Below are 282,472 nucleotides of genomic sequence, written 5' to 3'. Positions count from 1 at the left end.
CAACGCTGGTAGCGCCGCGGGCGGCGGCAGCAACAATAGCTACTGATGGTCACGTGGTTGCCAGCGGCGCAGGCGCGGGCGTGTGACACTTGACCGTCCTCCGCACCGGGGGCGGCCGGGTGACTCATCCGGCGTGACGTCAGCTGCCCTTGAAAAGGCCATGACGGGCCTGTGGCCGGCGGTCGGACTGCCGTTGATCGGGGGTGTTGCCTTTCACCGGTCTGCAGCGGACCGACTGGGGGTCAGATCACTGCTGGCAATGTGCCACACTGTTGCCTGCTGCTATGCTGCATTGCCGCCATGAGCCTGTACACCGACCGTATACCTACACGGAACGCGCACCTACCTGACACCAGTTGGCAGCGCCAGACTGTGACGCAAAGATGCATTTCCGACCCGGCGCCAAGGCTGAGAAATAATATGGGGTCGGCAGACACCCCTTCCGGCGGCGCCTGTTTGCAGTAGTGGCCCTGTCCCATCCCCTCACCTGTCCACTTAGACTCCCCTACAGACATCAAGGGCTGTTTGTGATAGCTGCGTCTACACACATGCACGGCTGTCCGCGATAGCCCCACCTACAAACAGGCACGGCTGTCCGCGATAGCCTCACCTACAAAAAGGCACGGCTGTCCGCGATAGCCTCACATGCCGACATGACATGCACGGCTGTCCGCGATAGTCTCACCCGCAGACGTGCGTGGCTGTCCGCGATAGCCTCACCTGCAGACATGGACGGCTGTCCGCGATGGCCCCACATTGTCACACGTCAAGCTGTCCGCGATAGCCTCACCTGCAGACATGCACGGCTGTCCGCGATAGCCTCACATACCGACATGCACGGCTGTCCGCGATAGTCTCACCTGCAGACGTGCACGGCTGTCCGCGATAGCCTCACCTGCAGACATGCACGGCTGTCCGCGATAGCCTCACATACCGACGATAGTCTCACCTGCAGACGTGCGCGGCTGTCCGCGATAGCCTCACCTGCAGACATGGACGGCTGTCCACAATAGCCTCACATGCCGCCATCCACAGCTGTCCGCGATAGCCTCACCTACAGACGTGGACGGCTGTCCGCGACGGCCCCACATTGTCACACGTCAGGCTGTCCGCGATAGCCTCACCTACAAAAAGGCACGGCTGTCCGCGATGGCCCCACATTGTAACGTCAGGCTGTCCGCGATAGCCTCACCTACAAGAAGGCGCGGCTGTCCGCGATAGCCTCACCTGCAGGCATGCACGGCTGTCCGCGATGGCCTCACCTGAAGACATGGACGGCTGTCCGCGATGGCCCCACATTGTAACCCGTCAGGCTGCCCGCGATAGCCTCACCTACAAAAAGGCACGGCTGTCCACGATAGCCTCACCTGCAGACGTGCACGGCTGTCCGCGATAGCCTCACCTGCAGACATGGACGGCTGTCCGCGTTGGCCCCACATTGTGACACGTCAGGCTGTCGGCGATAGCCTCACCTAAAAAAAAAAGCACGGTTGTCCGCGATAGCCTCACCTGCAGACATGGCCGGCTGTCCGCGATGGCCGCACATTGTAACACGTCAGGCTGTCCGCGATAGCCCTACCTACATACATGCAAGGCTGTCCGAGACCTCACCTCCAGACATGCACGGCTGTCCGCGATAGCGAGGATAAGAAAGGCACGGCTGTCCGCGATAGCCTCACCTGCACACATGCACAGCTATCCGCGATAGTCTCACCTGCAGACGTGCACGGCTGTCCGCGATAGCCTCACCTACAAAGGCACGGCTGTCCGCGATAGCCTCACATGCCGACATGCACGACTGTCCGCGATAGTCTCACCTGCAGACGTGTTCGGCTGTCCGCGATAGCCTCACCTGCAGACATGGACGGCTGTCCGCGATAACCCCACATTGTAACACGTCAGGCTGTCCGCGATAGCCTCACATGCCGACATGCACGGCTGTCCGCGATAGTCTCACCTGCAGACGTGCGTGGCTGTCCGCGATAGCCTCACCTGCAGACATGGACGGCTGTCCGCGATGGCCCCACATTGTCACACGTCAGGCTGTCCGCGATAGCCTCACCCACAAAAAGGCACGGCTGTCCGCGATAGCCTCACCTACAAAAAGGCACGGCTGTCCGCGATAGCCTCACCTGCAGACATGCACGGCTGTCCGCGATAGCCTCACCTGCAGACATGGACGGCTGTCCTCGATGGCCCCAGATTGTAACACGTCAGCACCTAAAAAAAAAGGCACGGTTGTCCGCGATAGCCTCACCTGCAGACATGGCCGGCTGTCCGCGATGGCCCCACATTGTGACACGTCAGGCTGTCCGCGATAGCCCTACCTACATACATGCAAGTCTGTCCGAGATAGCCCCACCTATAGACATGCCCGGCTGTCCGCGATAGCCTCACCTCCAGACATGCACGGCTGTCCGCGATAGCGAGGCTACAAAAAGGCACGGCTGTCCGCGATAGCCTCACCTGCAGACATGCACGGCTGTCCGCGAGTCTCACCTGCAGACGTGCACGGCTGCCCGCGATAGCATCACATGTAGACATGGACGGCTGTCCGCGATGGCCCCACATTATGACATGTCAGGCTGTCCGCGATAGCCCTACCTACATACATGCAGGGCTGTCCGAGATAGCCCCACCTATAGACATGCCCGACTGTCCGCGATAGTCTCACCTCCAGACATGCCCGGCGTTCCGCGATAGCGAGGCTACAAGGCACGACTGTCCGCGGTAGCCTCACCTGCAGACATGCACATTGCACGGCTGTCCGCGATAGTCACACCTGCAGACGTGCACGGCTGTCCGCGATGGCCTCACCTGCAGACGTGGACGGTTGTCCGCGATGGCCCCACATTGTGACAGGTCAGGCTGTCCGCGCTACCCCCTGCCTACATACATGCAGGGCTGTCTGCGATAGCCCCACCTAAAAATTGCCCGGCTGTCCGCGATAGCCCTACCTACATACATGCAGGGCTGTCCGCGATCGCCCCACCTACATACATGCAGGGCTGTCCGCGATAGCCCCGGGCCGTCCACGATAGCCCCACATCCATCCATGCAGGGCCGTTCGCGATAGCCCCACCTGTAGACATGCCCGGCTGTCCGCGATAGCCCCCACATTGTGCTACACCAGGCTGTCCGCGATTGCCCACTTAGACATGGAGGCTGTCCGCATAACCCACCTGGTCACCTACGGCTCTCGTGACCATTCACTGCCGTTCACTGTGATCTCACAGTCTGGCTCTCGCCAAAAAACTATCCGTTAGGCGCTCCACAATTAACACCCTCAGTGGGGTGGCCCGTTACACATCCTTTAGCCTGTAAGTACCAGTGCCCGATATGTACAGTGGATCTAGTTAGGATCTCCAGACGTAACTAGATGGCGTTGAGCCTTAGTCGAGTCCATGTCAGATTCAAGGGGAGGTCAGTACCGAGCTGGGCCCGGTGGGGAGGTGGGGAGGGGCGAGGTCACGGTGCGGGTGACCTGTCAAACAGCCCCGGCGCAGCTACGCGCTGCCGTAGGCAAAGGACGCATTCCAGCCGGCTCGCTGTTCCATATCGCGGTGGCGGGCCTGGCGGCCCGTAGCCTGGCGGTTTGGAAGGAAAGGATAAAGGCATGGGTTTGCCGTGGTCGGTTCATCTATTGTCACCTATATGACGCACTCAAAGTACTGCATATATGTGATGTTGGTAATGCATGATGCTATGGTAGCCGGTAGGTATTATTATTGGTAATGATTGCGATGTTGGTAATGCAGCTGGCAGTGGAATACCTACTAGCGAATGCTCCGAGCGCCGAATAGCTCTAAGGATTAGGATTCTAAATATAGCCTGAAATTTTCATTGAAGATAATTCCAACACCAGGGCAGAAATATCCTTCACCAGTTTTGGACTGGCTGGTGTTTCTTGCGTAGACCGCCTTTTGACAAATAATTGCCATGGCCGGCGTTTTTTTTTTTTTTTTTTTTGTATGACGGGTCACATCGGCCTAAGGTCAAATTTAGTCGCTAAAAGGGGATGAGAAAAAGTGGACGAGTATCGCATTTTTGTGCATAAGGTTTCGAATTAAAAAACCTAAGCCAAAATAAGTTAAACAATAAAAAATTCATAAGAATCATAGATAACAGTAGAACTGTTAACAGTTCTAACAGTTAACAGTTCTACTGTTATCTATGTAAGAATATATGACCCGAAACTAACTTCTGTTTTGTATGATCATGATTGGGTGTAAGACCCCGGTCCAGCCTGGTTCAACCCGGTCTAACGGGTGCAGGAAATGAGGCCGCTTTCTGGTCCCGGCGTTTTATTCTCCGGGCGGGTTAATCCCGTCCAGCGTTTAGCCTTTCGAGACCCACTCAGGGTCGCGGTTGTTTTCGCCGCGCGCCCCAGTCGAGATGCAAAGTTAATAGTCCCACGAAGCTTACTTAGGACCAGCCAAACCAGCCTAGTCTGGAGTCACTGTTAAATGTATGCATATAGATGAAAGAAAAAGGTTTTGTAGAATCGATTAGCTTCGAAGTCGTATATTCAGGGGCCTCAAATAAAGTTCGTGTGACTATCAACTTTGCATCTCGAATGGGTCGAGCGGCGAAAACAACCGCGGCTCTGAGAGGATCCCGAAAGGCTAAGCGCTAAACGGGCTAACCCACCCGGAGAATAAAACGCCGGGACCAGAAAGCGGCCTCATTTTTAGCACCTGGTTCGGCTCCCTCATTTACCTTCGGGCTTGGCCTCGTCGAGTAGTAAAGTAATCTTGGGTCTCGTGACATTCGCAGACGTCAGACATTCAACAAACAATTTTGGCGGAAACACTATCCAGCAAGCTGCGCAGTGCGCAGGGGCGCAGGGTGACAGGTGTTCGTAGCGTTGGGGCTGGGTGATCTGTGTGCCGAGTGCGATGTCGTGGGTTCGAGCCCCACACGGCTCTGGTTTTATCTAGACACTAGCCAAAACCTTTCCTTTTACTGCAATACTGACAAGCACGGTGATTTATCTTTCCCGATATCCTCTTTACAAAGTCAAAATTGTCGCATCTATATATTTATTTTAATGTTTTGCTGAGTCATTAATTTTCATTTTTTTATTTTGGGTTGTTTCTCTGGACCCATTTCAACTCGTGATTCTTTTCGATCCGATAAAAACCCATCAAGGCTGAGCGTGCCAAATAATGAAAGAAATTATGCAACTGAATATAAATTAAAGGAAATAGTTCACATTTTAACATGGGTTTTGAACTGGAATAGCAGTTCCGTAGCTTGGGCTGAGACGAGCATAAATCAGGAGCTTTTACAGCCCAACGATCACCCTAGGCAAAGATATTCTATTTCTCGTCCCGAAAAATGTGTCTTGCGTTGAGGATGTGTGCCTTGCATATATTCGCATCCAGTATGAAACGAGCATGGGTCCCGAAAATTCTTCAGAAACTAGAGAAATCATCTACGAGAACTCTAGAGAAATTCGCTCCAGTGAGGCGCTCCAGTAACAAAAGCACGAGCAGATCGCCCAAATGCCGGTGGCCGCGATAATTTCTCTAGTTTCTGAAGAATTTTCGGGACCCATGCTCTTTTCATACTGGATCGCAGTGCCTTACAGAAACTGAAAAGTTCTTCCTATATCAAAAATATAGAAAATAATCTTTTGTTGTAAAAAGGTTTTATTTTCTTTGCTGATCATTTTGAACATAAAAAATCACAAATCCATTGCAAAAAAAAAATAATTTCGTGAAAGTGAACTATTTCCTTTAAGAAAAGCCTTACACATCATGCAAGGATCGACCGAAAGTATAGGTCCTAGATTTCAATTTTGATTGGTTAGCATTTTTGCTGCAAGTTTGAGGCGTTGCCTTTCACTTGCCCGTTTGTTTGAGATAGCTATTCCCTTCAGTCGCATTCTTGCTGGCTTCACATGAACAGGGTGTTGTTTCACCGGCGATCGCTGGACGCTGCTTTTACCATTATTACTATTATTATTATTTACTATTATTTATTACTGCTATTACTATTATTTATAGTCACCGTGGCTATTACTACGTGTCAAATTTGGTTTCCATGGAGACGTCAACAAGCCGTTTGCTCCAACACTACCACAAGTGTGACGTCAGAAGATATCACCGGTGAAACACCACCTGGGATATCACCATACCTGACGGAGCGCACACGCAACCAGCATCCCCTCCTCTCAGCCGCGGCGCAGTGGCGGGCGGCCCACTCCCGGCGCTACGCACGCTCCACGCCGCGATAGCAGCGCGTCACCCCCCCCCCCTCCCTCCGGCTCCTTCCCCCACAATGACCGGTGACCTCGCTCCCCTCGGGATTTGGACTCGCCCTACCCCGACCGTAGCGCCACGTGGTGGCTCTGGAGATCTTAAATAGACCCACTGTACTTACGACAACTACAGAATGCCACCATACACTTCGAGTTGTGCTGCCACCAGGTGGCAGTGCACCCTGCACCTGACCTGTCGCTGGGGCTGGGCGGTAACCTAACATAAATGTTCACTCCACAGCTAGTTCGGCCCGCCAGCCCAGCCGGCTCGCCATTCGCCACCAACTGCGACTTCCCTCTTCCCGTTTATTATCCAGGCGACAGACGGCCGCGCCCCCTCCGCCTCAACCCACTGCCAGTGAACCCGCTCTCGTGTCAAGGCCGGCTACGGCAGCCGACACCGACAGCCGTGGCTCTCCCGCCGACGCAGACATCTCGGTTAGTTCGGGCGGATGCTTCCCGAGACCCGGCCGTCGACCGTCCATCGCAGGCCGCGCCACCGCCGGGCCGGCAGGTCTCCGCCAAGCTTCCCGGCCTGCGGATCCCCCACACCGGAGGTGGTCACATTCGTCTGAGAACCGCGGCCGCCGCCGACGGAGGCGCAGTCCCAGCAGCTCCGGCCTCTCCGAATGGTCCGACTCCGAACCCTCGCGTTCTGCGGGCGGGCCGTCGCCGTCCCGCCGCCCAGAGCAACGGAGTCATAAGCGCCCGCGGACAGGCGGCAGCCGGGGCCACCCCACCTGATACTCAAGAATCATACTAGTACATTTTCAGTGGACCACACTGCAGTACGCACCACTAACGCACCATCCGACTCTGCAGGCGGGCGCTCCGCCGCAGCAGCACCGGCTCGACCTGAGCCGGCTCGGCTGCAGGAGGCTCAGCCACAGCCGGCTCGGCTGCAGGGGGCTCAGTCCCCGTCTGCTCCATAGCGTGCTGCAGTGTCTCAGGCACAGCACGCACGGTCGGTCCATTGTCTACAACCGCGTCAGCGCCGTCCTCAGTTGCCTCCCAGTGACAGTCCACGTACAATGGCGGCCCGTCATCGACACTGTCCCCGTCGCCGTCATCGACACTGTCACTGTCCCCGTCGCTGTCCTGCCGGTCACATCGGTGACGAACGTTTCTGACGTGCCATGGGACCCCATCGACCTCGACTACCCGTCGCGACACCAAGCCCGTCACCGTCCCGCGCCGTGACATATCTGAGCAGCGTGTCCCACGTCGGCGCACCCACACCCTGTCCCCCACTCTGAGACGCGCCCCGTCAGATACAAGTGGGGGTGACCCCACAGCCTCCGTGGCGTCAGATAGCGGCGGCCTAACACGACACCGGTCGTCAGCCACGAGTGAGTGCCGCTCGCTAGCTTCAGCGGCGTCAGACGGCGCGGACCGAATACAATCCCGCACGGTGTACTGATACACCCCGGATGCCGGGGCGGACTCTGCCGTCACTCCATCGCGCGGGGTCACGTTGTAAATGTGAACCGCTTCGGCCACGGTACACTGGCGCCTCGCGGCGATGACTTTGATTGTCCGATGGCACCGCTCCACCACACCATTCCCGCCTGGCTCGTGGACAGCTCGGAATCTGAGAGCCACTCTCCACCGCGCCGCGAGCACAGCCATTTGACGGCCACGGAACACCGTGTCATTGTCTGTCAGGATCTCCTCAGGGGCTCCGCGCTCGAGAAATAGCTGCTCTAGGTGGCCAACGCTCTCGTTGGCGTTGGCGCGACGCAGCGAGCGCCACACGCAGAAGCGCGATGGCCCACAGTCAATGACGGTGAGGTAGTTCTGTCCGCGGTGTTGGGTGACGTCGATGGATATGCGCTGCCACGGGACAGACACGCCGAGCGAGCCATGTCTCCACCGCACCGGGGCCGGGTCAATCGAGCGGCACGCGTCACAGTTCTCCACCACTGCACGAGCCATAGCCCGGGTGACGTCACGCGACACATCACGGCGGGCAAAGTACAATGTCCGACGGACACCGGGGTGGCCGGCCCGATCGTGTGACTGGCACACGGCTGCACGGAGCTCGTCCGCCGTACCGCTGTCGGCACGCCCAGCGGCGGCACCGGCCAGAGGCGGCGGCTCGGAGACGACCGCCGCACTGACTCCGGGCGATGGAGACTCGCACTCTCGAGTCACACTCACGTTACGAAGCCAGTCTTTGGGGACTCGCGTCAGTGCGTCAGCTCGGTTCTCAGCCGACCGCACGAGCGTCACCGACAGTCGTAGCCGCAGCTCACCGACCAGCTGACAGATAGTACATCCTTTTGGCGGTCCTTTGGCGTCTTTCAGCTACGCAAGAAGGAATCGGCAGACGCAGACACCTGGGCGAGCGAGGAGGGGAAGTCGAGACCGTGTTTCCGCCAAAAGAGAAAACAACCAAGGTAGGTGGTAGGTAACTACACCTGCGCTATCTACATCAGCTGCCCCGCATGACACTAATGGGACCGTATTAGAGCCGGCGATAATCACGGAACATTAGTGTCGGGGCAGACTGCGGCGGGGCAGACTGCGGCGACCCCTAGGAAGAACAACACCCCTCCCCGGGCCCGCCGCGGGCTGATAGCGGCGGCCGGAGCCGGTCCGACCTTTGGCCGGCCGGGTCAGGTAACCGGGACGGCCGCGCCGCGGCGCCGCGCCCGGGCCGGCCGGGAGACGGAGTCGGGTGCCCGCCGGCGAGCCGTCGGCAAGGGCGCGGGGCACATTAGTCGAGTTGAATGTTCACTGTTCAGTCTTGAGTGCGAGTGATGTATGTGTGAATCGATATGTGAGCAGCAAAATCCAACAAGAAAACAAATCCGTGAAAGAAAGGCAACGCTGGCAAACATCACCACCATAGTCTTCCTACGCCGAACGAGTTCCACACCAACGTGCATCAGCGAGAGTAAAACTAGGATCCTAACAGACCCACCCACCGCCCCACCGTCACCCCATTCCTTCCCAAGTCTCCTTCCCCTCCGCTCGGGGCGTCTTTCAGCTACGCAAGAAGGAATCGGCAGACGCAGACACCTGGGCGAGCGAGGAGGGGAAGTCGAGACCGTGTTTCCGCCAAAAGAGAAAACAACCAAGGTAGGTGGTAGGTAACTACACCTGCGCTATCTACATCAGCTGCCCCGCATGACACTAATGGCTCTTTTACTCATTGGCATGTGCGTTGTGCACGGTGTCAGCCTAAAACACCGAATGATCCCGTTGATCCCGGAAAATTATCCCTGATTTTCCGGATGCCGAATTCGCACTACTACTCAATACGTTTGTTCGGAAATTCGCTACTTGTGACAATGCAACTATCGCTAGTACCTTAACTTTTAAATCACCCCGTGATGTTACACTAATATTCCACGCATATGCCACAAGCATGGACACTCGAAGGGCGTGCATTGATCCCCTTCCCCCTCTCACCACAATACGAGACGAGTAATATACACGATTAACGATGAAACTTGCTAGTTGAGGCTGATCAGTTCGTCCATTTGCCGTCTCCCCTGTTCATTTGCATATACCGGCATTACATGTATGATCCGTGGTAGCTCACCTCTGACATTGAGGCGCTCGAGGCCCTCCGGCAGCTGCCCCCTCAGTAGCGGGAGGTCGGCGGCGGTGACTGATAGGCATAGCAGCCCACGGCACCTGGTGAGGGGCTCCAGGCTCACGGTGTCAGGGACGCCGCCGGACAGGGTGAGACTGAACAGCTCAGGGCACCTGGTGAGGGGCTCCAGGCTGCCGGCCGTGTGATCAGTACAATCTGGAAAACACACAGACACACATACAGACAGGATCAGTTAGCTGTAATACATGTCGATATATGACAAAACGAAAAAAAAAACACCTAATAATTCACATGGTTTTATGGACACAGTAGACAATGGTACAACAGTGCTATTATATGATATATGCAATGTTAAGCAAATGCATTGAACTTCATTGAACAGTGCAACACAATTGTTATGAGTATGATCAACTAACTCTGAACGAATATGTCACTGAGTGAACAGTCCTCCATTTTGGAGCTCAATTGACTTCATTATTTCTCAAAGCACATTGGCTATGTATCACACCTGTCTCCATGAGGTCCGACAACGGCACACCGTTACTCAGTGTCCGCCATTCGCTGAGCTCGTATATCAGCGGCCTGTCCGTGCTGCCGCTGCTCACCGTATATCTCCAGTACTGTGACTGTCCGTCCCAGGTCAGCCAGGTGACTGATGGTGTCGGCAGCCACCCCCTGGAGCGACACTGACAGACCATCATCACTCCAGTACCGTCTCGGCCACCTCGGCTCCGTCACCTTCGGCCCTGTCGGACAGAGCTGTGTCAGCTGACTGCAGTCGGACAGAGCTGCCGCCAGCTCCCCGCTGCACCACTGACACCAGAGTGTCAGACACTCACATAGTCAGCATTGAAACAGGCGAGCGGCCGCACAGCAATTTTTTAGCAGCAGCAGTCATATGTACCTAGTCTGTAGAATGTGAATATGAACATAATATGTACAGTCGTCCTCAAAATTATTCATACCCTTGTTAATTTACGACATATTTTGCTTTTTTGGTGAAAAGAAAACATTTCGTCGAGCTTATTTATGATTTATATATGACCAACAGGGGAATGAATAACAGCAACATACAACTGACAAAATATTCAGTTTCAGGTCTGTTGTAGGGGTGGAGACTCGAGCCCCGGGTCCTGTGGGTCTGTCGCTATCTCCCCCTTTATCAGCTATCTGCTACTTTACTCTACGTGACTAGTGTTAGGCAGGGACGTCTCCCTTTGTGCCGTTAACCCGTCTGCCACCCGGGCCACTGTCATTCTATATATGCAACTACTGTGGGGCCGTTTTACTCGGGTGGTTCAGTGGTGAATGCTCGCCATTTGGCAGCCACGCGGTTGGTAGCGTGCCGATGGGTATACTAATCTAATATGCACCAAACACTTAGCCACTCAAAGTCAAACTGGCAGGACTATAGTGCCGACTGAAAATGCTCCCGCTCTTTCATTCCTCCTTCTCGTGAAAACCTCCATGAAAAGATGCTATTGATTTAGCCCCAATGTATTTACACCAAAATAGTAATGGACTGCCATGAGAAAATAAACACATCAATAAGGCCGCCAAAATAACGCGCAAAACTACCCTATCATACCCTAACGCATTCGCCATAAAAGGTTAACCGCCTCCCCTTGCTCCAAACCTATCTATAGGAAGACCTTTGAGCCCGCATCTTCCCAGTGCCCAGGGACCGTACCTTGAGACCAAGCCAGCAGCGGTGATTCGTCGGAGGGGCCTCGGAGCAGCGCACTCAGCAGCGAACTGGCACCGAAGACCCCGCTTCACTCTCATTCACCGCTTTTGTACTCGGCCCGAGGCGTTAGTGCGTTCTAAAAACAGGCATGAGGCAAAGGCCATGTCCTTCGAACGCACCTGGCACCCAGGCACTAACGCACCGCCAGTCACCGTCCCCCCGACACACGCATGAACGGCCATTCTATTCTGACCGTTTACAATTTGGTGACCTGACGGTTTTCAAACTACGGGCGCAAAACAATGCCGCAAATTTAGACGACGAAGACCTTACACTGTTTTATTCATGAATCTTTGAAAACACTCATGTTCAAAAATATTCATACCCTTGGTTTTCAGAGTTCAGTGTCTTTCTTCAGTAGTCGATAGCATATCCTTTGTTCCTTATTACTGCTTCTAGTCGGTACTCGGTTCCTGTAGGTGCTCACAAGCTTGCCACACGTTTCCTGTGGGATTTTGGCCCATTCTTCCCTGGCGAAAGCCTCCAGCTGGGTCAGACTAGTCGGTTTCCTGGCCGTCACTCGGGTCTTCAAGTCCCGTCATAGATTTTCTATGGGATTCAGATCAGGACTCTGACTAGGCCACTCGAGGACGCTGATATCATTGTCCTCGAACCATTCCTTGACTACTTTAGCCGTGTGTTTGGGATCATTGTCTTGCTGGAACTTCCAGTTGTTGCCGAGTTCCAGCTTCTCTGCAGATTCCTTCAGGTTTTCGTCCAGAATTTGGATATAGTCCTCCTTTCTCATGGTGCCCTGGATCCTGACGAGGTTTCCTGTGCCGCGGGAAGAGAAGCATCCCCACAACATGATGTTTCCGCCACCGTGCTTGACGGTTGGCACCGTGTTCTTGGGATTGTAGGCCTCTCCTTTACTCCTCCAAACATATGCAGCATCCATGTGCCCAAACAACTCCAACTTCGTCTCATCAGACCACAGGATGTTTGCCCAGAAGTTGGAATCTTGCTGCATATTGCCTCTAGCAAGGCTCGCCTGGCCTTTGCTAGAGGCAATATGCAGCAAGATTCCAACTTCTGGGCAAACATCCTGTGGTCTGATGAGACGAAGTTGGAGTTGTTTGGGCACATGGATGCTGCATATGTTTGGAGGAGTAAAGGAGAGGCCTACAATCCCAAGAACACGGTGCCAACCGTCAAGCACGGTGGCGGAAACATCATGTTGTGGGGATGCTTCTCTTCCCGCGGCACAGGAAACCTCGTCAGGATCCAGGGCACCATGAGAAAGGAGGACTATATCCAAATTCTGGACGAAAACCTGAAGGAATCTGCAGAGAAGCTGGAACTCGGCAACAACTGGAAGTTCCAGCAAGACAATGATCCCAAACACACGGCTAAAGTAGTCAAGGAATGGTTCGAGGACAATGATATCAGCGTCCTCGAGTGGCCTAGTCAGAGTCCTGATCTGAATCCCATAGATAATCTATGACGGGACTTGAGGACCCGAGTGACGGCCAGGAAACCGACTAGCCTGACCCAGCTGGAGGCTTTCGCCAGGGAAGAATGGGCCAAAATCACACAGGAAACGCGTGGCAAGCTTGTGAGCACCTACAGGAACCGACTAGAAGCAGTAATAAGGAACAAAGGATATGCTATCGACTACTGAAGAAAGACACTGAACTCTGAAAACCAAGGGTATGAATATTTTTGAACATGAGTGTTTTCAAAGATTCATGAATAAAACAGACCTGAAACTGAATATTTTGTCAGTTGTATGTTGCTGTTATTCATTCCCCTGCTGGTCATATATAAATCATAAATAAGCTCGACAAAATGTTTTCTTTTCATCAAAAAAGCAAAATATGTCGTAAATTAACAAGGGTATGAATAATTTTGAGGACGACTGTATATGCGATAAGTATATGCGTAATACAGTAGTCTATGAAACTTCTTATGCTACTCTCATTGGTTGCACTATATCTAATAATTATTCCCCATTGAAATACTTGCTCTCTAATTGTAGCAATGCCTGCATTCCCGTGCTGGCCGCCTTCGATCGTGGCGCCACCTATACTCTGTATAACCGCCGCGCCAGGGCCGCGGCCAGTCAGTCTCGTCAGTCTCCTCAGACTCGTCGTCAGCGAGCTCTCTGTGTAGTCTGTCAGTGTCAGTTGTCGATCAGGCGTGCGTTCGACATCCGGAAAATGAGGGATAATTATCCGGGATCACCGGTAATAATTTGGTATTGCAAGGACTATCGATGCAATAAGTCATATTTTTATATTGCTTTTGCTTCAGTAATGGCTCTTTTACTCATTGGCATGTGCGTTGTGCACGGTGTCAGCCTAAAACACCGAATGATCCCGTTGATCCCGGAAAATTATCCCTGATTTTCCGGATGCCGAATTCGCACTACTACTCAATACGTTTGTTCGGAAATTTGCTGCTTGTGACAATGCAACTATCGCTAGTACCTCAACTTTTAAATCACCCCGTGACGTTACACTAATATTCCACGCATATGCCACAAGCATGGACACTATCGAAGGGCGTGCATTGAACCCCTTCCCCCTCTCACCACAATACGAGACGAGTAATATACACGATTAACGATGAAACTTCCTAGTTGAGACTGCTTGGTTCGTCCATTTGCCGTCTCCCCTGACCATTTGCATATACCGTCATTACATGTGTGATCTGTGGTATATCACCTCTGACATTGAGGTACTCGAGGCCCTCCGGCAGCTGCCCCCTCAGTCGCGGGAGGTCGGCGGCGGTGACTGATAGGCATCGCAGCCCACGGCACCTGGTGAGGGGCTCCAGGCTGCCGGCCGTGTGATCAGTACAATCTGGAAAACACACAGACACACATACAGACAGGATCAGTTAGCTGTAATACATGTCGATATATGACAAAACGAAAAAACACCTAATAATTCACATGGTTTTATGGACACAGTAGACAATGGTACTTACAACAGTGCTATTATATGATATATGCAATGTTAAGCAAATGCATTGAACTTCATTGAACAGTGCAACACAATTGTTATGAGTATGATCAACTAACTCTGAACGAATATGTCACCAGGTGAACAGTCCTCCATTTGGGAGCTCAATTGGCTTCATTATTTCGCAAAGCACATTCGCTATGTATCGCACCTGTCTCCATGAGGTCCGACAACGGCACACCGTTACTCGGTGTCCGCCATTCCCTGAGCTCGTATATCAGCGGCCTGTCCGTGCTGCCGCTGCTCACCGTATATCTCCAGTAGTGTGACCGTCCGTCCCAGGCCAGCCAGGTGACTGATGGTGTCGGCAGCCACCACCTGGAGCGACACTGACAGATCAACCCACGGGTACCATCCCGGCCACCTCGGCTCCGTCACCTCCGGCCCTGTCGGACAGAGCTGTATCAGCTGACTGCAGTCGGACAGAGCTGCCGCCAGCTCCCCGCTGCACCACTGACACCAGAGTGTCAGACACTGACACAGCCAGCACTGACACAGCTGAACGGCCGCACAGCAATTTTTTAGCACCAGCAGTCATATGTAGAATGTGAATATGAACATAATATGTATATGCGATAAGTATATGCATAATACAGTAGTCTATGAAACTACTTTTACTACTCTCATTGGTTGCACTATGTCTATAATCATTCCTCATTGGAATACGTGTTCACTAATTGTAGCAATGCCTGCATTTCCGTGCTGGCCGCCTTCGATCGTGGCGCCACCTATACTCTGTATAACCGCCGCGCCAGGGCCGCGGCCAGTCAGTCCTGTCAGTCTGCTCAGACTCGTCGTCAGCGAGCTCTCTCTATGTAGTCAGTCAGTGTCAGTCGTCGATTAATACTCAATACGTTTGTTCGGAAATTTGCTGCTTGTGACAATGCAACTATTCCTAGTACCTCAACTTTTAAATCACCCCGTGACGTTACACTAATATTCCACGCATATGCCACAAGCATGAACACTATCGAAGGGCATGCATGAGCCCCTTCCCCCTCTCACCACAATACGCGTAATAGACACGATTAACGATGAAACCTGCTAGTTGAGGCTGAATGGTTCGGCCATTTCCCGTCTCCGTTGTAAATTTGCATAAGAGGCATTACACGTGTGATCTGCGTTATCTCACCTCTGACATTGAGGCACCTGAGGCCCTCCGGCAGCTGTCCCCTCAGTCGCGGGAGGTCGGCGGCGGAGACTGATAGGCGCTCCAGCCCAGTGCACCTGGTGAGGGGCTCCAGGCTGCCGGCCGTGTGATCAGTACAATCTGGAAAACACACAGACACACATACAGACAGGATCAGCCGACTGGGGTGATGACTAGCAGACGCCAAGGCTGATGCATGATAAAATGGAAAAATACAATCACCTCGCACTTTGCAGACTTCCATCGGATCTCAATATAATGGCACAATCCTGCTTTTACGACCAAAATATGCAATGCGTTCAGCTAATGAAATCTGTTTTCTCGCGAACGGCAACAGCATTATAATGTGTATGTGGTATGAGACTTCATATATATCGTGGGTTTCATAAATATGTCTGCCTGAATTTATATCAAGTGCACTAACTCCACTATTTCGAAAAAAAAATCATAATGGGACAGTGTTTTACGTTGTAAGTACCTAACGGCATCTCTACACGTATGTTACTATTTACACGTCCAGTCATAACACCACACCGTTACTCGGTGACGGGCGACGGCCACTCACTGAGCCCGTATATCAGCGGCCTGTCCGTGCTACCGCTGCTCACCGTATATCTCCAGTCGTGTGACCGTCCGTCCCAGGTCAGCCAGGGGACTGATGGTGTCGGCAGCCACCCCCTGGAGCGACACTGACAGATCATCATCCTCGTCCCATACCGGCCACCTCGGCTCCGTCACCTCCGGCCCTGTCGGACAGAGCTGTGTCAGCTGACTGCAGTCGGACACAGCTGCCGCCAGCTCCCTGCTGCACCACTGACACCAGAATGTCAGACACTGACACAGCCAGCACTGACACAGCCGAGCGGCTTGAGAGCGATATTAGCACCACCTATCATATGCAAATGTGCGAATATCAACAACATAAGTGCGACATTCCCTCAGGCGTCAGCTCAGCACATGCGTTATAAACAGTAAAGGTATAAGGGTAACATCAAATTGGCAGTTTAACGAATTACACTACTTGAAGCAGTTGCAAGGTAAAATTAGCCCTCATCTACATGATTGTTAACTATATACCTATTACATACATATAGACACCACGTATGTATTGGTATAACTTTGTATGCTTATGTATAACATGCATGTACTTCATACAACTGTAAGCATTGCAAGTTGCAACCCATCCCCCAATATCATGCACATGCAACGTTGTGTGTTGTTGACCGAATCTGATCGGTTCGTCAATTTGCCTTTCGCTGACCATTTGCATATACCTGCATTACATGTGTGATCCGGGGTACCTCACCTCTGACATTGAAGAACCTGAGGCCCTCTGGCAGCTGCCCCCTCAGTCGCGGGAGGTCGGCGGCAGAAACTGACAGCCGCTTCACAGTCTCCCGTGAGCTCCGCAGCTCCGTCAGCTCGCTGTCACCGACTCCGGCCGGAAGGATGATAGTGTTTGGGCCCACCCTGATGATAGCACCACGAAGCTGACTTGGGATAGTAGTCATTTGTGCTGGAAAGGTGATCGAACCAATGTCAGGCATTAGTCTAGCTCAAACTTAAGTGTACACTTACCTACAGGCTACAGGTATAGCAAACACAGAGTGAAAACTGTTTGTGGCTACAATGCTATGATAATTCCGTGTCTCAATGAATATGTACTTTATCAAAACGATGTGGATTTCATAAATTACGGTGACTTTCCGTAACAGAATAGTCAACGAATAAAATGATGATGGGTCTTTGACATACCTATAGGTAAAACAAAAATAACAATTAAATTAGTACATTATAATCCGAACTAGGCATATTCTCATAATGTCAATCGATCAATCTGACAGCTTTTGAAACCTTTTCACATAGGTATTTTGTTCAGCTCTTAGGTGTAGGTACCTGTTTCAACTTTGTATCGTCATAAATTTCGTAGCGTAAATATTACGACCAATACAGGACCAAATCATTGACCAGCACCATTCACCACACGCTTGTCATCTTACGGCTTACCATGGCTTATGGCTTCCGTCTTACCTTAGGATGAGGCAGCATTACCTACAGTACATGTAATATGTGTTGTATCCAGTTATTCTTGGTTTGAATTAGGCTTCAGTGTCAGGGATAAACTGTTTCCCCCAGGGGCCCGCGGGAACGTTTTTCAAGTTGGGGGGCGAGCCTAAAATGCCTGACATGATGCATATGAAACAGTGGCGTAGCTAGGAGTCTAAGGGGACACGTATCCCCCCCCCATCGGGTTCAAAGGGACCCTCGGGTCCGAGGGGCCCTGCGTCGCCATTTGACCGCTGAGAGTTAACGATGGCCATATTTCTACTCAGAAGGGCCCCATGGGGCTCGTTAGAGCACCTCATGGACCCTAAATAGCCACACTAAGATCTCCATAAGGGCCCCACGCCGGCTTCTGAGGGCCTTTTGCAGACTTAAAGGGCCCCTCGGTGGTCTCCAAAGGCCCGTTACTGGCCTCTGAGAGTTCTTACCGGCCTATGAGGGGCCAGTTCTAGGGGCATTTCCTGCCTGTGTTGGTCACACACTTATTTTTCTGCGGGCCCCATAACGGCAACTGTGGGGGCCCTCATCGGCGCCTATGAGGGCCCACACCGGTGCCTCTGAGCGTTTCACACCCCCAACTCCGAGTGCCTACACCAGTGCCTATTAAAGCACTATATCGGCGGCTCTGAGGACCCAACCAACACCTGCGCATCTAAAGGCCACCCACTGGTGACTTGAGGGCCCCACACCGGTGACTCTGAGCCCTGAGGGCCCCACCGGCGTCTGACAGTACCATGCCGGTCTCCAAGGACCCCACAGGACTTCTTCTGCCGGCCTAAGGGCCCCTTGCCGATCACTGAGAACCCCCTGCCGCCTTGTAGAGGGTTCGCGTCAGCAGCTCAAAAGACCCCACACCCGTCTGTAACGGCTCCACACCAGCGTCTATGAGGGCCCACAGCAACGCCTGTAAGGACCCTCACCGGCGCCTCTGAGAGAATCACACTAGCACCTCAGCGCCCACACCGGCACCTGCATAGTGCATGACGGCCCCACACCATGATCAGTGCCTCTAAAGGCCCCTTACCGGCGGCTCTGAGGGCCCTTACGCCGGTGATTCTGAGGATGCTACCGATAACTGAAGGCACCACATAAGCCCTTAGTGTCGCTGAGCTTTAATCCCATACCGGCCCTCCGAGGGCGCCACGTCAGTGCACTCATTGCCCCACACCCCTCCATCTCACCCGGAGCGGGTAAACTGTGTTATACCTATAGCAACGATTTTACCACCGTTGTACGTTATGTATTTCTCAAAGCTGACTCAAGCTGGTACAGTATAAAATCTGGCCTGCCAAACTTATGGCCAAGGTCAGGCCCAAATCAAAGCGGGATGACAATAGCAGATGTTGTCAAATCGACATTGTATCAGCAGAAACCATTCAGATGGCAAGGAAAATGCCGTGTGTTGATGTTTAGATGCATAAAAGAAACAAGAAGGAAAGAAGTCCGGAAAAGGGAGGAAAGATCTTTTCTCGCTGCCTCAATGTTGAGGGGGCGCCGCCCCCTCGGCTCCCAAGTTGGGGGGGCAAGCGCCCCCGCTGCCCCCCCCTGTTCCCGGGTCTATGGTTTCCCCACATCATTTATGAACATTTGCTAGAAAAAATAGACAGTACCTTAGAGCAAAAATAGCAAGTAAGGAACGGTATTGCCGGCCTGTTTTCCTGTTCTTCGTGTCTTCGTATAGCCCCCTGCCCCGTTCAGGAGCGCCCGGCAGCGCCACCTGCACCTGACCAGTCCGACAGCGTTTGGGGTCGCCGCGCACCGCCGACAATCAGCTGACGCGGCCGGCAGCGCGTCTCAAGGTCACTGGAGGTCAGCCGGGCCGCGGCCCGCCGGGGTGGCCGTGACGTCACAGCCAGCGAACGCTGAGCGCCGGAACAGCTACTGTTGTTTATCCCTCCTAGTCCTAGCCATTCATATATGAGTAACTTGAATCGCTGCTCACCATCCGTGACTAGTAGGGTAATCCGTGACCCCAGCTCCGTGGCCAGGTGACTGATGGTGTCTGCAGCCACCCCCTGGAGAGATACCGACAGACCACTCCCGTACCGTCCCGGCCACCTCGGCTTCGTCACCTCCGGCCCTGTCGGACAGAGCTGTGTCAGCTGACAGCAGTCGGACGGAGCTGCTGCCGGGTCGGGAGGCGGCTGACACTGTGGTGTCAAACCCTGACACAGACGACACTGACAAAGCCAGGGTCGATCGGCACTGTTGGACAGTAATTGAACATTGTGCACAATGCATGCGCTACGCTTATACATGCGTCAGTTAACCCTCGCCCGCACATGGGGGGGGATTGCCACCCCCCCGCCAGGTAGTCTTTCTGCTCTGCACTCAACATTTTTAAAGCTAGAAGGCTGATTTTTCGTATAACTGCTCCTCTATCCTTTCTTGATGTCCACTGATAATTTCAAGTTTCTGCGGTTTTTGGTTTCGGAGATATGACCTTGTTTTTCAGGTCATGTCATGACCCAAATGGCCAATTCTCAACATCTTGCGTTGGCTATGGGCCTTGCGAGCTTTTGACACCTTGATTTCGACCTGTTATGCCAGTCTTACCTCCCATCTATCATGGAACATGTTGTTCGACGATGTACAGATGTCAAGGTCAGGGTCAAGGTCAACCTAGGTCATATAAGGTAATTGCGTTTTAGGCAAGCTGAATTAACTTTTTTGAAGTTTTTTTTTTACTGCATTTTTGGTAAAAGCTTCTCAGATCATGATTTCATGTAATATGGACACATAAACAATCGGTGCACACATCAGTATACACGCAGACACACACAGACATACAAACACATATCATTGACCTTGACCTAACTTGACCTGAAATGACCTCAGCAGCAAAAACCTGGTCGGGTAGTGTGACAAAGAGGTTCTAGCTGGCTTGGCACCAGAAAACGGCATCGTCATCGGTATATGATAAGCAGCGCACTTGATATCCAACGGTGACCCAAAACAGCAACATTTTTTAGTTTGACCTGACCTGGAAGGTCAATGACTGACCTGGGAAGGTAAAACTGGGTATCATTGGATTCGTCTTTTCCCAAAGAAATCTTTTTGGTCTTTATCGCTAAGCTCTATCTCCAACAGGAACGAAATGGCGCGGGGGGTGGCAACCACCCCCCCCCCCCATGTGCGTTCTAGGATGGGAAAATGGCATGTGCGGGCGAGGGTTAATTAATACAGTTCAGTACATACAGGTCATACAGGTTCAGTACATACAGGTTCGTTTGCAAGAGTATAAGCCTACAATACAGTGGCTAATGTTTGTGTAGCATGTAGGTAGCATGGCATACATATGTCCGCTGAACGTTTATCACTGAAACTGTTACTTTATGTACCATGTAAGTACCTACCACCATTCAGAAGTAATAGTACGTGTTTCCTCAACATATTCTTACCGGCAACGTATAGCGTCCTCAGTGACGTCGGCAGCAGCCGCAGCCACCGCCCCGTTCCGAAGGACGGGACCCTGACGGTCAGCTCCTCCAAGCGGGGAAGACTCTGCAGGAGCGCCGTCAGCTGATCCTCGCCAAGGTCTGACGGAGCGTCGAACGTCATCACGGTCCTTAGCGCCTCTCTCAGCACTGTGGTATCACTGTCTGCCGGTGGCTGGGGCTCCGTCTGTACCGTGACGTCACTGACTGCCGATGGCTGGGGCTCCGTCTGTACTATGACGTCACTGACTGCCGATGGCTGGGGCTCCGTCTGTACCGTGACGTCATTCGCCTGTTTTCTAGCCCTACTGAAAAGAAAAAAAAAACAAAGTCTATTAATCCACTGATCAGGCATTGCAATTCCGCATTTATTGTCGGCTCATTTGATATTTCGATATACATCTCCATATCATCTTCGTCAGTAATGGTATCGTCGAATCTACTCGGTTGTATAAAAAAATCAGAGTTGATTTGATACGACTCTGAACGATTTGATACGACCGATTAGATTTTGTGACACGATTGCTGATGAAAACATGTAAATACGTGCGGGATTATGCCCCGAACTGGCCAACTTTATGCAGGACGTCTGTCGAAAACTGGAACAATACGATCGAGACTAAACGGCTGACTTGCAAAAGATGGTACGAATTCAAGGCATGTTTCTTTGATTGGGCGGAAATTACAATTACAAGTTACTCGACCTTCAATGACCTAGTGGAGTTTTATTTCTTACACTTTCTACCTACAAAGAAAGTTTACTTTTCACCATGACAGCTCTCCGAAATCTTTCAGCCCCCACAGCCACCCCTGCTGCCTCCCAGTCTCACCCCTGGGGACGGCCGGATGGCGCCGCTCGCCGGCGGACCTCCTGCCGCAGATCCTCCACCACGGTCTGGCGAGTGGTCCGCTCCTCGATAACTGCCTGCTCCAGGCGGACCACCGCACCGGCCACCACTTTGCTCAGTGAGGCCATCTCCCGGCGAAGGGCGGCCAGGTCTTCACGCACATCTGTCATCTCCATCTGGAACGCAGAATTATAGATTTTGTTACGTTTCTACTCATCATAAATCAGTGGCCTAGTACGTAGTGTTTCGTCGTACGCATTACGACATGTCTTGCAGCTTTGTGTCTTATCACGTCACAAAACGACGTGTTATATCGTATTATGACATGTTTTGTCATGCAAACCGTATTGTTGCATACCAGGCAGGCAAGCTTGGCAGTCAGGCAGACAGGTCTTATGTAGGTAACCAATATAGAAATTGACTATCGTTACTAGTTTTTCGCAAAAAAAAAGAGATAATAAAAAACGTTATCACTTCGAAAGTCTACCCCTGGCCAGGCCTTTTTCATAACGCGGACGGTGAGGGGCCGGTTCGACCTTTGGCGATTAGCTCGTGACCTGATGCACTTAGAAACACCAGATGTATAGGGTAGGTGAACTCAGACGACATCTCGCCCCTGTTCAAATTTAGTGACTGACACGTCACACAGACAGTCACACAGACAGTCACACAGACAGTCACACAGACAGTCACACAGACAGTCACGCAGACAGTCACACAGCAGGACTGACACAGTCACACAGACACACAGACAGTCACACAGACAGTCACACAGACAGAGTCACACACACACTCACACATACAGTCACACAGACAGTCACACAGACAGTCACACAGATCGTCACACATACCGTCACACAGACAGTCACACATACCGTCACACAGACAGTCACACAGTCAGTCACACAGACAGTCACACAGACAGTCACACAGACAGTCACACAGACAGTCACACAAGACAGTTGTCGCCGACCTTGTCGTGCCTCTGGTGGAGGCCGGGACATTTATTGTAGCGGAGGAAAAACGTAGATGAATTTTGATGAATGTATTGAAGAATTCCGGACGATAGATGATGTTGAACGGTAGACGAGGGTGAAATTGAAGAACGCAGAGTAGACAGGTAGACCAGAGAAAAACACAATGAGCACTGTCGATGAAGTTCACTGTTCAGAGTTCAGATGACACATCGGCGCCGCCGCGGACGGAGCGCCGTCAGAGCCGTTCACTGCACTGCAATACGCCGGCGCTCGTCGGGGCGCCGGCGAATTCGCGCACTGCCACTGAGCTGGGCTCAGTGGCGTTCACTGGGCACACGAACGGGGGTGCCCTCGGAATCGTGCTCGGTGGCACGACTCCGTCACTGTTCACGTTGGCAACCCGCTGGGGGTGCCGTCGGAATCGTGCGCGGTGCACGATTCCGTCACGGGTTCACTACACCGGCGCACATCGGGGCGCCGGCGGAGCCGCGCACCGCCACCGAGGACTGTACCCGGTGGCGTTCAAGTGGAGACTGCCCGCAGCGACTCGAGAAACCGCCGCGGACAAAGAGAACAATCATGTCGTACGTCTAAAAGCACTCAGAAAGCGACACTGGAAACTAGTGAGAAAAGTCCGAAAACGCTCACGCAGCACGTTCGGTTATACGATATGGTGCGCGGCGAGCACGAACAGCCGTCAAGTGGGAAGCGATAGCGCGAGTGACAAATTGTAGGCAATTAGAACATGAGACGAGAAACTAACACAAGAGCTGGTCCAGGCTCACGGGGCATGGCCAGTACTGCGATAGATCACGCGTGGCTGTCAAATATAAAACGAAAGAGAAGAACAACAGGGCAGTTCATTTCGTCGGTGACACACTCCTCCCCTGTGATCGACTAAAGACAGGAGATCACACAATCACTGAACACCGACGGAACATTCTGTACATTTACAAGATTCACACTTCTCCAAACAGGTTCTCGCGAGTTCTTCCTAAAACTACACAAGGACATATACGCTACAGATTCATGGTACACTACCTATATCACTTAGTACTAAATCATAGCGAAGGCGAACACTTTCGGCACCTTCACAATCGTTCATTGTGCTAGACCTCGTCCCTGGTCATCTGCACATTAGTCCACTGGTCGCGTCACTTCGTCACTTCTGACGCCAGTCTCCGGTGCGCAGTGTTCGGCTACACCAGAAACGCAACGCGAGTGTTCACACGGCTGTTGCCGGTTTCGGTTGTCGTTCACCAGAACAGCTGATGTGCTGTCCTTCCAGCAGTCAGCTGATCGGTCGCTGCTCTCAGTAGGTCAGCAGGGTCCTTCGTCGCCTCTGTTTCCCTCGGTACTAAAGGTCAGTGTCAACCGGCAGCGCGGCACGCGCCACTCAGCTGAGCTCCCCCACCTCCAGATGTCACTCGTGCCTAATGGCCGGCTGCGCGGACGGGGGAGGGGAAAGCGGTCCATGTGGCGAGCCGGGCTAGAGGGGGACACGGGAAAAGACATAAATCTCGGCGAGTTTGGTGTCTGCTCCACGGGACGGAGGGTGAGATGAAGTTTCAGAAATGGTCTAAAGGCCAGGCTCAGTGGGTCAGTAGGAGGACGGTCGAAGTACAGCTGACAGGATGTGGGAATGATGTGGCGACAAACCCGTTCACTACAGCTGAACTGCTTCTTCTAGGACAGCGACCACGGTGACCGGCCGTGTGTGGGTCGCTCCACTCGCTGTGACGAGTCGTACAGCGCGCACTCGTCCGTCCGGTCCTGGCAGGGGCTCTGTTCTCGAACCAGGAACCAGAGTCCTTTCGATGTGCCAGGTTTTGGGATTTTTTCTTTCTTCCATCGGCTCCGGATGTGTCGTAGCATCCAGAGTTTCTCCTTGAGGATCTGCACCGTGATCCGATACGGAACGGCGATCCTCACGGGGTCGAAGATAACCGCAGTTCTCCTGAGCGCTCCTCGTCTGGTCGTCTGCTTCTTACTGTCTCGGAACTGGGCACTCGGCGAGTCTCGCTCTTCGTCCCAGACAGCACCCAGAGCTCCTTCGACAGGGAGATAGGTGTCATCGTAGTCTGCATCGGGGTGTGCTTGTCTCACATGTGGTGTGCTGTTTTGCACTTCACTCGTGTTGTTCATCTGGTTTTCGAGCCGTAAGTTTTCCTTTGTGAGCAGATCGGGACCATCTCTTCTTACTGCTCTGGCGGCCTCCGACACGGTTCGTTCTGGTTGATGGACGTCGTCCATACAGACACTGCCGTGTCGCGCTTTCGTGGTCTCTGTCTTCAGTTTGTCTTCTGCATCTGCATCATGATCGGTGACTGTTTTCTGCGGCACAAGGTCAGCGGCCGCCAGCCACGATTCGGTTTTGAAGACGGGTTCTTCCTTCTCGTTCTGGTCTGATTCTTGTCCGTCGTTCAGGTCAGGCGGGAGGCAGTTTTTAGCCGTTCTTTCTTGTCGGATGAACTGTTTCTGATCACCCGTCTCCTGGATATCCGCTACGGAGGCCACAGCCCTTTCACGGAATCGTTGCGGGACGTCAGTTTGACTTTTCCGCATGTCTGACTCAGCGAGTGGTCGATTGTTGCACGAGGTGCCAAGCACCTGAGTAGCAGCGTCGGAGATCACCTGGATTTCCGGGTCTTCGCTCGGTTTTCTGGCTGAGGGATGCTGCAGGGAATTTGCTGCCTCAGCTGTTTCACCTGGGTTCAGTTTTTTGAGGCGTCCTTCTTTCGAGCAGGATTGTTGAGTCGCCTCTTTCAGGTTCTTGTTGCTAGCGGGTTCTTTTTCCGAGTTCAGCAGGTCTGGCCCAGCGGGTAGCTGGTTGTCGAATGAGATGCCAAGTACCTGGGCAGTAGCGATGGAGATCCATCTGGTTGTCACTTTCTGGCTGTCCGTAACTTTCAGCTTCTGGACACTTTCTGATGCCGGTATATTATCTTTGGGTAGCTCGTCGATCCAAGATGGTCTGCTTATCTGAGGGCTAGCTGGGACGGGGCCAGCAGGGAGCTGTCCCTCCCGTTCATTTTTCATGAAGTCGTCCCTTCTGCCGGCGTTTCGTCGATTATTCATCTGCTGTCGCCATTGTGCCTCCAGCGCAGCTTGTTCCGCTTCATCTTTGGCGATTTGCAGCTCACGTCGTCTTCTCATCGCCTCTTGCTGCCGCTTCAGCTCCGCTTGCTGCCGCTTCAGCTCCGCTTGCTGCCGCTTCAGCTCCGCTTCTTGTCGCTCCATCTCCAGTCGTTTTTCCAACTGTTTCACATGCAGAGCCTTTTTTCGCGCCGTGATCTGAGCCTCAGCAGCTGCGCCGGAGACTGACGAACTGGAGCTCACCCGAGACGACGCGCGGCGGGCTGGGCCGTGACCCAGCTGTGAGTCAGGGCGCGGCTGCTGCAGCGTCGAAGTCTCCATGGTTTCTTCTGTTTCTTTCATTTTCTGACCTTCACCGATAGCGCCTTCACTCTACGTTTTCGGTTCTTGTTTTTCCATTTTCGATGAAGTTTCCTCCGCTTCTGATTTCTTCTGGCCTGATCCGGCCCGGAGGACCATTAAATGTCGCCGACCTTGTCGTGCCTCTGGTGGAGGCCGGGACATTTATTGTAGCGGAGGAAAAACGTAGATGAATTTTGATGAATGTATTGAAGAATTCCGGACGATAGATGATGTTGAACGGTAGACGAGGGTGAAATTGAAGAACGCAGAGTAGACAGGTAGACCAGAGAAAAACACAATGAGCACTGTCGATGAAGTTCACTGTTCAGAGTTCAGATGACACATCGGCGCCGCCGCGGACGGAGCGCCGTCAGAGCCGTTCACTGCACTGCAATACGCCGGCGCTCGTCGGGGCGCCGGCGAATTCGCGCACTGCCACTGAGCTGGGCTCAGTGGCGTTCACTGGGCACACGAACGGGGGTGCCCTCGGAATCGTGCTCGGTGGCACGACTCCGTCACTGTTCACGTTGGCAACCCGCTGGGGGTGCCGTCGGAATCGTGCGCGGTGCACGATTCCGTCACGGGTTCACTACACCGGCGCACATCGGGGCGCCGGCGGAGCCGCGCACCGCCACCGAGGACTGTACCCGGTGGCGTTCAAGTGGAGACTGCCCGCAGCGACTCGAGAAACCGCCGCGGACAAAGAGAACAATCATGTCGTACGTCTAAAAGCACTCAGAAAGCGACACTGGAAACTAGTGAGAAAAGTCCGAAAACGCTCACGCAGCACGTTCGGTTATACGATATGGTGCGCGGCGAGCACGAACAGCCGTCAAGTGGGAAGCGATAGCGCGAGTGACAAATTGTAGGCAATTAGAACATGAGACGAGAAACTAACACAAGAGCTGGTCCAGGCTCACGGGGCATGGCCAGTACTGCGATAGATCACGCGTGGCTGTCAAATATAAAACGAAAGAGAAGAACAACAGGGCAGTTCATTTCGTCGGTGACAACAGTCACACATACAGTCACACAGACAGTCACACAGACAGTCACCAGACAGTCACACAGACAGTAACACAGACAGTCACACAGACAGTCACACAGACAGTCACACAGACAGTCACACAGACAGTCACACTGACAGTCACACAGACACACAGACAGTCACACAGCCAGTCACACAGACAGTCACACATACAGTCACACAGCAGGACCTCGGCTAAGGAATTTCGACTGGGCAGATGGGGACAAACCCGACTCCACAATGTCATATACCACCTAATATACACCGTATAAGCGGACCTTTACACCACACCTAACATACATACCAATACCGTAGGTAAAGGTATACCAAAATCCTGCCTAATCAGAGCATCCGTAAACAACATGTCTACATACACAAACTTCTACCAAAGGTTTCGAGGCCAGCCTAGGGCCCTCAGAAGCCGAAGTCGAGCCGTCGGAGGCTAGTGGTCATTAAGAGTCCGCTTTGGGACCTTCGTGGGGCCCAAAGAATCCAGTGCGTAGCCCTTTTAGACCAGCGTGGGGTAATATAAGGGCAGCGTGGCTTCCTCTAAGACCAGCGGCGTGGGGTCTTCTGAGGCCAGATTGGGGCCCAATGCTCGGGGTTACATGAGCAGAGTTAATACGCATTACAAACGGACTACAATGGTGAGCGAATAGGAAAATCCGTTCCTGATACGCATTTACTTGCTCATGTAACCCCGGAATGAGAACAGCTCAGCTTGGGGCTATCTAAGGACAATGTAGGCCCTCTTAGGTTAATGTGGGGCCCCCTGTCCTCTGAAGTTTAAGGTTGGAGCTGGGACCTCAGAGGCTGGCGTTGGGCCATCAGAGGCCACCTCGAGGGCCTCGACGGTCAGACTGTAGCCCTTATGCATGTTTAACCCACGAGCCGCTGGGGGGGGGCATAAAGTTGCCCCCCTTACCTACGTCTTGCGGAATATCTCCGTAACCTGATAAGCTACGAACGTGAAACTCAAGGTAGCATCAAATGAATACCTAGGCAATATTTGAGCAAAATGTGGTGGCTGTAGCACTTAAGATGACGTCACAGTGACGTCATAAAATATTGTCGTTTTTTGATACGGACCGTTTCTGATGTCGCTGAGCATGAAACTCAACTGTAAATGAACTAGACAGCACCTGCTGTCATCCTGAAACACCTAAATGCACACTCATCTAGTTCCTGACCAATAATCGGCCCTTTATATACGGTCCCATATATCTGATATATCGTGAGGAAACTGAGAGTCGCAAATCTATAATTTTACCTGAGATCGACACCAAATTTGGACACAACCTCGGCTAGGTATTCAGGAAGATATGTGCTTCTCTATCTCGTCGCGTTGTAATGATATCGTCGCAGAAGTAAAGGGGGACAACTATATGCCCCCCCCCCCCCACCGGCCGGCGGGTGACGCGGAGGCCCAGTGGCCGCCGGGTTCTTTAAACATGGATTACACGACACTTTCATATTGTGGTCCTCAGTGACCTGACCTCTGTTACCTGACCTGGTATCAGTGACCTCAAATAGCAAAATATGTGTTCCACGAGCAATTCTTGCGCCCCTTCGGGGCGCGGGTTAAAAAAAATCAGTTTTTTTATTTTGTTTTACATTTTAGGGGATTATTTCAAAAGTCACTTATTTAATTTGGCGTTCAAAATCAAAACAAATATATAACAAACAAGATAACAGTTTTGTAGCGCTGCTCATTTTATATCTTTTTGTTTTTCAACATTTTTCTTTATCTTTAAAACTTTGGTCTTGACAGCTCCTCCCATCAAACCTCTTTTGGGTCGGAAATGCCTGAACGTGACGTCACTCTGACGTCATTTGCGGCCAACCTATCATAGACTGTGGAAGAAAATGTAACGAGGTGTAAAACCGATTTACAAGAGGGTTCTGAAATTTTCGCGGCGATCGGCGCATTAATTTGGGAGAGTGCGAAACGACTGGAACGGGGGGGGGCATAAAACACCCCCAACCAGGGCGCGGGTTAAAAAAATTCCACTGGGTCCTCTAAAGTAAAGGTAACCTCAGGATTGTGGATACGCCGCTGGATGTTCTCTACGATATTAGACTAAGAGCAGTGTAAACACGGGCGACAAAATATGAAAAGGAATTAGGATCGATTGACTTTCACATTGGGTTTGACAGCTTGGAGAATATTTATTTGAAGCGCATTATATTCACTCCGACAGGGTGGGCAAAATCTCTTCACTGCAGGGGCAACTGGCAGACACTGCGGGACATTTGCCCCCTCCCCAGTAGCGCGGAACACCTTCAATTATGGTGGGGGGGGGGGGGCATTGCCGACTTTTGGTCCCATTCTTTCCATGCAACGCCCATAGGGCCTATGTTAAAATGCCGAAATCAAGGGGACACGGTTCCCCGGTGCACCCCCCCGTTCCGCCCCTTATACCCTCTTCCCCGTTAATGCATGTAAGCACCCACATCCAAACACTCAGACGGGTACCTAGCACACAGAGAAGACACACAAAGACTCACAGAATCACATACACACCGTTACACAAACACATATAGTCTGACTATAGACACAGACGCACAAAACACACTCAACAACAGACACAGGGACACACAGACCCCCCCCCCCCCTCACACACAGGTCGGCCAAGCTTACCTGATATTCGCCGCCTCCGCCGTGGTCGGCTCCGGTGGACAGAGCTCAGTACCGTCCACACACTGTTGGACCACCCGTTCTGTCGACTGACCCGGCCGGTGGACGCAGTGCAGCTCGTGCGGCTCCGGCTCCTCCGTCGGCCTTTGTCCCGGTCTGGAACTGCGTCGGACATCAACACCGCGAGTCGGTGTGTCGGCAGAATCGATCGTGTTCAGTGAGTCGGCGGCGCGGTGCCCTGGCCTGATGACGTCAGCGGGGGGTCACCAGGGTTACAGGGACAACACGGGCCGCCGGTCGATGTGCAGTCCCCCCACCCCTTCCCTTCCCCAGTACCCGGGACAACTCTGCAACTCGGCAAAACAAAACTTAGTGACGCGTTAGGCGGCACGGGCGGACATCGATAGCAGCGCCTCTATCGGTCACTAGGGAAAGCTGGGCTGTAGGCGACAAAATACCGGCTGAGTTGTTACACGTTGAATAGGTTTATAGACATCAGTCTTGTGAAAAAGTTGAACTTTTGCCTTCAATTTTTCTACAGGCAATTTTAGAAGTGTCTTCACATGGATTACAAAACCGTTTAGATTATTATATTCACTTCTACCCTTCCCTATTGTTCTTGACGATGATGCAGGAACTATTTCTAATTAGTGTTTCTAGCTTAGTAAAAGAATATATTTTGCAAACGATGTAAAAAGCATAAATGGAAGATTTGAAATGCAATTTTATCTAACAATTAATGGTAAATTATCTACACATCAAGGAAAAGGTGCATGCTAACTGATAATTTAAAGTTCTTGAGGCCAGTTGTTTTCTTCTTTTCTTACGTCGCCCCAATGGCCGCGAATACACTTGTGATAACGCCTATCGGACTGACGAGCAGGCATGAACGGTTGAAAAACAAAACCGATGATAGGCGTAAATGGGTAATGGTGAGCGGTGGCGCAAAAGGGCCGCTCGATTTACATAGGCCGTGAACAAAGGGTAGCCGCCGCCGCCGCCGCCGCGGAGTCGCGGTGTCGCGGCCTGCAGCCGGCAGCGGCCCCTCCCCGTGGGAGCAGCGGAGGAGGGTGCGTGCCGCGGGGAGGGGAGCCGGCGGCGGGGGAGGGCGCCGGCACCTGCCGACCACCTGGTGCCCCGCGGCGCCCCGGCGCCCTCCAGCCAGGCGTGACCGCGCCGCCGGCGCCCTCCCCGCCATTGACCCGACATAGACCCACCGCCGCCGCTGCGCCGCGACCGCCGCCAGCGCCAGCCGACGGTGACCATTGTGACGCACATTGGACGGGGCGTGCGCCGCGCTCGCCCCCAGTGCGCCGCATTCGTGCTCAGCCGTCCGTGAAATCCCATTTGGCGCATTGTGCGAGCGGGAGACGCGTGCGGCGGCGCCGTTGAGAACAGGTGGAAAGGTTTCCCGGCGGTTGGGTCACAGCGCGCCGGCCAGCGGGCGGCCGCGGGCCGGGACGACAACCGAGGTCCTTCGACGGCCCGCCGACAACGTTGACAAATCGTGTTTTGTATTTTACACTCGCACAAGGTCACACGGGTCGCCTGTGCGACACTGTGCGAAATTTGCTCTCAACGAGAATAAAGTGAGTCGGTGACAAACACAAATCGGCACCGAGCACCGTACCGGAACTTATGGCCATTTAGCACGGTATGTCAGTTGACCCGCGGACCATGTAAAAGGCACAGTGGGTAGCGACATTCATTCTTCCACTGGTCGTTTGCCGCTGGCACTGTCAGGGAGCCGACCAAGGTAACTACGGCCCCCTCTCGATAAACTGCCGGAATTGAGCTGAGCTGCTCACACCTCGGTACATACCGCGAGACAATGGCGCCGCGTCTTCCGTGGGAGAAAACCGACAACTTTCTGGCTTTGAAAATTACAGCCTGCATTTGAAAAAAAATGCATTTGCATTTGAGCCTTCAGTGAAGTATGCAAAAGTCAAATAAATATGTCACGCATCAATCAAAAATGAATTTATCGGTGCTTTTGATAAAGCTATTTTAGATTTACACCGAAAGAGTAGTACATATACCTTGCTTGAAATAATCGTGCTTCTACCTCATGCTGCTTGTCACGGAAAATTTATTTTCTACCGTGGATCTGGTAAAGCACTAATGGCTCTGTCAACCACCAACGGTAAGCCACCAAGGCTTGTGGTAGGTTATCATCACTGTAAGACATCATGGACTGCCACCAATCAGGGTGCAGTCACATTGATCTGTAAAGAGCTGCTGACGGGCCCCGGTAGCTCTGTTTGCTATACACTTCGTCAGGCGTGTGACACATTCATGGCAGCTGGGACCTGACCGATAAACTGTGGCAAACGGTGGCGTGCATATTTTTACCGTGAAACCCACCAAACCCACTCTTTCTCTTGATATGCAGACATTAAAAATCCGACAAATAGTTGCGAAAAGGAAATCGAAAGTCAGGAGCAATTCAATGCATAACGACTTAACCCTATTCCTGGCGGGGGGGGGGGGGCCTCAGGAGCCTCCCCCCTGAGGTTTTTTGGTTATATCTCCCAAACGCTTTGAGCTAGGAAGCTCAAATTTTTGAATTTTTCTAAAGGGCTTTTACGCAACATTTCTGAAAATTTTGAGTTGATCTGACCTCAGGTCAGGTCACCAGAGGCAGTTTGGTGACCCTACCTCAGAAAAGTTTGCAATCACGCCAGAGCTAGAGTTTTTGACCGATCAATTTCTTCTCTTCAGGCTTTAGTTAGGGTACCAGTATGTGCAATTTGTATATCTTAGAATTTTCATATCTGTGACCTGAGGTCAGGCCAGACTCGTGACCTTTACATTGCAAGCCTATGGGAAAATATTGAAACGCCTCCTGCTTCGTGTAAACGAGTCAAAACCACCCAGTTCTTTCAGTATTATGGAAGATTATCTCATCGGTGATGATCCTGGTGCCGCTAATTGACAGGGGCACCGGCAAAGGTCGTCTGAGGTCATGTGACGTCATAAATCGTTTTTCTGTCAATAAATCACGACATGATGGTGCTAAAGACTTGTAAGTGGTACCAAACTGCTCGCCTGGTCAAGGCGCGTCGTTTGGTATGCAGCATGACCATACCCCACAACCTCATTGATGAATAACCTGACCTTGACCTCAGGTCAAATTTTAAATTGACCCGTGAAGGTAATCACATACTTATTTCGCATCGCCTCGGCGAGAGCAACAAAAAATGTATTGGTTTTATGTCTCTATGTTTCTTAGTTTAACCCTAGAACGCCTAGGGGGGGGTTGTATCAACCCCCCCCCCTGAGGTTTTTCGGAAATAGTGCAAAAACGGCGGCGCGCAGCGCCGCCAAATTTTGGGTACCTTATGGGGCAACCTTTGCGCATCTTTTGCCGAAAAAAAATTGATCGGGTCATGTCAGGTCACGGAGTTATGACGTCATAAGAGGTACAGCCTCCGGCCGGATTTTCACAAACTGAGTGTCAACGCCCGAGGTTTCCTGCCGGTGGTACGGACATCGGTTGATGGATCGTGATGAAACTTCCCATGCATGTTGGGGCAAGTATTGGCTATCATATGGTGTAAGAAATTTGACCGGGTCAGGTCAGGTCACGGAGCTATGACGTCACAAGAGGAACAGCGTCCGGTACTATTTTTGAAAAGCGCCCGAACCACTATTTTGCTAATTCTTGTCACCTCAATGGGAATATGCAGCAATATTAGCTTCTACAGGGAGCAAATGGACCTCCCAAATCCAAAAATACAATCAGATTTCAAAAATTTAAATTTTGATTTTTCGAATTTCTGCCGCCGACTGTGACCTTGCCGACTTCCGGCGCTCCCAACGCGCCATTTTTAGAGCTAGGGAAACGAAATACATACCAAACGATAGAAAATTGATCAAGGAACACGATAGTGAAGGTTTCAAGTCGATATCTCCCACCGTTTTGCCGCAATCGCCGCCGAAAGTTGAAAAAAGTCTATTTTTCCGAAAATTTGACCTTTGACCGGTCAAAAGTAGGTCAAATGTTGACCTAGGACCAAAAAATATACCACCAATCGCGAGATCTCGGCGAGAGCAATCCGTTGGTCTTTTCCGCTAAGCTCTACGACCTTCCGTTTCGAAACGCCAGGGGGGGGGGTCGTAACAACCCCCCCCCCCTGGTCGTTCGTGTTATGAGAAATGGCCTGGTCGTGCGAGGGTTAAAAGTTATATAGGTAACTAATTCCAAAACATTTTATCGTTGATGACCTCTGGTGACCTCAATATTGACCTGACCTGAAAATGTTTTATGTAAAAGTTGTAGATCTTTAAACGACCTATCAAACGCCGTTCGCCGTTTGTCGCTGCGATGTGTAGTTTTTGAGATCTGAAGGGGGGGGGCCGAATCGGCCCCCCGCCAGTTTCTTGTCCCGGCGGAGCCCGCCAGGAATAGGGTTAATTCCGCTGCATGTTGCTCCACTACCACCACACGGCAGTTTGTTGCCAGCTCAGTCCTCCGCCCGTCTGTGACCACTGCACGTGTAGCTGACCACGTGTGCTGCGCCCCCACCCGGTGCGGCAGGCGGCCCCTTTGTGCGCCCGCCGGTGTGACGGCCTCCCTTCCCTGGAGCAGGCCGCTCAGCTCTGGCGTCACGGCCTGTGACGACCGTCACCGCGGCGGCAGGGGAGCGTCACGGCCCGGCGTCTCGGCCGGTGAATCGGGCCACCCGGCGCCGCCAGACGGGCGGGAGCGTGGGGCAATTACCCACTGCCCACCTCCGCGGGCCCACGATACAGGCCAGTGATAGAGTCGCTGCACCAGTCACACCGGGAGCCATCACTGCCATCAAAACCATCAACACCAGCTTCATGGTCAACCCTGGCCGTCAGCCGGCAACAGCCCGACGTTGTTTGACGAAGACCGGCTCAATTCAGTGCCGTCAAACCCGGCGGGGTCAATTAGTCAGCGACAGCGCTGTCAGATTTCTGAATAAGATTTCAATACTCCGATTATCTCATGACTGATGACATGTTGTGAACCGAGACGCATGTAAGCCACCGCGAGGAAAAATAGGCCACACCACGGGAAGGAAACGCTCTAAGCACTGTATACCACACGCAACTCAAGTTGGGCGCCAGGAGACCGGTCAAGGTCTCTCTTACACCCCGAGGGCAGGACTGGGAACAGAGACGGGCGCGGGACCCTCAGGGATCGCTCGGCCGCCGCCCCGGGCGCGGCCAGTAGGACAGTCAGCCGGCCGGCCGGCGCCCCCCACACAGCCCATGTCACACCGCTGATGGAGTGACTACCGACTCAGCCGCCGCCGCCGCCGCCCCGGGCGCGGCCAGTAGGACAGTCAGCCGGCCGGCGCCCCACACACACAGCCCATGTCACACCGCTGATGGAGTGACTACCGACTCAGCCGGTAGTCACTCCAATTTGGGAGAGTGCGAAACGACTGGAACGGGGGCATAAAATGCCCCCCACCAGGACGCGGGTTAAAAAGTTTCCACTGGGTCCTCTAGGGTAAAGGTAACCTCAGGATTGTGGATACGCCGCTGGATGTTCTCTACGATATTAGACTAAGAGCAGTGTAAACACGGGCGACAAAATATGAAAAGGAATTAGGATTGATTGACTTTCACATCGGGTTTGACAGCTTGGATAATATTTATTTGAAGCGCATTATATTCACTCCGACAGGGTGGGCAAAATCTCGTCACTGCAGGGGCAACTGGCAGCCACTGCGGGACATTTGCCCCCTCCCCAGTAGCGCGGAACACCTTCAATTAAGGTGTGGGGGGGGGGGCATTGCCGACGTTTGGTCCCATTCTTTCCATGCAACGCCCATAGGGCTTATGTTAAAATGCCGAAATCAAGTTGGCACGGTTCCCCGGTGCCCCTCCCCTCCCCGTTCCGCCACCTATGCCCTCTTCCCCGTTACTTCATCTAAGCACAGACATCCAAACACTCAGACGGGTAGGTACCTAGCACACAGAGAAGACACACAAAGAATCACAGAATCACATACACACCGTTACACAAACACCTATAGTCTGACCATAATGGATTGGTGTCTTCGCAGTTTTTGGCGACATTGAGCTCAGGCCTGCCATCTAGTGGGAGAATTGTCGTAAGTTAGGAGCAAAACGCGCGAACGCGGTTGCTTAGCATTGTGACACACGGGAGTTTGGTGTAGTAGCTGGTTTGTTGTGATTTTTTTTTTAGAAGTTGGAAGCTTAATATGTCAATCTGATGGAAGAAATGATTGAACCAATGCACAAGGTAAATAATAAGGTAAGCGGTTACTTGTCATTTAATAATTAATTCGTGAAAAGCGGAGTTTTTGCAGACGTGGCCGGCACGTGACCTTCTCGCGATTTTTCAAACATGTCCTTACTTGGCTAAATTTAAACAAATTAGACCATAAAGGAGCAAAGCGAATGTTCGTGATATTTTTACAAAGTCTTACGAAAGTCTTAAACAGAACTGGTAACGTATTTGCCGCTCCATGTGTCATTTTAGAAGCGCTATGAAAGGGACCCCACCAGGGCTGCGAAGTCGATGAATTTTCAGTGACTCTGACTCTAACTACGGCTTCCAAAACCGAATTCAACTCCGACTCCGAGCGGAACCGTCGACTCCGACCGACTCTGACTTCGACTCCGCAGCCCTGGACCAACATAGCGCGTCTAAAACTTTGATATGCCAATCTTCTTCGTGCATTGTTAATGTTATTGGAATTAGTAGAGCATAGGAGATGAAGCCATTTAAATCAAAAGGTTCCTATTGCGGCGCAATCAATTGTAGGAATAAGAAGTCAGAAACGACACACCTAGCTTTCCATCGTTTTCCAAATGAATCTGCAAGGTAGGTACCGACCAGATACAGTGTCAACGTCCGATGTGACGCTTGGGAATCTCAGCCAAGTTCACTATGGTGGGGCAGGTGTCTGGCAGGTGTCCCCCCCCCCCACCTGCCTGTCGTAACATTCTCACATATAAAACACTTCGAGCTGAGTTTAATGTAATATGAAGGTAACTCCCATTACAAGTTCTAGTACCAAACCTGTGTTTCCATTTCTTCCAACCCAGGTCAAAACGGTGGGTGCAGCTGTGTCGGCGGGCAGACTTGATTGGAAAATCCCATGAGTACCTATATGAGAACGTCCGACTATGCTCAGAACACTTTGAGCCCTCACAATTCTACTCAGGAGGAAGCAAACGGCTGAGACGTGACGCAGTACCAACCCTTTTCGATGTACCGAACCCGCCAAGGCCTGTCACGATTCGAAGGCCTTTGCCAGAGCGACAAGATGTTCCTGTAAAATGTAAGAAAGGTAAGAACTTTGAAATAATTTATTATTGGGTCTGTAATAAAACCACCTCGTTTTTCTGTAACATCTTCTAAATCGGTAAACATATATAACGTAGCGTAGGCCATTTGACCGGAACTATCAAATGCCTTTTGAGCTTTGAAAGTCGGGCGAGTAGTTTCAGATGCAGAAGCCTGCAGAGACCCCGCCCACGTTATTGAGCATTAACCACTAACCAGTCATGCCCGGGTTAAAGCACTGAAGCACAAGAACTTGATAACTTCTTATTTCAAGTTTACTGAACTAGCAATACGAGTAAAGTATACCACCTGATGTTCATTGAGGCGCCGAATACGCTTTCCAGACGCGGTACTGGAGCAGTGTTCGCCACGGGCCCCAAAATCCCCAGCCCAGCCCGGCCCGGGCCCATGGGTTCAGAGCCCGGCCCAGCCCGTAGCCCGCTCTTGGCAAATATTCCAAGCCCAGCCCGGCCCGGCCCGGCAAAAATAGCAATCTAGTTATTGTCTTAGTCTATTGCTATAATAAGTATGATTGATTACACTATTTTGAGAACAATTCAAATTGCATGAATATTAACATGGCAATCATGACTCCCTTCTTTTCAATGAATATAATCATTTCAAGCACCTATGGCACAAATTTTAACAGCAACAGCAAGCACCTCAGTCAATTAGGTCATGATTACACACCTATAAAAAGTTTACATGATTATATTAACTACATTCTATGAGTAAAGTTATCTTGCAAGCTGATGTGTGTGAACATTATCATTCATAATTGGTGACTCTAATGCATACTTGAAGGAAGTATTTGCCACATACTCTATACTTCCCAGCACTTACCAGCAGAAAAAAAGCTTGACTTATGGGAATTGATGAATCTGTCTGGGATTGACCTTGCTGTTAAATTCACTCCATAGATGCTGCAATATCAAAAGCCTGAGAAAGCATACAAAATAGGTGACACTAACTTTAGCACTGTCTTCCAAAAAAAGAGAAAATCAATCCATTTATCAGCAAAACTGATCTTATCTATTTTCAATTCATGCCCACGTGTCAACCAAATCTCTGTGGACAACTATCTGCTACTTTCCTTGCTATTTTATGTTAGGCTCTTTTCAAGATATTGATATCGCTAGCAGCGTAAGCAGAAAACATGGTAAACTTGAAATGTCATTGGGTACTTTTGCGACTTTAACGCATCATCATCATCAATCAAAAATGAGCGAACACTTCTTTATTGTCGCATCTGCGGCAGGTAGCGATTTTGACCAATTGTATAATAAAACATATATGATCAAGTTTTTGTTTTGTTTTCGAGTTTTCAGACTTCGTGATTAAGGTTTCATTTTTTATTTGTTTAATTTTGTTTTTCACCTTGATACTTACTTTAAAAACGTATTTATTTGATATACTGTTGTGTATATTACCTAGATCCCGCCACATAAACATAGGGCCGCCGCATGGCCGCCGCCATGATTGCAAATCTTGTTGAGAAGGGGCTGGTTTGTTGTGACTTATTTTGACAAATTTATGGACATTTAAAGAAGCTTTCGTCGCGAAATACTCTGTAGAGTTCGTCGTTACTTACAGTGTGTTTTGTGAGTATCCTTTTAAGGTTCTGTCCGTTAAAAAGCCGTCGGTGAAGGAAAAAAGACTGTGTTGGAATTGTCTCACTATCGCCATATATAAGTGTTAAACTTAATGTAGCCCTGTGGCCCATCATTGTTGAGTGGCTTCCTAGTTTTTGGAGTTGTAGTGCTAAGTAAGTTATTCTGATGACTACATTTTAACTTTTATTACAAACTAATGATGCTAGAGATTCTCTGATCTTTTTGGTTGCGGAATTTTTATGAAAATCCTCCTATGTGTGACATGATGTGATATTGGATAATTCTCAAGATTCCCAAAATTCAATATCAAGTAGGTTTTCTTTCACATTCCTTAAATTTGGCTTAGTTTTTGTATTTTCCCAGTGGGTTTTGTTTGCATCAGTTTCCAAATTTTCTTAAATTGACATTAGTCGCAAAACCCATAGTGCACAAAGCTCTTGGCCCGGCCCGTCCATAGCCCGTTAACTAATGATATTTGGGGGCCCGGCCCAGCCCGTAGCCCAGCCCGGCCCATGGCCCGTTGGGCTGGCCCGGCCCGTGGCGAACACTGTACTGGAGCCTGCAATGGACTGGAGTGGGATTGATGTTGTGTTCAATTCTGAGAACATTGACCCACGACCACCTACCTCGGATGACGTCAGCCAGTCAGAGACAGGATACCCTGCTGCGACACATCAAGGAGCCAGTGCATCCAACATAGGGCTGTCAGCCGCTGGTGACCATAGCCAACATGGCGGATCAAACGTTGCTGACGACTTAAAGATGTCGAGAGCGTCCGGTCCGGACGAAGAATGCGATAAACTGATCAATCGCTACCGATGCAAAATAAGCCGTCAGAAGAGGAAAATCAAGGCTTTGGAGACCACTCAGGCAACATCAGACACATATCTAGATGATGTTCTGAAGTACCTCAAACTGAATCTTACCCCTGCCATTTATAACTTTGTAAAGCTCCAGCTGAAGTGTTCGAAGGTCACACCGAAAGGGCGCCGTTTTTCTGACCAGGATTATATGCAGTCGCTCGCTATATACCAGCAGGGCCCTAGAGCGTACCGGCACTTGCGCTCCATTTTTTATCTGCCACATCCACGGCAGCTACGCAAGCGGATGGAGGCTGTAATGATGACGCCTGGATACCAGAAACTGGTTTTCAGCATCCTGGAACAGAAAATGCGGAAAGAGGATCCTGCCGATCGTTGTGTCGTGGTCTCATTGGACGAGATCAAATTGACACCAAAGCTAACATACATTAGAGGAGAAGATTTTGTTGAGGGCTTTGAAGACTTTGGGGAGATAGGAGGCACAACACGTGTAGCTGATCACGCACTTGTATTAATGGTGCGAGGCATCTCGAAGAGGTGGAAACAGCCAATCGGATTTTTTTACAGCGATGGACCGACATCAGCAGGGACCATGGTACAGCTCCTCGTACAGGGCATTCGTTGTCTTCGGAAGTCTGGAATGAATGTGATATCGGTCGTGTGTGACATGGGAAAACCGAATCAGGCACTGATGCGCCAACTGGGCGTGACTGTTGACAGACCGTCATTTCAAGTAGATGGAGAGGAAGTGGTGGCAATGCTTGATGTACCACACCTTTTTAAGTGCATCCGAAATGCCCTTTACAAAAATGACGTGCTGGTAGACGGAGAAACGGTTTCCTGGAATCACATCCGCCAGTTTTTCGTCATTGACTCTAAAAAGACCGTGAGGGCTGCCCCACGACTGCGAGCGGTCCACGTTCAGTTAGGACCGTTCAAGAAAATGAAAGTTAAATACGCCCTCCAAGTGATGAGCAGATCGGTGGCAGCAGGCATAAATCTGTACTGTGAGAATGGTGAGAATATTGGGTTATCATGTTTATGCGCCATTGCAGTGCACATTTATTTTCACCTACGCGTGTATGCACGTTCTTAGGTCAGTTCATCTCTTTAGCACATTTCATAGAGATGAAAGTTTTTTTTTATAAGGTCACATCTAAGGTCAGATCACCGGGTCACTTAAAATTATATTACCTTGATGAAAATTAATGCTGATTGCCCTACCTACACCGACTTAACCCGCGCGGGGCTGGGGTCTCCAGCCGAACGCGCGGGGCTGGGGGGGGGTAAATTTTACCCCCCTGTTATCTCCCGAACTAATGGTCCGATTTGGAAAATTCAAACGCCAATCGAAAGCTCTCATCACGAACTACTAAAAACATGTACTTAATTTAAAGTTTGAGGTCAAGGTCAAGGTCAGGTCAAGGGTACAAATTGCAAGTTTCTACAGTATCGGCCTTGCACCGTAGTTGCCGAAGAATGGAGTCATGGACTGAGACTGATCGCCCAAAACGTGTTCTTAGGCCACCAAGACAATATTCGTTGCATACAATATCATTCAGAGGTCAAGTTCAAGGTCAGGTCAGGTCAGGTCAGGTCACCAAAAAACAAAATATAGAAAAGGACATGTGCGACACATGTTTTATGGGTCATTTTACTCATAGAATTCAATAGGCACACTCAATAAGTGATATGGACCACCTCTGGATGAATTTCAGGTCGAGGTCAGGTCAAGGTCAGGTCAAGTGAGGTCAAATTTTGAAGTTGGTTGTTAAGGCCTAAAAAGGTGTCTATCTGATGCAGTTTTTCACGGCGAATCGAATGGTGCTATTTTTGTTTCCGTACGAGGTCTAGAACTTCCAAAAAAGTCATTTTTTCAAAAATTTTGTGTGTCGTGACGTCATAAAATTTTGAATAACTCCCACATTTTTGAACCGATTCTTCTAAAATTTGGTATGTAGGTGCACATAGACCACTTCTCTGACATATATTCCGGTTTTTTCGATAGACTCAAAATTTTGGATTTTATAATGATTTTCCCAAAAAAGTCAGTTTTTTGAAAAAATTTAGGCCAAAATCCAAAATTTTCAAAAAACCGAGATAGCCATTTGATAGGCAAAGTAAAATTACGTATAACCTTTTTTGTTACGTCTTGATTCCTTTAAAAATGAAGATGTTAGCGGCGTTTGAACTTTTGCCGTTTTTGAGGCGAAAATGGCGAACATGACGTCACTAAAACGTCAATTTCTCAAAAAATTTCCGACGGATTTCGCTCAAATTTTCAGGGAACGTGTCAAATTGATGTAAGAAAAGGTACTGAAAGTTTGGCGGCGCTGCGCGCCGCCGTTTTTGAGATATCGCAAAAATTCGCGAGGGGGGGTAAAATTTACCCCCCCCCCCCAGCCCCGCGCGGGTTAACCCGCGCCCCACTGGGGTCTGTGTATAACACGCCCTACTGGGGGGGGGGGGGCTATTCATAGCCCCCCCTCCTAACTCCAAAACTACTGGGCCGATCGTCAAAATTCAAACGGCGTCTGATAGCCCCGGAAAAACTGTCGAGCGAAACCTAATTTCATTGACCTCGAGGTCACCGATGACGTCACAGGTCAGGTCAAAGTAAAAATTATTAGCATTTTGGCTTGTTCACATTTTGGGCTCTGGCCGCCGTCTTACAAGTCAGATCAGGCTAATTTTTGGTTTCCACACTCGTGAACAGATATTCTAGATACCTTGAGGGAACCAAACTTGTACTTTGATTTTCAGGTCAGGGTCAGGTCATCACAGGTCACGAAAATATTATATCATGCGCTGGTCACGTGACACATGTTTTATGGTCCATTTAGGCCATAGATTTCGAATTTGATGTTGTCTGTGTCATTCGAGGTCATTTTGAGTCGAATTTAGCTTAGGTCAGGTCACTTTCAGGTCAAAAAAGGTCAAATTTTGAAGTTAAAATTTTTCAACAAAAAAGGTGTCTATTGGATGCAGTTTGAGCTCAGGAACACGATGGTGCCATTTATATTGGTGTACGATGTCAAATACGTACTGAAAAATTGATTTGAAAAATTAATAATTGTGAATTTTTTGCAATAATGCGTATAACATGGCCATGTTTAAAGATATTTAGCTAAAACTTGCTAGAGTTAGTCATGAACATGCGTTCTGTCACATATATTCCGGTTTTTTCGAAATGTCAAAAACTTTTTGAAAAAAAATATAAAAATATAAATTTTGAACATTATTATATACAATTTTCGAAATTTTCAAAATTTTGAAAATCCGAGATAGCAGTTTGATAGCGCGGTCAATTCTGAGTCCTTTCATGCAAGGAAATTGGACTTAGCTTAAAAACTGAGCTCTTGGGAGCGATTGCCGTGGTTCAATGTTTTGCGTCGAAATCGGACGAACATGACGTCACTCTGACGTCATTTCCGGCCGACCTATGGTAGCTACGAAGTTCAAATTTTGACACAAGGTGTCAAATTGATGCAGCCGAAGGTACCGAAAGTTTCGCGTCGATCCGTCAAGTGGTTTGGAAGTTATTGCAGAAAAACGGGAGGGGGGGCTATAAATAGCCCCCCCCCCCAGTGGGGCGCGGGTTAACGTTCCTTTTCAAGCAATGCTAAACAATTAAGTTGTCAAACATTGTTATTGACATCTGACGTTTGTCATGAATCTATTTCACAGATCAGCTACACAAGGAGTGTTGTGCGACAGCTTCAGTCTTACTGAAACTCAACACCCTTTTCGACATTTTAAACAGCAGCAAGCGTTTCAATCCATGTTACGCAAAGCGAGCGTTCTCTTCCGCTACCGAGGAGCATCATGAGCGAGTGCTTCGAGATTGTCGGGACTGGATTGGAAGGTGGCATGTAGGTTCTACCGGTGGAAGGGTGGACAGTATCCGGGGGCTACAACAAACAATCAACGCAGTATTGATGATCTGGCGCGTTTTGAAGGGTGTGCTCAAGTTCATGTGCACACGTAGACTAAATCAAGACAGCTTGGAAAACTTTTTCGGATGCATTCGCCAGGTTAATGGTCAAAACGACCATCCAAATCCCACCCAATTCCGCTTCTCTTACAAGAGATGCAGCATGAGCAGTTTGCTGAAGGCGTCAGCAAACGGCAATTGTGAGATAGATGGCGATGACCTCTTGGCCGACGCCACATCCACGGCTGTTCTTCGTTCCATCAAATCCGACTGCTCCCCCCCGCAGACGAAGATGCAGCCTGTAAAGGGCGATGATGCTGGTGAGCAGCACGCACTCGACGCTACAACAGCTACACTGAGAAAAAAAAATTATTCCCCTGGAACACCTTTAAGGGTGTGTACCAAACTGCACCTCGCTGGGGTGTCAGACGGGTGTCACTTTTGACACCAATACAGGTGTCATTGGGAATGAAACACCGGGTGTCTGACACCCTTTTAGGTGTCTGACACCCTTTTGGGTGCACACCCAAAAGGGTGTCAGACACCCGGTGTTTGATTCCCAATGACACCTGTATTGGTGTCTAAAGTGACACCCGTCTGACACCCCAGCGAGGTGCAGTTTGGTACACACCCTTAAAGGTGTTACGAGAGTGTCCATTGGATGCCAAAAAAGGTGTCGACACATTCTTACATTTATTGGTTCAAACAGGCATATCGCATACAATGGCATTCCTATCTTGTATACAGCAACAAACTATAAAGTACAAAAAATATGGGCCCTATATTTACGGAGAAATCCAATGAAAACTCACCGAAACACATCGGGTCCATTCACAGTGAGAAGTTGCTCGCATTTCAGCAATGATAATTAACCGTCGATTATCTCCAACCAGATGTTATTCCGCAGTTCACTTGCTTTCGTTTCCATGGTGCAATGCTGTGTTGTCATCCTCACTCCAGACTTCAAATTTCACCGAGTACCGCCCGCCTCGTCATTTGAATAAACACGGAGCAAGCTACAAATAAAAGCTAAACATTATCATTAACCACAATCACTTGAAGAAGTACACTGCGAACAACGTTCGGCGCCACTATATCCACATAAATTCAAAAAAAAGCCCTGCCATCACTCACACCGCACACGCACCACGTGGCACGCCGCCGCCAACTGAAATCTAACGGCTTTCCTGCAAGGTGGCGCTTTTTGATCTTCGCATGGTTGACGCCGTGACTAGCACACAAATGACGTCACACAATGAAGCTTGCTGATTGGGTAATGATTCAAACCACTGGACCTGCTGTGGTTTCTAGCAGTGCTACGGAGTCAGAGTCGGAGTCTGATGGAGTTGGCAGTTCTGGCCGGAATAGGAGTCCATTTTGGAAGACAGAGCGGGAGTGCGAGTCACTGAAAATCCGTTAGACACCGCATCCCTGGTTCCTAACACAAGTGACGTCAGAACAATTTATGTGATGATTTAGGTTCGAATACACGACAGCTTTCAAACATTTCATGACTCATGCTGGAATGTTCCTCAACAAATGACAACACACGTGAAGGTATCACAAGGGTATCAGATCCCTTTTAAGGAACATTTTTGTTTACACCTTTTGAAGTGTTGATGGTTTAGGGTGTTTGACACCCGAATGGATGTTGGTGTAGGACACCCATTAATGTGTCTTTCTGAATCCCATCATGGTGTGTTTAAAAGCGCGTTGCACTTGAAGGTTGTCATCGTGGTGTTGTACACCTCCATGATTCCCAAAACAACATTTTTGACACCAACCTGGGCGTTATATATGACACTGCAATGATGTCCGACACCCGTGAGACACCCCATGGGAATATTTTTCCTCATTTTTTTCACGCTGTTTTTGGTGTCAGATCCTTTTGCAAGTGTCAATGTGACACCTCTAGCAGTGTCGGACACTCTTAACATTCCGCTTCAATAAATGGCAACACCTGTGAAGGCATCATAAGGGTGTCAGATGCTTTTAAAAGAACATTTTTGACACCTTTTAGGGTGTTTGATACCTTAGAGTGTTTGATACCCGGATGGGTGTGGGTGTCGGACACCTATTAAGGTGTCATGCTGAATCCCATTAAGGTATATCTAAACGCTCGCATGCGAACGAACACTTGAAAGGGTGTCATCGTGGTGTTGTACACCTTAATGCTTCCCTAAAAAGCATTTTTCAACACCAATCTGGGTGTTCGATGACACCTCCAATGGTGTCTGACACCCGTAAAACACCCCTGGGGATTTTTTTTTTCTCAGTGTAACGTACTTACATATATCGCAGGCTATCTGGTCCACCGCGAGGAGTTGTGCCACACGTGCACACAGTGTGCAGACGCCCTGAGCACGTCAAACAGGTCGGTGCGGCGTAGTCGCGAAACGCTTCTGGGATTAAAAAGTCATATCACTCTAAGCGTGACAGATATCGGTAGTCTGAAGGCTCCCTCAGATGCTTTCTTTGAGCTCGTAGCAGCGGCCTATAAAATGACCGAATCACTGGGATGCAGAATGCTGTATGGCTGTAATGTGCTGGAAAAGATAGTGCTGTGCGTGTTTGACACCGATGTCTACCGCAACATGGCAGCTCAGCTTTGTGGTAAGAATCGGCTGGCTCACATGCTCAAACGGTTCGTCCGGATGCAACTGTATCTCATTTGTGCGCGCGTGACTGCACAAGCTGGTAAAAAAACGAAGCGGCTCAACCGTAAGCTGCTGAAGGTGTAGCTTATGACGGAAGGAGCATAGCAGGCTTCTTGGGCGTGTAAACCTGTGTGCGTGTGTGATATCTCGTCGTTCTGTATATCGCGCCGTTCTGTTTTGCGGTGTCTGTGGCTTTTGTTAGCTCAGGATGGTTGTTGCTTGGAGCTGGACAACTCTCGTAATGTGTATGACGCTCACGACTGGTTGTGTGTGTGAGTCTATGTATTGTGTGGGCATGTGTTAGTAAACAGACGTTTACATAAAAAACTATTTCAACTCGTCTATTTATGCATGTTCTGACGTGTTGTATTTTTCTCGGGTCAGCTACCGCTAACCGAAGTCCAAAGTACAGCCACCATCAGTGTTCGCCCTCAATATACCTACACCTTCTTTCACATACTTTGTTCGTTTTTTTGCCGAAGATTTACTTGACTTTTTGTTTTTTTTTTGTGTGTCTAAGATCTTTTTGTAGTCTCAGGCCTAGTAAGATTACCTCCAACTCGTGGGGTCCCGCACTTAAAGCTAAAAAACACACCACACCCACGTGTGTCATAATGCTGAGCAATGGCGTTCACTCGGCTTCCTCCTAACTTACGATAATTCTCTCGCTAGATGGCAGGCCTGATCCCAATGTCGCGGATCCCAATGTTAATTTTCACGAGACACCAATCCAGTGTTATATCATCCATGGTCTGACAATAGACACAGACGCACAAAACACACTCAACAACAGACACAGGGACACACAGATCCCCCCCCCCCCCCCACACACACACACAGGTCGGTCCTGCTCACCTGATATTCGCCGCCTCCGCCGTGGTCGGCTCCGGTGGACAGAGCTCAGTACCGTCCACACACTGTTGGACCACCCGCTCTGTCGACTGACCCGGCCGGTGGACGCAGTGCAGCTCGTGCTCCTCCGTCGGCCTTTGTTCCGGTCTGGAACTGCGCCGGACATCAACACCCCGAGTCGGTGTGTCGGCAGAATCGATCGTGTTCAGTGAGTCGGCGGCGCGGTGTCCTGGCTTGATGACGTCGGTGGGGGGTCACCAGGGTTACAGGGACAACACGGACCGCCGGTCGATGTGCAGTCCCCCCACCCCTCTCCTCCCTCCCCTTCCCTTTCCCAGTACCCGGGACCAGGGCTGTGGAGTCGATGGATTTTCAGCGACTCCGACTCCGACTCCGACTCCGGCTTTCAAAAACCAGCTCCGACTCCGACTCCGACTCCGGGCAGAATTGTCGACTCCGACCGACTCCAACTCCCGACTCCGACTCCGCAGACCTAGCAGGGCTGCGGAGTCGACAGATTTTCGGTGACTCCGACTCCGACTCCGGCTCGGGTTTCTAAAATCGACTCCGACTCCGACTCCGACTCCAGTCACAACTGTCGACTCCGACCGACTCCGACTCCGACTCCGACTCCGACTCCGCAGCCCTGCCCGGGACAACTCTGCAACTCGGCAAAACAAAACATAGTGACGAGCAGACATGTGCAGGGATGGAAGAGGCGTGTCTATGATCTCAGTGGATATCTCGACAAGTTGGAGGGTTCGGACCTACATCTCATCCCTCGCCCGGTCAGGGGTTGGGGAGGGGGAGATTGATTAACTCTCGCCCGCACATGGGGGGGGGGGTGGTGGTAACCACCTTAGGTAGGTTAAAACGGTTGGAAACGGTTAAAATGCACAAAATATGGGGGTCACAAATGCGGTTCACTGAATCGTTCTCGTAGGGCCACGTCGGCCGCGTCGTACATAAGGCCACGTTGGCCACGTCGTGCACCGGGCCGTCGCGCACCGGTGGAGTCCCGTCGAAGACTGTCGGGCCCCCGTCCCGTCTCAGCCCTCGTGGTAGCACAACACGTGGGCCTGAGAACCAGGACAGGGGCCAGATGACACATATGTGCCCGGCGCGGCGCGGCGGACCGACCGCCGCGCTTCGAGCGCCGGCCGTCTTTGCGAAAATACCTAAAAATACCAACGTATTTGCTCGCTAACACCTAGGTTTACCAATGTTGTACAGGAGGGACATTTTTATTGGTCCCCCTAGTTTCTACTAGTGATGTCAATTACAGACAATCGGAATACCGATACCAAACCAAATACCAACCAAAACCATGGGGAAATACCGAAACCAAACCAACTTGGGAACATGAGAGAAATACCAACTTTTTTACCGATTTCTTAGCCTCTTATACATTAGTGAGGATTCATGATACCAACAAAATACCAAACACATTAGGATCGAAATACCAAATACCAAGTTGGTATCGGTTTGGTATCGGTTCGGTATACCTAAAAGTTGGTATCCGATTGACATCTCTAGTACCTACCCTTTAACTCGCGCCCTGTTGGGGGTCCTGGATTTCCACGCCCTGCTGGGGGGGGGGGGGTGTTTGAACACCCCCCCCCTTCTAACTCGGCTCCTGGGCCACGTAGCGATACGCGGAAGGCGGCGTTCGAAAGAGCGTCAAAAATAATGAGGAAATCACTTCGGTCAATTTTTTGGTCAGGTCAAAGGTCAGGTCACCAGAGGTCATTGAAGGCAAAATTTCGCCGATTTCCAGGTCGAGTGTCGACAATTTCCAAGAAGCCAACGCATAACTCGGGAACCAATAGAACTACAGCGCCGCGGAAAAGCGCATTCGATAGCCCTATTAACGCCCTTTCTGAGTGATTTTCTCAGATTTGACCTAACGTCAACGGTTTTGCCTGCAGGGGGCAAAGACTGCAAAAATAGCCGATTTTTTCGGAAACAGTTTTTCTGCAATAACTTTTGACCCAAGCATTGTACGAGCTTACTTTTACAGGCATCGTGTTCCTCTCGTCAAGACGCATCGAATGAACTATAACTTGACCTTGAAAGGTCAACTTGAAAATTTGACCTCAGGTCAAGGTCATGACCTGACCGGAAAGGGTCATGCTGCATATCAGTCGATCCGTATCGTCGAACTGTACACATCTAAGGCGTTTTCATCACTCTAGCATGCCTCTATCAAAAGTTATTTGCGAAAAACTGTTAGATACCATTCGTGACCTAAGATGACCTCAGGGCATAAACAGGGGTCACGGACACCATTTTCATGTTCAGTGTGTCTAAACCACTTGTAATTCAGTGTTTGGGAGTGTTTATAATGTCTTTCGTCCAAAAGAGGCGCATTTCAATTTTCTCCCATTGACTTATAATGGGGAGGTCGCAAAATTGACCTGACCTTAGGTCATCGATATCAAAATTCTGAGATATACATTTTGTACATGTTATTGCTCTTAGCAATCGCTGAAAGTTTCAAAGCGATCGGTCACTCGGTGTAGCTATGGCAGACATTGAAACTTTTTATGAGGTGAGGTCACTTCAAGTGACCTGGGCCTCGTTTCATAAAAGGAATTACTTACGGCGTTCCGTCAATTATGCCAGATTTGGCGTATTTGATGCCAATTCGGTTTCATAAAGCCGGAGACCGGAGTAATTCACGCCATCGAAAGTACGGAGCTTCATTTACGGCAAATGCTCGATTCCGGACCAATTGATGCCATTTGGGTTTCATAAAACGACGTAATTAACGCCGAATATTTTATCAAGCTCTTGATATCAGTGGTGTAAACTACGCACAAAAATGTTGCGTGATTTTGAATTAATGTGAAGATTCGAAGCTAATTTTTAATATATTTTATAATGTTGAGCCCGGTGAGGAAGAAAGAACAGCCAAAATGAGAAAAAGAAACTGCAAATCTTCTGTACCAGTCGCTTTTTTGTGGCCACTATCGGAATTTTGTTTATTCGCCGCGCCGCGCCACTTTCGTAGTTAGGCACTTCTGCTTAGCTGGCTTTCTGCTGTTTTTAATATATTGTTTTAATAAAGGATGGTCATCAATATCAATTTTGTTTTTTCATACATAATTTTTAAGATTTAAATTCAACATAATTGTTTTATAAATTCTCGTAAAAGAATAAGTGTTGACATGAAATTGTAATTTGTAGGACGCTTGATAAATTACGGTAACTACGCAAATGTGCTTAGTTACGGAGGTGTAAACAATTCCAGTTGTGGCTTTGTGAAACGGATTTATTTGCGCTCCGTAGTTTGAAAGGGTGTGAATTACGGAAAGGTGTAAGTTACGGCAGAGTTTTATGAAACGAGGCCCTGGTGACCTGACCTTGAATGACCTTGGTCTGAAATTTTCACAACATGTGTAGAATTGATGTGTGATAAGGTGTACTAAAAACGGCGGCGCTCCGCGCCGCCGTTTTTGAGATATTCGCGAAAAACCACAAGGGGGGGTGTTCAAACACCCCCCCCCCCAGCAGGGCGCGGGTTAAATATCGTGTGTCTAGATGCCATATGTCAATCGCCAGGGGGTCATACCGCGCCCCGTTGCCGCTCGCATTAGGAAAAACGATCTGGCATTGAGAAGAATCTGACTCACCTACAGCGTTATGTCGGACTTACAGCGAAGTGATAGGTACTGTGTATTGCAATTTGCAGGGACCGTGACATTTTAACCGAATCATGTCATCTTGCATATCAAAACAGTGTAGTTATTTCCAAACGAACAAAAAAGTAGCTGTTCAAATTACCTTTGTATCAATGGGAAACGTACCGGCTGGGGACGTACCGGCTGGGGACGGCTGGGGACGTATTGGCTGGGGACGTACCGGCTGGGGACGTACCGGCTGGGGACGGCTGGGACGTCATATTTCCCAGGTGTCTCGGAGACCATCTCGTCTACGACATGTCATCCCGGCCCCACCCCGTGCCGTGCGGCCACCACACCACCGAACGCCACTGACCAGCCCTAAGGTGTCGGCGGGTGTGCCTCTTTTCTACGGCCATTTTCCAGCGGCCGGCCGGAGCCAGTCGCTGGAGGCGCTGCTGATTGGTCTGTGCGTGGCGCGCGATGATTGGTCTGTGCGTGGCGCGCGTGCCGCAGAGGCGTCTGCTGATTGGTCTGTGCGTGGCGCGCGAGCCGCAGAAGCGTCTGCTGATTGGTCTGTGCGTGGCGCGAGAGCCGCAGAAGCGTCTGCTGATTGGCCAGCTGCCTGGGCCGCGCCGTCTTCTGGCCGCCTTCGCCGCCCCCCCCCCCTCACCCCCCCCCCCCCCCTCACCGCCCCCTCCGGCCGAGACGGGTCCGTCTGGCGAGACGTTCGGAGCGGTGTGTCCATGTGGAGTGAATGCACTGCTAGCCACTGCAGCTATTTGGTGCCCGGCTGCCGGAATAGAGTGTCGGAGCGGCGGCAGAGGAGTGACGGCAGCTGTTTGTGGTGGATTCTGACGGAGCTGGCCACCGGCACAATAAGACTGCAGCGGCACCAGCCACGGGGAGGGGGCTGCAGCTGGGAGTGTCACCGGACCGCTCTCCGTGCCGGCAGCTGACACTGACCGGTGGCCGGTCTGACACTGTCAGGGGCTGCAGTGTCAGTGTGTCAGTTCAGCTGACAGCAGTGGTCGATAAAACTTCCAACGTGCCAACGCTCGTTGCAGCAAGATATTATCAATACTTGGAAGAGCTGGAGACAGTCCGCCCGTCTACATAACTAGATGCTTCCTTACGCCTAAAATACAGCATTGACTTATGACTTTCTAATCGTCCAGTGCTGTTATCGGCTGCTCGGTACCGCGTGGCACTCCTGGTCACCCTTCGGTCACCCCTCGCTGGGTCGGGCCAGTCGGCTATTTTTATCCTCTTTCCGGCTAGACCACCCGCTGAGCTCCCGCCGTGCCGCGCCATCTGCGAGGGACCTGACCCTTCTGCCGGCAGAGGTTTCTCCAGGTGTCTCCAAGGAGCCATCGTAGCGCTAAGGGTTTGCTCCGCATACACATACATTGATTTTCGTCCTTACTAGCAGGGCCGCTGGCACGCGTTGGCAGCGCCCTGCGGGCATTTTTTTCGCTTAGGGTCATTTTGTGGTAAGGAGGATCAGAAAATCACCCTTCCAACTTTCTCCAGGCCTGGGCGTTTTATCGAGCGCGCCTGAAAACGCACAGTGGACCGAAATCACACTTCGATTGCGTTACTTCGTATTAGGTAATACGATAAAAAGTCCGCACTTTTCTCAATCAATAAGGACAAGTGCGTTAAAGCACACACATGAACTTTTAAATTAAAAGCTTTAAAATGCTTAATTTCAACATCTCTAAGCTGATGATAATCGTTAGTTGTTTCAGACTTTGGCGCGAAAACGTAGGCATTCAGATCCACCGTGCGACCGGTCACCGTATGCAGTAGTGTGATGGTGTGAGTTGGGGAATCAAGGCCGTACGGGGAGAAGGTGAGGAGATATCGGTGTGCCGACGCGGCGGATGGCAGTGAATTTTAACCCGCGCACCGACGGGGGGGCGGATATCCGCCCCCCCCTGAGGTTTTTCGCAAATAGCGGGAAAACCGCGGCGCGTAGCGCCGCGAAATTTGGTATGACTATTCCCTCATCAATTTTACACATGGTGTGCAAGTTTGAACCTCCTACCTTACAAGGTCAGGTCACCAGGTCACTTTGAATGACCCAGCCTCAAGTCACCTTTTTGCAACTTTGTCACCGTGCCAGAGCTACAGTAGATGTCAGAGGCCTTTGAAAGTCGCAGGATGTTATAAGGTCATTAGTAGCTACAATTTGTATATCTCGGAAGTTTGATATCGGTGACCTAAGGTCAGGTCAATTTCGCGACCTCCCCATTATAAGTCAATGGGGGAAAAATCAACTCCCTGTTTTTACCACTAAAACCGGTCGGAATGGCCCCATATACCATACATGTCTTCATATACGATCAATCTTCACTACCTTGAGGTCTGTTTTGCTGTTGGGCAGCTGTGAGGTCATGTGACGTCATCAAAGGTCATCAAAGGTTTTTGGCCAATAACTCCGTACAGGAACAAGATACAAACGCGTGGATGGTCTCATTGTGTTCAGCTCGTCAAGACGCATCGAATGATATACATGATGACCTCGAGGTCACGTGACCTGAGGTCAACCTTTGACCTTGACCTTTCGAGGTCAACATATATATCATTCGATGCGGATTGACGAGAGGATCACGATGCTGCCCTTAGTTCGTTCCTATCCTGACTAATTCGAAAGTTATTCGAGAAAAACTCTCTCCATATCCAGCGCCGCCCTTTTGACTTTTTCGACCCCTGTGACGTCATCTTTGACCTGACCTGAAAATGACCTTAGTAAAAATTGTAGATCTTGACCGTGCTTATCCGATGCCGTTTACCGCTTGTCGCTATCTTGCTTCGTTCTCGAGATCTCAGGGGGGGGGCGGTCATCCGCCCCCCCCCCCGTCGGTGCGAAGGTGGCGCAGACCCCCGTCGGTGCGCGGGTTAAGGATAGGTAGCAAAAGGCTCATTCCCAGACGTGCCAAATTTTGCGGCGCTACGCGACACCAACTTTTGCGCTATTCGCGAAAAAAAGACTTAGGGAGGCTGCTCCCCCCCCCCCCCACCGCCAGGCGAGGGCTAAGTTGGAGACAGTGATGGGATTAAGATGTTCGGTGGAGCAACTCCAAGCATTTTATCGACCTCTGGCTGACAGTCGGAGGACCAGCAGCTGGACACAGCTGACACTGTATATGTATATATATAGACCACTGTCACTCGGACACTGACACGGACTGGGACGGCACGACGGTGTGACGTCACACTGGCTTCCAACACGGCCTCCAACAGCTGCACCCGGCTGTGGGCACGGACACACCGGCTGCAGCCAGTAACGCTCGCCGCTGTGCTGGAGCCGCCCGCTGGCCACAGCAGCGACGGGGGCTGACAATCGTCCCGCACTGCAACGGAAAGGCCACACGACGGCAACGGGGGTGACTGCTGTGGTGGGATTTTCCGATAAATACGGGAATGGTTGTGAGCTCGGCATTATTTTGTGTGTATTTGACGAGAGGTGACCGGTTGATTTTGTAAGTGCATTGATGGACAGGCGAGGGTGATTAGTTGATTTTGTGAGTGCGTTGATGGACAGGCGAGGGCGATTAGTTGATTTTGTGAGTGCGTTGATGGACAGTCGAGGGTGATTAGTTGATTTTGTGAGTGTGTTGATGGACAGTCGAGGGCACGGTTGACAGCGAGACAAGCCGGCTGCTGGATGTGCTGTGACAGTGTGTCGGTGCTTGTTGTCGGTGTCGGGTGGTGCAGCTGGCGGCGCCCCGCTGCCATACGGGAGCGGTCGGTCGGCAGGCCGCTCGGCGGCTCGTCCAGCCGGTAGTTGGTGTCAGATCTCTGAGGCCGGTGGGTCAGAGCCGGTGAGCCCGGTCAGGGCACGGCCGGAGCACGGCCACGGCCCCGGCGGCGGCACGGCGTGCTCGTCATTGGGCCGGCCGTGACCTGGCGGTGACCGGTCGGTCTGTCTGCCGACCGACCACCGGTCGAGCCCCGACCGACCACTGGGACGGCACCGGTGGATGATCAGGGGGCGGGCGGGACATTTGAGACTATTGACTTATGGAAGACCATCGTTATTCGTTCGTGACTGCTGATTACATAGTTCAGAGCGTATGTTCTGTATGTTTCTCGATAAACAGGGGTGTGTGTTGTATGTGAGTGAGTGGTCAGTACGGGGAGGCCGGCTGGCCGGCGGCCGATGGCACGCCGCCGCCGGCCCGGCCTGACCGGTGTACCGTACTGGGAGCAGCGAGGTCTGAGGCTGTCACCTCGGCGCCGCGGGCAGCGTCGGCCGGCCGCCGCCTGCCCTGTCCTCTCCGGTGTGGACGGAGACGAACATCGGACATGGGAGCGTCCCCGGCGGCCGTTTGTCCCAGTTGTGGGGCCATGCCGGCGCGTCGGACGGCACGGAGGGGAGTCGGGTCGTAGTCATGTGACTGCACGGTGGTGTGTAAGGTCGATCGACGAATACAAGGTGCATTGGAGAAGACACCCAGTTGACCACGTGACCTCGAGCGACCCTGCACAGCGGACTGGGGAGAGGAGAAGGACAGGGTTGGGGGCTCAGCGGCCGCCGCAGAAACAGACACTCACATATAGGGTAGGGACAGTCGGCAGAGACAGTCCCACTGGTCCCACTCATGGGGTGTGGACAGTCGGCAGAGACAGTCCCACCGGTCCCACTCATGGGGTAGGGACAGTCGGCAGAGACAGTCCCACCGGTCCCACTCAGGATGTAGGGACAGTCGGCAGAGACAGTCCCACCAGTCCCACTCATGGGGTAGGGACAGTCGGCAGACAGTGCCACCGGTCCCACTCATGGGGTAGGGACAGTCGGCAGAGACAGTCCCACCGGTCCCACTCATGGGTTAGGGACAGTCGGCAGAGACAGTCCCACCGGTCCCACTCATGGGGTAGGGACAGTCGGCAGGGACAGTCCCACCGTCCCACATGGGGTAGGGACAGTCGGCAGATACCTACAGTCCCACCGGTGCCGTCCTCAGAGGCCGGTGGGCGACTCCCACCACGAGTCCCCGGTGGGTGATGGGACCGGTGGGCGACTCCCACCACCAGTCCCCGGTGGGTGATGGGACCGGTGGGCGACTCCCACCACCAGTCCCCGGTGGGTGAAGGGACCGGTGGGCGACTCCCACCACGAGTCCCCGGTGGGTGATGGGACCGGTGGGCGACTCCCACCACCAGTCCCCGGTGGGTGATGGGACCGGTGGGCGACTCCCACCACCAGTCCCCGGTGGGTGATGGGACCGGTGGACGACTCCCACCACGAGTCCCCGGTGGGTGATGGGACCGGTGGGCGACTCCCACCACCAGTCCCCGGTGGGTGATGGGACCGGTGGGCGACTCCCACCACAAGTCCCCGGTGGGTGATGGGACCGGTGGGCGACTCCCACCACCAGTCCCCAGTGGGTGATGGGACCGGTGGGCGACTCCCACCACCAGTCCCCGGTGGGTGATGGGACCGGTGGGCGACTCCTACCACGAGTCCCCGGTGGGTGATGGGACCGGTGGGCGACTCCCACCACGAGTCCCCGGTGGGTGATGGGACCGGTGGGCGACTCCCACCACGAGTCCCCGGTGGGTGATGGGACCGGTGGGCGACTCCCACCACGAGTCCCCGGTGGGTGATGGGACCGGTGGGCGACTCCCACCACCAGTCCCCGGTGGGTGATGGGACCGGTGGGCGACTCCCACCACCAGTCCCCGGTGGGTGATGGGACCGTCGGTGACCCGCCGGGCCGACGGTTGTTCCCGCTGCCCTCTGCTACCGCCGGCCGACAGCCAGCCGGCAGCTCTCTTGTGGCGGCCGTCGGCGCCGCTCAGTGACCCACGGGGCCGGCGCTGAGGTGCCGCGGCGCGCCGCCCCCCGGGCTACCCAGTGGCGGCCCGTGGACACGCGGCTGGTGAAGCACCGCCGCCGCGCCCCACCTGGGCCGTGACCTGGCCGGCGGCGGCGGTGTCGGCTGCGGCGGCGCGCCGGACGGTCACCAGTAGAGCTCCGACAGAGTCTCGGACCGACCGGACCGTGCAGCGAGCAGCGAGCCGGGCAGCCGCGCCGAGGGGCGGGCCGGGCGGCCGAGCCGGTCCGCACCTCTGACCAGTCGGAGGGGCGGGCGGTACGTCCGGTCCGCACCTCTGACCAGTCGGAGGGGCGGGCGGTACGTCCGGTCCGCACCTCTGACCAGTCGGAGGGGCGGGCGGTACGTCCGGTCTGCACCTCTGCCCAGTCGGAGGGGCGGGCGGTACGTCCGGTCCGCACCTCTGACCAGTCGGAGGGGCGGGCGGTACGTCCGGTCCGCACCTCTGCCCAGTCGGAGGGGCGGGCGGTACGTCCGGTCCGCACCTCTGCCCAGTCGGAGGGGCGGGCGGTACGTCCGGTCCGCACCTCTGACCAGTCGGAGAGGCGGGCGGTACGTCCGGTCCGCACCTCTGACCAGTCGGAGGGGCGGGCGGTACGTCCGGTCCGCACCTCTGACCAGTCGGAGGGGCGGGCGGTACGTCCGGTCCGCACCTCTGACCAGTCGGAGGGGCGGGCGGTACGTCCGGTCCGCACCTCTGCCCAGTCGGAGGGGCGGGCAGTACGTTTGGTCCGCACCTCTGCCCAGTCGGAGGGGCGGGCGGTACGTCCGGTCCGCACCTCTGCCCAGTCGCCAATGCAGTGTCCGTGTATGGCCCCAGAACACGCCACGGGTGTCTCCCGAGCCGTGTGTGTCTCCGAGTCGGTAGTGTGTCCAGCCGGTGTTGGACAAGTGCCGCTGGCCGGCCGTGGCGGCTGGAATGGAGGGCCGGGCACGGGCCGGCCGGCTCATCCGCCGGCGGTGGGAGGCCCGGTGTCAGCTGTGGGTCACAGACCAGCACCGAACACTGCAGTTGTGAGGGGGACGGGTGCAGGCCATACAACACACACAGAACTGCAACAGGAAACTACTTACATGACACCAGTCAGAGTGGCCAAAACACATGTGTAATGTGCAGGAATCTCAGAAAAGGTATATGTGTGGTCTGATCCCACGTAGTTTATCCTGATCCTGGATCCGATGGGATCGGCAAATGGCTCGAGACAGCAGCTGATTTACCAGAGGCGGCTCTCTCATAGGTTTTGCATTTTCGCGAGTTTGGCGTGCTGCACAAACAACCCTATGCCTCTGCTACTTTTAGGTATTGTGTAGCATTGACAATATTTATCCAATTGTTATTCAGTGATATTGGAGCATTGTATGGTACGCTGTTAACCCGCGCACCGACGGGGGTCTGCGCCAACTTCGCACCGACGGGGGGGGGGGCGGATGACCGCCCCCCCTGAGATCTCGAGAACGAAGCAAGATAGCGACAAGCAAAAAACGGCATCGGATACGCACGGCCAAGATCTACAATTTTTACTCAGGTCATTTTCAGGTCAGGTCAAAGATGACGTCACAGGGGTCGAAAAAGTCAAAATGGCGGCGCTTGATATGGAGAAAGTTTTTCTCAAATAACTTTCGAATTAGTCAAGATAGGAACAAACTAAGGGCATCATCGTGATCCTCTCGTCAATCCGCATCGAATGATATATATGTTGACCTCGAAAGGTCAAGGTCAAAGGTTGACCTCAGGTCACGTGACCTCGAGGTCATCATGTATATCATTCGATGCGTCTTGACGAGCTGAACACAATGAGACCATCCACGCGTCTGTATCTTGTTCGTGTACGGAGTTATTGGCCAAAAACCTTTGGTGACCTTTGATGACGTCACATGACCTCACAGCTGCCCAACAGCAAAATAGACCTCAAGGTAGTGAAGGTTGATCGTATATGAAGTCATTTATGGTATATGGGGCCATTCCGACCCGTTTTAGTGGTAAAAACAGGGAGTTGATTTTTCCCCCATTGACTTATAATGGGGAGGTCGCGAAATTGACCTGACCTTAGGTCACCGATATCAAAATTCCGAGATATACAAATTGTAGGTACTAATGACCTAATAATATCCTGCGACTTTCAAAGGCCTCCGACATCTACTGTAGCTCTGGCACGGTGACAAAGTTGCAAAAAAGTGACTTGAGGTTGGGTCATTCAAAGTGACCTGGTGACCTGACCTTAAAAGGTAAGAGGTTCAAACTTGCACACCATGTGTAAAATTGATGAGGTTATAGTCATACCAAATTTCGCTTTTCCCGCTATTCGCGAAAAACCTCAGGGGGGGCGGATATCCGCCCCCCCCCGTCGGTGCGCGGATTAAAATTTATTATAGGTATGACCTGACTGTAATTTGTTAGCCAGAGATCTCACAAAAATGTTGCACGCTATTTTGAAAGGATTTGAATTTGCTCGTCGACAATTCCGAAAATGTACATTCTGAAGACGACGCAAGTCGAAATATATCATAATACTTTTTGGACTTATTTTAATATAATTTCATTGTATCATGAGCATAAGCCCAGCTAACAATTTGCCGTTGTTACAACGTCGTTTAAACGTTGTCAAATGGTTACCACAACGTCCCGATTTATCGTTGTGACAACGTAATTTTGTAGATTCCAGACAACGGCGTGAGAACGTCATCCGACCATGCATTTGAATGTCATCACAACGTTTCTGTAACGTGGCCGTGACGTCCCAAAACTGTTCTTACAACGTCCCGCCAACGTTATGAAATGTTTTCTGTAGCGTACCAACAGTGTTTCTGGAACGTTGTCACCATGTTTCCGCAACGTGACTACAAGGAGTATAGAACGCTTTGGCAACGTCTCTGCGACGTTTTTATCACGTGCGCACCACGTTGTCGCTACTTCGTATTGCCGTCCCTGCGACCCTGAGTAAACGTCCTAAACATTTTCGCAACGCCCTCTCAACGTGTTCGCAACATACTCTGAATGCGTTTCCGACGCTCTCTTCCCGTTCTCTAGACTCGTAAAAAAGGCATGTAAGAAGTGTATATTTCAATACATCATACAGGTCAATTTACAAAAAAAAGACGGTGGCGGCATCGGTGATGGGGCATGGGGCCCAGGGGCGCCCCCATGGGGGCGTGGGACGGAATTGGGTTCTACCGGCTCTGGCGCTAGCCGCTAGCACGCCAGAACTGGTGGAAGTTCACTTCTTCACTAACCCTCGCTGGGAGGATCACTCGGCGGACCGTTAGGCACCGACTCATTTGCGGCCTCGATGTCCCTAGGCAGCTGGCAGTGCCTGACTAGACGGTCTGCGCACCCCCCGTTCCGGTCGCAGCTTCCGGACAGCCACTTCGCTACCGCATTGCCGACAGTAGGCCTGCCACAAGGCGCGCTGACGAGTTGCAGGACGTCTGCGGGAAGACATGAGGGAAAATCAGACATTCAATTCATGAAAAAAATCACAAAAATACCTGCACCACTTTCCGTAACAGTGCGACAGGCTAGATCAAACATGTCAACACCTTAGCGGCTAGAGCTACAATGAACTATAGCCTAGACCGCACGATATTACAAGGCACAATCTTGCAAATGCTACTCGTAAATGTAGGTACTTTGACTTACCAGTCAAAGCAACAATCGCATCAAGCGCAGACAACTGGCGCTATCTTCCATCTTCCAGCTATCTCAGCCGCGCCCGCCGCCGGCCCTCACTGCTCGCTCGCGCCGCGTAGACTGCGGCTCGGCCGGCTGGCTCTGAACGCCGGCCGGTGACACTGACGTCACGGCCCCTCAGGCGAGGTCAGGGCGCGAGCCACCGTTCGCCTGAGTGGCGGCCCGCGTGGCTTGCTGGCAGCCGCGGATAACAGCCGCGTTTACAGAGGGATAGTTGCAAGCCTCTAGCTCCGCCTGTAATGTTGCAAAACATGCCAATGACGCTTTGCAATATATATATATATATATATATATATATATATATATATATATATATATATATATATATATATATATATATATATATATATATATATATATATGTCGTTAAACAGCACCGCAGTTTTGGCTTTAGATAGTTTTCTGTTAAGTTTTTGTATCTTGTTGAAAGTTTTCTTGATTGAATCAGGAACTGTATTGATTATATCGGTTATACTCATTTAAGTCATGTTTTCCGACGCGTTTCGATTGTATTTAAGACAATCATTTTCAAGGAATGTACTAAATGACCAAGCATAGCTGCCAGGGCGCGTTTGGCTGACCGCGTGCTCGAACACGCCGCCGAAGTGCCGCGCGGCCGGTGGTTTGAAGAGTCGATCAAACCCTTCTTGTGAGAGAGTGTCGGCGATCTTGGACTGGTGCCAGTGCTGGAGCGCCTGCCGCAGCTCACGCTCGTCGGCGCGCAGAATTGTACCTTGCCAGAGCACACGAGTCTGACCTTGCCTCGTCTGGCCATCATGTGTCTCATGGCCATGATGAATAAGTCAGTGTCCAATGAGTGGGCGAGCTCGATGTGGACCGCACGGGTGAACAGGCATGTGAAGTGACACCCACCCGTACCGTTTCTCTCGTTTTCGGCGTTTCCTGACGGTCATCGGTCAAAAGAAGTCCACGCCCACTCGCGCGAACACTGGCGCCGGCCCGCTCATGCGGAAGGCTGGCAGGTCACCTATTCGTGGTGGCAGCGGCTGTGCTGACCTTTTTCGACAGGGTGTGCAAGCGCGTGTGAATCGTTTCACGGTCTCTCTGCCGCAGAGAGACCTGATCCAGTATTGTTAGCTCAGGTGAGTCAGGACGTGCTCCGTCCTGGCGTGGGCGAGCTTCCTGTGTGGGTCGGTGACGATCAGCCGGATGATAACTCCACGGGCAGATAACATCACTTTATGCTTCGTCTCATATATCGGGGTTACATGAGCACAGTAAATACGTATTTAGCCGCTAATTCGAATTAGGAACGCATTACCGACTCATGTAGCCACCTGCTAGTACGAATCGGCGATCCGATCCGCGGTTACATGAGCAAAGCAAATACGTATCACGATCGGATTCACCGCTAATGCGAATCAGGAGCGTACTACCGACTCATGTATCCACCTGCTAATACGAATCGGCGGTCCAAACAAAATCCGCTGAGAAAGAGGCTTAGAAGCGAATAGGACCAAGATACGTATTACAGGAACTATTTCTTTCCAAAAAGAAACATTAAAATGCAAAATAATAGGTATTTTTTCATTTGCTTCTTTTGAAATAATAATTAAAAAAATATGTCGGTATTTTGTCAATAAATATAGTGAAAACCAAGAAGAAAATATCAAAGTACTTTCAGTTGAAACATTTTTCTGACAGCACTACAGACGAATCAAGAGAGGCAAGTGCCCAATGAGTCAAAGCAAGACAACTTTATGTTCAACTTTTTTTTGTTAAGTTAATTGAGGATGTTCTGAGCAGATTTAATGCAAAAAAGACATGAGATATTAAATTTTTAATTCAGTCACCTCTATTGCTACGGAAGTGCGCCACATTTGTATGCTATTCCGTTTGTAATGCGCATCGGGCCGAGAGCCAAACTAGACCCGTTTGACGTCACTGATACGAATTTGCTCATGTAGTCGGTGCACTGAATGCGTTCTTGGGGAGCTGATGCGTATTAGCGTAGTGCGTATTTGGAACGGATCGCTCATGTAACCGAGTTATTCGATTCGGGCCGTATTTCACAAGAACTATTCTTTGCTGACTGGAAGCGTCAAAATGCAAAATAATAAGCATTTTTTTATTGGCTGCCTCGTAGAAAATAGCAAAAAAATGTTGGTATTTTGGTTTAGTCTTTGCATGTGAAATAAAATGAATGAAATATTTTGATAGATAATTTTTTCTGACCACACTGCTGTCGCTGCATGGCGAATCAGTGCCCACTGACTTAAAACAAGAAAACTTTGTTTTCATTTTTTGATTTCATGTTAATTTTAAATGTTTTTGAGCCTATCAAATGATAAAAGTATTTAAAATTTAGTTAAGTCGTCTCGGTAAATGCCGCAACTGCGCCATGACTGTACGCTAATCCTATTCCGTTTGTGATGCGCATTACCGGCCGTCGAGGAGTCAGCCCGGGTGAGCCAAACAAGATCCGTTTGACGTAGATAAAACGAATTAGTCTCATGTAACCGGTGCCGTAGATACGTTTGTGGGGAGCTGATGCGCATTAGCGTAGTGCGCATTTGGAACGGATCGCTCATGTAACCCCGGTAATAGTTGCGCTGGGCGTGCCGAAGTCGTCCGCCGACTCTGAGCAGGCCGCTGGAATCCAGGAAGGGCGTCAGCTGGTGCAGGCTGCTGCTGGGTTGCAGGTGCCTGACCTGCTGCAGGGCGGCAATAAGCTCAATGGTTAACCCTCGCCGGCCGAGGGGGGGGGCGGGTGCCGCCCCCCCCATAGGGTTTTTTCGCGATAGCTCCGAACACGCTGGCGATAGAGAGCTGAAACTTGGCATACCTGACCTTTGATCCAAGCCGCATCTTTTGACACCAACCGCATTTTTGGGTCAGGTCAGGTCACTGACCTATGACGTCATAAGTGAACCTCTGCACGGTCTTCAGATGTCGCAACTTCGCAACGCCCTCACTGCCAGAGGAGATGTCACAGGGAAATGAAACTTGCAGGATCTAGTATCCATTATGAGTCCCACAACTTGTATATCTCGGATTTTTCCTAAAGGTCATATGAGGTCAGGTCATTTTCGTGACCTCACCATTATAAGTCAATGGGGAAAAATGAAAACTGCTATTCTGGCGCCGGGAACGATCTCCAACTATCTCAAGCACACAAAATCGTTATTTGATGCACTCCTTGCAAGGTTAGATGCGTCACTTTTGCAATGTTGACCTTGCGTGACGTCATTTATGACGTCATCAAGGTCAAATTAGTTTTTCGTCAATAACTCTTGATCAAATTGAGCTAGCGAGTCGGGAAAGGCACCAATGGACTCAGGAAGGCCTGCCGAATCGAATGATATGCGACATGACCTCTTTCGACCAACTTCGTGACCTGGGGGTGCTGACCTGACCTTGACCTGAGGTCAACACCCCAAGTTGACCTGACCCGGACAAAAAGTATATCATTCGACGCGCCTGAGCGAGGCGAACACGATGCTGCCAAAATCGGCGCTCTGCGGCCGTTTTTTTGCGAAGTTATTCACCAAAAACTGAACCGTACCCTGGGGCACTTGACCTGACCTCAGAGGTCACCGGTTGACCTAGGACCTTAAAATCGGGTACCAATCTCTGCGTCTCGTAACGGCGCACACGCTCGTTTTTTTCCGCGACGCGCTAGCTCCACCAGGGGCGAAACGGCGAGGGGGGGGTCGTACCCGCCCCCCCCCCTCGGCCGGCGCGTATGTAGAAAACCAATAGGTCCGGCGAGGGTTAAAGGTAGGGGAAGTTGGGGCAATGCCGGAGTTGGGGCAAAGCCGAAATTCGAGATATTTCTAAAACCGTACGACATGGATGCCACGTCTCAGTGATGCTCTGAAGCTTAAGTGACTACAATTATCGCATGTTTGTTACGAGTCGTCGTTTGGAATACTTCGGCTGTGAGGGCGCCAAAAGCGTTTTCAAGGTACGTTTCCCTTGTACTACATGCGCCTTTGAAGCTGCATTTCTTACTCATTATGCAACCGTTTGTCTGGCCAATTCGGTCAAGTAATCTTCAGCATGTCTTTGCATAAGTGTGCTACCTATTTGAAATTTATACAGCACGTTTAAAAGTTATGGGCCTGCAAATGAAAGTATGGCTGGCTGGGGCAATGCCGAAAACGTGCAATTACGCACGTTAAAGCACGCTACGTGGACTTTACTGCTGTAGAATAGCAACGCGTATTTTTAGTCAAACAAATTACACTTTCAGCCGGCAAAACGGCCTGTTACCTATAAGGAATGATTTACCTGGCATTTTCTTATTATATCACACAATTATAACTTCCAGTGTGCACCAAGCGTCCTCAAGCTCTTAAAACGCGTGTCAGTTTTGATGAATTTTGGATAAAGTTTGAGATAAATTGGCAAAACATCAATATCGGCATACCTCGTAGATCATTTATCCCATTTTCGGCTTTCCCCGCAGTCCGGGGCAACGCCGAAAAAGTCAGTTCTTTGATATTTTTAGTTTTTGCGCTTAACGGTATGCGAATTCATCAAATGCGCCTGGTATGTTTGAAAGACAAAAGACTGGCCTCTCGAATGACGCCAACAAGAATAGCTTATGTTGTCTACCTTGCGTGCTACGGGCGTCAGAAAAAAAGTATTCGGCGTTCCCCCAACTTCCCCTACTGCCCAACCTTTACCTGCGCCAGTTTTGAGTTGAGATAGCCAAGTCTGTGGCCAGGCTGAAAACTATGGTTCATCGATCTCGGTTGCAACCACCAGAGCTACCTAATGTCTGGCGTTCAAGAAATTTGTTCTACAGGGTGACTCGCGTAACATTCCCGATTTGAAACTTGAATAACTTCCTGCATTCTTAACCAAATTGGATAATTTTTTCACACTACATAGGCAGGGTTACTTTTACAGGAAAACTTGAGGGGGAATAAAATTCGGGGAAGTCATGACCCCCGTCCCCCGCCGGTTTCCAGCCGACGCCAGTACCGATGTCAGTGAGTGCAGTGGCGGATCCAAGGGGGGGGGTCACATGGGTCATGACCCCCCTGGAGCCCGGGGGCACCAAAGGTCTGCCAGGGGCACTACCGGCCTAGCAGGGACCCCACAAGCCTGACAGGGGCACCACAGGCATAGCAGGGGCACCATCGGCCTAGCAAGAGCACCACAGGTCTGCCAGGGACACCACAGACCTGCCAGGGGCACCATCGACCTCACAGGGGCACCACGGACCTGTCGGGGGCACTTCAGGCTTGTCAGAGGCACCACAGTCCTGTCTGGGCCTAGGGGCAACAGGCACACCAGGGGCACCACAGGCCTGTCAGGGGCACAACAGGCCTAGCAAGAGCACCACGGGCCTGTCAGGGGCACCACATGCCTGTCGGGGACACTCCAGGTTTGTCAGGGGCACCACAGTCCTGTCAGGGCCCAGTGGCACCACAGGCCAGCCAGGGGCACCACCGGCCTAGCAGGGGCATCACCGGCCTAGCAGGGGTCCACCGGCCTCGCAGGGGCACCATGGGTATGTCAGGGACACCACAGGTCTGTCTTTGGCACGTCAGACTTGTCAGGGGCACCACGTTCCTTCCAGCGGCACCACGAACCTGTCAGAGGCACCTGCGGCCTAACAGGGACACCACAGCCCCCCCCCCCCCCAAATGAAATTAGGGCACCAGCAAAATTAAGTGGCATAAATCCGTTGAGTTTTTAATTTTGGGTATAGGTAGGGGCACCACTTCGATTCATGACCCTCCCCTTGGAGTTTTCCTGGATCCACCCCTGAGTGAGTGCGAAGAGACAACACAAGAGACGGTCTCACCGACCATCCGATCGGTATCGGGTCAAATCTGGAGTTCCGGATATACCAAGTTCCGCCCCGGCGGTGCCACTGCCCACACTCATTGATCATATCTTAGCGCCAGCAACGTTGATTGATGACTAGAATCTTAATAACGATGACTATAAAATCTGAATAGCAAATTAATTAAAAATGGTCTCAAAAATAATTTTGAAAGGGGGAACTTCCCCCTTCCCTCCCTAGCCATTCTGACACAATTTGAAAGGGAGAGTGGAATTTTCGAAGGGGGAAATTCCCCCTTTCCCCCTTTAAAAATAGCCCTGTATATAGGTACACGTTTGGGATTATATTCATTCAATTTTCAGACAAAACCATTTACTTTCAGCTCAGTTGTGCACCTCGACGTGAAGCCCATCTTTTTCGATCACTTTCTCGAGGCGCTCGCCGGTACGCCAGCGCGGCTTTCTTGTGCATCTCGACGGCGATCTCTGCGTAGGTGGCTTTGATGCGACCTTTAAACTCCCGAATGTTCGCCGGCCACGCCACGTATACCTTCAACTTCACAAACCCCCACATGAAAGTCACACGGAGTGAGGTCGAGCTTCGCCCAATCTACTCTGTCCACCGCGCTCGCTTCGCCCAATCTGCCCTGGCCACCAAGCTCGCGCGACCTCACCCGTGTGACTTTTTCATGTGGGGGTATGTGAAGTCGAAGGTATACGTGACGCGGCCGGCGAACTTTCTAGAGTTGAAAGGTCGGACTAGAGCCGCCTTCGCAGAGATCACTGTCGAGATGCGCAAGAAAGCCACGCTGGCGTATCGCGAGCGCCTCGAGAAAGTGATCGAAAAGGATGGGGTCACGTCGAGGTGCACAACTGAGCTGAAAGTGAATGGATTTGTCTAAAAATTTGATTCATCAATCGTCCGACCGATCGACAAGCGGTGCTATATCAGGGAGATGGAGATCTACTTCTTCAATCATGAAGTAACAACTACTTTTGATGCATATTGGTGACCGACACGACACGTGACGTGTGTCAGGTCAGGGGTGCTTACTGCTTAAATTGTTTCGCTTACAAAAACTACCAATTAACTCGGCGAATGGCGCTGAAACTTGCCCGATAGCTGAATCTCGTGTGGACCGAGGTTTCATTTTCATGGCTATCACGGTTTGGTTGCTACTCTGAACGTGCGCATGTGAAGGGGACGTGCACACATTTTGACGGACACTGTACACTGTACGCTGCCCAACACAAAGTGTTACATTTTGGGCTCAATGAGTGAAAGGGACTCGCCAAGCAAACTCAGCCCATGAGAGCCTGGTGAGACGCTCTGTTCGCACGAACGACCTTCGAAGCCCCGAAATGGCCCTATGCGATCGCTTGATGTGAGCCTCCCGAGCCAACGAGTAATACCCTATGCGCGCAGCCAGACTCACCATGAGTGTAACAGAGTCATCTGAAGCTGAGCACTTATTAAGTTTTCGGACTACCGTAGGACTTGAGTGAGTGAGTGCCGAGAGGTCTGTGGCTGGATCCTGTCCTGCAGGCTCTCGCATGGGACAGGCCTTCTTTAGGCAGGCTCGAAAGCTTAGGGGTCATCAGAGGCCGGCGTTGGTCAAGAGTTCAGCGTGATTGCAAGTTGTGTACTGTTTTCAGAAGCCCTGTGGGTGGGACCCAAAAGATCAGCGTGGTAAAGATGTCAGTGTGTCGCCTTCAGAAGCGCTTCGATTATCGGTTACCCTTTGGGGCTCTCAGAGGCGTCGGTGTGGGGCCCTCACTGAGGGTGCGGGATCCGTTGAGGTTTTGGAGTGATACCCTCAGGCGGTGCTCTCAGGGACCGGTGATGGCTAGTGAAGGACCCTCAGAGTCGCCGGTCAGGACTCTCAGAGTCACCGGTGAGTGGCCATAGCCATGATGAGCCTATGTGGGACCCTCAGATACCTCGGTATGGCGTCCTTACAGTTAGCGGTGTGGGACCATTAGTGCACTGGCGTTGCGCGCTCAGAAGGCCGGTATGGGATTAAAGCTCAGCGAGACTAAGGGCTTATGTGATGCCTTCGGTAGGCACCTCAGCATAACCGGTAGGCGGTAGAGAGCCCTCAGAGCCGCCGTTGCATGCTCTGAGTCAGTACGGTGCAGGGCCCGGCTCTGCACTGACTGGGACACACTGAGCCTGGACTTTTTGTTGTCTGATTGGGAAGAGTTGGGTAGCGCCACTGATGCTCACGTGCTGCTGGACATCTTTATGCGCACCTGGAACAGTCTAACCGATAAACAGTGTCCAGAATGTAGTGTGCGGACGCGCCGGCCCCACTGCCCCTGGCTCCAGGACGCTCTAGCTTTGGTGGGGGAGGCCATTAATGCTTAAAACATTACACAAGCCGATTGGCAGCCGTTTACACAGCCTGATGACAAAGCGCTGTATCTGTCCCTGAAAAAGCAGTTAAACAGAAAAAGCTCTCTAAAGAATTTAGCGGATTTTGGAGCACCATGCGGAAATTTGGCCTGTCATCTGGGAGCGAAAGTGATGACGCCCATGTGACTACTGCCTGATCCCGACGCACTCAATGACTTTGTCTCCCCTGTGGGCTTCCGACTGGCGGCAGGGGTGACAGTGAGTGAAGATAAGTCGCGGCTCGTAAGACCAGTGAGAGTCTGCGCCGCTATGTTTAAGCTCACCCGGCGACGCTGACGGAGCTGTCGGCCGCCGGTGCCGACGGGGTCCCTCTGCTAACAGTCAGGCAGTGTTACCCTGCGGAAGGTCCGCTGCTGCTGCGCAGAGTGAACGCATTACTGGTCTCCGGTGTCTTTTCCTCGGCTTGTAAAACGACGTGCATTGTGCCGATCTTTAAATCTACATAGTGACCGCACATTACCAAGCAATTTTAGACCCATATCTTTACTGAGCGTCTTGACCAAAGTAACCGAAAATATTGTACGTATGTATAGTCTGTCTTGAAAGTACCGCGCAACAGTGCGGGGGATCCATCAAGCCTGACCGTCACCGAAACAATCGACATCCTCTTCCATTCCCCAGTTCGGTAAATTTCAAAATTATAGCAGGCTCTTCCTCGGTCAGCTTTGATGGATCCACCGTTACTTTGCGCGGTAGGTACTTTTAAGACAGACTGTAAACTCGATTTAGGACGCTCTGATCGACGTCACCTGGGTGCCAGACAACACCGACCAGGGCCTGCTGCCGTCGATAACGGCAGTGGATTTGAGCAAAGCGTTTGACAGCGTCGATTACGGCGCCCTCATCGAGAAGCTGGCCTGGTGTGGCATGCCTTCCCACTGGTTTGAAACTTATCTCACTGACAGGAGACAGATTATTTTATTCCTTATGGTAAACTAATTTCTTGCGCGAACGACAGGGCCCATCCTTCCGAGAACGGCATCACTGACCTCAGAGATTGAGTCGAGTGCTCTATTTCCGCACTAGAAAAGTGGTTTCCACGAAACTCTCTGAAAATGAACGAGACTAAAACGAGTTTCATGATCATGAGGACAAAACAATCAATACTGAATCACTCGTCTGACGAATTGAAAAGACCCGAAGCTGACGCATAGTTGGACTAAGCCGATAAAATGTTCTTTCGGTAGGGGGGGCGCTGTGTGTCATCGATGCCCTGTAGGACGCGGTGAACCGCATGTATGGCTACTTCTACGCTCACATTAGTGAAAAGTGACTTCACATCAAACGAGACCATCCTCTTCCCTCTCACATCTGCGTCTTTTAGCCGGTCGAGAAGGTCAGCGGAATTCTTCAGGTGTGGAAACTCCGAAACTTTAAGCAACAGAGCAGCCATTTTAAGAAGTCGTTTCCGGCAGCCCTTTCCAGCACACCTCGAGGAACAATTAAAACGCAAGGCGAAAAGGCACCTCTAACTGTTACTAGATAAACTGTCCCGGCTCTGCGCATCAAGCTCTTGGAAACATGCTGGAGATGCTCGCCTGATCACCAACTTGTCTAGTCGGCCACCCAGTCAAGAAGAAACTGAAGCGCTGTCACTGGGACTCAAATTTGGCACTGGCAAGAACAGTAAAAGCTAGCTAGACTTCATAATGAGTAAGATCAAGTCTACTGACTCGGAGGTGGGCAAAGGCTTCAAACAAGGGTTTTTCACATGTCTGAAGACGATGGCTTCCTCTTCTCATCTCTCGATTCCCAGACGCTACATGCTTAGCCCGAAAGAGCTCGCTAAAGACGACAACATCGTCATTAGCTCAAGTGACAAGGATGGAGGGGTTGTCATCCTCGACCGTTCAACATATGACGAAAAAATGAACGAATTCCTATCAGATGCCACCGTCTACGAGGAAGTTCCTTCCGACTCTTGTAAGAAAGAGTCAAAAAAGTTTAACAAAGAAGCCAGAAAACTTCTAAGGCGATCAGAAAGGGGCAAGCGTTTACAGTACCTTTTGGAAGAGAAACCCAAGATCAGCACAGACGATGGGTCTGCCAAAGCTTCACAAAGAAGGCATCCCCATGCGCCCCATCACCTCGGGGGTGGACAGTGCCCCACACCGCCTCGCAAAATGTCTCACCAAACTATCAGCCGCGTTGGGGAGCATCAGCTGCTCACACCTGAAGAGTTCCGCTGACCTTCTCGACCGGCTAAAAGACGCAGATGTGAGAGGGAAGAGGATGGTCTCGTTTGATGTGAAGTCACTTTTCACTAATGTGAGCGTAGAAGTAGCCATGCGTGCGGTTCGCCGCGTCCTACAGGGCATCGATGACACACAGCGCCCCCCTACCGAAAGAACATTTTATCGGCTTAGTCCAACTATGCGTCAGCTTCGGGTCTTTTCAATTCGTCAGCAGAGAATTCGTCCAAAAATCAGGCTTGGCTATGGGCAGCCCGCTCAGCGCCGTACTAGCCCCACTTTACATGGAGATGCTAGAAGAAGATCACTTAAGACCAACACCAATGGTTTAGAGATACTGCCTTGTGAAGGCACAATGTGTCATAGAAGGAACAAACTTCTTCAACACCAGGCACTTGTAAAACTTGGGACCAAGGCAGAACATGGTTTCTAAGCCTGACTGCCCCAGACTTGGCTACATAACTATGTCAGCTCAAAACTAATGTTAAAGGGACCCTCCCACCTTCAAAAAAGTTAATGAATTGGCATGAAAGTGATGTCGCTCGGTTCAGAAAGAGCAAAAACGAATATCTACCAAATTTCATCGGAAAATATTCACCGGTTTTCAAGATATTATACTTTTACTTTTGTTTACTTTTTGGGATCTCCGCTGTTCCTAGCGACTTTATTTGAAAGTGCGGCATTTGTTGCGCGCAAAGCAGCATATACCACCGCGTGCTACAAAACGTTTTAGTCAAACATTTAACGGACGTTCGAAAGCCTGATGACGTCATCAGATTCCCGTAATGGTTAACCCTCGCCCGCACATGCCATTTTCCCATCCTAGAACGCACATGGGGGGGGGGGGTTGCCACCTGCTACATGTTGATGGTAGCATGGATTTTTTTCCAGTCTGGCACTCCGTCAATGCCCTCGAATCCTAACTTGATATCCGATGAAGGTTATCTACTTTCATGTTTTTAACTCATGCACACTAGCAACAACAGAGGAAGTAAAAATCGTAAAGATCAGGTCCTACATGCCCACATGGCCTCTAAATTTTGTGTACATACACCTAAGATAAGGTAGGGTTTGGAAGGATTAGCTCAATCACTCAGTTCTTTCCTATTTTGATTTATTAACATCAGTGAAATCCAACTACACTAAATTTGTGATTCTTGAATATTTCTTTTCGTGAATATGACTTACCTCACGTCTTGAACTATCTTCAGGAAACCATTCTTCCCTTGTAATCACTCATAAGACGCGCACCCACCACAAACATATCCCGAAAAACCTTAACCCGCGCCGTGCTGGTGGCCTGAACTTTCCGCCGAGTGCTGGGGGGGGGGCGTTTTCACGCCCCCCCGTCTAACTCGGCTCCTGGGCCACGTAGCGACACGCGGTAAGCGGCAATCGAAAGAGCGTCAAAAATAAGGACGAAAACACTTCGGTCATTTTTTGGGTCAGGTCAAAGGTCAGGTCACCAGAGGTCACCAAAGGTAAAATGTTGACTATTTCAACATTTTGGAAACTGCCAACGGCTATCTCGGGAACCGATAGAGCTACAGCGCCGCGGAAAAGCGCATTCGATAGCCCTTTTACAGATCTTTCTGAGTAATGTCCTCAGATTTGACCTCAGGTCAACGGTTTAGCCTCCAGAGGGCAAAAACTCCAAAAATAGCCGTTTTTACGAAAAACGTTTTTTCGTCAATAACTTTTGACTCATAAGCGCCATGACATTACTTTTGCCAGCATCGTGTTTCTCTCGTCGAGACGCGTCGAATGAACTATTCGTTGACCTTGAAAGGTCATTTTGAAAATTTGACCTCAGGTCAAGGTCATGACCTGACCGAAAAGGGTCATGTTGCATATCAGTCGATCCGTATCGTCGAGCTGAGCACATCTGACGTGTTTTCACCGCTCTAGCACGTCTCTATCAAAAGTTGTAGCCAAAAAACTGCTGGCGACCGTTCATGACCTGAGATGACCTCAGGGGCACACAGAGGGGTCACAGGTGCATTTTTCCTATTCAGTGTGTCATGTTTACCTATGAACCGATGTTTGAGAGCGTTTTGAACGATATTCGTCCAAAAGAGGCGCATTTCAATTTTCTCCCATTGACTTATAATGGAGAGGTCGCAAAATTGACCTGACCTTAGGTCACAGATATCAAAAATCCGAGATATACATTTTATACATACTGTTACTCATATCAATCGCTGAAAGTTTCAAAGTGATCGTTCAGTCGGTGTAGCTATAGCGAGCCTTTGAACTTTTTCTGAGGTAAGGTCACTTGACGTGACCTGGTGACCTGACCTTGAACGGCCTAGGTCTGAAATTTTCACAACATGTGCGGAAATGATGTAGGAACACGTGTACCAAAAACGGCGGCGCTGCGCGCCGCCGTTTTTGAGATATTTGCGAAAAACCTGAGGGGGGGGGGCGTAAAAACGCCCCCCCCCCCAGCACGGCGCGGGCAGTCGTCAGCTTTGTCTCCAGCGTGAATAACAAAGTGATGTGGGGTCCACATGACGTCAAATATTTTTTTTCCAATCTCGAGAATTACATGTACCATGGTAAGTAAAATGTGTTCCAAAGGTCAATTATATGCATATTATCACGTTTTAGTGCAAATAATCCAAATATTGGCCTTCAAATTGGTAAAATTATCAATAAACTGTTTTTGATGACGTCATTATGCAGGGGTTGTTTTTGCTTCCATACACAAGTACCTATCTTTTGAAATGAGAGTACAGATGGTGACAATTAATGGCGCAATATTTCAGCGGTTTTTATGTGTGACAGTAGGAAATGCGGCAAAAGCAATCGCAATCGATTAGATTGCTTCCATATAGCGTTGGCTGTTGGCCACCCAAAACGAATTTGAAGGGAAAACTGAAATAAACCATGGCGTCCGGCTCAGATGCCCAAATCGTTTAATTCCTCATGTCAGCATTTGCATGGCAAAGGCTGACATGCTCCGATGTCAGTATAAACTCGTTTCTGGGCGTTTCGTATCAAAATACACTACGTTTAATTAAGGCTGACAAAAATGTCAGGTATAATTAAAAATAATTGAAAATCCGGCAAATGCTGACAAAATGTCAGCGTAAAAGGGAAATTCAATTACGGGTGCAATGGAATCTCTGGAAGAACTGTGATGGCTCCGCGGCTCTGGTCGGCTGGCACGGTTCCAGAACGGAGGCGTGTTGGGCGAGCAGAGGGCGGACAGACGGCGGCAGGTGAGAGAGAGAGAGAGATCATTGACGAGATAGGCGGTCGTCCGTGCCACGGGCGTTCCCACTTGCTGTAGCGAAGAAGGCGATTGGGACCGGCTGCTCTTCGATGATTTGGTGGAGGACGGCACCGGCTGCCACAGCGGAACAGTCGGTCGTTAGCTGTAGTGGTTGCAGCCTGGGACTTGGTGAGCGAGCTGGCAGGCGTGTTGAAGGGCAGTCTTCGCAGCGCTAAAAGCGCCGGCTGCAGACTCGCTCCACTCCATGCGGAGGTGTGCTGGCTTGTTTGGCCGCTGGCACCACGGGCGGCTCGTTCTGGCGGCGGTTCCGAAGTAAGTGCACGGCATAACTTGGGCGTTGTCCGTCACTGAAGGGCATCACCCCGAGAGGCAGCTGATTCGGCTGGGCTGAGGAGGGCGTTTGGGTGAGGTTTCTTGGTCGTTCTTCATCCTGTGGGTCTGGTTGGGTCTTGCTGTTACTTGTTGGTTTCTTAGTCGTTCTTCATCCTGTGGGTCTGGTTGGGTCTTGTTGTTACTTGTTGTTTGCGGTTAACAGACAAGTGCGATGGTACCGGGTGATCACGTCGGGGTCACCAATTTGTGGTGGTTGGGTGTTGTTTGGGCATACAGTGCCCTCCCACGATGATTGAAGAAAAGGCACCCGGTACGAATTGCACTTGTATTTCTATTGATTCGAGGTAGACAGCGTGGCGAGTTGAGAAGCGCACAGCACGACGGTCGGTGTTAGACTCCCTCGGGGGTCGTGCGTGACCCATCTTTTATACATCACGTTACACAACCTTTGGACTATGCTCAAAGCAAGTGCAAACTTGCACGGCAGCGGAGAGGGGACAGAAGGCGCCAGCTTGGCGGCCTACGTGCCTTAACCCTCGCCGGACCTATTGGTTTTCTACATACGCGCCGGCCGAGGGGGGGGGGGGGGGCGGGTACGACCCCCCCCCTCGCCGTTTCGCCCCTGGTGGAGCTAGCGCGTCGCGGAAAAAACGAGCGTGTGCGCCGTTACGAGACGCAGAGATTGGTACCCGAATTTAAGGTCCTAGGTCAACCGGTGACCTCTGAGGTCAGGTCAAGTGCCCCAGGGTACGGTTCAGTTTTTGGTGAATAACTTCGCAAAAAACGGCCGCAGAGCGCCGATTTTGGCAGCATCGTGTTCGCCTCGCTCAGGCGCGTCGAATGATATACTTTTTGTCCGGGTCAGGTCAACTTGGGGTGTTGACCTCAGGTCAAGGTCAGGTCAGCACCCCCAGGTCACGAAGCTGGTCGAAAGAGGTCATGTCGCATATCATTCGATTCGGCAGGCCTTCCTGAGTCCATTGTTGCCTTTCCCAACTCGCTAGCTCAATTTGATCAAGAGTTATTGACGAAAAACTAATTTGACCTTGATGACGTCATAAATGACGTCACGCAAGGTCAACATTGCAAAAGTGACGCATCTAACCTTGCAAGGAGTGCATCAAATCACGATTCTGTGTGCTTGAGATAGTTGGAGATCGTTCCCGGCGCCAGAATAGCAGTTTGAATTTGTCCCCATTGACTTATAATGGTGAGGTCACGAAAATGACCTGACCTCATATGACCTTTAGGAAAAATCCGAGATATACAAGTTGTGGGACTCATAATGGATACTAGATCCTGCAAGTTTCATTTCCCTGTGACATCTCCTCTGGCAGTGAGGGCGTTGCGAAGTTGCGACATCTGAAGACCGTGCAGAGGTTCACTTATGACGTCATAGGTCAGTGACCTGACCTGACCCAAAAATGCGGTTGGTGTCAAAAGATCCGGCTTGGATCAAAGGTCAGGTATGCCAAGTTTCAGCTCTCTATCGCCAGCGTGTTCGGAGCTATCGCGAAAAAACCCTATGGGGGGGGCGGCACCCGCCCCCCCCCCCCCCTCGGCCGGCGAGGGTTAAAGCGACATGCATTTAATTTACAGATGCGCGCGCGTACCGCCGGACGTCTGCTCCCGGCCCCGCCCCGCACAATGCCTCATTACTCATTTTGAGTCTAGACGGGGCGGCGGCGGCGGCGCAGTGGCACGGCGGTCACGATGCCTGCCGGTCGGCCATCACACGGCGGCACAGCGCGACGGTGGCGCGGGTTGGTCTGACAGCTCGGTGACACTGTTCATCTACTAACACTTTTGTCGGTGACATCTATACCGGAGGGTAATAAGTCGGATAATATCAAACACAATACTGCTGAGCAGGAGGGGCGGCGGACGATCGGCTGATCATGTATCATGGCATCACGAAAGTAATTAGAGCGGGTAATATTTAACATCACATCACCACACACACACGGCAGCAGTCAGCTGGCGGCCCCGGCCGACTGGCTCGGCCTCTCTGCAGTCAGCTCATCACTGCAAGGTCGGTAATGCAGCGCATCATTTCCCCCACTTGCGCACTTTGACCCCATCGCCTTCCTGTCTCTTCAGCTGCCAGTACAGCTCCCGGCCTGTGGACAGAGCAGAGACACGTCTGAGGTGGACACGTCACACACAGACAGACACACAGACAGCGGTACAGCCATGTCCACACACCGCCGGCCAGTGACGTCACACAGACAGGACAGACGGCTGACGTGACGTCACCGTCGGCCGTGGTGGCCGTGACGCGTCATGTCACCGTCCGTGACGTGGCCTGCGGCGGTGGTCGAGTGTGTGTGTCTGAGCGGCCGGTGGCGCCGTGCAGCGTCTGTTGTGAGGGAGTAGGGACTGACTGGTCAGAGGCGCGGCGCGCGGCGCCCTCTCACCTACCGGGGACAATGAGAAGGATGGTACGGGGCCAGCCATTACTGTCCCGGCCCAGGTCCGCCTCCTTCAGGGCGGTCAGCACGGCCCGGCCGGTGTCTGCCGTGCAGTGAAGGCACAGCCCAATCAGCTTCCGACAGGACTTCACCAGTCTGTAACAGAGCAGAGCAGCAGAGCCATCACAAACAAACACAGCGGCACCAGCCGGCCGGACGCACGAGTCAGTGTCAGTGTGTCAGTAGTTCAGTGTCAGTGTGTTGGTGTCCGTGTCAGTGTGTCACTGTCAGTGTGTCAGTGTCAGTGTGTCAGTGTCAGTGTGTCAGTGTCAGTGTGTCAGTGTCAGTGTGTCAGTGCCCCTGTGTCACTGTGTTAGTGTGTCAGTGTCAGCGTGTCAGTGTCAGCGTGTCAGTGTCAGCGTGTCAGTGTCAGCGTGTCAGTGTGTCAGTGTCAGTGTCAGTGTCAGTGTGTCAGTGTCAGTGTCAGTGTCTGACAGGACACCCCTCGCCAGTGTCTGCTGACTGACCTGGTGTACGCTGCTGCTGTGAAGGCCGTCTCTGCCGGCCGCTGGCGGTCCCCCAGTGTAAGCCACCACAGCCCGGGGCAGCCGCTGAGACTGTCCAGCACGGCGTCAGGGACGCCGCCGGACAGGGTGAGTCTGTACAGCTTAGGGCACCTGGTGAGGGGTTCCAGGCTCACGGTGTCAGGGACGCCGCCGGACAGGGTGAGATACTGCAGCTCAGGGCACCTGGTGAGGGGCTCCAGGCTGCCGGCCGTGAGATCAGGACAGTCTGGAAAACACACAGACACACATACAGACAGGATCAGCGGACTGCAATACATGTCGATACATGGAAAAAAAAAACGGAACAGCTATATGAATTCGCATGGTTTTATGGACACCGTAAGCCTTGGTATAACAGTGGTTCTATATGATATGCCATATTATAAACATGAATGAATGTGATAACATGAATGAATGCACATGATAACATGAATGTTCATGTTATCTATGGATATGCAATCAGTTCAGCCAATGCATTGAAGTGCACCAAACATTGCATTTCAATCGCAATATGTAGGTATGTTCAACTGACTATGACCGAATATGCCACTGATTGAACAGTCCTCCTCCATTTTGGAGCTCAGTTAGCTTCATTATATCGCAAAGCACATTGGCTATGGACCACACCCCTCTCCATAAGGTCCGACAACGGCACACCGTTACTCGGTGCCCGCCATCAGTGTTCGCCACGGGCCCCAAAATCCCCAGCCCAGCCCGGCCCGGGCCCATGGGTTCAGAGCCCGGCCCACGGCCCGTAGCCCGCTCTTGGCAAATATTCCAAGCCCAGCCCGGCCCGGCCCGTCAAAAATAGCAATCTAGTTATTGTCTTAGTCTATTGCTATAATAAGCATGATTGATTACACTATTTTGAGAACAATTCAAATTGCATGAATATTAACATGGCAATCATGACTCCCTTCTTTTCAATGAATATAATCATTTTAAGTACCTGGGCACAAATTTTAACAGTAACAGCAAGCACCTCAGTCAATTAGGTCATGATTACACACCTATAAAAAGTTCACATGATTATATTAACTACATTCTATGAGTAAAGTTATCTTGCAAGCTGATGTGTGTGAACATATCATTCATAATTGGTGACTCTAATGCATACTTGAAGGAAGTATTTGCAACATACTCTATACTTCCCAGCACTTACCAGCAGAAAAAAAGCTTGACTTATGGGAATTGATGAATCTGTCTGGGATTGACCTTGCTGTTAACCCTATTCCTGGCGGGGGGGGGGGCCTCAGGAGCCCCCCCCTGAGGTTTTTTGGTTATATCTCCCAAACGCGTTGAGCTAGGAAGCTCAAATTTTCTGACTTTTCCTAAAAGGCTTCTACGCAACATGTCTGAAAATTTTGAGTTGATCTGACCTCAGGTCAGGTCACCAGAGGCGGTTTGGTGACGCTACCTCAGAAAAGTTTGCAATCACGCCAGAGCTAGAGTTTTTGACCGATCAATTTCTTCTCTTCAGGGTTTAGTTAGGGTACCAGTATGTGCAATTTGTATATCTCGGAATTTTGATATCGGTGACCTAAGGTCAGGTCAATTTCGCGACCTCCCCATTATAAGTCAATGGGGGAAAAATCAACTCCCTGTTTTTACCACTAAAACGGGTCGGAATGGCCCCATATACCATACATGACTTCATATACGATCAACCTTCACTACCTTGAGGTCTGTTTTGCTGTTGAGCAGCTGTGAGGTCATGTGACGTCATCAAAGGTCACCAAAGGATTTTGGCCAATAACTCCGTACAGGAACAAGATACAGACGCGTGGATGGTCTCATTGTGTTCAGCTCGTCAAGACGCATCGAATGATATACATGATGACCTCGAGGTCACGTGACCTGAGGTCAACCTTTGACCTTGACCTTTCGAGGTCAACATATATATCATTCGATGCGGATTGACGAGAGGATCACGATGATGCCCTTAGTTTGTTCCTATCTTGACTAATTCGAAAGTTATTCGAGAAAACTCTCTCCATATCTAGTGCCGCCATTTTGACTTTTTCGACCCCTGTGACGTCATCTTTGACCTGACCTGAAAATGACCTTAGTAAAAATTGTAGATCTTGGCCGTGCGTATCCGATGCCGTTTACCGCTTGTCGCTATCTTGCTTCGTTCTCGAGATCTCAGGGGGGGGGGGGCCGAATCGGCCCCCCCCGCCAGTTTCTTGTCCCGGCGGAGCCCGCCAGGAATAGGGTTAAATTCACTCCACTGATGCTGCAATATCAAAAGCCTGAGAAAGCATACAAAATAGGTGACACTAACTTTAGCACTGTCTTCCAAAAAAAGAGAAAATCCATCCATTTATCAGCAAAACTGATTTAATCTATTTCAATTTTCAATTCATGCCCACGTGTCAACCGAATCTCTGTGGACAACTATCTGCTGCTTTCCTTGCTATTTTATGTTAGGCTCTTTTCAAGATATGGATATCGCTAGCAGCGTAAGCAGAAAACATGGTAAGCTTGAAATGTCATTGGGTACTTTTGCGACTTTTACGCATCATCATCATCAATTGAAAATGAGCGAACACTTCTTGATTGTCGCAGCTGCGGCAGGTCGCGATTCTGACCAATTGTATAATAAAACATATATGATCAAGTTTTTATTTTGTTTTTCGTTCGAGTTTTCAGACTTCCTGATTTAGTTTTTATTTTTAATTTGTTTAATTTTGTTTTTCACCTTGATACTTACTAAAAAAACGTATTTATTTGATATACTGTTGTGTATACTACCTAGATGCCGCCACATAAACATAGCGCCGCCGCCATGATCGCAAATTTTGTTGAGAAGGGGTTGGTTTGTTGTGATTTATTTTGACAAATTTATAGACATTTAAAGAAGCTTTCATCGCGAAATACTCTGTAGAATTCCTCGTTACTTACAGTGTGTTTTGTGAGTATCCTTTTAAGGTTCTGTTCGTTAAAAAGCCGTCGGTGAAGGAAAAAAGACTGTGTTGGAATTGTCTCACTATCGCCATATATAAGTGTTAAACTTAATGTAGCCCTGTAGCCCATCATTGTTGAGTGGCTTCTTAGTTTTTGGAGTTGTAGTGCTAAGTAAGTTATTCTGATGACTACATTTTAACTTTTATTAACAAACTAATGATGCTAGAGATTCTCTGATCTTTTTGGTTGCGTAATTTTTATGAAAACCCTCCTATGTGTGACATGATGTGATATTGGATAGTTCTCAAGATTCCCAAAATTCAATATCAAGTAGGTTTTCTTTCACATTGCTTAAATTTGCTTTAGTTTTTGTATTTTCCCAGTGGGTTTTGTTTGCATCAGTTTCCAAATTTTCTTAAATTGACATTAATCGCAAAACCCATAGTGCACAAAGCTCTTGGCCCGGCCCGTCCATAGCCCGTTAACTAATGATATTTGGGGGCCCGGCCCAGCCCGTAGCCCAGCCCGGCCCATGGCCCGTTGGGCTGGCCCGGCCCGTGGCGAACACTGCCCGCCATTCGCTGATCTCGTACATATCAGCGGCCTGTCCGTGCTGCCGCTGCTCACCGTATATCTCCAGTTGTGTGACCGTCCGTCCCAGGTTAGGCAGCTGACTGATGGTGTCGGCAGCCACCCCCTGGAGCGACACTGACAGACCACTCCCGTACCATTCCGGCCACCTCGGCTTCGTCACCTCCGGCCCTGTCGGACAGAGCTGTGTTAGCTGACTGCAGTCGGACAGAGCTGCCGCCAGCTCCCCGCTGCACCACTGACACCAGAGTGTCAGACACTGACACAGCCAGCACTGACAAAGCCGAGCGGCCGCACAGCAATTGTTAGCACCAGCAGTCATATATAGAATGTAAATATGAACATAATAAATATATGCGATAAGTATATGCGTAATAACGTAGTCTATGCAACTACTTACACTTCTCTCATTGGTTGCACTATGTCTATAATCATCCCTCATTGTAAATACTTGCTCACTTATTGTAACAAAGCCTGCGTTCCCGTGCTGGCCGCCTTCGATCGTGGCGCTACCTATACTCTGTATAACCGCCGCGCCTGAGCCGCGGCCAGTCAGTCCCGTCAGTCTGCTCAGACTCGTCGTCAGCGAGCTATCTATATAGTCAGTCAGTGTCAATTGTCGATCAGGCGTGCGTTCGACATCCGGAAAATGAGGGATAATTATCCGGGATCACCGGTAATAATTTGGTATTGCAAGGACTATCGATGCAATAAGTCATATTTTTATATTGCTTTTGCTTCAGTAATGGCTCTTTTACTCATTGGCATGTCCTTTGTGCACGGTGTCAGCCTTAAACACCGAATGATCCCGTTGATCCAGGAAAATTATCCCTGATTTTCCGGATGCCGAATTCGCACTAATACTCAATACGTTTGTTCAGAAATTTGCTGCTTGTGACAATGCAACCATCGCTAGTACCTCAACTTTTAAATCACCCCGTGACGTTACACTAATATTCCACGCATATGCCACAAGCATGGACACTATCGAAGGGCGTGCATTGAACCCCTTCCCCTTCTCACCACAATACGAGTAATATATGTACATGATTAACGATGAAACTTGCTAGTTAAGGCTGATTGGTTCGTCCATTTGCCGTCTTCGCTGACCATTTGCATATACCGGCATTACATGTGTGACCTGCGTTATCTCACCTCTGACATTGAGGCGCCAGAGGCCCTCCGGCAGCTGCCCCCTCAGTCGCGGGAGGTCGGCGGCGGTGACTGATAGGCATCGCAGCTCACGGCACCTGGGCCCAATCTTATAAAGGTTGTGCTACCAAATGGCGTACTATCATTCCACCCCACTCTATTTACGGCACCCTATTCACGCAATCTTATAAAGAGAATAGTATGCTAATTCTATTCACGCCATTTTGCCCACAGTACAAATCAACGCCAGCAGGAAACACCCAACGTGATTGGTCAATGTCTTGTCGCCGTCGCTATTGGAAATTATGCGTACTGTTTGCGAACAGCAAAAGTTATGTGTTTTAATTTTTATTGGGCATTTATTTCTTTTAGAGACACACATATGTGAAATAAACAAATTATTTATGGAAAACGTGATAGCAAAGTATGGAAAACACCAACATGCTTGAAGAATTCTCCTGAAAAGTGGATTGCCGACCAAATAAATTTCAGCGAAGGCATTCTCGCGCTCAGAAAATCGAGTGAATAAAGTGTTTCTTCAACTTATCATTTGCATTTATTTGCTGTTAAGGCATTGCAATAAATTTGTTAAAGAAATATCTAAATAATCATTTAATTATAGCTCGGCTACTCTTTCAGTAATTGAAGTAATGCCGTTGACAATGAAGCTCCTACAATTTGAGCATCAGGATACGTACATTAGCTGGATCAATTCAAGATATAGCTTATTTTCCTTCTTGTCTTCATGAAGATAAAGCTACTAAAATTCGAAGATTACGTACATGAACTGAATTAGGTCAAGTCACAGCTTATTTTCCTTCTTATTCAAGCATAGGTACAGTCCACAGCAGAAGTAATGTGGGGTTTCAGTCATAGGTATGTTCTGCTTCTGAAGCTTAGGAACGATTAACCAGACTACAATGAAACTTTGAATGTAGCTTATATGTATCGTCACCCTTGCAGCTGCAACTTCAGCTATTGACATCTTCTTTTCGATCACTCCGCATTAAACAATCGCCAGTCAAAGCCAACCGTTGAGATTGGTAAAACCCTACATTACTTTAGCGGTGGGCTGTACCTATTACCTAGCCTAAAGCTAAAAAGCAATTCCTCAAAAGATTTAAGTACCCAGTCTACATATCAAAGCTATATCAAGAAAAATACTTGGTTCAGAAGTCAGATCGAGATGCAGGAAGAGAAACAACAGATTGATCACTGATCAGTGACTGTGCCAAACAGAAAGTGAGGAAATACGAATGGTGAGTAGGCATTTATAATTTTTTGACAAACTAAGGTATATCATCATTAATTTAAATATCTAATCAGAAGCCATGAAGTGCCCGTTATTTGTGTCATACGTGAGACGTGAGAATAGGCTAAAGACCCATACCGATTCTATAATGCAGTGGCTGCCGAAAATCTAAGACGGTTACTAATGCTAAAATTCTCTTAAAAATACCCTTTTTATTGGAAAAATAAAGCCATATAACGATGAACACTCGTTTTTATGTGTTTTAGTGTGCATTTAGTTCCTGGAAATACATGTTTTGAAATTGATCGTTGTCTGTCTAATTAAGCATCATTATAGTAAATATGAGTTAATATGTGGAGGATGTTTTAATCTTAGAAATATCATAATGTAAAATATTGCGTACTTATATCATAAAAACATGGAATTTATCTTAAATCAATTAAACTGTCTGAGAAGCTCGTCAAAGTACGCCACAAATTCTGGCGTGAAATGGACGCCGCTGAAACCGCAAACAGCTGATGATTGTCGGTGTTTTGAGATGTGCACAGCTGCTCACGGTTAAAATCAGTTTACGGTATCCTCAAAACCAGCGGCTACCAATACCGTAAAGAGCGTGCCGTGTTTTCGATTTCACAGAGTTTTATAAGATTGCGTACTATATATCCAGCCTTAGAGTGCTGCCATATCCATTTCACGGCGTTTATAAGATTGGGCCCTGGTGAGGGGCTCCAGGCTGCCGGCCGTGTGATCAGTACAATCTGGAAAACACACAGACGCACATACAGACACGATCAGTTAGCTGTAATACATGTCGATATATTGTAACGGTGCTGCTGGGCGGCTTGTCGGTGCACATGTGCCGTGTGAGTGACGTGTGGCTGTAAGCGGCGTGATCGTCCGCCTCGAAGGACGACACCGGGTGGGCAGGTGTATCGTCTCCTCTTTAACGCCTGTCTGATTTCCCACATGGCACTGGCTCCGTCGTCGTGCAGTACAAATTTATTTGAGAGGCTTGCAATTCCCTTACAACATATAGTCTTCACTGCTCGGGGAGGAATGGGTTCAATTTGGAAGGGATGGGATTTGTCACCGGCTGATGGAATTGCTTGGCTTTAAACCCCAGGGCAAGGCCTTCCCATGTTCCCATTTCGTATCCGTTCGATGCCAAGGGCTCTATCCCATCAGAGAAATTTATGCAATTCGAGCGAGAGTGTCTAGCTCCCACTGGTCCTTAATATAGCCATTCATTACTCCCTTTCGGTCGCACACGCGTCATTGATTCGGTCATGCATACATACACCTACGAAGAACATTCGGCTAGACAGACCGACCCTCCCGTTTCCATCTAATCCCTCCAGTGGCGCTGAATTGACATAGTTATATCCCGAGGTGAGTTTATGCCCCGTTTGATACTTATGTGCGTATAGGGAGGTGTTAACCCCTTTAAATCCCTGAATCCTAAGCAAATTGGCACTGGGTGTCCTTCTGACCCCATTTACGTTATTACTCTCTTTCGTTGAAGCTACGTTTCTCACGCACTCCCGGCCACTGCCTGCTCTTCAATCACGTGCACTGCCACAGTGCATACATTTCCATCGACTACCTCTCTCTCGCTCGCGCGCACTGCCACAGTGCGGATAATTTCGCCCAAGCTCAAAGGAAACAACGGTTGTACGCACCTCTGCCGGTCTGTCGACTCGGCGTTGTGGGTGGTCCGGTTGTGCCTCAGTTGAGGGATAAGTTCCTAAATGATAATACTCTCGGCGGAGCCACTCCGCATAACAACTCTACATTTCCAATTCCATCGACCACCTCTCTCTCTCGCGCGCGCGCACTGCCACAGTACGGATGATTTCGCCCAAGCTCAAAGGAAACAGCGGTTGAACGCACCTCTGCCGGTCTGTCGACTCGGTGTTTTGGGTAGTCCGGTTGTGCTTCAGTTGAGGGATAAGTTCCTAAATGTTTATTGTTTATACTCTCGGCGGAGCCACTCCGCGAAACCATAACTCTGTGTTTCTTCTGAACACCTCGGCGGAGCCACTCCGCGACACTATAACTCGGCAACCTTGCCCTCGTCTATCGCTCTTACACTCTTACATATTAGCCCTAGCCCTTCAAAGTCCGGTCGACACGGACGGCTAGCCGCTCGGTGCCTTTGCTATATACTTCATGGGAATACGCAGTAGAATTCATCGAGTCACGGAATACTCATTTTTCCATCTCGCAGTGATGGACAGCGTCAGCAGAGTCAAAACAGGCACAGGGGCCTGGCTCGAACCAGCCTCTTTCCGGCTAGTTGGATTGTCTCTCGGTCTTTAGCCTACTTCGTTGTATGGTTTAGTCCAGTCGCGTCGATATGTGGTACAATCGTTAGGAGCAGGATAGAGAATACAGCAAAGCAAGAGAGAGAGAGAGAGAGAGAGAGAGAGAGAGAGAGAGAGAGAGAGAGAGAGAGAGAGAGAGAGAGAGAGAGAGAGAGAGAGAGAGAGAGAGAGAGAGACAGACAGACAGAGAGAGAGAGGGAGAGGAAAAGAGGGAGAGAGAGAGAGGGAGGGAGAGGAAGAGAGGGAGGGAGAGAGAGAGAGAGAGAGAGAGAGAGGGAGAGAGAGAGAGAGAGAGAGAGAGAGAGGAGAGAGAGAGAGAGAGAGAGAGAGAGAGAGAGAGAGAGAGAGAGAGAGAGAGAGAGAGATCGGATTACGAGGAAAATGGTTATGGGGTGGTCCATTTCGATGTTTCCCCGCACTCGCTCACATTTGGCTAGGTATTGTTGCCCGTCAGACAAATGTCGCCCTTATCGCCCTTGTCATCACTCCTGACCTCCCTTACACTCATGCCGCTAAACTTTCAGGGTTTTATTCACGCAATACACCTCGGAGTAAAATAAACCAAATTCAAGCGCAGACCTCATGATTTACCAGACGCACCATCGCTTCGATTTTGTTCCAAAACAAAAATAACATCGCGCTATCTGTTACCCAAATCTACACACCCGCGCAGCTACCTTCCCATCGCGCAACATAATTCGTCACTTCCGACCAGCCCTGACGCAATGATTCGACAGCGATGCGATTCCATTAAAAACTGAGCCCCCGAGTCCTATCGAATTACCCAATAAATTTACCCAATCAATCCATTATAAATATTCACATCATCACGTTTTGTCTCCCCCCCCCCCAAAAAAAAAAGAAGCTTACATGGTGTTGTCGCTATGTGCCTAATCCTTACGCTCAGCCCGAGAAAGGTAGCTCTGAACCATCAGCCGGTTGGTGCAAATCACGGAGTGAATATGTGAGGGACGGGAGCTGAATGATTGCATGTTGGCAAGGATTGAGCAGACTTCCTTTCTGTGGCAATTCTTACTTGAACGGCGTTGTTGACCAAGCCGGTCACCGAGAGGTCGATGATGATAGCAGTTTGTCCGTTGTCGATGGCTGAGGGCGTGCACTTTCCTCGATCCAGCTCTCGATCACTGCCGCACTGGACCTTCCCTCGTCAGCTGCTGCCCGTCGCGCTCCTCCCGTCGTACTCCATCCTCCGTGCACTGCCGTGTCCTCTGCGCTCCGCCCAGTCGGACTCGATGCTCCGTGCACACCGGTGTCCTGTGCGCTCCTCGGTCTGACTTGATGCTCTGTGCACTCCGGTGCCCTGCGCACTTCTCGGTACCTCCTCCATGACTGTCTCGTTCCTTTATACCCAGATTACTATCGCGTTGGTGTTCCAGGTGTGATAAGCATGGCTAGATAATTCGTCGGTGTGGCGCGATAGGCCTAGTATCTTTATCTGTATGATGACTCATGAGTGGCATCGGTCCTGGTTGTTGACTTTCTCCCAGCTGGTTGTAATTGGGCCGGGTGCAGTGCTTATCACTTTTGCTATCTTCTCGCCTTCTGTCGTGCACACCTTTGTTCTGCTGGGAAGCTGAGGTACCCTGCCCGGCGTCGGCGCTTTATTGCTTGGTTTGGTCGTAATCACGATATCTCGGGTATTGGTTCATATGTATGGTCCGCCATGGTCATTGAACTTCCCAGCTGTTCCTGTTTTGGCCGAACGCTTGTGATATTAGCGAATTCGTCAGTTATTACTCTGTTTGCTGGACGCTCATTTGTCCCAGCTGCCGTCCAGTATCAGAAGTCCCCGACCGTCGGCGTCGCTGCTCGTCAGGTGAATGCCAGATATGGGCATTGGCGTGCCCCACTCTCAGCATGGAACATCTGCTCTTCTGGACGTACATATTTGCACCTCCGATTCCGCAGGGAGGGGTGATTGGAACTTTTGGTGAGCGTCCGTCGGCGGCTGATAACTTCGTCGATGTGAGTGTAATTTTGATGGCTTGACGCCTTCTATTTGCGGCACTTGCGGCATGATACGGCCCGAGGGGTCCCTGCGTCAGCTGTTTCTTGTTTGACATGCTCACACCGGTGTCGATCCACTAGGTCGAGGCGGTGCCGGTGGCGATATCCCAGGCGCAGGTGCAGAGGGTTGGCGCACAGGATGCCGGCCGATTGCGCTTTGGAGAGATAAAGTTCCGTTATGAGCTTTTCCTGTAGATGCGGGCGGGGAGGCGGCAGTGTTTACACCTCTGCAGTGCCAGGTGTAGCCCGTTTTTGGCGTGGCCACCCAATTGGCGTGCGACCGATAAGAGGGGTCGGCGCTACGTCGGGTCCAGGTGGGGTAGGCCATCTGCCGCCTGCGCCCTGTTGACTAGCGTTATCCATGAAAGTGTCGGTAATAGAAGCGCCGTTCTTCTCAGATGAATTCACTTTTGCGTGCTTGGCTTTTAGTCTCATGCCAATATGCATGCCTTATGATTCTGTCAATTCCTGTAAGCTGCGATTTGAGAAAAATGTGGCTTCCGTCACAATATGACAACACGAAAAAACACCTAATAATTCACATGGTTTTATGGACACAGTAGACAATGGTAAAACAGTGCAATTATATGATATATGCAATCAGTTAAGCAAATGCATTGAAGTTCATTGAACAGTGCAACACAATTGTTATGAGTATCATCAACTAACTCTGAACGAATATGTCACTGAGTGAATAGTCCTCCATTTTGGAGCTCAATTAGCTTCATTATTTCGCAAAGCACATTGGCTATGTATCACTTCTGTCTCCATAAGGTCCGACAATGGCACACCGTTACTCGATGTCCGCCATTCGCTGATCTCGTACATATATCAGCGGCCTGTCCGTGCTGCCGCTGCTCACCGTATATCTCCAGTCGTTCGACCGTCCGTCCCAGGTCAGCCAGGTGACTGATGGTGTCGGCAGCCACCCCCTGGAGCGACACTGTCAGACCAATCCCGTACCGTTCCGGCCACCTCGGCTCCGTCACCTCCGGCCCTGTCGGACAGAGCTGTGTCAGCTGACTGCAGTCGGACAGAGCTGCCGCCAGCTCCCCGCTGCACCACTGACACCAGAGTGTCAGACACTGACATAGTCAGCATTGAAACAGACGAGCGGCCGCACAGCAATTTTTTAGCAGCAGCAGTCATATGTAGTCTGTAGAATGTGAATATGAACATAATATGTATATGCGATAAGTATATGCGTAATACAGTTGTGGCCGCCGGTACGGCGTGTTTTTAATTTGGTTGCGTCGAGCCGATCTTGTGACGTCATTTTCGTTCACTCTCACTTCCGTTTCACAATTGTTTACGTTCCCTCGCGTTTTCCTTATTTCCGTTGAATTGATCAGCCCACGAGGGAGAAACGTCAAAACGTACCAGTACCAGTACCAGTACCGTACCTACCAAAGTGCTGAACCAGAGCCACCACGGACAGCTATGGCTGATGCTCGTCGTTGATTTAGTGTCTTTTGTTTTGTTTGCCAATTTGTTATCTTTTATATACATGTAGTTTATTTTATCTTTTGTTTTTCACCACTGGCGTATGAAAGCCGGTTCAGTTTTGACGTATCCCAAGTGGGATGTAGAGTAAATGAATTGTATTGATTTTGTTGCCATCAGTAGTGTTTGGCAAATTCGATTAACCATGTACTTACCCACTGACTCGTATTTGCCCACTGATGGTGCTGCCCTTGACTGACTTGAGTGCTGACCAATGATTGACCAGCTGATTCCTGTTGTTGACCCATTCCGCACTTGCCTGTAGTTAGCACATGGTCTTCAATCCTTTGTCTTGGCTGTGATACCTACCTACCTACCTGATGATGGATGGTCAGAACAGTCAAGACGAGTCGTCTGACGGAGCCAGGGCTCGGAGGACCACAGAGAAGGGTGCACAGTACCAGCTCAGCGTGAAGCAGAAGCTGTACAAGCGTGCACTGAGTTTCGTCCGTGCATCAGGTCAGAGGTTGTGCACAGCAGTATCACAGAATGAAAGTCAGGAGCAAGTCAGAAGTGAGTACGACAAATGGAAAGGGCTCTGCCAAGATCTGGTGGCGGCTGATGAAGGGTTGCGGCTGCTACTACCTCCAGAAGATGTTGTCTACCATGCGGACAGACACTCCAGGCAACTTGAAGAAAATGATGCAGTCTCAGCAAAAGTGATCAAGTTCCTGAGTACTGTTCAACAAGTAGAGGCAGCTGATGATGTGGAACCACAAGACAGTGCGTCCAACCTGTTTGCGACCACCAGAACAGCTCTGTCGACCAGGGTAAGCCGTCAGTCAGGTGACTCGACTGCAAGCTCTGCAAGGCTGAAAGAAATGACAAGACAGGCCGAGTTAGCAACAAGAGCTGCCCTAATGAAGAAAAAACTTGAACTGAACAAGAGAAAACTTGAAATGCAGTATGAAGAAGAAGAGGACAAACTGATGACCGAACTCGCTGTGAGTGAGGCAAGAACAAGAGCGATTGACAAGTTTGAAAGAGAGCTCACCAACGGTGCTGAAGGATGTCGACCTGAACCGGATGCAGCTGCAGAAAGGCTACAAGTGATGCACCAAATGGAACTGAATGATGGTGTAAGAAGAGGCCAAGAAGCAGAGCAAGCCGAAGAAGGTCAACAACTACAAGCGACTGTGGTACGACCCAGTCAAGAAACCGAGCAATCCAGAGTGGCATCAAACCAGAACACAGGTGTGGTTGAAGATCTCGTGAACCTCCTGAGGGAAGAAGTGAGGCAGAATCATCTTCCTTCACTGGAGCCAGATGTTTTCCATGGTGACGTTGGCAAGTTTGATCTCTGGCTCAAGGGCTTTGAGACTTACATCGAGCACAGAACCAGCTCACCGATTGAACGCCTTCACTACCTTGGCAAGTATACTGCAGGAGAAGCCAAGCATGCAATCATGGGATATCTTCAACTTCGCAGTGAAAATGCCTACCAGCAGGCGAAGACCAAGCTCATGGACAGGTATGGAAATGAGTTTGTGAAGGCATCAACACTCAAGAACAGAATCCGTAGCTGGCCTGCCATAAGAAGCGGAGATGGAAAGGGGCTAAGGGAGTTTGCTGACTTCCTGGAGCAGTGCCAAGCTGCATCAAGTGCAGCTGGCCACCTGCGAGTGTTGGATGACCAGCACGAGAACAGCATCATGCTGAAGAAGCTACCAAAGCCTCTTGTTGACCGCTGGAGAAGGTATGTAGACCGGAGGCTCTACGAGCCAGCTGAAGGTGAGACGGCAGGGTTTCCTCGGTTCTGGGAGTTTGTGAGATTCCTGTCCAAGGAAGCCAGAGTTGCCTGTGGACCTGTCCAAGATCCTGTCACACGAGATGAGAAGGAGGGTGGACGTGGAGACAGGAGGGTGGCCAGAGCTCTCCAAACCGGTGCGACTGCAGCTTCAAGAGACGGCGCCCCTCGCTCTGCTACTCATGGCTGTGTTGTGTGTGCTGATGGTGCTTCTGCCGAAACCGTACCTGTCCCTCATCCAGTTGACAAGTGCAAGGTGTTCCTCAGGATGAAGCTGAAGGAGCGACAAGCAGCTGTCATGAGGCATGGTCTGTGCCGAGGATGCCTGAAGCGGGGTCACATCTGGCGATCCTGTCAGAAGAAGCAGAACTGTGAGACCTGCGGAAGAAGGCACCCAACCGCTCTACATGATGAGACCTTCACTGCACCAGCCTCAGTCGGACAGGACAAGCAGCAAGGAATAAGGAGACAAGCTGGATGCGAAGCAGGTCAGCCCAGAGTGGAAGCCACATCTCTTTGTGTGGCGTCTGAGGCTGGAGACGGGCGTCCATGCTGCATCCATTCTATGATCATTCCTGTGTATGTCCACCACAAGTCTAATCCTGACATGAAGGTCCTGGTCTATGCAGTCCTGGACCCCCAGTCCGATGCGTGTTTTGTATCAGACTCAACCTGCGCAGCACTGGGTGCCAAAGGTCAGCAAGTTTCGTTGGAGCTGAAGACTGTGAGTGGACCATCTGTGGTGTCAAGCTCAGCTGTCCAGGATCTGGTGATGGAGTCGACACAAGGTGACTGCACTGTCGAACTCCCACAGTGCTTCTCAAGAGAGGCGATACCGGCAGACAGGTCCTGCATCCCGAGACGGAAGACAGCTAGGATGTGGCCACATCTTCAGTCCATTGCTGACGAGTTGCCTCTCCACTACCCAACTGCAGAGATCGGACTGCTCATCGGGGCAAACTGCCCCAAGGCAGTGAAGCCAAGAGATGTTGTCACTGGAGAGGATGATGACCCCTGGGCTGTGAGAAGTGCTCTGGGATGGGGCATTGTCGGCCCAGTGTCTGACTCCAGGACAAGCATGACTGCCTGCCAGTACGTGGACGCTGGTAGTGGCGAGCGAAGGCTGTGTCACTTCGCTTTCAGAACTGCTGCCCGAGAGATGACGCCTATGCAAGTGGCTCAGCTGTTCGAGCAAGACTTCAGAGATACCAAGATGGACAAACCGCAGTCTGTGGAGGACAGATTGTTTCTCAATAAGATGACGGAAGGAACTCGTCAGAGGGAAGATGGGCATTTCGAGATGCCTCTCCCCCTGAAAGAAGATGTGAGACTGCCCAACAACAAGGCCGTTGCCATGCAGCGCCTGAAAGGACTCAAATCGAAGTTGGTCCGGAACGAAGCCTTCAGACGTGACTACACGACCTTCATGGAGGCTACCGTGGCCAACGGACATGCAGAGAAGGTCCCAGAAGGTCAGCTGCGGCTGGACAATGGAAGGGTCTGGTACCTGCCGCACCACGGGGTGTACCACCCCAAGAAACCCGGTAAAATTCGCGTCGTATTTGACTGCAGCGCGGAATTCGGTGGGCAGGTCCTGAACAACCATCTTCTCCAGGGACCAGACATGACTAACAGTCTAACCGGCATACTCTGTCGGTTTCGAAAGAACCAGGTAGCCGTGACTTGCGACATACAAGGCATGTTCAACCAGGTGGGAGTAGACACAAGAGATCGGGACTTTCTGAGGTTCATGTGGTGGGAGAACGTAAATCTGAAACAGGCACCACAGGAGTACCGAATGACTACCCACCTGTTTGGAGCAAGGTCATCACCCGCGTGCGCCATGTTCGCGCTCAGGAAGACTGCTGACATGTACGAAGACGCAGAAGGAAAAGAAGCAGCCGAGTTTGTGAGAAATAATTTTTACATTGATGATGGTCTGACCTCTGTTGACAGTGAAGATGAAGCCATCAACCTAATCGACTCAACTCGGAAAATGTGTGCCCGTGGCGGGTTCACCCTTCACAAGCTGCTCTCCAACAGCGTGAAGGTGCTGGAGTCGGTGTCACCCGAGAGCCGCTGCTCAGAGCTGCAGAGTCTCGATGTTGGCACGGTGTGTCTGCCAGTCCAGCGAGCTCTGGGTGTCGAGTGGGACACCGAGACAGATGTTCTGCAGTTCAGTGTACAACCCTGCAAGAAGCCATCGACGAGAAGGGGGATCTTGTCCACAGTAAGCTCAGTGTTCGATCCCCTAGGCTTTGTCTCGCCTTTCATCCTCAGGGGTAAGCAGATCGTGAAGGAGCTCTGCCGCGACGGTTTCGGTTGGGACGATCCCGTTCCAGATGATATCCTGACGCGCTGGGGCGACTGGACTTCTCAGCTCGAGGCACTGTCGTCACTGCGCATCCCAAGGTGCTACAGGACGAGCGACTTCGGCCTCGTGAAGCGGACAGAGCTACATCACTTCTCAGACGCCTGTACGCACGGCTATGGGCAGTGCAGCTACCTGCGTCTCATTGATGAGCAGGATCGGGTCTGCTGCAGGCTCGTGATGAGCAAGGCCCGAGTCACTCCTTCGAAACCCGTGACGGTGCCCAGACTCGAGCTCACTGCTGCCCTGACCTCGGTCCAGGTGAGCTGCTTTCTCCGAGAAGAGCTGGACATCGATGACCTGACAGAGTACTTCTGGACAGACAGCCGAGTGGTCCTCGGCTACATCTCGAACGACGCCAGAAGGTTCCATGTCTTTGTAGGGAACCGAGTGCAGCAGATCAGGGAGCACACCGAAAAGGACCAGTGGCTGCACGTGGAGACAAAGTTGAACCCAGCTGACCTGGCCTCCAGGGGCGCGAGTGCTGCAGAGTTGGAGAGCAGTGAGCTGTGGTGGAATGGACCTCCGTTTCCCAGAAGCACCGACCCGCTGCCGGGACGAGATCTTGACACGACTCTGGACCAGAAAGATCCTGAGGTGAGACGCGCGGCTCAGACCGCCGTGACACTTCAGACGATCACGTCAGAGACGGTTCGCTTTGCAAGTTTGACGGAAAGACTTGAACGCTTTTCAGACTGGCACCGAGCCAAGAGAGCAGTCGCACTCTGCCTCAGATACAAGGACGCACTCCTAGGGCGGCGTTCGTCAGCTGACCGCCCGTTGACTGTCACAGAGCTTGAAGAAGCCGAAACTGTGATAGTACGAGCTGTGCAGGAAGAAACGTTTACAGAGGAGCTGAGGACGCTGAGTTCGAAGATGACGGCGTCAGAGCCGTGTGAAACAGCTACAAAGGCCATCAAGAAAACAAGCAAACTGCACAGATTGGACCCCTACGTCAATGAAAATGGAGTGATCTGCGTCGGCGGCAGGATCAGGAGAGCGGACCTGCCGGCGAGTCAGCTACACCCGGTGGTACTCCCACGAGCAGGTCACGTTACCCGCCTCGTCATTGACCACTGTCACAAGAGAGCTCATCACCCCGGACGAGGAATGACGATCGCCGAAATCCGCTCAGCAGGATTCTGGATCGTTGGCGTCAGAGGCGCCGTGTCCCGTCACATTCTGCACTGTGTGATGTGTAAGAGAATCCGCGGCACCTTTCAGGGACAGAAGATGTCCGACCTGCCTGAGGAGCGTCTAGTGCCGTCTGAGCCATTCACTTACAGCGGCGTAGACCTCTTCGGTCCGTTCTATGGGCGCAGTGAACTGAAGAGGTGGGGAGTCATGTTCACCTGCCTCGCTTCAAGAGCGATACACATCGAGACGGTGAACTCTCTCTCCACAGATTCGTTTCTGAACGCTTTCAGAAGGTTTGTTGGACGACGAGGCCCTGTAAGGACTCTACGCTGTGACAGAGGAACGAACTTTGTCGGAGGGAAAGCAGCTATGGAAGCCGCTTTGGACGAAATGGACGCGGGAGAGATTCAGCGAGAACTGCTGAAGAACAACTGTGACTGGGTCGACTTCCAGATGAATGCTCCCTGTGCTAGCCACATGGGCGGCATCTGGGAACGTATGATCCGCTCCGCTCGAGCAGCGTTGGACGCTGTGTTGAAAACCCACGCCGAGCAGATGGACGACGAAGTGCTGCGGACAGTGATGGTGGAAGTGGAGGCGGTAATCAACAGCCGTCCTAAACCTTTCCCAGAGATGACCCAAGTAGATGTAGTAGAACCTCTGACCCCAAACCAGATACTAACACAAAAGACGAAAAGGGTACTCCCGCCCCCCGGTAGATTCTTACCTGTAGATGTGTACTGCCGCCAGCGATGGCGCAGGGTTCAGTATTTAACTAACCTCTTCTGGAGCAGATGGATGGCAGAGGTACTGCCGACGCTACAAGAACGCCGGCGCTGGGCGAGAGAGCAGCGCGGGGTGGAACCTGGCGATGTCGTCCTCATGGCTGAACCCGACTCGCCGCGTAGCAGCTGGCCCCTGGCGAGGGTTCTGCAGTCGCTCCCCAGCAGAGACGGACTGGTCAGGAAGGTTCGGATCGTGTCCGGCGGGAGAGAGCTGGAGAGGCCCGTACACCAGCTGGTGATGCTCGTACGACAGACGGCGGCGAACGGCGAGCACGGCCAGCCGTCCGCTCGCCGAACGGAAAAGTGAGTTTCCCGGCGGCGACGGGGAGGCGCGGCCGCGGGCCGCGGCAACATGGACGACCGGACTTCAGATGGAGGTTCGCGGCGGCAACGGGGAGGTGCAGCCGCGAGCAGTGCGGTTAGCGTCCAGTGAGCGCCGACCGAGCGCCGAGTGGACGTCGTGAGTGCTCGGCGGCGAAGGGATGGTGCGATCACGGGCGGCCTGGGCGGCCCGTGTGGCTGAACGGACGGTGGATGACGTTCAACGCTGTGGACGAGGAGGCGCGTTTCGAGCGGCTCTCTGAGCCATCAACCAGGCGCTGGACTACTGGCGTTCACAGCTGTAGATGAGGAGGCGCGGTTCGAGTGAGTGGCGCCCTTCGAGCGCCAGCCGGGCGCTAGACTGACGTTTACCGCTGGCGAGGAAGCAGCGATGGTGCCGAGAGCGCTCTGTGATTGGAAAATGCATCGTATGGGTGATGGGTAAATCACTGCAAAGTGAGTGATTTAGAGGAGGCGTGTGGCCGCCGGTACAGCGTGTTTTTAATTTGGTTGCGTCGAGCCGATCTTGTGACGTCATTTTCGTTCACTCTCACTTCCGTTTCACAATTGTTTACGTTCCCTCGCGTTTTCCTTATTTCCGTTGAATTGATCAGCCCACGAGGGAGAAACGTCAAAACGTACCAGTACCAGTACCAGTACCGTACCTACCAAAGTGCTGAACCAGAGCCACCACGGACAGCTATGGCTGATGCTCGTCGTTGATTTAGTGTCTTTTGTTTTGTTTGCCAATTTGTTATCTTTTATATACATGTAGTTTATTTTCTCTTTTGTTTTTCACCACTGGCGTATGAAAGCCGGTTCAACAGTAGTCTATGAAACTTCTTATGCTACTCTCATTGGTTGCACTATATCTAATAATCATTCCCCATTGAAATACTTGCTCTCTAATCGTAACAATGCCTGCATTCCTGTGCTGGCCGCCTTCGATCGTGGCGCCACCTATACTCTGTATAACCACCGCGCCAGGGCCGCGGCCAGTCAGTCTCGTCAGTCTCCTCAGACTCGTCGTCAGCGAGCTCTCTGTGTAGTCTGTCAGTGTCAGTTGTCGATCAGGCGTGCGTTCGACATCCGGAAAATGAGGGATAATTATCCGGGATCACCAGTAATAAATTGGTATTGCAAGGACTATCGATGCAATAAGTCATATTTTTATATTGCCTTTGCCTCAGTAATGGCTCTTTTACTCATTGGCATGTGCGATGTGCACGGTGTCAGCCTAAAACACCGAATGATCCCGTTGATCCCGGAAAATTATCCCTGATTTTCCGGATGCCGAATTCGCACTAATACTCAATACGTTTGTTCGGAAATTTGCTGCTTGTGACAATGCAACTATCGCTAGTACCTCAACTTTTAACCCTATTAGTGGCAGGGGGGGGGGGTGTTTTTATCCACCCCTCAGGTTTTTCGGGAATATCTCCGAAACCGCTGAAGCTACGACGCTGAAATTTTCTGACTTCTCCTAAAACTAAATTGGGCACATTCCCTGAAAATTTCAAATTCATACCTTTACCAGGGGCGGCTCCAGAGCACTGGGAATTGGGGGGTCCTATTCGTGAAGCGAGTCATTTGGGGCGAAGATCACGATGCTGATGTATTATAGCTATATACACCAGTTTTACGAACATTGAATGAAAGGTATCATGTGATAACATATACAAAGTTATTGTGCATCCTCTTTTGACACGTTTTTGCCATAATAGGCGGATCCAGGCGTCCAAAAAGGGGGGTCATGTTTTACCTCCCAACATAGGTGCCCTGACACCGCCTATGCATGACCAATACAATTGTAGTCGTTTTCTCATAAGAAAATTGTAACATAACAAGACCATTGCCACCCTTTTTAGAAACAGTACCAACAAAAACCTTATTTACTATACTTTTTGTGTACCCCCAATCTCAATGATCTGTATCCGCCCATGATTTTTGAAAATGCATATTTTTAGGATCCATGTGAATTCCTGGTTCATTCTCTATCGATCGGCAAAAGTTGCGCTAAGATTGGTTCAGAAACCTGCCCGTGATAAACAGTCTAAAATGTATCTGCAATTTGCCCGTTTTTACTCCCCTCTACTATTGACATTTTTTAATTTTTTTTTTAGAAATGTAGAGCACGTTGAGCGAAATCGAATGCCGTTTGAATTTTGAAAATCGGCCCGTTAGATCTCGAGATATCAAGGGGGGGTCGTAAACAGCCCCCCCTGCCACTAATAGGGGTAGCCAGGAGCCTGCCACTAATAGGGTTAAATCACTCCGTGACGTTACACTAATATTCCACGCATATGCCACAAGCATGGACACTATCGAAGGGCATGCATTGAACCCCTCCCCCCTCTCACCACAATACGAGTAATATACACGATTAACGACGAAACTTTCTAGTTGAGGCTGATCAGTTCGTCTATTTGCCGTCTCCCCTGTTCATTTGCATATACCGGCATTACATGTGTGATCTGAGGTATATCACCTATGACATTGAGGCGCCAGAGGCCCTCCGGCAGCTGCCCCCTCAGTCGCGGAAGGTCGGCGGCGGTGACTGATAAGCATAGCAGCTCAGGGCACCTGGTGAGGGGCTCCAGGCTGCCGGCCGTGTGATCAGTACAATCTGGAAAACACGCAGACACACATACAGACAGGATCAGTTAGCTGTAATACATGTCGATATATGACAAAACGAAAAACACCTAATAATTCACATAGTTTTATGGACACAGTAGACAATGGTAAAACAGTGCTATTACATATATGATATATGCAATGTTAAGCAAATGCATTGAACTTCATTGAACAGTGCAACACAATTGTTATGAGTATGATCAAATAACTCTGAACGAATATGTCACTGAGTGAACAGTCCTCCATTTTGGAGCTCAATTGACTTCATTATTTCTCAAAGCACATTGGCTATGTATTACACCTGTTTCCATGATGTCCGACAACGGCACACCGTTACTCGATGTCCGCCATTCGCTGAGCCCGTATATCAGCGGCCTGTCCGTGCTGTCGCTGCTCACCGTATATCTCCAGTCGGTTGACCGTCCGTCCCAGGTCAGCCAGGTGACTGATGGTGTCGGCAGCCACCCCCTGGAGCGACACTGACAGACCGCCCCTGCACGGGGACCGTACCGGCCACCTCGGCTCCGTCACCTCCGGCCCTGTCGGACAGAGCTGTGTCAGCTGACTGCAGTCGGACAGAGCTGCCGCCAGCTCCCTGCTGCACCACTGACACCAGAGTGTCAGACACTGACATAGTCAGCATTGAAACAGCCGAGTGGCCGCACAGCAATTTTTAGCACCAGCAGTCATATGTAGAATGTGAATATGAACATAATAATTATATGCGATAAGTATATGCGTAATACAGTAGTCTATGAAACTACTTATACTACTCTCATTGGTTGCACTGAGTCTATAATCATCCCTCATTGGAAATAACTGCTCACTAAATTGTAGCAATGCCTGCATTCCTGTGCTGGCCGCCTTCGATCGTGGCGCCACCTATACTCTGTATAACCGCCGCGCCTGAGCCACGGCCAGTCAGTCTCGTCAGTCTGCTCAGACTCGTCGTCAGCGAACTCTCTATGTATGTAGTCTACCAGTGTCAGTCGTCGTGTCAGACTCATTACTTTTGTTTTGAACTTTGTCGCTTGTTACAATGCAACTGTTGTCAGTAGGTACGTCCAGGGGCGTCGCCACGGATTTTTGAGTGGGGGGGTCGGGTTTCTAGTCTTCACCCGATGGGTAGGGGTGTTTTTTTTGCCACACTTCCCAGTTTTGTGCGTGCGTATGTGTGTGTGTGCGTGTGTAACAAATCGGCGCGCAGCGCCGCCAAATTTGGTATAACCTATTAGGTAGGTATACCTACCTACATCACTTGCGTAAAAATTATCACTGGTCACTTAAGGTCAGGTCGCCATGTCAAGTTCAGTTATACGGTATACCTCTATAAAAACTTTCCCCTCTCGCCATTCTTGTAGCTTTTCTCCCAGAACTTTGAAATTTGGTACACTGTATAGGTACCTATAATGTATGGGGTTACATTATAGGTACAAGAATGGCGTCAGCAATTCATGTCAGCAATTCGTGTCAGCAATTCATGATTCTAACTGAGGATTTACATCTATGATCTGAAGGCAGGTCAAATACGTGACCTCATCATTAGAAAATAATGAGAAATTAGAAAAAGCACGAATGCCTCCTGCTTTGAAAAAGTTCGTCAGAAACGCAAAATATCTTTGGAGCCATGACAAATCAGCTCATCATTGCCAGGGACAGGGTGCAACTTATGGCGAGTGATGACTCGAAAGGTCATTAGTGGACATGTCCATCGATGGCCACCAGCATTTTTTTTTTTCTACAACTTTTGACGAAGACGCGGTAGAGCGATGACAGCACCTGGAAGGTGTTCACTGTTCAGCTCAACAACACGGATCCATTCATATGCAGCAGGAGGTCCTTTTTCGATCAGGACATAACGTTGACCTGAGGTCGTTTTAACGTTAATTCTGAATGGTCAAATTTTAACTCATGTGACGCGTCTCAAAGAGATCAAGACGGTGGTGACAAGACAACATATGTACATACCATACAAATTCACGGAATCGAAAGTTATTGCAAAGCAGATGTTTCGGCAGAATCTGTCCAGTTAGCCGTTTGCCTTCTTATGGGCCAAACATAGACCTGAGATGAAATCTAACGCGAAGCTAGCGAAAGAGCGTTAAAAGAGCTATCGAAGAGTTTTCTGCTTCACTGTAGCCCTTCTATTGGTGGTTTCCCAGTCGCTAACGTATAACGTATACTAAACTAACGCTAAGGCATGCTTTCGACCCCTGATCGATCTACAGGTTTGCGGAAAAAAGAGCATGCTGCCCGTGACGAGAGAAAGCCGATGATACCCATTTACAAGTTTTCGGGTCATCTCAGGACTCAGGTCATCGCCAATAAGTAGAGAAACTCGGGACCTGCTAGAACTTAACGAATGTAAGTTGTGATGGTTTTTCGAGGTTCTGATTACGAATGTTATCTTAGTTTTGAACGAAGATGATGACTCCATGCATTTGCGGGGTAGATCAGGTCAGGTCAGATCGACCAGTACCTAATAGTGGATGACCACCACCGATTGCTTCCTAGCATGTTATATGAATAAGCAACACAACTACTTCTTAAATGTTCAGATGGGCGCTAAGTTCAAAATCAGCTCCAAAAACTACCCTATCAATTAAAAGGACGTTATGAAAAAGTGAACTAAGGTCATCTTTATTTGAATCAGGGATATCTATTTATTTTAAGTAGGTGATAAACTCGAGCGCACCGGAAGTTTTGTTGCAATCGGCTCCTTTTTGCGCGACTTCTTTGCGAAAGCCCGAGACGGTTCCATCTGACTCCCTTTCCCCTACATGTGCACTGTACAGCTAGTTGTGACGGTAGCCATGGGGCTGAGGCTAGTTTGTAGTTTTGTAGTTAGGTACTGATCCGACGAATCGACTGCGACCATTTTTTTTTTTTTTAACGATCAGACGAACGCTCGGGGCAGTTTTGGCGCGTCCAATCCTTTGAGGGATAAAAAGGTACTAGGATGGGGGCTTCTTAAAAACATTGTTGTGCTGGTGTTCCCCGCCCACAGCTAATTGACCTTTAGGTAATTGGCTAATTGGCTTTAGGGAGCTCTTGAAGCGATTTTGAATCTGATGTATTTGTTGGTGTTGCTGACGCCTGCTTCACTGACATAAAAGCTAAAAAAGCATACTCAGTATCGCAAAAAGTGGGGGGGTCGACACCCCCAGTTTTCAAGAGTGGGGGGGTCACGACCCCCCCCGACCCCCCCGTCGGCGACGCCCCTGGGTACGTCAGTTTTTAAATCACCCCGTGACGTTACACTAGTGATGGGCACTCGTAACTTGACCCGAACTTCGATAACAATAATTCCTTTTTCGAGGTCAGCGACTTCGATAACACCTTTCCATGCTTCTATCCTCAGGATACGGAAATCCTTCTCCTCCACGCCGCAACCCCCCTCCGGGCTGGACAGGCAACTTTATCTCATGCGGGCTGCTCCCTTGGAGCGGCACCGCTGCTCCCGAGGGAGCGCACCCCGTAGCCGGGTGCAGTGAGTACCTTGGGGCTGGTCGGCCTGTTCTTCGGGATGGGCTCAGCCCCGGTGACTCACTAGGATGCCTGCCCAGACCAATGTCTCCCCCTTATTCCTATCATCCCTCCGGCTCTGAAATGGTCTCGTCAGACCGAAAGGGCCTAACCCAACAAAAAAAAAAAAAACTTCGATAACACCCTTCCATGCTTCTATCCTCAGGATACGGAAATCCTTCTCCTCCACGCCGCAACTCCCCTCCGGACTGGACAGACATCTTTGTCTCATGCGGGCTGCTCCCTTGGAGCGGCACCGCTGCTCCCGAGGGGGCGTACCTCGTAGCCGGGTGCAGTGAGTGCCTTGGGGCTGGGTGGGCCCGGTGGCCTGTCCTCTGGACGGGCTCAGCCCCGGCGACTCACTAGGGTGCCTGCCCAGACCAATGTCTCCCCCTATATCCTATCATCCTCCCGGCTCTGAAATGGTCTTATGGGACCGAAAGGGCCTAACCCAACAAAACAAACATAAAAACTTCGATAACGGTAATTCGATGACCAAATCGGTCACTTCGATAACGCGATAACTATCACTTCAAAACAGAAAGAGATCGAAAGGATAACATATTTGAAAGGAATAAGCTTCTAATTAATATTTAACCCATTCGAGAGAGAAAATATATGAAAAATTGACCTCACCTCGACATTTAAAATTATTTGAATAGCCAAATATTACTGTATTGATATTTCGACCAACAGGTCTTCTTCAGAATAAGACAGTGTACACAAGTGTACGAGAACGAGAATACAATAATTGATGCAGCAGACTTATTCCCGCGGTTTTCAAATTCAAAAATTAGCGCGGTTTATCTCGCGCTCATAAAACAGTGGTACAACCTTTTTAACAACTTCAAAATATCACAGAATATGCATGAAAACACATCGCTTGACACATCGAGTTCAAAGGTCAACACTCCAAAGTCAAAGGTCAAAGTACTAGGTTCAAATGCCAGACAAGAAGGTCGAGTTCAAGGTTAGAGTTCAACGTATCCATGACCATCAAGGTCAAACCATAGCCAGATAATGTAAATTATACAATGTACACATATATACAGATCTTCATTCACACTGATTGTTCACAAGTCCAGTAAAGCGCATTACAAATTTAGCAATACAAAATTGGCCATAGGAAGCATTTGACATTTCCACGATCACACTTCATACATTTCCAAATCTTCACTCACCCACATTTATATCTACATGATAGGCCATGAGGACACATTTGAGTTTAGCCTTGGGTCAAGCTGCCTGATGAGTAGTGATTCCGCTATTTTGCGGTCAGGATGGTCTCTTGCCCGGTACAAAACTTCAACATCTATGTGTGTGAGGTTGCCTGTAGTCTGTGGGTGACAGGTACGAAAATGGTCTCCTAAGGGTGTATCCTGTTTTTGGCTCGTCATATCACGTAAATGTTCATTGAACCGCAGCCTCAAGGGCCTTTTCGTTTCCCCAATGTACTCCATTTGACCTACATCAGAAGCACAAAGTTTGCATTTTAGCCTATAAACTACGTTTTTTTTGTGTGCATAGTCCGCGAAAATCTGTCTTACATAGATTACATCTGTTGCCGCCCGGGCATTGAGGTTTGGAAAAGGCCGACCGCACTAACTGTTTCTTTAACTTTTTATCATTACGCCATGCTACTTTCACGTCCAGCCCCGATTTCTTGACCACTTTTTTCACCTTGCATAGCAAATCCTCATCGATGTACGGTAAGGTAAGGAAGCCATCCTCCCCCAACGTCTGTTTCGGTGCCCTACCCTTTGACCTCGCTTGTCTGACCTGCCTTAGAAGTTTTTTCAACAGCTGTGCCGAATAACCATTACCCAGTAGCAATGCCCTAATCTTGCTCACTCCAGATTCTGCCTTACTTGTGCTGGAAGCATTGTTGTAGGCTCTATGGAACATGTTCCTAATCATGCTATGCTTAGTAGCTGAGGGGTGTGCTGAGGTAGCATGTAACACTATGCCCGAGTTCGTTGGTTTGATATACAGTTCCGTCTCCAGTTTGGCCCTACCTGCCTGGGATGTCTCGATAGTAACCAAAGTGTCCAAAAAGGGCACCCCTTTGTTATCTTTAGTGAAGTCCAAGGTGAAAGCTAGATTTGGATGTATGCTGTTCAGATAGTCTACAAAGCCTAACAGCGCCTCCTCCCCATGTATCCAAATGCCTGCATAGTCGTCTATATATCTTACCAGAAACTCAGGTTTCAGAGCTGCGTTTCCGAGAGCCTGCTGTTCAAACCTATCCAGAAAAATGATGGCTAAAGGTGGCGCACACGGGTTTCCCATGGCTATGCCTAGTTTCTGCCTATAGTAGCTATCCCCGAACGAAAACACATTATTGTTTAGGCACTGGTCCAAGAGGGCACAAATATCATCGTACGTTAAACCAAAAGTGTCAATATCCTTGCCATGAGCTAACAGTTTTTCTCTAACCGCTTCTATGGCTTCTCCTATCGGAATGCTACCGTAGAGATTCACTACGTCTACACTAAAGAAAATGGCGCCCTCAGTGAGTGGGTGGGTTCGGCAGTGGTCTGCCGCACGAGACAGGAAGTCCCTGGTGTCCTTGAGGTGAGTGGGAACAAACGCTAGAAGCTGCTTTAGTATTTTCTCCAGCAGGCAGGAAGTTTTCTCTGTGGGACCCCCTGAGGCAGAAACAACTGGTCGAAGTGGGACAGTGGGCTTGTGGTCTTTAGGTAAGCCATAAAACACCGGCGTCCTACTGTGCATGGGTGTGAGCTCCTCAACTACTTTATCAGGCAGCTTGCCCTTAGCTAACGTTTTGAAAACCTGTTTTGTTTTGGCCTCAACCTGAGCTACTGGATTTTTCTCAAGTTTTTCATAGTTTTGCACATCATTAAATATCACTTCTGCCTTACTTTTGTAGGTGTCCCTGTCTATCAGAGCAAAACCTTTACATTTGTCACTTTGTTTCACGATGACGTCCTCATTCTTTGATAACCCTTTAACGAACTGAGCTTCATCCTGTGAAATGTTGCTATCCTTAAGCTTATGTCCCTTGTAAATCCGCACTACATCTCTCTTTAGCTTATGAAGAGTACACTCTACTTCCCTACTCGAAGGAGGTGGGAACCTCTTACTGGTGTCTGGGAAGCGGAAGTTGAACGTGGCGGTGTTGCCACATCCCTGACGTTCATCCAGGCCGTGGTCTTCCCCTTGTTGTTCCGCTGCGTCTGCGTCGCGCTGCACTTCCGCTGCGAGCTGCTGCACTTCCGGTCCCGGTGCTGGTGCTTCCTCTGGGCGTGGCGGGGGGCTAGCGTCGTCTTCTGTTGTGCTCCGTGTGACCCGCCCAGTTACGGGGGCCTCGGGGCGGGGGTCGTCTGCCGGTGAAGTAGCTGGCTGGCGTACAATATCCGCTGTAGCAGCTGCGCTGGTAGTCTGGAGAGAGCCTCCAACTTGCTTCCGTCGCTGAATGTCGTCCTTCCATCGTTTATCATATGCTAATCTCTCGACACTCTTCTCAACTTCAAGGAGTACGTGTTTAGAGACTTGTTGCGTCACCGCAAAGTTTGGTCCTTTGGCTAGGATGTTCAACTGTTTTTGCTCCAAATCAATTGAAGAGATGTTGTTGACCCGCTTGGTGTTGGCATCACGGATGGGAGCAGCCGTCTCGGTGACATCCTCCTCGGCGTCAAGGCCACGGAAGGTGTTCTGTTCATGCCGTAGATGGCAAAACTTCCTCACCAGCCTTGGGCGATTTTCCCTCACCGTGATGTCGAATACCATGTTACACGTCTGGGCCAGTTCTGTTACCTTCTCCTCCGTTAAGAGCGAAGAAACTTCGTTTCTTAAATAGTCTTTCCTTCTTTCCAGGTATGCTTTGTGGCGAAAAGTTTCGGCGATGGCCTCGTTCAGTAGGGAAGAAGCAAAAGAATGGCATCTACCCAAAACTCGATCATTGTTTGCAAAAGCCTTGCTGACTGGCTTCAAAGAATCTTGTATAAATCTGGGAATAAGGTTGTTTCGTCTGCATGCGGTCAAAAATTCTATTCTCATGAGAGTTTTCGCGAGTTTTTCAGGTGTCTTTAGAGTTTCGATGAGCACTCGTTGTCGGTCAATGCTTGTCTCTTCAGAACTTATTCTTTGGAGCGCTCTTGCGAGGAACATTATGAATATTAGAGAGAGAAAATATATGAAAAATTGACCTCTCCTCGACATTTAAAATTATTTGAATAGCCAAATATTACTGTATTGATATTTCGACCAACAGTTCTTCTTCAGAATAAGACAGAACTGTCTTTTTCTGACAGTTTATTTGTCTTATTATTCTGTCTTATTTAACCCATTCGCTCATACAACACTATGACTAGTACTACCCAGCTGCTTACACGAAAGGAAGGCTTAGAACAGTGAAAATGTGAATTTTCTCGTACAAACAAACAAACGTACCTACAAACAAAAATTGAATGCTTAGCTTTGGCGACGGAGCTTGTTGGCCGAAAGACATTCCAAATAGCATTTTTCAGTGCTCAATCAACAAAACTGCTATCTCAGTTCAAAATCCCATGTTGAAGGTGAACTATTCCCTTTAATACCCTTGCGTCGTATTTGATGAAGGTTTCGTTATCGATTGACTGAAACGGGGACCTCGATAACGCTATTCGATAACGATAATCAATAACGATAAGCTTGAAAAAAACGTTATCGTCGATAACGACTTTGATAATCGTTATCGATGGGAGTTATCCAAGTGCCCACCACTGCGTTACACGACCTTATATCCATGCATGCGCTACAAGCATGGCCATGCACATATGTAATTACACGCATTACACTCCCCCCCTCCTCCCACTATACAATAATGTACACGATCATCGCTGGAATTTGCTAGTTCAGGTTAATCAGTTCGTCCATTTGCCGTCTCCGATGTCAATTTGCATAAGGGTCATTCCATGTGTGATCTGCGTTATCTCACCTCTGACATTGAGGCGCTCGAGGCCCTCCGGCTGCTGCCCCCTCAGTCGCGGGAGGTCGGCGGCGGAGACTGACAGGCGTTTCACAGTCTCCCGTGAGCTCCGCAGCTCCGTCAGCTCGCTGTCACCGACTCCGGCCGGAAGGATAACAGTGTTTGGCTCCACCCTGATGATGGCACCACGAAGTTGACTTGGAATAGTAGTCATTTGTGCTGGAAAGGTGATCGAACCAATGTCAGGCATTAGTCTAGCTCAAACAGAAGTGTATGTACACTTACTAGTGATGTCAATCGGATACCAACTCTTTGGTATACCGATACCAAACCGATAAAAACTTGGTATTTGGTATTTCAATCCTAATGTTTTTGGTATTTTATTGGCATCAGGAAATATAAACAAGGTATAAGAGGTTGGGAATTCGGTAAAAAGTTGGTATTTTCTTCATAATTCCTAAGTTGGTTCGGTATCGGCATTTTCCAATAGCTTTGGTTCGTATTTGGTTTGGTATCGGCATGGATGATATAACACTGAATTGGTGTCTCGTGGAAATTAACATTGGGATCCGCGACATTGGGATCAGGCCTGCCATCTAGCGAGAGAATTATCGTAAGTTAGGAGCAAGCCGAGTGAACGCCATCTCTCAGCATTATGACACACGTGGGTGTGATGTGTTAGTTGGCTTGAAGTGTATATTCCCACGAGTTGGAGGTAATCTTACTGGACTTGAGACGATAAAAAATGTCTTAAATGCTTGAAAGCAAAAAATGTCATGCAACATTAGGTAATAACGAAAATAAAATGCGTAAGACGGTGTGTAGGTATTGAAACGCCCAGTCCCATCGGCTTGTACGACCTTTTCAATGGTCATTTACTCACAATAGTACAGCAGTTTGACAATATGTCATACATATTTGGTAGGCTTATTCCTTCTTCTCCGAATTTCGCTCGATTTTCTTCATCTTAGTTAATTGTTACGGCACGTGCCACGTGCCAACTTAGGGGCGTCGAAATTGTTCCACATAAAGTAACTCCGCAATGGCTGGGCCCATTACAGTAAAACTTCGTCAATAGTTAGGCACCCAGTGGCCAATGCATTTCCATTTGTCACTATGAGGGTGCTACTGCACGTGCGCACGTGCGGGGTGCCGCTTCCATATCTCAAGAACGGCTGGGCGGATAACACTCAAACTTGGTACACAAATGTCACATCGATGCTCGCACTGCATTGATCAGTGCTTATATACATTGGTGCAGAGTCGTTAGGAAAACGATGAAATGAGATGCGTGGTGTTTATGTTTTTCTGTTCCAGCAGCTGATTGATCCGCAACAGGAGATCCTTGTTTGTGAAGGCTTCTTCTCCCTTTTCCACCCCTTGTTTAAAATAACATAACAATGTACGGAGAAGATCACACATCAAAGTTGTTTTAGGCGGCTATCTTGGGCCAGGACTGCGGAGTTGTAGTCGCAGAGCCAGCGGTTCAGCTCCGACTCGGAGTCGGTTGATTTTTAAAAGCTGTAGTCGGAGTATGAGTCGAACGTCACCGAAAAGTCATCGATTCCACAGACTCACCAGGGCTGCAGAGTCGGAGTCAAAGTCGGAGTCTGTGTGAATCGACAGTTCTGCCCGGAGGAGTCGGAGTCGATATTTGGATACCGGAATCGGAGTTGGAGCCAAAGTCACTGAAATTTCATCGACTACGCAGCACTGGTTGGGTCCTTTTCATAGAGCGTCTTGAATGACATATTTGTTATAGGGGAAGCTCCCTTCGTATGGCAGCCGTTGTACCGCTGCCATATCTGTGCCCGCTCCGTTGGTCAAGGCCGCCAATAAACAGTTCGTGCCCAGAGCCCGTCTCTGATCTATTACAGTGGCGACGAGGAAACTGCCGCGGGCCTTTCGGGGTCATGGCAGCGCTGTGGGGCCGTGCCCCAGAGTTTGACCCGACAGTGGAGGGCTTTAAGTGTTTTGTGCGTCGATTGGAGCAGTATTTCATCGCCTGTGATGTGGCAGACACGGACGCGGTGAAGCGACGTGCGATACTGCTGAGTGTTTTGCGACCTCAGTGTTATGGGCTGCTCGAGGATTTGGTTTCGCCAAGGAAGCCGAGTGATTGCAAGTATGCAGAGTTAGTGGAGGTACTGTCCAATCATTTTGAGCCCGCCGAGTCGGTGATAGTGAAACGGTTTCGGTTTCACTCGTGCTGCAGGGCTGACGGCGAGTCGGTGGCTGAGTTTCTCGCCCGGCTGCGATGTCTGGCGAAGCGGTGCTCGTTTACACCGGAGGCGCTGGATGACAACCTGCGGGACAGATTTGTTTGTGGCATCAGTGACGGTCGTCTCCAGACGCGTCTTCTCAGCTACCCGGATCTGACTCTGGCGTCCGCAGTGTCCGCGGCGCGGGCCTTCGAGTCAGCTGAATCGCAAGCGAGGGAGATCGCCCGAGGCTCAGCTCCGGCCGGCGCGGCCGCGGCCTTAGCCGCGGCGCAGGACGGTCACGTGGCTTGTGACGTCATCCCACCAGCTGTAGTCGGACGGGTAGAGCGGCAGAGCCGCACCCGTGAAGAGCGGGGGGATTTTGCGCCGCGCGCCCGGGGAACGGGCCCTCCGCCCGCTCACAGGGGCGGAGCGGGTCGGCGGAGCCGGCGACCAGATGCAGCGGAGGAGCGACGCCACCCCTGCCACCGCTGCCGTAGTCGTCGACACAGCCCATCGCGGTGCTGGGCCAGATCGCGGAGATGTTTCCAGTGTGGAGCGATGGGGCATGTTCGGGATGCCTGCAGCAGCGGACGACTGGATCTGGTGGCTGAGGACGAGTTCGACGAGCCATCGGACCTGCCCGCTCACGAGGACGGTGAGGTGTATCAGCTGTTCTACGAATCAGCTGGTACAGGGCGTGATAGTCGTCGGCCCCCTTTGTACGTAGACGTAAAACTCAACGGCCGCCCGATCAGAACTGAACTGGACACTGGGGCGGCAGTATCTGTGTGTTCCGAGGCCGAGTTTTTAAAGCTCTGGCCAAAGGGGGGTCCAGTGCTGAAACCCAGTGCGCTCAAACTGCAGACGTATGGTGGTGATGCCCTGTCTGTGTTGGGTGAGGTGTTGGTGTGTGTGCAGTATGGCTCTGTCTCTGTAAACCTGCCGCTGGTGATTGTGAAGGGTAACGGACCTTGCCTATTCGGCCGTGACTGGCTGTCACATTTTCGCCTGGACTGGGCGGCCATTTGTCGGGTGTCGGGTGTGACTGCCGATCCTCAGTTGCACCCTCTACTGAAGGAGTTCCCCAAGGTGTTTGACGATCAGCTGGGCTGCTTCACGGGCGAGCCGGTGTCGATCGTGGTGGATCCCGACGCCACGCCGCGGTTCTTCAAGGCCAGCCCGGTGCCGCTGGCGTACCGCCAGCGAGTCGACGAGGAGCTGGAGCGCCAAATACGCCTGGGGCTGTTGGAGGAAGTCCGCGACAGTAAGTGGGCGGCGCCGCTTGTGGTGGTGCCGAAGTCAGATGGTACCCTGCGCTTGTGCGGTGATTACAGACTGACCGTGAATAGAGTAGCGAATCTCGATCAGTACCCATTACCCAGGGTAGAGGAGCTGTTGGTGAAAATAGCTGGGTGCTCTGTCTTTTCTAAAGTAGACCTCAAAAGTGCGTACAATCAGTTGGTGTTGGATGAGCACGCAAGAGAGTTATTGACTTTGAACACTCCGAGGGGATTACTGAGACCCACTCGTCTGAGTTTTGGGTATGCCTCTGCTCCATCGTTATTTCAGCGGACGTTAGACAAGCTGCTCGGGGATATAAAAGGTGTAGCGGTATTTTTGGATGATGTAATCATCGCCGGACCGTCTTTCCCGACGCACAACGCGGCACTACGGGAAGTGCTGCGTCGGCTCTCTGAGGCGGGGTTGCGAGCCAATCGCGCGAAGTGTTGCTTTGGGGTGCACTCCGTTACATACTTGGGATACACGGTTAGTGGGGCGGGCGTGCAAACCACCGACGACAAAGTGTCCGCTATACGGGGGGCGCCCGAGCCGCGGAACATCACAGAACTGCAGGCCTGGTTGGGGCTGATAAATTATTATAGCAAATTCCTGAGGAATTTGTCAACCGTGCTGTACCCGCTGTACAAGCTGTTGCGTCAGGGTGAGCCCTGGGTCTGGGGCTCTGCAGAAAGGGATGCATTCAGTCGCGCCAAGGCGTTGCTTTTGTTTCCGCCAGTACTGGCGCATTTCGATCCCTCTTTGCCAGTGATTCTCGCGTGTGACGCTAGCCCGGTGGGAATCGGGGTAGTTCTGAGTCAGAAAACGGCGGTAGGAGAGCGCCCGATAGCGTTTTATTCGCGGTCGTTGAATAAAACCGAACGTAACTATTCTCAGACGGATCGTGAGGCTTTGTCAGTGATCAGTGGTGTGAAGAAGTTTAATTATTACCGGGAGTTCCTAAATAAACAGTCGTATTTAAAAGCTGTATATTATCAGCATGGAAGGCATGACAAAAACGAATCACTTTCTAACATACACAATAGTCGATGCCATTTCATGTGATACCATCTTCTTTTTGCTGTCTTTTCATTTGCGGCCACAGAGGACGTGTTCCAGATGAGCCCCCTCTCGCTCCACACACAGCTCTGCGCGTCGCCGAGCGGACTCCACCGCAGCCCGGCAGATCTCCGGCCGCACTCGGCGCACCGCGGACGACACGGCCCTCTTGAGGTCATCTGTGGTTCTGGGGTTGCTTTTGTAGACCTGTGACTTCAGGTGACCCCAGAGAAAGAAGTCAAGTGGGGTCAGATCCGGAGAGTGCGGGGGCCAGGTCCGCACCTCTCTGCGGGAGATAACCCGCGAACCGAATCGGTTCCGCAGCCATTCTCGAGTCGCAACGGCCGTGTGCGCCGAGGCTCCGTCTTGTTGGAACCATTGTTGGTCCATCAGCTGCCTGTCTCCACCCAGCCGCCTGTTCAGCGCAGTCCAGAACTTGGCTAGGACTTGCCGGTAGCGCTGAGCGTTGACGGTGACAGACTCCCCAGCGTCGTTCTCAAACCAGAAAGGTCCGATGATGCCACTGCTGCTCATTGCACACCAGGCTGTGCACTTCACACTGTGCAAAGGGGCTTCCGCGACCAAATCGGGTGGCTCCGTCGACCAGAATCGAAAATTCTGGGAGTTCACGCGGCCATCCATATGAAAATGGGCCTCGTCGCTGAACCAGATTCGGTGAAGGAACTCATTGTCCTGCTCGCAATTTCTCAAAAACCAGCCGCTGTAAAGAAGCCGTGACTGTTTGTCGACTTTCGACAGTGCTTGGCGAACGGAGACCTTATACGGGAACAGCTGAACGTCGTTTCTGGCCAAACGGTGAGCGGTGGTTTTGCTACAGCCCAGTTCCTGGCCCAGCCGTCTGAGCGACTTTTGTGGGCTCCTCTGGAGGGATTCTCGTGCCTTTTGGGCGTTTAGAGGCGTCCTCTTGGTTCTTTTTCGGCCACATTTACCCTTTTCTACGTTCTCCACACTACCTCTTGCCAAAAACTTCTCAACTATACTTAAAATGACGGTTCTTGGTGGCATTTTGGTCCTTTTGAAGTGTCGGCGTAGCTTACGTTGAGTTGCAACGATTGACTTTGTCTCAAAATAGAAATGTACTATTTTTGTTTTTATGTCTGTACTATACGGCTGCATGATAGAAAGTGATTGATTTTGGTATGAAATAAAATGGCATTGCACGTGCTATCATCACGTGCAATTTGATTGTTGTGATTTTGTTAGTTGACGCCACCACAGGCAAAAATAATTCGACTGTTTATTTAGGAACTCCCTGTATTTAGCCGGCCGTGCCTTTGTGATTCGCACCGATCACAAGCCGCTATTAGGTTTATTGGGAGAGCGTAAGCCGTTACCGGAGATGATCTCGGCGCGTATGCTGCGCTGGGCGTTGCTTCTCGCTGCTTATGATTATCGTTTAGAGTTCATGCCAGGTTCGAAGCAGGGTCATTGTGACGGTTTAAGCCGGCTGCCGCTACCATCGGTGACGGACGGCTCGTCACCGACTCCTGCAGAGGTGGTAAACATGTTGCAGTTTCTAGACGCAACGCCTGTCACGGCAGCTCAGATTCGTTTGTGGACGAGCCGAGACCCAGTACTATCAGCGGTTTTGCGTTATACGCAGCACGGTTGGCCGCGTGACGCGGCACTGCCTGCCGAGTTTCGGCCGTACCAGCAGGGTATTGGGGAGCTGAGTTGTCAGGATGGCTGTGTGATGTGGGGCGGACGTATGGTCATCCCGCCGCAGGCCCGGGAGAAGCTGCTCAAATTGTTGCATGATGGACATGTGGGGGAGAGTCGAACAAAATCTCTGGCTCGAGCGTATATGTGGTGGCCACGAATGGACGACGATATCGTGCGCGTAGTGAGCGGTTGTCGAGCGTGCAATGAGCGACGAAACCAGTCCGCCAACGTCCCCATTCACCCTTGGGAATGGCCTGTTCGTCCGTGGGATCGTGTGCATATAGATTTCTGTGGTCCTCTGGAAGGGATGATGTTTTTAGTTATTATTGATGCGCATTCCAAGTGGCTTGATGTTTATCCAACTAAAGTAGCGACCACCGCTGTGACATTGGATAAACTGCGAATGTCGTTTGCGTCTTGGGGTCTGCCACGTGTACTCTGTTCTGACAACGCGGCATGTTTTACTTCTCCTGTTTTTGAACAGTTCTGCGTTATGAATGGTATCCGACACGTCACGTCACCGCCGTATGCCCCCATATCGAATGGTCTGGCTGAACGATGTGTGCAGACCTTCAAACGGGGCTTTAGAATGTACAAGGGTTCCGTATCAACCAGAGTGGCTCGTTTTCTGTTTCAGTACCGTACTACGCCGCACACGACCACTCAGAAGTCGCCGGCGGAATTGTTTTTGAACCGGCCGCTTCGTACCCATTTTGATGGACTACGGCCGGATCTCTCTTTCGAGATGCAAAGTCGACAACGGTCCCAAAAACTATATCGAGATAGAGGTTCCCGATCCCGACATGTGAATGTTGGGGACGCAGTGTGGGTGACGGCAGTAACCAGGTTACAGGGGACGGGCGGCGTTTCCTGGTTACCGGGTGTTGTGTTAGAGGTGACAAGTGTGAAGGTGACGGTTTTGTTAGACTGCGGTAGAGTGGTGCAGCGGCATCTCGACCATGTTCGCCGTGATTGTTCGGGTGTGCGCCGGCGGCCGGGTGCGGATGAGGTGTCGCTGGCTGATCCTCTACCGGTGGTCGCTCCGGCCGCGGCGGCGGCTCCGGTGGAGTCCGAGCGGCCAGCCGGCGGGCCGGGTCATTCTTACAACTTGAGGCCACGGCCTACTCAGGGGCCGCAGCGGCTGTGAGAAGGATGTTTCAGTGCGCTCTGTTTTTGTTATGCAAATGCTTGTTTGGTTTGGTTCGTTCCGGAGGTACCCCTAGTCCGGAACGGAGGGGGAAGTGTTATAGGGGAAGCTCCCTTCGTATGGCAGCCGTTGTACCGCTGCCATATCTGTGCCCGCTCCGTTGGTCAAGGCCGCCAATAAACAGTTCGTGCCCAGAGCCCGTCTCTGATCTATTACAATATTGAGCGGCAATGACGTTAGTAATTCCGTTAAACTTTTTCATTAGACTTATAGATAGTGCTTAACGTTCGTTTTGTTCTTCGATCGGACAATTTGTTTGATTTAGGTCAAGTAAAGACTCATGTGAAAAATAGCGAAAACGACACGTGCTGGCGATGTCTCCAATAACTCCCTGTTTCACGATTTAATGAGGAAATAACATGGAACTGCTTATCTTCTTACTGACCCTGCACATAAATCTATTAATTTCTTCACTTTTACTGACATATAAAGACATAACCTTTTAAAAAATTGCACAACAAGCCCGCTACTACACCACACTCCCGTGTGTCACAATGCTAATCAGCGGCGTTCACTCGGCTTGCTCCTTACTTACGATAATTCGATAGGCGTTATCACAAGTGTATTCGCGGCCATTGGGGCGACGTAAGAAAAGAAGAAAACAACTGGCCCCAAGAACTTTAAATTATCAAATAGCATGCACCTTTTCCTTGATATGTAGAGAATTTACCATTAATTGTTAGAGAAAATTGCATTTAAAATCTTCCATTTATGCTTTTTTCATCGTTTGCACAGTATGTTCTTTTACTAAGCTAGAAACACTAATTAGAAATAGTTCCCGCATCATCAAGAACAATAGGGAAGGCTTGAAGTGAATACAATAACCTAAACGGTTTTGTAATCCATGTGAAGACACTTCTAAAATTGCCTGTAGAAATATTAAAGGCAAAAGTTCAACTTTTTCACAAGACGGATGGCTATAAACCTATTCAACGTGTGACAACTCAGCCGGTATATCGTCGCCTACAGCCCAGCTTTCCCTAGTGACCGATAGAGGCGCTGCTATCGATGTCCGCCCGTGCCGCCTAACGTCTCCCGCTAGATGGCAGGCCTGAGCTCAATGTCGCCAAAAACTGCGAAGACACCAATCCATTATTATCTCATCCATGGTATCGGTATTCCGATTTTCTGCAATTGACATCACTAACACTTACCTACAGGTGTAGCAAACACAAAGTGAAAACTGTTTGTGGCTACAATGCTGTGATAATTCCGTGTTTGAGTGAATTAGATATGTCAATCGGATACCAACTTTTTGGTATACCGATACCAAACCGATACCAACTTGGTATTTGGTATTTCAATCCTAATGTTTTTGGTATTTTGTTGGTATTATGAATGCTCGCTAATGTATAAGAGGCTGTGAATTCGGTAAAAAGTTGGTATTTCCCGAATATTCCTAAGTTGGTTGGGTTTCGGTATTTTCCCATGGTTTGGGTTGGTATTTGGTTTGGTATCGGTATCCTGATTTTCTGTAATGGACATCACTAGAGTGAATATGTACTTTATCAAAACGGTGTGAATTTCATAAATTACGGTGACTTTCCGTAACAGAATAGTGAACGAATAAAATGATAATGGGTCTATGACATCTAGGTAAAACACAAATCACAATTGAATTAGTACATTATATTCCGAACTAGGAATATTCTCATAATGTCAATTACTCAATCTGACAGCTTTTGAGACCTTTTCACATAGGTATTTTGTTCAGCTCTGTGTCTCTCTGTTTGTCCACATAGTTTGTATTCTAGCCTTGTCGTGTAGGGTCGGCGTCGGGTCATAAGTGGTCATAAATGGAGGTCCATGTGCCACACATGTGCGCGGCAGCAGGCACCTGAAGAAGGCGTTTCTGCAGCTTCACGTGGCCCAGGAGCTGTGGCCGTTTCAGACGGTAATCGTGGACGGCCAGCGACATTGTCTGACAAGGGTCGGATTTGGTCTCAGCGTTGCAAGCGGCATCATGCGAGCGGTAGTGCGGGAAGTTTTGGATCAAAGTCCAGAGATCGCAAAAGCAGTGCTTCCGTACACTGACGGCCTGCTCGTCAGCGAGACGCTTATCTCTGCTGAGCGGGTGGCCGAACATCTTGCCGCATACGGGTTCTCGTGTAAGCCACCGGAACGGGTAGCGGATGAGGCCGGAGCCCGGATGCTGGGGCTCCGAGTGAAACGGCAGTCTGGCGGTGACGGCACACTGAGATGGTCTCGGGACGGCGTGACACCAGCTGAGCCACCCGGGGTGCTGACCAGGCGGTCAATCTTCGCCTGGGCGGGTCAGCTAACCTCACACGTGCCCGTCGCCGGGTGGCTGCGGCCGGCCGCCGCCTGGCTGAAAAGGGCGGCGAACAAGGTCACCAAAGATTGGGACTCACTGATCACTGACGATGACCTGCGCAAACAAGTCAGTGATGTGGCCCGGCGGCTGGCAGAGTGTAACCCGGCACGAGGACAGTGGTGCGTCTCAGGAGACTCAGTGACGGTGTGGACTGATGCCAGCTCCATCGCCCGCGGCGGCTAAGTGACCCCACCACGGGTGAGGTTATCGAAGACGCCGCGTGGCTCCGATCTGACAGTGACTCAGACATGGATATAAACCTATCGGAGCTGGATGCCGCGCTGAACGGTATGAATATGGCGGTGGCGTGGGGATTCAAGCGTGTGATCCTCCGCACAGACTCTGTCACTGTTCAGCGCTGGCTGACCGAAGCTCTGACAGGCCGTGCCCGACTGAGAACGAAGGCACAGTCGGAAATGCTGGTTCGGCGGCGGGTGGCCGTTTTCAAGCAGCTCTCCAGCGAGTACGACCTCGTCGTGACAGTGGAGCTCGTGCCGTCGGCTGCCAACCGTGCAGACGAACTCACGAGAGTACCAAAAGTGGATCAGAACCGGAAGCGAGCAGGCGACAGGTGTGGTATCGGCCGTCAGGACAGCTCGACCGGAGGACATAATGGCGGTGCATGAAAGTGTGGGACACCAGGGAGTGCGGCGGACGTGGTGGTATGCGCGCCGAGAGCTGGGAAAGAGCGTGACGAAGTCGGCCGTTCGTCAGATCGTTAGATCGTGCCAGGTGTGTGCGTCGATCGACCCAGCCCCGTCGCGCTGGAAGCATGGTGCCCTGGCGGTCGAGCGCAACTGGGAGCGGCTGGCAATGGACGTAACCCATTTCCGCGGAAAACACTAACTCACCGTGGGCGTGATTGACTGTGGGCCGTCGCGATACGCCATGTGGCGTGAGATCCGCCGCTCTGACGGGAGCGAGATCGTCAGACAACTCGAGGCTCTGTTTTTGGAGCGAGGAGCACCGGCCGAGATTCTAATGGATAATGCGACCGAATTCAAGGGTCGCGAGCTGAAGGCGTTCGCGGTACGGTGGGACGTCGAGCTGAGGTATCGCGCGGCCTATGAACCTGGTGGGAATGGCATCATCGAGCGCCACCACCGCACCATCAAAGTGATGGCCGCCCGTCAGGGATGCACCGTACCAGAAGCCGTGCACCGATATAATGTCACGCCCAAGGACGGGCGTGATATTACCACGGCCCCGATACATGGTGCCTACCGTCAGGCTGGCAGAGACTTTTGCGTGCAGTCACAGGGAAACACAGCTGCTCCCTCTCAGACGGCCCGCCAGCCTGGTGTGTATCAGCCCGGTGATGCGGTGTGGGTCCGAAAACGGGGCGATCGGTGCACCGCCGTGTCAAAGGAGGGCACTGTCACCAAATTCGTATCCGCTCAGACGATTGAAGTGGATGGAGTCCCATGGCACGTGCTGAACATTCGTCATCGTCTTGCCAACAACGGTGACGACGCGATGGCTGCTTCGACGGATGATGAGCATGCAGGAAGAGGAGATCGCCTGTCCGGTTCCGACCGCCCATGTGCCTGGACAGCTGGCCATTGAGGCGCCGGCGGCGGTGGAGCCGTCAGAGCTGACCCCAGCTGTCGCGCCGACCGAGCAGACCGAGCCGATCCCTCGAGCAGCAGCTGAGACGGATGGCGGTGCCGGAACAGAGGAGCGGATCCATACAGTGAATGTTGTAAAAACAGAAACTGAGGGATTGTCAAACGACCGTGTGAACGAAGGTAGAGCGCCAGCGGAAAGTGTTGATAATATCGATAGTTATAGTGACGTGCTAAGAAGGGGTTTGCGCTGCAGGCGTGCGCCGCAACTCTTCGGCGCTCCCATCCCCCATTAGTTAAATTGTAGTTAGATGTGTTCCTTAGGAACAGGGGGGAATGTGTCTCTCTGTTTGTTCACATAGTTTGTATTCTAGCCTTGTCGCGTAGGGTCGGCGTCGGGTCATAAGTGGTCATAATGATAAGAGAGTTCGTGCACACACTTCGGCAATGGTTTTCAGCAGTCATGGGACGTATTTATCAATGCAGATCGCTTATTGTGATGTTGGCAACCAACCACTAAATACCTGGAGGGCCGCACCTATTTCAACTTTGTATCGTTATAAATTTTGTAGCGTAAATATTACGTCCAATACAGGCCCAAATCATTGACCATAACCATTCACCACACGACTTGTCATCCTACGGCTTACCATGACTTATGGCTTCCGTCTTACCTTAGGTTAAGGCAGCATTACCTACAGTACATGTAATATGTGTTGTATCCAGTTATTCTTGGTTTGATTTAGGCTTCAGAGTGTCGAGGATGAACTGCTTCTCCACGTTATTTATGAACATTTGCTAGAAAAATAGGCAGTACCTTAGAGCAAAACTCACAAGCGAGGAACGGTATTGCCGGCCTGTTTCTCCGTTCTTCGTGTCCCCGTATCGCCCCTGCCCCGTTCAGGAGCGCCTGGCAGCGCCACCTGCACCTGACCAGTCCGGCAGCGTTTGGGGGGGTGGGACTAAATGCTTACTTCGAAATCTAAGCTACGTTGCGGCATTGGCGGTTATGTGCGGCGTGTATGCCGCATGATTAGTAAGCGGCGACCACTAAATTAAAGACTCAAACGCTCCGACCGGTTCTCAATGAATAACACTGCATACCAAAAATGCCAACCGCTCTCGTCATAAGATATTCAGCTTTAAATAACTAGGTTATCTACATCATCATTTTGAACCAAATTAATACTTTCAACTTAACTCACTCATTCCTTCCTTTGTTGTCTCCAAACAGTCGTTCGATTGTCTGGAAATCGTATGCTAAATCCCGTACCTGTATGCGACTGGTGCATATAAAGGCCGATAAAAGAATTTGAATAGGCTCTGGCATGCGATTTCCTGGCTACCCAAAAAAGTCTGTTTCAGTCTTGCTATCAAAACATGACCTCGCCCGCACAGGGGGGGGGGGGGTTGATGCAACCCCCCTAAGGTTTTTCGCGAATAACTCGCTTAAAAAGCGGCTGATCGCGAAGAAACTTTCAGTACCCTCGCATTGATCAATTTAACACCCATCCTGAAAATTTCATGACCCTGACCCAAATGACCTTTGACCTGTGACCTACTTTTCGAGACCATGTTTGGCCGGAACCGCGATTCAGCGTATGTCGGCTCGCATTAGCAGCGCGTTTGCAGTCTTTTCGTGGTTTCAAGCGTTCAAACATGTGATATGATGTTGCCCCCATGCATTAGGGTGGGTGTCAAGGTCACCTGAAGGTCAGGTCAGGTCATTGACCTTTGGTGACCTCGGTTCACTTTTTCGAGTTTGACATGTTTCTAGGTCAGTTTTTTCGAGCTGAATTCGAATTAAGCAACCACATGAACGTTTACAAAGTAGTTTTGGTGCCTTCGTAACATGTTACGAGGCTGTCAGAGGCGGTTGACACCTACTACAAATACCTGGCAGGACCTCTACTGGTTGACCTGACCTGACCTAACCCGACCTGGCCTAAATGAATGAAGACATCATCTGTGATCAAAACTAGCATGATATTCGTGATCAGCACCCCGAAAAACCCCATAGCAGCCACACTACGACGTTCTAACAGGTCCCAATTTTCCCGCCTTTTGGGTCATTGACCTGACCTGGAAGGTCAACCGATAACCTAGGACCTTAAAATTGGGTATCATCGGCTTTCTCTCGTCACGGGCAACACGCTCGTTTTTTCCGCGAAGCTCTAGCTTGATCAGGAGCGAAACGGCAAGGGGTTATACCTTAGGTATACGTTCGCGGCTGAGTATTAATTTGGTTCAAAACAATGATGTAGATAAGTTAGTTATTTAAATCTAAATATCCTATGACGAGAGCGATGGACATTTTTGGTATGCAGTGCTATCCATTGAAAACAGGTCGAAGCTATTGAATTTTTAATTTAGTGGTCGCCGCTTACTAATCATGCGGCATACACGCCGCACATAACCGCCAATGCCGCAACGCAGCTTAGGCCCCGCGTTCGATGTCTCCCGCACTGTAAACCAAATCTACAAGTTGGCTCCTTGTTACAAGTTTGGTTCCAATTCGCATAGGCGTCACCTTGTCGATTCACCAACCCCAGGCTTGTTGGCCAACAAACTAACAGTTTGTCTACAAGTTTGGTTCCAATTCGCATAGGCGTCACCTTGTCGATACCTTGTCAATTCACCAACCCCAGGCTTGTTGGCCAACAAACTAACAGTTTGTCTACAAGTTTGGTTCCAATTCGCATAGGCGTCACCTTGTTGAGTACTAGTCTGGGCCTTGTGGACCTACCAACTTCTGGAGAGGCATATTCGTTTCCTTGTCGGTTCACCAACCCCTGGTTTGTTGATGAACTAGCCTTTGACTGGGCATTGCTAGCTTACAAATTGTCAACAAGTAAGTGTACTAACGCTCTGTTCGAACTTGTCAACAATCGCTTTGTTTGCGTTGATAACCTTAAGAACTTACGATTCGCGTTCGTTTTCAATTGCCACGATACTGATTCAGGAAATATTTTCTATACGGACAGGTTAGGTATTTTTTGGCTGGAAGTGGTGCACAAAACCATGACTGGCATCAGTTATTGCTCAAAGGCTTGCAGTGCTGACAAGAAACTGATGGGTTATATAATCAATGAATGCATACACCACATCCATTCGGAAGTTTCTGGAATCATTAGTATTTATTACGGTCACGTAATTAATACTATTGACTGGAGACAATGCCGAGTGCATATTTCCGAATGGATGTGGTAAATGCATGAGGTAGGTATACCCAGTAGGTATACCTATCGTGCACCGTCAGCATATAAGTCTTTGAAGCAAGAACTGCTGCGTATGTGGAAGAACATGGTTTTGTGCACCGCATCAAGCCAAAAGTATAACATGCCCGTATGACGAATATTTCCTGAACATTGACCATAACAATCATGGCAGTTGCACCATCACGCAGATAATTCGAATAAATCATGATCGCCAACCAGATTAGCTTTTACAGCCCATATATGTCCATCAGTTAAGTTAAAAATACAAAGAGTTGAATTAAAGGCAAATAAATGTATTTATATATAAAAAACACCGACCGCAAAACACCTGCTCACACAGGTCTGGCCCACTTACATTGCGCGCGCAGGGGAAGGGAGGCGTCTCGAACGCGGGTATGAGGCACGATTAGTGCGTCCCGCAGGCCAGAGGGGGCCTCACTCACAGCACGAACACCACAGTTCACAGATTTCACTTTTTACTGCACAAATGCTGGAACAGCCCTCGTCGCTGCTCCAGGCTGCACGGCGGCCGCGCGACAACTGCTGGTTCGAAACCCCGCTAACGGCGGGCGGCGACCGCTGATTGGTCCGCCAAGTCTGACGTCATAGGCGCATCTGACCATGTGTATGCTGACCAGCTGACCAGTACAAGTTAGGCGCCGGTTAAATAACCATGCGGCAACAAGTTTCCAAAACTGGTTAAGAAACAAACGTTGAAACAAATGTAGAGTTGGTCTGGATACTGAGAAGTTGGTGTGCATAGTAACTATTGACTCGTAGTTGTCACCTGACAAGCAATGCACCAGACAACGGCTTGTTTAAAAAGTATCAGTTGGTAAACATACCAAAAGATGATTGGTTATATTACACAAGACTTGTCAATTTGGTTTACAGTGCGGACGGCAAAGATTCTACACCGTCCGGCCAATCACGTTCCATAACCGCAGCCGAGCCCCCACTGACCTTGGACGGGATTGGCCGGACGACGTAGAATCTTCGTCGTCCGAGAGACATCGAACGCGGGGTAGATTTCGAAGTAAGCATTTAGCCTCACCCCGTTTGGGGTCGCCGCGCACCGCCGACAATCAGCTGACGCGGCCGGCAGCGCGTCTCAAGGTCACTGGAGGTCAGCCGGGCCGCGGCCCGCCGGGGTGGCCGTGACGTCACAGCCAGCGAGCGCCGAGTGCCGAAACACCCACTGTAGTTAATCACCTCCTAAGTCCTAACCATTAATGTATAAATAACTTCCACCGCTGCTCACCATCTGTGTCTAGTAGGGTAATCCGAGACCCCAGCTCCGTGGCCAGGTGACTGATGGTATCGGCAGCCACCCCTTGGAGAGATACCGACAGACCACTCCCGTACCATCCCGGCCACCTCGGCTTCGTCACCTCCGGCCCTGTCGGACAGAGCTGTGTCAGCTGACTGCAGTCGGACGGAGCTGCTGCCGGGTCGGGAGGCGGCTGACACTGTGGTGTCAAACCCTGACACAGACGACATTGACAACGTAAGGTTCGAGCCTCACTGTTGGACAGTAATTGAACACTGTGCACAATGCATGCAGTACGCTTATATAGTCGACTACAGAATGATGTTCCACTCCTCAGAAGCTATCAGTTGACCGGAGCGCTTAGTTGTGCCGTTTATCACGCAATTAAACGTGTCGATTGTGAGCATTGGGACAAAGCTATAATTTGTGAACTCAGCCCGTGTGATGCGGCACAGCCTACCACCCCAGGCAAATAATTGCCTGTGAAAAGTGGAACATCATTCTGTAGTCGACTATTCATGCGTCAGTTAATTAACCCTCGCCCTGGCAGGGGGCGGGGGTCGATGCGACCCCCCCCCTAAGGTTTTTCGAAGATAGCGTAAAAACGGCGGCGCGCAGTGCCGCCAAATTTGGCACAGCCTATGGGGCAACCTTTTTACATAAGACCTGAAAATTTCAGGTCCTAGTGACCTTGGGTCAGGTCACCAGGTCAGAAAAACCGGTACAAGGTCATGGTCAAATTTCAATTTTCTTTTTGCACCTGTCCAACTCACAGTTTTGAACTGATTTCCTTCAAACTTTCAGGATGTGCTAACTTCACCGAGTTGTATAACATATAGTTCGTTTTTTTAGGTCACTGACCTGAGGTCAGTTAGAGGTCATTACGTCGTAATGTTAAGCCTATGGGAAAATATTAAATTCGGAAAATACTGGAGATATCCGCTTCGTTCTATCACTTTTGTGATTTGAAACCACAGTACTTAACAGCAGGTCACTTGGTGCTTCTTTGTTTGGTGTACTTATCCATGGGTCAGGTCAAATGAGGTCAACTGAGGTCAAATGACGTTTTTGCCGATAACTTGGCACATAATGACGCTAGAGCTTAAACAATGGCATCATTGTGTTCCTGGTGATCAGCCGAATCGAATGATATGCGATATGATGCAATTTGGTTAACTTGAACTTAATTTATTAATTCAAGTTTACTTAACCTTCCAGGCGGTGGGGGGGGCAATTTTTTGCCCCCCCCCTTTACTTTTTTCGATATATCTCGAGAACCGCTGCGCCGATCGTCACCAAACTTTCAGTACCCTCCCGGGAGCAGCTAGCGCACATGGTGACCAAAAATTTTTCCAAAGGCTATGATAGGTTGGCCGCTAATGACGTAAGAGTGACGTCATTTTTGCCATTTTCGACCCAAAAAAAGGTTTCGCGGGAAGAGCTGTCAGGCCTACAGCTTTAGAGACACAGAAAAATGTTTTAGACATAAAAGGTGTGGAATCAAAAGGGCTACAAAACTGCTATTTCGGTTTTTCGAATTTTTTGGATTTTGACCCCCAAAAATCAAAAAATAGAGTTTTTGAATATAATAGCCAAAAAATCCAAAAAGTTTTTTGAATTTCGAAAAAACCGGAATCTATATGATAGTCCCTACCGCCTTCTATCTACATACCAAATTTGAGATCGATACCTCGTTTTTTGGCCAAGTTATAGCGAAAAAACTGTTCAAAATTGATGACGTCAAATTTTCAAACTCAATTTTTAGCAATTCTAGACCTTGTAGCGCAAAACAAAGACCACCATTAGACTCCCCGTGACGAGCTGCATCGAATCGATACCCATTTTGTGCAAAAATATCAACTTTGAAATTTGACCTTTTTTGACCTGACCTTGACCTGACCTCCACCAGAAAGTGACCTAAACCGTACCTGATGCTCTTATAACCAACACCATTGAGTTGGAAATGAAAAACTGGCCATAAAACATGCATCACATAACCTTAGTAAAGTTGGGCTCATGTGGTGACCCTTGGTGACCTTTGGTGACCTGACCTGTGACCTGACCTGGTATGACCAGTGACCTCTAATAGCAACATATGTACTAGACAACTGACGCCTTATCGCTGATTTTCGACAAAATGCGTTTTACTCGGTGTTATAGCGCTTTCCCTAGAAGCCCTGTGAACGGTGAAACATTTTATCTTTGACCTGACCTGTGACGTCATCGGTGACCCCGAGGTCAATGAAATTTGGTTTCCCTCGACAAATTTGACAGGGCTATCGAACGCCGTTTGAATTTTTCGGATCCGTCCAGTAGTTTCGGAGATACGGGGGGGGCAAAAAAGTGCCCCCCCACCGCGTGGAAGGTGGCAGGTAGGCCCACCGCCTGCCGGGTTAAAATTTAAGAACAACTTTCAGTACACTTAAGCAAGCTAAAAAGTATATCATTCGACGCGCCTGGACGTGCTGAGTTAACTGGTGCATTTTTTGCTCTATCTTAATTAGATCAAAAGTTATAAGCGAAAAACTTTTGACCTGTTTTTAGCGAAATTTTTACATTTATATCCCCCAAAACCCCCCTAAATATTGACCTAGAGCAACCAAATTTGCACAGGGGCGAGAACTCCACGGGGCCCACCTACCCACCAAATTTGGTGTTTCTAGGTGCCATAGGAGCCAATCGCGAGGGGGGGGGTCGCATCGACCCCCCCTGCCAGGCCGTGTTATGAAAAATGCCCTGCCAAGGCGAGGGTTAACCCTCGCCCCGTTGGGGGGGGGCATTTTGGCCCCCCCCTGTGGTTTTTCCTGAATAGCAAGAAAACGGCGGCGCGCAGCGCCGCCAAATTTTCCGTACCTTCCCGGGCATCAATTTGACACCTTCTCACCAAATTTCAAGTCTTAGGTCACCTTAGGTCAGGAGTTATTGAGGTCAAACTGAGGTCATGTTCGAGCAAAAATGAGCAAAAAACATGCAATCTTGAAACGTTCACCAAATCTACAGTTACCAAGCAATTTCAAAGTTCTTTATATGGTCTAGTAGACAAAAAGCGGCGCTACAAAACTGCTATCTCGGATTTTCAAACTTTTTGGTTTTTGACCAAAAAAATTCAAAAAATTTTTTTTTAGAAAAAACTTTGAAAAAAACCAAAAATTTTCCGAATTTCGAAAAAACCGGAATATATGTGATAGTCCCAGTGCTCTTCTATATACATACCAAATTTCAGATCGATATCTCGTTTTTTAGCCAAGTTATTGCGAAAAAACTGTTCAAAAATGATGACGTCAAATTTTTGAACTCAATTTTTAGCAATTCTAGACCACGTACGGCAAAACAAAGACCACCATTGAACTCCCCGTGACGAGCTGCATCGATTCGATACCCATTTTATGCAAAAATATTAACTTTGAAATTTGACCTAATTTGACCTGACCTTGACCTGACCTTGACCTGACCTTGACCAAAACGTGATCTAAGTTGGACCCAAAGGCTGCCTGACCCATATAATCGCATTTGTCATGTAAAATGGACCATAAAACATGTATCACACGACACTTTCATATTGTGACCCACCCATGACCTGACCTCTGTGACCTGACCTGGTATCAGTGACCTCAAATAGCAAAATATGTGTTTGAAGAACATTTTCCCATCGATAATTTTCAATGAAATGCATTTTACTCGATTTTACAACGCATTTCTTGAAGTGCCTGTAAACGGTGAAAATTGGACCTTTGACCTGACCTGTGACGTCATCGGTTTGACCTAGGTCAATAAAATTGGGTCACAAGGTAGTTCCCCGTTGGGGCTATCCAACGCCGTTTACCGCTTGTCGCTATGTTGCGTGGTTCTCGAGATCTTAGGGGGGGGCCAAAATGCCCCCCCCCCCAACCGGGCGCGTTGCTCGGCAGAGCCCAACGGGGCGCGGGTTAATACAGTTTAGTACATACAGGTCATACAGGTTCAGTACATACAGGTCATATTCGTTTGAAAGAGTATAAAGTGGGTATGTACAATACAGTGACTAATGTTTGTGTAGCCTGTAGGCATGGCATACATATGTCCGCTGAACGCTCATCACTCAAAGTGTACCATGTAAGTACCTACCACCATTCAGAAGTAATAGTACGCGTTTCCTCAACTATTTCTCACCGGCAACGTATAGCGACCTCAATGACGTCGGCAGCAGCCGCAGCCACCGCCCCGTTCCGAAGGACGGCACCCTGACGGTCAGCTCCTCCAAGCGAGGAAGACTCTGCAGAAGCGCCGTCAGCTGATCCTCGCCAAGGGCTGACGGAGCGTCGAACGTCGTCATGGTTACAAGGCCGAGCGCCTCCTCAAGCGTGTTGAATAGACTGGCGACCGGTGGCTGGGGCTCCGTCTGTACCGTGACGTCACTGTGTGCCGATGGCTGGGGCTCCGTCTGTACTATGACGTCACTGACTGTCGATGACTGGGGCTCCGTCTGTATCATGACGTCATTGGCCATTTTTCTAGCTCTACTGAAAAGAAAAAAAGTCTATAAATCCACTAAACAGGCATACCTAACAATTCCGCATTTATTGTCGGCTCATTCGATATTTCGATATACCTACCAACATTTCTATACCATCGTCGTCAGTAATGGTATGTCGTCAAATCTATTCGGCTGTATTAAATCGTTCAGATTTGATTTGATACGACTGTGAACGATTTGAAACGACCGATTAGATTTTGTGACACGATTGCTGATGAAGACATGTAAATAAGTGCGGGATATGATGCCCCGAACTGGCCAACTTTATGCAGGACGGCTGCCGAAAGCTGGAACAAGACGAACAAGACTAGACGGCTGACTTGCAAAAGATAGTAATAATTTAAGGCATGTTTCTTTAATTGGGCGGAAACTGCAATTACAAGTTACTGTTTTATTTCTTCATATCCGGCAGTTGCTGGGGTAGTTCGCCATCCACCGTTTGCTGGGGGGGGGGGGGCGTAAAACGCCCCCAGCCGATAACTCGAGAACCAATAAGCGAAGCGAAACGCAGGAGGCGGCAAACGAAAGAACGCGACGAGACGCTTCAGATGAGTACTTTAACCCTCGCATGTGTGCTGCGTTTGCCAGCTTCTAATGTGTAGGGGGGGGGGGGTCGGTTGGACCCCCCTTGCCGTTTTGCCCCTGATCGAGCTAGAGCTTCGCGGAAAAAACGGGCGTCTTGCCCGTCACGAGAGGAGGCCGATGGTACCCAATTTTAAGGTCCTAGGTCATTGGTTGACCTTCCAGGTCAGGTCAATGACCCAAGGTCGGGAAAATCGGGACCTGTTAGAAAGTCGTAAAGTGTGGCTGCTAAGGGGGTTTCAGGACGCTGATCACGAATATCGTGTTAGTTTTGATCACAGATGATGTCTTCAAGCATTTAGACCAGGTCGGGTCAGATCAGGTCAGGTCAACCAGTAGGCGTCGTGACGGGTATTCGTAGTACGTGTCCACCGCCTCTGACACCTTCGTAACATGTTACGAAGTCACCAAAAAACTACTTCGTAAATGTTGAAATGGTTGCTAAATTCGAATTCAGCTCCAAAAACTAGCCGAGAAACATGTAAAACTCGAAAAAGTGAACCGAGGTCACCAAAGGTCAATGACCTGACCTGACCTTCAGGCGACCTTGACACCCACCCTAATTCATGGAAGCAACATCAAATCACATGTTTGAACGTTTGAAACCACGAAAAGCTTGCAAACGCGCGGCTAATGCGAGCCGACATACGCGGAATCGCGCTTCCGACCAAACATGGTCTCGGAATAGAGGTCACAGGTCAAAGGTCATTTGGGTCAGGGTCATGAAATTTTTAGGGTAGGTGTAAAATTGACCAATGCGAGGGTACTGAAAGTTTCGTCGCGATCGGCCGCTTTTTACGCGAGTTATTCGCGAAAAAGCATGGGAGGGTCCATCCGATCCCCCCCCCCCCCCTACACATGCGAGGGTTAAAGTTGAATTTTGAGGTCACAGGTCGGGTCAAGGTCAGGTCAAACACCTGAAATCGGGCTTTCAGTAGCATTGACTTCAGGACTTCGCAATGGGCGCCTCTCGTCATAAACTCTGTCAAAACGGTGCACAATCCATCATATAAGGTCTACGAGAGTGTCAGCTCCATGTAGGGGTCAGTCAAGCATAGGTCAGGGTCAAGGTCAGGTCAACCGGGTAGGCGCATATCCCCGAAAATCAAAACTGATATTCGCAGCCTGTGACACATGTTTAACCCTCGCCGGCCGAGGGGGGGGGGGGGCGGGTGCCGCCCCCCCCATAGGTTTTTTTCGCGATAGCTCCGAACACGCTGACGATAGAGAGCTGAAACTTGGCATACCTGACCTTTGATCCAAGCCAGATCTTTTGACACCAACCGCATTTTTGGGTCAGGTCAGGTCACTGACCTATGACGTCATAAGTGAACCTCTGCACGGTCTTCAGATGTCGCAACTTCGCAACGCCCTCACTGCCAGAAGAGATGTCACAGGGAAATGAAACTTGCAGGATCTAGTATCCATTATGAGTCCCACAACTTGTATATATCGGATTTTTCCTAAAGGTCATATGAGGTCAGGTCATTTTCGTGACCTCACCATTATAAGTCAATGGGGAAAAATGAAAACTGCTATTCTGGCGCCGGGAACGATCTCCAACTATCTCAAGCACACAGAATCGTGATTGTATGCACTCCTTGCAAGGTTAGATGCGTCACTTTTGCAATGTTGACCTTGCGTGACGTCATTTATGACGTCATCAAGGTCAAATTAGTTTTTCGTCAATAACTCTTGATCAAATTGAGCTAGCGAGTCGGGAAAGGCACCAATGGACTCAGGAAGGCCTGCCGAATCGAATGATATGCGACATGACCTCTTTCGACCAACTTCGTGACCTGGGGGTGCTGACCTGACCTTGACCTGAGGTCAACACCCCAAGTTGACCTGACCCGGACAAAAAGTATATGATTCGACGCGCCTGAGCGAGGCGAACACGATGCTGCCAAAATCGGCGCTCTGCGGCCGTTTTTTGCGAAGTTATTCACCAAAAACTGAACCGTACCCTGGGGCACTTGACCTGACCTCAGAGGTCACCGGTTGACCTAGGACCTTAAAATCGGGTACCAATCTCTGCGTCTCGTAACGGCGCACACGCTCGTTTTTCCGCGACGCGCTAGCTCCACCAGGGGCGAAACGGCGAGGGGGGGTCGTACCCCCCCCCTCGGCCGGCGCGTATGTAGAAAACCAATAGGTCCGGCGAGGGTTAAGGGTAATTTGGGGCGTAGAACACGATGGTGACATTCATTTTGTCATATGTCTACGTGTTTGGCTCAAAAAGTTCAATTAAAGAAATGCATGTATCATGGTCGTGAAGAAGTCACGAAAAATTGCCAAGGTTCAGTTCAAGATTCTGGAAAATGGGGGACGATAATCAATAATCGAAGATAGCCTTTTGATTGTTTAATGTAGTGGCAGTCTAATGGCGTTTACGGCATGTGTGTATGTCTAAGTTGTGATTTTATATGATTTTTTGAACATATGCCGTTTTTGGTCGGAAACTCAGAAATCATGACGTCACTAAAACATCGATAGCTCAAGAATTTTCCGACCGATTTTTTTTTTAAACTTTGCTACAATAAACTTCAATTAATTCCCTACAGGTACCCGAAATTTGGCGCGACAGCGGCGCGCCGTTTTTATGCTATGGCCCGGCGAAAAAAGTGGGGGCGTTTAACCCGCGCGGGGCTGGGGTCTCCAGCCGAACGCGCGGGGCTGGGGGGGGGGGGTAAATTTTACCCCCCCTGTTATCTCCCGAACTAATGGTCCGATTTGGAAAAATCAAACGCCAATCGAAAGATCTCATCACGAACAACTAAAAACATGTACTTAATTTAAAGTTTGAGGTCAAGGTCAAGGTCAGGTCAAGGGTACAAATTGCAAGTTTCTACAGTATCGGCCTTGCACCGTAGTTGCCGAAGAATGGAGTCATCGACTGAGACTGATTGCCCAAAACGTGTTCTTAGGCTACCAAGACAATATTCGTTGCATACAATATCATTCAGAGGTCAAGATCAAGGTCAGGTCAGGTCAGGTCAGGTCACCAAAAAACAAAATATAGAAAAGGGCATGTGCGACACATGTTTTATGGGTCATTTTACTCATAGAATTCAATAGGCACACTCAATAAGTGATATGGACCACCTCTGGATGAATTTCAGGTCGAGGTCAGGTCAAGGTCAGGTCAAGTGAGGTCAAATTTTGAAGTTGGTTGTTAAGGCCTAAAAAGGTGTCTATCTGATGCAGTTTTTCACGGCGAATCGAATGGTGCTATTTTTGTTTCCGTACGAGGTCTAGAACTTCCAAACAAAATCATTTTTCAAAATTATTGTGTGTCGTGACGTCATTAAATCTTGAATAACTCCCACATTTTTGAATTGATTCTTCTAAAAATTGGTATATAGGTGCACATAGACCACTTCTCTGACATATTTTCCGGTTTTTCTGATACACTCAAAATTTTGGATTGTATAATCATTTTCCAAAAAAAGTCAGTTTTTTGAAAAAAATTTGGGCCAAAATCCAAAATTTTCAAAAAACCGAGATAGCCATTTGATAGACAAAGTAGAATTACGTATCACTTTTTTTGTTACGTCTTGATTCCTTTAGAAATGCAGATGTTAGCGGCGTTTAAACTTTTGCCGTTTTGGAGGCGAAAATGGCGAACATGACGTCACTAAAACGTCAATTTCTCAAAAATTTTCCGACGGATTTCGTTCAAATTTTCAGGGAACGTGTCAAATTGGTGTAAGAAAAGGTACTGAAAGTTTGGCGGCGCTGCGCGCCGCCGTTTTTGAGATATTGCAAAATTCGCGAGGGGGGGGTAAAATTTACTTCCCCCAGCCCCGCGCGGGTAAAGCCCCCCCAGCAACTCGCGGGATATCACGTTTACTGGTGTTTTATTTCTTACGCCTTCTACCTACAAAGAGAGTTTTATCTCACCATGACAGCTCTCCGAAATCTCTCAGCCCCAACAGCCACCCCTGCTGCCTCCCAGTCTCACCTCTGGGAACGGCCGGATGGCGCCGCTCGCCGGCGGACCTCCTGCCGCAGCTCCTCCACCACGGTCTGGCGAGTGGTCCGCTCTTCGATAACTGCTTGCTCCAGGCGGACCATCGCACCGTGAAGTGCGGCGTACTCCCCGTGGACTTTGGCCACCACTTTGCTCAGTGAGGCCACCTCATGGCGAAGGGCGGCCAGGTCTTCACGCACATCTGTCATCTCCATCTGTAATGCAGAATTACAGCTTTTTTACGTTTCTACTAATCATAAAAAGGTGACATAGTACGTAGTGTTACGTCGTACGCACTACGACATGTCGTGCAGCGTCGTGTCTTATCATGTCACAAAACGACGTGTCATTACGTATTAGGTACGACATGTTTTGTCATGCAACCCGCATTGTTGCATACCAGGCAGGCAAGCTTGGCAGGCACGCAAACTGGTAACCAATATAGAAACTTTCTATCGTTATTAGTTTTTCGCAAAAAAATGAGATAATAAAGAAACGTTATTACTACGTATGTTTACCCTTGGCCGGGCCTTTTTCATAACGCGGACGGTGAGGGTAGAGGGGCTGGTACGACCCCTGACGATTACCTTCTAATGCACTTAGAAACACCAGATGTATACTTATAGGATGGATAGGATGTATAGGATACAGCCAGTCACACAGCAGGACTGACACAGTCACACAGCAGGACCTCGGCTAAGGAATTTCGACTGGGGAGATGGGGACAAACCCGACTCCACAATGTCATATACCACCTAATATACACCGTATAAGCGGACCTTTACATCACACCTAACATTCATACCATATACCGTAGGTAACGGTATACCAAAATTCTGCCTAATCAGTTAAGCATACGTAAACATGTCTAAACAAACTTCTATTAAAGGTTTGGAGGCCAGCGTAGGGCCCTCAGAAGCCGAAGTCGAGCCGTCGGAGGCTAGCATGGTCATTTAGAGTCCGCTTTGGGACCTTAACCCGCGCACCGACGGGGGTCTGCGCCAACTTCGTACCGACGGGGGGGGGGCGGATGACCGCCCCCCTGAGATCTCGAGAACGAAGCAGGATAGCGACAAGCGGTAAACGGCAAGGGATGCGCACGGACAAGGTCTACAATTTTACAAAGGTCATTTTCAGGTCAGGTCAAAGATGACGTCACAGGGGTCAAAAAAGTCTAAATGGCGGCGCTAGGTATGGAGAGAGTTTTTCTCGAATAACTTTTGAAATAGTCAATATAGGAACAAACTAAGGGCAGCATCGTGATCCTCTCGTCAATCCGCATCGAATGATATATATGTTGACCTCGAAAGGTCAAGGTCAAATGTTGACCTCAGGTCACGTGACCTCGAGGTCATCATGTATATCATTCGATGCGCCTTGACGAGCTGAACACAATGAGACCATCCGCACGGCTGTATCTTGTTCCTGTACGGAGTTATTGTCAAAAAACCGCTGGTGACCTTTGATGACGTCACATGACCTTACAGCTGCTCAACAGCAAAATTGACCTCAAGGTAGTGAATGTTGACGTATATGAGGTCATGTATGGTTTATGGGGCCATTCCGACCCGTTTTAGTGGTAAAAACAGGGAGTTGATTTTTCCCCCATTGACTTATAATGGGGAGGTCGCGAAATTCACCTGACCTTAGGTCATCGACATCAAAATTCCGAGATAAACAAATTGTAGCTAATAGTGACCTTATAACATCCTGCGACTTTCAAAGGCCTCCGACATCTACTGTAGCTCTGGCACGATGACAAAGTTGCAAAAAAGTGACTTGAGGTTGGGTCATTCAAAGTGACCTGGTGACCTGATCTTTAAAGATAGGAGGTTCAAACTTGCACACCATGTGTAAAATTGATGAGAGAATAGTCGTACCAAATTTTGCGGCGCTTCGCGCCGCGGTTTTCCCGCTATTGGCGAAAAACCTCAGGGGGCGGATATCCGCCCCCCCGTCGGTGCGCGTGTTAAATAGCCAAATGTGGACGTGGGGCCCAAAGAAGCCATTGCGTAGCCCTTTTAGACCAGCGTGGGGCAATATAAGGGCAGCGTGGGTTCATCTAAGACCAGCGGCGTGGGGTCTTCTAAGCCAGATTGGGGCCCACTGAGAACAGCTCAGCTTGGGGCTATCTAAGGACAATGTAGGCCCTCTTAGGTTAACGTGGGCCCTCTGTCCTCTGAAGTCTAAGGTTGGCGCTGGGCCCTCAGAGGCTGGCGTTGGGACATCAGAGGCCACCTCGAGGGCCTCGACGGTCAGACTGTAGCCCTTATGCATGTTTAACCCTCGAGGCGCTGAGGGGGGGGGGCATAAAGTTGCTCCCTCCCTCTTTACGTTTTGCGGAATATCTCCGAAACCTGATAAGCTACGAACGTGAAACTCAACGTAGCTTCAAATGACTACCTAGGCAATGTTTGAGCAAATTCTGGTGGTTGTAGCACTTAAGATGACGTCACAGTGACTCATAAAATATTGTCGTTTTCCGATACGGACCGTTTCTGATGTCGCTGAGCATGAAACGCAACTGTAAATGAACTAGACAGCACCTGCTCTCATCCTGAAACACCTAAATACACTTCCATCTAGTTCCTGACCAATAATCGGCCCTTTATATACGGTCCCATATTTCTGATATATCGTGAGGAAACTGAGAGTCGCAAATCTATAATTTTACTTATGACGTCACTGTGACGTCATTTCAGATGAGATCGACACCAAATTTGGACACAACCTCGGCTAGGTATTCAGGAAGATATGTGCTTCTCTATCTCGTCGAGTTGCAGTGATATCGTCGCAGAAGTAAAGGGGGGCAACTATATGCCCCCCAGGCGGCCGGCGGGTGACGCGGAGGCCCAGTGGCCGCCGGGTCCTTTAAACAAGGATTACACGACACTTTCATATTGTGGTCCTCAGTGACCTGACCTCTGTTACCTGACCTGATATCAGTGACCTCAAATAGCAAAATATGTGTTTCACGCGCAATTCTTGCGCCCGCGGGTTAACAAACAGATCAGTTGTTTATTTTGTTTTATATTTTAGGGGATTATTTCAAAAGTCTTTTTTTTAATTTGGGGTTCAAAATCAAAACAAATATATTACAAACAAGATAGCAGTTTTGTAGCGCTGCTCGTTTTATATCTTTTTGTTTTTCAACATTTTCCTTTATCTTTAAAACTTTGGTCTTGACAGCTCCCCCCATCAAACCTCTTTTGGGTCGGAAATGCCTGAACGTGACGTCACTCTGACGTCATTTGCGGCCAACCTATCATAGACTGTGGAAGAAAAGGTAACGAGGTGTAAGACCGATTTACAAGAGGGTTCTGAAATTTTCGCGGCGATCGGCGCATTACTTTGGGAGAGAGAGCGAAACGACTGGAACGGGCGCATAAAATGCCCCCCACCAGGACGCGGGTTAAAAAGTTTCCACTGGGTCCTCTAAAGTAAAGGTAGCCTCAGGATTGTGTATACGCCGCTGGATGTTCTCTACGATATTAGACTAAGAGCAGTGTAACCACGGGCGACAATATATGAAAAGGAATTAGGATTGATTGACTTTCACATCGGGTTTGACAGCTTGGAGAATATTTATTTGAAAAGCATTATATTCACTCCGACAGGGTGTGCAAAATCTCGTCACTGCAGGGGCAACTGGCAGCCACTGCGGGACATTTGCCCCCTCCCCAGTAGCGGGGAACACCTTCAATTAACCCGCGCCCCGTAGGGGGGGGGGCCGAAACGGCCCCCCCGTCCTTTTCGGTCGATATCTCCTAAACGGCTGGAGATATCGCCACCAAACTTTCAGGACCCCTCCGGGCATCAATTTTACACATTGTGACCAAAAATTTTTCCAGAGGCTATGATAGGTTGGCCACAAATGACGTCAGAGTGACGTCATGTTCTGTCATTTTCGACCGAAAAAAGACCTTCGTGAGAAGACCTGTCAGGACTACAGCTTTGAAGATACAGAAAAATGATCAAGACATAAAAGGTGTAGAATTGACAGCGCTACAAAACTGCTATCTCGAATTTTTGAAATTTTTGAGTTTTGACCCCCAAAAATAAAAAAAGCACTTTTTTGGATATATTCGCCAAAAAATCCAAAAAGTTTTTTGAGTTTCGAAAAAAACGGAATATATGTGATAGTGCCTACCGTCTTCTATCTACATACCAAATTTCAGATCGATACCTCGTTTTTTGGCCAAGTTATAGCGAAAAAACTGTTCAGAAATGATGAATTCAAATTTTCAAACTCAATTTTTGGCAATTCTAGAACTCGTAGAGCAAAACGAAGACCACCATTAGACTCCCCGTGACAAGCTGCATCGAATCGATACCCATTTTATGCAAAAATATCAACTTTGAAATTTGACCTAATTTGACCTGACCTTGACCTGACCTTCACAAAAACGTGACCTAGGCTGGTCCCAAAGGCTGCCTAACCCACATAATCGCATTTGTCATGTAAAATGGACCATAAAACATGTATCACACGACACATTCATATTGTGACCCCCGGTGACCTGACCTCGCTGTGACCTGACCTGGTATCAGTGACCTCAGATAGCAAAGTATGTGTTTGACGAACAATGTACCATCGATGGTTTTCAATAAATTACCAATTTACTCGCTTTCACAGTACATTTCTTGAATTGCCTGTGAACGGTGAAAATCTGACCTTTGACCTGACCTGTGACGTCATCGGTTTGACCTAGGTCAATGAAATTTGGTCACAAGGTAGTTCCCGGGTGGGGCTATCGAACGCCGTTTGAATTTTGAAAATCGGCCGGTAACTTTCCGAGATCTTAGGGGGGGCCGAAACGCCCCCCCCCCCCTACGGGTGGTAGGGTCCGCCGGTAGCCCTACGGGGCGCGGGTTAAGGTGGGGGTGGGGTGGGGGCATTGCCGACGTTTGGTCCCATTCTTTCCATGCAACGCCCATAGGGCTTATGTTAAAATGCCGAAATCAAGGGGACACGGTTCCCCGGTGCACCCCCCCCCCCCGTTCCGCCCCTTATGCCCTCACCCACATCCAAACACTCAGACGGGTACCTAGCACACAGAGAAGACACACAACGAATCACAGAATCACATACACACCGTTACACAAACACATGTTGTCTGACTATAGACACAGACGCACAAAACACACTCAACAACAGACAACAGACACAGGGACACACAGACCCCCCCCCACACACACACACACAGGTCGGTCCTGCTCACCTGATATTCGCCGCCTCCGCCGTGGTCGGCTCCGGTGGACAGAGCTCAGTACCGTCCACACACTGTTGGACCGCCCGCTCTGTCCACTGACCCGGCCGGTGGACGCAGTGCAGCTCGTGCGGCTCCGGCTCCTCCGTCGGCCTTTGTTCCTGTCTGGAACTGCGCCGGACATCAACACCCCGAGTCGGTGTGTCGGCAGAATCGATCGTGTTCAGTGAGTCGGCGGCGCGGTGTCCTGGCCTGATGACGTCAGTGGGGGGTCACCAGGGTTACAGGGACAACACGGACCGCCGGTCGATGTGCAGTCCCCCCTCCCCTCCCTTCCCCTTCCCTTCCCCAGTCCCCGGAACAACTTATGCAACTCGACAAAACAAAACATAGAGACGAGCGGACATGTGCAGGGATGGAAGAGGCGGATCTATGATCTCAGTGGATATCTCGACAAAATGGAGGTTTCGGACCTACATCTCATCCCTCGCCCGGTCAGGGGTTGGGGAGGGGGAGATAGATTAACCCTCGCCGGCCGAGGGGGGGCGGGTGCAGCCCCCCATAGGGTTTTTTCGCGATAGCTCCAAACACGCTGGCGATAGAGAGCTGAAACTTGGCATACCTGACCTTTGATTCAAGCCGGATCTTTTGACACCAACCGCATTTTTGGGTCAGGTCAGGTCACTGACCTATGACGTCATAAGTGAACCTCTGCACGGTCTTCAGATGTCGCAACTTCGCAACGCCCTCACTGCCAGAGGAGATGTCACAGGGAAATGAAACTTGCAGGATTTAGTATCCATTATAAGTCCCACAGCTTGTATATCTCGGATTTTTCCTAAAGGTCATATGAGGTCAGGTCATTTTCGTGACCTCACCATTATAAGTCAATGGGGAAAAATGAAAACTGCTATTCTGGCGCTGGGAACGATCTCCAACTATCTCAAGCACACAGAATCGTTATTTGATGCACTCCTTGCAAGGTAAGATGCGTCGATTTTCCAATGTTGACCTTGCGTGACGTCATGTATGACGTCATCAAGGTCAGATTAGTTTTTCGTCAATAACTCTTGATCAAATTGAGCTAGCGAGTTGGGAAAGCCACTAATGAACTCAGGAAGACCTGCCGAATCGAATGATATGCGACATGACCTCTTTCGACCAACTTCGTGACCTGGGGGTGCTGACCTGACCTTGACCTGAGGTCAACACCCCAAGTTGACCTGACCCGGACAAAAAGTATATCATTCGACGCGCCTGAGCGAGGCAAACACGATGCTGCAAAAATCGCGCTCTGCGGCCGTTTTTTGCGAAGTTATTCACTAAAAACTGAACCTTGCCTTGGGGCACTTGACCTGACCTCAGAGGTCACATGTTAACCTAGGACCTTAAAATCGGGTACCAATCTCTGCGTCCCGTAACGGCGCACACGCTCGTTTTTTCCGCGACGCGCTAGCTCCACCATGGGCGAAACGGCGAGGGGGGGTCGTACCCGCCCCCCCCCCCCTCGGCCGGCGCGTATGTAGAAAACCAATAGGTCCGGCGAGGGTTAACCCTCGCCCGCACATGGGGGTAGGGGGTGGGGGTGGGGGTGGGGGGTTGGTAATCACCCTCCCCCCAGGTAGTCTTTCTGCTCTGCACTCAACATTTTTAGAGCTAGAAGCCTGATTTTTTCGTATAGCTGCTCCTCTATCCTCTATCCTCTAGTCAACACTGCAATCAGTGGTGACTGCCCACTACTGAAAGCCCCCAATTTATCAGCACACTCACACATTCATTACATTCATAGCATTCATACACGTTGGGGAAAGTGTCCAAGTCCACTGGGGCAGGTTAGTTAGAGGGGGATTCACAGTCATAGCCAAGTCATCATCAAACTCTGGTCAAATTCAACGTATGTCAGCAGCAAGGTAGCCCGGGCTCCCAGAGCACCCAACGAAGCGAGGCTTGTTGTCGGGCGCTCCAAGGTCCCAGGCCGCCAAACAGATGGGGTGGCACATTACAGTATCATGCACACATCACACTTACACACTCATTTACACAAATAAATGATATGCACAAATCCATGTCCACAAATCCAAATCCATCCATCCATGCACAAATAAATGCGGTGCGAGCGACTTAAGCGAGTGTCATTCGAGCGAACGTCATTTGAGCGAACCATTTTCAGCGAATGGCAATTCAGCGATTATCAAGTTAAGCGATTATCAAATATAACGATTATCAATTTTAGCGAAAGCTATGTTTCAGCGATACCTATTTCGTCGACTACAATGTGAGCGACTGTCAGTTCAGCGAAACACTTCATCGTCCTATTACGGTGTATTTTTTTTTTTTTTTTACTTTTGCCAGCGCATACGTATAATAGTAAAGTAACCTTGCGTACGAAAGTTTTCGGAGTTTCTCATAGTTATCTGGAACTGGATGGCGGATGTCACGCTCTAAGGTCAGACATTGAGTTCCAAATTTAATGCTACATTTCTAAAAAAAAAATCAACGGTTCAATTTCACTCCCCTGCTCTTTGCCAATCATGGTGACCAAACATTTGTTCAGAGATTCATATCGCTTGCGCTGTTTTTCACGAAATTCCCCCGCTTGGATTTGGATCAGTTCCCATGTTGTAAATTTGGTCTTGCCCCAAGCACCGTACAAATTTTCAGGTATTTGGGTGAGGTCCCTGAAACATAGACTAGATTTCCCTGTGCCATCTCTCGAGTTTATTATTGGTCCTTGGCATTCCTTCCGTCGTCCTATCTCTCACATTCCACATTTTCAATTCAAATTTTGCCCGCCTCCTTCCCTCCCACCCCTTGTTGGTCGTCCGATGTATGTGTCTTCAAATGATGCGTAAAGCGGTGCAATAATTTTCAAATTACTTTGTTCCCGAAGTTCGTCCTGCTGCTCATAACTATTGACCACAAGCTGAGAAGGAAGAAATGCCGGAAAGCCAAGGACTTAAAAGCAAATTTATATTTTGCCGCGTGCAGCTTGAAGCATGACACCTACCAAACGGGTATTCCAAGGGCAAGAATTTCCGAGAAGTAGCAAATGATTGACTTTTGTCGCGTTCGGTTTCGCTGTAACTGCATCGCTCAATTGGTCTCCCATTGACCACCATATACTCGCTCAATCTGGTTTTGCTGATTCTGGTCCTCGCCAAAGTTGATAATCGCTGTGATTGAATTCGCGGACTTGACAATTGCTGAAAAGGTCAATCGCTTAAATTGATAATCGCTGAAAATGTTTCACTCAAATGTCGTTCGCTGAAATGACGCTCGCTCAGGTGTCGCAGAACCAAATAAATGATATCATGCAAACCCAGCCAATGTAGGTATGCGCCCTAGTTTAGGCACATATTCTTACACACTTGTGTGTACTCAATTCAAGCATGATAAAATGCCATTATGAACGGTTGAAAAACAAAACCGATGATAGGCGTAAATGGGTAATGGTGAGCGGTGGCGCAAAAGGGCCGCTCGATTTGCATAGGCCGCGAACAAAGGGTCGCCGCCGCCGCCGCCGCCGCGGAGTCGCGGAGTCGCGGCCTGCAGCCGGCAGCGGCCCCTCCCCGTCGGAGCAGTGGAGGAGGGTGCGTGCCGCGGGGAGGGGAGCCGGCGGCGGGGGAGGGCGCCGGCACCTGCCGACCTCCTGGTGCCCCGCGGCGCCCCGGCACCCTCCAGCCAGGCGTGACCGCGCCGCCGGCGCCCTCCCCGCCCTTGACCCGACATAGACCCACCGCCGCCCCTGCGCCGCGACCGCCGCGAGCGCGAGCCGACGGTGACCATTGTGACGCACACCGGGCGGGGCGTGCGCCGCGCTCGCCCCCAGTGCGCCGCATTCGTCCTCAGCCGTCCGTGAAATCCCATTTGGCGCATTGTGCGAGCGGGAGACGCGTGCGGCGCCGGTGAGAACAGGTGGAAAGGTTTCCCGGCGGTTGGGTCACAGCGCGCCGGTCATGGTGTGTCGTTTCGGGAACTAGCGAATGAAGTTTAGTACCGCCGTTCACCGGTGGATGGCGCTAGCTGGTAGTTTCGGCGAAAACTCCATCTGAGATGTTTGAAGGCTTCCCTTAATCCCTTGTTCAAACATGGACCCCGTCAGCCCCGGCAGAGGTATTTGTCCACTTCCAGTGTACACCGCACCTGAGGACGGGTCAGCTGAGGGAGGGGAGTCACTATTGTGGCCTGAGGAATGCCGCGCCGGTCGGGGGACGGGGTCGGGAGGAGGGGGAGAGAGGCAGCGCCGTTCTTGCGGTGACGGGCTGGCTTGTCGCCTAAGCCTGGCATACGCTCAGTCGGCGAGGCGATGCGCATGACCCGGGAGCAGCTGAGAGTCCATGACTCCATACAGACAATTGGCTCGTTTGTAAGCACGAACACTTGGAATGTTGCTGGTGCAGAATTTAAGCATAGGGACGATGTTTTTTTTTGTGCCAAATTTTGTGTAGGTAGGTACATGTAAGGAATTTATAGAAATTTATTGTGACAGTTTCCAAAAAATCGGTCCAAGTTTTATAAGATATCGAGGTTTTAGTGACGTCATGATTTGAGTTTTCGTCTTTCGACAAAAACGACACATGTTTAAAAAAAATCATGGGTATAAAATCACAGAATAGACATACAGACATGCTAAACGTCATTGGACTGCCAATGCCTACCATGAACAATCAAATTGCCATCTTCGATTTTTGATTACCTATCGTTCTATGGTTTCCAAAATCTTGAATGGAATCTTGGCAATCTCTTGTAGACTACTTTACGACCATGATGAATGCATTTCATAACCCGCACTCCGCTGGGGGTCCTGGAATTACATGCCCTGCTGGTGGGCGGGGGTGTTTGAACATTCCCTTTTAAATTCGGCTCCCGGGCCATGTAGCGATACGGGGAAAGCGACGTTCGAAAAAGCGTAAGGAATAATGGCGAAATTTATACTTAGGTCACTTTTTCGGTCAGGTCAAAGGTCAGGTCACACCAGAGGTGTTTTGGACCCATGCTACTGAAAGCCCAATTTCATGTGTTTGATCTGACCTTGACCCGACCTGTGACCTTGAAATTCAACTTTCAGGTGCTCATCGTAAGTGTCTCGTCGCGTTCTTTCGTTTGCCTTCTCGTCCGTTTTGCTGCGTCTATTGGTTCTTGAGTCGGGTAGCAGCTCTATTGGTTCCCGAGTTGTGCGCCGCTTTTTGAAGAAAAAATGTTGAAATAATCGGCCCAGCCGTTCTCGAGATCTGGAAGCGCCCCCTGACGTGCGCACGTGCACTGCACGTCGTGCAGTAGCACCTTAACCCTATTAGTGGCAGGCTTTTGGCTATCCCTATTAGTGGCAGGGGGGCTGTTTACGACCCCCCTTGATATCTCGAGATCTAACGGGCCGATTTTCAAAATTCAAACGGCGTTCGATTTCGCTCAACGTGATCTACATTTCTAAAAAATAGAAATTAAAAATGTCAATAGGGGGGGGGGGGTAGAGGGGGGTAAAAACGGGCAAATTGCAGATACATTTTAGACTGTTTATCACGGCCAGGTTTCTGAACCAATCTTATTGCAACTTTTGCCGATCGATAGAGAATGAACCAGGAATTCACATGGATCCTAAAAATATGCATTTTCAAAAATCATAGGCGGATACAGATCATTGAGATTGGGGGTACACAAAAAGTATAGTAAATAAGGTTTTTGTTGGTACTGTTTCTAAAAAGGGTGGTGATGGTCTTGTTATGTTACAATTTTCTTATGAGAGAACGACTACAATTGTATTGGTCATGCATAGGCGGTGTCAGGGCACCTATGTTGGGAGGTAAAACATAACCCCCCTTTTTGGACGCCTGGATCCGCCTATTATAGCAAAAACGTGTCAAAAGAGGATGCACAATAACTTTGTATATGCTATCACATGATACCTTTCATTCACTGTTCGTAAAACTGGTGCATACAGTTATAATACATCAGCATCGTGATCTTCGCCCAAATGACTCGCTTCACGAATAGGATCCCCCAATTCCCAGTGCTCTGGAGCCGCTTCTGGTAAAGATATGAACTTGAAATTTTCAGGGAATGTGCCCAATTTAGTTTAAGGAAAAGTCAGACAATTTCAGCATCGTAGCTTCAGCGGTTTCGGAGATATTCCCGAAAAACCTGAGGGGTGGATGAAAACAACCCCCCCCCCCCCCCTGCCACTAATAGGGTTAACCGCAACACATGGGAATGCATAGCCTGGTGGATGCCTACCTGTATGCCAAGTTTCAGCGAAATCGCCCCAGTAATTACCGAGTTATTGAAATGGGAACAAATTTGGCACCTCTTCTCTTTGTATTTTGCACGTGCAGTGGGGGTCACTCACATAGATCAAGAGCATCCGACCTTTGATAGAAGGGATGCAGCTACCCTACAAAAATTACCGCAAGACAATCGCTTAAGCGGCTGCTGAGATACGAGCCTCTCAAAATCATTACTTTTGCAAAACAGCTTGAACACCCTTGACTTTTCACGTGGCACGTGCCACGGCGGTCACTGAGATGTATCAAAAGTAGTCAATTACGGGATAGAAGGGATGGGGCTACCCAGCAAAAAAGACCGCAGGCCAATCGTTCTAGCGGTTGCTGAGATATAAGCCTCTCAAAAGCGTTACAGGCCGGGCCGGGCCGCTCATACTGAGATTTTTTCCGTTATATTGAAAAGACTCGTTTCGCTCGCTTACTCGTAAATACTAAGTAAATGTTCAAACGGATGCCAGGAACATGTAAAACTCGAAAAAGTGAATCAAGGTCCTCAAAGATCAATGACCCTGAACTGACCTTTACGTGACCTTGGCACCCACCGTAATGCATGCCGCATGGGACGAACATCATTTGACATGTTTGGACGTTTACAACACAAAAAAGACTGGAAACGCGCGGACATTGTGATCTGACATACGCTGAATCGCGATTTCGGTCAAACATGGTCTCGAGAAAAAGGCCAGGGGTCAAAGGTCATTTGGGTCAAGTTCATGAAAGAAAAAGAGCATGTGTAAAATTGATCAACTCTGGGGTACTGAAAGTTTCGTCGCGATCGTCCGCTTTTTGAGCGAGATTATTCGCGAAAAAACGAGGGGGCGGGACGCGGGTCCATCCAACTACCCCTACAATGCGAGGGTTAAAACACTAAAATAAAGTCATGATATGAACATATTTGCTGTTAAAGATATTTTGTAGATTTAGTTCATATAACAGTGTTTGCCACGGGCCGCAAAATCCCAGTCCAGCCCGACCCAGGCCCATGGGTTGACAGCCCGGCCCAGCGCGAACCCATGCATAGTAAAATTGTTGAAGCCCAGCCCGGTCTAGCCCGTCCAGCCCGGACCAGCCCGTCAAAAATGAATGGATCATGGACACCAAACAGGTATTACATATGTCACCCATAGGCGCAAAGAAACAATCTTTTGGGAGCAGCATGCACGCACAATGCACATTGCACATATATGTATGCTTTCATTCGTTTTTTTTTAGTCTTGCACAATAATAAGCTAGTTTTTGTTTTTAGCTCAGTCGCGAACCTCTGAGTCCACTTTACAGTCCTTGTCCCAGCCCATCCACACTCACCACAGCCCATCGATTATTTATATTTGAGGGCCCAGCCCCAGCCCAGCCCGTGACCCAGCCCAGCCCATGACCGATTGGCTGGCCCGGCCCATGGCGAACACTGCCATATAAGTCCACTCGCCAGAAAGCCCGTCGTGAAAACGGCTATTTTTCGGCAGACAAGCTTCCGCTTCGGGTATAACTTTGAGCCATTCAGTTAGCGATGTCGATTCTACTCCGGAGTCGGAGTTAGTAAGATTTTGGTGACTCTGGGTTCAACTCCGATTCTACTGTCCTGGCTCAGTCAGACCCATTCTAATCTTGCTTCACCCCATCATTCAGATTGCAAATTCTAAGATCGATGGAGATCCTATATCGTTAAAAACACGCATCGATCTAATGCGAAAAGGCTCCAGACCGGTCACATGCATGGAAGAGATTATACCATGGAGCAGTATGTTTTTGGCGGCGTTTCAAGCTAACAGGCCGGTTACCTTAATGTTCGTGCAAGTATCTCTAGGGGACGAGAATTGTTGACGACACGTGCGAAACGTCAGAAATTAGTGAAAAGCCTGTGTGAATACCACCGTCACTTATTTTCCTTCTCAGTAGCAGTAACCTTAGCAGTAACAGCGGGAGGTCTGGGAGAGGGTCAAAGCGTCCAACCCTTCCGGCGCCCGTGCCTTCGCTATCGCTTTCAGGAACACGCGCGCGGCCGCTATTGTGCGCCCGTCAAACCCAGCCCGCCCTTTGACAGCGGGCGGGTCATCAGCGGTCCGCCCGCGTCCCTTCCTGTGACGTCACTACGGTCCTGGAACGCAAGCCAAGCGTAGCCAAGCGGTGCATTGTTGTCATTGTTGTGGGTACATAGGCATTAAAAACAATCAGCTCGGCTAGCATCATGTCTCTCTCGTCCAATGGTGTAGATTGGTGTGTAATTTGACCTCGACATCATCCAAAGATGAACATTTTTTAAGGTCGAGCTCATGACCTGACCGGTAAAACTCATGTGGCATCACAATCGATTGCCTATTGTAAAACTGAACGCATTGCCGCTGTTTTTACTGCCTTTCCACGTCTCATTCACATGTCAGTTGTCCAACAGTGCTTGTTTCGACTGCTTAACCCTCGCCGGACCTATTGGCTTTCTACATACGCGCCGGCCGAGGGGGGGGGGCGGGTACGACCCCCCTCGCCGTTTCGCCCCTGGTGGAGCTAGCGTGTCGCGGAAAAAACGAGCGTGTGCGCCGTTACAAGACGCAGAGATTGGTACCCGGTTTTAAGGTCCTAGGTCAACCGGTGACCTCCGAGGTCAGGTCAAGTGCCCCAAGTTACGGTTCAGTTTTTGGTGAATAACTTAGCAAAAAACGGCCGCAGAGCCGCGATTTTGGCAGAATCGTGTTCGTTTCGCTCAGGCGCGTCGAATGATATACTTTTTGTCCGGGTAAGGTCAACTTGGGGTGTTGACCTCAGGTCAAGGTCAGGTCACCACCCCCAGGTCACGAAGTTGGTCGAAAGAGGTCATGTCGCATATCATTCGATTCGGCAGGTCTTCCTGAGTCCCTTGGTGGCCTTCCCGACTCGCTAGCTCAATTTGATCAAGAGTTATTGACGAAAACTAATCTGACCTTGATGACGTCATAAATGACGTCACACAAGGTCAACATTGCAAAAGGGACGCATATAACCTTGCAAGGAGTGCATCAAATCACGATTCTGTGTGCTTGAGATACTTGGAGATCGTTCCCGGCGCCAGAATAGCAGTTTTCATTTTTCCCCATTGACTTATAATGGTGAGGTCACGAGAATGACCTGACCTCATATGACCTTTAGGAAAAATCCGAGATATACAAGTTGTGAGACACATAATGGATAATTGATAATGGATACTATCCTGCAAGTTTCATTTCCCTGTGACATCTCCTCTGGCAGCGAGGGCGTTGCGAAGTTGCGACATCTGAAGACCGTGCAGAGGTTCACTTATGACGTCATAGGTCAGTGACCTGACCTGACCCAAAAATGCGGTTGGTGTCTAAAGGTCCGACTTGAATCAAAGGTCAGGTATGCCATGTTTCAGCTCTCTATCGCCAGCGTGTTTGGAGCTATCGTGAAAAAACCCTATGGGGAGCGGCACCCGCCCCCCCCCCCTCGTCCGGCGAGGGTTAACCCTCGCCGGACGCCGGCACAGGGGGGGGGGGGGTATGCAACTATCCACTAAGGTTTTTCGCGAATAACTCGCGTAAAAAGCGGTCGATCGCGACGAAACTTTCAGTCCCTCGCATTGATCAATTTTACACCTACCCTGAAAATTTCATGACCTTGACCCAAATGACCTTTGACCTGTGACCTACTTTCCGAGACCATGTTTGGCCGGAATCGCGATTCGGCGTATGCCGGCTCGCATTAGCCGCGCGTTTGCAAGCTTTTTGTGGTTTCGAACGTTCAAACATGTGATTTGATGTTGCTCCCATGCATTTGGATGGATGTCAAGGTCACCTGAAGGTCAGGTCAGGCCATTGACCGTTGGTGACCTCGGTCCACTTTTTCGAGTTTTACATGTTTCTAGACTAGTTTTTGGAGCTGAATTCGAATTTAGCAACCATTTGAACATTTTACGAAGTAGTGTTGGTGCCTCCGTAACATGTTACGAGTACAAAGCTGTCAGAGGCGGTTGACACGTATTACGAATACCCGTCCCCGTGGTTTAAATACTTAGAAACATCATCTCTGATCAAAACTAACACGATATTCGTGATCAGCACCCCGGAAAATCCCACAGCAGCCACACATTACGACTTTCTAACAGGCCCCGATTTTCCCGATTTTCGGGTCATTGACTTGACCTGGAAGGTCGCCCGATGACCTAGGACCTTATAATTGGATATCACCGGCTTCCTCTCGTGACGGGCAACACGCTCGTTTTTTTCCGCGAAGCTCTAGCTCGATCAGGGGCAAACGCGAGGGGGGTCGTACCCCCCCTTGTGCCGTCGAAGGACGCAAAATGGCCTGTGCCGGCGAGGGTTAAAAAGATTTCGCTTCGCTTGCGCGTTCCGTTCACTCGTATATTTCTCCTTCGCTTTAAACCTCGCCCGTATTCGTGTTTGCCAGCGTCTAACGTATATGGGGGGGGGGGGGGGGTCCGTTGGATTCTCCTTGCCGTTTGGCCTCTGATGGAGCTAGAGCTTCGCAGAAAAAAACGAGCGCGTTGCCCGCAACGAAAGTAAGCCGATGATACCCAATTTTATGGTCTTATTTAATGTCACTAGTTGACCTTCTAAGTCAGGTCAATGACCCAAAAATCGGGAAAATCGGGACTTGCTGGAAGTTCGTAAAGTGAGGTTGAAAAAAGGATTTTGTGGGGTGCTGAACACGTAGTTCATGTTAGCTTTGATCACATACCGGATGTCTTAACCCTCGCCCGACGAGGGGGGGGGGTGTTGATGCAACCCCCCCTAAGGTTTTTTGCAAATAACGTAAAAACGGCGGCGCGTAGCGCCGCCAAATTTGGCATACCCTCTGGGGCAACATTTTCGCACCTTTCAGCTGAAAATTTGAAGTCCCAGTCTTTTCAGGTCAGGTCACCAGGTCACAAAAACCGGTACAAGGTCAGGGGAAATTGGACTAGCTTAGCGGCAACTGAACTCCAGAGTTCACTAAAATTGGTAACAAAGTATATCATTTGATGCGCACGGACGTCCTGAGTTCACTGGTGCTTTTATTTTTGCTCTATATTTTCTAGGTAAAAAGTTATAAGCGAAAAACTTTTAACATGTTTTAGCAAAATTTTTGCACTCATACCCCCCAAAACCCCCCTAAATATTGACTTAGAGTCACCAAACTTTCACAGGGGCGAGATCTTCTATGGACCCACCTACCCTGTAAATTTGGCGTTTCTAAGTGCTATAGGAGCAAATCGCGAGAGGGGGGTCGTACCAATCCCCCCTCGCCGTCTGTGTTATGGAAAAGGCCCTCGCCTGGCGAGGGTTAACCCGCGAGTTGCTGGGGGGGGGGGGCGTTAAACGCCCCCACTTTTTTTCGCGGGGCTATAGCATAAAACGAGGCGCCGCAGGCGCGCCAAATTTTGGGTACCTGTAGGGAATTGTTTGAAGTTTATTGTGACAAAGTTTCAAAAAAATCGGTCGGAAAATTTTTGAGATATCGAGGTTTTAGTGACGTCATGATTTCTGAGTTTTCGACCAAAAACGGCATATGTTCAAAAAATCATATAAAATCACAAAATAGACATACAGACATGCCATAAACGCCATTAGACTGCCAATACCATGAACAATCAAATGGCTATCTTCGATTATTGATTATCGTTCCGCATTTTCCAAAATCTTGAACTAAATCTTGGCAATTTCTCGTGACTACTTCACGACCATGATACATGCATTTCTTAAATTGAACTTTTTGAGCCAAACACGTACAGATATGATAAAATGAATGTCACATTCGTGTTCTACGCCCAAAATTATAGTCAGGGGAAGGAGGCCCAATTTTGGGCCGAATAACGCAAAATTGGGTAGAGCTTAGCAAAGGGTGGTTTCTGGGACAAAAATGACCGCTGAACCCGAATCTGACCGGTGCGCACCTCTAACTAATGTTGCACCACTTCCAGAGCACGTGCAACTGCGTAGTTCTTCTTTTTTGAAGAATGGTACCTTTTTTATATATTTTAAAATAAAACTTGTCGTGTAGTTGTGTTGCATTCCAAAACTTTAATATTATAGTCAAAATTCATTGCGTAAATGAAAATTCTAGTTAACGCATATCGCAGACAAGCTATGACGTCACTGTGACGTCATTTATTCGTAAATTGACGAGAAAATGAGATGTGACAACAAAACATTTAACTTTATTCACAGGATACGCTCATTGGCGCGTTTAAAATGCATTGAGCATGCTCAGAAAATATCTCCCCGTTGCAAAAAGTAAAAATCGCCTGGATGGAGGTACCATTTTGGCCTACAGGGGGCGAAATCCGCGGAGCGTGCGTTTTTACCCCAAATAGTTTTTGTGCAATAACTTTTGATACAATGCTTGTATGTCGTCCATTTTACCATCGTTGTGATTCTCTCACCGAGACGCATCGAATAGTATGCAAATTGGCTTTGATTGGCTAAGATTATATTTTACCGCAGTTCATTGGCTCAGGTCGATTATCACGCTAGTAAAGGTTATGACCTGACTGGAAATGGTCATGTAGGTAGTTTACCAATCGCTTTGGCCGATTATCAAGATAATCGTATGGAAAATGCTTTCATTGTTCTTATGTGGTTTGATCAAAAGCTACAGCTGAAAAATTACTGATGACGTTTTCAGGACGCCACAAGACGAAATTAAAAGTAAGGTATAGAAGTCGTTCATACATATATGTGTTGGCGCCGCAAAACATTCGTAAGGCATTGTATTCTTGCGAGAGAGAATTAGATGTGTTCTTTACAGGCGTAGTTTTAGTTTATTACGTTGGCATACGTACCTAATAAGGTGGGCGTAAATTTCGTCACAGAGGGTTTCACATGTGTTATGTCCCAAGTTCTTATCAATGTCTTGTGGTTATTCATGTTCTTAGACGTCACATACCCGAGCATTGAAGAACACGTAACAATTAACCGGAGAGAATTTGATTCTGGTTGGTTGTATTTATCTATTTTGGTAAATACATAGGTATACACACACACGCACAGGCGAACACACATAATGTAGCACGGCTACTATCAGGAGGCGTTCGGCTGCCGGCCGCCGGCACGGTGACTCTGTGCACCCTGGGCGGTGGCCTTCGCCCAGGACGTCTGCCTCGTCCATCCAGCGGACGCGTCTCGTCGTGATGATACAATATGTTCCGTCCCATTCTGTACAGTACACGCCACGCGGCATACGCACATAGGTAGTATCCCGAGTGCTTGGCACCGCCGTTAAGTTGTACGACGCCAACCAGCCGGTACGTGAAGTCGCCGGCCAGGTCGACGGAGCAGAGCGACTGGTCGTTCTGACGCAGGACTCGGATAGATGCACCTGTTCCGGTGCGTCAGCCGGCTATCCCTTCTTCTTCTTCCGCGCACTGCCGGCCGTGCCCTAGGGCGCGGCAGACCGGGGCTGGTCCACAGGTGGCGTGATCCGCCCCACTCGGTCGAGAAACTCCGTGACGTATTTAGCCGGCCCCGAGAGCACATCCTAGAGGGTGGGGAGCGGCCCCCAGAGCCGGGTTTGCGTTCTTGCGCGGCCAGGCACTCGCATAGCAGGTGCACGACCGTGTCCTCTTCGCTGCACTGTCCGCAGAGAGAGCTGGTGGCCAGGCCAATCCTGAAGAGTGTGGCCCGGACCAGGGGTGAGCAGCCGCTGCGGATCTGCGAGACAGTGGTCTGTCCCCATCGGTCGAGGTCGTCGTGGCCAGGGGTGTTCTCCAGATGTGGGTGATGCTTGGAGCGATCGAGGGTGAGCCGGCCGGCCCAGTGTCTGATGGCGATGCGCGCACAGGCCAGGTCAACTGGGGTCCGGCGCTGGTCGCCTGCTGTCGCCGCGATGTTTGCTAGGCGGTCCGCTTCTTTATTACCCTCGACCCCCGCGTGGCCCGGGATCCACTGGAGACTGATAGCTCTGCCCCCGGCCGCGGCAGAGTGCAGGAGAGACCAGATGCCCTGTGTCACGGCCGATTCCTGCGCTGCTGGGCCTCGGCTGAGCAGTTGGAGGCCGGACAGGGGGTCCGAGCAGAGCAGGACAGACCGAATGGCAGCGAGGGTGCAGTCCCAGGAAACATTTTAACGCCTCCGACATCGCCGCCAGCTCCGCCTGCATGCTGCTGCATACGACTTCAGCCGGTATGGTACATTTGATCTTGCGTCCCTCACGGTGCAGTTCGAGGAGGGCTCCGCCGCCTTTCTTGGTAACGTCTAGGGCAGAGCCATCAGACCAGATTGTGAGGTTTTGATTTGGGTAGGCGGCCAGGGCCTCCAGGGTTGCAGTCTTCCGTAATTCTGGTGGGTCAGTCCTCTTGGTAGATTTCGGAAGCTTCAAGCCGAAGTGGACGTTGGTGTTGTACTGCTTCCACGGCGGTTCTCCCTGGTGCAGGGTTAGTGGGGCTACGGACACTCCACCCAGTCCAGCTTCCTCGCACACCCACTTCCCCACTCGTCGGAAACAGGGTCGATGCTGGAGGCCAGCAACGTCCTCATCTGGCGGCGACGGCGCCGGCACTCCCACCTCCTGGGCTTCCTGTTTCTTCCGCATCCAATGAAGGTGGGCTCTGTAATGTAGTCTAGGTGGCGGTGTCTTATCAATGAGCTTCCGAGCGGGATCGTCCGGAGGGAGTCGCGTCAGGCGTCCATACTCCCGGCCTGCCAGCTCCATGGCCCGTACTGCCAGCTCCGGCTCTCCCTTCTCCAGCAGCCGCATGCTGGTACTATTCAATCTCTTTTGGACTCAGACGGGCGAGTTGGGAGAGCTCCATATTCAGCTCGTCGCGCCCGTCATCATCAATCTGCATTCTGCAGCTTTGTCTAAAACGGCTCCATGTGTGTTCCAAGATCATCTGATGGTGTCGAGCCGCATGCATGTTGAAGATGTCACCAAGCTTCAACTTTATAGGGCAATCACTAATCCATGCTCCTTTGATACAAATGAATTTTCACTTGCAATGTAGTCCCAAGAAAATGCACTTCATACAAAACAGGTTTGTGAGGAGGCATTCGGTTTCAGATCATTTTTGTAGGTACTGTTTTGTTCCTGCATCGTCTATCGTGTGGTCTCGCTTCGATCTTGGATTGTTTTCCTCAAATATCTAAGATATTTCACTTTCTTACAAAGGTGATTTTTGCCCTTTTTGATAAACCACAGCTGTTTATTTTCTTTCCCAGTCTTCATGACAAGCACAATTCTGGATCATTTTGTATCGCTAGCCAAACGCACGTAACGACTAAGCTGAACCCACGCTGACTTTCCGTTATTCATAGGAATGGATATTTACTTGAAATAAATGAAAAATTATACAATTTGAACTATAAATAAGACCAAAGGAACGATATTTAGTCAATTCAACGCCAACAGTATTTGGATTTAAATGCCGTCGCAGCGCCAGAACACGGTAAAAATGATATAAAAATATCCCATTTCACGTGATTCATCAATCTGCTGTACTACTTGATCCAGTTTGACCAAATTTGTCAGGTGATGACTTGGACTGACACGTTCTCAATGTGACTCACATGTACCTCTGCAAAAACGATTTTAGCATGATCCGACTCAGAAATGTTCATAGATCATGTTTGATTATTTTCCTTTCTCTGATTTGCATACGACGGGAATAAAGTTAAATACTTTAAGGACAAGACGACTTTTTCAACTCATTTATAGGTAAATGACGTCACGTTGACGTCATCGGCTGCCCGAACATTGCAAAACTTCAGCTTTCAATTACGCCATGTGTTTGTAGCACAGGGACAAAATCTCAAAACAATATCTCAAATATCAACGACGTTACACTGCAATTCATTAAAAAGGTACCATTCTCCAAAAAAGATGAACCACGCAGTTGCACGTGCTCTGAAAGTGGTGCAACATTAGTTAGAGGTGCGCACCGGTCAGATTCGGATTCAGCGGTCATTTTTGTCCCAGAAACCACCCTTTGCTAAGCTCTACCCAATTTTGCGTTATTCGGCCCAAAATTGAGCCTCCTTCCCCTGACTATTACCCATAAAACATGTGTCACGGGCTGCCGAATATCAGTTTTGATTTTCGGGGATAGATATGTGCCTACCCGGTTGACCTGACCTTGACCCTGACCTATGCTTGACTGACCCATACATGAAGCCGACACTATTGTAGGCCTTATATGATGGATTGTGCACCGTTTTGACAGAGTTACTGACGAGAGGCGCCCATTGCGAAGTACTGAAGTCCATGCTACTGAAAGCCCGATTTTAGGTGTTTGACCGGACCTTGACCCGACCTGTGACCTCAACATTCAACTTTAAAGTACTCATCTGAAGCGTCTTGTCGCGTTCTTTCGTTTGCCGCCTCGTGCGTTTCGCTGCGCCTATTGGTTCTCGAGTTATCGGCTGGGGGCGTTTAACGCCCCCCCCCCCAGCAAACGGTGGGTGGCGAAATACCCCAGCAACTGCCGGGTTAATGTATTTAGGCCAGGTCGGGTCAGGTCAGGTCAGGTCAACCATTAGGTGACCTGCCGGCCATCCATAGCAGGTGTTGACCACTATTGACAGCTTCGTAGCATACGAGGGCACCAAAACTATTTCATAAATCTCCAAATGGGAATTCGAAATCAGCCCCAGAAACTACCCTAGAAACATGTAAAACTCGAAATAGTGAAGCAAGGTCATCAAAGGTCAAAGACTTTGACCTGACCTTCACGGGACCTTGAAACCCACACCAAAAAAAAGATTGGAAATTGCGCGGATAATGTGAGCCTCAGCCGACATACGCCAATTCGCAATTCCGGTCGAACATGGTCTCGAGAATCAGACCACAGGTCAAAGGTCATTGGGGTCAGGGTCATTAAATTTTTAGAGTATGTGTAGAATTGATTAAATCGAGGGTACTGAAAGTTTCGTCGCGATCGGCCGCTTTTTGCGCGAATTATTCGCGTAAAACCGGGAGGGGGTCCGTTCGACCCCGCTATACCTATGTAAGTGCGAGTGTTAAGTCACTAAAAATCTGTCTTTAAAGTAAAAAAGTTTATTCCTCGAGCTGAGAGGCCAAAGTTGTACAGTTGGAGTAGGTACTTTAACACATCATGTAGGTATGTGCTTACATGCATGCATACATTCTTTTTTTTATAAATTTAGTCCGAACCTTTTGATGGGAAGGATTCACAAGGACAGAGCCACCGCTGAGCGAAGCTTGTTGCGATGACCCTGCCCTCTACCCTCCGATCGCGCAATTCCGATTCTATGGCAGAATTTAGAGTCCAAAGTTTAACGTGCGCACAAAGCCGCGCACGGCCGGTCCCCTCGCTGACTTCGCCTGGCTACGGCCTGCCACCAACCGCAACCATACCTGTCAGGAGGCCCATAAATGTCGAGCGCCCGTCGTGCTTCGAACCCGGACTGTCATAACCGGGAACGCGTGCTCTCACCACGCGGAATCCAACGCTCTAACCAACTGAGCTACGGGACCGGCAAATTCTCGAATTAAACATCAATAATACCCACTAAAGACATATTGCTCTTTGGAACGTCGCTTTCGGTATGGGGATATCGTGGGTCTGAGCCAGCTGACACGGGTGACACCCCCCTCAGTGGGGTTCTGGCATGGTCTGTGTTGGATCACCCACCACCACAATGGGTGGTTCCTCAAAACCAGCGTAATTCAGACCGGTGTGAGGCGGCGACGTGAGGCACGCAAGTGCGGGACCGTCCCCATGCCGTGGCGGTCCGGGTCAGGGGAGCAGCCCCCTCCCCGCGCGGCGGGCGGTCGCCCATTCATCCGCGACCCCTGCCCCTTGACTGAGGGGTTGACAGAGGGCAAACATCACGTATTTAAACTGGGCAAACAGACGGTGTTCTACGCTAGGGACATCTCGCGGCTGTGATTCACGATACTGCTTCGCCAAACTGCCTTTAGATGGTGGGTCAGTCGGTGTCCGTCTGCTGCTGTGCGCCGAGAATTAGCCCTATAAATTACCATGAATTACACCTTCTAGTGTGACGATACAGTCACATTATCATATAGGTCGCGTTTAGATGCAAATGAAGAAACGACTGCGTTGAAAAAATATGTCATTTCATCGAACGCTGAAATGCTCGAAGTGCTCGCTAAAAAATGAACTCGCTAACTGAGCCCTCAAGGTCGGCTGCTGTGTTGCATTGCATTTAAGCCAAAAACGCGGACTGGGTGTAAGTTGTCGAGAAACAATTTTTGGCCTGAAGTGTTCGCTAAAGTATTATCTACATAGATCCAGGGAACATATTTGCTATCTGTGATGGCTTAGGAGATATTGAATCGTAAGTCCTCCGGTGTACCCTGTTTTGCGGCGGCCCACGTGTTAAAAGCTGCTGAACATTTTTACTTTGACCAAAAAACGCGGGCACAGTTTTGTCTGTACGAAAATGACTTTTGTCCTATCGCATTCCACGTGGGCTGAAAATTCAGAAACTAGGGAACATATTTGCTACGACCAGTACTTTTCACGATTCAGACCGAAACGTGAAAAAATAGCCCCAAAACCCTATGACGGGCACGTCTCCGCGGCGCCCGGCCGCGGGTCGCTAGTTCCCGAAACGACACACCATGCAGCGGGCGGCCGCGGGCCGGGACGACAACCGAGGTCCTTCGGCGGCCCGCCGACAACGTTGACAAATCGTGTTTTGTATTTTACACTCGCACAAGGTCACACGGGTCGCCTGTGCGACACTGTGCGAAATTTGTTCTCAACGAGAATAAAGTGAGTCGGTGACAAACAAAAATCGGCACGGAGCACCGTACCGGAACTTTGGCCATTTAGCACGGTATGTCAGTTGACCCGCGGACCATGTAAAAGGCACAGTGGGTGGCGACATTCCTTCTTCCACTTGGTCGTTTGCCGCTAGCACTGTCAGGGAGCCGACCAAGGTAACTACCGCCCCCTCTCGATAAACTGCAGGAATTGAGCTGAGCTGCTCACACCTCGGTACATACCGAGAGACAATGGCGCCGCGTCTTCCGTGGGTGAAAACCGACAACTTTCTGGCTTTGAAAATTGCAGCCTGCATTTGAAAAAAAAATGCATTTGCATTTGAGCCTGCAGTGAAGTATGCAAAAGTCAAATAAATATGTGACGCCTCAATCAAAAATGAATTTATCGGTGCTTTTGATAAAGCTATTTTAGATTTACACCGAAAGAGCTTGAACCTTGCTTGAAATAATCGTGCTTCTACCTCATGCTGCTTGTCACGGAAAATTTATTTTCTACCGTGGATCTGGTAAAGCACTAATGGCTCTGTCTACCACCAACGGTAAGCCACCAAGGCTTGTGGTAGGTTATCATCACTGTAAGACATCATGGACTGCCACCAATCAGGGTGCAGTCACATTGATCTGTAAAGAGCTGCTGACGGGCCCCGGCAGCTCTGTTTGCTATACACTTCGTCAGGCGTGTGACACATTCATGGCAGCTGGGACCTGACCGATAAACTGTGGCACACGGTGGCGTGCATATTTTTACCGTGAAACCCACCAACCCTACTCTTTCTCTTGATATGCAGACATTAAAAATCCGACAAATAGTTGCGAAAAGGAAATCGAAAGTCAGGAGCCATTCAATGCATAACGCCTTAATTCCGCTGCATGTTGCTCCACTACGTCACCACACGGCAGTGTGTTGGTAGCTCAGTCCTCCGCCCGTCTGTGCCCACTGCACGTGTAGCTGACCACGTGTGCTGCGCCCCCACGGCCGGTGCGGCAGGCGGCCCCTTTGTGCGCCCGCCGGTGTGACGGCCTCCCTTCCCCGGAGCAGGCCGGTCAGCTCTGGCGTCACGGCCTGTGACGACCGTCACCGCGGCGGCAGGGGAGCGTCACGGCCCGGCGCCGCGGCTGGTGAATCGGGCCACCCGGCGCCGCCAGACGGGCGGGAGCGCGGGACAATTACCCACTGCCCACCGCCGCGGGCCCACGATACAGGCCAGTGATAGAGTCGCTGCACCAGTCACACCGGGAGCCATCATTGCCATCAAAACCATCAACACCAGCTGCATGGTCAACCCTGGCCGGCAGCCGGCAACAGCCCGACGTTGTTTGACGAAGACCGTCTCAATTCGGTGCCGTCAAACCCGGCGGGGTCAATTAGTCAGCGACAGCGCTGTCAGATTTCTGAATAAGATTTCAATACTCCGATCATCTCATGACTGATGACATGTTGTGAACCGAGACGCATGTAAGCCACCGCGAGGAAAAATAGGCCACACCACGGGAAGGAAACGCTCTAAGCACTGTATACCACACGAAACTCAAGTTGGGCGCCAGGAGTTCGGTCCGGGTCTCTCTTACACCCCGAGGGCCGGACTGGGAACAGAGCCGGGCGCGGGACCCTCAGGGATCGCTCGGCCGGGGGCGTCGGGCGCGGCCAGCAGGACAGACAGCCGGCCGGCGCCCCACACACACAGCCCATGTCACACCGCTGATGGAGTGACTACCGACTCAGCCGCCGCCGCCGCCGCCCCGGGCGCGGCCAGTAGGACAGTCAGCCGGCCGGCCGGCGCCCCCCCCCCCCCCCACACAGCCCATGTCACACCGCTGATGGAGTGACTACCGACTCAGCCGCCGCCGCCGCCGCCCCGGGCGCGGCCAGTAGGACAGACAGCCGGCCGGCCGGCGCCCCCACACAGCCCATGTCACACCGCTGATGGAGTGACTACCGACTCAGCCGCCGCCGCCGCCGCCCCGGGCGCGGCCAGTAGGAGAGTCAGCCGGCCGGCCGGCGCCCCCTCACACACAGCCCATGTCACACCGCTGATGGAGTGACTACCGACTCAGCCGCCGCCGCCGCCGCCGCCCCGGGCGCGCTCACTACTGTTCATTAATAAAGCCTAATTAATGTCCTCCTCGTCTGCCTATTGCTGGGCAGTTGCGGAATTTAGTATCGGCCTTCTGTTCTCTGTAATTACGGTTACGATAAACAGCGAACGATGGAGAGAGAGCAGGGGCTCCGATAAACTCGTATATCGCCTCCGAGAGGACCGTCCCATCCCCGCCCGATCCACGCCGGCCCTCACCCAGTCGACCGGTCGTAACCCACTCCAAAGCACCTTCCCAACTCCTTCAAACACCCTCTCCCCGTGCTGAAGGAGCCCCGTCGCTGAGCGGCAGGGGGACGCCGCTAAGGTCATCCATCAAGACGGCAGCCAGGTGGGTATATCGGCCGCGGGCCGGGACGAGGGGCCGACTGACGTCTTTTTGTTGGCGGGCGGGCCGGCGCGGTCGGCCCCAGTGAAAGCAGGGCCGGACGGGTCGGGGTGACTTGGTGCAGTTGACGTCATGTAGAGTGGTTCACCTCGTCAATCAGAGCCGCGAGTGGAGAAGCGCCGACTTGGAGTGCTCGGAAACCGGCGGAGTTTGTGAGGGATTTTGGATCTGAATCTGAAGGAAGGAGAGTGAATGTCCGGTGCCTTATTGGTTGTGGAAGGTTCGGAGCATGCTACGGCATTTGTTGGAATGGAGGCAGGAATAAATAGCATTGTTAGCTAAAGTGTGAGTGCAAACAGAAGACCAAAAGAGACAAGACATGGCGACGTCATTTCGAAAATTTTCTTGACCTGAACTTCGAAACAGCAACAGCACAACACAAGCAAGAGCCACATTTGGCCATCGATTCTACTCACTCGTGGCAGGACGTTGAAGACGAAGCTTCTAGGGTACCCTCGTCTGAAAGGTAGTGGACGGCCCTCCTCGTTCAGCCGCCACCTCGGCCCAGAGACGGCGGTCTGAGGAAGCGTCCTCACCCGAGCACCGTGACCACTGGAAGCGCTCGCCGCCGACGCCAGTCCCACTATCTCCTCCAGTTCCGGACCCTCGGACAGTAGAGGCGATGGCACAGCGCGTTAGGCGGCAAAATCGCCCCTAGGCGCAACTCCGCAGCAAGAGGACACTGACGCACTAGTCGGTCGCTGCGCGGGGACCACATCCTGGGCCGCTATCTGCAGCGGAGGGGCTGAAAACATGTCAGCCCGGACGGACGGACGGCGCCTCGGCCCCGCACCAGTGTCTCCCGGGCAGACACACTGAAAAACAATTTGAACACCGTTAGCTGGGTAAGTGGTTATTCTGCATACCGGAGTTTTTATATACCCAATAATGGGTGTTCAGGGAGCGTTTGACACCTTTAACCGTGTATGACAGGCTTCATGACACTGTAATAAGTGTCACAGTACACATTTAACCCTCGCCCGCACATGGGGGGGGGGTTGCCACCCCCCCCAGGTAGTCTTTCTGCTCTGCACTCAACATTTTTAGAGATAGAAGGCTGATTTTTCGTATAACTGCTCCTCTATCCTTTCTTAATGTCCACTGAAAATTTCAAGTTTCTGTGATTTTTCGTTTCGGAGATATGACCTTGTTTTTCAGGTCATGTCATGACCCAAATGGCCAATTCTCAACATCTTGCGTTTGCCATGGGCCTAGTGAGCTTTTGACACCCTGATTTCGGCCTTTTTTGCCAGTCTTACCTCCCACCTATCATGGAACATGTTATTCGACGATGTACAGGGGTCAAGGTCAGGGTCAAGGTCAACCTAGGTCATCTAAGATAATTGCGTTATAGGCAAGCTGAATTTACTTTTTGTGAATTTTTTTGACTGCATTTTCGGTAAAAGTTTCTCAGATCATGATTTCATGTAATATGGACCCAAAAACAATCGGTGCACACATCAGTATACACACAGACACACACAGACATAGAAACACATATAATTGACCTTGACCTAACTTGACCTGAAATGACCTCAGCAGCAAAAATCTGATCGGGAAGTGTGACAAGGAGGTTCTATCTGGCTTGGCACCAGAAAACAGCATCGTCATCGGTATTTGATAAGCAGCGCACTTGATATTCAACGGTGACCCAAAACAGCAACATTTTTTAGTTTGACCTGACCTGGAAGGTCAAAAACTGACCTGAGAAGGTAAAACTGGGTATCATTGGATTTTTCTCTTCCCAAAGAATCTTTTTGGTCTTTACCGCTAAGCTCTATCTCCAACAGGAACGAAATGGCGCGGGGGGTGGCAACCCCCCCATGTGCGTTCTAGGATGGGAAAATGGCATGTGCGGGCGAGGGTTAACCCTCGCCGGACCTATTGGTTTTCTACATACGCCCCGGCCGAGGGGGGGGGCGGGTACGACCCCCCCCTCGCCGTTTCGCCCCTGGTGGAGCTAGCGCGTCGCGGAAAAAACGAGCGTGTGCGCCGTTACGAGACGCAGAGATTGGTACCCGATTTTAAGGTCCTAGTTCAACCGGTGACCTCTGAGGTCAGGTCAAGTGCCCAAAGGTACGGCTCAGTTTTTGGTGAATAACTTCGCGGAAAATGGCCGCAGAGCCGCGATTTTGGCAGCATCGTGTTCGCCTCGCTCAGGCGCGTCGAATGATATACTTTTTGTTCGGGTCAGGTCAACTTGGGGTGTTGACCTCAGGTCAAGGTCAGGTCAGCACCCTAAGGTCACGAAGTTGGTCGAAAGGGGTCATGTCGCATATCATTCGATTCGGCAGGTCTTCCTGAGTCCATTGGTGGCTTTCCCGACTCGCTAGCTCAATTTGATCAAGAGTTATTGACGAAAAACTAATATGACCTTGATGACGTCATAAATGACGTCACGATAGGTCAACATTGCAAAAGTGACGCATCTAACCTTGCAAGGAGTGCATCAAATCACGATTCTGTGTGCTTGAGATAGTTGGAGATCGTTCCCGGCGCCAGAATAGCAGTTTGAATTTTTCCCCATTGACTTATAATGGTGAGGTCACGAAAATGACCTGACCTCATATGACCTTTAGGAAAAATCCGAGATATACAAGTTGTGAGACTCATAATGGATACTAGATCCTGCAAGTTTCAATTCCCTGTGACATCTCCTCTGGCAGTGAGGGCGTTGCGAAGTTGCGACATCTGAAGACCGTGCAGAGGTTCACTTGTGACGTCATAGGTCAGTGACCTGACCTGACCCGAAAATGCGGTTGGTGTCAAAAGATGCGGCTTGGATCAAAGGTCAGGTATGCCAAGTTTCAGCTCTCTACCGCCGGCGTGTTCGGAGCTATCGCGAAAAAACCCTATGGGGGGGCGGCACCCGCCCCCCCCCCTCGGCCGGCGAGGGTTAAAAGTATCTGACACCCAGCATACACTGCAAAAACACCCCAACCCATTTTAAATTTTTCTCAGTGCAATATATGATAATACTAAACAATGTTTCATGGCTGCGACAACTGAGTTACATGCAAAACAGCTATCGCAACACGACCCAAATCGTAGCCACATGAGACTCAAGAAAGGCACAAAAACTCGCCAATTAGGACCTCAAATGCTTTCATTTTGACCACCTATATCACAGAACGGATATTACACACAGGACGGCCGGAACAGCCAAATGTGGTGAGGGAAACGACTAAGGAAACCGCCGTCTCCGGGATGCACTCAGATAGATCTCTAACGATTTGAATGAAATCGTTCCTTTCAAAGACTGAGTCAAGCTTTGAAGTTACACTGAAAAAAATAATTATGCCTGTGGGGAATTTTTGGGGTATCGGACACCGTTATGACACCTATGAGGGTGTACGTTCTGCTAGCATATATCTCACAGATCTTTATATAACTCCTAATAAGCATTCTTAGGGTGTATTTGGAGTGTCAGATACCCCAAAAACACCCATGCAAACTGTCAACTTCATTATCAAAGGGAGTTTGCGAGGTGTAAAAAACTAAGCCAACACCTTTAAGAGTGTCAGTTTGATATTTGACACCTACATAATGCCAGCAATACTCCCCATAATAATTTTACAGGTATCTGGAAGGTGTAGAAAAATCCCATTTACAGATTTTAGCAGTGTTCTAGGGGTGATAAACACCGTTCATATTACCATCGCACTCCCTTGACGACTTTTTGAGGAATATCCCTCGCCCTGGCAGGGCATTTTTCATAACACGGCCTGGCAGGGGGGGGGGGGGGGTCGATGCGACCCCCCCCCCTCGCGATTGGCTCCTATGGCATCAAGCACCAAGCCCCCTAGAGTTCTCGCCCCTTTGCAAATTTGGTTGCTCTAGGTCAATATTTAGGGGGTTTTGGGGGTATAAATGTCAAAATTTCGCTAAAAACAGGTCAAAAGTTTTTTGCCTATAACTTTAGATTTAATTAAGATAAAGCAAGAAGAAAAGCACCAGTGAACTCAGCACGTCAAGGCGCGTTAAATGATGTACTTTTAAGCTTGCTTAATTGTACTTAAAGTTTTTCTTAATTTTAAGTAAACTTTAATTAATCAATTAAGTTAAAGTTAACCAAATTGCATCACATCGCAAATCATTCGATTTGGCTGATCACCAGAAACACAATGACACCATTTTTAAGCTCTAGCGTCATTATGTGCCAAGTAATTGGCAAAAACGTCATTTGACCTCAGTTGACCTCATTTGACCTGACCCATGGATAAGTACACCAAACAAAGAAGCACCAAGTGACCTGCTGTTAAGTACTGTGGTTTTAAAGCACAAAAGTGATAGAACGAAGCTGATATCTCCAGTATTTTCCGAATTTAGTATTTTCCCTTTGGCTTAACATTACGACGTAATGACCTCTAACTGACCTCAGGTCAGTGACCTAAAAAAACGAACTGTATGTTATACAACTCGGTGAACTTAGCACATCCTGAAAGTTTGAAGGAAATCAGTCAAAAACTGTGAGTTGGACAGCTGCAAAAAGAAAATTGAAATTTGACCATAACCTTGTACCGGTTTTTCTGACCTATTGACCTGACCCAAGGTCACCCGGACCTCAAATTTTCAGGTCGTATGTCAAAAGGCTGCCCCATAGGTTGTGCCAAATTTGGCGGCGCTGCGCGCCGCCGTTTTTACGCTATCTTTGAAAAACCTTAGGGGGTCGCATCGACCCCCCCCCCCTGCCAGAGCGAGGGATATGCTAGGTGTAAATTGCTTGATAACACCCATGAAGGGTGTCAAAAGATAATGGTTAAACACTTGCTGTGAACATCTGCAGTGTCAGACACCCCTGAAACACCTCAAATAGTGTACGTTCTGCTGATACCGACACCTTAACCCTATTCCTGGCGGGCTCCGCCGGGACAAGAAACTGGCGGGGGGGGCCGATTCGGCCCCCCCCCTTCAGATCTCAAAAACTACACATCGCAGCGACAAACGGTAAACGGCATCGGATACGCACGGTCAAGATCTACAATTTTTCAAAGGTCATTTTCAGGTCAGGTCAAAGATGACGTCACAGGGGTCGAAAAAGTCAAAATGGCGGCGCTAGATATGGAGAGAGTTTTTCTCGAATAACTTTCGAATTACTCAAGATAGGAACAAACTAAGGGCATCATCGTGATCCTCTCGTCAATCCGCATCGAATGATATATATGTTGACCTCGAAAGGTCAAGGTCAAAGGTTGACCTCAGGTCACGTGACCTCGAGGTCATCATGTATATCATTCGATGCGTCTTGACGAGCTGAACACAATGAGACCATCCACGTGTCTGTATCCTGTTCCTGTACGGAGTTATTGGCCAAAAACCTTTGGTGACCTTTGATGACGTCACATGACCTCACAGCTGCCCAACAGCAAAACAGACCTCAAGGTAGTGAAGGTTGATCGTATATGAAGTCATGTATGGTATATGGGGCCATTCCGACCCGTTTTAGTGGTAAAAACAGGGAGTTGATTTTTCCCCCATTGACTTATAATGGGGAGGTCGCGAAACTGGCCTGACCTTAGGTCACCGATATCAAAATTCCGAGATATACAAATTGCACATACTGGTACCCTATCTAAAGCCTGAAGAGAAAAAATTGATCGGTCAAAAACTCTAGCTCTGGCGTGATTGCAAACTTTTGTGAGGTAGGGTCACCAAACCGCCTCTGGTGACCTGACCTGAGGTCAGATCAACTCAAAATTTTCAGACATGTTGCGTAGAAGCCTTTTAGGAAAAGTCAGAAAATTTGAGCTTCCTAGCTCAACGCGTTTGGGAGAAATAACCAAAAAACCTCAGGGGGTGAGGCTCCTGAGGCCCCCCCCGCCAGGAATAGGGTTAAGAGTTTCCCAGGATAATGTATCGAGGATATATTGGGGGTGTTAGACTCCCCATGGATATTCCGGCTCGATGAATGACACCTATGTAACTTGTCCGCAGTATTCACAAAATTTACGGGTATCTGGAAGGTGCATGGAAAGATTCCGAAACAAAATCTATTTTTTTATAGTGGCAGTGTCTCGGGGATGACTAACACCGTTCGTATTCTTTTGGTACTTCATGTAGTTATAAATGTTATTGTTTAGCTGGACAGAGACATTCTAGCATAAAAATATTCAAAACACCAGCTTCGTTTATTAGTTACGGGAGCTTTCGAAAGACCTTCGTCTTTCTTCGTCAGCCTGTCTTAAAAGCACTTAACACGCGCACCGACGGGGGGCGGATATCCGCCCCCCCTAAGGTTTTTCGCGAATAGCGGGACCATCTCGTCCACGACATGTCATCCCGGCCCCACCCCGTGCCGTGCTGCCACCACACCACCGAACGCCACTGACCAGCCCTAAGGTGTCGGCGGGTTTGCCTCTTTTCTACGGCCATTTTCCAGCGGCCGGCCGGAGCCCGTCGCGGGAGGCGCTGCTGATTGGTCTGTGCGTGACGCGCGTGCCGCGGAATCTTTTGCTGATTGGTCTGTGCGTGGCGCGCGAGCCACCGGCGCCGTCTGCTGATTGGCCAGCTGCCTGGGCCGCACCGTCTTCTGCCTCCTTGGCCGGGACGCTCCACCTCCTGGTCAGTGGACGCGGCGCCGGCCGAGCGTAGCCGCAGGACCAGTGGCGGCTTCTGGTCCTATCTGTCCGTATAGTTTTGAGACACCAATCCGTGTTTTTGTTAGAAAATCACACTACTTTGTTTGTAAGAATTACTTTTTACTGCAGCAATAAAGAGTAATTTTCGCATCATTCATTTTCGCTGATGATAGTTAGCCGGGGAGAAAAGTCCATGATTTTTTCATTTATATTCTCATAGCTATGTTCTTTGCGAGGACGCTAAGAAGAATACCTAACTAATAAATTGGCGTTCATGAAATGCATACTGCTGTTCAGTATTGACATAGCACCAATAAAAATATATGCACCATCTAGGTGGAGAATCGTCATAATACCAGGGGGTGCATTTCCAGCACCTGGTGAGTGGCACAGTCAAATTATTGCGCAGTAAAGCACAGATTAACACGCTTTTCAACAGCATCACTATCCTCGCGACTAACGCAAAGCAGCTTGTGTCTCAGATGAAATGCAAGCAACCATTGGAGCATTATTACGTGGTAACCTTTCAATTTCAGGGGCGTGCTCGAGCACCTCCAAAACCCCTAATTCTCCACCCCTGGTATGCACAGATATGGCATTTATTCATATGACTCTTCTAAGGAAAGGCGTATCTTCAGAGGCTGCATTTCATTGTTCCTGGGACCCACCCAAATGAAAAGAAATCGATTATTACATAAGCATAGACGTGCTTCAAATTTCAGTATAATACCATAACTGCGATGTGTATCGTTATGCCACAGGCAATACAGTGGGCATGTCAACTACGATCAGACGTACCCGTGAGTCCATCTACCGCTCGCTAAGCCTGTTGTATGTGAGTGAGTGGTCAGTACGGGGAGGCCGATGGCACGCCGCCGCCGGCCCGGCCTGACCAGTGCAGCGTCTGGCTATCGTCCAGCCGTGCACGGTGTGTTCCGTTTCCGGCGGGCTGAGTCCCTCGGCCGGGCCGGGCCGGCCGTGGCGCGTCTCGCTGTGGCCGTCTGTCCGATCGGCCGCGTCCCCCTCACCGACCCCTCCGGCCGAGACGGGTCCGTCTGGCGAGACGTTCGGAGCGGTGTGTCCATGTGGAGTGAATGCACTGCTAGCCACTGCAGCTGTTTGGTGCCCGGCTGCCGGAATAGAGTGTCGGAGCGGCGGCAGAGGAGTGACGGCAGCTGTTTGTGGTGGATTCTGACGGAGCTGACCACCGGCACAATAAGACTGCAGCGGCACCAGCCACGGGGAGGGGGCTGCAGCTGGGAGTGTCACCGGACCGCTCTCCGTGCCGGCAGCTGACACTGACCGTGGGCCGGTCTGACACTGTCAGGGGCTGCAGTGTCAGTGTGTCAGTTCAGCTGACAGTCGGAGTACCAGCAGCTGGACACAGCTGACACTGTATATATATAGACCACTGTCACTCCGACACTGACACGGACTGGGACGGCACGACGGTGTGACGTCACACTGGCCTCCAACACGGCCTCCAACAGCTGCACCCGTCTGTGGGCACGGACACACCGGCTGCAGCCAGTAACGCTCGCCGCTGTGCTGGAGCCGCCCGCTGGCCACAGCAGCGACGGGGGCTGACAATCGTCCCGCACTGCAACGGAAAGGCCACACGACGGCAACGGGGGTGACTGCTGTGGTGGGATTTTCCGATAAATACGGGAATGGTTGTGAGCTCGGTGTTATTTTGTGTGTATTTGACGAGAGGTGACCGTTTGATTTTATAAGTGCGTTGGACAGGAGAGGATGATAAGTTGATTTTTGTGAGTGCATTGATGGGCATTCGAGGGTGATTAGTTGATTTTGTGAGTGTGTTGATGGACAGTCGAGGGTCATTAGTTGGTTTTGTGAGTGCGTTGATGGACAGGCCAGGGTCATTAGTTGGTTTTGTGAGTGCGTTGATGGACAGGCGAGGGTGATTAGTTGATTTTGTGAGTGCGTTGATGGACAGTCGAGGGTGATCAGTAGATTTTGTGAGTGCGTTGATGGACAGGCGAGGGCACGTGCAGTTGACAGCGAGACAAGCCGGCTGCTGGATGTGCTGTGACAGTGTGTCGGTGCTTGTTGTCGGTGTCTGGTGGTGCAGCTGGCGGCGGCCCGCTGCCATACGGGAGCGGTCGGTCGGCAGGCCGCTCGGCGGCTCGTCCAGCCGGTAGTTGGTGTCAGATCTCTGAGACCGGTGGGTCAGAGCCGGTGAGCCCGGTCAGGGCACGGCCGGAGCACGGCCACGGCCCCGGCGGCGGCACGGCGTGCTTGTCAGTGGGCCGGCCGTGACCTGGCGATGACCGGTCGGTCTGTCTGCCGACCGACCACCGGTCGAGCCCCGACCGACCACTGGGACGGCACCGGTGGATGATCAGGGGGGCGGGCGGGACTTTTGGGACTATTGAGTTATCCCGCGCCGGGCCGGTGCTCTGAGATTCCGCGCCGGGCCGGGGGGGGGGGTGTCTGAACACCCCCCTTCTAACTCGGCTCCTGGGCCACGTAGCGACACGCGGTAAGCGGCAATCGAAAGAACGTCCAAAATAAGGACGAAAACACTTTGGTCATTTTTTGGGTCAGGTCAAAGGTCAGGTCACCAGAGGTCGCCAAAGGGCAAATGTCCACTATTTCAACATTTTGGAAACTGCCAACGGCTATCTCGGGAACCGATAGAGCTACAGCGCCGCGGAAAAGCGCATTCGATAGCCCTTTTACAGACCTTTCTGAGTAGTGTTCTCAGATTTGACCTCAGGTCAACGGTTTAGCCTGCAGGGGGCAAAAACTCCAAAAATAGCCGTTTTTACGAAAAACGTTTTTTCGGCAATAACTTTTGACTCAAAAGAGTCATGACATTACTTTTGCCACCATCGTGTTCCTCTCGTCGAGACGCGTCGAATGAACTATAATTTGACCTTGAAAGGTCAACTTGAAAAATTGACCTCAGGTCAAGGTCATGACCTGACCGGAAAAGGTCATGTTGCATATCAGTCGATCCGCAACGTCGAGCCGAACACATCTAAGGCGTTTTCAGCGCTCTAGCACGTCTCTATCAGAAGTTATTAGCGAAAAACTGTTAGATTCTGTTCGTGACCTGAGATGACCTCGGGGACATAACGAGGGGTCACAGTTGCCATTTTCCGGTTCAGTGAGTCCATTTTACCTACATCTCGATGTTTGAGAGTGTCTAGAATAACGTTCGTGCAAAACAGACGCTTTTCAATTTTCTCCCATTGACTTATAATGGAGAGGTCGCAAAATTGACCTGACCTTAGGTCACCGATATCAAAATTCCGAGATATACATTTTATAGATAATGTTGCTCTAATCAATCGCTGAAAGTTTCAAGGCAATCGATCAATCGGTATAGCTATGACGAGCATTCTTATTTTTTCTGAGGTGAGGTCACTTGGCGTGACCTGGTGACCTGACCTAAGGTGACCTGGGTCTGAAATTTTAACAACATGTGCGGAAAAGATGCACAAACAGGTGTGCCAAAAACGGCGGCGCTCCGCGCCGCCGTTTTTGAGATATCTGCGAAAAACCGCAGGGGGGGTGTTCAAACACCCCCCCCCCCCCGGCCCGGCGCGGGTTATGGAAGACCGTCGTTATTCGTTCGTGACTGCTGATTACATAGTTGAGCGTATGTTTGGTATGTTTCTCGATAAACAGGGATGTGTGTTGTATGTGAGTGAGTGGTCAGTACGGGGAGGCCGGCTGGCCGGCGGCCGATGGCACGCCGCCGCCGGCCCGGCCTGACCAGTGTAGCGTACTGGGAGCAGCGAGGTCTGAGGCTGTCACCTCGGCGCCGCGGGCAGCGTCGGCCGGCCGCCGCCTGCCCTGTCCTCTCCGGTGTGGACGGAGACGAACATCGGACATTGGGGCGTCCCCGGCGGCCGTTTGTCCCAGTTGTGGGGCCATGCCGGCGCGTCGGACGGCACGGAGGGGAGTCGGGTCGTAGCCATGTGACTGCACGGTGGTGTGTAAGGTCGATCGACGAACACAAGGTGCATTGGAGAAGACACCCAGTTGACCACGTGACCTCGAGCGACCCTACACAGCGGACTGGGGAGAGGAGAAGGACAGGGTTGGGGGCTCAGCGGCCGCCGCAGAAACAGACACTCACATATAGGGTAGGGACAGTCGGCAGAGACAGTCCCACCGGTCCCACTCATGGGGTAGGGACAGTCGGCAGAGACAGTCCCACCGGTCCCACTTATGGGGTAGGGACAGTCGGCAGAGACAGTCCCACCGGTCCCACTCATGGTGTAGGGACAGTCGGCAGAGACAATCCCACCGGTCCCACTTATGGGGTAGGGACAGTCGGCAGAGACAGTCCCACCGGTCCCACTCATGGGGTAGGGACAGTCGGCAGAGACCGTCCCACCGGTCCCACTCATGGGGTAGGGACAGTCGGCAGAGACAGTCCCACCGGTCCCACTCATGGGGTAGGGACAGTCGGCAGAGACAGTCCCACCGGTCCCACTCATGGGGTAGGGACAGTCGGCAGAGACAGTCCCACCGGTCCCACTCATGGGGTAGGGACAGTCGGCAGAGACAGTCCCACCGGTCCCACTCATGGGGTAGGGACAGTCGGCAGAGACAGTCCCACCGGTCCCACTCATGGGGTAGGGACAGTCGGCAGAGACAGTCCCACCGGTCCCACTCCTGGGGTAGGGACAGTCGGCAGAGACAGTCCCACCGGTCCCACTCATGGGGTGGGGACAGTCGGCAGGGACCGTCCCACCGGTGCGCGCCGCTCAGTGTCCCAGAGGGTGCGTCGCTGAGGTGCCGCGGCGCGCCGCAGTCCCGGCTCGGGCCGGCCAGCACCGCTCAGGTGACTGACGGCGGTCAGCCCAGCCGGCAGCGAGTCGCCGGGACCGGCAGCTCGGCCACCGGCTGCAGTCCGGACCGCCGACAGACGAGCGGCCACGGCCGGCGGCACCGCACCAGTCGGCAGACAGCTCTGCAGCCGCGCCGCACCGCTGTATGGGCGGGACGGGGGGACTTGGTGCTGATTATAATACCACATCAGTCGAGTAGTTCTTACCTTCACTCATCACCTGCTTCGCTGTAGCTCGAGTGGATATGGCCGGGCAGAAGCCGGGCACCGTGTATGTCCGTGTCGAGGTGTCTCCGTGTATGTCCGTGTCGAGGTGTGTCTCCGTGTCTGTCCGTGTCCATGTGTCTCCGTGTATGTCCGTGTCGAGGTGTCTCCGTGTATGTCCGTGTCTCCGTGTCGAGGTGTCTCCGTGTCAAGGTGTCTCCGTGTATGTCCGTGTGTCCGTGTCCAGGTGTCTCCGTGTCTGTCCGTGTGTGTGTCACTGCAGTGTCACTGCAGTGTGTACGGCCGCTGTACGGTCCGTATATGACGGGTACGGAGACGGTGTACGGAGACTGCCGCTCCGCTCCGCCGGGGCGGACTGTCTGTGACCGCGCGGGGCGGGGCGGAAAATGACGGCTCACAGCGGAGCGGGGCGGAAAATGACGGTTCACAGCGGAGCGGGGCGGAAAATGACGGTTCACAGCGGAGCGGGGCGGAAAATGACGGCTCACAGCGGAGCGGGGCGGAAAATGACGGTTCACAGCGCGGAGCGGGGCGGACGGTGCAGCCGGACAAACACTCGGCACACTGCTCATTGGTTTATTGAAGGCTACATATATGATACAGCTCAAGCGTCTCCTCTCGTGTATGTATAGTAGACAGAGAGTAGAACAGACACCCGCTTGCCGGAGCGGCCGGGCGGGCGCGGCTGTGAGCCGCCGTCTCAACTGACACCGCCTATACAGCTCGGACGGCCTATCCAGTAGTGTATTGATATATACCTGGCCGTGTGAGTGTCACAACACGCATCCAGAGCACGCAACATGGCGCGCTGTGCACTAGAGATGTCAATCGGATACCAACGTTTTGGTATACCGATACCAAACCGATACCAACTTGGTACTTGGTATTTCAATCCTAATGTGTTTGGTATTTTGTTGGTATCATGAACCCTCACTAATGTATAAGAGGCTAAGAAATCGATAAAAAGTTGGTATTTCCCTCATTTTCCCAAGTTGGTTTGGTTTCGGTATTTTCCCGGGATTTTCGGTTGGTATTTAGTTAGGTATCGGTATTCTGATTTTCTGTAATTGACATCACTAGTGTGCACCTCGGTACCCGTGAGACAGCGTCCCCGTCCGACTGCCCGCCGAGCCGAGCCGGCACGGCGGTCACGTGACCGAGGCCGCGCCGCGTGGACCAGGCGCGGTGAACCGAGTCGGACGGTCCGGGAGTGCCCCCATTTATACAGCTAAGCTAAAATGTGGGTTCTATATACAAAATATCGCAATGTCACGATCAGTTTCTACACTCAGTCACATCACTTTCACTGTCCAATTACCCACAATAGCCACCCGGTAATTACCCACTGCATCACATACCACAGTCCAATTACCCACAATATCCGCCCGGTAATTACCCACTACATCACATCTCTTGTCCAATTACCCACAATACCCACCCGGTAATTACCCACTACATCACATCTCTCGTCCAATTACCCACAATACCCGCCCGGTAATTACCCACTAGATCATATCCGTCCGTTCAATTACCCACAATATCCGCCGGGTAATTACCCACTACATCACATCCGTGTGCTACTACTACATCTACACTACTACTACTACAACTACATGACTACACTAGAGCGGACACAGGGGCCGTGTGCCGGCTGACCGGCGCCGCTCTCAGTGCCGGCTGGTGCAGCACACACGGCAGCAGTCAGCTGGCGGCCCCGGCCGACTGGCTCGGCCTCTCTGCAGTCAGCTCATCACTGCACGGTCGGTAGTGCAGCGCATCAATCCTCCCACTCCCACACTTTGACCCCACCGCCTTCCTGTCTCTTCAGCTGACGGAACAGCTCCTCTGTGGACAGAGCAGAGACACGTCTGAGGTGGACACGTCACACACAGACAGACACACAGACAGCGGTACAGCCATGTCCACACACCGCCGGACAGTGACGTCACACACAGAACAGACGGCTGACGTGACGTCACCGTCGGCCGTGGTGGCCGTGAAGCGTCACGTCACCGTCCGTGACGTGGCCTGCGGCGGTGGTCGAGGGTGTGTGTCTGAGAGGCCGGTGGCGCCGTGCAGCGTCTGTTGTGAGGGACTGACTGGTCAGAGGCGCGGCGCGCGGCGCCCTCTCACCTACCGGGGACAAAGAGAACGATGGTACGGGGCCGGCCATCACTGTCCCGGCCCAGGTCCGCCTCCTTCAGGGCGGTCAGCACGGCCCGGCCGGTGTCTGCCGTGCAGTGAAGGTACAGATTGTACAGCAACCGACACGACTTGACCAGTCTGTAACAGAGCAGAGCAGCAGAGACGTCACACACAAACACAGCGGCACCAGCCGGCCGGACGTACGAGTCAGTGTCGGTGTCAGTAGTTCAGTGTCGGTGTATTGGTGTCAGTGACAATGTGTCAGTGTCAGTGTGTCAGTGTCAGTGTCAGTAGTTCAGTGTCGGTGTGTTGGTGTCAGTGTGTCAGTGTCAATGTGTCAGTGTCAGTTTTTCAGCGTCAGTGTGTCAGTGTCAGTGTGTCATTATCAGTGTGTCAGTGTCAGTGTGTCACTGTGCCAGTGTCAGTGTGTCACTGTGTCAGTGTCAGTGTATCAGTTTCAGTGTGTCAGTGTCAGTGTGTCAGTGTAAGTGTGTCAGTGTCAGTGTGTCAGTGTCAGTGTCAGTGTGTCAGTGTGTCAGTGTCAGCGTGTGACAGGACACCCCCTCGCCAGTGTCTGCTGACTGACCTGGTGACCGCTGCTGCTGTGAAGGCCGTCTCTGCCGGCCGCTGGAGGTCCCCCAGTGCAAGGATCCACAGCCCGGGGCAGCCGCTGAGACTGTCCAGCACGGTGTCAGGGACGCCGCCGGACAGGGTGAGATACCGCAGCCCAGGGTACCTGGTGAGGGGCTCCAGGCTCACGGTGTCAGGGACGCCGCCGGACAGGGTGAGAAACCGCAGCTTAGGGCATCTGGTGAGGGGCTCCAGGCTGCCGGCCGTGAGATCATGACAGTCTGGAAAACACTCAGACACACATACAGACAGGATCAGTCGGCAGGAATATATGTAAATATACGGAAAAAACGAAACAGCTATGAATTCGCATGTTTTTATGGACACCGTAAGCCATGGTATAACAGTGGTACTATATGATATGCCATATAAACATGAATGATTAATGAATGTGATAACATGAATGAATGAACATGATAACATGAATGTTCATGCTATCTATGGATATGCGATCAGTTCAGCCAATGCATTGAAGTGCATTGAACATTGCATTGCAATCGCAATATGTAGGTATGTTCAACTAACTATGAGCGAATATGTCACTGATCGTACAGTCCTCCTCGGAGGAGCTCAGTTGGCTTCATTGTTTCACAAAGCACATTGGCTATGTATCACACCTGTCTCCACGAGGTGCGACAACGGCACACCGTTACTCGGTGTCCTCCATTCGCTGAGCTCGTATATCAGCGGCATGTCCGTGCTGCCGCTGCTCACCGTATATCTCCAGTAGTTCGACCGTCCGTCCCAGGTCAGCCAGGTGACTGATGGTGTCGGCAGTCACCCCCTGGAGCGACACTGACAGCACGCCCCACGGGGACCGTCCCGGCCACCTCGGCTCCGTCACCTCCGGCCCTGTCGGACAGAGCTGTGTCAGCTGACTGCAGTCGGACAGAGCTGCCGCCAGCTCCCCGCTGCACCACTGACACCAGAGTGTCAGACACTGACTCAGTCAGCACTGAAACAGACGAGCGGCCGCACAGCAATTTGTTAGCAGCAGCAGTCATATGTAAAATGTGAATATGAACATAATACGTATATGCGATAAGTATATGCGTAATACAGTAGTATATGAAACTACTTATGCTACTCTCATTGGTTGCACTATATCTATAATCATTCCTCATTGGAATAACTGCTCACTAATTGTAGCAATGCCTGCATTCCTGTGCTGGCCGCCTTCGATCGTGGCGCCACCTATATACTCTGTATAACCGCCGCGCCAGGGCCGCGGCCAGTCAGTCTCGTCAGTCTGCTCAGACTCGTCGTCAGCGAGCTATCTAAATAGTCAGTCAGTGTCAGTCGTCGATTAATACTCATTACGTTTGTTCGGAAATTTGCTGCTTGTGACAATGCAACTATCGCTAGTACCTAAACTTCTAAATCACCCCGTGACGTTACACTAATATTCCATGCATGCGCAACAAGCATGAACATTATCGAAGGGCATGCATTGAACCCCTTCCCCCTCTCACTACAATAATATACACGATTAACGATGAAACTTGCTAGTTGAGGCTGATCAGTTCGTCCATTTGCCGTCTCCCCTGTTCATTTGCATATACCGGCATTACATGTGTGATCTGAGGTATATCACCTATGACATTGAGGAGTTTGAGGCCCTCTGGCAGCTGCCCCCTCAGTCGCGGAAGGTCGGCGGCGGTGACTGATAGACTATCCAGCTCAGGGCACCTGGTGAGGGGCTCCAGGCTCACGGAGTCAGTGATGCCGCCGGACAGGGTGAGATATTGCAGCTTAGGGCACCTGGTGAGGAGCTCCAGGCTGCCGGCCGTGAGATCAGGACAGTCTGGAAAACACACAGACACACATACAGACATGATCATCCGACTGGAATACATGTCGTTATATGGAAAAACGAAACAGCTATGAATTCGCATGGTTTTATGGACACCGTAAGCCTTGGTATAACAGTGGTTCTATATGATATGCCATATAAACATGAATGAATGTGATAACATGAATGAATGAACATGATAACATGAATGTTCATGTTATCTATGGATATGCAATGAATTCAGCCAATGCATTGAAGTGCACCAAACATTGCATTTCAATCGCAATATGTAGGTATGTTCAACTAACTATGAGCGAATATGTCACTGATTGTACAGTCCTCCTCGGAGGAGCTCAGTTGGCTGGGATTATTTCACAAATCACATTGGCTATGTTTCACACCTGTCTCCATGAGGTGCGACAACGGCACACCGTTACTCGGTGTCCGCCATTCACTGATCTCGTATATCAGCGGCCTGTCCGTGCTGCCGCTGCTCACCGTATATCTCCAGTCGGTTGACCCTCCGTCCCAGGTCAGCCAGGTGACTGATGGTGTCGGCAGTCACCCCCTGGAGCGACACTGACAGCACGCCCCACGGGGACCGTCCCGGCCACCTCGGCTCCGTCACCTCCGGCCCTGTCGGACAGAGCTGTGTCAGCTGACTGCAGTCGGACAGAGCTGCCGCCAGCTCCCCGCTGCACCACTGACACCAGAGTGTCAGACACTGACACAGCCAGCACTGACACAGCCGAGCGGCCGCACAGCAATTGTTAGCAGCAGCAGTCATATGTAGAATGTGAATATGAACATAATAAATATATGCGATAAGTATAGCGTAATACAGTAGTCTATGCAACTACTTATACTACTCTCATTGGTTGCACTATGTCTGTATAATCATCCCTCATTGTAAATACTTGCACACTTATTGAAACAATGCCTGCATTCCCGTGCTGGCCGCCTTCGATCGTGGCGCCACCTATACTCTGTATAACCGTGTATAACACGACTGACTGGCCGCCAGGGCCGCGGCCAGTCAGTCCCGTCAGTCTGCTCAGACTCGTCGTCAGCGAGCTATCTATGTAGTCAGTCACTAGTCAGAAGTCAGTGTCAGCCGTCGACCCAGACTAATTACTTTTGTTCGGAAATTTGCTGCTTGTGACATTGCAACTATTACTAGTACCTTGACTTTTAAAAATCACCCCGCGACATTAGGATTTAGGTACACTAATATTCCAAGCATGCGCCACAAGCATGTGCACCGGCACCCTATGCAAGTGCATGCATTGACCCCCCCCCCCCCCCACCACAACCACAATAATGTACACGGTCAATGGTGGAAATTGCTAGTTGAGGCTGATCGGATCATCCATTTGCCATCAACGCTGTCCATTTGCATATAGCGGCATTATATGTGTCAGTGTGATCCGCATGGTATCTCACCTCTGACATTGAGGCGCTCGAGGCACTCCGGCAGCTGCCCCCTCAGTCGTGGGAGGTCGGCGGCGGTGACTGATAGGGCTTTAAGCCCAGGGCACCTTGTGAGGGGCTCCAGGCTGCCGGCCGTGAGATCAGGACAGTCTGGAAAACACACAGACACACATACAGACAGGATCAGTACGCTGTAATACATGTCGATATATGACAAAACGAAAAAACACCTAATAACTCACATGGTTTTATGGACACAGTAGACAATGGTAAAACAGTGCAATTATATGATAATATGCAATCAGTTAAGCAAATGCATTGAACTTCATTGAACAGTGCAACACAAATGTTATGAGTATGATCAACTAACACTGAACGAATATGTCACTGAGTGAACAGTCCTCCTCCATTTTGAAGCTCAATTGGCTTCATTATTTCGCAAAGCACATTGGCTATGTATCACACCTGTCTCCACGAGGTCCGACAACGGCACACCGTTACTCGGTGTCCGCCATTCACTGAGCTGGTATATCAGCGGCCTGTCCGTGCTGCCGCTGCTCACCGTATATCTCCAGTAGTGTGACCGTCCGTCCCAGGTCAGCCAGGTGACTGATGGTGTCGGCAGTCACCCTCTGGAGCGACACTGACAGACGACCCAACGGGTCCCGTCCCGGCCACCTCGGCTCCGTCACCTCCGGCCCTGTCGGACAGAGCTGTGTCAGCTGACTGCAGTCGGACAGAGCTGCCGCCAGCTCCCCGGTGCACCACTGACACCAGAGTGTCAGACACTGACACAGCCAGCACTGACACAGCCGAGCGGCCGCACAGCAATTGTTAGCAGCAGCAGTCATATGTAGAATGTGAATATGAACATAATAAATATATGCGATAAGTATAGCGTAATACAGTAGTCTATGCAACTACTTATACTACTCTCATTGGTTGCACTATGTCTGTATAATCATCCCTCATTGTAAATACTTGCACACTTATTGAAACAATGCCTGCATTCCCGTGCTGGCCGCCTTCGATCGTGGCGCCACCTATACTCTGTATAACCGCCCCGCCAGGGCCGCGGCGAGTCAGTCCCGTCAGTCTCCTCAGACTAGTCGTCAGCGAGCTATCTATGTAGTCAGTCACTAGTCAGAAGTCAGTGTCAGCCGTCGACCCAGACTAATTACTTTTGTTCGGAAATTTGCTGCTTGTGACATTGCAACTATTACTAGTACCTTGACTTTTAAAAATCACCCCGCGACATCACTGAGAAAAAAATTTACCACCCTATGGAAACTAACCCTTTTATTCAGGATAAGACTCATGCCAAACTCAGGTAAACTAACGTATTTACCAACGATGCCTTAGTTCGTTCGTAGCTCCTGCGATGATGTGAGGCAGTACTCATCGATGCTTGGTATTTATGCTCAGGGTCATGAGTATGTGGTTAGTAATCTAGCCGTGAGTAGGCTTCCAGCTCGCTGATTGGTTGAGCCGATGTGGCACAGCCGCGCACGTTTCGCGCGCGTCTGCCATTATTTCAGTTGAATTCTGTTGCTTGGTGGTGAAAGTGCGTCGCTCGCGTGTGCAGCATTTTATGGACTTGGTAAGTAGAAACTGAAACTTGGATTCCGAGGCCAATAGTAAGTTTGTTCATATACTTACCTTATTAATATTTATTATTGATCAATGACCACAAGCGCAATTGTGTGTCGCGAGGAAATAGGCAAATAAGGTACCGTGAGAGATGAGGGAGATGTGAGAGCACATCTCCGAAGAGAGATGTGCCCTAAAGATGGTAATTAGTGAAGATTTGTGCTTTGTAAGTGTTATTTTAATAATGGAATGCGTATTTGACGATAGTCAATGCTTTTGTTCTATGAAAAGTTTTGATGATTAAATACGTGAAAATATTATGTAAATATTTTATCCGCTGGGTTCGTCTGGGTTGTGTTGGATATATTAAGGTAGGGAAGTAGTTTTTTCAAAAATGTGTCATTAAAATATACCGACTGTATGTCTCCTTTCACAGTTTCTTTTGGATATACCATCGCAATGCTGCCGGGGCTGGTGCCGGTGCAGACGCTCGCCCCGATCGACGCCGGATGCTCGCCGCCGGGTGGCTTCAGAATGTGAAGTCTGCCTGCTCCCGTTCGATAGGTACGGAGATCTATAGCTCATCTTAACTGTAACAGGTTCCTAAAAAGTTACTAGATTTTTTTTTACTTCTTTCTGTATCTTGCGATCACAGTGTCAATATATAAAATATAATTATGCCATCTGCATATCTCCAGATATGCCATCTCCAGAAGCGCTGCGCCGATTGTCACCAAATCCGATACAAAGCCGATCGTATTTCTTTATTAATAAAGAAAATAATATTTTTTATAAAAAGGTTTTTTTTGCTGATTATTTTGAGCATAAAAAATCATAAATATTGTTTTCGGTCCATAGGTAAAGTTTCGGAGACACTAGTGCGTTTTCTGGAAACTGCGGTCTCAAGGATGGCGACGGAGAAAGTGCGCCCATGGTCTTCCATGCCCTCGCGCTACTGAGCCAGAATACCAGCAGCCAGCACCCTTCGAGCTGCAGTGCGCCGATCTCGCGGTAGGATGCGGTTCAAAAACTAAGCGATCTCGCGCAGTGTTTACGATCTATGGGAGTGTTTCATTGTTTTTTACGGACCTCTTTTAGTGTTGTGTTTAACGGATTGCGCCCCGTACCCGGCCCTTGAATTGCATGTTGGCAGAGATGTCGTATGATGGGTTTTTGTAATAAACTTCAGTGTTTTTCCTCGTGTTTGTCACGTCAGCAAGGCGTAAGGTTAACGAACGCATTTTTGGTTTTATGCGTTGGCATCCGCGTTAGTAAGACCCATCTTAAATGGGTTAGTATTATCATTATTCAGAGTTGGTTATCGTTAGTATTAGCCTGAGTAAGTGTGTGGTCCACCTTGGTAATACTGTGGGTAGCGTCTTAGTAGAAGCTCAAACCTGAGTACTTAGGTGGTGAGTTTTGACAACTCACCCGGAATACTCACGTTATGTATGAGTCACGTTAGTGTTAACATGAGTATCTCCTGAGTACCAAAGAGTAGTAACCAAGGGAACCTGAGTAGTTGCCGTCGTGAGTTTTGACAACTCAGTTTGGGGTGGTAACGTGAATAATTTTTTCTTTCATTGATTAGGATTTAGGTACAATAATATTCCATGCATACGCCACAAGCATGTGCACCGGCACCCTATGCAAGTGCATGCATTGACCCCCCCCCCCCCCCCCACCACAACCACAATAATGTACACGGTCAATGGTGGAAATTGCTAGTTGAGGCTGATCGGCTCATCCATTTGCCATCAACGCTGTCCATTTGCATATAGCGGCATTATATGTGTCAGTGTGATCCGCATGGTATCTCACCTCTGACATTGAGGCGCTCGAGGCACTCCGGCAGCTGCCCCCTCAGTCGCGGGAGGTCGGCGGCGGTGACTGATAGGGCTTTAAGCCCAGGGCACCTTGTGAGGGGCTCCAGGCTGCTGGCCGTGAGATCAGGACAGTCTGGAAAACACACAGACACACATACAGACAGGATCAGTTAGCTGTAATACATGTCGATATATGACAAAACGAAAAAACACCTAAAAACTCACATGGTTTTATGGACACAGTAGACAATGGTAAAACAGTGCAATTATATGATAATATGCAATCAGTTAAGCAAATGCATTGAACTTCATTGAACAGTGCAACACAAATGTTATGAGTATGATCAACTAACACTGAACGAATATGTCACTGAGTGAACAGTCCTCCTCCATTTTGAAGCTCAATTGGCTTCATTATTTCGCAAAGCACATTGGCTATGTATCACACCTTTCTCCACGAGGTCCGACAACGGCACACCGTTACTCGGTGTCCGCCATTCGCTGATCTCTTATATCAGCGGCCTGTCCGTGCTGCCGCTGCTCACCGTATATCTCCAGTAGTGTGACCGTCCGTCCCAGGTCAGCCAGGTGACTGATGGTGTCGGCAGTCACCCTCTGGAGCGACACTGACAGACGACCCAACGGGTCCCGTCCCGGCCACCTCGGCTCCGTCACCTCCGGCCCTGTCGGACAGAGCTGTGTCAGCTGACTGCAGTCGGACAGAGCTGCCGCCAGCTCCCCGGTGCACCACTGACACCAGAGTGTCAGACACTGACACAGCCAGCACTGACACAGCCGAGCGGCCGCACAGCAATTGTTAGCAGCAGCAGTCATATGTAGAATGTGAATATGAACATAATAAATATATGCGATAAGTATAGCGTAATACAGTAGTCTATGCAACTACTTATACTACTCTCATTGGTTGCACTATGTCTGTATAATCATCCCTCATTGTAAATACTTGCACACTTATTGAAACAATGCCTGCATTCCCGTGCTGGCCGCCTTCGATCGTGGCGCCACCTATACTCTGTATAACCGTGTATAACACGACTGACTGGCCGCCAGGGCCGCGGCCAGTCAGTCCCGTCAGTCTGCTCAGACTCGTCGTCAGCGAGCTATCTATGTAGTCAGTCACTACTGTTAACGCCAGACCCCTTGAGACCCTAATTTTTCGCGATTACTTTTAAATGCGTGAAGGAATTTCAACCAAGCTCAGGACATGGCCGTTTCAAGACAGGCCGAAACTTTTACAATTTAGATATTTTATCGCCATTTCATTATTTCAGGCACTTGTCATTGACTCGTAATGTAAAGTGTGTGTCATTGCTTATCGCCGTTGCCTTGCATTAATTGCTGCTTATATTTTATGGGTTTAGGCTTAATTAGTTCGTAGTTTAATTATACCTGCGTGGTGGCTATATTTCATTTTCGCATTTTCAACGCTCGCTACCTTTGCCGCTCTCCGCCCGCACTCAGCTCACCGCAGCTGACCCCGCGGTCGGCCCAACGGCGCGTCATAGTTTATCCATGTGTGACTCATTGTCTCCAGCCCGCCACGACGGTGCCGCTGAGTCGCGCCAGCCTGACGCCCGCCATCCGTCATTCATGCCGGCCCGCGCAGAATAGTGACCTGGTTTATGTCCACCAATGCTTCTGACGCGCTTCTTGGAACGATATCATGCTACGCCCCCTCAACCACGGTGCCAGCGCGTGACGATTGGCAACTCATCTGACACGTGTCTTCTGAGAGCTACCAGAGGGCCGAGGGGCGGTGACATAGTAATAACCAATCACAAGACGAGTCTTAAAAGCGAAAATGTTTTAATCCAATAGCGGGCCGTCACGCAGGATAGTTTTATATTCTAGTATGTGGTAGGAACTAGGTCGGGGTGAGCCGAGCCGAGAGCTCCCCGGCAAAGGGAGGGCAGAAGACCCCCGGCCGTCACCCACGCCGGACGTGTTTCTGCATCGGTCTCGACCGACACCGTAGCTGACCATCTCGCTGTGTTGTGCTCGTGAAACAATACACCTGGACCGGCAGAGCATCTCTTCTGGCAAGGGCTGACAACAACACCGGCGCGCCCCGCCCTGGGCACGAGAAACCGCCGTGTTACAGTAATGTTAACTGTTTTTCCATCCTGGATAGAGGCTTTCTACGTCATATGACATTAGGCTCCGCCCACGACTGCGGCATTGACCCGTGCCCATCAGCGACCTCTGTACAAACGACACCCCTGCCATCTGTAAAGGACTATGAATTTCGCTGACGCTTCACGTGCTATGAGTCAATTGCAGCAGACGGTCAAGTAAATGTTAGGCTCTTGTTGACTCTTGTATATAGGACCAAGAGGACCATCACTCCTCAACCTACTACTTAGTCGTGCTTCGAACAAACGTTAACGATTCCTAACAAATACGATTTTCGATGTAGGGTATCTGTTTGAAATACGAGCGAGCCGTATGATGTGAAGCTCAGGCAATTAACTTATTATTGCGTTGTTCGATGGTTGCATAGCGATGTACAAATCGGCAGCTACTTGGTGACATCCGACATGATGACATCCCATCATCGCATTATCTGCAACGCCATAGGCTTTAAATACAGGTGAATATTTCCTAACCTTATGTCAGTTATATGCCATCTGCCCGTCATATGCAGCTTATATAAAAAAAAAAAAATATCAGCGAACATATCAGCATTGTAGAAGCAATGCGCATTGAGCATTTATGACTCCTTAGTCATCATGTCGCTCTCTGGGCACTGTCAGCCAAGACGTTACGCACAACTCCGCCGGCTTTCGGCACCGCTCGACCGTCGCCCGTCCCCGCTCCCCGCCACAGCGAGAGTGACCGCGCGCCGGCCCGAAACCGCCGCAGGCCAAGACCACATAACGTATGTGACGTCATAACGTATCACAGACTGACTGGTGATAGCCTCTACACACCGGATGAAAATCTTGCTCGAAATTTAACATTACGAGTCAATGACAAGTGCCTGAAATATTGAAATGGCGATAAAATATATAAATTGTAAAAGTTTCGGCCTGTCTTGAAACGGCCATGTCCTGAGCTTGGTTGAAATTCCTTCACGTATTTAAAAGTAATCGCGAAAAATTAGGGTCTCAAGGGGTCTGGCGTTAACAGTAGTCAGAAGTCAGTGTCAGCCGTCGACCCAGACTAATTACTTTTGTTCGGAAATTTGCTGCTTGTGACATTGCAACTATTACTAGTACCTTGACTTTTAAAAATCACCCCGCGACATTATGGATTTAGGTACACTAATAACTATTCCATGCATGCGCCACAAGCATGTGCACCGGCACCCTATGCAAGTGCATGCATTGACCCCCCCCCCCCACCACAACCACAATAATGTACACGGTCAATGGTGGAAATTGCTAGTTGAGGCTGATCGGCTCATCCATTTGCCATCAACGCTGTCCATTTGCATATAGCGGCATTATATGTGTCAGTGTGATCCGCATGGTATCTCACCTCTGACATTGAGGCGCTCGAGGCACTCCGGCAGCTGCCCCCTCAGTCGCGGGAGGTCGGTGGCGGTGACTGATAGGGCTTTAAGCCCAGGGCACCTTGTGAGGGGCTCCAGGCTGCCGGCCGTGAGATCAGGACAGTCTGGAAAACACACAGACACACATACAGACAGGATCAGTTAGCTGTAATACATGTCGATATATGACAAAACGAAAAAACACCTAATAACTCACATGGTTTTATGGACACAGTAGACAATGGTAAAACAGTGCAATTATATGACAATATGCAATCAGTTAAGCAAATGCATTGAACTTCATTGAACAGTGCAACACAAATGTTATGAGTATGATCAACTAACACTGAACGAATATGTCACTGAGTGAACAGTCCTCCTCCATTTTGAAGCTCAATTGGCTTCATTATTTCGCAAAGCACATTGGCTATGTATCACACCTGTCTCCACGAGGTCCGACAACGGCACACCGTTACTCGGTGTCCGCCATTCGCTGATCTCGTATATCATCGGCCTGTCCGTGCTGCCGCTGCTCACCGTATATCTCCAGTCCTGTGACCGTCCGTCCCAGGTCAGCCAGGTGACTGATGGTGTCGGCAGTCACCCCCTGGAGCGACACTGACAGACGACCCAACGGGTCCCGTCCCGGCCACCTCGGCTCCGTCACCTCCGGCCCTGTCGGACAGAGCTGTGTCAGCTGACTGCAGTCGGACAGAGCTGCCGCCAGCTCCCCGGTGCACCACTGACACCAGAGTGTCAGACACTGACACAGCCAGCACTAGCACAGCAGAGCGGCTGCACAGCGATATTTTTACCAACAGCATACATACATAAATATTCAATTATGTGCAACATAAGTATTACGATTTTTGCAAGGCACATTGGCTTAGGCACTGGGCAGCCAGTCATGGTATAGTAACGGATCAGGTTGGTAGCCTACATAAATATATGGTTCGCAGTGGTTGCAATGAAACCATTTCAAATTACAATAATTGCTACAATAATATTTCAGACATGCACTTGATGCTCACACTATATGCAAATGCATGCATTGCAATTTGCATCACTCTAACAATACCATATAACACAAACAAGGCTGTAAGATGTTGGCTGAATTTGATCGGTTCGTCCATTTGCCGTCTCCCTGTCCATCTGTATATCTATATGCATTGTCCATTATACCGACATTACATGTATGATCCGTGGTATCTCACCTCTGACATTGAGGCGCTCGAGGCCCTCCGGCAGCTGCTCCCTCAGTCGCGGGAGGTCGGCGGCGGAGACTGACAGGCGTTTCACAGTCTCCCGTGAGCTCCGCAGCTCCGTCAGCTCGCTGTCACCGACTCCGGCCGGAAGGATGACAGTGTTTGGCTCCACCCTGATGATGGCACCACGAAGTTGACTTGGGATAGTAGTAATTTGTGCTGGAAAGGTGATTGAGCCAATGTCAGGCATTTGCAGGGGCGTCGCCACGGGTCCCCAACTTGTACGGACATATTCTGTCAGCCGTAATACTCGTCAGATGCGTTAACCCACGCGGACCCAGGGAAGTTGTTTTTCGTCCTCCCCCCCCCCCACATACCGTACACCTCGGACGAATAGTTGCGATAGCCCCCGAATGCCTAGTGGTTTTGGGGGAAAAATAGAAACACATTTTACATGCATTGTTTGCTTTTTCATATTTCGTCTCTTTTTGTCCTTATCCTACCTAACCATTGTCAGCCCTGGGTACTCAGCGGACGTCACTAGCCATGCTATCTGTCTGCTGGGTCCCCAGGGGTAACCTTTTTACTAATACCTGTGGTGGCGGGCTGTCCATAGCTAAAAAAAGAGCGGGGAGTGATGTGACCTAATGTGCTTGAATTCCCCTCGTTGAATGAAGTTCTATGGTATTTAACGTAGCCAGGTCACATGGGCATGGAAGGGCACTCCTGCATACCTGTTCCACTATGTTTCACATGGTGGACAATTCAATAGGTATGGGACAAAAAAAAATTGATACCAACCTACATTAGGTCAAAGGGTTAGCGACATTAGGTCAAAGGTTAGGTTAGCGACCCCGAGCTGCGGCTTTTTTTGCAGATTTCTTCACCAAAAAAGGTCCTAGACCTAAAGCAGTGGTACCAACGCATTGGTCATGTCAAGACACGTCGAATGACATATAGGTTGTTTGAAAAGGTCAAGTTTTATGTTGACCTCATATGACCTCGAATGGCCTTTGGTTGACGTTTACACATGATCAGTCTCATTTGCTGTATTTGAAGTCACTGGCTACGATTTTGTCATTCCTTTTGATCTAAGCATTCATTTAGAGCCTCAGGATGACAAAAGTGACATAATTAGGGTAATATGACTGACGTATCAGTAAAATAGCCTATAGAAGGATACGGGGTGTAACAAAATTATCCGGTCACCTTTCTTCCCGCTGTGATTAAGAAACAAGACAGCCCGAGGTTTTCCTTTTGATGAAGATATCGCCAGCTTTCATAAGATTTAGAAATGCCTGTAACATTCCAGCTACTGGGTTTTCAAGAAGTGGGTTTGATGTGGAAAGACGCCGTATAAGCATGTATGTGCTCACATACAGTTGGGCGGTCCTGGTGCCAGGTGTCCCCTTATTCACTTCCCGCTGGACAAAAATCCTTAAGATCTCTATGAAATCAGGATGACAACTATTTCCAAGTCGGCGCCCGTTAGTCCAGAAGGATAAGAGCTTCTCCTGATGTCACTTCTGATTCTCCTACGGACTTAAATGTAGCGCTCCAGCCTGCACGAAGGCAGCGTGGCTTGAATCAAAATCAATGCGTTTTTAGAAATCGAGCCCTCCCGTGCCGTCCGGTTGAGCGGCTCCAATTATTTGTTTGCCAGGATGCTGCTTCGGTAATACTCGTCACAGAAGGTGGTCTGTGACACAATGCACAGCTGGAGCATCGCACATAAGCTGAACATGTCCGAGATCTGGATCTTGGCCGGATGTTTGACGCCGGTGACGGCCGGCACGTTTGAGTAATGAGTTACTGGCCAAGGCCATCTATAGAAGGTAGTCACTCCCCCGCCGACCAATCAGAGACAGATCCTGAGTGACGTCACCCCTGATGCTCGCAAGGGGTACTCCATTCCTTTACAACGTAAAAATGACTAACTTCATTTGATGATTGTTGGTGACACTCTACACATATCGCTCAATTGTTGATGTCATTGGAAAGTTCAGCTAATTTTCTAGCGATAAAAAAGAGCAGCAATATGCTAAGAAATGGCCGGTTTTGAAGATATAGACGATTTAAAAATCCTCTACAGTTGCAGGAAAGCAACGCAAAAACGCATCGAGCTTATATTTTTACTATGAATAAATCATTTTTCAGTAAGTTTCTAGATATGGTATCGATTTATTCAACAATTTTATTACAATATTTTTATTACTTGGAACTTTATTTCAAAATAATATTTTCAAAAATGGCAACTGTTGGCAAGTAGCTTTGAAGCGATTGTGGCGCACCGCACCATTATTGTCCTGAGGCCCCCTTATGATGTCATCAAAAGTGGAGTGACATGGGCCTGTTACTGGCAGCCAACACAAGCCGCTTTGACGGTTCAAAGGACAACACAGCGCGAATAGCTGCCCACTCCACCAAACGCTCATGTCTTCCCTCGACCAGTGCAGTGGATGCGTCTTGGCGTGAGGCCAAAGGTGGTGCACTAGCTATTTTCCCGTCCATTGCGTTGTCTTTTTCAGTTTGATAGGCAGAAGAACCAAGTTAAGGGGTGGATAGTGTTGGGCTGGTGGGTCATGATGTGGGCCTTCTAGTTCTTATTATCTGCCTTGCCAAGAATACAAGTCAATCTGCAGATTGATTGTTGTCGTATGCTTGTCGTTATCTTGACAACTCTCCTATAACCACTTGGCAAAGCGCGGCTTTAGCGGTCGCGGCCGGGCTGAGTTCTAATAAATAAGAAATAGATGTCCGAATAACTTCGTTACACTCTATATACCTACTCTTGCGTGACATTGACTTTGGGGCGGCCTTGGATCGTAACTTTAACCACAAATAGGGGCCTGATAAACTTTAACCTGCTTCAAACATGTGCGAAGACTGCATTTGCGGTCGACGAAACTTGTACGGAAATTTCGTACAAGTTTCCGGGCCTTCCAAAACTTGTACGGACACTGTCCGTAGTGTCCGTAGTGGTGGCGACGCCCATGGGCATTTGTCTAGGTCAAACATAGTACACTTACCTACAGGTGTAGAAAACAACTGTGAGTGAAAACTGTTTGTGGCTACAATGCTGTGATAATTCCGTGTCTTAGTGAATATGTACTTTATCAAAACCAAGGCTATAGAACTCCAGGTAAGGACACCAGCCGTTTGACCTTGAACGCCGCCGGCTGGCCGATGACGTCATTGGAGGCAAGCCGGCTCGGCGGACGCATCGGGCGAGCGTATAACGGACGAGCGTTGGGACGTTGCGGGAGCCGGGGAGAGATTTTAAAGCGTTTGCATACCACCATTGTCATGTTGATTGATCTAGACAGCATTCTCATAAAGCTCGACGCATCTTAGGCCTGGATGGTGCGTACATTCGTAGAACGGTCCGACGTCCTTGGTCGAAGCTGTCTACTCTATATGTACCAAAAGACACCAAGACCGGTGCAATAACGGCGACCCGATCCCGTCTCTGGCGATTCTAGGACTCGTTAACCCGGCACCGCCTGGGCTATTTCCGTACCCACATCAGCCTGGGGGGGGGGGTCGGATCCGACCCCCCCCCTGTTATCTCGAGAACCAATGGTCGTATCGAGCCCCGCGAGGCGGCGTTCGAAAGGTCTCTACGAGACCTTCCCAAAGCACTCTTAAGATTTTAAGATTGAGGTCAACTTTCGGGTCAAGGTCAGGTCAAAGGTCAAATTCAGGGGTTTTGCATGATTAGGCTTACGGACAGCGGAATCGATAGCTGCTGCTCGAAACTCACCACAAATGACCTCAAAGACCTAGTGAAGGTACCATGTGCGTATAGGGGTCATACTAAGTACGGGTCAAGGTCAGGTCAGGTCACGAAAGGTCACGGTTTTCACTTTCTGCTACATGGGCGTGCGACACATGTTTTATGGCTTATTTTTCACGCCAAATCCGATGGTAATGGTTATATGTGACCCCAAGTCACTGTGCTGGTGATAAGTGTGCATTGAAAGCATAAAAAATCGTTTATACCATACATAACTAAACGAGGGCTAAGAAAAAAAGTCAATTTTTCAACTTTTTATTTTTGACATAAAAATGCACTTTTCTAGACCAGCTTTGTCCCAGGAATCTAGTGATGCCATTTGTTTTCACATGCGATGTTCAGAAGTGCCTTTAATTCGCGAAAATGCTTATGACGTCACCATGCCCTTTGCATGTTGGAACTATTTTTTACAATTTGGGGGTCAAAAATCAAGATAGAAAGTTGAAATTTGGGACACCTAATGTTCTAATAGAGCTCTATAACATATATTCCGGTTTTTTGGAAATTCTCAAAATTTTGGCTTTTATTAGCTGTTTTCCAAAAATATAGTTTTTTGAATTTTTAGGGGTGAAAAACGCATTTTATGGAAAATCCGAGATAGCCATTTTAAAGAACTCGTTGAGCTGCGTCTTTTCATGTCCTTAACCCTCGCATGTGTAGGGGGGGGGGGGGGGTCGGATGGACCCCCCCCATGGTTTTTCGCGAATAACTCGCGTAAAAAGCGGCCGATCGCGACGAAACTTTCAGTACCCTCGCATTGATCAATTTTACACCTACCCTGAAAATTTCATGACCCTGACCCAAATGACCTTTGACCTGTGACCTCTTTTCCGAGACCATGTTTGGCCGGAATCGCGATTTCGCGTATGTCGGCTCGCACTAGCCGCGTGTTTGCAAGCTTTTCGTGGTTTCAAACGTTCAAACATGTGATTTGATGTTACTCCCGTGTGTGTCAAGGTCACCTGAAGGTCAGGTCAGGTCATTGACCTTTGGTGACCTCGGGTGACCTCGGGTCACTTTTTCGAGTTTTACATGTTTCTAGGCTAGTTTTTGGAGCTGAATTCGAATTTAGCAACCATTTGAACATTTACGAAGTAGTTTTGGTGACTTCGTAACATGTTACGAAGCTGTCAGAGGCGGTTGACACGTACTACGAATACCCGTCACGACGCCTACTGGTTGACCTGACCTGACCTGACCCGACCTGGTCTAAATGCTTCAAGACATCATCTGTGATCAAAACTAACACGATATTCGTGATCAGCACCCCGAAAAACCCCTTAGCAGCCACACTTTACGACTTTCTAACAGGTCCCGATTTTCCCGACTTTGGGTCATTGACCTGACCTGGAAGGTCAACCAATGACCTAGGACCTTAAAATTGGGTATCATCGGATTCCTCTCGTCACGGGCAACACGCTCGTTTTTTCCGCGAAGCTCTAGCTCGATCAGGGGCCAAACGGCAAGGGGGGGGTCCAACCGACCCCCCCCCCCCTACACATTAGAAGCTGGCAAACGCCGCACACATGCGAGGGTTAATTTGCAATTTGCTTAAAACCTCGATTTTTGGCGATTTTTTAAACATTTACCATTTTTTGACTGAAAACGCCATGTAGTTACGTCACTAAAATCGATATACCTCAGAAATTTTTGAAAATGTTTTCTTAAAAATTGCACAGGAGACGTCAAATTGATGGGGGAGAAGGTATGCGAAGTTTCAAGTTGATAGCGCAAGCGGTTCATGAGTTATTCAAGAAAAACGGAGGGGGGGGGGTCGGATCCGACCCCCCCCCCAGGCGGTCGCGGGTTAAGACCCAGGCCGAGTCTGACCCGTCTATTTTTAGGGAAACGGGGTGGGTGAATTGACAACCGAATACCGATGGTTAGAGTTGATCCCGTCGTCGAGCGATGGTTGATTGACAGACAACACATGTTGTATTGGGAGGATAAGCATCAGGGATAATGCCCGAACGTAGGTAAGCATAATTGGTCTGCCATATTGTTTAGGAATATAAAATCGTAACGGAGGTCTTTGAGGATATTATCTCTACATTACGAGGATTCACCGCCAGTGAAATTACTACTGTTAAACCCTCGGTCCCGGGCAACGCCGGGGAGCTGCAGTATCCGGCGGCCACCTCGTCGACTCGCAGGTCCTGTGGGCTTCCGTGATGCTTCAGTGCTTCACCCACAGAGGCACGGGTAGAGCAGTAGGATGTGAGGTGAGGTGTCTGTATGCCTCTTCATTGTAGGTACGACGTATAGGTACAGCGCCCAGTCCCGCCGAAGCTCGATAATCGACCGTGACATATTGGCGGATCCAGGAAGCGATCTTGAACACATCGGGGGCCTATACCCTAAAAAAGGTTTCTGTGAAAAACATCGGATTTCGGTTCCTTGCGCACTACTGTGCAGTTCGATCAATAAACTTTTCCTCAGAAAAGTTGTGAAGTTTTCGTTTTATTCTCGAAAAACGATTTCGGACGCTGCCCCAGATATCGGCCTGTGGGGGATAACATTTGTCCCAAATGTTTTCCCTTGGATCCGCCAGCGGGCTGCCCCACCCTGAGCTTAACTAAAAACGTCTTAAAATCCCACCAGAGAGCCGATGGTAAGGTCAATTCAAATCCGATAACTCATCTCTGTCTGCCCGCCTAAATTACTACGCACCATACGGCGCCCAGCCCCGTCGGAGCTCTGAACCGAGCGTGATATTTTTGGTTTTCCCCATCTCAAGCTCCATTAGAAACGTTCTCTCTCCCCATCCAATTGCTCATGATGTCATTTCAAATTCAATACCTACCTCATCTCTGTCTGCCCGCCCATTCATTGCACACCTTACGGCGCCCGGTCCCGCCAGAACGATCCTAGCGCGCTGAGTGGTTGCCTCCAGCCGCGTCATCGCGAGGCCCCGCGAGGCCCATAAATGAATACATTGCGTGAATAGCCGTGTCGCCCCCTGGATCAAAACCATGTAAATTTCATAAATCACGGCGACTTTCCGTAACAGCGTACTCAACAAACAAAATGATAATGGGTCTTTGACATATAAAACAAAAATCACAATTATTTAGTACATTAGGGGAAAGTGGGGTAAGACGGGCACCTTAACATTGGAGTCATTTTTCGGCCGGTTAGAAACATCGTAGAAACGGGAAACTGTGTGAAAACCTTTTTTAGACATTTTACTTCCATTTGCCAGAAGATGAGACTTAGAGCTGATTCAACAAATGAACTACAGCTATTTTTGCAAAACCTTGCAAAAACCCGTCTTACCCCACCCCATGGGGTAAGACGGTCATATGGGTAAGGCAAGACGGCCAGCTTCTTTCACCGACCAGCGCAGCTCGTAACAAATGCCCGAGATAAGCCGCATTGATACGGTCGCTCGTTGGTCTGAAGTGCTTCGGAAATGGCAGTACCTATACGAGATTCGTGCAGAAGGCGTATGCTCGTATATAGACCCTAGTTCCTAGTTATATAGACCCTAGTTCAGAAGCCATGTAGAACCGTTTTTCACATTCATTATTCGAGGATAAACTGTACCGAAGGAATATTGCTAACATGTCTGTGAGTATCGGAATCGAGCATATTCTTGTAAGAAATGTTTCTTTTTTTTTCTACAGCAACAAAAATATTTTCACCATTTACAGACCCATCGGATTCATAGTTGCCCGTCTTACCCCAAACTCAATGTCAGAAGTTTAGCACGATTTTGCTCTGTGGACAATTTGATGCAGACAAAGCAAATCCGCGGTAAATGAACACCGGTGGCATATGAGTGTACCACAAGTGATTCCAAGTTTTAACCCTCGCCGGCCGAGGGGGGGGGGCGGGTGCCGCCCCCCCCCCATAGGGTTTTTTCGCGATAGCTCCGAACACGCTGGAGATAGAGAGCTGAAACTTGGCATACCTGACCTTTGATCCAAGCCGCATCTTTTGACACCAACCGCATTTTTGGGTCAGGTCAGGTCACTGACCTATGACGTCATAAGTGAACCTCTGCACGGTCTTCAGATGTCGCAACTTCGCAACGCTCTCACTGCCAGAGGAGATGTCACAGGGAAATGAAACTTGCAGGATCTAGTATCCATTATGAGTCCCACAACTTGTATATCTCGGATTTTTCCTAAAGGTCATATGAGGTCAGGTCATTTTCGTGACCTCACCATTATAAGTCAATGGGGAAAAATGAAAACTGCTATTCTGGCGCCGGGAGCGATCTCCAACTATCTCAAGCACACAGAATCGTGATTTTAAGCACTCCTTGCAAGGTTAGATGCGTCACTTTTTCAATGTTGACCTTGCGTGACGTCATTTATGACGTCATCAAGGTCATATTAGTTTTTCGTCAATAACTCTTGATCAAATTGAGCTAGCGAGTCAGGAAAGCCACCAATGGACTCAGGAAGACCTGCCGAATCTATTGATATGCGACATGACCTCTTTCGACCAACTTCGTGACCTGGGGGTGCTGACCTGACCTTGACCTGAGGTCAACACCCCAAGTTGACCTGACCCGGACAAAAAGTATATCATTCGACGCGCCTGAGCGAGACGAACACGATGCTGCCAAAATCGGCGCTCTGCGGCCGTTTTTTGCGAAGTTATTCACCAAAAACTGAACCGTACCTTGGGCACTAGACCTGACCTCAGAGGTCACCGGTTGACCTAGGACCTTAAAATCAGGTACTAATCTCTGCGTCTCGTAACGGCGCACACGCTCGTTTTTTTCCGCGACGCGCTAGCTCCACCAGGGGCGAAACGGCGAGGGGGGTCGTACCCGCCCCCCCCCCTCGGCCGGCGCGTATGTAGAAAACCAATAGGTCCGGCGAGGGTTAACTCTATAGTGCTGCACACAAAAGCTTCAACAATACATCATGGATGTTTTCAATGAAATGAGTTTTTTAATTTACCCTCGCCCCGTTGGGGGGGGGGGCATTTTGGCCCCACTGTGGTTTGTCCTGAATAGCAAGAAAACGGCGGCGCACAGCGCCGCTTAATTTTTCAGTACCTTCCCGGGCATCAATTTGACACCTTCACACCAAATTTTAACCCGCGCGGGGCTGGGGGGGGGTAAATTTTACCCCCCCTCGCGAATTTTTGCAATATCTCAAAAACGGCGGCGCGCAGCGCCGCCAAACTTTCAGTACCTTTTCTTACATCAATTTGACACGTTCCCTGAAAATTTGAGCGAAATCCGTTGGAAAATTTTTGAGAAATTGACGTTTTAGTGACGTCATGTTCGCCATTTTCGCCTCAAAAACGGCAAAAGTTCAAACGCCGCTAACATCTTCATTTTTAAAGGAATCAAGACGTAACAAAAAAGGATATACGTAATTTTACTTTGTCTATCAAATGGCTATCTCGGTTTTTTGAAAATTTTGGATTTGGCCCAAATTTTTTTTTTCTCAAAAAACTGACTTTTTTGGGAAAATAGCTATAAAATCCAAAATTTTGAGTGTATCGAAAAAACGAAGTGGTCTATGTAAACCTACATACCAAGTTTTAGAAGAATCGGTTCAAAAATGTGGGAGTTATTCAAAATTGTATGACGTCACGACACACAAAATTTTGAAAAATGACTTTTTTTTTTGGAAATTCTAGACCTCGTACGGAAACAAAAATAGCACCATTCGATTCGCCGTGAAAAACTGCATCAGATAGACACCTTTTTAGGCCTTAACAGCCAACTTCAAAATTTGACCTCACTTGCCCAGCCAGCAATTCACTTGGGCTGAACTGTGGCAAACGTCGGGCAGCTTAGGCTTAGCTTGGGTTTGCCCACTTTGATCAAAACCAATGTATTTTTTACTAGGGCTGAGCTTGGGCATGCCGCAGCTATGCCCACGTGCGGATAGCAGTAGCTCAGCCCGACATCTGCCCGCGCATCCAAAACAGGCTTAACTTGGGCGGAACGCGGGCTGATCAAGCTGGCTGTGTCCTTCGGCTAACTGGAGTAAAGCCGGAGTTTAGCCATACTTGTTCGGCTGTTCGCGCATGCGCAGTTCTGCGCCAATCATGTGCAGCGTTTGTGACAGTCTGCGCGCTGCGCGACGAAACGACACACCGGTGTTGGGGCATTTGGTGGTTGATGTTTGGGCGCGTGTGACAGCGCGAAGAAGGGATAGTGCTCATTGCTCTTATCAAGTGGACTGGCATGGAGTTTTACGGTAGGTAATTGTATTGAATGGTGCGCTTGATCGTATGTAAACGTCATTATTTTGACTGAGTTTCACGCCATCAAACATGAAGCTGAATAGCTGTTCAGCCTGGCGACTTATACCCTCGCTCAGAAAAGCCGCATTCCGTGCCTTTATGTATATCTTTGTGAAATACCAGCACTTCTGAACCAGGAAAACGAAATACAAAACACAAATATTTATCTGCTTTCACCGAGCACGCTCATTCTCTGTCCGCGTTGAAAAATTCGAATGAACATTTTATACGGATCAATGAGAAGTGCTGTTACAGTATTAATGCAACAATAAGTTATTTTTCGAGCAAACATGCAATGTAAATTAAACCAATTGATCTCTTTTTCAGGTACGTACCATTAGAGCAAATGGTTCCAAAAAATGGAATATGTTATACAAACCAGGACCGGGTGGACGCCGCTGTCGCCCTCGCCAAGCGGTTTAGCGGAAACTGCCTGCTTATAATTAAGTAGGTATACCTACATATACGGAAACTGCGCCGAAAGCTGGCCGACACCACCTACTGCAGATGTGTGTGTGTGGAGGAGCCAGACGCCTCCATAGCTCCCATTCACCAGAGTGAAGTTCTTTATAAACGATTGTTTGCTAATTGTTTTATGTCTTATGAGCGATTACTTGCTGTCCTTACTTTATGCTTTCGGTTAAGTGTTCAACCAAGTACTATGAACGCCGAACGGGGAGGAAGGCTAGCGGGTCTTGTGATTGATTTATAGTTTTGATGGCGCCTTTTCATGACTCATGCCATATTATTGCTGCAGTTTGCAGTCCACTGTTTCATGTATTTGTGTTTCATTTGACGTGTCTGTAGTCGTTTGAAATAAACATTAAATCGAAGTCAACCACTACTTTCCTTTCGCAATGCTCGATGACCGGTTAACAGAGCATATGAGTGACCGTAGCAATTTTAAATATGCATTAAAACCACACAACCTGCTGAAAGTGCATTGGCTGCTCCTTGCTACTTGATCCAGTGTGAAGCAAAAGCAAGATGAAGTCAAGTCGAGACTTGAGAAAACAGGAGCCGTCACTCGAGCTGAACCCGAGCAAAGCCACAGCAGTTTGCAATGTATAAACCCCATTCACTTCTATGGCTTAAGTCGGGATAGACAGGGCACACAGAGTGGGCTTGCCGGAGTTCAGCCCGCTCGGGCCCAGAGTAATCTCCATTATACAAATGGATTCACTGCTCGGGCTTAAATCGGGCTAACGCCAATCGTCGCTCAACTAGGGCTAAACTACGGCTGCCCGGAGCTCGCAGAGCGGGCATACCTCCGGCAGAGCATGGGCTTTAGTCGGCGTTTCTGTGTCATACGCCGACTTAAGCCCAAGCCCTAGCCGACTTTAGCCCGACTAAAAATCTCGGGCAATCCGCACTTGAGCCTGCTTGGGCCCGGAGCAAAATTGCTGGCTGGGTGACCTGACCTTGACCTGACCTCGACCTGAAATTCATCCAGAGGTGGTCCATATCACTTATTGAGTGTGCCTATTGAATTCTATGAGTAAAATGACCCATAAAACATGTGTCGCACATGCCCTTTTCTATATTTTGTTTTTGGTGACCTGACCTGACCTGACCTGACCTTGACCTTGACCTCTGAATGATATTGTATGCAACGAATATTGTCTTGGTAGCCTAAGAACACGTTTTGGGCGATCAGTCTCAGTCCATGACTCCATTCTTCGGCAACTACGGTGCAAGGCCGATACTGTAGGAACTTGCAATTTGTACCCTTGACCTGACCTTGACCTTGACCTCAAACTTAAAATTAAGTACATGTTTTTAGTTGTTCGTGATGAGATCTTTCGATTGGCGTTTGAATTTTCCAAATCAGACCATTAGTTCGCGAGATAACAGGGGGGGGGGGTAAAATTTACCCCACCCAGCCCCGCGCGTTCGGCTGGAGACCCCAGCCCCGCGCGGGTTAAGTCTTAGGTCACCTTAGGTCAGGAGTTATTGAGGTCAAACTGAGGTCATGTTCGAGCAAAAATGAGCAAAAAACATGCAATCTTGAAACGCTCACCAAATCTACAGTTAACAAGCAATTTCAACGTTCTTTATATCGTCTAGTAGAAAACAGCGGCGCTACAAAACTGTGATCTTGGATTTTTAAAATTTAGGGTTTTTGACCAAAAAAAAATCAAAAAATTAAAACTAAAAAAACTTCCGAATTTCGAAAAAAAAACGGAATATATGTGATAGTCCCTGCACTCTTCTATATACATACCAAATTTCAGACCCATATCTCGTTTTTTGGCCAAGTTATAGAGAAAAAAACTGTTCAAATATGATTACGTCAAATTTTCGAACTCAATTTTTAGCGATTCTAGGCCACGTACGGCAAAACAAAGACCACCATTGAACTCCCCGTGACGAGTGGCATCGGTTCAAAACCCATTTTACGCAAAAATATCAACTTTGAAATTTGACCTAATTTGACCTGACCTTGACCTGACCTTGACCTGACCTTGACCTGACTTTGACCAAAACGTGACCTAAGCTGGCCCCAAAGGCTGCCTGACCCACATAATCGCATTTGTCATGTAAAATGGACCATAAAACATGTATCACACGACACTTTCATATTGTGACCCCCCAGTGACCTGACCTCTGTGACCTGACCTGGTATCAGTGACCTCAGATAGCAAAATATGTGTTTGAAGAACATTTCCTCATCGATGATTTTGAATGAAATGCATTTTACTCGATTTTACAACGCATTTCTTGAAATGCCTGTACACGGTGAAAATTCGACCTTTGACCTGACCTGTGACGTCATCGGTTTGACCTAGGTCAATAAAATTGGGTCACAAGGTAGTTCCCTGATAGGGCTATCCAACACCGTTTGCCGCTTGTCGCTAGGTTGCGTGGTTCTTGAGATCTTGGGGGGGGGGGGGGCAAAATGTCCCCCCAACAGGGCGCGTTGCTCGGCAGAGCCCAACGGTGCGCGGGTTAAAGAAATCAAAATAAAAGATTATCGACTGAACACAAATTCACCAGACTTCAATGGTGGTGTGTAGTGGGAAAGGCAATTCTGGTCCTAATTTTTCTCGCTCGTAGCGCTATTGGTTTGTTCTGCAGAAGGGGTGCCCGTCTTACCTACCCTGACTGTCTTACCCCACTTTCCCCTATATTCCGAACTAGGCATATTTTATTGATGTCAATTGATCAATCTGACAGCTTTTGAAAACTTTTCACATAAGTATTTTTTTCAGCTCTTATGTGTAGCTAATTATTTCAATTTTGTATCCTTATAAATTTTGTAACGTAAATATCATGTCCAATACAGGCCCAAACCATTGACCAGCACCATTCATCACACGACTTGTCATCCTACGGCTTACCATGGCTTATGGCTTCCGTCTTACCTTAGGATGAGGCAGCATTACCTGCAGTACATGTAATATGTGTTGTATCCAGTTATTCTTGGTTTGATTTAGGCTTCAGATTTTCAGAGATAAACTGCTTCTCCACGTTATTTATGAACATTTGCTAGAAAAAAGCAGTTCCTTAGAGCAAAAATAACAAGCAAGGAGCGTTGCCGCCGGCCAGTTTTCCTGTTCTTCGTGTCCCTGTGTCGCCCCCTGCCCGTTCAGGAGCGCCCGGCAGCGCCACCTGCACCTGACCAGTCCGGCAGCGTTTGGGGTCGCCGCGCACCGCCGACAATCAGCTGACGCGCCCGGCAGCGCGTCTCAAGGTCACTGGAGGTCAGCCGGGCCGCGGCCCGCCGGGGTGGCCGTGACGTCACAGCCAGCGAACGTTGAGCGCCGGAACAGCTACTGTTGTTTATCCCTTCCTAGCCATTCATATATGAGTAACTTCAACCGCTGCTCACCATCCGTGACTAGTAGCGTAATCCGTGACCCCAGCTCCGTGGCCAGGTGACTGATGGTGTCGGCAGCTACCCCCTGGAGAGATACCGACAGACCACTCCCGTACCGTCCCGGCCACCTCGGCTTCGTCACCTCCGGCCCTGTCGGACAGAGCTGTGTCAGCTGACAGCTGTCGGACGGAGCTGCTGCCGGGTCGGGAGGCGGCTGACACTGTGGTGTCAAACCCTGACACAGACGACACTGACAAAGCCAGGGTCGATCGGCACTGTTGGACAGTAATTGAACATTGTGCACAATGCATGCACTATAATGCGTTTCCTCAACATATTCTTACCGGCAACGTATAGCGTCCTCAGTGACGTCGGCAGCAGCCGCAGCCACCGCCCCGTTCCGAAGGACGGGACCCTGACGGTCAGCTCCTCCAAGCGAGGAAGACTCTGCAGAAGCGCCGTCAGCTGGTCCTCGCCAAGGGCTGACGGAGCGTCGAACGTCGTCACTGTCCTTAGCGCCTCTCTCAGCACTGTGGTATCACTGTCTGCCGGTGGCTGGGACTCCGTCTGTACCGTGACGTTATGAAACGCTTTTGAAATTTTACTGAAAAGACAAGAAAAAAGGAACATAAATCAAAATGCAAAAGAAGTTTACAACTTTAGTTGGCTCCTTTGATGATACGATATGCATTTACATATCGTCGTCAGCAATAGTATGTTGCCAAATCTATTCGGTTGAATAAAATCGTTCAGAGTTGATTTCATACGAATCTGAACGATTTGATACGACCGATTAGATTTTGTGACACGATTGCTGATGAAGACATGTAAATACGTGCGGGATATAATGCCCCGAACTGGCCAACTTTATGCAGATTGCAGGACGTCTGTCGAAAACTGGAACAATACGATCGAGACTAAACGGCTAACTTGCGAAAGATGGTACGAATTCCAGACATGTTTCTTTGATTGGGCGGAAATTACAATTACAAGTTACTCGACCTTCAAGGACCTAGTTGTGGTTTATTTCTTACACCTTCTACAAAGAAAGTTTACTTCTCACCATGACAGCTCTCCGAACTCTTTCAGCCCCCACAGCCACCCCTGCTGCCTCCCAGTCTCACCCCTGGGGACGGCCGGATGGCGCCGCTCGCCGGCGGACCTCCTGCCGCAGATCCTCCACCACGGTCTGGCGAGTGGTCCGCTCCTCGATAACTGCCTGCTCCAGGCGGACCATCGCACCGTGAAGTACGGCGTACTCCCCCTTGAGCTTCTGCGTGTCCGAATGGTCCTTCGCCACTACCTCACTCAGAATGGTCACCTTTTCACGAAGGGGGACCACCACTTCCCGAAGGGCGGACATCTCTTCACGAAGGGCAGCCACCACTTCACGAAGGGCGGACACCTCCCGGCGAAGGGCGGCCAGGTCTTCACGCACATCTGTCATCTCCATCTGTAACGCATAATTACAGTTTTTTACGTTTCTACTAATCATAAAAAGGTGACATAGTACGTGGTGTTACGTCGTACGCATTACGACCTGTCGTGCAGCGTCGTGTCTAATCATGTCACAAAACGACGTGTCATTACGTATTACGACATGTTTTGTCATGCAACCCGCATTGTTGCATACCAGGCAGGCAAGCTTGGCAGGCAGGCAAACAGGTCTTAGGTAACCAATATCAAAATTTACTATCGTTACTAGTTTTTCGCAAAAAAAAACGAGATAATAAAGAAACGTTATTACTACGAATGTTTACCCCATGGCCGGGCCTTTTTCATAACGCGGACGGTGCAGTGGAGGGTCTGGCTGTACGACCCCTGGCGATTGGCTCCTGATGTACTTAGAAACACCAGATGTATACTTATAGGATGGATAGGATGTATAGGACACAGCCAGTCACACAGCAGGACTGACACAGTCACACAGCAGGACCTCGGCTAAGGAATTTCGACTGGGGGATGGGGGACAAACCAGACTCCAGAAATCAGAATGTCATATACCACCTAATATGCACCGTATAAGCGGACCTTTACACCATACCTAACATTCATACCATATACCGTAGGTAACGGTATACCAAAATTCTGCCTAATCAGTTAAGCATACGTAAACATGTCTAAACAAACTTCTATCAAAGGTTTGGAGGCCAGCGTAGGGCCCTCAGAAGCCGAAGTCGAGCCGTCGGAGGCTAGCATGGTCATTTAGAGTCCGCTTTGGGACCTTAAATAGCCAAATGTGGACATGGGGCCCAAAGAAGCCAGTGCGTAGCCCTTTTAGACCAGCGTGGGGCAATATAAGGGCAGCGTGGGTTCCTCTAAGACCAGCGGCGTGGGGTCTTCTGAGGCCAGATTGGGGCCCACTGGGAACAGCTCAGCTTGGGGCTATCTAAGGACAATGTAGGTCACTAGCCCCTCTTAGGTTAACGTGGGACCCTCTGTCCTCTGAAGTCTAAGGTTGGCGCTGGGCCCTCAGAGGCTGGCTTTGGGCCATCAGAGGCCACCTAGAGGGCCTCGACGGTCAGACTGTAGCCCTTATGCATGTTTAACCCACGAGCCGCTGGGGGGACATAGAGTTGCCCCCCTTTACGTTTTGCGGAATATCTCCGAAACCTGATAAGCTACGAACGTGAAACTCAGGGTAGCTTCAAATGAATACCAAGGCAATGTTTGAGCAGAATTTGGTAGTTGTAGCACTTAAGATGACGTCACAGTGACGTCATAAAATATTGTCGTTTTCCTATACGGACCGTTTCTGATGACGCTGAGCATGAAACTCAACTGTAAATGAATTAGACAGCACCTGCTGTCATCCTGAAACACCTAAATACACTTCCATCTAGGTCCTGACCAATAATCGGCCCTTTATATACGGTCCCATATATCTGATATATCGTGAGGAAACTGGAGAGTCGCAAATCTATAATTTCACTTATGACGTCACTGTGACGTCATTTCAGATGAAATCGACATTAAATTTAGACACAACCTCGGCTATGTATTCAGGAAAATATGTGCAAAGTTTCGCTTCTCTATCTCTTCGCGTTGCGACGATATCGTCGCAGAAGTAAAGGGGGGGGGCAACTATATGCCCCCCAGCGGACGGCGGATGGCGCGGAGGCCCAGCGGCCGCCGGGTACTTTAAACAAGGATTACACATCACTTTCATATTGTGGTCCTCAGTGACCTGACCTCTGTTACCTGACCTGGTATCAGTGACCTCAAATAGCAAAATATGTGTTTCACGCGCAATTCTTGCGCCCATTCGGGGCGCGGGATTGCAAAAAAAAAACTGATCTTTTTGTTTTGCAAAACTAAAATGCAAACCAAAAAGATCAGTTTTTTATTTTGTTTTGCATTTTAGGGGATTATTTCAAAAGTCACTTTTTTAACCCTCGCCCCGTTGGGGGGGGGGGGAGGGGGCAATTTGGCCCCTCCCTGTGGTTTTTCCTGAATAGCAAGAAAACGGCGGCGCGCAGCGCCGATAAATTGTCAGTTCCTTCCAGGGCATCAATTTGACACCTTCACACCAAATTTCAAGCCTTAGGTCACCTTAGGTAAGGAGTTATTGAGGTCAAACTGAGGTCGTGTTCGAGCAAAAATGAACAAAAAACATGCAATCTTGAAACGCTCACCAAATCTACAGTTACAAAGCAATTTCAAACTTCTTTATATGGTCTAGTCGACAAAAAGCGGCGCTACAAAAATGTTATCTCGGATTTTTAAAATTTTGGGTTTTTGACCCAAAAAATTCAAAAAAATGGTGTTTTTCCAAAACTAAAAAAAATCCCAAAATTTTCCGAATTTCGAAAAAAATCGAAATATATGTGATGGTCCCTGAGCTCTTCTATATACATACCAAATTTCAGATCGATATCTCGTTTTTTGGCCAAGATATAGCGAAAAATCTGTTCAAAAATGATGACGTCAAATTTTTAACCCTCGCCCTGGCAGGGGGGGGGGGTCGATGCGACCCCCCCCCTAAGGTTTTTCGAAGATAGCGTAAAAACGGCGGCGCGCAGCGCCGCCAAATTTGGCACAGCCTACTGGGCAACCTTTTTACATATGACCTGAAAATTTCAGGTCCGGGTGACCTTATGTCAGGTCACCAGGTCAGAAAAACCGGTACAAGGTCATGGTCAAATTTCAATTTTCTTTTTGCACCTGTCCAACTCACAGTTTTGGACTGATTTCCTTCAAACTTTCAGGATGTACTAAGTTCACCGAGTTGTATAACATATATTCCGGTTTTTTTGAGGTCACTGACCTGAGGTCAGTTAGAGGTCATTACGTCGTAATGTTAAGCCTATGGGAAAATACTAAATTCGGAAAATACTGGAGATATCCGCTTCGTTCTATCACTTTTGTGCTTTGAAACCACAGTACGTAACAGCAGGTCACTTGGTGCTTCTTTGTTTGGTGTACTTATCCATGGGTCAGGTCAAATGAGGTCAACTGAGGTCAAATGACGTTTTTGCCAATAACTTGACACATAATGACGCTAGAGCTTAAAAAATGGTATCATTGTGTTCCTGGTGATCAGCCGAATCGAATGATATGCGATATGATGCAATTTGGTTAACTTGAACTTAAGTTATTAATTTAAGTTTACTTAAAATTTAAGAAAAACTTTAAGTACACTTAAGCAAGCTAAAAAGTATATCATTCGACGCGCCTTGACGTGCTGAGTTCACTGGTGCTTTTCTTTTTGCTCTATCTTAATTAGATCAAAAGTTATAAGCGAAAAACTTTTGACCTGTTTTTAGCGAAATTTTTACATTTATACCCCCCAAAACCCCCCTAAATATTGACCTAGAGCAACCAAATTTGCACAGGGGCGAGAACTCCAGGGGGCCCACCTACCTACCAAATTTGGTGTTTCTAGGTGCCATAGGAGCCAATCGCGAGGGGGGGGGGGGTCGCATCGACCCCCCCCTGCCAGGCCGTGTTATGAAAAATGCCCTGCCAGGGCGAGGGTTAAACTCAATTTTAGCGATTCTAGACCACGTAGGGCAAAACAAAGACCACCATTGAACTCCCCGTGACGAGCTGCATCAATTCAATACCCATTTTGTGCAAAAATATCAACTTTGAAATTTGACCTAATTTGACCTGACCTTGACCTGACCTTGACCAAAAAGTGACCAAAGCTGGCACAAAAGTCTGCCTGACCCACATAATCGCATTTGTCATGTAAAATGGACCATAAAACATGTATCACACGACACTTTCATATTGTTACCCCCCCCCCCCCGCCCCAGTGACCTGACCTCTGTGGCCTGACCTGGCATCAGTGACCTCAAATAGCAAAATATGTGTTTGAAGAACATTTCCCCATCGATTATTTTCAATGAAATGCATTTTACTCGATTTTACAACGCATTTCTTGAAATGCCTGTAAACGGTGAAAATTCGACCTTTGACCTGACCTGCAACATCATCGGCTTGACCTAGGTCAACAAAATTGGGTCATAAGGTAGTTCCCTGATAGGGCTATCCAACACCGGTTGCCGCTTGTCGCTAGGTTGCGTGGTTCTCGAGATCTTTGGGGGGGGCAAATTGCCCCCCCCCAACGGGGTGCGTTGCTCGACAGAGCCCAACGGGGCGCGGGTTAATTTGGGGTTCAAAATCAAAGCAAATATATAACAAACAAGATAGCAGTTTTGTAGCGCTGCTCGTTTTATATCTTTTTGTTTTTCAACATTTTCCTTTATCTTTAAAACTTTGGGCTTGACAGCTCCTCCCATCAAACCTCTTTTGAGTCGGAAATGCCTGAACGTGACGTCACTCTGACGTCATTTGCGGCCAACCTATCATAGACTGTGGAAGAAAATGTAACGAGGTGTAAAACCGATTTACAAGAGGGCCGGGTTCTGAAATTTTCGCGGCGATCGGCGCATTAATTTGGGAGATAGTGCGAAACGACTGGAACGGGGGGGGGGGGGCATAAAACACCCCCAACCAGGGCGCGGGCTAAAAAGTTTCCACTGGGTCCTCTAAAGTAAAGGTAACATCAGGATTGTGGATACGCCGCTGGATGTTCTCTACGATATTAGACTAAGAGCAGTGTAAACACGAGCGACAAAATATGAAAAGGAAATAGGATTGATTGACTTTCACATTGGGTTTGACAGCTTGGAGAATATTTATTTGAAGCGCATTATATTTACTCCGACAGGGTAGGCAAAATCTCTTCACTGCAGGGGCAACTGGCAGCCACTGCGGGACATTTGCCCCCTCCCCCAGTAGCGCGGAACACCTTCAATTAAGGTGGGGGGGGGGCATTGCCGACTTTTGGTCCCATTCTTTCCATGCAACGCCCATAGGGCTTATGTTAAAATGCCGAAATCAAGGGGACACGGTTCCCCGGTGTACCCCCCCCGTTCCGCCCCTTATGCCCTCTTCCCCGTTAACCCTCGCCCGTAAACGGCGATCTGCCACCTTCGCCCATGCAGGGGGGGGGGGGTTGGTGCGACCCCCCCTTGGCGTTTGAAAACGGAGCGTCGTAGAGCTTAGCGAAAAAGACCAACGGATTGCTCTCGCCGAGATCTCGCGATTGGTGGTATATTTTTTGGTCCTAGGTCAACATTTGACCTACTTTTGACCGGTCAAAGGTCAAATTTTCGGAAAAATAGACTTTTTCAACTTTCCGCGGCGATTGCGGCAAAACGGTGGGAGATATCGACTTGAAACCTTCACTATCGTGTTCCTTGATCAATTCTCTATCGTTTGGTATGTATTTCGTTTCCCTAGCTCTAAAAATGGCGCGTTGGGAGCGCCGGAACTCGGCAAGGTCACAGTCGGCGGCAGAAATTCGAAAAATCACAATTTAAATTTTTGAAATCTGATTGTATTTTTGGATTTGGAAGGTCCATTTGCTCCTTATAGAAGCTAATATTGCTGCATATTCCCATTGAGGTGACAAGAATTAGCAAAATAGTGGTTCGGGCGCTTTTCAAAAATAGTACCGGACGCTGTTCCTCTTGTGACGTCATAGCTCCGTGACCTGACCTGACCCGGTCAAGTTTCTTATACCATATGATAGCCAATACTTGCAACATGCATGGGAAGTTTCATCACGATCCATCAACCGATGTCCGTACCACCGGCAGGAAACCTCGGGCTTTGGCACTCAGTTTGTGAAAATCCGGCCGGAGGCTGTTCCCTTTGTGACGTCATAACTCCGTGACCTGACATGACCCGGTCAAATTTTTTTATCAAAAGATGTGCAAGGTTTGCCCCATAAGGTACCCAAAATTTGGCGGCGCTGCGCGCCGCCGTTTTTGCACTATTTCCGAAAAACCTCAGGGGGGGGTTGCACCAACCCCCCCTACATGGGCGAGGGTTAATGCATGTAAGCACCCACATCCAAACACTCAGACGGGTACCTAGCACACAGAGAAGACACACACAGACTCGCAGAATCACATACACACCGTTACATTAACACATATAGTCTGACAATAGACACAGACGCACAAAACACACTCAACAACAGACACAGGGACACACAGACCCCCCCCCCCACACACACACACAGGTCGGCCCTGCTCACCTGATATTCGCCGCCTCCGCCGTGGTCGGCTCCGGTGGACAGAGCTCAGTACCGTCCACACACTGTTGGACCACCCGCTCTGTCGACTGACCCGGCCGGTGGACGCAGTGCAGCTCGTGCGGCTCCGTCGGCCTTTGTTCCTGTCTGGAGCTGCGCCGGACATCAACACCGCGAGTCGGTGTGTCGGCAGAATCGATCGTGTTCAGTGAGCCGGCGGCGCGGTGTCCTAGCCTGATGACGTCAGTGGGGGGTCACCAGGGTTACAGGGACAACACGGACCGCCGGTCGATGTGCAGTCCCCCCTCCCCTCCCTTCCCCTTCCCTTCCCCAATTCCCGGGACAACTCATGCAACTCGTCAAACAAAACATAGTGACGAGCAGATATGTGCAGGGATGGAAGAGGCGGGTCTATGATCTCAGTGGATATCTCGACAAGTTGGAGGGTTCGGACCAACATCTCAGCCCTCGCCCGGTCAGGGGTTGGGGAGGGGGAGATTGATTAACTCTCGCCCGCACATGGGGGGGGGGGTGGTAACCACCTTAGGTAGGTTAAAACGGTTGGAAACGGTTAAAATGCACAAAATATGGGGGTCACAAATGCGGTTCACTGAATCGTTCTCGTAGGCCACGTGGGCCGCGTCGTACGTAAGGCCACGTTGGCCACGTCGTGCACCGGGCCGTCGCGCACCGGAGGATCCCGTCGAAGACTGTCGGGCCCCCGTCCCGTCTCAGCCCTCGTGGTAGCACAACACGTGGGCCTGAGAACCAGGACAGGGGCCAGATGACACATAGGTATGTGCCCGGCGGGGCGCGGCGGACCGACCGCCGCGCTTCGAGCGCCGGCCGTCTTTGCGAAAATACCTAAAAATACCAACGTATTTGCTCGCTAACACCTAGGTTTACCAATGTTGTACAGGAGGGACATTTTTATTGGTCCCCCTAGTTTCTACTAGTGATGTCAATTACAGACAATCGGAATACCGATACCAAACCAAATACCAACCAAAACCATGGGGAAATACCGAAACCAAACCAACTTGGGAACATGAGAGAAATACCAACTTTTTTACCGATTTCTTAGTGTCGCCGACCTTGTCGTGCCTCTGGTGGAGGCCGGGACATTTATTGTAGCGGAGGAAAAACGTAGATGAATTTTGAAGAATATATTGAAGAATTCCGGACGATAGATGATGTTGAACGGTAGACGAGGGTGAAATTGAAGAACGCAGAGTAGACAGGTAGACCAGGAAACACACTAGCACTGTCGATGGTCACTGTTGTCCGCCGAGGCGGACACACCGGCGCCGCCGCGGACGGGGCGCCGTCGGATTCACTTGCAATACGCCGGCGCGCGTCGGGGCGCCGGCGAAATCGCGCACTGCCACTGAGCTACGCGCTCAGTGGCGTTCACTTCGGCAGCCCACTTGGGGTGCCCGTTCACTTTAGCAACCCGCTGGGGGTGCCTGTTCACTGCGGCAATCCGCTAGGGATGCCGTTCACTCTGGCAGCCCGCTGGGGGTGCCGTCGGAATCGTGCGCGGTGCACGATTCCGTCACTTCACTGACACCGGCGCACATCGGGGCGCCGGTGGAGCCGCGCACCGCCACCGAGGACTGTACTCGGTGGCGTTCAAGTGGAGACTGCCCGCCGCGACTCGAGGAGCCGCCGCGGGCACAAAGAGAACAAGTAGGTTGTACATCTAAAAGCACTCAGAAAGCGACACTGGAAACTGGTGAGAAAAGTCAGAGCAGGCTCGCGCGGCACGTTCGGTTATACGATACGGTGCGCGGCGAGCACGAACAGCCGACAAGTGTGAAGCGATAGCGCGAGTGACAAATTGTAGGCAATTAGAACTTGAGACGAGAAACTAACACAAGAGCTGGTCCAGGTTCACGGGGCACGACCAGTACTGCGATAGATCACGCGTGGCTGTCAAATGTAAAAACGAAAGAGAAGAACAACAGGGCAGTTCATTTCGTCGGTGACACTTAGCCTCTTATACATTAGTGAGGATTCATGATACCAACAAAATACCAAACACATTAGGATCGAAATACCAAATACCAAGTTGGTATCGGTTTGGTATCGGTTCGGTATACCTAAAAGTTGGTATCCGATTGACATCTCTAGTACCTACCCTTTAACTCGCGCCCTGCTGGGGGTCCTGGATTTCCACGCCCTGCTGGGGGGGGGTGTTTGAACACCCCCCCTTCTAACTCGGCTCCTGGGCCACGTAGCGATACGCGGAAGGCGGCGTTCGAAAGAGCGTCAAAAATAATGAGGAAATCACAACGGTCAATTTTTTGGTCAGGTCAAAGGTCAGGTCACCAGAGGTCATTGAAGGCAAAATTTCGCCGATTTCCAGGTCGAATGTCGACAATTTCCAAGACGCCAACGCATAACTCGGGAACCAATAGAACTACAGCGCCGCGGAAAAGCGCATTCGATAGCCCTATTAACGCCCTTTCTGAATAATTTTCTCAGTTTTGACCTAACGTCAACGGTTTTGCCTGCAGGGGGCAAAAACTGCAAAAATAGCCGATTTTTCGGAAACAGTTTTTCTGCAATAACTTTTGACCCAAGCATTGTACGAGCTTACTTTTACAGGCATCGTGTTCCTCTCGTCAAGACGCATCGAATGAACTATAACTTGACCTTGAAAGGTCAACTTGAAAATTTGACCTCAGGTCAAGGTCATGACCTGACCGGAAAGGGTCATGTTGCATATCAGTCGATCCGTATCGTCGAGCTGTACACATCTAAGGCGTTTTCATCACTCTAGCATGCCTCTATCAAAAGTTATTTGCGAAAAACTGTTAGATACCATTCGTGACCTAAGATGATCTCAGGGCATAAACACTAAACAGGGGTCACGGACACCATTTTCATGTTCAGTGTGTCTAAAACACTTGTAATTCAGTGTTTGGGAGTGTTTATAATGTCTTTCGTCCAAAAGAGGCGCATTTCAATTTTCTCCCATTGACTTATAATGGGGAGGTCGCAAAATTGACCTGACCTTAGGTCATCGATATCAAAATTCTGAGATATACATTTTGTACATATTATTGCTCTTAGCAATCGCTGAAAGTTTAAAAGCGATCGGTCACTCGGTGTAGCTATGGCAGACATTGAAACTTTTTATGAGGTGAGGTCACTTCAAGTGACCTGGTGACCTGACCTTGAATGACCTTGGTCTGAAATTTTCACAACATGTGTAGAATTGATGTGTGATAAGGTGTACTAAAAACGGCGGCGCTCCGCGCCGCCGTTTTTGAGATATTCGCGAAAAACCACAAGGGGGGGTGTTCAAACACCCCCCAGCAGGGCGCGGGTTAAATATTGTGTGTCTAGATGCCATATGTCAATCGCCAGGGGGTCATACCGCGCCCCGTTGCCGCTCGCATTAGGAAAAACGATCTGGCATTGAGAAGAATCTGACTCACCTACAGCGTTATGTCGGACTTACAGCGAAGTGATAGGTACTGTGTATTGCAATTTGCAGGGACCGTGACATTTTAACCGAATCATGTCATCTTGCATATCAAAACAGTGTAGTTATTTCCAAACGAACAAAAAAGTAGCTGTTCAAATTACCTTTGTATCAATGGGAAACGTACCGGCTGGGGACGTACCGGCTGGGGACGGCTGGGGACGTATTGGCTGGGGACGTACCGGCTGGGGACGTACCGGCTGGGGACGGCTGGGACGTCATATTTCCCAGGTGTCTCGGAGACCATCTCGTCTACGACATGTCATCCCGGCCCCACCCCGTGCCGTGCTGCCACCACGCCACCGAACGCCACTGACCAGCCCTAAGGTGTCGGCGGGTGTGCCTCTTTTCTACGGCCATTTTCCAGCGGCCGGCCCGAGCCAGTCGCGGGAGGCGCTGCTGATTGGTCTGTGCGTGGCGCGCGTGCCGCAGAGGCGTCTGCTGATTGGTCTGTGCGTGGCGCGCGTGCCGCAGAGGCGTCTGCTGATTGGTCTGTGCGTGGCGCGCGTGCCGCAGAGGCGTCTGCTGATTGGTCTGTGCGTGGCGCGCGTGCCGCAGAGGCGTCTGCTGATTGGTCTGTGCGTGGTGCGCGAGCCGCAGAAGCGTCTGCTGATTGGTCCGTGCGCAACGCGCGAGCCGCAGTGACGTCTGCTGATTGGTCTGTGCGTAACGCGCGAGCCGCAGAGACGTCTGCTGATTGGTCTGTGCGTGGCGCGCGTGCCGCAGAGGCGTCTGCTGGTTGGCTTCGGCTGCGCCGTCTTCTGGCCGCCTTCGCCGCGTCCCCCTCACCGCCCCCTCCGGCCGAGACGGGTCCGTCTGGCGAGACGTTCGGAGCGGTGTGTCCATGTGGAGTGAATGCACTGCTAGCCACTGCAATGTTGATCAAGACAGCCCATATTCAGCCCGGATTCAGCCCAGATTCGGGACACCTCCGATCAAGCTGAAACTCGCATACAATGTAGGCCATAACGTGCCCAATCCACAGTCCAAGTCATTTGGCGGCACTCCCAGCCGTTTGACCTAGAGAGGTCAGCAAAGGTCACGTGGCCAAAATTTGCACAGCAAATTGTGGCCCACCCAGTAGAGCTAGAGCGCTAAAAATGGCACCAATCGACTCGCCAGCATCTAATCTTACTTTCCCAACACTCATTTGACCTCTCAAGGTCATGCGATGACCCAAGGTCATTTGTGGGCTATGTCGAAAATACACTTGCACAGCAGTTTTCGAGTAGAGGAATTGATTATTTTCGACATAGCCCACAAATGACCTTAGGTCATCGCATGACTTTGATAGGTCAAATGAGTGTTGGAAAAGTAAGATTAGATGCTGGCGAGTCGATTGGTGCCATTTTTAGAGCTCTAGCGCTACTGGGTGGGCCACAATCTGCTGTGCAAATTTGGGCCACGTGACCTTTGCTGACCTCTGTAGGTCAAACGGCTGGGAGTGCCACCGAATGACTCGGACTGTGGATTGGGCATGTCAGCACCTACATGGTGTGTGATTTTCAGCTTGATCGAAGATGTCCCGAATCTGGGCTGAATCCGGGCTGCAACGTATTTAGTGTCGTTTATTTGCACATTTTGACCTGCCGAGGTCAAACGGGGTCACATATCGAAAAGCTGTTTTTAAGGAAAGTTACTACGGCCTATGGGCTACCCATTGATGTGCTTTGATTTGGAATTCGGTCAAGCCCTCTACTCGAAAACTGCTGTGCAAGTGTATTTTCGACATAGCCCACAAATGACCTTAGGTCATCGCATGACCTTGAGAGGTCAAATGAGTAATGAGAAAGTAAGATTAGATGCTGGCGAGTCGATTGGTGTCATTTTTAGCGCTCTAGCTCTATTGGGTGGGCCACAATCTGCTGTGCAAATTTGGGCCTCGTGACCTTTGCTGACCTCTCCAGGTCAAACGGCTGGGAGTGCCACCGAATGACTTGGACTGTGGATTGGGCATGTCAGCACCTACATTGTGTGTGATTTTCAGCTTGATCGGAGATGTCACGAATCTGGGCTGAACCCTGGCTGCGACTTATGGATTGTCTTTTATTTGCGTATTTTGACCTGCCGAGGTCAAAAGAGGTCACATATCGAAAAAAACGGTTTTAAGGAAAGTTACTACGGCTTATGTGCTACCCAATGATGTGCCTTGATTTGGAATTCAGTTAATTCCTCTACTCGAAAACTGCTGTGCAAGTGTATTTTCGACATAGCCCACAAATGACCTTAGGTCATCGCATGACCTTGAGAGGTCAAATGAGTGTTGGGAAAGTAAGATTAGATGCTGGCGAGTCGATTAGTGCCATTTTTAGCGCTCTAGCTCTACTGGGTGGGCCACAATCTGCTGTGCAAATTTGGGCCACCTGACAGGTCTTGGAGTGCCACCGATCGACTCGGACTGTGGATTGGGCATGTCAGCCCCTACATTGTGTGCGAGTTTCAGCTTGATCGGAGATGTCCCGAATCTGGGCTGAATCCGGGCTGCGACGTATGGAGTGCCGTTTATTTGCGCATTTTGATCTGCCGAGGTCAAACGGGGTCACATATCGAAAAGCGGTTTTAAGGAAAGTTAGTACGGCATATGGGCTACCCGATGATGTGCTTTGATTTGGAATTCGGTCAATTCCTCTACTCGAAAACTGCTGTGCAATTGTATTTTCGACATAGCCCACAAATGACCTAAGGTCATCGCATGACCTTGAGAGGTCAAATGAGTGTTGGGAAAGTAAGATTAGATGCTGGCGAGTCGATTGGTGTCATTTTTAGCGCTCTAGCTTTACTGGGTGGGCCACAATCTGCTGTGCAAATTTAGGCCACGTGACCTTTGCTGACCTCTCTAGGTCAAACGGCTGGGAGTGCCACCGAATGACTCGGACTGTGGATTGGGCACGTCATGGCCTACATTGTGTGCGATTTTCAGCTTGATCTGAGATGTCCCGAATCTGGGCTGAATCCGGGCTGCGACGTATGGAGTGTCGTTTATTTGCGCATTTTGACCTGCCGAGGTCAAACGGGGTCTTATATCGAGAAGCAGTTTTTAAGGAAAGTTACTACGGCCTATGGGCTACCCGATGATGTGCTTTGAGTTGGGATTCGGTCAATTCCTCTACTCGAAAACTGCTGTGCAAGTGTATTTTCGACATAGCCCACAAATGACCTTAGGTCATCGCATGACCTTGAGAGGTCAAATGAGTATTGGGAAAGTAAGATTATATGCTGGCGAGTCGATTGGTGTCATTTTTAGCGCTTTAGCTCTACTGGGTGGGCCACAATCTGCTGTGCAAATTTGGGCCACGTGACCTTTGCTGACCTCTGTAGGTCAAACGGCTGGGAGTGCCACCGAATGACTCGGACTGTGGATTGAGCATGTCAGCACCTACATTGTGTGCGACTTTCAGCTTGATCGGGGATGTCCCGAATCTGGGCTGAACCCGGGCTGCGACGTATGGACTATGAAGTGTCGTTTATTTGCGCATTTTGACCTGCCGAGGTCAAACGGGGTCACATATCGAAAAGCGGTTTAAGGGAAAGTTAGTACGGCCAATGGGCTCCCCGATGATGTGCTTTGATTTGGAATTCGGTCAGTTCCTCTACTCGAAAACTGCTGTGAAATTGTATTTTCGACATAGCCCACAAATGACCTTAGGTCATCGCATGACCTTGAGAGGTCAAATGAGTGTTGGGAAAGTAAGATTAGATGCTGGCGAGTCGATTGGTGCCATTTTTAGCGCTCTAGCTCTACTAGGTGGGCCACAATTTGCTGTGCAAATTAGGGCCACGTGACCTTTGCTGACCTCTCTAGGTCAAACGGCTGGGAGTGCCACAGAATGACTCGGACTGTGGATTGAACACGTCATGGCCTACATTGTGTGCGATTTTCAGCTTGATCGGAGATGTCCCGAATCTGGGCTGAATCCGGGCTGCGACGTATGGAGTGTCGTTTATTTGCGCATTTTGACCTGCCGAGGTCACACGGGGTCACATATCGAAAAGCGGGTTTTCAGTAAATTTACTACGGCCTATGGGCTACCCGATGATGTGCTTTGATTTGGAATTCGGTCAATTCCTCTACTCGAAAACTGCTGTGCAAGTGTATTTTCGACATAGCCCACAAATGGCCTTAGGTCATCGCATGACCTTGAAAGGTCAAATGAATGTTGGGAAAGTAAGATTAGATGCTGGCGAGTCGATTGGTGCCATTTTTAGTGCTCTAGCTTCTACTGGGTGGGCCATAATCTGCTGTGCAAATTTGGGCCACGTAACATTTGCTGACCTCTGTAGGTCAAACGGCTGGGAGTGCCACCGAATGACTTGGACTGTGGATTGGGCAATGGGCATGTCATGGCCTACCTTGTGTGCGAGTTGCAGCTTGATCGGAGGTGTCCCGAATCTGGGCTGAATCCGGGCTGAATCTGGGCTGAATATGGGCTGTCTTGACGGACATGCCACTGCAGCATATTTGGTGCCCGGCTGCCGGAATAGAGTGTCGGAGCGGCGGCTGAGGAGTGACGGCAGCTGTTTGTGGTGGATTCTGACGGAGCTGACCACCGGCACAATAAGACTGCAGCGGCACCAGCCACGGGGAGGGGGCTGCAGCTGGGAGTGTCACCGGACCGCTCTCCGTGCCGGCAGCTGACACTGACCGGTGGCCGGTCTGACACTGTCAGGGGCTGCAGTGTCAGTGTGTCAGTTCAGCTGACAGTCGGAGCACCAGCAGCTGGACACAGCTGACACTGTATATATATAGACCACTGTCACTCCGACACTGACACGGACTGGGACGGCACGACGGTGTGACGCCACACTGGCCTCCAACACGGCCTCCAACAGCTGCACCCGGCTGTGGGCACGGACACACCGGCTGCAGCCAGTAACGCTCGCCGCTGTGCTGGAGCCGCCCGCTGGCCACAGCAGGGACGGGGGCTGACAATCGTCCCGCACTGCAACGGAAAGGCCACACGACGGCAACGGGGGTGACTGCTGTGGTGAGATTTTCCGATAAATACGGGAATGGTTGTGAGCTCGGTATTATTTTGTGTATATTTGACGAGAGCTGACCGTTTGATTTTGTGAGTGCGTTGATAGGCAGGCGAGGGTGATTAGTTGATTTTATGAGTGCGTTGATGGACAGGCGAGGGTGATTAGTTGATTTTGTGAGTGCGTTGATGGACAGGCGAGGGTGATAAGTTGATTTTGTTAGTGTGTTGATGGACAGGCGAGGGTGATTAGTTGATTTTGTGAGTGCGTTGATGGTTAGGCGAGTGTCCGTGGTTGACAGCGAGACAAGCCGGCTGCTGGATGTGCTGTGACAGTGTGTCGGTGCTTGTTGTCGGTGTCTGGTGGACTCTGCCCAGTCGGAGGGGCGGGCGGTACGTCCGGTCCGCACCTCTGACCAGTCGGAGGGGCGGGCGGTACGTCCGGTCCGCACCTCTGACCAGTCGGAGGGGCGGGCGGTACGTCCGGTCCGCACCTCTGCCCAGTCGGAGGGGCGGGCGGTACGTCCGGTCCGCACCTCTGCCCAGTCGGAGGGGCGGGCGGTACGTCCGGTCCGCACCTCTGACCAGTCGGAGGGGCGGGCGGTACGTCCGGTCCGCACCTCTGCCCAGTCGGAGGGGCGGGCGGTACGTCCGGTCCGCACCTCTGCCCAGTCGGAGGGGCGGGCGGTACGTCCGGTCCGCACCTCTGTCCAGTCGGAGGGGCGGGCGGTACGTCCGGTCCGCACCTCTGACCAGTCGGAGGGGCGGGTGGTACGTCCGGTCCGCACCTCTGCCCAGTCGGAGGGGCGGGCGGTACGTCCGGTCCGCACCTCTGCCCAGTCGGAGGGGCGGGCGGTACGTCCGGTCCGCACCTCTGTCCAGTCGGAGGGGCGGGCGGTACGTCCGGTCCGCACCTCTGCCCAGTCGGAGGGGCGGGCGGTACGTCCGGTCCGCACCTCTGACCAGTCGGAGGGGCGGGCGGTACGTCCGGTCCGCACCTCTGCCCAGTCGGAGGGGCGGGCGGTACGTCCGGTCCGCACCTCTGCCCAGTCGGAGGGGCGGGCGGTACGTCCGGTCCGCACCCCTGCCCAGTCGGAGGGGCGGGCGGTACGTCCGGTCCGCACCTCTGCCCAGTGGCCACTGCAGTGTCCGTGTATGGCCCAGAACACGCCACGGGTGTCTCCCGAGCCGTGTGTGTCTCCGAGTCGGTAGTGTGTCCAGCCGGTGTTGGACAAGTGCCGCTGGCCGGCCGTGGCGGCTGGAATGGAGGGCCGGGCACGGGCCGGCCGGCTCATCCGCCGGCGGTGGGAGGCCCGGTGTCAGCTGTGGGTCACTGACCAGCACCGAACACTGCAGTTGTGAGGGGGACGGGTGCAGGCCATACAACACACACAGAACTGCAACAGGGAACTACTTACATGACACCAGTCAGAGCGGCCAAAACAGTGCAAGAATCTCAGAATAGGTATATGTGTGATCTGATCCCACGTAGTTTATCGTGATCTTAGATCCGATGGGATCCTAGATCCAGCCAAATGGCTCGAGACGGCAGCTGATTCACCCGAGGCGGCTCTCAGACCTGATCCCAAATGACGGCGGGTGTAAACAGTGTGTCGTATACAGGTTATCGTCCGCCCGGCACCGGGGAAGGCGGTGAAATACGGCGAGTGGCGATCCAGCCAGTCAGTGTGTGGCCGCCGGTTAACGGTGAACTCTCACGCTGGGCCCGTATTATAGATATATACGACACCTGTTGATGATGTGCACGGAACAGAAGGACCAGGCCTCGACGGCCGACGGTGTGCTCTGGAGCCGGGACCGCAGCTCGGCAGGTCACAGCAGCGGCGGCACAGCGGCGCACAAACACCCCCCCCCCCCCTCTGGTGGAGCCAAACTGTACTCAGGTCACCAGGACATTAGCACAAATGATGAGGTAAGCTCTGAAGGTAACGGTTTTCCAGGACAAAGACTGGACCTGTGTAAAATGTATTAGTCAAAGCGCAGCCGATTATCAGTAGCATGGCCAAGTGATAACTAAAATCTAAAAAGCCGTTCCGGAGTCGGAGTCAAGGCAGCTTGATCGACACGGACTCCGACTCCGACTCCCAATCGGTCGGTAGTCCCAATTACCCCCCTGTACGAAGCAGAGGACACCAAACATGGCGGCACACACCCGGGCCGTGACGGCGTGCTTCCGTGAACCGAGTCGGACAGACGCGAGGACACTCGTTATGACCGGTGCCGTCAGAGCTCTACACAATTCAGTAGCATCCAGCTGACTATATCCGACCGTCGAATAGCCGGCTATAGCATACCCAGGGTTACATTATCCACAACACCCGACCGGTAATTACCCACTACGTCTACAACGCAGCAGTTCATCCAATTACCCACAATACTCGCCCGGTAACTAATTGCCCTAAGCTACAGATGGTACAGCTGAAGCGTCTCCTCTCATGTATTTAATAGACATCTGACTGACCAATCTGACTGACAAATCAGCTGACTGACCAATGGTCAGCTGACTGACCAATCAGCTGACTGACCAATCAGCTGACGGACCAATCAGCTGACTGACCAATGGTCAGCTGACTGATCAATGGTCAGCTGACGGACCAATCAGCTGACTGACCAATGGTCAGCTGACGGACCGGTCCCCGCCCCGGGCCGGGTGACGGCCGCCGGCCGGGACCGGAGCGGGCGGGCGCGGCGCGGCCGGCCGCCGTCTGAACTGGCACCGCGTGTATACTGCCAGCTCGGACGGCAGCTAGCCAGTAGTCGAGTAGAGCTGTCCGTGTGGGACGTGTCACAACACGCTCAGCACGGCGCTCAGCACCGCCGAGCCGAGGTGCAGCCAGACCCGGGGGGAGCGGTCACGTGACCGAGCAGTCCGACTCCACCGGGGGGACGGTCACGTGACCGAGGCCGGCCGTGCCGCCGGGACCAGGCGCGGTGAACCGAGTCGGACCGTCAGAGACGTGTGTTCTACATACAGAATAGCGTAATGCCACGATCGGTAGTCTCTCCAGCACATCACTTTTCACTGTCCAATTACCCACAATACCCGCCCGGTAATTACCCACTACATCACATCTCCCGTCCAATTACCCACAGTACCCGCCCGGTAATTACCCACTACATCACTTTTCACTGTCCAATTACCCACAATACCTACCCGCTCGGTAATTACCCACTACATCACATCTACCGTCCAATTACCCACAATACCCGCCCTGTAATTACCCACTACATCACATCCGTGTGCTACTACTACATCTACACTACAACTACTACAACTAGATGACTACACTAGAGCGGACACCGGGGCCGTGTGCCGGCTGACCGGCGCCGCTCTCAGTGCCGGCTGGTGCAGCACACACGGCAGCAGTCAGCTGGCGGCCCCGGCCGACTGGCTCGGCCTCTCTGCAGTCAGCTCATCACTGCACGGGCGGTAGTAGCGCATCAGTCCGGCCACTTCCACACTCTGACCCCATCGCCTTCCTGTCTCTTCAGCTGACGGAACAGCTCCTCTGTGGACAGAGCAGAGACACGTCTGAGGTGGCCGCCTCACACACAGACAGACACACAGACAGCGGTACAGCCATGTCCACACACCGCCGGACAGTGACGTCACACACAGGACAGACGGCTGACGTGACGTCACCGTCGGCCGTGGTGGCCGTGACGCGTCACGTCACCGTCTGTGACGTGGCCTGCGGCGGTGGTCGAGTGTGTGTGTCTGAGAGGCCGGTGGCGCCGTGCAGCGTCTGTTGTGGGGGACTGACTGGTCAGAGGCGCGGCGCGCGGCGCCCTCTCACCTACCGGGGACAATGAGATCGATGGTACGGGGCCAGACATAACTTCGCCGGCCCAGGTCCGCCTCCTTCAGGGCGGTCAGCACGGCCCGGCCGGTGTCTGCCGTGCAGCGAAGGGCCAGACCAAGCAGCGTCCGACACGACTTGACCAGTCTGTAACAGAGCAGAGCAGCAGAGCCGTCACACACAAACACAGCGGCACCAGCCGACCGGACGTACGAGTCAATGTCAGTGTGTCAGTGTCAATGTGTCACTTCAGTGTCAGTGTCAGTATTTCAGTGTCAGTATGTCAGTGTCAGTGTGTCAGTGTCAGTGTGTCAGTGTCAGTGTGTCAGTGTCAGTGTGTCAGTGTCAGTGTGTCAGTGTCGGTGTCAGTGTGTCAGCTTCAGTGTGTCAGTGTGTCAGCGTGTCAGTGTCAGTGTGTCAGTGTCAGTGTGTCAGTGTCAGTGTCTGACAGGACACCCCTCGCCAGTGTCTGCTGACTGACCTGCTGACCCCTGCTGCTGTGAAGGCCGTCTCTGCCGGCCGCTGGCGGTCCCCCAGTGTAAGGTACTTCAGCCCGGGGCAGCCGCTGAGACTGTCTAGCACGGCGTCAGGGTCACCGCCGGACAGGGTGAGATACTGCAGCCCACGGCACCTGGTGAGGGGCTCCAGGCTCACGGTGTCAGGGACGCCGCCGGACAGGGTGAGACCCCGCAGCTCAGGGCACCTGGTGAGGGGCTCCAGGCTGCCGGCCGTGAGATCAGGACAGTCTGGAATACACAGACACACATACAGACAGGATCAGCCGACTGGGATACATGTCGATATATGGAAAAAACGAAACAGCTATGAATTCGCATGTTTTTATGGACACCGTAAGCCATGGTATAACAGTGGTACTATATGATATGCCATTTAACCCTCGCCGGACCTATTGGTTTCCTACATACGCGCCGGCCGAGGGGGGGGGGGACGGGTACGACCCCCCCTCGCCGTTTCGCCCCTGGTGGAGCTAGCGCGTCGCGGAAAAAACGAGCGTGTGCGCCGTTACGAGACGCAGAGATTGGTACCCGATTTTAAGGTCCTAGGTCAACCGGTGACCTCTGAGGTCAGGTCAAGTGCCCCAAGGTACGGTTCAGTTTTTGGTGAATAACTTCGCAAAAAATGGCCGCAGAGCCGCGATTTTGGCAGCATCGTGTTCGCCTCGCTCAGGCGCGTCGAATGATATACTTTTTGTTCGGGTCAGGTCAACTTGGGGTGTTGACCTCAGGTCAAGGTCAGGTCAGCACCCTAAGGTCACGAAGTTGGTCGAAAGAGGTCATATCGCATATCATTCGATTCGGCAGGTCTTCCTGAGTCCATTGGTGGCTTTCTCGACTCGCTAGCTCAATTTGATCAAGAGTTATTGACGAAAAACTAATATGACCTTGATGACGTCATAAATGACGTCACGCAAGGTCAACATTGCAAAAGTGACGCATCTAACCTTGCAAGGAGTGCATCGAATCACGATTCTGTGTGCTTGAGATAGTTGGAGATCGTTCCCGGCGCCAGAATAGCAGTTTGAATTTTTCCCCATTGACTTATAATGGTGAGGTCACGAAAATGACCTGACCTCATATGACCTTTAGGAAAAATCCGAGATATACAAGTTGTGAGACTCATAATGGATACTAGATCCTGCAAGTTTCATTTCCCTGTGACATCTCCTCTGGCAGTGAGGGCGTTGCGAAGTTGCGACATCTGAAGACCGTGCAGAGGTTCACTTATGACGTCATAGGTCAGTGACCTGACCTGACCCAAAAATGCGGTTGGTGTCAAAAGATGCGGCTTGGATCAAAGGTCAGGTATGCCAAGTTTCAGCTCTCTATCGCCAGCGTGTTCGGAGCTATCGCGAAAAAACCCTATGGGGGGGGGCGGCACCCGCCCCCCCCCTCGGCCGGCGAGGGTTAAACATGAATGATTAATGAATGTGCTAACATGAATGAATGAACATGATAACATGAATGTTCTTGTTATCTAATCGCATATCCATGTTATGGATATGCGATCAGTTCAGCCAATGCATTGAAGTGCATTGAACATTGCATTACAATCGCAATATGTAGTTCAACTAACTATGAGGGTGAGTGAACAGTCCAGGACTGTCACTGAGTGAACAGTCCTCCGCCATTTTGGAGCTCAATTAGCTTCATTATTTCACAAAGCACACTGCACATTGGCTATGTATCACACCTGTCTCCATAAGGTCTGACAATGGCACACCGTTACTCGGTGTCCGCCATTCGCTGAGCTGGTATATCAGCGGTCTGTCCGTGCTGCCGCTGCTCACCGTATATCTCCAGTACTGTGACCGTCCGTCCCAGGTCAGCCAGGTGACTGATGCTGTCGGCAGCCACCCCCTGGAGCGACACTGACAGATCATCATCCCTGTACCCTCCCGGCCACCTCGGCTTCGTCACCTCCGGCCCTGTCGGACAGAGCTGTGTCAGCTGACAGCAGTCGGACAGAGCTGCCGCCAGCTCCCCGCTGCACCACTGACACCAGAGTGTCAGACACTGACACAGTCAGCATTTAAACAGACGAGCGGCCGCACAGCAATTTTTAGCACCAGCACTCAGCAGTCATAGGAGGTATGTAGAATGTGAATATTATGAACATAATAAGTACCTATCTGCGATAAGTATATGCGTAGTACAATAGTCTATGAAACTTCTTATACTACTCTCATTGGTTGCACTATGTCTGTAATCATTCCTCATTGGAAATAACTGCTCACTAATTGTAACAATGCCTGCATTCCCGTGCTGGCCGCCTTCGATCGTGGCGCCACCTATACTCTGTATAACCGCCGCGCCAGGGCCGCGGCCAGTCAGTCTCGTCAGTCTGCTCAGACTCGTCGTCGTCAGCGAGCTATCTATGTAGTCAGTCAGTGTCAGTCGTCGATTAACCCTCGCCCCGTTGGGGGGGGGGCCATTTTGGCCCCCCCTGTGGTTTTTCCTGAATAGCAAGAAAACGGCGGCGCGCAGCGCCGCCAAATTTTCAGTACCTTTCCGGGCATCAATTTGACACCTTCACACCAAATTTCAAGTCTTAGGTCACCTTAGGTCAGGAGTTATTGAGGTCAAACTGAGGTCATGTTCGAGCAAAAATGAGCAAAAAACATGCAATCTTGAAACGCTCACCAAATCTACAGTTATCAAGCAATTTCAAAGTTCTTTATATGGTCTAGTAGACAAAAAGCGTCGCTACAAAACTGCTATCTCGGATTTTCAAAATTTTTGGTTTTGACCCAAAAAAATTCAAAAAACTGATTTTTTTTAGAAAAACTTTGAAAAAATCCATTTTTTTCCGAATTTCGAAAAAACCGGAATATATGTGATAGTCCCAGCGCTCTTCTATATACATGCCAAATTTCAGATCGATATCTCGTTTTTTGGCCAAGTTATAGCGAAAAAACTGTTCAAAAATGATGACGTCAAATTTTTGAACTCAATTTTTAGCAATTCTAGACCTCGTACGGCAAAACAAAGACCACCATTGAACTCCCCGTGACGAGCTGCATCGATTCGATACCCATTTTATGCAAAAATATTAACTTTGAAATTTGACCTAATTTGACCTGACCTTGACCTGACCTTGACCTGACCTTGACCAAAACGTGATCTAAGCTGGCCCCAAAGGCTGCCTGACCCATATAATCGCATTTGTCATGTAAAATGGACCATAAAACATGTATCACAAGACACTTTCATATTGTGACCCCCCCGTGACCTGACCTCTGTGACCTGACCTGGTATCAGTGACCTCAAATAGCAAAATATGTGTTTGAAGAACATTTCCCCATCGATGATTTTCAATGAAATGCATTTTACTCGATTTTACAACGCATTTCTTGAAGTGCCTGTAAACGGTGAAAATTGGACCTTTGACCTGACCTGTGACGTCATCGGTTTGACCTAGGTCAATAAAATTGGGTCACAAGGTAGTTCCCCGTTGGGGCTATCCAACGCCGTTTACCGCTTGTCGCTATGTTGCGTGGTTCTCGAGATCTTAGGGGGGGCCAAAATGCCCCCCCCCCCCCAACCGGGCGCGTTGCTCGGCAGAGCCCAACGGGGCGCGGGTTAACCCGCGCCCTGCTGGGGGGGGGTGTTTGAACACCCCCCCTATGGTTTTTCGCGAATATCTCAAAAACGGCGGCGCGGAGCGCCGCCGTTTTTGGTACACCTTATCATACATCAATTCTACACATGTTGTGAAAATTTCACACCAAGGTCATTCAAGGTCAGGTCACCAGGTCACTTGAAGTGACCTCACCTCATAAAAACTTTCAATGTCTGTCATAGCTACACCGAGTGACCGATCGCTTTGAAACTTTCAGCGATTGCTAAGAGCAATAGCATGTACAAAATGTATATCTCAGAATTTTGATATCGATGACCTAAGGTCAGGTCAATTTTGCGACCTCCCCATTATAAGTCAATGGGAGAAAATTGAAATGCGCTTCTTTTGGATGAAAGACGTTATAAACACTCCCGAACATCGAATTACAAGTGATGTAGACACACTGAACTTGAAAATGGTGTCCGTGATCCTTGTTTATGCCCTGAGGTCATCTTAGGTCACGAATGGTATCTAACAGTTTTTCGCAAATAACTTTTGATAGAGGCATGCTAGAGCGATGAAAACGCCTTAGATGTGTTCAGCTCGACGATACGGATCGACTGATATGCAACATGACCCTTTCCGGTCAGGTCATGACCTTGACCTGAGGTCAAATTTTCAAGTTGACCTTTCAAGGTCAAGTTATAGTTCATTCGATGCGTCTTGACGAGAGGAACACGATGCCGGTAAAAGTAAGCTCTTACAATGCTTGGGTCAAAAGTTATTGCAGAAAAACTGTTTTCGAAAAAATCGGCTATTTTTGCAGTTTTTGCCCCCTGCAGGCAAAACCGTTGACGTTAGGTCAAATCTGAGAGAATTACTCAGAAAGGGCGTTAATAGGGCTATCGAATGCGCTTTTCCGCGGCGCTGTAGCTCTATTGGTTCCCGAGTTATGCGTTGGCTTCTTGGAAATTTTCGACATTTGACCTGGAAATCGGCGAAATTTTGCCTTCAATGACCTCTGGTGACCTGACCTTTGACCTGACCAAAAAATTGACTGAAGTGATTTCGTCATTATTTTTTACGCTCTTTCGAACGCCGCCTTCCGCGTATCGCTACGTGGCCCAGGAGCCGAGTTACAAGGGGGGGTGTTCAAACACCCCCCCCCCAGCAGGGCGTGGAAATCCAGGACCCCCAGCAGGGCGCGGGTTAATACTCAATACGCTTGTTCGGAAATTTGCTGCTTGTGACAATGCAACTATCGCTAGTACCTCAACTTTTAAATCACCCCGTGACGTTATACTAATAGGTATTCCACGCATATGCCACAATTGTGGCATATGTGGCATATGCAATTGTGGCATATGTTCATGCTTGTGCACAAGCATGAACACTATCGAAGGGCATGCATTGAACCCCTCCCCCCTCTCACCACAATACGAGACAAGTAATATACACGATTAACGATGAAACTTGCTAGTTGAGGCTGATTGGTTCGTCCATTTGCCGTCTCCCCTGTTCATTTGCATATACCGGCATTACATGTGTGATCCGTGGTATCTCACCTCTGATATTGAGGCGCTTGAGGCCCTCCGGCAGCTGCCCCCTCAGTCGCGGAAGGTCGGCGGCGGTGACTGATAGGTATCGCAGCTCAGGGCACCTGGTGAGGGGCTCCAGGCTCACGGTGCCAGGGACGCCGCCGGACAGGGTGAGACTGTACAGCTCAGGGCACCTGGTGAGGGGCTTCTGGCTGCCGGCCGTGTGATCAGTACAATCTGGAAAACACACAGACACACATACAGACAGGATCAGCCAACTGGGGTGATGTAGCAGACGCCAATGCTAATGCATGATAAAATGGAAAAATACCATCACCTCGCAATTTGCAGACTTCCATCGGATTTCAATATAATGGCACACTTCTGCTTTTACGACTAAAATATGCAATGCGTTCAGTTAATGAAATCAGTTTTGTCGCAAACGGGAACAGCATCATTATGTGTATGTGGTATGAGAGTTCATATATATCGTGGGTTTCATAAATATGTCTGCCTCAATATATCAAGTGCACCAACTCCACTATTTCGAAAAAAAAAATCATAATGTGACAGTGTTTTACGTTGTACTTACCTACCTGTCTCTACACGTATATCACTATTTACACGTCCAGTCATAACACCACACCGTTACTCGGTGACGGGCGACGGCCACTCACTGAGCTCGTATATCAGCGGCCTGTCCGTGCTGCCGCTGCTCACCGTATATCTCCAGTAGTCTGACCGTCCGTCGCAGGTCAGCCAGGTGACTGATGGTGTCGGCAGCCACCCCCTGGAGCGACACTGACAGACCGCCCCACTGGGACCGTACTGGCCACCTCGGCTTCGTCACCTCCGGCCCTGTCGGACAGAGCTGTGTCAGCGGACTGCAGTCGGACAGAGCTGCCGCCAGCTCCCCGCTGCACCACTGACACCAGAGTGTCAGACACTGACATAGTCAGCATTGAAACAGACGAGCGGCCGCACAGCAATTTTTTAGCAGCAGCAGTCATATGTAGTCTGTAGAATGTGAATATGAACATAATATTGTATTCACATTGTATTCACATTGTTTCGGAACTTTCCCCAATCGACTTGGGGCTATTACAGTTCCAAAAGGATCGGTAACAGCGAAAAACGGTGGCGTCATCACATCAAACATAGTGAGCACAACACAAATGCCGCAGCCTTAATCAACATAACGAAAAATGATAATAATAATTGCTAACAATTAAATTGCAGGTTGCACGTTGAATGTAACATACAATGGGATGGTTGTTCGAGATGTTCACAGCCACATTTAAGTACACTAACATACATGTCATCAAGAACGCAGGTATTTAGATTATGTCTGTACAGGTCGGTCACATATATGGCTCACTAACTTGCTAGCAAACGTTGGTATTGGCAGTAGTGTCAGATCATGAGGCAGAGCATTATATTGTCGGGGTGCGCGACTACAAAAACGTCTCCGGCCCATTTCTGTACAGGACATAGGTACCTGCAGATTGTTATTCTGCCTAGTATCGCGGTCGCGAATGTCCGACCTCAAAATGAGGTTGTCGGCAAGCGTTTTAGGCACTCCCGTGCGACGCACTTTGTGAGCCATACACAGAGTATGGTACTCGACAAGCTCACTGGCTTTAAGCCAGCCTAATTTATGTAATAAGTCAGACACGTGATCAAATTTCTTGCGTCCAAAAATGACTTTAGCCGCATAGTTTATGACTTTTTGGATGCGATTAGTATTTTTGCGCGTACCATTACCATAAACAGACAAACAATAACGGATATGTGAAATGACTAACGCATCAACCAGTATCGAGATTACTGACGGCGGCAGGTGACCCCTCAGTTGCGCTAATCCGATGAGGGTACCAAAACAACGCTGAGCGATTGATGAGACGTGCGCATCCCAGCTGAGAGTACAGTCAAACTGGACTCCAAGGTTTCTGGTCTCCGAGATGGGAATCAGAGTACAACCATGAAATCTAACAGTGCCATTAGGGGGATCGCGCATGTTCTTAGGACTTCCAAGTAGCATCAACTGTGTTTTACCAGCGTTTAGTTTGAGTCCGTTGGCACGAAACCACAGCCCTATGCATTCTAGTATTCGTTCTAATTTGCAGGTTACTTTTTCGAATTCGTCTTTTCTGCCACTGACTAAAATCTGCGTGTCATCCGCATACTGAACAATCACTGCATCTTCAGCAAACAAACTTAGATCATTAGCAAAAATACAATACAGAAGTGGACCTAAGGCCGAGCCCTGGAATACACCGATATCATTAGGGAGGGGTTTGGAACACTGGACAATTCCTTTGCTGTCGGTAAAACGAACACTTTGCGTGTGACCACAGAGGTAGCTAGAAAACCAGGAAATTTCGATCCCATGCAACTGCAGCTTTGTTAGAAGTTTAGAGTGATCAATCACGTCAAAGCATTTACTTAAGTCGAGCATGCAGAGAAGTGAAAATTCTCCCTTGTCGTTAGCAGAAAGGATGTGATCAGAAATGGTAAGGAGAGCTGTTTCGGTTGAGTGCCGTGGACGAAAGCCGTGTTGCGAGGAAGAAAGAAGATGGTTATAAGACAGGTACCTGTACACTTGTTGGTGAACAGCGCGTTCAACAATTTTTGCGATGACGGGAACTATCGAAATCGGCCGGTAATTACAAGGCTTTGACGACTCTCCAGATTTATAAACAGGAAAAACAAGAGAGTGTTTCCAAGAGGATGGCACCTCGGAAAGGGAAATGCTAGAGTTAACTAAATGAAGAAGCACATAGCCGATTGCATCGAAAGCCATGCGGATCATTTGAATATTGATGCCATCTTGGCCACATGCGTTTGATCCATTCATATGAAAAACAATATCTCTCAGCTCGGAAAGTGTTAATAAACTTGGTTTGAAGGCGCAAGCCCCGACTCGAGGTAAACGGCATGGTATGTCAGTGGCCGGCCCCTCATTCCTCACCTCGTTGGCCACACGAGGGCCCACACTAACAAAATACTCGTTAAGCTGATCGGCCGTCAGGTCGGGTAGTATGCGTTCAGCTTTTTTAGAGCTCACAACAGATCTAATTTCCCGCCAAGTGGAATGGGGACCCTGGTCGCAGATGCGTTGTTTAATGTCAAGGCGTCTATCACGTCTGATGGCTGACCGTACTGACCGGTTCAATGCCTTATACTCGGCCGAGCTGTGACCGCCGGCGTTTAGTGCCACTCGACGGCGAGTCATAAGCTGTTTCGTCTGATCACTAACTGGAGGTGCATTCGAATTTCGTATGCGAATAGCTCTCATCGGAGCGTGAATATCAAGAATGTGCAAAAAGAGAGCAAGAAAGCGCTCCCATTTGAGGCTGACGGTAGACGCGGTTAACACTGATTCCCAATTTGCAAGGGAGAGGTCAAGCACAAATGCCTGCAAGTCAATGCGTCGAAGACAGCGTGATCTGATAATACGACGAGGCTTTCGGACACGGGGAATACTGATACAAGCAAGAACAATCTTATGAGGACTAAAATGACAGAACCTCGTATGACATTGCATAACCACTTGGGGACAAGTTGTAAGCAAGACATCAAGCAGCGATCCTGTATAGTACGTAGCGTCAGTCACGCATTGGGCAAGTGAATAGTCAGTGACAAAGTTGTTAAGGGCGTTTTTGCCACAATCAGAGTTTGGTTTTAGCCAATCGCAGTTTAAGTCACCACAAATCACGATTTTAGTGTGTGGATGTGCGCTGAGGACGTTTTGGAACTGATTGTCCAGATCACAAAAATCAGCCTCAATGTCCCCCACATTTTTCCTTGGAGGGCGGTACAGTGTGCCTATTATTATCTGTCGCTTGCTATTACATTTTACCATTACCCACATGGCCTCCAGCTTGCTACTTGCTACAGTCTCTGAGGAAACCTTTATCGGAGTGACTGTCAGCCCTTCCCTCGCAACAAGCGCCACCCCTCCATACCCGCTGTTGTCTGGACGGTCGGCACGGTGCAGTCTATAGCCTGGCAGGACAATCAGGCGACTCGGAGTGGCCGGTCGCAGCCAGGTCTCGCAGAGACAGAACAAGTCTATTTGATTTTGGTGAAGAAGGTCCGACAGTTCTAGCAGTTTAGGTTTCATTGACTGGATGTTCAATGACCCAATGATAAATCCTTTTGACCGTGTAGCAATTAGGGAACGGTCGGCGCTATGCCTACCGTTGATGCTGTCGCGTGGTGCTATATGTATATGCGATAAGTATATGCGTAATACAGTAGTCTATGAAACTTCTTATGCTACTCTCATTGGTTGCACTATATCTAATAATCATTCCCCATTGAAATACTTGCTCTCTAATTGTAGCAATGCCTGCATTCCCGTGCGCGTATTTACAAACTGCAACCGAGCTCCGCCGTGGGGTATTTCATTTCCGCCGTAGTGTATTTTATTTCGGTTGTTTTCACCCTACATCGGCCTGAGCTTGGGGCAGTTACAATTTGTCGGCGCCATTTAAAAATAATGCGTTTTTTTGCAGTATAGGTCCTCGCATTTGTATATTATCTCCCAGTTAGGTTACGTTTTTTTTTTAAGTTTGGTGAAATTGAAACAATAGATTTATAAATGAATTGATAAAGTGGGCGTTTTTACAGCTAACATGCACTTTGCACTTGCACTTAAATTTTAACCCTCTCACTTAAATGGGGGGGGGGAGGTGTCGCACGGATTTCCCTTGTGTTCATTTTTGCGAATAACTCGCGCAAATAGCGGCCGAGCGCAACGAAACTTTCAGCATTCTCGAGTTGATCAATTTTACACATACCCTGAAAATTTCATGACCCCGACTCAAATGACCTTTGACCTGTGACCTATTTCTTAACCCGGCACCGCCTGGGCTATTTCCGTACCCACATCAGCCTGGGGGGGGGGGGTCGGATCCGACCCCCCCCCCCTGTTATCTCGAGAACCAATGGTCGTATCGAGCCCCGCGAGGCGGCGTTCGAAAGGTCTCTACGAGACCTTCCCAAAGCACTCTTAAGATTTTAAGATTGAGGTCAACTTTCGGGTCAAGGTCAGGTCAAAGGTCAAATTCAGGGGTTTTGCATGATTAGGCTTACGGACAGCGGAATCGATAGCTGCTGCTCGAAACTCACCACAAATGACCTTAAAGACCTAGTGAAGGTACCATGTGCGTATAGGGGTCATACTAAGTACGGGTCAAGGTCAGGTCAGGTCACGAAAGGTCACGGTTTTCACTTTCTGCTACATGGGCGTGCGACACATGTTTTATGGCTTATTTTTCACGCCAAATCCGATGGTAATGGTTATATGTGACCCCAAGTCACTGTGCTGGTGATAAGTGTGCATTGAAAGCATAAAAAATCGTTTATACTAAACGAGGGCTGAGAAAAAAGGTCAATTTTTCAACTTTTTATTTTTGACATAAAAATGCACTTTTCTAGACGAGCTTTGTCCCCAGAATCTAGTGGTGCCATTTGTTTTCACATGCGATGTTCAGAAGTGCCTCTAATTCGCTAAAATGTTTATGACGTCACCATGCCCTATGCATGTTGGAGCTATTTTTACAATTTGGGGGTCAAAAATCAAGATAGAAAGTTGAAATTTGGGACATCTAATGTTCTAATAGAGCTCTATAACATATGTTCCGTTTTTTTGGAAATTCTCAAAATTTTGGATTTTATTAGCTGTTTTCCAAAAAATATAGTTTTTTGAATTTTTAGGGGCAAAAAACGCATTTTATGGAAAATCCGAGATAGCCATTTTAAAGAACTCGTTGAGCTGCGTCTTTTCATGTCCTTAATTTGCAATTTGCTCAAAACCTCGATTTTTGGCGATTTTTTAAACATTTACCATTTTTTGACTGAAAACGCCATGTAGTTACATCACTTAAATCGATATATCTCGGAAATTTTTGAAAAATTTTCCTAAAAATTGCACAGGAGACGTCAAATTGATGGGGGAGAAGGTATGCGAAGTTTCAAGTTGATAGCGCAAGCGGTTCATGAGTTATTCAAGAAAAACGGAGGGGGGGGGGGGTCGGATCCGACCCCCCCCCCAGGCGGTCGCGGGTTAAGACCATTTTTGACAAGAATCGCGATTCGGCGTATGTCGGCTAACATTATCCGCGCGTTTGCAGTCTCTTTGTGGTTTTAAACGTTCAAACATGTAAAATGATCTTGGTCACATGCATTATGGTGGGTGTCAAGGTCACGTGAAGGTCAGGTCAGGTCACTGACCTTTGATGACCTTGATTCACTTTTTCGAGTTTTACATGTTTCTAGGCTAGTTTTTTTTTTAGCTGAATTCGATTTTAGCAACCATTTGAACATTTACGAAGTAGTTTTGGTGCCTTCGTAAATGTTACGAAGCTGTCAGTGCTGGTTGACACCTAATATATGGCAGGACGCCTACTGATTGACCTGACCTGACCTGACCCGACCTGGTCTAAATACATAAAGGCATCATCTGTGAGCAAAACTAACATGAAATTTGTGATCAGCACCCCGAAAGCCCCATCTAACAGCCCCCCTTTACGATGTTCTCGACAGGTCCCACTCCCGATTTTTCCGACTTTTGGGTAACCGACCTGACCTGGAAAGTCAACCATTGACCTATGACCTTGAAAATGTGTATCACCGGCTTCCTTTCGTTACGGGCAACGCGCTCGTTTTTTTCCGCGAAGCTTTACTGCTTTAGCTCGATTAGGAGCCGAACGGCAAGGGAGGGGGGGGGGGGGTTCCAACGGACCCCTCACCCTATACGTTCGCTGCCGGCAAAACACCAATACGCGCGGCGGTTAACCCTTGCACTAAAAGAGGAGATTGAACGGACCTTCCCGCCCCATTTTTTTTTCGCGAATAACTCGCGCTAAAAGCAGCTGATTAGGACACAACTTTCAGTAACATCGAGCTAATGAATTGTACACCTTCCCTGAAAATGTCATGTCCCTGAACCACATGACCTTTGACCTGTGATCCGTTTCTGGAGACCACAACGATCATGGATAATGGAATATAATCTGCCGTGTCAGCGCACAATATCCGTGCGTTTCCAGTCTTTTTTGTGGTTATCAAAGTTCTGATACGGGGAATGATGTTTATCCATAGGCGGATTTGTTGCGCCCAGGCAGTAGGCATCCCCAGCTCGGCACTAAGTTTTACCTATGTGCTAACCCCATTCATTATGGCGGTTGTCAAAGTCAAGAAAAGGTTAGGTCAAGGTCATTGACCTTAACCCTCGCCCGCACATGGGGGGGGGGGTTGCCACCCCCCCCCCAGGTAGTCTTTCTGCTCTGCACTCAACATTTTTAGAGCTAGAAGCCTGATTTTTCGTATAGATGTTCCTCTATCCTTTCTTGATGTCCACTGAAAATTTCAGGTTTCTGTGATTTTTGGTTTCGGAGATATGACCTGGTATTTCAGGTCGTGTCATGACCCAAACGACCAATTCTCAACATCTTGCGTTGGCTATGGGCCTTGTGAGCTTTTGACACCTTGATTTCGGCCTTTTTTGCCAGTCTTACCTCCCACCTATCACGGAACATGTTCGACGATGCACAGATGTCAAGGTCAGGGTCAAGGTCAACCTAGGTCATCTAAGATAATTGCGTTTTAGGCAAGCTGAATTTACTTTTCGTGAAGTTTTTTGACTGCATTTTTGGCAAAAGCTACTCAGATCATGATTTCATGTAATATGGACACATAAACAATCGGTGCACACAACAGTATACACACAGACACACACAGACATACAAACACATATCATTGACCTTGACCTAACTTGACCTGAAATGACCTCAGCAGCAAAAACCTGGTCGGGTAGTGTGACAAAGAGGTTCTAGCTGGCTTGGCACCAGAAAACGGCATCGTCATCGGTATATGCTAAGCAGCGCACTTGATATCCAACGGTGACCCAAAACAGCAACATTTTTTAGTTTGACCTGACCTGGAAGGTCAATGACTGACCTGAGAAGGTAAAACTGGGAATCATTGGATTCGTCTCTTCCCAAAGAATCTTTTTGGTCTTTACCGCGAAGCTCTATCTCCAACAGGAACGAAATGGCGCGGGGGGTGGCAACCCCCCCCCTCCATGTGCGTTCTAGGATGGGAAAATGGCATGTGCGGGCGAGGGTTAAATAACCTGGGTTCACTTTTCTAGTTTCACATGTTTCTACTTTCTACCCTAGAACATGACCTGAAGTCTGCAAGGTCAACCAATTACTTTATATTGACTATCAGCGGCTTCCTCTCGGCACAGGCAACATGCTCGCAGCAGCTCCGTGAAGCTTCACCTCGATCAGGGGCTGAACCCAGCTATACGTTAGACGATGTAAAAATGCCAATACGGGTGAGGGTAAACCCTACCTATACATACGCGGCAATATATAATTGACAAGAACACGTAACAAAATAGATCGAACAAGAACAAAATAAATTAATTGCCTAATGAACTTCGAGTTTGAGCAAGTCATAACCCCATGTCAAATGAGAATGAAAAATAATAAATAATAGCCTGACCTGACCCTAAGGCCCCCTGCACATTGCTGTTTGCACTATGTGAACCTTATAAAAAATGTGTGGCGACTGGTGGCGCATGACAAAACGTTGCGCAACAGCTGCAGTGGCGGATCCAAGGAGGGTCATATGGCTCATGCCCCCCTTGGGGCCTATGGGGCACCACAGGCCTGCGGGGCACCACCGGCCTATCAGGGGTATCACAGTCCTGACAGGGGCAGCACAGGCCCGCCAGGGGCACCACAGGTCTGGCAGGCGCACCACGGGCCTGATGCCCCCGGGCCCTGACAAGACTGTGACGTGCCCCTGACAAGCCTGAAGTGTCCGCGGCAGGCACGTGGTGCCCTGACAGGCCCAAGGCGCCCCTGCGAGGCCGGTGGTGCCCCTGGCAGGCCTGTGGTGTCCCTGGGAGGCCTGTGGTGCCCCTGCTAGGCCTCGGATGCTTCTGACAGGCTTGTGGTGTCCCTGGAAGGACTGTGGTGCCCCTGGGCCCTGACAAGCCCGATGTGCCCCTGGCATGCTCGTGGCGCCCCTGGCAGACCTGTGGTGCCCCTGGCAGGTCTGTGGTGCCCCTGCTAGGCCGCTGGTACCCCTGGGCCCTGACAGGACTGTGGTGCCCCTGACAGGCCTGCGGTGCCCCTGGAAGGACTGTGGTGCCCCTGGCAGACCTGTGTTGACTGGTGCCCCTGCTAGGCCACTGTTGCCCCTGACAGGCCTGCGGTGCCCCTGGAAGGACTGTGGTGCCCCTGCCCCTAGGGGTGCCCATGGGCACTAACAGGCCCGTGGTGCCCCTGACAGACCTGTGGTGCCCCTGGCGGGCCTGTGGTGCCCCTAATAGGCCACAGGTGCCCCTGACAGGTTTGTAGTGCCCCACAAACCTGTCAGGGCACCACAAACCTGTCAGGGGATTAGACACATAGCATATTCATATATACCTACTTCCTTACAATTGGCAAATGTGGTTGTGGCTACTAAAACACTGACCAAAAAAGAAATAAATAAAATAAAAAAAAACAAAAAAAATAGTTGAAATTGGGACACCACCAAGATTAAGTGGCTAAAATCCGTTGAGTTTTATTTTAGGTATAGGTAGGGGCTAGTGGTGTCAATTTCAGAAAACGTATGTCCAAAGTCCGTCCAATGTCCAATGCTTACGTCGACTGTCCGTCCAAAAATGTCCAAGCCAGCCATTTGTCCAAAGATGTCCGACACCTACGCAATAGTTTACACTCAACACTGTTATTTAATTTGCTTTTCATGTACCGTTACCAGCTCAAAAGTGTTAATCATATCGAAAGCTGAGCTTTCTAATAGCTAATCAATGTTAAACACGATTACTTTTTAAAAATGTTGAGGTGTAGCAAGCGATTGTCCAAAGTTGTCCAAAGCCTGCTGCCATTGTCCAACCGAATTCCGAATTGGACATTGGACAAAATCGGAATTCCGAAGATTCAAGTTCCGATTGACACCACTAGTAGGGGCACCACTTCAATTCATGACCCTCCCCTTGGAGTTTTCCTGGATCCGCCCCTGCGCAACTGTGATATTGGCATGCCCTTGATCTTCCTCAGGCACCTAATGCCTATGGCAGCATCAGTGAGGGTTACAGACAATAGACATGCTACACACATTGTGCATTGCAGCTAATGGCACAGCTCGACACCTAAGAAAAGTGACGTTGATGCCCATTTGATACAATTTCTGGTAAATATCACAATATTTATTGACATACCTTACAGGTACATATAAGCAGTCATTGCATATACGTTCCAGTTGATTCAATATAGATAGGTACTGCACTCACTGTAGTAATTGTGCATTATTGTAGGCGCAATATTAGATCATACTAGTCTAGTTGTACAAAAGAATGATACACCACAACAACTATATGAAGTTCTGATGGTCATTCTTCATCATTCTGATTGATCTGATAGTTATTGTTACATGCTTGAATGTTGAAATTAACTATTGCTATTCTTTTGTCACCCATATTTCCTCATTTAATTGAGCCATCATATAAAAACTGTCTTCAGTTGTAAGATTTTGCACAAATCTTGTAGCTCTACCATGTCATCTCAATCTTCATGCTCCAGTCTTTCCAACTAGGTACTTTGTAGGTAACATCAAAACAATTTGTTACCCATGGAGCAGGATCAGACTCAGACTCAGACTGGCTTGAAGTTTGTCATGTCAAAGTCCAAACAAACCTCTCCACATGTAGGTATCAATGCACAAAGGAACCAAATGATTATGTCAATATTTGCAGTTTCCACAGAATTTTTCATAACATTCTTCTAATTTAAATATCAAGAAACTCAAATAATTCGCAAATTGTTACCACAACACTCCCCACAGTACAAGTTCAGAAGCAAACAGGCGTTGCGCCAGAGATCGTATGTGTCACCGACGAAAGTGTTCGGACCAACCCGCGCTACCGCTGTGCCGCCGTGATAGCCGGCCGGCCGCCGTGACACCGCGGCGCCGCCGCCGCTCGCTGCAGCCGTCCCGCCGCCGCACCGCCGTCACCCCGTCCAGACTCAGGATGAGTTGTGAGGCATTGTGCAGGGCGGGGCCGCGAGCAGACGCGGCCGGTGGTCGGTACGCGTGCCGCCGACGCTGCCGAGACGCAGCAGCGCCGCGGCCGCCACCGAGACCGAGATATAAATTAAAGACACGTCGTTTTAAGGCACGTAGGCCGCCAAGCTGGCGCCTTCAGCCACCTCCCCGCTACAGTGCAAGTTCGCACTCGTTTTGCACACGTCTTAAGTATTGCGTATAAAATGTGGGTCACGTACGACCCCGGCAGAGTCTCACTTCGACCGTCGCGCTGTGCGCACGGACTGATCTGCCCCGCTCGACGCCTCGCCCGGCTGAGCGGGGACAGAGCACAGAAGCACGCGCGCAGACCGACTCTCCTGCGCGCAGCCGCGCCCGGCGGGGCAGTGTCAGTGCTTCAGATTTGTACAGCGAAAGTGAATTGTGCTCCGTGTCTGCGTGTTTCATCTACCGGTTTCTTCACAACTGCTTCCGCTTCTTGCTTCGCGTATACTTCAATAAATCCTCTACGGGAAATCTTCACGTCTATCTACAACTGTAAATCGCCGAATATCAAAACCCAGGAGCTCACATAGCAGGCGGGCGGGCTACGAATGTCGCACAAACTCACCGAATAAAATACAGTCCACATCCAACCAGAAAAGAACTCCGAACGACAGTTTGTCGGCGACAGTATGAAACGCGCCATCATACTGAAGTTTCTACCACAGATGGTAGTTCAACCTCAGCCGTAGTGCGAAAACCCCCGCCCACCTTGCCCCACGGCGGAGCTCGGTTGCAATTTGTATATACGCTTCCCGTGCTGGCCGCCTTCGATCGTGACGCCACCTATACTCACTATAACCGCCGCGCCAGGGCCGCGGCCAGTCAGTCTCGTCAGTCTCCTCAGACTCGTCGTCAGCGAGCTCTCTGTGTAGTCTGTCAGTGTCAGTTGTCGATCAGGCGTGCGTTCGACATCCGGAAAATGAGGGATAATTATCCGGGATCACCGGTAATAGTTTGGTATTGCAAGGACTATCGATGCAATAAGTCATATTTTTATATTGCTTTTGCTTCAGTAATGGCTCTTTTACTCATTGGCATGTGCGTTGTGCACGGTGTCAGCCTAAAACACCGAATGATCCCGTTGATCCCGGAAAATTATCCCTGATTTTCCGGATGCCGAATTCGCACTACTACTCAATACGTTTGTTCGGAAATTCGCTACTTGTGACAATGCAACTATCGCTAGTACCTCAACTTTTAAATCACCCCGTGACGTTACACTAATATTCCACGCATATGCCACAAGCATGGACACTCGAAGGGCGTGCATTGAACCCCTTCCCCCTCTCACCACAATACGAGACGAGTAATATACACGATTAAAGGAAGGGTGCCACCTTCCGAAATTTTTGTTCTATGAATCTATTTTACTTATTTGAATTTTTAGACGTGGTTAGCGCGTCCACAATATACAAAAAACCGAAACATTGCATTTAATACATTGGCCAAAAAAAAAGATCGTTGTTTATATCACCACTACAACTCAAGGTCGTTTGATGTGGCAGCTAGGACGGCTGGCATATCCTGTTGTCATGGCAACATATCATTCTGCCATTTGCATTGATGGCGCAACTGAGACAAAAAGATGAACAAATTAAAAGGAAGAAGATAACATGATTTGAACTAAGTTGTAGGTAACCAAGTAGGTAACTGTTGGCCATATTTGCCAACAGTTAAAGAACATCAAATAAGTCGAGTAAAGGTTTTTCCTTTACAATGCTTAACCCGCGCCCCGTAGGGCTACCGGCGGACCCTACCACCCGTAGGGGGGGGGGCCGTTTCGGCCCCCCCTAAGATCTCGGAAAGTTACCGGCCGATTTTCAAAATTCAAACGGCGTTCGATAGCCCCACCCGGGAACTACCTTGTGACCAAATTTCATTGACCTAGGTCAAACCGATGACGTCACAGGTCAGGTCAAAGGTCAGATTTTCACCGTTCACAGGCAATTCAAGAAATGTGCTGTGAAAGCAAGTAAATTGGTAATTTATTGAAAACCATCGATGGTATATTGTTCGTCAAACACATACCTTGCTATCTGAGGTCACTGATACCAGGTCAGGTCACAGCGAGGTCAGGTCACCGGGGTCACAATATGAATGTGTCGTGTGATACATGTTTTATGGTCCATTTTACATGACAAATGCGATTATGTGGGTTAGGCAGCCTTTGGGGCCAGCCTAGGTCACGTTTTTGTGAAGGTCAGGTCAAGGTCAGGTCAAATTAGGTCAAATTTCAAAGTTAATATTTTTGCATAAAATGGGTATTGATTCGATGCAGCTCGTCACGGGGAGTCTAATGGTGGTCTTCGTTTTGCTCTACGAGTTCTAGAATTGCCAAAAATTGAGTTTGAAAATTTGACGTCATCATTTTTGAACAGTTTTTTTCGCTATAACTTGGCCAAAAAACGAGGTATCGATCTGAAATTTGGTATGTAGATAGAAGACGGTAGGCACTATCACATATATTCCGGTTTTTTCGAAATTCAAAAAACTTTTTGGATTTTTTGACGAATATATCCAAAAAAATGCTTTTTTGATTTTTGGGGGTCAAAACTCAAAAATTTCAAAAATTCGAGATAGCAGTTTTGTAGCCCTGTCAATTCTACACCTTTTATGTTTCGATCATTTTTCTGTATCTTCAAAGCTGTAGTCCTGACAGGTCTTCTCGCGAAGGTCTTTTTTCGGTCGAAAATGACAGAACATGACGTCACTCTGACGTCATTTGTGGCCAACCTATCATAGCCTCTGGAAAAATTTTTGGTCACAATGTGTAAAATTGATGCCCGGAGGGGTCCTGAAAGTTTGGTGGCGATATCTCCAGCCGTTTAGGAGATATCGACCAAAAAGGACAGGGGGGGGGCCGTTTCGGCCCCCCCCTACGGGTCGCGGGTTAAAGGAAATAGTTCACTTTTTAACATGGGTTTTGAACTGGAATAGCAGTTCCGTAGCCTGGGCTGAGACGAGCATAAATCAGGAGCTTTTACAGCCCAACGATCACCCTAGGCAAAGATATTCTATTTCTCGTCCCGAAAAAGGTGTCTTGCGTTGAGGATGTGTGCCTTGCATATATTCGCATCCAGTATGAAAAGAGCATGGGTACCGACAATTCTTCAGAAACTAGAGAAATTATCTACAAGAACTCTAGAGAAATTCTCGTACTGATCAATAAGGACATTCAGCAGCAGCAGATCACCCAAATGCCGGTGGCCGCGATAATTTCTCTAGTTTCTGAAGAATTTTCGGGACCCATGCTCTTTTCATACTGGATCGCCTGTGCCTTACAGAAACTGAAAAGTCCTTCCTATATCAAAATATAGAAAATAATCTTTTGTTATAAATAGGTTTTATTTTCTTTGCTGATCATTTTGAACATAAAAAATCATAAATCCATTGCAAAAAAAATAATTTCGTGAAAGTGAACTATTTCCTTTAAGAGATCTATGGAACCCTTCACACTTCATGCAACTTACTAGAAAAACTTCCCAATTAAAATTTTAAAACTTAAGTGTATACCATAAAGAAAAAATATACCCTTTCAAAATGATAAAACATGCTTCAAAAGTATAACTTTTATACATACCTTTGCTGATTTCATGTTTTATAAAATATCCTTAACACGACGAGGAAATAGTGCTGAAGATTTTTGCCTGCCCGGATGCTGGCAGCAAAACTCGCAAATGATAACTTCACGTGCGGATTCAATGCTGACCGTCTCGAGCATAGGTAAGTGAAGCCGGTTTTTAGGTTCATGTGAGGCTAATCTTGTAAAAACTGCGTTGTGTCCAAAAGGTGGCACCCTTCCTTTAACGATGAAACTTGCTAGTTGAGGCTGATCAGTTCGTCCATTTGCCGTCTCCCCTGTTCATTTGCATATACCGGCATTACATGTATGATCCGTGGTAGCTCACCTCTGACATTGAGGCGCTCGAGGCCCTCCGGCAGCTGCCCCCTCAGTAGCGGGAGGTCGGCGGCGGTGACTGATAGGCATAGCAGCCCACGGCACCTGGTGAGGGGCTCCAGGCTCACGGTGTCAGGGACGCCGCCGGACAGGGTGAGACTGAACAGCTCAGGGCACCTGGTGAGGGGCTCCAGGCTGCCGGCCGTGTGATCAGTACAATCTGGAAAACACACAGACACACATACAGACAGGATCAGTTAGCTGTAATACATGTCGATATATGACAAAACGAAAAAAAAAACACCTAATAATTCACATGGTTTTATGGACACAGTAGACAATGGTACAACAGTGCTATTATATGATATATGCAATGTTAAGCAAATGCATTGAACTTCATTGAACAGTGCAACACAATTGTTATGAGTATGATCAACTAACTCTGAACAAATATGTCACTGAGTGAACAGTCCTCCATTTTGGAGCTCAATTGACTTCATTATTTCTCAAAGCACATTGGCTATGTATCACACCTGTCTCCATGAGGTCCGACAACGGCACACCGTTACTCAGTGTCCGCCATTCGCTGAGCTCGTATATCAGCGGCCTGTCCGTGCTGCCGCTGCTCACCGTATATCTCCAGTACTGTGACTGTCCGTCCCAGGTCAGCCAGGTGACTGATGGTGTCGGCAGCCACCCCCTGGAGCGACACTGACAGACCATCATCACTCCAGTACCGTCTCGGCCACCTCGGCTCCGTCACCTTCGGCCCTGTCGGACAGAGCTGTGTCAGCTGACTGCAGTCGGACAGAGCTGCCGCCAGCTCCCCGCTGCACCACTGACACCAGAGTGTCAGACACTCACATAGTCAGCATTGAAACAGGCGAGCGGCCGCACAGCAATTTTTTAGCAGCAGCAGTCATATGTACCTAGTCTGTAGAATGTGAATATGAACATAATATGTATATGCGATAAGTATATGCGTAATACAGTAGTCTATGAAACTTCTTATGCTACTCTCATTGGTTGCACTATATCTAATAATCATTCCCCATTGAAATACTTGCTCTCTAATTGTAGCAATGCCTGCATTCCCGTGCTGGCCGCCTTCGATCGTGGCGCCACCTATACTCTGTATAACCGCCGCGCCAGGGCCGCGGCCAGTCAGTCTCGTCAGTCTCCTCAGACTCGTCGTCAGCGAGCTCTCTGTGTAGTCTGTCAGTGTCAGTTGTCGATCAGGCGTGCGTTCGACATCCGGAAAATGAGGGATAATTATCCGGGATCACCGGTAATAGTTTGGTATTGCAAGGACTATCGATGCAATAAGTCATATTTTTATATTGCTTTTGCTTCAGTAATGGCTCTTTTACTCATTGGCATGTGCGTTGTGCACGGTGTCAGCCTAAAACACCGAATGATCCCGTTGATCCCGGAAAATTATCCCTGATTTTCCGGATGCCGAATTCGCACTACTACTCAATACGTTTGTCCGGAAATTCGCTACTTGTGACAATGCAACTATCGCTAGTACCTCAACTTTTAAATCACCCCGTGACGTTACACTAATATTCCACGCATATGCCACAAGCATGGACACTCGAAGGGCGTGCATTGAACCCCTTCCCCCTCTCACCACAATACGAGACGAGTAATATACACGATTAAAGGAAGGGTGCCACCTTCCGAAATTTTTGTTCTATGAATCTATTTTACTTATTTGAATTTTTAGACGTGGTTAGCGCGTCCATAATATACAAAAAACCGAAACATTGCATTTAATACATTGGCCAAAAAAAAAAGATCGTTGTTTATATCACCACTACAACTCAAGGTCGTTTGATGTGGCAGCTAGGACGGCTGGCATATCCTGTTGTCATGGCAACATATCATTCTGCCATTTGCATTGATGGCGCAACTGAGACAAAAAGATGAACAAATTAAAAGGAAGAAGATAACATGATTTGAACTAAGTTGTAGGTAACCAAGTAGGTAACTGTTGGCCATATTTGCCAACAGTTAAAGAACATCAAATAAGTCGAGTAAAGGTTTTTCCTTTACAATGCTTAAAGGAAATAGTTCACTTTTTAACATGGGTTTTGAACTGGAATAGCAGTTCCGTAGCCTGGGCTGAGACGAGCATAAATCAGGAGCTTTTACAGCCCAACGATCACCCTAGGCAAAGATATTCTATTTCTCGTCCCGAAAAAGGTGTCTTGCGTTGAGGATGTGTGCCTTGCATATATTCGCATCCAGTATGAAAAGAGCATGGGTACCGACAATTCTTCAGAAACTAGAGAAATTATCTACGAGAACTCTAGAGAAATTCTCGTACTGATCAATAAGGACATTCAGCAGCAGCAGATCACCCAAATGCCGGTGGCCGCGATAATTTCTCTAGTTTCTGAAGAATTTTCGGGACCCATGCTCTTTTCATACTGGATCGCCTGTGCCTTACAGAAACTGAAAAGTCCTTCCTATATCAAAATATAGAAAATAATCTTTTGTTATAAATAGGTTTTATTTTCTTTGCTGATCATTTTGAACATAAAAAATCATAAATCCATTGCAAAAAAAATAATTTCGTGAAAGTGAACTATTTCCTTTAAGAGATCTATGGAACCCTTCACACTTCATGCAACTTACTAGAAAAACTTCCCAATTAAAATTTTAAAACTTAAGTGTATACCATAAAGAAAAAATATACCCTTTCAAAATGATAAAACATGCTTCAAAAGTATAACTTTTATACATACCTTTGCTGATTTCATGTTTTATAAAATATCCTTAACACGACGAGGAAATAGTGCTGAAGATTTTTGCCTGCCCGGATGCTGGCAGCAAAACTCGCAAATGATAACTTCACGTGCGGATTCAATGCTGACCGTCTCGAGCATAGGTAAGTGAAGCCGGTTTTTAGGTTCATGTGAGGCTAATCTTGTAAAAACTGCGTTGTGTCCAAAAGGTGGCACCCTTCCTTTAACGATGAAACTTGCTAGTTGAGGCTGATCAGTTCGTCCATTTGCCGTCTCCCCTGTTCATTTGCATATACCGGCATTACATGTATGATCCGTGGTAGCTCACCTCTGACATTGAGGCGCTCGAGGCCCTCCGGCAGCTGCCCCCTCAGTAGCGGGAGGTCGGCGGCGGTGACTGATAGGCATAGCAGCCCACGGCACCTGGTGAGGGGCTCCAGGCTCACGGTGTCAGGGACGCCGCCGGACAGGGTGAGACTGAACAGCTCAGGGCACCTGGTGAGGGGCTCCAGGCTGCCGGCCGTGTGATCAGTACAATCTGGAAAACACACAGACACACATACAGACAGGATCAGTTAGCTGTAATACATGTCGATATATGACAAAACGAAAAAAAAAAACACCTAATAATTCACATGGTTTTATGGACACAGTAGACAATGGTACAACAGTGCTATTATATGATATATGCAATGTTAAGCAAATGCATTGAACTTCATTGAACAGTGCAACACAATTGTTATGAGTATGATCAACTAACTCTGAACGAATATGTCACTGAGTGAACAGTCCTCCATTTTGGAGCTCAATTGACTTCATTATTTCTCAAAGCACATTGGCTATGTATCACACCTGTCTCCATGAGGTCCGACAACGGCACACCGTTACTCAGTGTCCGCCATTCGCTGAGCTCGTATATCAGCGGCCTGTCCGTGCTGCCGCTGCTCACCGTATATCTCCAGTACTGTGACCGTCCGTCCCAGGTCAGCCAGGTGACTGATGCTGTCGGCGGCAGCCACCCCCTGGAGCGACACTGACAGACCACCATCAGCCCAGTACCGTCTCGGCCACCTCGGCTCCGTCACCTTCGGCCCTGTCGGACAGAGCTGTGTCAGCTGACTGCAGTCGGACAGAGCTGCCGCCAGCTCCCCGCTGCACCACTGACACCAGAGTGTCAGACACTCACATAGTCAGCATTGAAACAGGCGAGCGGCCGCACAGCAATTTTTTAGCAGCAGCAGTCATATGTACCTAGTCTGTAGAATGTGAATATGAACATAATATGTATATGCGATAAGTATATGCGTAATACAGTAGTCTATGAAACTTCTTATGCTACTCTCATTGGTTGCACTATATCTAATAATCATTCCCCATTGAAATACTTGCTCTCTAATTGTAGCAATGCCTGCATTCCCGTGCTGGCCGCCTTCGATCGTGGCGCCACCTATACTCTGTATAACCGCCGCGCCAGGGCCGCGGCCAGTCAGTCTCGTCAGTCTCCTCAGACTCGTCGTCAGCGAGCTCTCTGTGTAGTCTGTCAGTGTCAGTTGTCGATCAGGCGTGCGTTCGACATCCGGAAAATGAGGGATAATTATTCGGGATCACCGGTAATAATTTGGTATTGCAAGGACTATCGATGCAATAAGTCATATTTTTATATTGCTTTTGCTTCAGTAATGGCTCTTTTACTCATTGGCATGTGCGTTGTGCACGGTGTCAGCCTAAAACACCGAATGATCCCGTTGATCCCGGAAAATTATCCCTGATTTTCCGGATGCCGAATTCGCACTACTACTCAATACGTTTGTTCGGAAATTTGCTGCTTGTGACAATGCAACTATCGCTAGTACCTCAACTTTTAAATCACCCCGTGACGTTACACTAATATTCCACGCATATGCCACAAGCATGGACACTATCGAAGAGCGTGCATTGAACCCCTTCCCCCTCTCACCACAATACGAGACGAGTAATATACACGATTAACGATGAAACTTCCTAGTTGAGACTGATTGGTTCGTCCATTTGCCGTCTCCCCTGACCATTTGCATATACCGTCATTACATGTGTGATCTGTGGTATATCACCTCTGACATTGAGGAATACGAGGCCCTCCGGCAGCTGCCCCCTCAGTCGCGGGAGGTCGGCGGCGGTGACTGATAGGCATCGCAGCCCACGGCACCTGGTGAGGGGCTCCAGGCTGCCGGCCGTGTGATCAGTACAATCTGGAAAACACACAGACACACATACAGACAGGATCAGTTAGCTGTAATACATGTCGATATATGACAAAACGAAAAAACACCTAATAATTCACATGGTTTTATGGACACAGTAGACAATGGTACAACAGTGCTATTATATGATATATGCAATGTTAAGCAAATGCATTGAACTTCATTGAACAGTGCAACACAATTGTTATGAGTATGATCAACTAACTCTGAACGAATATGTCACCAGGTGAACAGTCCTCCATTTGGGAGCTCAATTGGCTTCATTATTTCGCAAAGCACATTCGCTATGTATCGCACCTGTCTCCATGAGGTCCGACAACGGCACACCGTTACTCGGTGTCCGCCATTCCCTGAGCTCGTATATCAGCGGCCTCTCCGTGCTGCCGCTGCTCACCGTATATCTCCAGTAGTGTGACCGCCCGTCCCAGGTCAGCCAGGTGTCTGATGGTGACGGCAGCCACCCCCTGGAGCGACACTGACAGATCAACCCACGGGTACCATCCCGGCCACCTCGGCTCCGTCACCTCCGGCCCTGTCGGACAGAGCTGTGTCAGCTGACTGCAGTCGGACAGAGCTGCCGCCAGCTCCCCGCTGCACCACTGACACCAGAGTGTCAGACACTGACACAGCCAGCACTGACACAGCTGAACGGCCGCACAGCAATTTTTTAGCACCAGCAGTCATATGTAGAATGTGAATATGAACATAATATGTATATGCGATAAGTATATGCATAATACAGTAGTCTATGAAACTACTTATACTACTCTTATTGGTTGCATCATGTCTATAATCATCCCTCATTGGAAATAACTGCTCAAGTGTAATGAATCACAATCATCGCAAAGTTCTTGTATTGTCTTGGCCCCGCGCCGACGACCACACGCTCCGCGGACCGTCCGTCCAGTTCCTTGAAAACCCAAGAGAGGGCGCCGCCATCTCTCAACTACGGTTAGTCGCATACACATCAACTGCAACTACGGTTACTCGCATACACATCAACTCCTCCCCCAGTTCTTAACTAACACATACATACACCGCTACACCTGACCCTATAGGTCGAGCCGCTCCGGCGGTCGAGACACGCGGTTCGATCGGCGTAGCTGAGGAGCTGGGGAGCTGGCCGGAACAGCGACCTCAACCGGGGGCTCCGTCGGTACCACAGCCGACGGCACATCAGCAGTGGCGCGCGGCACATCGGCAGTTGCGCGCGGCACATCCGAGGAACGTGACGCCTCCGCGACACCGCGATTCTGCAGATCGGACGGATCCGAAGACGCAGACGGCGACAGCGTCACACTTGGCGGAGTCGGACATTCTCCTACACTCGCAAATCTCCGCCGTACATGATCTACATGTCTGCGGTACTCACGCCCGTCGCACAACTTCACATCACATATGTGACCGGACACACCTGTGACCACCCCGGCGGTCCATCGCTGCCCGACTGTCACATCCTGTACAAAGACTTCATCACCTACAGACACGCTCCTGGCACATGACCCCTGATTATTAACGCGCGTCTGAGCCTCCTGACGGTGTAACACTCGGTCCCTAGTGTCTGGGTGCAAGCGATGCAGGTGTGTGATCATAGGCCTACCGTTTAGCAGCTCGGCTGGCGTACGAACTGTGGTTGAGTGGGGAGTTGTCCGGTACTGGAACAGCACCCTGCACAACCTCGTCTGCAGCGACCCACTGGATTGCTTCCGCAGACCCCCTTTCACGACCTTGACCGCAGACTCCGCCTGGCCGTTAGAACTCGGATGCCAGGCTGGCGCGAACACCTGCTTCACGCCATTAGCGGAGCAGAACAGCGCCATTTCCTCGGAACAGAAACCTCTTCCGTTATCGGATACCAAAACCTTGGGCACCCCATGATCGGAGAACGATTTCCTCAAGCACTCAATAGTCGCCTGGGAGCCTGTGGACGACGTAACGAAGGCGTCAATCCACTTTGAGTGGGCATCTACAACTACCAGAATCAGGCGACCCTCGAACTCCATGTGATCAATATGTACACGTTCCCAAGGCGCGTCCGGGTACCGCCACGGCGACTCGGGTACCTTCGCAGACCTTGGACGGTTCTCCTGGCATGACAAGCACTCATTCACAGTGGTCTCAATCTGCCTATCAATCCCCGGCCACCATACCTGTGATCTCGCCTTGCTTTTCATGCCAACCATGCCTGGATGACCCTGATGCAGAAGAGCAAGCAGCTCTTTGCGGAGAACAGCCGGGATTACCACTCTCCCTCCCCACAGAAGTACTCCGTCTTCTGTGCTGAGCTCGTTCCTGCGATGAAAATACGGCTGTAACTCGGGAGAGATCCGGTCAGACTCAGCCGGCCATCCCTCAATCACACGGCGTTGCACCGACATCAACACCGGATCCCTGGCTGTGGCCTGTCGAATCTGTGAAACAGTCACCAGTTTATCCACAGACTCGAGCAACAGCACAGTGTCGCCGGGCACTACAGGAATCACCTGCTCCGGCAACGGAAGTCGACTCAAGGCATCACTGTTTGCCTGACAGATACCCGGTGAATACGTCAGACGGCACTGATACGCCTGCAGCGTCAAGCGCCAACGAATCACCCTGGGGGACACGACATCAGGCAGTGGCTTACTGTTGCCCAACAGACCCAACAGAGGCTTGTGATCGGTCTTGATCTCAAACGCTCTGCCGTAAACGAACTGGTGAAACTTCTTCACCCCAAAAATCACTGCCAACGCCTCCTTTTCCAGCTGACTGTAGTTCCGCTCGGCTGGTGCCAGAGAGCGGGATGCATAAGCCACTGGCCGTTCCTGGCCATCCTGAACGATCGACAACACAGCCCCAATCCCGTACGGACTAGCATCGGCTGACACCACCAGCGGAGCACTTACGTCATAGTGAGCCAATACTGGCGCTTCCGCCAGCATCCTCTTTGTCCGCTGGAAGGCCTGCTCCTGAGCTGTGGTCCAGTTCCACTGCTCGCCCTCCTTCAGAAGTCGGTACAGCGGGGCTGCTTCTGTGGACAAGTTCGGCATGAACCTGTGGTAGTAGGTCAGCATACCCAAATACGATTTCAGCTGGCCTACATCCTGCGGAGCTGGTGCGTCAACGACTGCGCGCACCTTCTCCTCAGACGTATGAACGCCTGCACTGGTGACCTTGTGACCCAGGTAAGTCACCTCCTTCCGCATCCACTGACACTTTTCCGGATTCACCCGGAGTCCAGCACTCCCCAGACGTCTCAGCACCTCATCTACGTTACGAGCGTGCTCCTCATCTGTCGCCCCCGTCACACACACACGTCATCAAGGAAAATCGCAGTGTGCGGAATCCCTGCCAGAAGAGTCTCCATCAACCTCTGAAACATGGCGGGCGCGCTGCTGATGCCGTACACCAGCCGCGTTGCAGCCATCAGCCCCCTGTGTGTGTTGACGACTGTGTACCTTTGACTCGCCTCGTCCAGAGGCACCTGCAGGTATGCCTCCTTCAAGTCAATGATCGAGAACTTATCACCACCTGCTAGCTTTGTCAGCAGTTCGGACACATTGGGCAGTGGGTACTGTTCTACCTTAGTTGCTTTGTTACATGTGAGATCATAACTCCCACACAGCCTCACTGAACCATTGGACTTCAGAATACAAACCAGTGGAGCTGCCCAGTCTGAGGTTCTCACCGGAACCAGAGTTCCAGCAGCTATCTGCCTGTCAAGTTCCTGGTCTACTTTATCCCTAATGGCTAGTGGCACTGGTCTGGCTTTGTAGAACTGAGGCGCAACTGAGGGGTCCACATCCAGGTGAGCAGTCATGTCACACTTCCCCAACCCCTCCTTGAACACATTACCATGTCTCACAAGCACCTCACTCAGTACCCCTGCTCCCTCTGAACCATTGATGCTCAAGAGTTGGTGCCAGTTCAGCTTCAGCTGATGCAACCAGTCCCTCCCCAACAAGGTAGGACAGCTGACGTCCCCCTCCACAACGACAAGTGGAAGCTTACACTGCTGGTCACCATAGCACACAAGTACCTCAGCCTGCCCTATCACTGGCAGTGGCTGACCGCCATAGCCTGTCAGCTTTGGCTTCACCTGTTGATTCAACGACACTTTACTGCGCAAGAACTTCTGAAAGTTCCCCTCTGACATCACTGAACACGAAGCACCCGTGTCCACCTGCATGTTCACAGTTTCACCACACAGGGACAGTTCAGCCACGACTGGCTTATCCACAGAGGCTCTCACATGGTTCACGGTGTACATGGTATAAGCCTCTCCTGACCCTGCTGCACTGGAGCCTGGTGGTACCTGACTTCCACCTCCCTGAGATCCATGACATGGGACCTCTGACTCTGCCACAGCGTTCACCACTTTAGTATGGCACATCTTACGAATGTGACCCTCCTTTCCACATTTGTGGCACTTCACACTCCGGCTGAGCCGACAGTTCCTGGCATAGTGCTGCACAGAACCGCACCGGTAGCACTGACCTTGCCTTTGCCCTTGTTGTCCTTGGGGCACCCGGTGCCCTGCCGGCTGGTGCTGACCTCCTGCAGGCTGGTGCTGACCCCCTGCCTGCTGGTGCTGACCTCTTCGCTGGCTGAAGTTCACCGATGCTCCACCAGTGGTCACACCCATGGCCTGAGCCTGCTGGCGACTCAGTTCATATGTAGAAGCCATTTCCATGATCCTCTCCACAGACAGGTCCTGCTGGCTGAGGAGCTTCTGCCGCAGATCCAAGTGGTGACACCCACTGACTGCCCTGTCACACACGTGCATTTCGACCTCCCTTGGCTCAAATCCACACTTCCCTGCTTGAATCCTCAAACGACAGATGAACTCTTCCATTGACTCACCCTGAACTTGACACATTTCATGAAATCTGTACCTCTCATACACTTTGTTTGTTTTTGGCTTAAAATGTTTCTGCAGCCTTGCACAGGCTTCTTTATATACATCTTGACCTGGGTTTTCCTCATCTCTGACCTCGGGCAAAGCATGGAAAATGTCCTGCACATCCAGACCCATCAGATGTAGCAGTGTGCACTTCTTTTGCTCGGAACCCGTGATTTGACAGGCACCAAAATAACAGTTCAAACCATTGACCCACCTGTCGAACTCTCCACCTCGCTCAAACGGCTTCACAGACGGCAAACCTTGGTTAAACGCCATAATTACAGGCTTATCTTCCGGCGTCGACGAATGCGCCACCGCTCACTGGTGCTCCAGGCCTTGCGTCATCTAATTCACGCTCAAGCCCACTTCCAGCGGCGTTTCACAACGAATTTAATCAAATCTCATCCTCGTCGCCATTTAATGAATCACAATCATCGCAAAGTTCTTGTATTGTCTTGGCCCCGCGCCGACGACCACACGCTCCGCGGACCGTCCGTCCAGTTCCTTGAAAACCCAAGAGAGGGCGCCGCCATCTCTCAACTACGGTTAGTCGCATACACATCAACTGCAACTACGGTTACTCGCATACACATCAAAGTGCTTACTAATTGTAGCAATGCCCATGCATTCCCTGCTGGCCGCCTTCGATCGTGGCGCCACCTATACTCTGTATAACCGCCTCGCCAGGGCCGCGGCCAGTCAGTCCTGTCAGTCTGCTCAGACTCGTCGTCAGCGAGCTCTCTCTATGTAGTCAGTCAGTGTCAGTCGTCGATTAATACTCAATACGTTTGTTCGGAAATTTGCTGCTTGTGACAATGCAACTATTCCTAGTACCTCAACTTTTAAATCACCCCGTGACGTTACACTAATATTCCACGCATATGCCACAAGCATGAACACTATCGAAGGGCATGCATGAGCCCCTTCCCCCTCTCACCACAATACGCATAATAGACACGATTAACGATGAAACCTGCTAGTTGATGCTGAATGGTTCGGCCATTTCCCGTCTCCGTTGTAAATTTGCATAAGAGGCATTACACGTGTGATCTGCGTTATCTCACCTCTGACATTGAGGCACCTGAGGCCCTCCGGCAGCTGTCCCCTCAGTCGCGGGAGGTCGGCGGCGGAGACTGATAGGCGCTCCAGCCCAGTGCACCTGGTGAGGGGCTCCAGGCTGCCGGCCGTGTGATCAGTACAATCTGGAAAACACACAGACACACATACAGACAGGATCAGCCGACTGGGGTGATGACTAGCAGACGCCAAGGCTGATGCATGATAAAATGGAAAAATACAATCACCTCGCACTTTGCAGACTTCCATCGGATCTCAATATAATGGCACAATCCTGCTTTTACGACCAAAATATGCAATGCGTTCAGCTAATGAAATCTGTTTTCTCGCGAACGGCAACAGCATTATAATGTGTATGTGGTATGAGACTTCATATATATCGTGGGTTTCATAAATATGTCTGCCTGAATTTATATCAAGTGCACTAACTCCACTATTTCGAAAAAAAAATCATAATGGGACAGTGTTTTACGTTGTAAGTACCTAACGGCATCTCTACACGTATGTTACTATTTACACGTCCAGTCATAACACCACACCGTTACTCGGTGACGGGCGACGGCCACTCACTGAGCTCGTATATCATCGGCCTGTCCGTGCTACCGCTGCTCACCGTATATCTCCAGTCGTGTGACCGTCCGTCCCAGGTCAGCCAGGGGACTGATGGTGTCGGCAGCCACCCCCTGGAGCGACACTGACAGATCATCATCCTCGTCCCATACCGGCCACCTCGGCTCCGTCACCTCCGGCCCTGTCGGACAGAGCTGTGTCAGCTGACTGCAGTCGGACAGAGCTGCCGCCAGCTCCCCGCTGCACCACTGACACCAGAATGTCAGACACTGACACAGCCAGCACTGACACAGCCGAGCGGCTTGAGAGCGATATTAGCACCACCTATCATATGCAAATGTGCGAATATCAACAACATAAGTGCGACATTCCCTCAGGCGTCAGCTCAGCACATGCGTTATAAACAGTAAAGGTATAAGGGTAACATCAAATTGGCAGTTTAACGAATTACACTACTTGAAGCAGTTGCAAGGTAAAATTAGCCCTCATCTATATGATTGTTAACTATATACCTATTACATACATATAGACACCACGTATGTATTGGTATAACTTTGTATGCTTATGTATAACATGCATGTACTTCATACAACTGTAAGCATTGCAAGTTGCAACCCATCCCCCAATATCATGCACATGCAACGTTGTGTGTCGTTGACCGAATCTGATCGGTTCGTCAATTTGCCTTTCGCTGACCATTTGCATATACCTGCATTACATGTGTGATCCGGGGTACCTCACCTCTGACATTGAAGAACCTGAGGCCCTCTGGCAGCTGCCCCCTCAGTCGCGGGAGGTCGGCGGCAGAAACTGACAGCCGCTTCACAGTCTCCCGTGAGCTCCGCAGCTCCGTCAGCTCGCTGTCACCGACTCCGGCCGGAAGGATGATAGTGTTTGGGCCCACCCTGATGATAGCACCACGAAGCTGACTTGGGATAGTAGTCATTTGTGCTGGAAAGGTGATCGAACCAATGTCAGGCATTAGTCTAGCTCAAACTTAAGTGTACACTTACCTACAGGCTACAGGTATAGCAAACACAGAGTGAAAACTGTTTGTAGCTACAATGCTATGATAATTCCGTGTCTCAATGAATATGTACTTTATCAAAACGATGTGGATTTCATAAATTACGGTGACTTTCCGTAACAGAATAGTCAACGAATAAAATGATGATGGGTCTTTGACATACCTATAGGTAAAACAAAAATAACAATTAAATTAGTACATTATAATCCGAACTAGGCATATTCTCATAATGTCAATCGATCAATCTGACAGCTTTTGAAACCTTTTCACATAGGTATTTTGTTCAGCTCTTAGGTGTAGGTACCTGTTTCAACTTTGTATCGTCATAAATTTCGTAGCGTAAATATTACGACCAATACAGGACCAAATCATTGACCAGCACCATTCACCACACGCTTGTCATCTTACGGCTTACCATGGCTTATGGCTTCCGTCTTACCTTAGGATGAGGCAGCATTACCTACAGTACATGTAATATGTGTTGTATCCAGTTATTCTTGGTTTGAATTAGGCTTCAGTGTCAGGGATAAACTGTTTCCCCACATCATTTATGAACATTTGCTAGAAAAAATAGACAGTACCTTAGAGCAAAAATAGCAAGTAAGGAACGGTATTGCCGGCCTGTTTTCCTGTTCTTCGTGTCTTCGTATAGCCCCCTGCCCCGTTCAGGAACGCCCGGCAGCGCCACCTGCACCTGACCAGTCCGGCAGGGTTTGGGGTCGCCGCGCACCGCCGACAATCAGCTGACGCGGCCGGCAGCGCGTCTCAAGGTCACTGGAGGTCAGCCGGGCCGCGGCCCGCCGGGGTGGCCGTGACGTCACAGCCAGCGAACGCTGAGCGCCGGAACAGCTACTGTTGTTTATCCCTCCTAGTCCTAGCCATTCATATATGAGTAACTTGAATCGCTGCTCACCATCCGTGACTAGTAGGGTAATCCGTGACCCCAGCTCCGTGGCCAGGTGACTGATGGTGTCTGCAGCCACCCCCTGGAGAGATACCGACAGACCACTCCCGTACCGTCCCGGCCACCTCGGCTTCGTCACCTCCGGCCCTGTCGGACAGAGCTGTGTCAGCTGACAGCAGTCGGACGGAGCTGCTGCCGGGTCGGGAGGCGGCTGACACTGTGGTGTCAAACCCTGACACAGACGACACTGACAAAGCCAGGGTCGATCGGCACTGTTGGACAGTAATTGAACATTGTGCACAATGCATGCGCTACGCTTATACATGCGTCAGTTAACCCTCGCCGGACCTATTGGTTTTCTACATACGCGCCGGCCGAGGAGGGGGGGGGCGGGTACGACCCCCCCCCCTCGCCGTTTCGCCCCTGGTGGAGCTAGCGCGTCGCGGAAAAAACGAGCGTGTGCGCCGTTACGAGACGCAGAGATTGGTACCCGATTTTAAGGTCCTAGGTCAACCGGTGACCTCTGAGGTCAGGTCAAGTGCCCCAAGGTACGGTTCAGTTTTTGGTGAATAACTTCGCAAAAAACGGCCGCAGAGCGCCGATTTTGGCAGCATCGTGTTCGCCTCGCTCAGGCGCGTCGAATGATATACTTTTTGTCCGGGTCAGGTCAACTTGGGGTGTTGACCTCAGGTCAAGGTCAGGTCAGCACCCCCAGGTCACGAAGTTGGTCGAAAGAGGTCATGTCGCATATCATTCGATTCGGCAGGCCTTCCTGAGTCCATTGGTGCCTTCCGCGACTCGCTAGCTCAATTTGATCAAGAGTTATTGACGAAAAACTAATTTGACCTTGATGACGTCATAAATGACGTCACGCAAGGTCAACATTGCAAAAGTGACGCATCTAACCTTGCAAGGAGTGCATCAAATCACGATTCTGTGTGCTTGAGATAGTTGGAGATCGTTCCCGGCGCCAGAATAGCAGTTTTCATTTTTTCCCCATTGACTTATAATGGTGAGGTCACGAAAATGACCTGACCTCATATGACCTTTAGGAAAAATCCGAGATATACAAGTTGTGGGACTCACAATGGATACTAGATCCTGCAAGTTTCATTTCCCTGTGACATCTCCTCTGGCAGTGAGGGCGTTGCGAAGTTGCGACATCTGAAGACCGTGCAGAGGTTCACTTATGACGTCATAGGTCAGTGACCTGACCTGACCCAAAAATGCGGTTGGTGTCAAAAGATGCGGCTTGGATCAAAGGTCAGGTATGCCAAGTTTCAGCTCTCTATCGCCAGCGTGTTCGGAGCTATCGCGAAAAAACCCTATGGGGGGGGCGGCACCCGCCCCCCCCCCCTCGGCCGGCGAGGGTTAAAGGGACCCTCCCACCTTCAAAAAGGTTAATGAATTGGCACGAAAGTGATGTCGCTCGGTTCAGAAAGAGCGAAAACGAATATCTACCAAATTTCATCGAAAAATATTCACCGGTTTTCAAGATATTAGACTTTTACTTTTGTTTACTTTTTGAGATCTCCGCTGTTCCTAGCGACTTTATTTGAAAGTGCGGCATTTGTTGCGCGCAAAGCAGCATATACCACCGCGTGCTACCAAACGTTTTAGTAAAAGATTTAAAAATCGTTAGATCTCCGCTGACGTCACAAATTCTAAGGGGGCATACCAATGCACTAGCCCCTTAGAATCCGAAAACTGCAAGTTTGAAATTCCATATCTCCGAATTAAAGCATTTGTCGATGTTGTGAGTGCCCAAACCGGTATTTGCAGGCCATGGCCACCAATTTGGCTATCTCAACTCAAAACTAATGTTAAGGTGGGAGTGTCCCTTTAACCCTCGCCCGCACATGGGGGGGGGGATTGCCACCCCCCCAGGTAGTCTTTCTGCTCTGCACTCAACATTTTTAGAGCTAGAAGGCTGATTTTTCGTATAGCTGCTCCTCTATCCTTTCTTGATGTCCACTGATAATTTCAAGTTTCTGCGGTTTTTGGTTTCGGAGATATGACCTTGTTTTTCAGGTCATGTCATGACCCAAATGGCCAATTCTCAACATCTTGCGTTGGCTATGGGCCTTGTGAGCTTTTGACACCTTGATTTCGACCTGTTATGCCAGTCTTACCTCCCATCTATCATGGAACATGTTGTTCGACGATGTACAGATGTCAAGGTCAGGGTCAAGGTCAACCTAGGTCATATAAGGTAATTGCGTTTTAGGCAAGCTGAATTAACTTTTTTGAAGTTTTTTTACTGCATTTTTGGTAAAAGCTTCTCAGATCATGATTTCATGTAATATGGACACATAAACAATCGGTGCACACATCAGTATACACGCAGACACACACAGACATACAAACACATATCATTGACCTTGACCTAACTTGACCTGAAATGACCTCAGCAGCAAAAACCTGGTCGGGTAGTGTGACAAAGAGGTTCTAGCTGGCTTGGCACCAGAAAACGGCAACGTCACCGGTAGGTATATGATAAGCAGCGCACTTGATATCCAACGGTGACCCAAAACAGCAACATTTTTTAGTTTGACCTGACCTGGAAGGTCAATGACTGACCTGGGAAGGTAAAACTGGGTATCATTGGATTCGTCTTTTCCCAAAGAAATCTTTTTGGTCTTTATCGCTAAGCTCTATCTCCAACAGGAACGAAATTGCGCGGGGGGTGGCAACCACCCCCCCCCCCCCCATGTGCGTTCTAGGATGGGAAAATGGCATGTGCGGGCGAGGGTTAATTAATACAGTTCAGTACATACAGGTCATACAGGTTCAGTACATACAGGTTCGTTTGCAAGAGTATAAGGTATGTACAATACAGTGGCTAATGTTTGTGTAGCATGTAGGTAGCATGGCATACATATGTCCGCTGAACGTTTATCACTGAAACTGTTACTTTATGTACCATGTAAGTACCTACCACCATTCAGAAGTAATAGTACGTGTTTCCTCAACTATACTTCTCACCGGCAACGTATAGCGTCCTCAGTGACGTCGGCAGCAGCCGCAGCCACCGCCCCGTTCCGAAGGACGGCACCCTGACGGTCAGCTCCTCCAAGCGGGGAAGACTCTGCAGAAGCGCCGTCAGCTGATCCTCGCCAAGGGCTGACGGAGCGTCGAACGTCGTCACGGTCCTTAGCGCCTCTCTCAGCACTGTGGTATCACTGTCTGCCGGTGGCTGGGGCTCCGTCTGTACCGTGACGTCACTGACTGCCGATGGCTGGGGCTCCGTCTGTACTATAACGTCACTGACTGCCGATGGCTGGGGCTCCGTCTGTACTGTGACGTCATTCGCCTGTTTTCTAGCTCTACTGAAAACAAGAACAAAAGTCTATAAATCCACTGATCAGGCATTGCAATTCCGCATTTATTGTCGGCTCATTTGATATTTCGATATACATCTCCATATCATCTTCGTCAGTAATGGTATCGTCGAATCTACTCGGTTGTATAAAAAATCAGAGTTGATTTCATACGAATCTGAACGATTTGATACGACCGATTAGATTTTGTGACACGATTGCTGATGAAAACATGTAAATACGTGCGGGATTATGCCCCGAACTGGCCAACTTTATGCAGGACGTCTGTCGAAAACTGGAACAATACGATCGAGACTAAACGGCTGACTTGCAAAAGATGGTACGAATTCAAGGCATGTTTCTTTGATTGGGCGGAAATTACAATTACAAGTTACTCGACCTTCAATGACCTAGTTATGTTTTATTTTTTTTACACCTTCTACAAAGAAAGTTTACTTCTCACCATGGCAGCTCTCCGAAATCTATCAGCCCCCACAGCCACCCCTGCTGCCTCCCAGTCTCACCCCTGGGGACGGCCGGATGGCGCCGCTCGCCGGCGGACCTCCTGCCGCAGATCCTCCACCACGGTCTGGCGAGTGGTCCGCTCTTCGATAACTGCCTGCTCCAGGCGGACCATCGCACCGTGAAGTGCGGCGTACTCCCCCTTTAGCTTCTTCATATCTGAATTGTCCTTCGCCACTACCTCACTCAGAATGGTCACCTTTTCACGAAGGGGGACCACCACTTCCCGAAGGGCGGACATCTCTTCACGAAGGGCAGCCACCACTTTGCTCAGTGCGGCCACCTCCCGGCGAAGGGCGGCCAGGTCTTCACGCACATCTGTCATCTCCATCTGGAATGCAGAATTACAGTTTTTTACGTTTCTACTAATCATTTAAAGGTGATTTAGTACGTAGCGTTACGTCGTACGCATTACGACATGTCGTGCAGCGTAGTGTCTTATCATGTCACAAAACGACGTGTCATTACGTATTACGACATGTTTTGTCATGCAACCCGCATTGTTGCATAGCAGGCAGGCAAGCTTGGCAGGCAGGCAAACAGGTCTTAGGTAACCAATATCAAAATTTACTATCGTTACTACTTTTTCGCAAAAAAAAAAACGAGATAATAAAGACAAGTTTATCACTACGAATGTTTACCCCATGGCCAGGCCTTTTTCATAACGCGGACGGTGCAGGGGGAGGGTCTGATTGTACGACCCCTGGCGATTGGCTCCTGATGCACTTAGAAACACCAGATGTATACTTATAGGATGGATCGGATGTATAGGATACAGACAGTCACACAGCAGGACTGACACAGTCACACAGCAGGACCTCGGCTAAGGAATTTCGACTGGGGGATGGGGGACAAACCAGACTCCAGTAATCAGAATGTCATATACCACCTAATATGCAACGTATAAGCGGACCTTTACACCATACCTAACATTCATACCATATACCGTAGGTAACGGTATACCAAAATTCTGCCTAATCAGTTAAGCATACGTAAACATGTCTAAACAAACTTCTATCAAAGGCTTGGAGGCCAGCGTAGGGCCCTCAGAAGCCGAAGTCGAGCCGTCGGAGGCTAGCATGGTCATTTAGAGTCCGCTTTGGGACCTTAAATAGCCAAATGTGGACGTGGGGCCCAAAGAAGCCAGTGCGTAGCCCTTTTAGACCAGCGTGGGGCAATATAAGGGCAGCGTGGGTTCCTCTAAGACCAGCGGCGTGGGGTCTTCTAAGCCAGATTGGGGCCCACTGGGAACAGCTCAGCGTGGGGCTATCTAAGGACAATGTAGGCCCTCTTAGGTTAACGTGGGGCCCTCTGTCCTCTGAAGTCTAAGGTTGGCGCTGGGCCCTCGGAGGCTGGCTTTGGGCCATCAGAGGCAACCTCGAGGGCCTCGACGGTCAGACTGTAGCCCTTATGCATGTTTAACCCACGAGGCGCTGTGGGGGGGGCATAAAGGTGCCCCCCCTTTACGTTTTGCGGAATATCTCCGAAACCTGATAAACTACGAATGTGAAACTCAAGGTAGCTTCAAATGAATACCTAGGCAATGTTTGAGCAAAATTTAGTGGTTGTAGCACTTAAAGGGACACTCCCACCTTAACATTAGTTTTGAGTTGAGATAGCCAAATTGGTGGCCATGGCCTGCAAATACCGGTTTGGGCACTCACAACATCGAAAAATGCTTTAATTCGAAGATATGGAATTTCAAACTTGCAGTTTTCGGATTCTAAGGGGCTAATGCATTGGAAAGCCCCCTTAGAATTTGTGACGTCAGCGGAGATCTAACGATTTTTAAATCTTAGACTAAAACCATCGTTAACACGTGGTGGTATACGCTGCTTTGCGCGCAACGTCTGCCGCACTTTAAGGCTGCCAAATTATTGCTTCCAAATAAAGTCGCTAGTAACAGGGGAGATCCCAAAAAGTAAACAAAAGTAAAAGCCTAATATCTTGAAAACCAGTGAATATTTTTCGGTGAAATTTCGTAGATATTCGTTTTCGCTCTTTCTGAACCAAGGGACATCACTTTCATGCCAATTCATTAACTTTTTTTGAAGGTGGGAGGGTCCCTTTAACCCGCGCCCCACTGGGGTCTGCGTATAACACGCCCTACTGGGGGGGGCTCTCCATAGCCCCTCTCCTAACTCCGAAACTACTGGGCCGATCGTCAAAACTCAAACGGAGTCTGATAGCCCCGGAAAAAACTGTCGAACGAAACCTAATTTCATTGACCTCGAGGTCACCGAAGACGTCACAGGTCAGGTCAAATTAAAAATTATTAGCATTTCGGCTTGTTCACATTTTGGGCTCTGGCCGCCGTCTTACAAATCAGATCAGGCTCATTTTTGGTTTACACACTCGCGAACAGATGCTCTAGATACCTTGAGGGTACCAAACTTGCACTTTGATTTTTGAGGTCAGGGTCATTTTTGATTTTTGATTTGAGGTCAGGGTCAGGTCATCACAGGTCACGGAAATATTATATAAGGGGTCGGTCACGTGACACATGTTTTATGGTCCATTTAGGCCATAGATTTCGAATTTGATGTCGCCTGTGTCATTCGAGGTCATTTTTAATCATACTTAGCTTAGGTCAGGTCACTTTCAGGTCAAAAAGGTCAAATTTTGAAGTTTACATTTTTCAACAAAAAAGGTGTCTATTGGATGCAGTTTGAGCTCAGGAACACGATGGTCCTATTAACCCGGCACCGCCTGGGCTATTTCCGTACCCACGACAGCCTGGGGGGGGGGTCGGATCCGACCCCCCCCCCTGTTATCTCGAGAACCAATGGTCGTATCGAGCCCCGCGAGGCGGCGTTCGAAAGGTCTCTACGAGACCTTCCCAAAGCACTCTTAAGATTTTAAGATTGAGGTCAACTTTCGGGTCAAGGTCAGGTCAAAGGCCAAATTCAGGAGTTTTGCATGATTAGGCTTACGGACAGCGGAATCGATAGCTGCTGCTCGAAACTCACCAAAAATGACCTCAAAGGCCTAGTGAAGGTACCATGTGTGTATAGGGGTCATACTAAGTACGGGTCAAGGTCAGGTCAGGTCACGAAAGGTCACGGTTTTCAATTTCTGCTACATGGGCGTGCCACACATGTTTTATGGCTTATTTTTCACGCCGAATTCGATGGTAATGGTTATATGTGACCCCAAGTCACTGTGCTGGTGATAAGTGTGCATTGAAAGCATAAAAAATCGTTTATACCATACATAACTAAACGAGGGCTGAGAAAAAAGGTCAATTTTTCAGCTTTTTATTTTTGACATAAAAATGCACTTTTCTAGACGAGCTTTGTCCCAGTAATCTAGTGGTGCCATTTGTTTTCACATGCGATGTTCAGAAGTACCTCTAGTTCACGAAAATGCTTATGACGTCACCATGCCCTATATATGTTGGAGCTATTTTTTACAATTTGGGGGTCAAAAATCAAGATAGAAAGTTGAAATTTGGGGCATCTAATGTTCTAATAGAGCTCTACAACATATACTCCGTTTTTTTTTTGGGAAATTCCCAAAAATTTAAATTTTATTTGCTGTTTTCAAAAAAATATAGTTTTTTTGAATTTTTAGGGGTGAAAAACGCATTTTATGGAAAATCTGAGATAGCCATTTTAAAGAACTTGTTGAGCTGCGTCTTTTCATGTCCTTAATTTGCAATTTGCTTTAAACCCTGATTTTTGCCGATTTTTTAAACATTTACCACTTTTTGACTAAAAACGCCATGTAGTTACATCACTAAAATCGATATATCTAAAAAAAATTGGATTTTTTTTTTCTAAAAATTGACCAGGAGACGTCAAATTGATGGGGGAGAAGGTATGCCAAGTTTCAAGTAGATAGCGAAAGTGGTTCATGAGTTATTCAAGAAAAACGGAGGGGGGGGGGGTCGGATCCGACCCCCCCCCCCCAGGTGGTCGCGGGTTAACCCTCGCCCTGGCAGGGCATTTTTCATAACACGGCCTGGCAGGGGGGGTCGATGCGACCCCCCTCGCGATTGGCTCCTATGGCACCTAGAAACACCAAATTTGGTAGGTAGGTGGGCCCCATGGAGTTCTCGCTCCTGTGAAAATTTGGTTGCTCTAGGTTAATATTTAGGGGGGTTTTGGGGGGGTATAAATGTAAAAATTTCGCTAAAAACAGGTCAAAAGTTTTTCGCTTATAACTTTTGATCTTATTAAGACAGAGCAAAAAGAAAAGCACCAGTAAACTCAGCACGTCAAGGCGCGTCGAATGACATACTTTTTAGCTTGCTTAAGTGTACTTAAAGTTTTCTTAAATTTCAAGTAAACCTAAATTAATAAAATAAGTTCAAGTTAACCAAATTGCATCATATCGCATATCATTCGATTCGGCTGATCACCAGGAACACAATGATACCATTTTTTAAGCTCTAGCGTCATTATGTGCCAAGTTATTGGCAAAAACGTCATTTGACCTCAGTTGACCTCATTTGACCTGACCCATGGATAAGTACATCAAACAAAGAAGCACCAAGTGACCTGCTGTTCAGTATTGTGGTTTCAAAGCACAAAAGTGATAGAACGAAGCGGATATCTCCAGTATTTTCCGAATTTACTATTTAACCATAGGCTTAACATTACGACGTAATGACCTCTAACTGACCTCAGGTCAGTGACCTAAAAAAACCCGAACTATATGTTATACAACTCGGTGAACTTAGCACATCCTGAAAGTTTGAAGGAAATCAGTCCAAAACTGTGAGTTGGACAGGTGCAAAAAGAAAATTGAAATTTGACTATGACCTTGTACCGGTTTTTCTGACCTGGTGACCTGACCCAAGGTCACCCGGACTTGAACTTTTCAGGTCATATGTAAAAAGGTTGCCCCATAGGCTGTGCCAAATTTGGCGGCGCTGCGCGCCGCCGTTTTTACGCTATCTTCGAAAAACCTTAGGGGGGGGGGGGGTCGCATCGACCCTCCCCCCTGCCAGGGCGAGGGTCAATATTGGTGTACGATGTCAAATACGTACTAAAAATTGATTTTAAAAGTTACTAATTGTGAATGTTTTGCAATAATGCGTATAATTTCGCCATTTTTGAAGATATTTAGCTAAAACTTGCTAGAGATAGTCATAAGCATGCGTTCTGTCACATATATTCCGTTTGTTTTTCGAAAAGTCAAAAACATTTTGAAAAAAATAAAATAAAAATATAAATTTTGAATATTATTTTATAAAATTTTCGAAATTTTCCAAATTTTGAAAATCCGAGATAGTAGTTTGATAGCGCAGTCAATTCTGAGTGCTATCATGCAAAGAAATTGGATCTAACTCAAAAACTGAGCTCTTGGAAGCGCTTGGAGTTCTCATCTCGCGCTTGGAGGTTTCGCTCGCGTCACTTAACGAATGGTTCTGCGCTAACGCCTTGAAGGTCAACGCCAGTAAAACACAGCTCATTGTCTTCGGCAGTCGTCAAAATTTACGCAAATTGCCAGATTTCAGAGTATCGTTCCGTGACGCAGCGTTGCAGCCGTGCGCGCAGGTGGGGAACCTGGGCGTCACTTTTGACAGTACTCTATCCTGGGACGCTCACGTCTCCGAACTCAGTCGCCGGTGTACGGGACTGTTGATCGGTCTCTCCCATGCGCGCCAGTCTCCCAGATGGCATCATTAGAACGCTCGTGACAGCACTCGTTATCTCACGCATCCAGTTTGTGGCAATGGGTCCCGAAAAAAAATTCGATCGTCTCCAAAAAAAAAATGAACTTCGCTGCTAGAGTCATTTTCGGTCGCCGTAAATTTGCCCATGTCTCTGTCCTGCGAAAAAAGCTCGGGTGGCTGTCTCCGCGTCATATGGCTGATTACCAAACCCTTGTTATCGCCCACAAAGCCATTCAGCGCGGCGAACCCGTGGAATTGGCAACCATGTTCGTCACAAACAGCGCTGTCCGGGAGAGACACTCCAGGCAAGACCACCTCTTTCACCTTCCGCGACCACGGCTGGAAACGGGTAGGCGGCGGTTCGGCTATCGAGCCGCTGCTCTACTCAACAGTCTCCCAACTCAGCTGTCGCAGCTGTCTCCCGCCCCCTTTGCCCGATCTGTTAAAGCCGTGATAGTGGACGGGGCATCAACTGATCGTCGCTGACCAACGGGTTGGTGGGTGGGTGAGTTGTACGGGGACCCGCAGTTGCTACTTTACACGAACCCTAACTCTAGCCGTCTGTCCTGTCCAGTAACAACCGATAACATTGATATCGACTGCCGGTCCCTGTACAAGAGCAGCTGAGGTTTTCTGTGCGTGCCCTCTGACAAGCTTATCGTTGTTCCCTGTGATGGTGCTGGAACAATTTACTCAGGGTCGCTGTACAATAGCAACTGCGGGTCCCCGTACCTGTAGTACTACGAAAGTGCCTCTGTTCGTGCTTTGACGTGAGTGAATGTGTGAATGCTGTGAATGATTAGATTAGTAACCGCGGATACGGATTCTGAGCAGTAATCGCCACGCACTTTTAGAATGTGGATCGCTCATGATTGTTCAATACAATACAATACAATACAATTGCCGTGGTTCAATGTTTTGCGTCGAAATCGGCCGAACATGACGTCCCTCTGACGTCATTCCCGGCCGACCTATGGTAGCTACGAAGTTCAAATTTTGACACAAGGTATCATATTGATGCAGCCGAAGGTACTGAGTGTTTGGCGTCGAAATGTCGAGTGGTTTGGAAGTTATTGCAGAAAAAACGGGAGGGGGGCTATCAATAGACCCCCCAGTGGGGCGCGGGTTTAGATGCCGTCACAGTGATGTCATAAAATATTGTCGTTTTCCGATACGGACCGTTTCTGATGTCGCTGAGCATGAAACTCAACTGTAAATGAACTAGACAGCACCTGCTGTAATCCTGAAACACCTAAATACACTTCCATCTAGTTCCTGACCAATAATCGGCCCTTTATATACGGTCCCATATATCTGATATATCGTGAGGAAACTGAGAGTCGCAAATCTATAATTTTACTTATGACGTCACTGTGAGTCATTTCAGATGAGATCGACACCAAATTTGGACACAACCTCGGCTAGGTATTCAGGAAGATAGGTATGTGCTTCTCTATCTCGTCGCGTTGCAATGATATCGTCGCAGAAGTAAAGGGGGGGGGCAATTATATGCCCCCCCTCACAGCGGCCGGCGGGTGGCGCGGAGGCCCAGTGACCGCCGGGTCCTTTAACCCGCGCCCTGGTGGGGTCTGTTTATAACGCGACCTAGTGGGGGGGGCTATTTTTTGCCCCCCCCCCCCTCGTATCTCCGAAACTACTGGACGGATCCGCAAAATTCAAACGGCGTTCGATAGCCCTGTCAAATTTGTCGAGGGAAACCAAATTTTATTGACCTCGGGGTCACCGATGACGTCACAGGTCAGGTCAAAGATAAAATGTTTCACCGTTCACGGGGCTTCTAGGGAAAGCGCTATAACACCGAGTAAAACGCATTTTGTCGAAAATCAGCGATAAGACGTCAGTTGTCTAGTACATATGTTGCTATTAGAGGTCACTGGTCATGCCAGCTCAGGTCACAGGTTAGGTCACCAAAGGTCACCAAGGGTCACCACATGAACCCAGCTTTACTAAGGTTGTGCGATGCATGTTTTATGGCCAGTTTTTCATTTCCAACCCAATGGTGTTGGTTATAAGACCATCAGGTACAGTTTAGGTCACTTTCTGGTGGAGGTCAGGTCAAGGTCAGCTCAAAAAGGTCAAATTTCAAAGTTGATTTTTTTGCATAGAATGGGTATTGATTCGATGCAGCTCGTCACGGGGAGTCTAATGGTGGTCTTTGTTTTGCACTACGAGGTCTAGAATTGCTAAAAATTGAGTTTGAAAATTTGACGTCATCAATTTTGAACAGTTTTTTCGCTATAACTTCGCCAAAAAAAGAGGTATCAATCTAAAATTTGGTATGTGGATGGAAGGCGGTAAGGACTATCACATATATTCCGGTTTTTGCGAAATTCAAAAAACTTTTTGGATTTTTTGACTATTACATCCCAAAAATCTATTTTTTGATTTTTGAAGGTCAAAATAAAAAAATTCCAAAAATCCGAGATAGCAGTTTTGTAGCCCTGTCAATTCTACAGCTTTTATGTCCGAAACATTTTTCTGTATTTGCAAAGCTATAGGCCTGACAGCTCTTCCCGCGAAACCCTTTTTTGGGTCGAAAACGGCAGAACATGACGTCACTCTGACGTCATTTCCGGCCAACCTATCATAGCTTTTGGAAAAAAAAATTGGTCACAATGTGTAAAATTGATGTCCGGGAGGGTACTGAAAGTTTGGTGACGATCGGCGCAGCGGTTCTGGAGATATATCGAAAAGTCTGAAGGGGGGCAAAAAATAGCCCCCCCCCACCAGGTCGCGGGTTAAACATGGATTACACGACACTTTCATATTGTGGTCCTCAGTGACCTGACCTCTGTTACCTGACCTGGTATCAGGGACATCAAATAGCAAAATATGTGTTTCACGCGCAATTCTTGCCCCTTCGGGGCGCGGGTTAACAAAAAGCTCAGTTTTTTATTTTGTTTTACATTTTAGGGGATTATTTCAAAAGTCACTTTTTTAATTTGGGGTTCAAAATCAAAACAAATATATAACAAACAAGATAGCAGTTTTGTAGCGCTGCTCGTTTTATATCTTTTTGTTTTCAACATTTTTCTTTATCTTTAAAACTTTGGGCTTGGCAGCTCCTCCCATCAAACCTCTTTTGTGTCGGAAATGCCTGAACATGACGTCACTCTGACGTCATTTGCGGCCAACCTATCATAGACTGTGGAAGAAAAGGTAACGAGGTGTAAAACCGATTTAACCCTCGCCGGCCGAGGGGGGGGGGCGGGTGCCGCCCCCCCATAGGGTTTTTTTCGCGATAGCTCCGAACACGCTGGCGATAGAGAGCTGAAACTTGGCATACCTGACCTTTGATCCAAGCCGGATCTTTTGACACCAACCGCATTTTCGGGTCAGGTCAGGTCACTGACCTATGACGTCATAAGTGAACCTCTGCACGGTCTTCAGATGTCGCAACTTCGCAACGCCCTCACTGCCAGAGGAGATGTCACAGGGAAATGAAACTTGCAGGATCTAGTATCCATTATGAGTCCCACAACTTGTATATCTCGGATTTTTCCTAAAGGTCATATGAGGTCAGGTCATTTTCGTGACCTCACCATTATAAGTCAATGGGGAAAAATTCAAACTGCTATTCTGGCGCCGGGAACGATCTCCAACTATCTCAAGCACACAGAATCGTGATTTGATGCACTCCTTGCAAGGTTAGATGCGTCACTTTTGCAATGTTGACCTTGCGTGACGTCATTTATGACGTCATCAAGGTCAAATTAGTTTTTCGTCAATAACTCTTGATCAAATTGAGCTAGCGAGTCGGGAAAGGCACCAATGGACTCAGGAAGGTCTGCCGAATCGAATGATATGCGACATGACCTCTTTCGACCAACTTCGTGACCTGGGGGTGCTGACCTGACCTTGACCTGAGGTCAACACCCCAAGTTGACCTGACCCGGACAAAAAGTATATCATTCGACGCGCCTGAGCGAGGCGAACACGATGCTGCCAAAATCGGCGCTCTGCGGCCGTTTTTTGCGAAGTTATTCACCAAAAACTGAACCGTACCCTGGGGCACTTGACCTGACCTCAGAGGTCACCGGTTGACCTAGGACCTTAAAATCGGGTACCAATCTCTGCGTCTCGTAACGGCGCACACGCTCGTTTTTTCCGCGACGCGCTAGCTCCACCAGGGGCGAAACGGCGAGGGGGGGTCGTACCCGCCCCCCCCCCCCCTCGGCCGGCGCGTATGTAGAAAACCAATAGGTCCGGCGAGGGTTAAGGTGAGGGGGGCAGGGGGGCATTGCCGACTTTTGGTCCCATTCTTTCCATGCAACGCCCATAGGGCATATGTTAACCCTCGCCCTGGCAGGGCATTTTTCATAACACGGCCTGGCAGGGGGGTCGATGCGACCCCCCTCGCGATTGGCTCCTATGGCACCTAGAACCACCAAATTTGGTAGGTAGGTGGGCCCCCTAGTGTTCTCGCCCCCTGTGCAAATTTGTTTGCTCTAGGTCAATATTTAGGGGGGTTTTAGGGGGTATAGATGTAAAAATTTCGCTAGAAATAGGTCAAAAGTTTTTCGCTTATAACTTTTGATCTAATTAAGATAGAGAAAAAAGAAAAGCACCAGTGAACTTAGCACGTCAAGGCGCGTCGAATGATATACTTTTTAGCTTGCTTAAGTGTTGCCTACTTAAGATTTTTCTGAAATTTAAAGTAAACTTAAATTAATAAATTAAGTTCAAGTTAACCAAATTGCATCATATCGCATATCATTCGATTCGGCTGATCGCCAGGAACACAATGGTACCATTTTTTAAGCTCTAGCGTCATTATGTGCCAAGTTATTGGCAAAAACGTCATTTGACCTCAGTTGACCTCGTTTGACCTGACCCATGGATAAGTACACCAAACAAAGAAGCAGCAAATGACCTGCTGTTAAGTACTGTGGTTTCAAAGCACAAAAGTGATAGAACGAAGCGGATATCTCCAGTATTTTCCGAATTTAGTATTTTCCCTTAGGCTTAACATTACGACGTAATGACCTCTAACTGACCTCAGGTCAGTGACCTCAAAAAAGCCGGACTATATGTTATACAACTCGGTGAACTTAGCACATCCTGAAAGTTTGAAGGAAATCAGTCTAAAACTGTGAGTTGGACAGGTGCAAAAAGAAAATTGAAATTTGACCGTGACCTTGTACCGGTTTTTCTGACCTGGTGACCTGACCCAAGGTCACCTGGACCTGAAATTTTTAGGTCATATTTAAAACGGTTGCCCCATAGGCTGTGCTAAATTTGGCGGCGCTGCGCGCCGCCGTTTTTACGCTATCTTCGAAAAACTTTAGGGGGGTCGCATCGACCCCCCCTGCCAGGGCGAGGGTTAATTCATGTAAGCACAGATATCCAAACACTCAGACGGGTACCTAGCACACAGAGAAGACACACAAAGACTCACAGAATCACATACACGCCGTTACACAAACACATGTTGTCTGACTATAGACACAGACGCACAAAGCACACTCAACAACAGACACAGGGACACACAGACCCCCCCCCCCCCACACACACACAGGTCGGCCCGGCTCACCTGATATTCGCCGCCTCCGCCGTGGTCGGCTCCGGTGGACAGAGCTCAGTACCGTCCACACACTGTTCGACCACCCGCTCTGTCCACTGACCCGGCCGGTGGACGCAGTGCAGCTCGTGCGGCTCCGGCTCCTCCGTCGGCCTTTGTCCCGGGCTGGAACTGCACCGGACATCAACACCGCGAGTCGGTGTGTCGGCAGAATCGATCGTGTTCAGTGAGTCGGCGGCGCGGTGTCCTGGCCTGATGACGTCAGTGGGGGGTCACCAGGGTTACAGGGACAACACGGGCCGCCGGTCGATGTGCAGTCCCCCCTCCCCTCCCTTCCCCTTCCCTTCCCTTCCCCAATCCCCGGGACAACTCATGCAACTCGGCAAAACAAAACATAGTGAGCAGCAGACATGTGCAGGGATGGAAGAGGCGGGTCTATGATCTCAGTGGATATCTCGACAAAATGGAGGGTTCGGACCTTCATCTCATCCCTCGCCCGGTCAGGGGCTGGGGAGGGGGAGATTGATCAAATCCTCGATCTGTTTTCACAGATAGCTTGCGCCGCAAAATTCTGCATACCGTCTGGTGCATCCTATTGACATATTCTCTGAACATTAGTCACGTCCCATCAGTTTAGGTCAGGTCAAAAGGTAAACACCTGGAACAATGCCAGTATACAATTTTATTTTACTAGTTTTGTTACAACAAAATCACAAAGCCCTTTTCGTTAATAGCGTAGGCACCATGGCACATAGCGTCACCAAATTTCAGACACTGCGTGGGCATTCATTTGTCACGTGTACTGGGAGTCTGGAGTTTCAGTGACCTCAGGTCAGGTCACCAGGTCATAAAAACGTTACCTTGTCAAAATGACACCGAAAATACACTATTTTTTCAATGAAATCGGGAGCTGTGCATCGATTTGATTCAGACTTGCAGGATATGCTAAGCTCACAGGGTGCAGCATAATACGCAGATATATTTTTAATACAGTTGACCTGAGTTCATCAAGAGGTCATGAAAAATTATAAGACAATTTATCCAAATTACTCCAACTATACCTAAAACACATAACAGATTTGGGTGTCATGTCAACGTTTTTTTTTTTTTGTTGTTGTTGGAATACCTTTGTTTACATCAATATATGATTAAAATTAAATTTACATGCTGCAAAAACGTTTGGGTTTGGTCAACTGGTGTCAAATGGGGCCAAGCTATGTGTTTACTAAAAAAATAAAACATATTGAGGTTAGAGTTTCAAAAATGGTGTCATTGTGTTCCTTGTAATCAGCCTAGTCGAAAGATGTGCGATATGATGCATTTGGATGAACTTCCAAACAGGCTTGTATACCAATCAAGTCGATTGAATTGATTGATTTGTTTCAACGCGTATTTTGAGTTGATTGGATTGAGTCGATTGACTTTTCGAGATGACTGGTTGACTGACTCGTTTGACTTTAGCGACTGGTTGACTGATTTGATTCCCGAAAATTAGAGTGACTCGTATGATTGAGTCGATTGAATGGAAAGTTCAAATAAGTTTTAGTTGACGAAAAATAATGACACCAATTGATGACATCAAAGATCACAAAACTACACTGAAAACTGCTTGTCATCACAACTGCAATATGGGGTAGATGGCCAAATAAAGAACAGGGCCTAAACATGAACAGCCAACGTGACTTTCAACTGCAATAACTGCTCCGATCATGGTGATAGAACCTGGCGATGCACCTACCTACCTTTCTGCACTCAGCAGGAAACGTTTTTTTTTTAATCCAGATGATAAAGTGCAAGGCCCTATATACTAATAAAGTGTGATTAACTAATAATTCACATCTCCACATCTCCTCAGAAACAACCCACTGAACTCTATAAATATCTGAAACCCCTACAAAAATAACTGAAACAAAAGCGCCGTTTTCGTCTCGCTAATTACGTTTACGTGCCTAATTAATAGCTAATTTGCTGCATTGTTTAATTTGCAGCAGAACGTTTGTTGATCATTTTCTCCTGAGAGCCTAAGCATAACATTTTTAATATATTTCATTTTCCTTAAAATATTTTACCGAATATTATTAAGTGGTTTTATATCAAATGAAATAATAATGAAAACGAATTTGGTGTTGAACAACCGATTTATTTTATGATGATCTACCATACTACATGATAATCAATGACGTCATCTTACCAAAATATCAGAAGACGTAGAATAAGGATTTATAAAAGCTTAGCATACTTATTACTTATTGGCAAAACGTTTTCATTATGTTCCTACATCCTTTGTCCTTAACTTACCCTGTGGTTCCAGAGTCCCTGTCCTCTCCATTTCCTTTTAAATATATTTTTAATCCTCATCCCTATCCCCCAGTCCTAATAGTTTCAAATTGTATTGCAATGAAATGTTTTGAATTCCTCACATAGGTACCTAACATCAACATTGACATGCCACGTCCAGAGTCGTGGACAGCTAAATACTTCAAATCTCTTCCTTCCCAATCTGACAACATCCCACGTCTCAAATGCACATTGGGTGGAAAGATTTTTCAGGCTGCCCGTCAGTCTCTGTCTAACCGAAACCGTCACATGCACAATGCAGGTAAGATATTTATTTCTATTTCCCTATGGTTAATATGTTATTGATGCATGTTATCCATTAAAATAAACATGGTGTAGGGTAAATGGCCAAATCACGAATACTGCCAAAATCCGAGCAGCCAACTTTCAACTGCAATATCTGATATTTAGTGTAAATGGAGTTGGAATATGGCCAAAATTAAATTGACAACTTTTAGGTGAAAGGTGGTGATTTGGGTTAAGGGGCGAGTCAACTACTGGGTTATTTTGCACCCATTAAATGAAACTTCTGCTCAAATTCTACCCATTGAACCTCAATATCATGATCCACCTGTCGATCACTAGGTATCCTTCCTAATTACATAGAAACTTTGAATGGCATGGCAATTTATAATTTTAAATGACAATATTTTAATGTTTCTTCTGTAGGTAGGTAGGTAGGTAGGTACACCCGACTGCTATGGACACTTTTCCAAGTTGGTGGGGCAAAAAACCTAATGTATGTCTTGGTTTGAGTCGTTTGATTGAGTTGATTGATTCCTTTCATTGTCGCGTTTGAGTCGATTGAATCAATTCCCGAAAACTGCTCTGACTTGATTGATTTGATTGGTTTCCCAGATTTGTCGTGATTGAATTGATTGCTATTGATTGAGTCGTATACAACCCTGCTTCCAACCAAATGCATCATATCGGATGAAACTTATTTTTGAAATTTATATGATTTTTTTTTCTTAAAATTTGGATGAATTTTATTAACTTGTTCGGTTCACCTAACCTGTTTAGAAAATGTATCATTCGATGCGCATTGACTTGCTGAGCTTGCTGGTATGCTATTTCCTCTACCATTGCTAAATAAAAAATGCGCAAAAAACTTAGGCTGTTTTAGCTATTTTCAACATGTATAACCCCATAGCCCATTCCCTTACTATTGACCTAGGATTACCAAAGTTGCACAGGAGTGACATTTTTATTGGTCCATCTACCCTTTAACCCGCGCACCGACGGGGGTCTGCGCCAACTTAGTACCGACGGGGGGGGGGGCGGATGACCGCCCCCCCCCTGAGATCTCGAGAACGAAGCAAGATAGCGACAAGCGGTAAACGGCATCGGATACGCACGGACAAGGTCTACAATTTTTACTAAGGTCATTTTCAGGTCAGGTCAAAGATGACGTCACAGGGGTCGAAAAAGTCAAAATGGCGGCGCTAGATATGGAGAAGGTTTTTCTCGAATAACTTTCGAAGTAGTCAAGATAGGAACAAACTAAGGGCATCATCGTGATCCTCTCGTCAATCCGCATCGAATGATATATATGTTGACCTCGAAAGGTCAAGGTCAAAGGTTGACCTCAGGTCACGTGACCTCGAAGTCATCATGTATATCATTCGATGCGTCTTGACGAGCTGAGCACAATGAGACCATCCACGCGTCTGTATCTTGTTCCTGTACGGAGTTATTGGCCAAAAACCTTTGGTGACCTTTGATGACGTCACATGACCTCACAGCTGCCCAACAGCAAAACAGACCTCAAGGTAGTGAAGGTTGATCGTATATGAAGTCATGTATGGTATATGGGGCCATTCCGACCCGTTTTAGTGGTAAAAACAGGGAGTTGATTTTTCCCCCATTGACTTATAATGGGGAGGTCGCGAAATTGACCTGACCTTAGGTCACCGACATCAAAATTCCGAGATATACAAATTGTAGCTACTAATGACCTAATAACATCCTGCGACTTTCAAAGGCCTCCGACATCTACTGTAGCTCTGGCACGGTGACAAAGTTGCAAAAAAGTGACTTGAGGTTGGGTCATTCAAAGTGACCTGGTGACCTGACCTTAAAAGTTAGGAGGTTCAAACTTGCACACCATGTGTAAAATTGATGAGAGAATAGTCATACCAAATTTCGCGGCGCTACGCGCCGCGGTTTTCCCGCTATCCGCGAAAAACCTCAGGGGGGGGCGGATATCCGCCCCCCCCCGTCGGTGCGCGGGTTAAATATCGTGTTTCTAGATGCCATATAAGTCAATCGCCAGGGGGCCCCCTGGCCGCTCGCGTTAGAAAAAAAACGCCCTGGCATTGAGAAGAATCTGACATACCTACAGCGAAGTGATACTGCGTATTGCAGGGACTGTGACTGTGACCCATTCATCCAATCTTGCGCATCATAACAATGTATTTCCAAACGAACAAAAAAGTTGCTGTTCAAACAAACTACCTATGTATCAATGGGGGGCGTACCGGCTGGGGACGACTGGGGACGGCTGTGACGTCAGATTTCCCGGGTGTCTCGGAGACCATCTCATCCACGACATGTCATCACGGCCCCACCCCGTGCCGTGCTGCCACCACGCCACCGAACGCCACTGACCAGCCCTAAGGTGTCGGCGGGTGTGCCTCTTTTCTACGGCCATTTTCCAGCGGCCGGCCGGAGCCAGTCGCGGGAGGCGCTGCTGATTGGTCCGTGCGTGGCGCGCGTGCCGCAGAAGCGTCTGCTGATTGGTCTGTGCGTAACGCGCGAGCCGCAGAGCCGTCTGTTGATTGGTCTGTGCGTGGCGCGCGTGCCGCAGTGGCGCCTTGGCCGGGACGCTCCACCTCCTGGTCAGTGGACGCGGCGCCGGCCGAGCGTAGCCGCAGGACCAGTGGCGGCTTCTGGTCCTATATCTGTCCGTATAGTTTTGAGACACCAATCAGTGTTTTTGTTCGAAAAATCACACTACTTTGTTTATAAGAATTACTTTTTACTACAACAAAAAAGAGTAATTTTCGCATCATTCATTTTCGCTGATGATAGGTAGTCGGGGAGAAAATTCCATGAATTTATTATTTTTTATCTTTATTCTCATAGCTATGCTCTTTGCGAGGACGCTAAGAAGAATACGTAACTAATAAATTGGCGTTCATGAAATGCATACGGCTGTTCAGTGTCGAAATAGCAGCAATACAAATATATGCACCAAAGGTGGAGAATTGTCATAATCCTAAGGGGGGGGGGGTGCTTTTCCAACAACTGGTGAGTGTCTGTGTCAAATTATTGCGCAGTAAAGCACATATAAGCACACTTTCCAACAGCATCACTATCCTCGCGACGCCTTGAATTTCACGGGGTGCTCGAGCACCCTCAAAACCCCTAATTCTCCACCCCGATATGCACAGATAATATCTGTGCATATTATGTCTTTTATTCATATGACTTCTATGGAAAGGCAAGGCCTAAGAGGCTGCATTTCATTGTTCTTGGGAGTTGAGGACACATCCATATGACAACAAATCGATTATTACATAAGCATAGACGTCCTTCAAATTGCAGTCTCATACCAAAACTGTGATGTGTATCGTTACGCCACAGGCAATACAGTGGTCATGTCAACTACGATCAGACATAGCCGGTGAGTCCATCTACCGCTCGCTAAGCCTGTTGTATGTGAGTGAGTGGTCAGTACGGGGAGGCCGATGGCACGCCGCCGCCGGCCCGGCCTGACCAGTGCAGCGTCTGGCTATCGTCGAGCCGTGCACGGTGTGTTCCGTTTCCGGCGGGCTGAGTCCCTCGGCCGGGCCGGGCCGGCCGTGGCGCGTCTCGCTGTGGCCGTCTGTCCGATCGGCCGCGTCCCCCTCACCGACCCCTCCGGCCGAGACGGGTCCGTCTGGCGAGACGTTCCGAGCCGTGTGTCCATGTGGAGCAGGCGCGGATACAAGGGGGGGGGGGCATGGGGGCCATGGCCCCCCCCCCTTGGCCGATTTTTTCAAAAATAAAATAAAAAGTTAAAAAGTTAAAAAGCTGAAAAGGGGGCCTCCTGAAAATAAAGTGGCCGAAATCCGATGAGTTTTTTTTTAACCTACCCACTTAGTTATTTCTTAGAAGACTAGCTGAGAAGACTTCTTTGTTAGAAGATTGGTAAAGCTTTTCATAACTTGGAGGTCTCTTATACTCACAGAGATGACCACTTTTACAGGGCCTCCTAACCTGCACAGAGGGCCTCCAAGCCTGCACAGATGTTGAGATGTTGCCTGAACAGCTAGATAAGCTCAATAGACGCAGTTTTTTTGGGGGGGGCCCAACAAGTGGGAAGATGGGGCCTCCAACAGATGGGATTATGGGGGGGGGGGGGCCTCCTGGTTTCTAATGGCCCCTCCCTTGGAGATTTTCTGGATCCGCCCCTGATGTGGAGTGAATGCACTGCTAGCCACTGCGGCTATTTGGTGCCCGGCTGCCGGAATAGAGTGTCGGAGCGGCGGCAGAGGAGTGGCGGGAGCTGTTTGTGGTGGATTATGCCGGAGCTGACCACCGGCACAATAAGACTGCAGCGGCACCAGCCACGGGGAGGGGGCTGCAGCTGGGAGTGTCACCGGACCGCTCTCCGTGCCGGCAGCTGACACTGACCGTGACCGGGGGCCGGTCTGACACTGTCAGGGGCTGCAGTGTCAGTGTGTCAGTTCAGCTGACAGTCGGAGGACCAGCAGCTGGACACAGCTGACATTGTATACATACAGACCACTGTCACTCGGACACTGACACGGACTGGGACGGCACGACGGTGTGACGTCACACTGGCCTCCAACACGGCCTCCAACAGCTGCACCCGGCTGTGGGCACGGACACACCGGCTGCAGCCAGTAACGCTCGCCGCTGTGCTGGAGCCGCCCGCTGGCCACAGCAGCGACGGGGGCTGACAATCGTCCCGCACTACAACGGAAAGGCCACACGACGGCAACGGGGGTGACTGCTGTGGTGGGATTTTCCGATAGATATGGGAATGGTTGTGAGTTCGGTATTATTTTGTGTGTATTTGACGAGAGGTGACCGGTTGATTTGGTGGGTGCGTTGATGGACAGGCGAGGGTGATTGGTTGATTTTGTGAGTGCGTTGGTGGACAGGCGAGGGTGATTAGTTGATTGTGTCAGTGCGTTGATGGACAGGCGAGGGTGATTAGTTGATTTTGTGAGTGCGTTGATGGCCAGGCGAGGGTGATTAGTTGGTTTTGTGAGTGCGTTGATGGACAGTCGAGTGCCCGTGGTTGACAGCGAGACAAGCCGGCTGCTGGATGTGCTGTGACAGTGTGTCGGTGCTTGTTGTCGGTGTCTGGTGGTGCAGCTGGCGGCGGCCCGCTGCCATACGGGAGCGGTCGGTCGGCAGGCCGCTCGGCGGATCGTCCAGCCGGTAGTTGGTGTCAGATCTCTGAGGCCGGTGTGTCAGAGCCGGTGAGCCCGGTCAGGGCACGGCCGGAGCACGGCCACGGCCCCGGCGGCGGCACGGCGTGCTTGTCAGTGGGTCGGCCGTGACCTGGCGGTGACCGGTCGGTCTGTCTGCCGACCGACCACCGCACAGTGTGGCCAAACGCCAGATTAGCGCGAATTTAATCAAAAAACGAATTTTGGAATTTTGACTTTTTATAACTATCAGTCGATAGGAAATTGTCCAAAGTATGTCAATATCACAATACTTTGGTTCAATGTCTTCCTTTCGTTGTCCAAAAAGCTAGCTAAAGTGGACATACGCAATGCCGGTCCCGGCTGTGCTGAAATCGTCCAAACCCCGCGTCATGTTTATAACACATTTTGGCGTAATTATCGGAAAGGTTTGGAAATAATTGGAGTGGCATATGACTACTGAGCCTATATTTGATAGTATACCCGAATTCTATAGGTATCCTTGGACTAACCGATGAGTTATGCTCATTTGAAAATGACCTTTTCAAACATCCCCTGAAAACACTGTCCATCTTAAAAACGTAGAGATATAAGAAAATGGCCAAAAAACTCCACGCCAAATCTACCATGAGAAGATTTGCCACACATGCGGAACTTTATATACTGTGGGGGGTGTAGCTACAACCCCAATTTTTAAAAGTACAACCCCAATGGCAAAACTACAACCCCAACATTGGAAAATTAAGAATTAGCCTGAAACACATGAAAATGAACAAAATATGTATCCCTTCAGAAGCAGATAATTGAGATATATCAAGAAGTGAAGATATCAATAAATTAGGACATCTTTTTGAATTCCAGATGCTAAAAACATTGAAAGTGCTCTGTTAAGAACATATTATTCCGCTGAGACAGTGAGCAGAGCATGGTATGAAAGTCAATCACTTCACACTTCTTAAGCATACTAAGTGAATCATATTGAAAGTGTTCCAAAAAATCTTAACATGTAACATGAAAGTGTGAAGCAAAAAAATCATAACATTCATCATACTTTTGCAGTGGCGAATCCAGCTCAGAGTTTGGGGGGGGGGGGCAAACCATAATAATTTATCGATTCTTTCCATGCCTCGTCCATAGGCGTAATATTAAAATTATGCCGTTTGGGAGGGGCAAATGCCCATTTTGCCCCCCCCCCCCTGAATCCTGATCCGCCACTGTACTTTTGGGTTTTCTCACTAAATATTTCATACCTGTGGGCTGTGCTTATCAAAGAGATAAGCATAGATGAAAAATTTGACACAAAACAGCAAGCTTCAGAAATAAATTAACATAACCTAAGCCTCCACCCTATGTAGCATTCAATCACCATAATCATAATATCAAATACATTTCTTAAAGTGAAATATCACTCTGTTCGCAATTTTGTCAGTTGGCACAATACCACCAATCAGCACGAATATTTGGCTAAAATGACGACACTTGAAATCAACGTTGACGAACATAAAAAGTAAAAACCAATCCTGTGCGATAATTAGTGCTGATAATCTTACTGACAGGTTCGCGAACAGAATGCAAACGATGCAAACTAAGTCACATGTAAGCCAGCATGACGCATTTGATACAAATGCAAGGTTTTGGCGACGTCTGTCAAATCAGCAGCAACGAATATCAGCCTCACAGCAGCATATTTCGGGGTCTTTCAATTTGGCTGAAAATCGGTGTCCAGAGCCTCCTCGATGCGCTGATTCCGAAAATATGCCTCTTTGGGGTGGTATTTTGCGCCGTTAACGAGTTAATGACCAATTAACATTTTAACGGGAAACGGCGGGGTCTTTCGATTTAGCTGAAAATCGGTATACAGGGCCTCATTGATGCGCTGATTCCGAAAATGTACCTCTTTGGGGCAGTATTTTGCACCGTTAACGAGTTAACGACCAATTAACATTTTAACGGGAAACGGCGGCGTCTTTCGATTTGGCTGAAAATCGGTATACAGGGCCTCCTCGATGCGCTGATTCCGAAAATGTACCTCTTTGTGGTGGTATTTTGCACCGTTAACGAGTTAACGACCAATTAACATTTTAATGGGAAACGGCGGGGTCTTTCGATTTAGCTGAAAATCGGTATACAGGGCCTCCTCGATGCGCTGATTCCGAAAATGTGCCTCTTTGGGGTGATATTTTGCACCGTTAACGAGTAAACGGCCAATCAACATTTTAACGGGAAACGACGGGGTCTTTCGATTTGGCTGAAAATCGGTGTACAGGGCCTCCTCGATGCGCTTATTCCGAAAATGTGCCTCTTTGGGGTGGTATTTTGCACCGTTAACGAATTAACGGCCAACTAACATTTTAACGGTAAACGGCGGGGTCTTTCGATTTAGCTGAAAATCGGTGTACGTTCAGTGTCTCAGGGGCAGACAAACAAGCCGCTATGTGTTCCTAGCCATCGTGGCTGTGAAGAGTATGCGTTTTGTTTACGATTCGCCAAACAATGCATACCCAGTAAACATGACGACGTCGGCCCGACGTCGGGCCGAGGCTCGGTCCGACGTCGGCCCAACGTCGGTTCAACCTCGGCCCGACATCGGCTGGACGTCGGATATGCCCGCATGTTCCGACGTCCAGCCGAAGTCCAGCCGACGTCGAGCCGACGTCGGGCCGAGGTCGTTTGCCGAGGTTGACGAGATCGTTTGTCGTTGGACCGACGGGGCCGACGTCGGCATGTTTATTGGGACAACGCGCCAAAAATATCAACCGGCGGCGGGATTCGAGCCCCCAGCCGCCGACGTCGGCATGTTTACTGGGACAACACGCCAAAAGCATCAGCCGGCGATGGGAGTCGAACCCCGTTTCACTCGAACGCGCGGTTAATGCGCTAACCACTACACCACGCAGCCAGCTAACGAAATCGGGTTGTTTTGTTGGGTTATGCCCTTTCGGTCTGACAAGACCATTTCAGAGCCCGAAGAATCATAGGATGGAGACATTGGTCTTCTTGGCGAGCACCCTGGGTCCAGTTCATATAGAGTCCCTGGTCCCATTGTTGTTACGTGACACTTATTGGAAAGGGCGACCCCACAATGGATTCATATATCCACTCTTACACACCTGCACCAACGTTTCCCAAAGTGTCCCTTTGATAAATGTCACTTTGGCAAAGTGACACTTGCCGACTGCGGCCTTTCTATATGAACAGGGCCCGGCCCTGGTGAGTTGCCGGGGCTGAGCCGGCCCTGACCAAAGGATAGGCCGAGCAGCCCCCAAGCACTCACCGCACCCGGCTACGGGCGAGCTCGGCTTACGAGCAATCCCAAATGGGATAAAGTTTCCCGTCCAGTCCGGATCAGGGGGTTGCGGCGTGGAGGAAGATTTGAGTTTCCTGAGGATATTTTGAATACAGAAGCTCTTTATGAAACATGAAACATGCATTTTATACTATTTTAACGGTCAAAACAGCGGCCGATGTCGGTCCGACGGCGCTCCGACGTCGGCCCGACGTCGGCTGGACCTCAGCAATTTATCTCGGTCCGACGTCGGCCCGACGTCGGCTGGACCTCGGCTGGACGTCGGAACATGCGGGCATATCCGACATCCAGCCGACGTCGTGCCGAGGTTGGACCGACGTCGGGCCGACGTCGGCATGCCGATGCCGAGTTGCCGACGTCACCCCGACGTCGGCCGACCTCGGGCCGACGTCGGCATGTTTACTGGGTAATACATTTGCTCGTTGAAAAAAAGAAGATCATCTAGTTAATTGAAGTATTCGGTGATATGAAAAGGCTGTGGCATTTTTATTTAGTTTCCTCAGGTTGAGATAATTTAGATCCAGTGTTATGTTCCTTTGCGGCATTGTGTTCGGTATGTTGTCCTCGTTTGCAAAATATCTCATGTCTGATCAGTCACTATTCCGGTTTATACTACCCGTTTCCGTAATAGACGTATTCCAGACGACAGTGGCATTAATATACAAAGATGGACTCGTTTTAAGTTTTTTAGTCTAAAAATAACGTATTCCTGTTTAGGTCTTCGTTGTCAATTGCCACGAGTGGATTAAATTGTTACTCGTAGGGAAAGAGCCCTGCTCCAATACTGAGTAATGTTTGTGTCAAATGTGGAAAGAAACAAGTATTCATAGGGACTGTGATTTTGGGCGTTTACCTACCGTTTCCGAATCGCCACGACCAGTACCTAGCGGCGGAACACCCTCAATTAAAGGGACACTCCCACCTTAACATTAGTTTTGAGTTGAGATAGCCAAATTGGTGGCCATGGCCTGCAAATACCGGTTTGGGCACTCACAACATCGAAAAATGCTTTAATTCGAAGATATGGAATTTCAAACTTGCAGTTTTCGGATTCTAAGGGGCTAATGCATTGGAATGCCCCCTTAGAATTTGTGACGTCAGCGGAGATCTAACGATTTTTAAATCTTAGACTAAAACCATCGTTAACACGTGGTGGTATACGCTGCTTTGCGCGCAACGTCTGCCGCACTTTAAGGCTGCCAAATTATTGCTTCCAAATAAAGTCGCTAGTAACAGGGGAGATCCCAAAAAGTAAACAAAAGTAAAAGCCTAATATCTTGAAAACCAGTGAATATTTTTCGGTGAAATTTGGTAGATATTCGTTTTCGCTCTTTCTAAACCAAGGGACATCACTTTCATGCCAATTCATTAACTTTTTTGAAGGTGGGAGGGTCCCTTTAAGGGGGGCACTGTCGACTTTTGATCCCATTCTTTCCATGCAACGCCCATAGGGCTAATGTTAAAATGCCAAAATCAAAGGGGGCACGGTTCCCCGGTGCCCTCCCCGTTCCGCCGCCTATGGCCACGACCATGGTGGCGACTGGCGATACCCGAGTACCTACAACCAGGCACATAGCCAATGGAGGGACGACAGGGTCAGCCGTCTCTCCCTGGAGATGGACCACTTTTATTTTATTTTATTTTTTTTGTAACTGAAAATGTGGGCCCCTCCCGAAAAATAGTGGGCCGAATCCGGGGACTTTTCGGGTTTTGGTGGGGTATACCCTGGGCTCCGGCAAACTACAACCCCAATGAAAAACAAAAAGTTCCACCTCTGATTTGCCACACTTTTCTGGACATGATCCATTCAAGAAACCCTGCCCCAACCTGCCCCCCGGCCTTTGGCTCAGCTTTAAACGTATCGGGTTGGCCCGCCCGGGGAGGTCCGGCTACAGGGTGGGCGCGGCGGCGGCTCCGTAACGTTACGCGGATGGCTCAACCGCTGTATTTCTGACTTGTTATATTGCAGAATACGGTCGCCAATGAATAAATCCTGACAATTTTTCAACCCTCGCCCATATAGGGGGTGAGGGTGGGGGTCGAAAGGACCCCTCTCGGTTTTTCGCAAAAAGCTCACGTAAAAAGCGGCCGATCGCGACGAAACTTTCAGTACCCTCGAGTCTATCAATTTTACACCTACCCATTAAATTTCACGACACTGACCCCAATGACCTTTGACCTGTGACCTATTTCTCGAGACCATGTTTGGCCGGAAGCGCGATTCGGTGTATGTTTGCTTGCATTAGCCGCGCGTTTGAGGTCTTTTCGTGGTTTCAAGCGTCTTAACATGTGATATTATGATGTTGTTCCCATGCATTATGGTCGGTGTCAAGATCACTTGAAGGTCAGGTCAGTTCAATGACCTTTGATGACCTCGGTTCACCTTTTTTAGTTTTACATGCTTCCAGGCTGGTTTTTTGAGCTGATTTCGAATTTAGCAACCATTTGAACATTAAGGAAGAAGTTTTGGTGCCTTCGTAACATGCAACGAAGCTGTCACTGGCGGTTGACACCTATTAATTATGAATACCCGGCAGGACTCGTTGGCCTGACCTGACCTGACCCGACCTACGTTCGCGGCTAGCAAAACACCAATACGGGCGAGGGTTGATGACATGAAGGTGCTTATGGTGTAAGTCTTTGTTTTTACTCCCATTGCTGAGGTTCAGTCCTATCGGTGCGTGTATTTCAGCAACCGTCTACCTATTCATGTGCTTCACCAGGAACATTCACACAGAAACATAATTAGATGTTGATTTTTTTTTCAAGCAAACTTTGGACAATCATAAGAATTTACCAGAGAAATGATGGGAATTTCGTAAACGATTCCTCCTCCTAACATGTCCAATTCATCATTACTGGGACCCACAATTTTATGCCTCTTATTTGCGGTTAAATTCCAGGATTTCGTAATCAGAGTCGGAGTCGTTCGGAGTCAACAGTTCTGACCATGCAGTCAGAGTCGGAATCGGAATCGATTTTGGAATCCGGACCAAGACTCGTAGTCTGAGTCACCGAAAATCCATCGACTGCGTGAACTTGCCATGGCTGCGGAGTCAGAGTCCGAATCGATCGTATAAGTCGACAGTTTTGCCCGGAGTCAGAGTTGAAATTGACTTTTGAAAGCCGTAGTCGGAGTCGGAGTAACTCCATCGACTTCACAGCCAGTGGCGGATCCAGGGGGGGGGGGCAAAATGGGCATTTGCCCCCCCCCCCCCCAAACGGCATGATTTTAACATTACGCCTATGGGCGATGCATGGAAAGAATCGATAAATTTTTATGGTTTGCCCCCCCCCAAACCTCTGAGCTGGATCCGCCTCTGTTCACAGCCCTGGCCTGGTAAGCACATCACCCGTCGTAAGCTAGTTCTCCTTACTTATAGAGGCGGAACTATGCCATTATATGTCAGCAAGCATTTATAATGCATCGTAAATGGTCTCACATAGGTTTAAGTGTCAATTCTGAAACCAGGGAACCATTTTCAACGGATCCGAGCAGCGCTGGGATTTAATTCGCGCTAAACTGGTGTTTGGCCACACTGTGCACCGGTCGAGCCCCGACCGACCACTGGGACGGCACCGGTGGATGATCAGGGGGCGGGCGGGACATTTGAGACTATTGAGTTATGGAAGACCATCGTTATTCGTTCTTCTGGCCTTAGCGCTCACTCCCGTGCTTACCTCCCAGCGATGCATGTCATCCATTTGGCCATTTGAGGCCTGCCCTCGGCGCCGCCTGCCCGGTGCCGGGCGACGGCTCCTGTCCTTACGTCCTCAAACACGAGGCAGTGCCGAGGGCAGACGGTAAGGGGCAAGGAAAGGAATGTGAGACGAGGTTAGGTGGCATGATGGGGATGGGGGCGGGTCGCCTCACCGCACAGCGTCGTCTCCTCTCGCCCCCACGCGGCGACTGACTGACTGTGCGGCACCGCGGTCGTCCCGCCTCCCCTGTTTGTCACTCTAGGGTGTTATCACTGCCGGCGGCCCGGCCGTGTGTACTTTACCGCCCCGTTCTCCTCTCCCGTCCCCTCCCCGCCCCAGCCTCCAACCCACGATGGCCGCTGCGCCGGTCTCCCGTCCGTTTCCCGCTGGCCAGAACCTCAGTTATCTTTGTGCGATAACTAACCGTTCTGGCCTTAGCGCTCACTCCCGTGCTTACCTCCCAGCGATGCATGTCATCCATTTGGCCTTTTGAGGCCTGCCCTCGGCGCCGCCTGCCCGGTGCCGGGCGACGGCTCCTGTCCTTACGTCCTCAAACACGCCAAAAACCGCCAAAACGGAGTGACCTGTAGGTGTTTGCCGTATGATGGGCTGATGATCTACGGGACGGCCCTCTCACGCTCTGTCTATTCCGCCCTTCCTTACGTGCTCCAGGAGGGGCGGCGTAAAGTGGCCTGCTCAGTCAGGCCCGGCCGCGGCCGCGAGACGACCGGCAGTTGGCAAGGTTGGTGGGTAAACGTAACCTATCACACAATGGGGGGTTGGGCTTCGACTCACCTCTCTCACTTGGTTTGGTTGTTTTTTTTCCAGCGCCTGGTGGGGGGGGGGAGGGGGCGGGAAAAATCACACAGGGGAGGTAAGAGCGTCGCCGCTTTATTTGCCGAAGTGGACGCGCCGCGGCCGGACCGGCGCACTATGGTTGGAAACGGCCTCACGGATGGCCGTGGGCAATTTCGGAATATATGTATATTTGGGGTGTCATTCTGTTGGAAATTGATGAAATGTTTTGAATTGGGCAGAAAAAATTATTTAGTTGCGCATTTAGTCTTCATTAT

The 282,472-nt window shown here is 49.7% G+C and overlaps 4 protein-coding genes and 5 long non-coding RNA genes across 9 annotated transcripts; 2 read left to right on the top strand and 7 right to left on the bottom strand.

Annotated features, from left to right (window-relative positions):
* Window positions 1-14,889: 14,889 nt before the first annotated feature.
* On the bottom strand, window positions 14,890-16,362 carry LOC122383344. The gene is made up of 3 exons (XR_006256825.1): window positions 16,302-16,362; window positions 15,676-15,813; window positions 14,890-14,929 (listed from the first exon to the last, which is right to left on the bottom strand). It is a non-coding gene; the product is annotated as an uncharacterized LOC122383344 (long non-coding RNA).
* Window positions 16,363-21,455: 5,093 nt separating this feature from the next.
* On the bottom strand, window positions 21,456-30,359 carry LOC122383343. Its single transcript, XR_006256824.1, has 3 exons — window positions 30,126-30,359; window positions 22,025-22,218; window positions 21,456-21,499 (listed from the first exon to the last, which is right to left on the bottom strand). It is a non-coding gene; the product is annotated as an uncharacterized LOC122383343 (long non-coding RNA).
* A 45,953-nt stretch (window positions 30,360-76,312) lies between these two features.
* Window positions 76,313-158,872, bottom strand: LOC122383341. The gene is made up of 14 exons (XM_043369649.1): window positions 158,548-158,872; window positions 136,689-136,928; window positions 131,458-131,681; window positions 126,548-126,894; window positions 122,390-122,527; window positions 106,589-106,798; window positions 98,523-98,663; window positions 97,976-98,113; window positions 88,486-88,620; window positions 82,023-84,029; window positions 80,904-81,038; window positions 77,331-77,595; window positions 76,814-76,959; window positions 76,313-76,512 (listed from the first exon to the last, which is right to left on the bottom strand). Exons 3-10 carry the CDS (start codon window positions 131,679-131,681, stop codon window positions 83,941-83,943), a joined length of 1,422 nt encoding a protein of 473 aa, XP_043225584.1. The 5' UTR covers window positions 136,689-136,928; window positions 158,548-158,872; the 3' UTR covers window positions 76,313-76,512; window positions 76,814-76,959; window positions 77,331-77,595; window positions 80,904-81,038; window positions 82,023-83,940.
* LOC122383342 (uncharacterized protein K02A2.6-like) lies at window positions 109,220-114,168 on the top strand. Its single transcript, XM_043369651.1, has 2 exons — window positions 109,220-110,047; window positions 113,441-114,168. The coding sequence occupies exons 1-2, from the start codon at window positions 109,342-109,344 to the stop codon at window positions 113,518-113,520; spliced, it is 786 nt and encodes a 261-aa protein (XP_043225586.1). The 5' UTR covers window positions 109,220-109,341; the 3' UTR covers window positions 113,521-114,168.
* Window positions 158,873-171,403: 12,531 nt separating the features above from the next.
* Window positions 171,404-172,042, bottom strand: LOC122383340. The gene is made up of 2 exons (XR_006256823.1): window positions 171,900-172,042; window positions 171,404-171,607 (listed from the first exon to the last, which is right to left on the bottom strand). It is a non-coding gene; the product is annotated as an uncharacterized LOC122383340 (long non-coding RNA).
* A 5,344-nt stretch (window positions 172,043-177,386) lies between these two features.
* On the top strand, window positions 177,387-178,564 carry LOC122383339. The gene is made up of 3 exons (XR_006256822.1): window positions 177,387-177,397; window positions 177,787-177,914; window positions 178,209-178,564. It is a non-coding gene; the product is annotated as an uncharacterized LOC122383339 (long non-coding RNA).
* A 4,155-nt stretch (window positions 178,565-182,719) lies between these two features.
* LOC122383331 lies at window positions 182,720-205,479 on the bottom strand. Its single transcript, XM_043369642.1, has 6 exons — window positions 205,286-205,479; window positions 198,855-199,183; window positions 198,075-198,334; window positions 197,743-197,880; window positions 183,905-184,114; window positions 182,720-182,790 (listed from the first exon to the last, which is right to left on the bottom strand). Exons 2-6 carry the CDS (start codon window positions 199,181-199,183, stop codon window positions 182,720-182,722), a joined length of 1,008 nt encoding a protein of 335 aa, XP_043225577.1. The 5' UTR covers window positions 205,286-205,479.
* A 10,248-nt stretch (window positions 205,480-215,727) lies between these two features.
* Window positions 215,728-218,318, bottom strand: LOC122383338. The gene is made up of 3 exons (XR_006256821.1): window positions 218,054-218,318; window positions 217,574-217,719; window positions 215,728-217,281 (listed from the first exon to the last, which is right to left on the bottom strand). It is a non-coding gene; the product is annotated as an uncharacterized LOC122383338 (long non-coding RNA).
* Window positions 218,319-223,460: 5,142 nt separating this feature from the next.
* Window positions 223,461-254,982, bottom strand: LOC122383330. The gene is made up of 7 exons (XM_043369641.1): window positions 254,645-254,982; window positions 251,669-251,806; window positions 250,470-250,679; window positions 249,772-249,909; window positions 249,146-249,283; window positions 223,911-224,048; window positions 223,461-223,468 (listed from the first exon to the last, which is right to left on the bottom strand). Exons 3-7 carry the CDS (start codon window positions 250,672-250,674, stop codon window positions 223,461-223,463), a joined length of 627 nt encoding a protein of 208 aa, XP_043225576.1. The 5' UTR covers window positions 250,675-250,679; window positions 251,669-251,806; window positions 254,645-254,982.
* Between the last annotated feature and the right edge of the window lie 27,490 nt (window positions 254,983-282,472).

This window comes from Amphibalanus amphitrite, unplaced genomic scaffold (genome assembly GCF_019059575.1).
Source record: "Amphibalanus amphitrite isolate SeventyFive unplaced genomic scaffold, NRLGWU_Aamphi_draft 000161F_arrow, whole genome shotgun sequence".
Lineage (NCBI taxonomy): Eukaryota > Metazoa > Arthropoda > Thecostraca > Balanomorpha > Balanidae > Amphibalanus > Amphibalanus amphitrite.
This window is presented reverse-complemented; position numbering and strand designations above follow the sequence as displayed.

What these genes read in the sequence shown, in the direction of transcription:
- LOC122383341 (XM_043369649.1), bottom strand. Translation starts at nt 131,681, where the DNA reads ATGGAGATGACAGATGTGCGTGAAGACCTGGCCGCCCTTCGCCATGAG. An exon ending in CCATCCGGCCGTTCCCAGAG is followed by an intron (nt 126,895 to 131,457) that starts GTGAGACTGGGA and finishes TCTTTTCAGTAG; the next exon opens with AGCTAGAAAAATGGCCAATG. An exon ending in CTGGCGCCTCAATGTCATAG is followed by an intron (nt 88,621 to 97,975) that starts GTGATATACCTC and finishes TCTGTCCGACAG; the next exon opens with GGCCGGAGGTGACGGAGCCG.
- LOC122383330 (XM_043369641.1), bottom strand. Translation starts at nt 250,674, where the DNA reads ATGACTACTATCCCAAGTCAGCTTCGTGGTGCTATCATCAGGGTGGGC. An exon ending in CAGGTTCTTCAATGTCAGAG is followed by an intron (nt 249,910 to 250,469) that starts GTGAGGTACCCC and finishes TCTGTCCGACAG; the next exon opens with GGCCGGAGGTGACGGAGCCG. An exon ending in CAGGTGCCTCAATGTCAGAG is followed by an intron (nt 224,049 to 249,145) that starts GTGAGATAACGC and finishes TCTGTCCGACAG; the next exon opens with GGCCGGAGGTGACGAAGCCG.
- LOC122383331 (XM_043369642.1), bottom strand. Translation starts at nt 199,183, where the DNA reads ATGGAGATGACAGATGTGCGTGAAGACCTGGCCGCCCTTCGCCGGGAG. An exon ending in CCATCCGGCCGTCCCCAGGG is followed by an intron (nt 198,335 to 198,854) that starts GTGAGACTGGGA and finishes TTGTCTTTTCAG; the next exon opens with TAAAATTTCAAAAGCGTTTC. An exon ending in TACGCTACTAGTCACGGATG is followed by an intron (nt 184,115 to 197,742) that starts GTGAGCAGCGGT and finishes TCACCTTTCCAG; the next exon opens with CACAAATTACTACTATCCCA.
- LOC122383342 (XM_043369651.1), top strand. Translation starts at nt 109,342, where the DNA reads ATGGGGCATGTTCGGGATGCCTGCAGCAGCGGACGACTGGATCTGGTG. An exon ending in GTTGGAGGAAGTCCGCGACA is followed by an intron (nt 110,048 to 113,440) that starts GTAAGTGGGCGG and finishes TTTCTGTTTCAG; the next exon opens with TACCGTACTACGCCGCACAC.